This window comes from Vipera berus, assembly GCF_964194415.1.
Source record: "Vipera berus genome assembly, chromosome: 1".
NCBI classification, from domain to species: Eukaryota; Metazoa; Chordata; class Lepidosauria; order Squamata; family Viperidae; genus Vipera; species Vipera berus.
The window spans coordinates 284824832-285113189 of NC_138202.1; the positions used below are offsets into that span (position 1 = coordinate 284824832).

Below are 288358 nucleotides of genomic sequence, written 5' to 3' on the forward strand. Positions count from 1 at the left end.
AAGTCCACAAGTCATAAAAGGGCCAAGTTTGAAGATCCCTGGCTTAGTGCAAGATGTGAACCCAGTCTATATTTATAACCCTCAGGGCTAGTAATCATTGTCATGGATAGTCTTATACTCTATGGATTTGTTCAATTTCCTATTAAAAGATGTCCAAGGTGGCAGGGGTTACTAGGACGTAAACTTAACACTTTTATTGAAATCTGTCCTGCAAATGCTTAAAAAGTTCTTTCCTGCATCAGGTAATCCTGTTTTTGTACTTCAGAGAACTTGAAAATTTGTACTGATTTTTAAAATGCTTTTCGGAACTTATTTTGGAGATGATGGATGATGATTCTGCTGGTGTTGTTGGCTTTTTATTATTTATTTTTATTTGTTAAATTTATTTGCCACCTATCTCACCATATGGCTACTCTTCTAGGTGCCTTACAACAATAAAAAGGAAGAAACAAACAGAGCGAAAACAAAACAGAATACATTTTGTAATGCATATAATGCCCCACTCTGTGGCTGCCCACATTTTCCGGTTTTGAAAACCAAACACCAGGAGGAATTTCTTCAGGATGTCTCCCTTGGTGTTAACAGAGGGTGTCATGGTAGGCTGCAGGCTTTTGGAAAGACTGTATAATAAAAGACAAGGATTTGTATGCACCACGTATACACATACAGACTCCCACATCTTTATTAAATAAATGGAAGAGCACCACTCCCCACTCATCACAATTTCAATCAAATTCTTCTCTCCTTTGAAAAAAAAAATTCAAAACCAATTTCTCTTCTCATCCCATTGAGGAATGGCCTGCATGCCTCTATATGTATTAGCAAATGCTGGGAATTAAGTTGAAGAAGTATTATCTTCTTTGTGTCTAGAATATCCCATCATTTAACCACACTGGAGGGGCCTTGGATTCTGGAACTATATATGAGGGAGAACATCATGTCCTGCTGTGTCACACCCTTGACCAAATTAAAATGTTGCTCCTACATTTTCTCCTGGGATAAGCTATTCCATTGCTTATTTAATTGTTAATTGACTTCCTCTTTTTTTAATCCAACTTTCTTCACATGACAATACCTTTTTTGAAGTGCAGTGACTTGAAGAGTTCTATGTTTGTACCAAACATTTTTATCATACATCGATCCATCCATCCATCCATCCATCGCCACCAAAATATTCTTTTTGACTGTATGGACAAATGGCTATTATCTTGACTTGTCTTTATGTCAGGGGTGTCAAACTGCCAGCCCGTGGGCCGGTTGCATCATGCAGAGGCCACGCTCACCCGCAATGCGAAAAAAGTCACGATATGTCATGACAGCGAGTTTGAAACCCGTGCTTTATATGTAATATCTCTTTGCTAACCAAATGCAAATTTATGTATTTCATTTGCATCCTAAAAGCTCTAAGCTGCTAAAAATTTAATCATAAGATGAAAGCCTCCATAACAAAAAAAAGAAAATAATTTAAACATACATCAAAATACAAATTAAAAGGTAAAATTGGGAACTACAAAAGTTGTGCACTTACGAATCTCATTTCCAATCAAAGCATCCCCTTGTCTTAATACTGGTAGCTTTTCTAAAGCCCCCACTTTAGCAACATGCTTTGAATAAATAGGGCTATCTGACACATTTATGAAATTATTTGCTTATAGGGAGTTAAATAATTCCTCCATTCATGCTTACTTCAAGGAAAGACCTATTAATAGGCCTTAACTCCAGTTACTGTAAATAAGGTGATAGCTTCAAAAGTATAAATGCTATTTTAAAGCTGTCTGTGTCTCTTGAATGGAAGCTTCTAGGCATCACCTGTTAAGCAAGGTGGCGTCTGAGTTAATACTGGTTTCAGAGATCACTAGGGAATCACATGCAGCCTGTAGGCTAGAATAGAAAATTAAAAAAAAACATACTGGATGAAGTGAGAGGCAAAACACTTCTGTAGCATTGTTATGAAAAGATCAAGATGCATCCACATATAGTCTACCTGAGGGAATCTTTATTTATTCAGAAATAAGTACCAGTGCAGTCACTGGGGCTTATGGTCAGGATCAGTATATGCAAACCACATATAAAATGCACCCTTTTTGCCCATCATATTTAATCCACGTAAATGATCGTCTTGAATAAATCAGGATTGGGCAACTGGATTGCAATACCTGTCATTCTTTACCCCTGGCATTATCTGTATGTATGTGTATGTATAATGTGTGTGTGTGTATTGGAAGTCAGCATCCACACCCCTCCCCCAGAGAAGGAAATATTTTTGGGGGATATTAAAAGGCAGAATAATGGAGGAAAAAAAACCCTTAAAAGGCTTTTCTGCCCAAAACTGAGCAGGCCAGTGCTGTAGAAATGCAGATTTGATAATCCTATTCAGAAAAACTGGGGCCACCTATTCATAAGCAAAATGCCTTCAGCCCCAGCCCCAGCGAAACAGGACATGACCTTTAGGACACAATAGAATTAACCCAGCACCATTAGAATACCAAAAGGACACACTCAAGCTCACCTCAAAGTACATGCCACACGAACAGGAAGAACCTAAAATACAAAGCCCAAAGAAGGTATAAAAGCCCACCTATCCCAGCTCCATTTTGTCAGCCACCCCAGAAACATGCAGTGTCACTGAAGTTTCTGGCAACTAAATAAACTGAACCTTCTTTCCTAAGCAGTCTCCATTTTGTTTATTCCCAGCTTGGACTGGACCCTGATGAAGATTTCTCTCTCTCTCTCTCTCTCTCTCTCTCTCTCTCTCTCTCTGTGTGTGTGTGTGTGTGTGTGTGTGTACATATACATATGTAGGTCTTGGCGTATTTGGGTCTTTTCCCGTGTAAGATTGAGGGTGTCTTGGTGATGTTTCGACGAGGTCCCACTCATCATCTTCAGGCTTGTGCCTTCGACTTCGTGCTTGTGCGAGCAAAGCGTGATCGGAGCTGCCGTCTCTCTATAAATATTGGTGGGGGGGTGTGGGGTGCTGGCTTTGTTGCTGTAAGAGGGTTGGTTGGCTGTGTTGTTACATGTTGATTGGTTGATGAGGTTATTGTTTGTGGATTAGTCTGCTGTTTTGTAACATCCTGTGTGGCTGAGGTGTTGGCTGTGTGCCCATTAGTCTTTTGTGTTGTAACGATCTGGATAATGGATAACAACCTGGATAACAACAAAAAAGACTAATGGCTGGATACTGGAGTGGGTTGCCATTTCCTTCTCCAGTGGATCCCGTTTTGTCAGAACTCTGCGCTATGACCTGTCCGTCTTGGGTGGCCCTGCACGGCATAGCTCATAGCTTCAATGAATTACGCAAGCTCCTTCGCCACGACAAGGCAGTAATCCATGAAGGGGATGTTTGTGGTACTTTCATGATTATTCATGGACATCTGGAGAAGAGGAAAACATTTGAGTTGCCTAATGCACACATTCCCAGCTGAGGTCGAACAAGGCGATGCTCTGCCTGGTTTCAGCTCTTCTCCTATAAACAAGTGTCCTGTGTTTCCCCAAGGAGCAATAATTCACTAAATCACTGTACGTGGCATCTTTCTAAAACATCATTACCATGAATATCTTTAATCTATTGTATTTGTGTCCATCTTTCAGTTAGTTTAAATGCCTGGCAACTTTCCCAACAAGCCCTGCAGTTTGCCTGGCAAGATTTCAGAAGTGCTTTGCTCTTGCCTGCTTCCTAAGGCTGGGACTGAGTGACTAGCCCAAGGCCACCAAGCTGGCTTTGTAGTTGTTTAACCCCTAGCCCAATCTGGCTCTCTCTTACAATTATTGCAGTGGTTCCTCATTTCTCCAAGTTGGAAAAATGGAGAAGAATTTTGGAAAAGAATCCAGCTCCAGATCTTCTCCTCATAGACCTGATGGTTTTAAAAATAGATAACTAGGTTACAACCAAAAACCAGGTGATGGATAGATTGTCAGGAGAAAATCTAGCTACCCGGTCACTAAAGAGTCGACACCAAATGGAAGGCATGCACAGCTTACAACTTAGCTGACAGCTTAGTGACCATTCAAACTTACAACGGCACTGAGGGCGGGATATAAATGTAATAAAAATAAATAAATAAAATAAATAAATAAATTTTTCAGTTACAACCTTTGCAGCATCCCCATGAGCCCTGTGCTTAAAATTCAGATGCTTGACAACCCGCTTGTACTTACGACGGTTGCAGAGTCCCGGGATCACTTTTTGCAACCTTCTGACAAGTAAAGTCAATGGGGAAGCCAGATTCACTTAACGGCCAGGTTACTTGCTTATCGACTGCAGTGATTCGCTTTAACAACTCTGGCAAGAAACGTGGTAACATGGGGCAAAAGTCACTTAACAAATTCTCACTTCACAACATAAACGCTGGGCTCGGTTGTGGCCGTCAAGCCGAAGGACTGCTTACTACCTGTAATCTGTTTCAGTTCTTTGAACTCCAGGCTGCCTCGCCGACTTTGCTCCGAGGAAGTCACCGGAGGACAGCCGAGCGGTACCACTCGACGCTTTCTATTTCGGCCGCTCCTCTTCGGGAGCCCGCTTTTCCGATCGCTCGCTCGCTCGCTTTTCGTTTCCTTTCAGGGGCCGCTCCTGAAAGCGAAGGCCCGGAGAGGGCGGGGCGGGGCGGGGCGGGCTGAGGCGAGGCCGGCCAAAGGGGGCGGGCCCGAGCCGGACAGAAAGAGGCTTTTCTCAATGCAGGCTGGAGGTGCGGCGGCGGCGGCGCGACGTTGTTTTGTCGCCGCGGATTAACTGCCTTCGGCTGCCTCGGAGGCGACGTCCCTCCGAGCGCCATGAGCGCGTCGGGGCTGCCTTGGAGCATCGACAGCGGCGGGTCGGGGCTGCCTCCGCTGCCCAAGAGCCTGAGCGGCTTACTGAATTCTTCTTCCAGCGGAGGCGCCCCTGGCGGAGCCGGAGGGCGCTGGAGAGACCTGGAGCGGCTCTACGCGCAGAAGTCTCGCATTCAGGACGAACTGAGCCGGAGAGGTAGCCGCGGCGGCGGCGGCGGAGGGGGGCGAGGATCTCCTCGCCCGCCGAAGCCCCCTAACCTCGACGCCGCCTTGGCCCTGCTCCGTAAAGAGATGGTGAGTAGGCGGCGGCGGCGGCGGCTGCTGCTGCTGCCAAGACCGCCCGGGAGCTGCTGGGCGTACCGCCGCGAAGAAGCGGCGCATTCCTGGACCAGGAAAACTGTCCTTGGAACATTTTTTGGGGGGATCTTTATTTCCCCCCCCCCCCGTCGTGCACTTTCACGAAATGCCGTGCACCGAAACTCCCTCGGTCGAGCCAGGGCTGAATTGAGCCCCCGAGGGCAAGGCCAGCCTTGGCTTTAGCAAAGTGAGAAGCCAGGCGAGAAAATCGGAGCAAATTCAGCCTCTTTCTTCGGACGGCTCCCTCGAGGGCTGCCCTGGATATCCGCGGCTAGCACCTCGTGCCGATTTCTGCTCCCGGAGAAAGTGTCGCTGGCACGAAACGCGGGGCTGAATAAACCAGGCGGTTGCAACTTATCTCCCAACTTAAAAAAATAATAATAATCGCAACACCTCGTGTGTAACTTAACAGGATTAGAAGCTTTTTTTTCCCGCCCGCCTCCCCCCCAGCCTCGGGGGGGGGGGTCTCTGGTATTTTTGGCTTGCAGGATTTTTTTTTTAAAATTTCTAAGCCAGAGGGGTGGGTTGCTTGGAAAGTTTTGTGGCAGTTTTAAGGCGCAGATTCTTTGAATGCGTGATGCTTCGTGAACGTTTAAGTTAGGCTAGGAAAAGCAGAAAACCCTCTCTCTGCTGCAGTGCATATTGGGCAGAGTAGTGGTTGAAAGAGAAGAGCTTTCAGCTGGGACCTTGCAAGCTCCAGTCGTGTTTCTTCAAGTTTACATTGGCATAGAACTGGGGAATCTCTCTCTGTGTGTGTGTGTGTGTGTGTGTATGTATGTATGTATATATATATATATACATATGTATGTATAGGTAAAGGTTCCCCCGCACATGCGTGCTAGTCATTTCCGACTCTAGGGGCCGGTGCTCATCTCCATTTCAAAGCTGAAGAGCCAGCGCTTGTCTGAGGACCTCTCCGTGGTCATGTGGCCGGCATGACTGGACGCCAAAGGCGCACGGAACGCTGTTACTTTCCCACCGTAGTGGTCCCTATTTTTCTACTTGCATTTTTACGTGCTTTCGAACTGCTAGGTTGGCAGAAGCTGGGACGAGTAACAGGTGCTCACTCTGTTACGCGGCACTCGGGATTCGACCCACCAAACTGCCGACCCCTTCTGATCGACAAGCTCAGCGTCCTAACCCACTGAGCCACCGCGTCCCATATATATATATATATATTCCCGTGTAAGATTGAGGGTGTCTTGGCGACGTTTCGACGAGGTCCCACTCATCATCTTCAGCACGAAGCCGAAGACACAAGCCTGAAGATGACGAGTGGGACCTCGTCGAAACGTCGCCAAGACACCCTCAATCTTACATGGGAAAAGACCCGAATACGCCAAGACCTACACACACACAAATATTACAAGGCAGGCTGCTTCGGAATTTACTCAGAACGTAGATGAAGGGCTTTAATTCTTGTAACGCATTACAGGATATAAATACTAGAGGGGTTTGGACAATAGCCAGCCCCATTTTCTATTGAAATAATGTAATAAAATGAGATGGTGCCCTGGTTGTAGAAGTTCTTCCTCAGGAGGGTTAGATTATTTTCCACTTTGCTGCTTTCTAAAACTCTTATTTAAGATCTTTTTAAAAATCCTGCCATCATCATCATCATCATTATTATTATTATTATTATTATTATTATTATTATTATTATTATTATTATTATTATTATTATTATTATTATTATTATTATTAAACTCAAGGTGGCAAATACATCTACTATCCCTTTCTCCTCCTATTTTCCCCAAAACAACAACCCTGTGAGTAACTTTGGCTGAGAGAGAATGATGGTCCAAAGTCACCCAGCTGGTTTTTATGGCTAAGACTGGAGTAGAACTCACAGTTTCTTGGTTTCTAGCCTGGTGCCTTAATCACTAAACCAAACTGTCTCTTTTAAATCAAATTTGTTGAGCTTTTTTGCATTAATCTTGGATGCCATAGGCTTTGCTTTTACCTTCTTTTCCCCCCATCTCTAAGATGGAAATGATTATAAACAGCTTCAGAGCAGTCAATTAATTCCTGGCTGGGGAAATTCTGGGAGTTGAAGTCCATCTATTTTAAAGTTGCTATAGCTAACAAATGTTCCTTTAGAGGAAAGAAACAGAAAGGGTCTAAACTTTTGAAAAGTGTAAGCAAAAGTTGCTTAAACAAAATTAACAATTATGGCCACACTTGGAAAATTTCTTGGCTGTACAGGAGTTTAATTGGTCTGTGAAGTTTTAAAACACACACTAAATTAACGTAAGATTATTTTAACAAATCACCCTTCAGATATAGAAGAATCTTGGCAAGAGAATAGAAGCTGCTGTTGGAAAAACCCAAGCCAAAGTCTCCTTTAGTCTGTGGAACTGGTTGTACTATTCTTTGCCCTGTGGTGTAGTTACTTAGGTAGTTATTATCATCTCTTAACAACAAACCAGGGATAGTGACTGTAATGTTCTGCCTGGAGTTCAAAGAAAGTAAAAACCTAATGCAAAAATCTCAGCAGGATGGAAAATCTTAGGTTTCTGATGTCATCTAAAAGATGTTTTGACAAGACATCCTTTCATTTTGACTCTGTTTTTTCCCCTCCCATTCTCCAACACTCACTCTTTTTTTTCTAAATAGGAAACAGTAAACTAAATAGGAAATTTGAAAGCTCTTTCTTTTTCCTCTTAAAACAAAGGAATGTAATTTTATCAGTGAGAAATTCTGTTCCAGTTGGAATTCTTTTTTCATCCTGTCTTCTTCCTTAACGATGTTCTTATTGTGCATAAACTATCTTTCTTTACTCTCTTCAGATTTCGAATTAGAATTATTTTATTGTGGTTTGGAAAATGGAATGTGACTTCATGGACATCTTTGGTTCTATCTTTTGAAGTGTGGCGCATTGGCTTTTGCTTTAGGCAGGAATGGTCCCTGGGCTGAATGCCGATTCCTGACAGCTGTAAATTTACATTGGTTTTCAAACAAGCAGTCAGTTTACAGATTAAAATATAGGGAGTATGCCATATTTCAGAGCAAATAGGAGATGGAAGACAGGACTAATTGACCTAACTCTGAATCACAACCCTGGTTTTCCATTTGGCTGAAACTGTATCTCAATAACAATGAATTGTTTTATTGTCATGGCAAAAAAAACCTTCAACATTCTAGTCTAAAACATTTTCTGTGTTTAAAATGTGTGGCTTTGACCAAAGGGAGTTCCAAAGTAAACAAGTTTTCCACTTACAGTGAAGTGAAATAGGATTTAATTATTAGGTTAACTTAAAGCCTTTGTGTTGGATCTGACATGAAATTCCTGAAGGCAACAGTGATTTATTCCTGCCTGGCACACCTCTGATTAAGCAGTCTTTTTTTCTTAGTCATTACAACTCCCTCCCATAGACTGATACATGTCTCTACATAAATATGCACCATTCATTATCATTTTAAATCTAGCTAGCTCAAAATGTGAGCTAAGCATTTTCTCTTTGTAATATTTGTGGTGTGGTGCTGTCAGCCTAGAAATAAAAGCTTCTGGAAATATTATTTGAATGCATTATGATGTAGTGGAATGAAAGAAGTGGCAGAGCTAATACATATTTCTCTCTAGCAAAATCCACCCTCATAGCAAATCTGTCAAAACTTACCAGTCACGGTCAGTGTACTGATGACTTCTTCAATTTCAGCATAATAGGAGAAACATGCCTTAGATCTCATCTCAGTTTAACTGAGTTTAACTCAGTTTATTTAAATTAAATAAAATAAATAAATAAACTACTCCATGCATCAGATGAAATGAATTACAGTTCCCACATGTTTAGGCCTCTCAATACAAAAATCAGAATAATCAAACTGGACTCCTTCTGATTTCAAGAAATGCAGTTTTCTCTTGGTGTACGTTGGGATACCACTCAGCATTCCCCACCTACTAAGCAGATGGGAGCACTAGATAGAAGATCTAGGATTACCTCTAAACCTAGCAAGGGAAATTCCAGTACCAATTATGAACGTGCATCAAGGATTTAATATTTGCACTTACATCAATGGTAATAAGACAGTACTGTGCTTACGGTTTTGCCATCTAGATTTTAACCATACAGAGAATGACAACTGTCAGATGTACATGTTGGATTCAAAACAGGCAGCTGAGATCACATTGCTAATATCCAATGAATAATGGAAAAGGAAAGGGAGTTTCAAAAATATGTCTGTTTTTATCTAGGATTTTTTCTTTCTGTAGGTTCCATTCTAACTGTGCTTCCTGATCATCTTTAATAGGCAGCTGAGGTGGCCGAATTTACCATGTTGTTTGCCTATTAAAGATGATCAGGAAACACAGTTAAAACAGAATACAGGTAGTCCTCAGGGTATGATGCAACTGGGACTGGAATTTCTGTCACTAAGTGATGCAATCGTAAAGTGTGATGACACATGACCACACTGCTCATCAATAGCAATCTCAGAAATCCCTGTTGCCATTGTTAAGTGAGGATTGTAGATCATTAAGCAAGCATCTCAAGTGATACAAACATGGGAAGAGATACCGAAACTGCTCCAAGCAAGCAGGCTATTGGGCAAAGCTATGAGTTGGTAGGCAAGAGCCACAGGTGAGTGCCACAGAGTGCGGGGAAGTGGGTGCTGTGAGTGGACACTGCAGAGCACAAGATGCCCATGCCACCCAGGGTTCCTTGGAAGAAAAAGCAGTGGGGAGCCACTTGCAACCTCTTGCCAGCTTCCCCATTGACCCTGCCCGTGGGGAGCTGGCAGGGAAGGCCACAAAGGATCAAATGACTGTAGAACAGTGCGACTGTTGTAATTACGAGTCAGTTGTCAAGTGCCCTAATTGTGATTGTAGGAACACTGTGATGGCCACAACTACTAGGACCGATTGTAAGTCCCCCTCATTTAGCATTGTCATAAAGTCTATGATAAATCTGGAAGAATATTGAAGTGCAAAGACATCTTGACTTCAAAAGTATGTTTTGTCAGGGCTATAGCCGTAACATACAGTTATGAAAGTGGGATCACCAGAAAGCTTGAATAAAGGTAAGTTGAGGACTATGTATTGTGCTTCTGGGGAAGATGGCCGATGACACTGGACTGCAAGAAGAAGAAAAAAAATCACTGGATCCTAGATGAATTAAAGTTAGACTACATATCAAAAGCATTAATAATGAGGCTAAAGCTGACATACTTTGCACACTTAATGTAAATGCAAGAGTAATTGGAGACGATCCAGTTGCTTGGAAAAATCAGAGCCTTTGAAGAGGCTGACAGCAGATAAGGTGGCTAGATATTATCACTGATGACATAAGCAGCACCACACAAAAGTTTGAAGATCTGAACCTATACAATGACTGAATAACAAAAGGCAACTGGTTATCAGGCAAATGTTTTGGACTACAAATACCTTAGTCACTAGTCAGGTACTCTGGAAATTGTAGTCCAAAACAACCGGAATAAATAAACTGCCTATCTCTCATCTAAGAGATACTGTCTTTAACTGGCAGAAATTAAAACCAAAAACTCTTATTTGTGTTTTCCATTCCTTTCTTTCAATGCAGTCACTGAAGCTATTTGTTCATATGCAAATTACCCCCCAAACAAGCAGTCATTTTTAACAAGGATGGGAAAAGAATGGGACTGAGGTGTGGGGTGTAGAAAAGGCTAACTTTTCTTTTTCTCACAGCATTTTCCTTATTTTAGCGGAGAGTTGGGAAGGTTTATGATATTATTGCTACTAGTTTAAATAGTGGGCATATGCAGCATGCGAATTGACTTTCCTCAGAATCCTTTATTCCGATTTTAGTATCTTCACAGAATGAGGAAATGTATACAAATAGTGAGTGGGCAATATCAATTTATAAGTCATATAAATATAGTAAGGATAACAAAGATATATATATATATATATATATATATATATATATATATATATATATATATATATATATATATATATATATATATATATATATATATATATATATATATATATATATATATATATATATATATATATATATATATATATATATATATATATATATATATATATATATATATATATATATATATATATATATATATATATATATATATATATATATATATATATATATATATATATATATATGGGGACCTGGAGTTTGGCTGTGTGATTTATATATAATGATGAGATTGTATCTTAGGGATAAGAAACTAATTAGATGGAAGTACTATTGTATCTGTATATCTTCTGGATATTTTTCTTGCCATATATATCTTGTATTCATTTCAAAAACTTGTTTACCGGGATACATTTTCTCTCTGCTTTGTCTAATGTATATCTATCTGTCTGTATTATAGTAGGTTTTACTACATGGCCTGGATACTTCAAGACAGATCTTCAAGTTAATTTTAAGATTACCTTGTAATTATTTATTTTGATTAACAAATGAAGTCATATCTTGGTCCACCTAAAAGCAGGAAAACAGTAGTAATATTACCTGGAAGCTGTGTAGCACTGCTTTATTTGTTTGGGTTTTTTTCTGCAAGCAAACTAATCTTGGAATTTGCAGCATATAAATTTAAATGCAGCAGAGATCTATTCTGTTTTCTTTCTCTTTGCATTAGAAGTTTGCAGAGATGAGCAGTTGCCTAAAAGGCAGGAGAGAATGGGATACATTGAACATTCTCCTTTATCTTTCTTCTCATTACAGTTCATTTCATAAGCTGCTTTTTAGAATATCATTAGTTAAAAGTGTCTTGGTGGGATACAGGTTGAAACATACAGTTAAGAATAATATACTTCAGCTAAGCTGGGGCAGTTCTGGAATCCACTGTGATCTTATGTACTTAACAGAATAACAGAGTTGGAAGGGACCTTGCAGTTCTTCTAGTCCAACCCCCTGCTCAAAGAAAAGAAATATTAATACTATACTTCAAATAAGATCTACTTTTCCCTTTCACATGCATAGTCCTTTATTGAGGTAACTGCAGAAAGTAAGGAGTAATGTAACATGTTGTGTATAAAGACTATAAAATGCCATAGACTTCAGTTATATCCTGCACTTTTTAAATTATTAAATGACCATATGGAAGTGGTCAAAAGATCCAGGCCATGTCCTTCCTACATTTTTTTTTAAAAAAGGCAGCTAGTCCTAATCTGGCCTGGGAAATCACTGAAAGGTGGGAAATAGTGTAGTTAATTGAACATAAACCAGCATTGTAGAAAGCTACTTTATCAATCTGAGTGCTCTTTAAGGGTCAAGCTAAACTGGATTGGATTTGCTAGTTGTGCTGATTTTATGAAAAACGGATTGGATTTTACCTGTCATTGTCACTTCCATTTGTTTTTCCTCCACTAATTTGTTTTAATCCTGCCTTTATTATTTTTAAAAATAACTCAAGGCGGTAGACATATCTAATAGTCCTTCCTTCTGTTTTCTCCACAACAGCCACCCTGTGAGGTGAGCTGGGCTGAGAGAGAATGACTGGCCCAAAGTCACCAAGCTGGCTTTCATGGGTAAGACAGAACTAGAACTCACAGTCTCTAGCCTAGCCTTAAATCACTAGACCAAATTGGCTCCCTTTAGATTTTTCCAAAAACATCTCTTGCTCTCTGCACAGAGTTCAATGTGAATCTTCGTCTTTAAAAGTAAAAATCACCCCTTTCAACTTATCTCATCTAACTGGAATATTCTTCTATTTAAATTTGTCAGAAAAATAATCTTTTCACTTATATACTATTTTTTCTGGAATTTTCTTAAGTTCTATTTCATTTGTATTATCAATCTGCAATATAGTATTAAAATATTGCTGTAAAACATGACCTCTGGTCTTATTCCTGGATGTCCCTTGGAACAATTCATAATTTTGCAAAACTTGTATTAATCTTACAAACCTTATCAGTCTCTGTGTCAATGTTATCTCCCCCCCCCATCCAGGAAATTTGACAGATTTAACACTTTTTTCTGATATCTTCTCCCTGGCCTTCTGGAATTGCTCTAAATCTTAAATATCTTAAAATCTTAAATCTTAAGTTATTTTTCTCTGTTCTTTCCAATAATGCCAAATCCTTTTCCATCTCTATTTATAACTCATGCCTTATTTTCCAAAACTTCCATTTTATTAGTAATGTAATTCTCCAGCCATTTCCCCAAAGATTCTTCAATCTTCTTAAGTTCTTCTTTTTACATATTTTTTTTTATTCCTGCAAATCCTTCTTCTATTTTTAAAGCATCCAAACTATTGGCAACCAATCATCTTCTTTCCAATTTCTTCAAAACATTTTCTGCAATAAATCTGGTGAAATGTCCTTAGTTGTAAATTGTTCTAGTGAGCCATCCCCCTCTTTCTCCTAAATTAACAGCTTTTCTTGTGGCTGCCTTTTTGAGAAAGTAAGTCAATTTTGTAAAAAAATAAAGTGCAGGTTTCTCCTCCCCCACCCCCTTTTTTCTTTTTACTACTTTAATCTCAGTTAGCTCCCTATAGTTACAGTCACAATTTAGCTCATTATTCTTATCTTGTTTGGTAAAATCTACCAGTTACCTACTTACACAGAGCTTTTACACCAGAGACAAATTCCTTATGTGTCTAATCACACTTGGCCAAAAAAGTATTGTATTGTATTGTATTGTATTGTATTCCATTCCATTCCATTCCATTCCATTCTATTCTACTGTCCTTAATAATAAACAATCATCATTCTCACAAATGTCTAGTCTATTACGCTAATTAATTTTGCTGTTTTGAAGGCCCTTTTATCGGATTTTGTTTTTTAAAAAAAATACTGCCCTCTTTATCCATTTAAAACTTTCTTGGATCAAAATGTTAAGCTTTTTACGTTTAAATTAAAATCCTTCAAAGTAGCATTTTTTTCTCTCTGCTTAATCTCAGAAAGAAGGCGCCTGCTTTGATTTTCACTGTTGTTTGGAGTATCTGTCTTTAGTTGTAAATGAGTTAAATCCAAAGGTATTTAAGAAAGGCTTTTGCCAGTCAAATGTCTGGCAAATGTCCAAATATTGTAGTTCAGTCTTCCTGTATAATTGACAGGCATACTGGTTTTATTATTATTATTTTTTTGAGGAGGATAAAATCATTGTGATAGGAAAAATATGCATGGGCTAACAGCTTATAGATAAAATCAAGCATAATATTAACGTGTGTTTTCTTTCTTATTAGGTTGGCCTCCGGCAGCTGGATATGTCATTACTGTGTCAACTCTACTCTCTTTATGAGTCAATTCAGGAATATAAAGGTGCCTGCCAAGCAGTATCAAGCGCAGACTGTGCATATGCACTGGAAAATGGCTTTTTTGATGAGGAAGAGGAATTTTTTTAGAATGAATATTTCTTAGAAAAGCCTTTTTTTTTTGGAGTGCAATGGAGTTGGCAGTTAAGAGATGAGCTGTGTTTAATTGGAACTCAAAGTACATTCTTTCTGCTCAAGAATTGCTCCATTTATTTCCGGCGTGCTGTTTAACCCAAGTTACACATTATGTAAATCCTGCTCTAGGAAAGTAATGTACAATGAATGTTGAAGCCTCCCGAAGCATGCTTGACAGGTCATGTCAGTGTAATTTGTGCATGGAGTGTTTCTAGATGGCAGATGTTGACAGCTATCTTTGTATAAGCAAAAGCGTGGCATTGTACACCTCATCTCAAATATTCTGACATGTAAGATGTAGTTATATAGTTTATTTGTAATCACTGAATAGATGTCTCCATAAACACCTTTTTAAAGCCTCTGATCTGTGGGATTGGAGTACTACCTGTTTTATGCCATAAAGGATGAATTCTGTAACATCTCAATAGTTTAAACTTCTTCCAAAGTTTTTACTTGGGTTGATGATCCAGTTCCCTTTCTTTCTTGCTAATGTCAGAATGACCTATTTAAACCAATGTAATAAAATTCTGTAACACTTCCTATATTTTTACTCAAATACAATAAGAACAAAACAGAGCAGCTCATTGTACACCTTGCAGCTCCATTAGCTTCCATAACTGTAATTTAGTTGCTCATTGTCCAGTTAATAATTTAAGTTTAACATACATGGATTAACAACATCGTTTGTAATACTAAAATGCTTGGAAGACAAATGGTCAATTTGTCTCTTACGGTCCAAAAAGACCTTAATGTGTATGTTATTATATACAGTTTTGTGTTTTTTTTATACTATAACAAATGAACGTTTGAACTGGAACTGTAATTTGTTAAGCTTTTTCATGGACATGTAATTTAGCACTTGGAGGTAGCCAAGGAAAGTTGCATGGCTGCCTTGGTGGACTAAAGTAAATTCAGAAACCCACAGCCTACCTCACATGAAGAAGTTTATAGGAACCCAAGCAGAAGATGGAAACCTCTGAACTGATCTTGTTCATAATGGTCAGAACCTGATTGGTTTCAGCTTCCTGAAATACTTTGGTAATTGATATACGGAGAAGGAAAGTGTTTTGCCATGCAGGAATATGATATGCCATGTAAACAAGTGATTTGTTTTCATGTGGAAGTCCTCTTTTAAGATTTGGAAACGTATTTTCAGCTTCAAAGGAGAAAACTGAGAAGACAAATACTAAATCTTCAAGCTTGTTAACTTTGGATGTGTCCAAAGGGAACAACAAAATGCGTAAAAAGGACAATCACATTCATAAACTTATAAAAGCAGCTTCTATAATCTTTTGTGTTGCTGTCTTGTACACTACGCTCATCCCTGCTATGTGATCCTGCCAGGTCTGTCACCAAATATTTCTGTTCTGCACATTAAGAGATCTGCTTTCAAAACCCAACTGAGTACAAAAAAAAAATCGCCATATTGAGTAAATGGTTGGTATATAAATATAATATATAAATAAAAAGTAATAGCCTAGCAAGCAGCTCTACCCACTCAGCTCTTTTTGGAACAGGGTATTTTTACTAGCCTTATTTTTTGTCCTGATTGACTCCGTCAATAAAATTGGGGAAATTGAAGATGGCACCCCTGTTGCTGAAATCATTTATTTATTTATTTAGCATATGATGGCTGAAATCAATAGTACACTAGTTCTCTAGATTACTTATGGGTTGGCTTCCACTAAAATCAGTGGGATAAAACATATCCATTTAGGCTGAACCCAACCAATGTAATAAGGATTCAAAAAAACATCGGTTATCCTCCAAATATTGATGAACTGTGATCCTCATCCTGCTCGGTATTGAGAAGTTTGGACAAGTATGCTGGCAAGTATAGATCTGCACCTTGTGACAGGCTGTGTCTACCCTGGCAAATATGTTCTCTACTTGTGGCCTTGATTTATAACATGTAAAGCAGGGGTCTTCAAACTTGGCCCTTTTATGACTTGTGGACTTCAACTCCCAGAATTCTTCAGCTGGGCATGTTGGCTGAGGAATTCTGGGAGTTGAAGTCCACAAGTCATAAAAGGGCCAAGTTTGAAGAGTCCTGATGTAAAGGCTTCCAGACTTCAGAGACTCTTCATTTAGGTCCCTTTGTTACCAATGAAATATTTCTCGGCCCAGAAGACGGGAGTTAGAAAATAAAGACGTTTCCACACCAATGCTTTGAGAGATATATTGGTTTAAGAGAATAGTTCATTGACAGAATTCTTGTAACCCTGTCCCCTTTTATTGTTATTGTTGTTATTAACATTTATATACCGCCCTTCTCCCTGAGGACTCAGGGCGGTTCACAGGGCAGAATAAAATAGCAAATACAAACATTAAAAAAGATTAAACAATTGCCCTAGTTAAAAACAATATAAATACAACGCTAAAAACCCCCAGAAAAATTAAAAAGCGAAAGATAAAACAACCCCAACACACCCCCCTCAGGCTAGGCCGGCTTGTACAAACAAAAATGTCTTGAGATCGCGACGAAAGGAGCGAAGATCGGGCGCCGTCCGGAGCTCTACCGGTAGCTGATTCCACAGCTCCGGAGCGCCCACAGAGAAGGATCTCCCCCTGGGGGCCACCAATCGACATTCTCTGATCGGTGGCACCCTGAGGAGGCCCTCTCTGTGGGAACGCACAGGGCGCAGGGAGCTTGATGCCGGCAGCAGATGTTCCCTGAGGTACTCCGGCCCCATGCCATGGAGTGCTTTGAATACCGTTACCAGTACCTTGAATCTCACCCGGAAGACAACTGGCAACCAATGCAGCTCACGGAGCAGAGGTGTAACGTGGGAGTATCGGGAGACTCCCAACACCACTCTCGCGGCTGCATTCTGTACCAGTTGGAGCTTCCGAGTGGTCCTCAAGGGCAGCCCCATGTAGAGAGCGTTGCAGTAGTCCAGACGAGAGGACACGAGCGCATGAGTGACCGTGCATAGATCATCCCGGCTAAGATAGGGCCGCAACTGACGCACCAGGCGAACCTGTGCGAAGGCCCCCCTAGTCACGGCTCCTATATGATCTTCCAAGGCGAGCCGTGAATCTAGGAGGACCCCCAAGTTGCGAGCCCTATCTACGGGGGGTAATAATTCACCCCCCATAGCTAGAGGTGGAATGTCCGAATAAACCCGGGATGAAGATATGCAAAGCCACTCAGTCTTGTCGGGGTTGAGCTGGAGTCTGTTCCTCCCCATCCAGACCCGAACCGCCTCCAGGCAACGGGACATCACGTTGAGGGCATCACTGGGGTGGTTTGGGGTCGAAAAGAAAAGTTGGGTATCATCAGCGTACTGATGATACCCAACTCCAAAGCCACGAATGATCTCACCCAGCGGCTTCATGTAGATGTTGAACAGGAGAGGCGAGAGGACCGACCCCTGAGGAACTCCACAAATGAGAGACCTCGCGGTCGACCTCTGCCCCCCTGCCAACACCGACTGCGAACGTCCCAAGAGATAGGAGGAGAACCACTGTAAAACTGTGCCTCCCACTCCCAATCCCCTGAGACGCCGCAGCAAGATACCATGGTCGATGGTATCGAAAGCCGCCGAGAGGTCTAATAGGACTAGGACAGAGGAATGCCCCCTGTCCCGAGCCCTCCAGAGATCATTCACCAGCGCGACCAATGCCGTCTCCGTGCTGTGCCCGGGCCTGAAACCCGATTGGTACGGGTCTAGATAATCCGCTTCATCCAGGACCAGAGGGAGCTGATGCGCCACCACACTCTCAACAACCTTCGCAAGAAAGCGAAGGTTGGAGACAGGACGAAAGTTGTTCAATACAGCCGGGTCCAGAGCAGGCTTCTTGAGGAGAGGCCTCACCACCGCCTCCTTCAAGACGGTGGGGAAGATACCCTCACTCAAAGAAGCCGATATAACTGCCTGGAACCAGCTGCGTGTCCTCTCCCTGGCTGCATAAACCAGCCAGGAAGGGCACGGGTCCAGTAAACATGTGGTGGTGCTCAGCCTCCCCATGATCCTGTCCACTTCCTCCGGAGTCACAGAATCAAACTCCTCCCAGATGATATCGACAAGACCACCCGTGTCCTGATCGTCAGACTCTGCCCAGTCAGAGTCCAAACCGGTCCGAATCCGAGCGATTTTGTCCGACAGATGTTGGTTAAACTCCTCGGCACGTCCCTGCAAGGGATCCTCCCTCACCTCCTGATTTAGGAGGGAGCGAGTCACCCTAAACAGGGCAGCCGGGCGATTATCTGCGGACGCAATAAGGGTGGCGAAGTGGTTGGACCTCGCCTCCCTAATTGCAGCGAGATAAGACCTAATAAAGGCTCTTAGTCGCAATCGGTCGGGTTCGGATCGGCTGGACCTCCAACCGCTCTCTAGGCCCCGTCTCCGACGCTTCATCTCCCGGAGCTCCGCAGAAAACCATGGAGCCCGACGGGATCTGCACCGGGTCAGGGGCCGCAAGGGTACAACTCGGTCAAGGGCCTCAGTGGCCGTCCTTTCCCAGGCTTCCACTAAGGCCTCGGCCGAGCTGTGAGCGAGGGAGGCAGGTGGGGACCCCAGCGCCGCCTGGAACCTCTGGGGATCCATTAAGCGTCTGGGGCGGTACCATTTAAGTGGTTCCAAGCACCCACGGCGGGGGGTGGCAAAACGGAAGACCAGCCGCAGGAGATGATGATCGGTCCATGACAGGGGCATAATAATTGGAGAGCCCCCACCAAGATCATCTAACCACCGTCCAGACAAGAAAACAAGGTCAAGGGTGTGGCCTCCTTCATGAGTCGGTCCCGTAATTACTTGCGTCAGGTCCATGGCCGTCATGGAAGCCATGAACTCCCGAGCCAACTCAGATGATCCTCCCAGCGATGGTAGGTTGAAGTCCCCCAAAACTACAAGTATCGGGAACTCAACCACCAGCCCAGAGAGGACATCAAGCAGCTCAGGCAGGGCTGCTGCTGCGTGACTAGGCGAAAGGTACACCAGCAGCAAGCCCAACTGCGCACCAGGGCCGCATCTCAAAAAGAGAGACTCACACCCGACTGTCTGGGGAACGGTGGCCTCCCGCGGACACAAGGTCTCCCTCACAACAACAGCCACTCCCCCACCCCTACCCTGAGCCCGAGGCCGGTGCAGCACCCGGAAACCTGGTGGGCAAAGATCAACCAGAGGAACACCGCCCTCTGGGCCCAACCAGGTCTCCGTGATGCAAGCCAGGTCAGCCTGCTCACCCTCGACCAAGTCTCGAACGAGAGGAGCCTTATTAACGACCGACCTGGCATTCAAATACACCAGCCGGAGCTCAGGAGGCTGCACATCCTCACTCCCGGGACCTCGGGGCGGAACCAGAGGGTCGGAGTGCCTCACCGCTTGTAAGCAGCGGAGAGGCCTTCCCTGAGACCGATACGGCCCTCTGTTCCTACACCTGCTGCCATTCCCTATCGTCGTGGGAATGGACAATCCCACGACTGGCCCTGGAGCCCCAGAAGCAGCCGACCCCCGCTCCTCTCCTCCGCGATCAGCCTCAGCACTAGCCTGAACAAAGGTAGTTGGACTGCCCCCCTCGTCCAAACAACCAAAAAAAGAACCCTCCCTCCTCCCTAACCCCCAAAAAAATTTTGACAAAAAACAAATCAAGGACCTCCTGTTAGGTTTACGTCGGAGGCCCATAACCGTGCCCGGCCATCTCTCAGGATCCCAATAGATGGGACCTTCCTGGATAGCAAGTTATCCAGTAACTTGTTAAAAAAACTGAAACTTGCACATGGGGGAAAAACACTTGATTTTGGCAGATGCCAAGAGTCTGATATAAAGCTGTTTTTAAGGAGCAGTTATGCCAGTTACGCTGATTTAAAAAGGTTAATGATGTCTTCATTTGTTAGAATGGCTCTTCCCAGCCTAAGCGCACACTGGATCCATATTCTAGAAAGTTTAGTCAGCGTAGACAAAGGCCACTTTGCCTGGGAATTCTGGGAGCTTGTTTCAGAAAATAATTGGTGAAACCAAGGTGGGAAGATAAGTGTCAACAATACAAAATGCATCATGTTGATTTAGGGGTAACTCGACCATCGCATAAAAGATGTGGCTTAAGAATGGCAATGCAGCAGTTCTACAGTAACTGCTTGAACAACTAAACCAAAACGTTCCATCTATGCCAACTTGCAACTATTACAGAATGTCTACTGAGGGATGTAAACTGTAGAGCAGGGCTTTTCAACTTTTTCACAGATTGTACCACTTTCAGGACATGACAATATTTGAGTACCACCAGTGCTTAGCAAGATGTCAAAAACTTGATGACTAAAAAAAGGGGGGGGGGATTTTGGGCTTTACTGGTTAGATTCATTTGTTCTAGAAATGGCTAGTTTATAATATGGAAAAGTAAAAAGTTGAGGTTCAATGTTAATGCTTCCATCTACTGCAAAAGAGGAAGTCAGAAATCAATGCCCTTTCTTTTTTCCTTTCTCCCCCTCACTTTTCCCTTTTTCTCTAACCCATTGCTCACAAAAGCCCCTCCTCTCTTCTCATCCTTTGTTCGCAAAAGCCGCTCGCTCTCTCCCTCACACTCTGCTCACAAAAGCCTCTCTCTGTTCGCAAAAGCCCCTTGCTTGCTCTCACACTCTGCTCGCAAAAGCCTGTCTCACACACTTTGCTTACAAAAGCTTCTCACTTTGCTTGCAAATGCCCCTCACTCTCTTGCTCACTCACTTTGCCAGCAAAAGCCTCTCGCTCATTCTCACTCACACGTTGCTCGCAAAAGCTTCTCACTCACACTTTGTTCACAAAAGCCTTTCACTTTCTCGCTCTCTCTCTTACTTTACTCACAAAAGCCCCTCACTCACTCACTTTGCTTGCAAAAACCTCTTGCTCGGTCTCACTCACACTTTGCTCACAAATGCCCCTCGCTTGCTCTCTCACTCACTTTGCTAGCAAAAGCCTCTCGCTCTCTCACTCACTCACACTTTGCTTGCAAAAGCCTCTCTCTCTCTGTCAGTAACACTACTGGCAAAAGCCTCCTCTCTGCCCTCCTCCTCCTCTTCTCTTCCAGGTGTGCTGGAAGCTTCAATCAGCATGCAGCTGCATGCGCAGGTCCTGGGACTTCTGCTGAGCCCTGTAGCTCCAATTGATCTCCAGGCCTGTGTGGTGCCACTTTAGCTCATTCTCTCTCCCACTACAATTGGTTGGGGGTCACGTACCACCTGCCAGGTGCTAAAGTACCACGGATGGTATGCATACCACCGGTTGAAAAGCCCTGCTGTAGGGGGTATGTTAAAAATCACTGATATGGATTCTAATAGCGTACAGTCTCAAAAGGTGAACCTTGTTTATTGTCTGATTTCGTCAGGTCACAAAAAGTGATCACATGACCTCAGGACCATAAAAAATGCATGCCTGTTGCCGAGCATCTGAAATCTGATCATGTAACCATGCGGTCCTGCAACGGTTATGCGAAAAATGTCTTTAAGTCACTTTTTTCAGTGCCACTGTAACTTTGAATAGTCACAAAATGAGTGGCTGTAAGTGAAAGATTGCCTGTATTAGTTATACTCCAATAGGCTCTTTAAAATCTGAAGTGTCATTGCAAGAAATGGTAACTCCAGGACCTAACGTGCATAAGGATTTTAAGATTAAAGGTAAAGGTAAAGTAAAGGTTCCCCCGCACATGCGTGCTAGTCGTTTCCAACTCTAGGGGCTGGTGCTCATCTCCGTTTCAAAGCCGAAGAGCCAGTGCTTGTCCGAGGACGTCTCCGTGGTCATGTGGCTGGCATGACTAGACGCCAAAGGCGCACAGAACACTGTTACCTTCCCACCATAGTGGTCCCTATTTTTCTACTTGCATTTCTACGTGCTTTCGAACTGCTAGGTTGGCAGAAGCTGGGACGAGTAACAGGCGCTCACTCTGTTACGCGGCACTCGGGATTCGACCCGCCAAACTGCTGACCTTCTTATCGACAAGGTCAGCATCCTAACCCACTGAGCCACCGCATCCCTATTTTAAGATTACAGACCGCAATAGTCTTACAGGGGAAAAAATACAACTGCTGAACATATTTCTTTTGTTGTATGTTTCTTTAACAATATTATTGTAGGAAATTAAAATGACAGGAAATCCGTATCCTATTGTTTGAACTTTGTGGAAAGTTCACTGTACATCTGAAAGAAATCTTGAAAAGTTGTATTAGCCCTTCCTGTGTCCATTTCTCTGACACAAAAGCAGCTACAACTTCCTGGCTATATGAAATCCAAAAAGGAAATGAACTGTAGCTTAACCTTGGTATTCAGACAGCTGATTTAAAATAACCAACTACAGACCAATCCCTAGTCCAGGGGTAGGCAACCTCGGCTCTTTTATGACTCATGGACTTCAACTCCCAGAATTCCTGAGCCAGCCAAGCTGGCTCAGGAATTCTGGGAGTTGAAGTCCATGAGTCATAAAAGAGCCGAGGTTGCCTACCCCTGCCCTAGTCTAATGGGCTACGTGCACTATTTCAAATTTATATGTTATATGATTACTTATTTCCTGCTCTCCCAACTTTTCAAGAAATGACAGTGCATAGTGCACATATGTGAAACAATGGGTATGCTAATTCAACTTTCACAAAAAACAAAGATAAAATTTAGATAAAATTTAGATAAGAGCCTTGGTGGAGCAGTGGGCTAATGCCTCCTTAAGTAACACCAGCTGCCTGCAATTAGTGCAGGTTCGAGTCCCACCAGGCTCAAGGTTGACTCAGCCTTCCATCCTTCCCAGGTAGGTAAAATGAGGACCCAGATTGTTGGGGGCAATTAAGCTGACTTTGTAATAATGCCGCTTGGGGGGGGGGCGAAAGCCCTAATAAGCAGGTATATACATAGAATGAAGGCTACTGCTAAGCTTGTAAGCCGCCCTGAGTCTTCGGAGAAGGGCGGGATATAAATGGAATTAAAAAAACAACTCTCTATATTCCTACTTGAATGGAAGGGCTTGCTTAGGGAAGGGCTGTTTTGTAGGTTCTCCTTCCCAGTTATGTGTTATGACCAGTAGGATAATAAGGCCTGAATCCCTTCTGTCTGCTTTGGAACTGACAACAGGAAGAATATGGCTGCCTAAATCAAGTGTGGTACTGATGTTTGTGATGAGCTGATCTATTCTGGCCTGTCTTGCAGAAGGAGGAATTTGGGGGAAGTGCTGTTTTCAATCTGAGTACATTATTTCTCTCATTCGGCGGTGTCTGAGCATTGCTGCCACCACAATTTCTAATTGGTTGAGATCAATTAGCTGTTTGTGAATGTTGAAATACGTTTTTTTCTTTCTGAATAAAAAAATGCAATGGGTATTCTGTAAGCAATTTTCAATCCACTGGACTCAAAACTAGCAGGTATTGTAAAATAGGTTATTTACAGAGGATACACAGATTTCAATGGTTGAACATAGCAAATATTTAACAAGGTCCAGCCTCTATGGTGCTGTAGTTAAAATGGTAATCTAGGACCAAAAGGACACAAGTTCTTTTGATGGTGAATCTTTTGGCAAAAGCATCTAGAACAGGGGTGTCAAACTGCCGACCCACGGGCCGGAAGTGTTGTGCAGAAGCCACGCCCACCCCATTGCTGGCAATGGCAAAACAGTCCCGATACATTGCGCGACATCACGTGACTGCGAGTTTGACATGTCTGATCTAGAATCATCTGTTTAATTTTGCCTTTTACATTACTGCACTATACTCTCATCAGGCCAATAAAATACTGTCAAGTACTCTGTCATGTCCTAAAGTGCTGTTGGAAGCAAATTCTCATTGTTCCTTCCTGTTTGGCCAGTAACAGGAAAGCTAAATATCCTACCTACTGCATACAATGGGAGAAAATACATTTAAACCAATTGGGTACTACAGTAGAGCCAGCAAATCCACACAACACAATCCCAACACAACCAAATTCTCTTTGGCGGATTTCCAAAGTTGGGAGAGCCCTATTCCCAGCAAGTGATGGCCTTGAGTAGGGAGGAAGAGAGAGAATCCCCATTCTAATCCATCCTGTGTGTTAATCTTCCAAAACTGATTAATATAGTAAAGTGTTACCTATCCAATTTTCTATGCATGAATTCAGCAAATATACATATTAAAACGTTTAACCAAATAAGATTTTAGGCCACACTACATATTTATTTACTCGGCAGAATCTTGGACCAGCTAGTGACTTATTTGCTGCCAAACAGAGAAAGAGAGTAGTTTTTCCTCTAAATGACCTATCAGCTTATCTATAAAATGTAAATTCTGCTGCTAGGAACACATTCCTATGAAGCTACTCAAAAGTTCAAATTGCTCAACATGTTGTCTGGGATTATTTCTACAGACATGTAGCATTTTTTTCCAATTCAGAAAAAAAACGAGAAAAGAACAGAATCTCAGGAAAGCCAAAGAAATGGCTTCCTACTGCAAAATATCCCTCAGATACATATTATATATGTATCTTATGTTAGTATTTTAAAATTTAGTCCAGATTTGTTTGGGATGAGCCATATTTAATTTTCGTTTTCGTCCTCCCTACCATATTTGAATAGTATAAGGGAATACAAATATGATTTAAATCTACATGCGTGATTTTTTGCATTTTCTAATATAAAAAACAGTACAGAGAAAGATATCATTCTATTGTCATAACTTTTCTGATAAACTCAGTTTGTACCATCTCTTCCTCCCCCACCCTCAACAATTCCTTAATCTGAAATCTTCTACATTTTCCTTAGGGTAACTCCGTTAAAAAAGACAGTTTGGTGCAATGGTTAAGGCATCAGGCTAGATCAGGGGTCTTCAAACTTGGCCCTTTTATGACTTGTGGACTTCAGCTCCCAGAATTCCTTAGCCAGGCATGCTGGCTGAAGAATTCTGGGAGCTGAAGTCCACAAGTCATAAAAGGGCCAAGTTTGAAGACCCCTGGGCTAGATAGTGGAAGAACTGTGAATTCTACTTCCATCTCGGTTATGAAACCAGCCGAGTAACCTTGAGCCAATCACTCTCAGTTACAGGATGGAGGCAATAGCAAACCACTTCTGAAATCCTGACATTAAAACTGCAGGGACTTATTTAGGCAGTCACCAGCAGTAACAATTACTCAAAGGTACCAAACTACTACAACAAAAAAACACCCCAACAACGATTAAACACAATTGGGTTGGCTGTTTTTTTTGAATAATACAGGTTTGTATTGTTACATCAATAGCAATATAGGAAACTATAGGAAACAGCTGTAGGCCATCCCAAAGAGGAGGCATATTTGGGGCCCGTTGGCCTGTGGATAATAGCAGTAGCAATAGCACTTATATACCGCACCACAGTACTTTACAACACTCTCTGAGCAGTTTACAAATGTCAGCATATTGTACCCCAACATACTGGGTCTTCATTTTACCCAACTCGGAAGGATTAAATGCTGAGTCAACCTTGGGCCGGTCAGGATCAAACTTCTGGCTGTGGGCAGAGTTAGCCTGCAATATTGCATTTTAACCACTGTGCCACCACGGCACCACGGATAAAGCACCGAGATGGACATCTCACTTTTTTCATTATGTATCAGCAGGTAGAAAATGCAGAAGCTTTCCCTCTTTATCTCTGACTGTTCTAACTTTGGCTTAGAGTCGGGATTTTGCCTCTTTATTCCTCCATTCCTGCAGAGTGCTAAGAAAGTAACAGGAAGAAGTACAGACCCCTTATGTTAAACTCAGGGCAATGAGATCCTGAATAGACAGGGTGAAAAAGGCTGAGGCAGAAAATGTTATAGCATGTCATTCCTGCACAGGTTATATACTTTGATCCTTTAATCAATAGAATTCACTGACGTGGTAAGGCCAAATGCCAATTCTCAAAATAGCTCCTATCTTCTATTAGTTATTCAGGAAAAATGAAAGTTCAATATTGTATTTATCTAATATCTAGATTTGACCTGATTTTCTGAAACTTAAAAAAAATCTGTTTTAACAATTAACTTTCAAAATATAATTAGAGGTAGTCCTCAACTTACAATAGTTCATTTGATGACCATTCAAAGTAACGGCCCTGAAAAAAGTGACTTGGGACAGTTTTGCGCACTCACCACCATTTTAGTATCTCCACAGTCATGTGATCAAAATTCAGATACTTGGCAACTGACTCATACTTATGACAGCTGCTGTGTCCCAGGGTCATATGAGCACCTTTTGTGACTTTCTGACAAGCAAAGTCAATGGAGTTGCCAGATTCACTTAATAACCGTGTTACTAAGTTAACAACAGTACTTCACTTAAGAACTGTGGCAAGAAACGTCATAAAATGAGAGAAAACTGACTTCATTTAGCCACAGAAATTTTGGGCTCCATTGTGGTCATAAGTTGAAGACTACCTGTAATCTTAACACTCCTTCTTTGTCATTACTCAAACCAATTCCAGGGCAGGATGTATGAGGCTTCGTTTCTCGCTGTTCTTCCTTCCTTTCTCCTTCCCATCCCTTTTCATAGGCAAGTAAATGGCTGCTTCTGGATGGGGCATAGACCAAGGGATTGTGAGAGTGGCTGGGAACTGTCATAGACGTTTGAAAATGAAGATTACATGACTATAACAGGAGCCCAGCAGTGTAGCAGGAGCCAATAAGACTGAAACAGCCACAAGTTCTCTATATTTCATTCCCTTGGGAGTCATGGGTCCTGGATTTGGGACACATTTTGTAAGTTAGCCCACTTGAGGTATCTTGATTCAAAAACTGTTGCCCTGTGATGCACCATTTTCATCCAGAAAATGTCATGACAATGAGAGTTTTGGTAGCATATGGATAAACTTTGTTCCTATAACTATTTCCAATAAAGTCTTATCACTTTCTTCCCAACAAGAATAGTAATGCTTAAACTTTAACTGTTAAAGAGAGAGAATAATCTACCAGTTAGTTTTGTACATCCAAAACCTGCTTAGCTTTAAAATAATTTAAAGCAGACAATATTAGCTCTTATTATCTTGTACTAGCCTAAATTGTTTCCAGCTTGGAAATGGAATTAAATATTCATATAAATTAGAACTTTTTTTCCTCAGTGATAGTCACACAATTTATTTCCACTGGAATCATTTCAAGAAAGATAACTTAAAAATATTTTTCAAATCACTTTAAATGCAGATTCAGTTCATGTTCAGATAACTTCTGAAGCTCAGAATAAAATAATATAGATTGGGGAGTGATTGCAGTTCTGTACTACTTTTTCTGAGTAAACATCGTAGGATGACATCGCTAAGCTTACTTTTAATGAAGCCATAACAACATCAAGCAGTGTTTGTTCAATCCTTTGCATACGTCTATAACTTGACTGCCTTGAAGCTTACTCCTAAATACGTGGGTATAATATTGTTTATTAAAAAAAGAGTGGATTGCCTTTAGACATAAAAAAACCCTTTATTTATAAATATCTCTACAAAATATATTTGTTCCTTGGAAGATGTATAAATATCAACTTAAAAGTATGAGAACTCCACAAATAATATATTTCCAGTGTTTCCAGTAGCATAATTGCCACAAATGTCAAAGTGAAGCCACTTTACTATGATTTTATGCGTGGCTGTCAGAACACATCTTTGAGTCAAGCTGTTTGTTTTTTCCTTGTTTTGTGATTTTGCCTTTTTTTAGTATGATCATTTTCTTCTTTGTACTTTATAATAAAACCATCACCTTTTTTTTCTTTTAACTACAAAGTAATGCAGGAGGAAAAAACCAGAACATAGCTATATAATCTGAAATTATAAAAGAGCAATATTCTTACTTTAATACACCATCACATCAAAAATAGCAAAATTGTTATAAAAATTAAATATCAGTGCATCATTCTTAAATTACTATGGGTCAATTGATTGGTTTGGCATAGAAAGTTTCATTGACATTCAGCATTTCTTTACCACTTTGTTTAGAATTATCAAATACTGACCAGTGAGGAGGTGAATGATTTCAAAGGCAATATTTTCTACATCTTGAAATATTTTCACTGTTATCCTAAGGAAACAAGATGGTCTCAGACATCCCATCCTATTTTCTGGAACAAGTAAATGATGCCATTTTCGAAAAGTAATCCATTCAAAATGATCATCAGACACAGTTTGCGGCTAGTATTCAAAATAACTGCAAAACAAAAGAAAAACAGAATGTGGTAGGGTTCCCAATAGATTTCCATAATGATAAGAAACAAATTAGTATGGACAAATGCTATTTCTGGTTAATGAGATGACCTTGTTTTGGCTCAGAAGCTAAACAGGGATGGGCTTACTCAGTGTTTACTTTTCCTTGCTGAGCACAATTGCTCATTAGTATCCTTTGAACCTTAGGAAAATCAGTAATTCAGTAATATTCAATTCTGGTATTCTTTTCAGATATAGTAATTTAATATCAATAGTGATGCTTACGCCCAAATCAGTATTATATTGTTAAATAGTTATTACATTTTATTTTAAAAACTAGACATTTGGAAAGGGATCTTCTTATGCATCTGATAAAGACAAATTAGGGGGGGGGGGGGAGAATTCAAAATTACTGCACCAGAAGTGATGCTGTTTGGATTATTTAAAAACTCAAGACACTATAGAACACTTAAGAACATATCTGAAATTTACTGATATTTCATTGGCAGAGAACTAGAAAAATAAACAAATTCCAGGACAGAAAAAGATACTGTATATGAATAATGTCATTCTTATTTATTTTTCCAAGACAAAATTAACAACAAAATCTAGATACAGAGACTACTTAAACATTTGTTATGTATTTAAACCATTGTTTCAATTACGGTTTTTAACTGGAATCAAAGATTATGTTTGCAGTTTTTTGCTGACTTACACATACTGTTTCAATTTTTATGTATTTAGGGTTTTAATAAATGAAGTGCCTCTTTTAAGAATTTCAGTACTGCTGTATGTCTATCTGTTTCAAGTAGTGGAAACTCTGCTGGAAAATCTACCCCGAACAACATTATTGTAATAGTGAAGTTAAATTAGAAAAATACCTCTAATTGCTTGAAAGTTTGAGGTCAATACAAACACTTTAATGAGCTTGAGACACAGATGAGTGTAGTCATGCTCCCAAATAACTGCTGGAATCAGTAGAAGTTTTCCATAGCTGGATAACAGCAATGCTTTCAGAAGAAATAAGAAATTTGCTTTGGTTTTCAGAACAGATGATCTTACTAACCACAGAGCACTGAAGATGCCAGTCAAAAAGGCAGTTTGTTCTGAATGGGAGATGGGTATAAGTAGAAAAAAAATCATTTTAGAGAAAGACCTGATATCATAAAAAGTTCCTTAAGTAGCTATATAATATTTTACTACATTTTACACACATGCGTTTTTAAATTTTCTTTTGGACGGCATGCATTGGGTTTAGATTAGGCATAGGTAAAGGTAAAGGTTCTCCTGCACATGCGTGCTAGTCGTTTCCGACTCTAGAGGCTGTTTCAAAGCCGAAGAGCCAGCGCTTGTCCGAGGACGTCTCCGTGGTCATGTGGCCGGCATGACTAGACGCCAAAGGCGCATGGAACACTGTTACCTTCCCACCGTAGTGGTCCCTATTTTTCTACTTGCATTTTTACGTGCTTTCAAACTGCTAGGTTGGCAGAAGAGATTAGGCATAGGAGTTTGTAATTTAGACAGCGTAGTTTCAAGCTATTTAACATGTGAACTGTCTAACCCTAGGTAGTAAAGCTTCACTGGCCAATTTTGGATTGACAGAAGCTAGCTGAAAAGTCAAGGCTGCCTTATTCAGGCTGTAAAAATCTGACAGCCCCTAGATGACAATATGTAATAGCTTACATATATCTCTTGCTTGCCAGCTCATATTTTGTGTAAATTTTTTTGGCTTGCTAACAATATATATTTGTAGATTTTCACGGGTACAGGTATGTAGGTCTTGGCGTATTCGGGTCTTCCATGTAAGATTGAGAGTGTCTTGGCGACGTTTTGACGAGGTCCCACTCATCATCTTCAGGCTGGTGTCTTCGGCTTCGTGCTTGTGCGAGCAAAGCGTGACCGGAGCTGCCGTCTCTCTATAAATATTGGTGAGGTTGTGTGTGATGTTGGCTTTGTTGCTGTAAGCGGGTTGGTTGGCTGTGTTGTTACATCCTGATTGGATGATGGAGTTATTGTTTGCAGCTGAGTCGGTTGTTTTGTAACATCCTGTGTGGCTGAGGTGTTGGCTGTGTGCCTATTATTCTTTTGTGTTGTAAGGACTTGAGCGATGGGTTGAATGGTGACATCCTGAGCTCTAGTGTAATGCCTGTGCTTATTAGTCTTTTGTGTTGTAACGACTTGAGTGACGGGTTGAGTAGTGACATCCTTAAAGCAACAGGACATGAAATTGACTTTGAAGGAACGAAATTAATCTCCAAAACTACAATAAGAGAATAATTATGGAAGCCATCGAAATAGAGAAACACCCCCACAACATGAACAAACGTGACGATACCTCCTGCCTACCAGACATCTGGAAACTAGCCCTAGTCAACAAACGAGTCCCAGCCACAAAAACCGACACCGGACCCACAACAACACAAGACGCCACCACCAATCATCCTCACCAGACTCAAACCCAAACCCACCCCATAGACGAAATGCAACCACCATCCAGAAGCCAAACCATGGCGGCATCTCCAACTGCTGCACCCCCTCCCGACCCCCACACAAAGCAAACTGACACACGCCATGAACACAAAGCCAGACCGCAAACTCGGAGCCAAACCACAGCCCAGGATGTTACACCACAGCCCTCTGCCCAGGACATTACATCACAGAACTCAGGAGGTTACAACACGAAGACTCGGGATGTCACAACACAGCCAACGACCCAGGATATTGCAGCCCAGAACTCAAGATATCACCACACTAGGTGGCTGAGGTGTTGGCTGTGTGCCTATTAGTCTTTTGTGTTGTAACGACTTGAGTGTTGTAACGACTTGAGTGATGGGCTGTTTGGTGACATCCTGTAACAGGATGTTACAAAACAACCAACTCAGCTGCAAACAATAACTCCATCATCCAATCAGGATGTAACAACACAGCCAACCAACCTGCTTACAGCAACAAAGCCAGCACCACACACAACCCACCAATATTTATAGAGACGGCAGCTCCGATCACGCTTTGCTCGCACAAGCACAAAGCCGAAGACACCAGCCTGAAGATGACGAGTGGGACCTCGTCGGGACAATGTTCCTCCAGGCCTTCCTGTCCTCTACCATCTTCTGGAGTCCATTTAGGCTCACACCTACTGCTTCAGTGACTCCATCCAGCCACCTCATTCTCTGTCATCCCCTTCTTCTCTTGCCCTCAACCTTTCCCAGCATTAGGCTCTTTTCCAGTGAGTCATTCCTTCTCATTAGGTGGCCAAAGTACTTGAGTTTCAACTTCAGGATCTGACCTTCTAAAACGCAGTCAGGGTTGATCTCTTCTAAGACTGACCGGTTTGATCACTTTGCAGTACAAGGGACTCGCAGGAGTCTTCTCCAGCACCATAGTTCAAAGGCTTCAATTCTTTGGCGCTCATCCTTTCTTATGGTCCAACTTTCACAGCCATACATTGCAACTGGGAAGACCATAGCCTTGACTATACGCACTTTTGTTGGCAGGGTGATGTCTCTGTTTTTAGTGTGCTGTCTAGATTTGCCATGGCTTTCCTCCCGAGGAGCAAGCATCTTTTAATTTCTTGGCTGCAGTCCCCATCTGCAGTGATCTATACTATACTATACTATATACATCTACACTATATCTATATATATCTACCGTATATACTTGAGTATAAGCCGAATTTTTCAGCCCACTTTTTGGGCTGAAAAATTCCACTTCGGCTTATACTCCAGTCAACAAAAAAAACTTACCGAGGACTTGTGCGCGGCCGAGGCTTTGGTGCTTCCGGGATCGCGCGCACCTCTCCCAAGCCACCGCCATCCGGAGACCTGCCGAAGTTTGGGGAGGTTTGGGGAGGTGCGCGCGCACCTCCCCAAACCTCCCCAAACGTCGGCAGGTCTCCGGACCTCCGCGCCTTGCCTGCCTGCTTCTTTCCGCAGCGGAAAGAAGCAGGCAGGCAGGGCGCGGAGGAACGGAGACCTGCCGACGTTTGGGGAGGTTTGGGCGCCTCCCCAAACCTCCCCAAACCCCGGCAGGTCTCCGTTCCTCCGCGCAGACCTGCCGACGTTTGGGGAGGTTTGGGCGCCTCCCCAAACCTCCCCAAACCTCGGCAGGTCTCCGTTCCTCCTGCCGACGTTTGGGGAGGTTTGGGCGCCTCCCCAAACCTCGGCAGGTCTCCGTTCCTCCGCGCAGACCTGCCGACGTTTGGGGAGGTTTAGGCGCCTCCCCAAACCTCGGCAGGTCTCCGTTCCTCCTGCCGACCTTTGGGGAGGTTTGGGCGCCTCCCCAAACCTCCCCAAACCTCGGCAGGTCTCCGTTCCTCCTGCCGACCTTTGGGGAGGTTTGGGCGCCTCCCCAAACCTCCCCAAACCTCGGCAGGTCTCCGTTCCTCCGCGCAGACCTGCCGACGTTTGGGGAGGTTTGGGCGCCTCCCCAAACCTCGGCAGGTCTCCGTTCCTCCTGCCGACCTTTGGGGAGGTTTGGGCGCCTCCCCAAACCTCCCCAAACCTCGGCAGGTCTCCGTTCCTCCTGCCGACCTTTGGGGAGGTTTGGGCGCCTCCCCAAACCTCCCCAAACCTCGGCAGGTCTCCGTTCCTCCTGCCGACCTTTGGGGAGGTTTGGGCGCCTCCCCAAACCTCCCCAAACCTCGGCAGGTCTCCGTTCCTCCTGCCGACCTTTGGGGAGGTTTGGGCGCCTCCCCAAACCTCCCCAAACCTCGGCAGGTCTCCGTTCCTCCTGCCGACCTTTGGGGAGGTTTGGGCGCCTCCCCAAACCTCCCCAAACCTCGGCAGGTCTCCGTTCCTCCTGCCGACCTTTGGGGAGGTTTGGGCGCCTCCCCAAACCTCCCCAAACCTCGGCAGGTCTCCGTTCCTCCTGCCGACCTTTGGGGAGGTTTGGGCGCCTCCCCAAACCTCCCCAAACCTCGGCAGGTCTCCGTTCCTCCTGCCGACCTTTGGGGAGGTTTGGGCGCCTCCCCAAACCTCCCCAAACCTCGGCAGGTCTCCGTTCCTCCTGCCGACCTTTGGGGAGGTTTGGGCGCCTCCCCAAACCTCCCCAAACCTCGGCAGGTCTCCGTTCCTCCGCACAGACCTGCCGACGTTTGGGGAGGTTTGGGCGCCTCCCCAAACCTCGGCAGGTCTCCGTTCCTCCTGCCGACCTTTGGGGAGGTTTGGGCGCCTCCCCAAACCTCGGCAGGTCTCCGTTCCTCCGCGCAGACCTTTGGGGAGGTTTGGGGAGGCGCCCAAACCTCCCCAAAGGTCGGCAGGAGGAACGGAGACCTGCCGAGGTTTGGGGAGGTTTGGGGAGGCGCCCAAACCTCCCCAAAGGTCGGCAGGTCTGCGCGGAGGAACGGAGACCTGCCGAGGTTTGGGGAGGCGCCCAAACCTCCCCAAAGGTCGGCAGGAGGAACGGAGACCTGCCGAGGTTTGGGGAGGCGCCCAAACCTCCCCAAAGGTCGGCAGGTCTGCGCGGAGGAACGGAGACCTGCCGAGGTTTGGGGAGGCGCCCAAACCTCCCCAAAGGTCGGCAGGAGGAACGGAGACCTGCCGAGGTTTGGGGAGGCGCCCAAACCTCCCCAAAGGTCGGCAGGTCTGCGCGGAGGAACGGAGACCTGCCGAGGTTTGGGGAGGCGCCCAAACCTCCCCAAAGGTCGGCAGGAGGAACGGAGACCTGCCGAGGTTTGGGGAGGTTTGGGGAGGCGCCCAAACCTCCCCAAAGGTCGGCAGGTCTGCGCGGAGGAACGGAGACCTGCCGAGGTTTGGGGAGGCGCCCAAACCTCCCCAAAGGTCGGCAGGAGGAACGGAGACCTGCCGAGGTTTGGGGAGGTTTGGGGAGGCGCCCAAACCTCCCCAAAGGTCTGCGCGGAGGAACGGAGACCTGCCGAGGTTTGGGGAGGCGCCCAAACCTCCCCAAAGGTCGGCAGGAGGAACGGAGACCTGCCGAGGTTTGGGGAGGTTTGGGGAGGCGCCCAAACCTCCCCAAACGTCGGCAGGTCTGCGCGGAGGAACGGAGACCTGCCGAGGTTTGGGGAGGCGCCCAAACCTCCCCAAAGGTCGGCAGGAGGAACGGAGACCTGCCGAGGTTTGGGGAGGCACCCAAACCTCCCCAAAGGTCGGCAGGAGGAACGGAGACCTGCCGAGGTTTGGGGAGGTTTGGGGAGGCGCCCAAACCTCCCCAAAGGTCGGCAGGTCTGCGCGGAGGAACGGAGACCTGCCGAGGTTTGGGGAGGCGCCCAAACCTTCCCAAAGGTCGGCAGGAGGAACGGAGACCTGCCGAGGTTTGGGGAGGTTTGGGGAGGCGCCCAAACCTCCCCAAAGGTCGGCAGGTCTGCGCGGAGGAACGGAGACCTGCCGAGGTTTGGGGAGGCGCCCAAACCTCCCCAAAGGTCGGCAGGAGGAACGGAGACCTGCCGAGGTTTGGGGAGGCGCCCAAACCTCCCCAAAGGTCGGCAGGTCTGCGCGGAGGAACGGAGACCTGCCGAGGTTTGGGGAGGCGCCCAAACCTCCCCAAAGGTCGGCAGGAGGAACGGAGACCTGCCGAGGTTTGGGGAGGCGCCCAAACCTCCCCAAAGGTCGGCAGGTCTGCGCGGAGGAACGGAGACCTGCCGAGGTTTGGGGAGGCGCCCAAACCTCCCCAAAGGTCGGCAGGAGGAACGGAGACCTGCCGAGGTTTGGGGAGGTTTGGGGAGGCGCCCAAACCTCCCCAAAGGTCGGCAGGTCTGCGCGGAGGAACGGAGACCTGCCGAGGTTTGGGGAGGCGCCCAAACCTCCCCAAAGGTCGGCAGGAGGAACGGAGACCTGCCGAGGTTTGGGGAGGTTTGGGGAGGCGCCCAAACCTCCCCAAAGGTCTGCGCGGAGGAACGGAGACCTGCCGAGGTTTGGGGAGGCGCCCAAACCTCCCCAAAGGTCGGCAGGAGGAACGGAGACCTGCCGAGGTTTGGGGAGGTTTGGGGAGGCGCCCAAACCTCCCCAAACGTCGGCAGGTCTGCGCGGAGGAACAGAGACCTGCCGAGGTTTGGGGAGGCGCCCAAACCTCCCCAAAGGTCGGCAGGAGGAACGGAGACCTGCCGAGGTTTGGGGAGGCACCCAAACCTCCCCAAAGGTCGGCAGGAGGAACGGAGACCTGCCGAGGTTTGGGGAGGTTTGGGGAGGCGCCCAAACCTCCCCAAAGGTCGGCAGGAGGAACGGAGACCTGCCGAGGTTTGGGGAGGTTTGGGGAGGCGCCCAAACCTCCCCAAAGGTCGGCAGGTCTGCGCGGAGGAACGGAGACCTGCCGAGGTTTGGGGAGGCGCCCAAACCTCCCCAAACGTCGGCAGGAGGAACGGAGACCTGCCGACGTTTGGGGAGGTTTGGGGAGGTGCGCGCGATCCTGGAAGCACCGAAGCCTCGGCCGCGCGCAAGTCCTCGGTAAGCTCCGGGCGGTCACTTGCTTCGCGTCTCCTGAGGGAAGGGGGGGCGACTGGAGCGGGCGTGTTTCCTCGCCTGCTGGGCGCCGCGATTTGCCCGGGGAACGCGCGGGCCCCGAATGGCAGCGTGGAGCGAGGAAGCGGACAGCCAGGGCTTCCCCGAGAGCCGCGGCCACACAGGGTATTCCTGTGTATTCAGGCTTGCAAAATGGCGGATCGAGCCTCTGCTGGTGGCAGAGGCTTGCAGAACGGCGGATCGGCTTATACTCGAGTCAATAACTTTTTCCAGTTTTTGGGGGTGAAATTGGGGGTCTCGGCTTATAATCGAGTCGGCTTATACTCAAGTATATACGGTATATATATATCTATAGATATACTATATTTATATCTGTATCTATCTATCTATCATCTATCTATCTATCTATCTACTATATATTGTATATACTATACTATAGCACTAATCAATAGTTAATCATATATGTAAATAGAATTCTGAATACCATGAGAATTATATATCAGCATCTTTTTACGAATTGAAATAATTGTTTTTTACGCAAATACAATATCCAGTTTTGTAGAATCTGAGATAAGTGTTTTTTGAAAAGCCGTGGGATTTAGCACTGAACAGAGATTTGCACTTGGGTCTCCTAGGCCCTTTGTAGACACTATCTCCTGGAAACTATTTACATTCATAAACACTGTGCAACGTATTTTTACATATGCTAACTCATGGTATGCTGCAATCTTTTGACTATCAGGTATCTTCCAGCCAAATTTAATGAAAGCAAGAGACATTCTGGCTACATGAATATATATAACAACACATTTAAGAATTTTAGTGCACTTGAAGCAACTGTCAGTGTTTAAACGCTGCTGTTTAAAAGGATAGAAACAATAAAAGGATAGAAGCAATATCTCCTTCACTGGTAACTATATTTGCTCACAGCAAATATTTGATCTTACCCAAAGATGCTATTCCAAACATTCGATAGAAATCCCATTCTTTGGCATATCTAATTAAATCATCAGGATCAGTACTTTGACTTGAATCCTGTAACTGCAGCCACCTGAGATAAGCTTCGCAAAGTAAACAGAATATGCAAAGCTTTCCATGAATCTACAGTGGGAAAGAATATTAATGTCAAATGCAAATACCATCCAATCAAAATACTGTATTGACCACAAAACTATAAGCATGGTAGGCTTATCACATTTTACTACTACAATTAAGAAAGCCTGTATAGGTCATTTGATCTCCTCCACTGAAGAACAGCTAACCAAGCTATGCGACATGCTTTGAAGTCTTGAATGACTTCATACATTAAAAGTGAATCTGATACAGAATTCAGCTCAGACTGGGATCTAGTCCAAGACTACAACTTAATTCATGGATTTGTACCAGATCCAAAATTTGGTTTTCTACATATAAAACCTATATTTCAATTTTACACAATACCTAAATCAGTCAGATTCTTAGTGATATGGGTTGTATTTATTACAGCTTATGATTCTACAAGGTGTAGTGAATACTGTGTTGACAATGAATTCAGTTATTTATAGCTAGGTAGTCCTCGACTTACAACAGTTCGTTTAGTGACTGTTCAAAGTTACAATGGCGTTGAAAAAAGTGACTTATGACTGTTTTTCACGCTTACGACCTTTGCAGCATCACCCCCCATGGTCACATGATCACAATTCAGATGCTTGGCAAGTGGTTCATATTTATGATGGCTGCAGTCTCCTGGAGTCATTTGATCAGTTTTTGCGAGCAAATTCAACGGGGAATCCAGATTCACTTAACAACCATGTTACTAACTTAGCAAATGCAACGATTCACTTAACAACTATGGCAAGAAAGGTCGTAAAATGGGGCAAGGTCACTTAACAAATGTTTCACTTAGCAAGATAAATTTGGGGCTCAATTGCAGTCGTAACTCGAGGACTACCTGTAATGATACCCTGGAAAACTATAACAAAACCCAGCTTTACACCCTGCCCAGTATAGTGAGGCAAATTCAGTAGGCTCAGTACTCAAGCAAAGCCTACTTTGCCCTCTGAGCTCTGACATTTCTTACCACGCTTCTCTTTTGACATATTTCCACTACAAGCTCCTCAACTAGGCTTACTATGATAGACATGGCCAGATCAGTATCTAGAAGCCAAGAGACTACAATTTGAAGATGGACATAAATATGATATTGTTAAAATATCATATTGTGAAACATAAGTACATATTAGCTATCAAACCCAATATGGACACAAGCACTAAGCTGACTTCCAAATGACTATGGTATAATTATAGATCAGGCAGCCCAGGCAGATAGTAAAGAATGAAAAGAGTAGAAGCAACAATATGAGATGTCAGAAGAGTGGCTGATAGTTGTAGGTCAAAGGATCATTCAAGGCAGTTCCAATCAAAACAGTTTGCTTACTAAACAACAGCATTAAACTGCAATGTATAGATGGACTTCCAAAAAAGACAGATGCTATGAATTCTCTCTGTATATTATATAATTATGTTTTATAGTGGCTATAGTTGTACAGTACATCTCCAAAGTGTGCTTTATTTTGACCAGTTCCTCGATCAGGGCAGAACTTTAACTTTTACAAGTTAAATCCAATATTGCAATTTTTAGAATAGAAAGCCAATTAACGTTAATATTGCCAGGTCCAAAACAAATTACCGTATATACTTGAGTATAAGCCGAATTTTTCAGCCCACTTTTTGGGCTGAAAAATTCCACTTCGGCTTATACTCCAGTCAACAAAAAAACTTACTGAGGACTTGTGCGCGGCCGAGGCTTTGGAGCTTCCGGGATCGCGCTCACCTCTCCCAAGCCACCGCCGTCCGGAGACCTGCCGAAGTTTGGGGAGGTTTGGGGAGGTGCGCGCGCACCTCCCCAAACCTCCCCAAACGTCGCCGGGTCTCCGTTCCTCCGCCCCCTGCCTCCCTGCTTCTTTCTGCTGTGGAAAGAAGCAGGCAGGCAGGGCACAGAGGAACGGAGACCCGGCGACGTTTGGGGATATTTGGAGAGGTGCCCAAACCTCCCCAAACGTCGCCGGGTCTCCGTTCCTCCGCCCCCTGCCTCCCTGCTTCTTTCTGCTGTGGAAAGAAGCAGGCAGGCAGGGCACAGAGGAACGGAGACCCGGCGACGTTTGGGGATATTTGGAGAGGCGCCCAAACCTCCCCAAACGTCGCCGGGTCTCCGTTCCTCCGCCCCCTGCCTCCCTGCTTCTTTCTGCTGTGGAAAGAAGCAGGCAGGCAGGGCACAGAGGAACGGAGACCCGGCGACGTTTGGGGATATTTGGAGAGGCGCCCAAACCTCCCCAAACGTCGCCGGGTCTCCGTTCCTCCGCCCCCTGCCTCCCTGCTTCTTTCTGCTGTGGAAAGAAGCAGGCAGGCAGGGCACAGAGGAACGGAGACCCGGCGACGTTTGGGGATATTTGGAGAGGCGCCCAAACCTCCCCAAACGTCGCCGGGTCTCCGTTCCTCCGCCCCCTGCCTCCCTGCTTCTTTCTGCTGTGGAAAGAAGCAGGCAGGCAGGGCACAGAGGAACGGAGACCCGGCGACGTTTGGGGATATTTGGAGAGGCGCCCAAACCTCCCCAAACGTCGCCGGGTCTCCGTTCCTCCGCCCCCTGCCTCCCTGCTTCTTTCTGCTGTGGAAAGAAGCAGGCAGGCAGGGCACAGAGGAACGGAGACCCGGCGACGTTTGGGGATATTTGGAGAGGCGCCCAAACCTCCCCAAACGTCGCCGGGTCTCCGTTCCTCCGCCCCCTGCCTCCCTGCTTCTTTCTGCTGTGGAAAGAAGCAGGCAGGCAGGGCACAGAGGAACGGAGACCCGGCGACGTTTGGGGATATTTGGAGAGGCGCCCAAACCTCCCCAAACGTCGCCGGGTCTCCGTTCCTCCGCCCCCTGCCTGCCTGCTTCTTTCCGCTGTGGAAAGAAGCAGGCAGGCAGGGCACAGAGGAACGGAGACCCGGCGACGTTTGTGGATATTTGGAGAGGCGCCCAAACCTCCCCAAACGTCGCCGGGTCTCCGTTCCTCCGCCCCCTGCCTGCCTGCTTCTTTCCGCTGTGGAACGAAGCAGCCTGAACGAAGCAGGCTGCTTCTTTCCACTGCGGAACGAAGCAGCCTGCCTGCTTCTTTCCGCTGCGGAACGAAGCAGCCGGCGGCGGAGGCTTGCAGAACGGCGGATCGGCTTATACTCAAGTCACCAACTTTTTCCAGTTTTTGGGGGTGAAATTGGGGGTCTCGGCTTATACTCGAGTCGGCTTATACTCAAGTATATACGGTAGCTTTTTCATTAGCTTGGAGCAAGATTGACAGATCCTATGGCAAACTAAGACAAGAAGTAGACACAACAGAAACTTACATTTATTTTTGTATTGAATAAGATATGTCTGTAAGCTTGTGCTTTGCATAAGATAGCATTAATTAAGATGATGACAGGATCATATTCTATATATTTGTCCACTGGCTTCTGGCAGGATTTCTAAAGGTAACAAAGCAAAAGCAAAGTAATATTTCCAGTAATATTATAGAGAAGAAACACTTATTAAAAGCTCTTAAGACTTTTTAAATTTCTGTTATGAATCAAGGGTTATCAGGGATATTATCTTCAGTTTTATATTGTAGTTTTCACAAAGTAACATTTCTGTCACAACAGCAAAAGAAAGTAATATTTTCATTTTACCCAGTATTAAGTTTAGCAAGACTAAAGGGAAATAATTTGAAGAAATAATCAAAACAATTTAAACAGAAATAAGTAAGTCACACTTTAGCACAATATAAACATATTTAAATAACACGTTGTGATTAGGGAAAAAATATAAAAGAAAAAAAATGAAAAAGGCAAGGCTATTTCAATGCTTTTTCTTACAGGCACATATGTTCTCTTTTGCTGTTTTAAAAATTATTTTATTATTTTTAACCATTATGTTAAATCTCAGTTTTTGAATTCCAACTCCAACCCTAATGCAACAGTAGTAGTAATAATACTTTTAAAAGATAAATAACATAGATGTATGTATTCTATTCTCCCTCAACATATTTTTTTATTTTTCCTGTTGTTTTTTGTTTAATTAATGAAAATCAAAATTATATTTAAAAAATTAGCCCAGGTACAGATTTAAATACTTCAGGCACACAAAAAATGCAAAGTATACATTGAACTACAAGAAATAAAGGAATGGTCTGTAGAGGTTTCTGAAGCTAAGATTGAAAATATGCATTCATTTGTGAAGAACTTTTAACTGTTACTGGTTCCATTATACACTATCAAAATACATACGCATTTGAAACCTAGACAAAGAGAAGTTTATGCTTTGTTTTCAAGATAATATATGATGATAATAAAAACATGACCTGGTCTTTCAACACAGGAAGTACAAATGCACTCCAGACACACGCCAGTCATAGATCATGGTAGGGTTGCGTGTTGCAGCAGTGGAAGAGAACTTTAAAATGGGAGATTAGGAAATGCAGAGCAAACCTGATTTTGTCATAATATGTCTATTGCACAATTACATATTGTTGAACTGTTCCTGATATTTAACTTAAAAATAATACAGAGCTGAAAAAGATAAGGATTTAAAAAGGACAAATCACCTTTTGGTGGTTGAGGGCTGTATTTTAATATATGGGGGAACTTTAAGGCATGCATAGATCAGGGTGAGTACGCAAGATGGACATAGCTAGGCTGCAAAGGTAACATGTTTTATAGCTTTAGAATAGTTGTTCGTTACATTTGCTGGAACTATATCATGGTATAGTTACTTGATTTTTTCCCCCCGATACAGTATTTGGCAACCTCCAGAATAAAAATCCAGACAGCCACGTCTAATCCATAGAATATTTGATCAAGGAAAAGGTATCTCACATTCCGATTGGCACCATTATTACATAAATAAACATTTCAACTGTTATTTTTATGCAAGTGAACATTAACTGCTATGTTTGACTGCATTTTTGCTATAAAACCTCTTTAATAAAATAAAATATAGTGGAGGTTATGACCAATAAGCTCCATTGTAGTTTTTAATATCAGAAAAACCTGTTTTATTAGATTTGAATAATCTGCTACAGAAGGTTGACCCTGGAAAGATACAACTGCAGTTAAAACATCTTATACTGTATTCACTCGTCCTACTGCAGACCTACGGAATCCAGCTCTTCTATTAGTTATACTAGCTGTCAATTGCCATTACTGTAGAAATTACAACATTTTGGGGGGCTTTCTTTTTTCATGAGGGGAGTGCATCTAACTTAAATGATATTTTCCTTTCTCCCCAAAAATCTATTTCAAAAAATAAAGGAGGCTGAAGGATACTGGCTGTGCTGCATTGAACTGTAGCCAAAGAGCGAAGATAGCAGAAACGGAAAAGAACCCTGTGAGCCAGGGAAATTCCATTACTTACTGTTGCTCAATTACGGGCCTTTCATTCCCTTGAATTTCAATCCCATGTGACATAGTCCACGACAGACCTCTTCACTCTTTTGGAGCCTCTGGGCACATTTGGATTTCTGAGAACATGTCACACTCTCTCCTCATGAGACCTAATTTTCAGTCACCTAATTGTCCTCTTTTTTATCTATTCTATTTTCTCTTTAACAGTTTGGTGCCCAAAAATGAAAATAATACTTGAGCTAAATCAAACCAATCCTGAATACTGTATTGCAGGGCTGTCAAACTCAATTTCATTGAGGGCCGCATCAGCGTTGCGGTTGCCCTCAGGGGGCCGGGTGGGTATGGCCTGGGTGGGCGTGGCCTACTGGGTGGGCGTGGCTAGAGTGCGTATGGCCTACTGGGTGGGCGTGGCCAGCTCTACATCATTCGCATCAAGGGTGCCTATGGGGGCCTGGGCAGGAGTGGGACAGATCTGGGGGTCTCTGGCAGAAGGAGGGTCTCTGGGCCGGGGCCAAGGCAGTGGGGGCCGTTCCCTCACTGTTTCCAGGATGGCTTCGCGGGCCACATGAAACCACTTTGCGGGCCGGATCCGGCCCCCGGGCCTTGTGTTTGACATGTCTGCTGTATTGTTTCTGAGATTTGGAAACCACCCTTCTATCAATGCACCAAAAGTTATATTTGCGTTTAAGCATGTTGACTGCTGACTCACATTCTAGTTGTAATCAATTCCAGATAATTGTCATATATACTATTATGAGTTCACATATAAAGCAATGCTTAAGTTTGAAAATCATTTTGAATTTTCAATGTTTCTGCCTCAGTATGATCTCAAACCTGATCTGTTCTGCAGTTACAACTCCTAAAACTAGACAAACAGAACCCAACTGAACAACTGTCAAAAACATACTGGTTCATTTATTTATTGAGATAAATGTTCCAAAACTTCATATTTCTATGTGCCAAAAGTATATGAACTTTGGCTTGCAGAACTAGCGTGCCCCTTTGGGGCAGCAATAACTGCAACAAAATATTTCCAATAACTGATTAATCTTGCACATCAGCATAGGAGAGCTTTAGCCCATCTCTCTTTACAGAACAGCTGCAAGAGATATTGGTGGGCTTCCTCACATGAACTTCCCCTTCAGGTACTTCCACATTTCTTTAGGATTAAGGATTAAGGTTTAATGTATGACTCTGACTCGGCCATTTGAAAATATGAAGTTTCTTCTGCTTTAACCATTTTTTGGTTATACAGCTTGTATGTTTTGGGTCACTGTGTTGCTGCAAGACCCAACATATCCACAAGAGTATATTGAGTATCCCCTACACATTTCCAGAAATACAAACACTACTCTTACTTTAGGTAGAGGAATCGTCTGAGCAAATGTCTTGCAAGTTTAGAGTTGGATCTCTATAAGCCAGGGTTTTCCAAACTGTGAGATGTACCTCCTTTGGAGCAGTACAGAGCCCAGGAGAGGTACGGTATGAAGAACCTTTTAGTTACATTGTTAAAATAATTTCAGCTTTCCCACAGTTTCACTGTGTTATTGTCATTGTGCATTTGTGTTCATTTTGGTATTGAATTTTTAGGAGATGTGTATATATTAAGATTACAGCAAAGGGAGGTGTGACGCTAAAAAAAATTAGGAACCCTTGTTTAAAAGCTTTCAGATATCTTCAGGCTGTAAAGGACTTCATGTCGAAGAGCAATAAACCTATGAATAAAATGTAAATACACCAAATCTAAAGGTAAAACTTCAGATTCGGAGGGAATGTCGACACACTTCCCGTCAAAGGATTTGGCTAGGAATTTGAAGATCCTCTTGGATCGGGACTGATATTGAACAACTACATATCAGTGCAAGGTGGATCTATCAATTCGAAATTCCTGCTTCTTCACATAACTCACGCAGATAGAGATCCGCAGCACACCACGCTGATAATCCTTGTAGAGCTCAGTCGCTTTTGTACTGCATTCAACACAGCGGTAACAAGCAGACTCCTCCATCTTCCCCCGAGAAAAACTCTTGCGAAGGGTGTTTTGCTTCGTTCGCTTCCGGATTCCGCTCGCCAAGCCGAAAGCCTTGCGGAGCATCTCGGCATTCGTAGTTTTGCGCTCGATACACAGCCCAGCGGAATTCTGGGCACAGAACTACAATTCCCAGAAAGTAACTCGCTCGCCCACTAGTTGCCGGGACTCTGAGGGAGGGAAACGCAAAAAAAAAAAGGTAGAATAATCTGCGCAGGCGTGGTAGGAAGATGGCACCTGCTTGTGGTAGTCGCGGCTGCTGGCCGAGCGTGGCGGCGCTGAAGCTCTTTTGGACGCTGCTGGCGGTTTTCCAGCCGGTGCTGGTTCTGGCCGAGCAGTATCCCTCCTTACCTCTGCGCCACCAGCAAGGGAGTAGTTGCTGCCCGGGCTTTTGGGAGGCTGATTGGGATGGGGAGCAATACGCGGCAATTGCCGGAGACGGCGGTGAGTAACGAGGTAGAAAGAAGGAACCGGAGAGACCGGGCAGTTTCTGGTGGGAAGAGTCGTAGGGTGACCTGGGCCGGTTTCGACTGCAAGAATGGCGAGTGGAGTGCATCGTTTCGGCCGAAGGTTCAGCAGTCAGGGAATGAGTCCCATCGGTGTTTTTTTTTCCCAAACGTGGTGATTTAAAGGTTTGTGCATTTCAGCTCCCAGAAATTTTGGTGCTGGCTGGGGAATTCTGGGAGTTGAAGTCTACACCTCTTAAAAGTTGCCAAGATTGAAAAAATGTGGGCTGCCTGATATCTGAAGAAGGGCTGGAATCCCAACAGGAGCTCTTGGAGACATCTGAACAGGTTCTTCCAGGCTACATATTTTTTCCCTAGGGCAGGGGTAGGCAACCTTGGCTCTTTTATGACTCGTGGACTTTGGGTAACTCCCAGAATTCCTGAGCCAGCAAGTTGCCTACCTCTGTCCTAGGGGCTGAAATGCCATCTTGTCTGGTGAGGGAGTTCCACCCTTATAAGGATGAGGTGACCCTGTTGCAGGACATTTGAAGATGAGTGGGGCTGCACCCATGACAACAGCTTTAGGCAAGCCAGTTAATGGATTTTGCTATCTTGGTCCGTTGGGTGGGATGAGTTTTGGTTAGTAGGCTTGATGAAGACAAGATGGTTAGTTAAATTTGGCTTGACATTAGCCCTTCCTTGGATTTGAGAGAGTAAAGAGAGAAAAGATTGGCTGTTGAGTCTTAAGAAGTCTGAAATATCTTTTTGAAGGAAGTGGTGGTAGTAGCTTCTTCAAAAGAGATGATTAGGCTGCTATGATGAAATCTTGCCTAAATCAGGAAGATAAAAACAATTGTAGGCTGGCTGCTAACACCACCTTTTGTAGTGCGATGCTTGAACTGATCTTGATCATTTCAAGACTGATTTTATTTACCCTGGCTTTAAATGTCCTCTCCCAGTTTGGTTAGTTGTTTGGGATCCCTCAATATATTTACATATTGGTGATGACACCCCTCCAAGGGACTCGCAGGAGTCTTCTCCAGCACCATAGTTCAAAGGCCTCAATTCTTTGGTGCTCAGCCTTTCTTATGGTCCAACTTTCACAGCCATTTAACTAACGCACTTCATCGTTATTATTATTATTATTATTATTATTATTATTATTATTATTATTATTATTATTATTATTATTATTATTATTATTATTAGTTTATTTACCAGACTCCTAAGATTCTTCCCTAGGCCTTTCGCTAGCTACTCTAGACCAGTGAGGTATGAGAAATTGTGAAGCAGTTGAGAAAGAAATGGGAGGAACTCTATACATAACAGTCAACAAATGGGAGCATATCTTGTTAGTAGCATATTTCTTAAATGGCAGTTCAGTCCAGATTGCAACAGGCTCAGGAGAAGAGCTGCAAAATATTTAGAGACTGCACCTCAGTGAATTAATTAATAGGAATGGGCTGGAGTTTGAAGTTTATATGATTCTACTTGACTTTGCCCTTCAATATGGAGCTAGACTGGTGCTAGTGGCATGTTATTCCTCCATGAATGATAACAGAAGAACCAGAGATAAGTTTTTTTTAAATGTACACCATTCTGAGTGAATGTAATCAGAAGAAGAAGGTATTTTGTTAGGTGTGATGATGGATGAGGGAGAACAGAAAAAAATGATCAGGCCATTCAGTGATCATAGAATAAATTAAAATAATGAGTGAGAATCACTTAGAAAATCTGTTCTGGATATTGTATGAGATTTAAGCATATGTTTATTCATAAATATACATAGCAAAAGACTGGATGTAAAGTTAAAGCATATTTGATTATGATAGCGATAATTTATGAGGGACACAGTGGTGGGATCTGAATGTGGGACAGAACATTTTTTATAGCATCAAGAATGAATCTTTGGAAGAAAAGAAAAATAATGAAAAAAAAGTGGAACAATTGCAGGAAAAGAAAACGGGGCCTTTATGAAAAAGTATTACTAGATTACTCTTCCCAAAAGAATGGAATGGACTTAAAGAAAAAGAATGCGGAAGTTGGAGCAGCAAACAAAATTATGGGGAGCTGCAGAAGTGTTTGGAATTTTAATGCAATTGGATATATGAAAAAAATAATAATTGGAAGTATAAAGTCGAGAAGGCTATGAAGGGGAAACATGTAAGATTTTAAAAGGTAAAGGTTTCCCCTGCTCAGTCACGCCAGACTAGGGGATGGGGCTCATCTCTGTTTTCTAGCTGAAGGAGCCAGCGTTGTCTGAAGATGCTTCCGTGTGGTCATGTAGCTAGCATGACTGTATATACTGAGGCGCATGGAATGCTGTTACCTCTCACCTTCCCACCAAATTGGTATATATTTATATGCATTTGCATGCTTTTGAACTGCAAGGTTGGCAGAGCTGGGACAAGAATGGGAGCTCACCCTATTGCATGATGTTTGAGTATCAAACTTCCAACCTGGTGGACAGCCCAGCATCTTAACCACTAGGCCACCCTGCCCCCTCATATAAGATTGCTGCAAAAATGAGGATGAGAAAAATAGTTTGAATAATGTATATGAAAGAGTTGCAAAGAATGTAATTATGATTAAAAGAAACAGAAAATCCGTATCATGATGGAGATAAAGTAGTTTGAAGTATAGTAAGAAGACTATGGAATGAATAAAATTTTAAAAAATAAACATAAAAGTGACAAACGATTTAAATAAAAGTGAACTGAGTGATTATCGAAATGAATATTTTAAAGATCTGTGTGAGGATGGTAGTAAGTTAGTTCTTTCATGAAGCCAGTCTATTGTGATAAACTTGCAATTAAGACGTCATTCAGTATTGGAACAATTGGTATAGAAATGTTCTTTCCATATCTAAACAGCACTACTCTCTTTATTTAACTTGCCCTTAATATTGTAAGTTGAATGTACTAATTAACAGTTATAACATTTCCATTTTAGATTCATCAATTTTGCACTTTCATGATTCAGATTGGGAACTACAGGGGTCTTCAACTTGTGAACCTCTGCTTTCTTGCACTACAGAAAAACTTTTGGTAAGTTTGTTCATTGTGTTCAGGATAAAGAATCCTGAAAACAATTTCCAATATAACTTCATTGGAATTGTTCCATAACCTTTGGTTGGAGTTGTTAATTTAATGCATAAAACTTTTTTTCAGAGCCAAGCAAAAATACTTGCCAAAGGGAAAAAAATTCCATTTGCTACAGATGATGACTATACAAATGAAGAATTAGGTAAGAGGCAATATGAATTTCTAAATTAGTTTCCTTTGTAAGTGAACTGAGCAATAAGGAACAATGAACACACCCCATAGATAACCATGTCTAAAGGTGTGATTTAATATGAGCTCAAGCTAGTAGTGAAATCCTCCTATCCATTTCTGGATATGTTCATGGGACAAAAGTTCAGTATGAAATATTAACTTATTTTCTCTGGTTAAAACAACAGTTTTAAAGGCTAGAAGCACGATCTTGTGTCCTGCTGAATTTAATCACATTTATTAAACAATGTTGTATCGAAATGGATGCCAAGGGCCAGTAGTATGAGCACTCCATGAAATAAGGCTAATTTGCGCCTATATTGTTCCATACAAATCTCATAAGCCTTTTCTTCCCTCATCACAGTGATGTTCTCATAACTTATATGAGGCCATACTCCAAATAGTTTTCTAATCTCTTCTCTGTAAAATAAGTTCTCCAATTTTATTCTGCTTTGTGTTAAAGGGTGTGATTTTGACCTCTATATGTAATGACCTGAATTGTAGATTCAGATGGAAATAAAATAGCCCAATGGTTTAACTCAGAGGGAGGAAGGCAGTGCATAATTTTCAACACTCTGTAATTTTGGGGCCCATTCAGACACAGCTATCTCAGAAGGCAGCAGAATATCTGATATGTATCTTGATCTCAGAGCTAAGTTCCAACCTTTTGTAGCAAAGGCAATGCTGGCAAAGCAGTATTATTGGAATAGTATGCCACCTCTCTGAAGGTCAATCTGCCACATTCTACCGAAATTTTAAAGGAGCAGAAAAAATAATATAAGGTTCTGCCCAAAAAGGAAAAAAAACCTACCTTTTCTGGAATATTATAACAAATGGTTCCTGTAATGGCATTACAAAATTGCATTGTATCTTCTGTCATACCTAGATATATCACTTCCAAGCCTTTTATTGTGATCTGCACTTTAACACCTATGTGATGGATGTATTTTTATTCTCAGTACCGCAGTGACCCTTTGCCCCCCCCCCCCCAGGGACATGCAAGGAAGTAAAACAATCTCCTTAACCAGCTTAATGTGGTAAAGCCTCTGAGAGTGACTCTATTCCCCCCCCCCCCGTTAATGAATGAATCCAATTCATTTGGCGGGCCCTGCATTGTCCTTTCTTTTCATACATACACTAAGGAGGAGGAGGAGCTATAATTGTTCTCTTATATAAAAAGAGTGGTAAAAATGACCCAGCTAATTATAGCCCTATTAGTTTACTGAGCATCATTAGAAAACTATATGCCAGATATCTATTCACCAAACTTAAAACCTGGGTAATAGATGAGGGAATAATCAACCCTGAGCAAGCAGGGTTTCAACGGATGATCTGCTATAGACCATTGTCTAGTGCAGGGGTAGGCAACCTCGGCTCTTTTATGACTCATGGACTTCAACTCCCAGAATTCCTGAGTCAGCATAGCTGGGAGTTGAAGTCCATGAGTCATAAAAGAGCCGAGGTTGCCTACCCCTGATCTAGTGCTTCAACATCTGGCAGACACATATACAGTGTTGATTCTGACTTGAATCTATATGCAGCCATCATTGACTTCAGGACAGCATTTGATAATATCTCAAGGATTAGACTCTGGGACATTTTGAGCAGATCCTTTATAGAGCATAGTCTCTTACTCCTAATTTATAAGATCTGAGATAAAACTGGCCTTAGAGAAAGATATAACTGAGAAGGGGGCTTTTCTGATTTTATTCAGCTTGTCAGTAAGGATGTAAACCTTTTAGAAAGTTGATATCCCTGGGCTTAAATTAGCTGATAAACATTTCCCAATTCTACTCTATGCTGAAGATGCAGTTCTCTCATTGTCGTCTGTAGGCATGAAGCAGACATTAAGAACCTTGGCATCTTACTGTAATGAGGAACAATTAGTTAACTATGAAAAAATATATGGTTTTAGGTTTTTTCCCAACAAAGGAGAGAGGCATAAGTGGACAATCAATTCTCATGAATTCGAGCAAGTCGGGTGTTTTAAATATCAGGCTTTAGGAAATTAATAAGTAAATTATGCCAGTTCTACAGACCAAAATAGTGCAGCTGCAAAAACAAAATTTTATAGGCAATAGGAGGTAAATTGGATTTTAGTATCAATCAAACTATTTATGGCTAAAATAGTTGCCAAACTATTATATAGGATACAACTTGGCATATCTATAAATCTAAGGGCTTATGAAAGCAGTCAAATTTCCTTACAAGTTTTTCAGTACCCCAACATGTACCCCTAATGCAGTGATTGAGACTTGAAACCAAAATGCCAAGGATTAAGGCTCAGGCCTGGACCAGGATTCTAGTCGCAGGGTTCAGAACCATGTTTGACCATACAAGCCTGTTGCTTCTGGTGTTGTCAGATAGCTACCAATCTCATTGACACCATACCTGTGTGGAAGAAGTTTGCAGTTTTGGCCTCTCCTCTGAATATTTAGGCCAATTAACCCTTGAAGTTGCCAAATCAATAATAAAAGTAAGAATTAGGTACAGTGATTGCAAACTAATATCACCAGTGCACCTGAATTCTATTCCCCAAATGCTAGGTAGCCACATCACTCTTCTTCAGGTTATCTATATGATCTTACCCTAAGCCAGTGATGGCGAACCTTTTAGAGACCGAGTGCCCAAACTGCAACCCAAAACCCACTTACGTATCGTCAGGTACCGGCTGGGCGTGGCCCATTGGGGTGTGCATGGCTGCGGTGATAATGGCAGACTGGGTGGAACTAAAAAGTTCAATCAATTCCAACTTTGCGAGATCTTTTTTTTTCCTGCGAGAAGTTGAAATTTATTGATTGAGTGAACCTTTTTTTTTTTGCACACGGCGACGGAGGCCTAAAGCGAAAAGGTTTTATAAAACCCAGCTGAAGGCCTAGGACTGGGCCGATGGCGCGTGTGCCCACAGAGAGGGCTCTGCATGCCACCTGTGGCACGCGTGCCATAGTTCGCCATCACAGCCCTAAGCAGATATAGATGGGCCCTTTTCAAAGCCTACCTTGATCCCCTTCCTTCAGCACTGTTGCAGGAATATTTCGTGGAACTCCTTATATTGTATACAGAGACTTTGTTCTTATGGATCCAGGGACATAGAAGCTCTTGCCCCTATCCTCGTACAGTGTCCTTTTTATAATGGCCCAAAATATGCTTTGATCTCCCTAATTATTTATAAAATTGAGGGTCATACTGATAAAAGTTATAGGTTTTTTACTTTTTAAGGGATGCTAATACTACACTCACTCAAACTGTGAGAGGGATCTCGCAGTCTTAATAGACAATCACTTCAATATGAGCCAGCAGTGTGCTGCAGCTGCCAAAAAAGCCAACACAGTGCTAGGCTGCATTAACAGAGGATAGAATCAAGATCAAGTGAAGTACTAATACCACTTTACAATGCCTTGGTAAGGCCACACCTGGAATACTGCATCCAGTTTTGGTCACCACGATGTAAAAAAGATGTCGAGACTCTAGAAAGGGTACAGAGAAGAGCAACAAAGATGATTAGGGGGCTGGAGGCTAAAACATATAGGGAATGGTTGCTGGAGTTGGGTATGTGTAGTTTAATGAAGAGAAGGGTGAGGGGTGACATGATAGCAGTGTTCCAATATCTCAGGGGCTGCCACAAAGAAGAGGGAGTCAAGCTATTCTCCAAAGCACCTGAAAGCAGGACAAGAAGCAACGGATGGAAACTAGTCAAGGACAGAAGCAACCTAGAACTAAGGAGAAACTTCCTGACAGTTAGAACAATTAACCAGTGGAACAACCTGCCTCCAGAAGTGGTGAATGCTCCAACACTGGAAGTTTTTAAGAAGAGACTGGACAGCCATTTGCCTGAAATGGTGTAAGGTTTCCTGCCTGAGCAGGGGGTTGGACTAGATGACCTCCAAGGTCCCTTCCAACTTTATTATTATTATTTTTATTACATACCAGGTTTTCTTATTGTTTTCTTTTCTCCTTGATAATGAATTGCTGTTTCTCTTTTCCTACTGTAAAGGCAGAAAACCATAATAAAGTGATTTGATTTGATTTGATTTGGTTCATATAAACATTATCTGTCTGTATCCCCTTCATGTTGTTTGAGAGGGTGCCCACCCTTTTGAAACAGATTTATGGAGATTGCAAAGAGGAACAGAATAAAAGAAGAGTGAAAATTACTTTTTTCTCTTTCTCCATTTAATGACCAAGAACCTCTTTTATAGGAAGATGAGGCAGATCATTATCCCATGTGGTTCATTAATTGGTAGCAAACCTTACACAAGCAACACATTGATATTTTACTTACACGATAGCATTTAGATAACTATTGCTTTGATTAGTATATTTATTGACTCTTCTACAGCAGTGTTTGATCATGAAATTGGGTCACCTCAGGATCTGGTTTTGAGGATTTACAGTTCAGTTCCTTGTGGGATTTTCAACAATCCTTATATATGACAAGTGTATACTTTACAGAAGCTTGATTTAATAAACTAAACTATCATTTTGACAGCTATCGCTTACGTATTGATTGGCAATGGCTTTTATGAGGAAGCAATACAACATTTTTCAACGATGCTTCAGGTAACTTTTCTTTTTCATGTTTTTATTAATCTTTAGTAAAAGAAAAGAGTTTCCCCAAACACACCTTCCTTGGGGAAAAGTGACAGTGGGTAATATAAATTTAATATGCAAAACAGAGGCTTTTAGGATTGAATTAGCATTTAAAATTGTAATACATTCTCATATTTGGGCAAAAGACATTATGTGCTAGAATTGCTTGTATTCAGGAGAAGAAAGCGTGGCTCAAAGAAAATTATAGGAAATATTTTTTATGGGTGAAATCCAGTGACATTTATACCTAATCCTCTGTAGTGGAGTTTGAAGATTTATTTGGAGTTACAAGGCATTTCAAATTTAGGAGGGAATGAACAAAGTCTTTTTGTTTAGGTCTCATGGAAAATGTCATATATGAATGTACAGTTGCTTCTGACATTAGGAGTACACAACCATTTAGAGTATCAAGGGTGGCATGCAGTGGTAAATGATGGCTTGTTATATACACATCCATGCATATAATGTCACTGCTGGAGTGAAAATCACAATCCTCATCAGCTGTGACACAGCTTTGATCAGCTGATTGCACAATATTTGAGATTACAGGCAGTCTTTGCTTAATGCCCACAACTGAGACAACAACTCTGTTGCTAAGCAGTGTTATTAAATGAGACATCATGTGATCATGATGGACCTACAACCTCATTTCCACTTCACTGGTTAAGCAGATCACCCATGACTGTTAAGTGAGACACCATGTATGACTTGCAGTTTTACTGCTGGCTTCTCCATTGACTTTGCTGGAAGCTGGCTGTGAAGCTCGCAAATGGCAGTCAAGTGATCCTGGGGCATTGTGACAGTTATAAAGTGCCTAAATCTTGATCACATGATTGTGGGGATACTGTGACACTTGTAACTATGAAGACCTATTGTAAAGTTACTTTTTCAACACTGTTGTAACTGAATGGTCACTAAACAGGACAGTCATTAAGTGAGAATTACCTATAATCTTGTCCAGTAACCAGAGTTTTCTAGAAGAAATACAAGGTCATTTAAATCACTAAAAGCTATATCTGCAATAATTTATTACTGTCTTATATGTTGTTATGTTAATAGCACAGGAAAGTTATGAAAATAAGTTGTTGTGAAAGCAAAGCTAATTGTAACACTATGAGCAAAAGCTGCAAGTAGTTCTGGACCCATGTGCATCAACCTGTAAGTGGAGATTTCATGGGGCTTTTTTCCCTAGATTGTGTTAAACTTCTTAATTATAGAATTTAGTGCTAAAATATATGCCTAACAGTCGTCTAAAGTCTATTTTACTTTGCGGAGCATAGGAACAGCCAGAGCTCATCAGTGCAATTTATGGGCAAGGGATAGCATATGGAAAGAAAAGGCAAGATGTAAGTATTTAATATATTTAAGGCAGCTGACAACAATTGCAGTACATTTTCTTGGAAGTGTGTAAACTTTTGTGAATTCAAAATGTTTGAAAGCTCGAAATGGATCATTCTGTGCTTATTAGAAATATTCTGATATTTCCAACTGTTCTGGGAGTGTTCCAAACGCTAAGCTCTTGTTTTGCTCAGCAACACTGCAAGTCTGGCCACAATGGATATTTCAGACTTGGAACTCGGTGTTTCAGGCTCAACTTAGTTCAGAGTCAAGGGTTTTATGAAGCACTGCATGAAATGACTTAACGTACATGCAGCAGCAGATCCAGAAGAGGGACAGTTCTGCTGAAATCCTTGGGGAAAAGCCTCTTTTTTGTTTTGCTTGTAAATGGCCTGGGCCGATATCTAAATTTTGAAGATCAAGATTTAGAACAACCTCATTGCACTTTGCAAGATTGCATTCCCCTGAGGCAAGATCGGCCCTGACTTTGTTGGCTTTCCAGGAGAGCCTGGAGAAATGGCCTTGTCATCTGGCCTTGGGGAATCCAGTGATCTTGTTGGGGAATCTGGTAAGTGCTTGTACTGTTAGAAAAATGAATGGTGTTCTCCTGCAGATTATGTTTTTATGGTTTTAATATTTTGTTTTTAATTATTTTTTTGGTTAAGCTTGTATTTTTTTGTCTGGATTTTGATAACTTTGTAAGCTGCCCAGAATCACAGCAGTTGTAAATTTAATAAATAAATCCTGAATCAGTATAATTTCAAATTTATGTGGTAAGTACTCTCTGTTGATCAATATTGAATTAACATCAAGGCTTTAAATAAAGTAGGATGAATTAGAAAAAAAAGGGAGACTGTAAAATACTTCAAAAATATTTGCATTTGTGATTTTTTTAGGAGTCCAAAAGAAAATGCAGCATGCTTTCAGGTTACAGCTCTGTAACTCTGTGTGAAAAGATGGTCTTTTGACCTGGTGAAGAGGGGCATCCTCTGCTGCCTTGAATTTGAAACTGGCATGGCATTGCTGTAGAAACAGCCATATTTTTATGCACTCTTTTTCTTTTAGCAAAACCAAAATCATTATTCACCTCAGCTTCTGATTTCAAAGTATATAGGACATTCTGTTAGAAATGGCCCAGTGAGCCCAGGAGTTCCAATTTTGTAATCAAAGACTTAGTTGGAAGCAACACTACTTTCATCTCCAAAATGTTGTTGAGAATGAACATAAAGAACAATTTTAATAGATCATTGAGCTAATATTTGTTGTATAGAAAGCTCCTTTCATTAACTTACATATGAAAGCAGTTAGTTTGATGCTTTTGGGGTTGTTCATTCTAAACCTTCTGAACCTAACTTCACTTTAATTAAAATAAATATATCAAAGCTTATATTCATTATTTTCCAGGATATTAAAAATGCCGAGCTTGCTTTGTTTGAACTAAACAGAGTAATTAATCTGGCACCAGATCATCCTGAAGTGTTTGAACAACGTGCAGAGGTACTTTTCCCTTTTTAAAATAATCTGATATCTATATTTTTTCTCATTTTTAATTTATTGAAAGTTCTTTATTGTTGAAATTATCTTAAAGGCAATGTAACTTCTGTGTGCATTTTATACGATCTATATAATTCAAAGGATAATAGTAATAAGCTTTGTTATACAGTACTGTATACAACTATCAATCTATTAAGAATAGTTACAGTTATTTGGGTGAAAAATAGGCAGAGTCTGAGGACAGAGAAGGTAGAAACCAGCTAAAGTTAGTTTTCTCCCACTATTAACCTTAAATACATTAAACCAGACATATCAAACTCATGACATCACATGACATCGCACTACGTATTGGAACTTTTTTCCCATTGCCGGCAATGGGGTGGGTGCGGTTTCCTGGTGACACGTCTAGCCCACGGGCCAGCAGTTTGACACCCCTGCATTAAACAGTGTACTATAATTACCTTGCAGCTGAGTATACTGAGGTGTATAGTCTACCTTGGTATTTATTAGATATTTAAAACTATTGTAGTCTTGTATCTCTCAGCTTTTTACAGAAATAACATAGACAATATCACAGTATCAACTAAAATAGTGAAACCTTAAAAAAACATTTAGGAGAGTATGTTAATAGGTCAGTGCTGGGAGAAAACCATTCTTTACCTCCATTCCGATTCTTCAATTAACCCAGATTGAACTTGCCTCAAACTGATTATGACCAAAAAAAAAAGGTTCGATTGTTACTTTGGGACTTTGAGCTTAGATGTATTACAAATCTGATAATAAATACAAAATAAACAGGGACTTCTAAACTGCTGGAACACAAGAGTAACCTCTTGGTCTCTTTTCGTTAAAATATGAAACAGGAATCATGGTGCTATCCTGTAAAGAAGTAAACTCTTGCTTTTAGCTTTGTCATTAGGAATCACTGTTTGCTCAGTATTTTAAAATGACAACATAAAATTTTATTAACAAACAGATATGTCCTTGAAAACTTGGCTCTTTGAGCTGTTTGGCCCAGACTGAGGGGTTTTAATTTAATTTAATTTAATTGGGTTTTAGTTTTAATTTCAGGGACTGGAATTTAATTAATAGTTTTAACTGATTTTAATTTTTGTATGCTATGTTTTTTAATTTTCCCTGTAAACTGCCCTGAGTCCTACGGGAATAGGGCGGTATATAAATTTAAATAATAAATAAATAATAAGTAACACAGAGGAGCTATTCTGGGGCTGGAGGAACCAGGCAGAAAGTTCCTCCTGCTTGGCTTAGTCCAGGGGTCTCCAAACTTGGCCCTTTTATGACTTGTGGACTTCAACTCCCAGAATTCCTTAGCCAGGCATGCTGGCCGAGGAATTCTGGGAGTTGAAGTCCACAAGTCATAAAAGGGCCAAGTTTGAAAACCCCTGGCTTAGTCTATGAAGAATCCGGCATGAGAGTAGAAAGTGCATTCAATAAGCAGTACTGTTGCTGAGGGGGAAAAAAGACTGAAAGACTAATTGTTTAGGAGTAGAAGTTCTGCATTTATATAATAGTGACAATTTGATTGGGCAGAGGGGGTAGTGGTTAGGGGTGGTGGTGATGTATTTGGAATCTAGCAGGCAAGAGTGACCAGCCAATTATCTTTATTTATTTTTTAAAAGTTATTTTTATCCTGCCTTTATTATTTTAATTATGTATTTTTATAAATAAGGTGGTGAATATACACAGTACTCCTTCCTCCATCTATTTCCCCCCGAACAGTAACTCTGTTTGGAAGGTTGGGTTGAGAGAAAGTGACTGGCTCTAAGTTACCCAGCGTCTTCTACTTTCTAGCTTAGTGCCGCAACCACTAGACCAAACTGGCACTCTCAATAAAAGATCTCCTTTGATTAAATAGGAACACTTTCATCTGTCCTGTTCTTTGATGATACCAAAATTGTAAACTGGAAAACCAATTTAATTAGAAATATTGTGTAAACAAACCAGCCTTCAAAGAGCATGTAACTATAATTTCTTTTTATGTGTCTGTGTTTATGAAATTGTGTTTGACAAATGCAGCATGTTTTACAATTTTTGTATACCTGGGTTTGCAGTATTTTGAACAGAAAGAAATACATCATTTCAAAATAGCCCCAAATCACTGTCTAACACAGACATGTCAAACTTGCGTCATCACGTGACGTCGCGCGATGTATCGGAACTTTTTCCCATTGCCGACAATGGGATGGGCGCGGTTTCTCCATGACACTCCGGCCCGCGGGCCGGCAGTTTGACACCCCTGGTCTAACACTAAGTATCCTTCTTTTTAGATGGGGAAATAAATAAATAGCCTTGTTTTAGAAAGGGAAATAATAATTTCTGTCTCTCACTGCAGAGTTAAAGGATTATTTGAATATTACTTGTGTTCTTTGACTGGATGGAAAGATGGAACTAAAGGAAGAAGTTAGCACTGTTGAGAAGTTAGCATTTCAGAAAGGTTGTTCAGGTCCAAGTTTTATTCCCAGTGAACTAGTTCAGTGTTGGCTCTGACAAAGTGACTTGTGTCTATCAGGGCTCATACAACCTTCAGTAGACTTTCACATCTGCTATTCCATCGTTCTTCTGCTGCCATTTTACCAGCGAAGATTAGTAAGATTTTGCTAGTGTCCTCATCACTGTCTGGAGAGCTTTGGTATGATACACTTTTTCTGGCCTGTGCAACAATCTCAGCTATAAAGTTGTCTCTCATGGTGTTTGCTGGTGCTGGTTGGCTGCTGGTCTTAGATGATACTACTGCTGCCACTTGCTCACCCACCTAGGCCACTGGAGAGTTGCCACAATTGATGCTATCCAGTGCTTAATCTTTTGAGCTGGAGGGAGAAAAATCTTCCATTTGGCCATTAAGTGAGGTGAATGATAATCATGATGATCCTTTGCTTTGTTTTGGTGTCTCTGTCTCTTGTCGGTTTAGTTTTGTTCAGATATCTGGCCTATCTCCATCTCCAAGTGAGGGATTTTCCAATATCGCATGGCCTCTTGGCTAAGGCCTATTTTTGACAAACTGATCAATGAAATGGTGATTGTCAAAGCTGTTTCATTTGATCACCTGCTATTTTGTAATGCTGGCTTTTTCGATTTTTTCCCCTTGCCTTTTGGGGGTGTTTGCTCTCATCCTTAACATGGAACCTAGAGATTTTACTAGTTTTTCCTGGTAAGATGAAAGATTGACTGAGGAGCTTCCTCCATAGGTCAGAAGGAAGTCTACCTGCCTTCTAACTAGAAAAGGTGCCATTAGCTATTGCTGTAGGCTCCATTTTTCAATATCCAGAAAGATGCTTCATGATTAAACCCAAGTACCAATCCTTGCTAAAATATTCTTTTGGATTTATAGATACTGTCATCTTTGGGTCGAATTAGTGAAGCACTGACTGATATCACTAAAGCTATTCAGCTGAAACGCTCAGCGCAGCTTTATCGACACAGAGGTATTCTTTACTTCATATCTGAGGTAAGACTTCAGTCCCTCATAGTGACTTCAGTATGAGCATTAAGTATCCAGTCATGTGAAAAAACTTTACTTTAGGCTCAGTGTGTTTTTGGAATGTATCCTTAGGGATTTTCTTGAATGCGGAGGCCTCCCCCCTGGAGTCCGCAACTGCAGCAGCTATTTTTATTTACTTGACACTCCCTCCCCCAGATGCCTCTGTTTGAATTTTCATTCTTCTCCTGATATACCTCTGCTACAGCCAAACATTTAACAATATTATGATAATCATAACATTAGGAAATGTTGTTCAAAAAGTAAGACAGCTCTTCCGTTCTTCCTGCCTTCCATGACGCACCTCTTCCAGTAAGATTAGCTCCTGGAGGCTTAATGTGAGTCTGCTTGTAAAAATGGGTTATGAAGGTTGGGAGAATCAACCCAGTCCTTGAGGGAAACTGTATAGAACAAATGCTTAATGCTGTGACATCTTTTTTTAAAAAATATTATTTTAGTTACTTATTTAAGGCATTTATATACTGCCTCTATAAAAAAATATTCAAATCTGCTTACATTTTTGTACTCAAAGAGAACATAAATATATCAGTTTTGGTGTTCAAAAAAACTTGATGAATTAGGTCTCAGTATTTTAAACATTTAAGGAATAACTGGTACCTTTAGGTGTTGGAATGAAGTCATTCCCACAAAATGTCTTTGTTATTAGTGTAAATGCTATAAATGCAGATAGCTTTCCCCCCCCGATCTTATTTATTAGATTAAGTTGGACAATCTGTTTTCATGCACATTTTTTTCACAACAGTTCCTGCTACATTCCAGTGGTTTTTATTAGGAAAAAAGCCTTACAGAATTCAGCAGGTCTTTACATTAAGAAAATCTAATTTAATTTTGCCTAGTTGGTGTGTGATTGGTAGTTGTGCTTGTTTTATGAATTAATATTGTGTAAGTCATAATATAAGTATTACATGATATATTTTGGATTGGCTCTAGAATTTTTCTCTATCTGATGAAAGCCATTTTTTCTGCAATAGGACTATGCAACAGCCAATGAGGATTTTCAAAACTCTCTTGAGTTGAACAAAAACCAACCTGTTGTTATGCTTTACAAAGGTTTATCCTTCTTTCATAGGGGGCTTCTAAAGGTATGGAATTCCTATCCTATGTTTTCACAAATGCAAAAAGTTGCAATTATACTACTCAGGTGGGTTTGATTGGGGATGGTTGGGGTAGAAAAATAAACAGACAAACAGACCTGTTTTTATATGTAGTCATACCAATGCTTAATTTAGTCCATTGTTGTTGTTTTTTCCCAAAAATCAGTGGCTGAATAACATTACTAAGGCATAATCTGGTTTATTTGGCTTTGCCTTAGTAATACATAAGGACCAGATTACAATAACATTTTTCAACATCAGGATTAACACAAACTATGACAGTCTATATCAGCCCAATTCTTGTTTCTTCCAAGTATTTTCCTAATGTTTCTTGAGTTCATATATCCTGGAAATCCTAGGGCTGAACCTGGAACTTCATGTTTCCCAGTGCATATTCTCATCTTGAACTCTGTCTCTTGTACTGAATTATTATCTGTATTCATCTTTGCAAATTTATCTGAGGATAAAGAATGCTTGTTATCATTTATAGGAATATTTTAATGTCACTTATTTTTGTCATTTGTCACTTAACTTGGTCTAGACCAGGGGTAGGCAACCTCGGCTCTTTTATGACTCATGGACTTCAACTCCCAGAATTCCTGAGTCAGCTGACTCAAGAATTCTAGGAATTGAAGTCCGTGAGTCATAAAAGAGCCAAGGTTGCCTACCCCTGGTCTAGACCAGTGATGGTGAACCTTTTAGAGACTGAGTGCCCAAACTGCAACCCCAAACCCACTTATGTATCGTCGGGTGCCGGGTGGGTGTGGCCCATTGGGTGGGCATGGCCCATTGGGTGGGCATGGCTGCAGTGGTAACGGCAGACTGGGTGGCACTAAAAAGTTCCATCAATCAATCCCAACTTTGTGAGATCTTTTCCCCCCCCCCCCGCATTTTTTGCACATGGTGGCAGAGGCCTAAAGCGAAAAGGTTTTACAAAACCCAGCTGAAGGGCTAGGACTGGGGTGACGATGCATGTGCCCACAGAGGCGGCTTGCATGCCACCTGTGGCACGCGTGCCAGAGGTTCGCCACCACGGGTAGACTTTTATTTTGATTTCTGTTTTCTGTTAACCGATTATTGTAATGTCCTCAGTATCTTTCCTCTTTACAAACCACTGAAACCTCTGTCACTGAACAAGCTGATTAAAGGCAGGCTGCCTTATTTTTCTTCACTGTAATTAATGAGCCTGAAAATGCTTTCATTAGTCCTGGCTATCCTGCTTTATATTTAACTATATTACTTGCAGCATGGTTGCAAATTAAGATGGAAGACATTTCAAATTTCAATAATTATTTCAATTTGTGCCCGAGATTTATTATACCATTTTTTTTAAAAAGGCCCAAGTTGTCATCCCTATTTTTGTGCCTGAGATACGCCGTTAAAGTATTTCTGACAGATAAATTTAGAAGTCTGTATCTTTTTATCAATTAGCTGTTGTCTAATTTTAGTTCTTTGTTAAGTTTGCCATGTGGTTGCTAGACGCTAGTCTTGTAATGTGCCTTATAGTGCTTGCATGATATAGCTTCACACAGGTTCTAAAAGAACAAATATTTTGAAATGTTTTGCTTTATATTAAAACTAATTTGTATGTAGTCTATAACAGGAATCATAATCTTCCTAATAATTCCTGTCAGTAAGTCATTGTCCAGATCTTTCATCCAATATGTATATACTCATTCTAAAAGGTGAATAGAAGTAATGGAAGTAGTTCAGTTTTGTGCTTTTCACAGGAAGCTATTGACATATTTAAAGAAGTCCTGAAGCAGAAATCAGATTTCATAGATGCCTATAAAAGTCTGGGCCAGTAAGTCATTGTCCAGATCTTTCATCCCATATGTATATACTCATTCTAAAAGGTGAATAGAAGTAATGGAAGTAGTTCAGTTTTGTGCTTTTCACAGGAAGCTATTGACATATTTAAAGAAGTCCTGAAGCAGAAATCAGATTTCATAGATGCCTATAAAAGTCTGGGCCAGGCTTATCGGTAAGCAGCTTCAAAATTCTCTTAACTTTAATGTTTTTCTATCAAATATGCATAGTGCAAAACCCCCCACAAATAAACAAACAAGCCAATAAAACATTCACAAATTGGATTTATAGAAAGGGACATTTTTTGAGCAAGGGTGCAAAGCTTGCTAGATGTCTCAAATATTATAGTAGCTTTTCTGTCAAACATTTTGTCATAAACCTATAACTTACCTTTAATAATCATAATATGGATTACTTTAAGTCCTATTTTAATAAATCTCATTTTAAAGATTTACTGGATAAGAGTACTAATTTGCTGTTGCTTTTTTATCTAATTGCTCAATAAAATAATTAGAGAACTCGGTAACTTTGAAGCCGCAGCGGAGAATTTTCAGAAGGCATTGATGCTTAATCAAAATCATGTCCAGACAATACAACTGAAGGGCAATACGTTTTATCATCATGGAAATTTGGACGAAGCCTTGAAAAACTTTAAGGTAAACACTGGCAAAATTGGAGTATGTTAGGAAAGTTCTGTCATGTTTGTTTATAACATCTCTCTGGAGAAGCTGCAAAAAAACAACATTGAGGTTATCCTGTATTCGACTCATAATCAATCTGGCTGCAGCTACTGGTGCATCTCCAAAGGCATCTTCATAGAGAATGCATCACGGTAGTCTAGCCAAGTAGTGATCAAGTGTGAGTTACTGCTATCAAGGCATCTTAGTCTACTTGGAGCTAAAAGTGATGTACAAGGCGGAACTGGGCAAGGGCTTTTCTAGCCATGGCTTCATTCTGCCAGGTAAGAAAGAGCTGTGGTTCCAAAAGAACCCCAAGTCAGAAATAACCTCTTTCAAAGGGAGAGCAACCCTACCAGGACCAATGCCACCAGATTGCCCAGATGTTTATTGACAGATAACAAATCTTTCTGGGTAGGAACTCAGTTTGTTTTATTTCATCCAAGACCCTGATAGACTCCAGGCACCGATTTGGCATTTCTACACCCTATGTAGCTCGGCCTGGACTGGGGAAGCATAACCCAATTCCTAAATGCCACTCCAACTCCAACCTGCCCTGCCCCAGAGTGTGGAGACTTAACAGAGAAGGTGTGCCTCCATATCCATATTCTCTTTCCCTTTGTATGGGTAGTCTATGCATGAAGGGGAGAAATGATGGGACCTCCATCATTTCTCCCCTTCATCCATAGACCATGCATGTTCTGCCTGGAGGAGATACTCCTTAAGGTACCCTGGAGCCAAGCGACTTACAATTACGTATAAAAAACTTAATGAACAGAAATAGCTGTTGAAATAGTTTCTTGGAGGAAAAAAAAACTTTAAAAAAAATCTGAGAAATTGAACTTGATGGATTTGAACTGTTACTCGTGTCTTAGATTTATGTTCCCTTTTCATTGTTCTAGAGGTGTCTTCAAATAGAGCCATATAATGAAGCATGTCAGTACATGAAAGGACTCAGTCATGTTGCAATGGGCCAATTTTATGAAGGAATCAAAGCTCAGACTAAAGTTATGCTAAATGATCCCTTACCTGGTCAAACAGCCAGTACAGAATATCTAAAAGTGAAATACCTTAGGGGTAAGTTGCTGATAACAATATAATTAATGTTTTCACACAATTCTCTGTATACTTAAATACTGGATTTTGTGGACACTTTTTGAAAAGAAAAGATATTCCTTGTTTGCCTCAGCGATCTAGTTACAGTTTTATGTTTGTATTTTATTTTACTTGAAATATCAATGGTTTAATTACTTTGTCAACTGAACAGATTTCTGGTCAGTGACTGTAATAAAGGAGTAAACTAGCTGAGAAATGAAATCATCTTCTGGCCAGTTTTTAAATATTTTCTCCATTTATTGGATGTTTTACTTAGAAATTTGTATTACTGCAATTATTCAACTTTTTTATTTCAAAGACTGAGTGACTGACAAAACCTCCAAAGCAGATAAAACAATTTAAGACAATTGAAATTATTAACATAGATGAAAAGAAGCTAAAACATGTTTAAAAGCTTGACTATAGAAGTACATTTTGAGTGGAGAACCACCACTAGTAACTATGTGATCTTCACAAATCATGCAAGGGATTAGTTGCTTGCCAACTGTGTAAAACTGTCTGCCACTTTGAAAAATAACAGTTCTATTGTTTGGGGAAAATGTCCAGATATGGCATAAAATATTAATAAAACGAGTATGAACTATATTGCTTTACTTTAATTTTCTTTTGAGGGGTAGGGGGATACATCAACTGAATTTCATATGGAGGTATTTTGGAGAATTTATTAGGTAAAATGTATCTTATTTTCTCCACAGAATATTCTCGCTATCTCCATGCACATCTTGATATTCCAGTTACAGAATACAACATAGATGCAGATCTTCCTGGAAAGTTTAAAGATCATTGGGTCAAGAATCTTCCTTTTTTGATAGAAGACTATGAAGAACAGCCTGGCCTACAACCAAATATAAAGTGAGTGACTAAAGTGCTATTTTCTTACCAGGCTATGCTGAAAATGTTTAAATGTTTAATTTAGAGCAACTGGTGTATGTCTTTATGCATGCTTTAAAAAAAACTTGTAGAATTCCATGGTTTTCTGTTTCATGTAAAATCTAGGAAGAATTTGAAATGTTCTTTTTTTTTCAGTCTTGCTCAATTTAATACAATTTTACAAAAGCAATAGTAGCTGCGATTCCTTGTTTCCAAAATAAGTTGTGTCAATAACTTTAGAGATTCAGAACATAAAACTATGAAAAATTGATTTTGCAGTCATTTATTGAACAAACAACAGAAAATGGCATTTTCTTCTGTGGAAAAAATGAGTACACTCTTAGTCTTAATGCTGGAATTTCCCCCTTTGGCAAAAACAACTCCAATTGGCGTTTCTTATAACTATCTACAGCAGTGTTTCTGGGAGTTGAAGTCCAGACATCTTCAAGCTGCCAAGGTTGTGAAACAATGGTCTACAGCAGACATGTCAAACACAAGGCCCGGGGGCCGGATGCGGCCCGCAAAGTGGTTTCATGCGGCCCACGAAGCCATCCTGGAAACAGTGAGGGAATGGCCCCCACTGCCTTGGCCCTGGCCCAGAGACCCTCCTTCTGCCAGAGACCCTCAGACCTGTCCCACTCCTGCCCAGGCCCCCATAGGCACCTTGATGCGAACGGTGTAGAGCTGGCCACGCCCACCCAGTAGGCCATACGCACTCTAGCCACACCCACCCAGCAGGCCATATGCACTCTAGCCACGCCCACTCAGTAGGCCACGCCCACCCTGGCCACACCCACCCGGCCCCCTGAGGGCAACCGCAATGCTGATGCGGCCCTCAGTGAAATTGAGTTTGACACCCCTGGTCTACAGTCTCTGGAATTGACTGGGAGGAATTTTGTAAGCTACGTGATATTTGAGGGGTTTCTTTCCTAGACCGCCTCTTTCAAATCACCTCGCAGCATCTTTGATTTAGGTGGAGTTAGTTTTGGCCATTTCAGAACTCACAGTTTCTTTTTTTTCTCCCCTAGACATTCCTTGGCGAATTTGCTGGAATGTTTAGGACACCTGTCATGTTGCAAGGTCCACTTTGTGTTGAGCTTCAGTCTTCTGACAGATGGTCTCAGATTATCCTCAAGCACCTTTTGCTGCAATAAAGGATTCATAGTGGATTCTATGATGGGGAGGCCCTGAAAGAGCAAAGCAGCTCCAAACTGTAACGTTTCCACTACCATGCTGTACAGTTAGTAGTTTTTCCGGTGAAATGCTCTCTCTTGTTTTCACCAAACATGTTTTTTGTACTGTGGCTAAATAAATCTACCTTTGCCTTTCTGTCCAGAGTACATTATTCCAGAAGTCCTAGTCTTTGCATAACTGAGCAGGGCAGCTTCCAGTCTTGTCTTGGTGTTCTTTCTGGGCAGCAAAGATTTCTTCTTGGCAGACCTCCAATGTAGAACTAATTTGTACAGCTTCTTTCTAATGGTAGACTTAGGTATCTTGACATCAGTAGTGAGGAGGTTTATCCATAGGATTACATAATCAAATTCTACTTAGAGACTTATTTCAGCATCTTTCCTTCTGCTCACAGGCTGAACTTGCTGGGATGACCTGACAGATTGGTGGTTATTTGAAAACCATTTTTACTTGCAGATGAAAGTTTTTGGATAGTGGAATGATTGATGTCCAGTTGTTTGGCAGTCTTTCTGTTCCCTTCCCAGACTTCTAGGCATCTACAATCTTCTTTCTGAAGACCTCAGTCTATTTGATCAAAGTATGGTGATACCACACAGTGCAAATCAAGCTAATTGTCTGAAATTTAAATGAGACAGGCTCCCCACAGATTGTTTCTAATGATTTGCATCTGATCTAGTTCACTTGATTCTAAATTTAGGTATTTTGAGGTGATAAATGTAAGGGTGTACTTACTTTCTCCACATGCAGAATTTGCATTTATATTTATTTAAATTAGTCTACACAATGTAAATGGTGCATGATACTTGTTTTATCCATGTATTAGTATTGTTGAAATGATCAAATATCCCAATGTTGTAATATATTGAAAAATCCAAACATTTCAATGGGGTATACTTTCTTTTTCACATGATTATATGTGGGTGTATATCTGTATATATATGTCTGTATACATACACACCCACAGACACACACAGGTCTATAACCTGCTGATGAAACCGTCATAGAAAACAAGCTGACGTTCTATCGTTCAGAACTTGTGAAATTGTTTTTCAAGCAGCTTCTTATCTATTGGCAGCAACATGGCATTTGAAATTTGAGGGCTTTGCATGCTTGTTGGAAGCATGTGTGGCTGTTGAAACTCCTTTAGTGTGCAGGACGAAGCAAGATCCTGTTGGTAAAGAAACAACCCCAGATAACAGTACTGAACTGTCTAGCTAGACAATTACAGTATTAATACACAGGCAGTCCCCACTTAATGACAGTAATTGGAACTGGAATTTCCATTACTAAATGACGATATGGTCTTAAAGCACAATGTCAAATGACCGCATTGCTTAGCAGCAGCAGTTCTAGCACTTCCAGTTGCTGTTGTTAAGCAAATCTTCTGATGTCATTATGTGCAACATCATGTGGTTGCCATTTGCTACCTCCTGCTGGTTTTCCCATTGACTTTGCTTGTCAGAAGCCAGCAGTGAAGGTTGCAAATGGCAGCCAAGTGACTGTGGGACGCCGCAAGGTCATAATGGCGAGCCAATCACTGAACGCCCAGATCATGATTTCATGGCCGTGGGGTCTCTGCAACCATCATTAAGTATGAAGACCAGTTGCAAATACCGCTTGTACAGCACTGTCGTAAGTTCAAATGATTGCGGAAAGAATGGCTTGGTGACAGTGGCCTTGCACCTTGTTTCTAATGTGGTTAATTCCTAATATTTACTATCTGTTTATGACTTCATAGAAACCCTCTTGACATTTAATATAAACTCTGTTATAATTTTAGAGATGTGCAGCTTCACAAATTTGAAAACTATAAGTCCTCAGTGCAAGAAATGATATGTGTAGCTAATCATTTGGGTTCATTAATGCAATATGAGACAGTTGGATTTCTTCCAAACAAGAGAATGCATAGAGGTAAGCTAGGAAAATATAATCTGACTATCATTTCTCTCGCTATGATCACAGTTGTCTATTTTAAAAACTATAAACATACTTTCTTCCAACTTGTAGTGCAGTTCATTCAGAGATTATGCAAAAATAGTATTTACAAACTGTCATTTCTATGTATCAAATCCATTTAGACAGCTATGTCCAGTGATATCCAACACCAGCTATCATTTGTTTCATTGTTTCGCTTAAATTACATTCCGAGCTGAACGTTAAATTCACTGAACACAGCAGGCCTGAGTTTCATGAAATGGTGCAATTCAGTATATGAAGAGAATAAATGTGAGTGGGCTGAACTCATGCCTACTTTGTTTGTCCTTCAGCAATGGGGCTAGCGGTGCTAGAAGTAATGCAAGCTGTACAGCGAACTTGGGTAAACTCAAAGGTGCGGATGAATGGAAAAACCAAGCTGATGCAATGGAGAGATATGTTCGACATTGCTGTGAAATGGAGACGGTAATAAAGGAGAACATTGATTAGGGATGTGCAAACTATTTGGAAAGGCGCTGTGGTGAAATGGAGCGGCGGTTACAAGGGAAGCATCTTCAGTGTAATGCACAGACATTCCTGGAAGACCAGAAATGGGCCTCACCAAACTTTTGAGAGATGTAGCGATGTTTTGCAAAGTGCCCTTCCAAACAGTTTCTACAGTCTTAAAATATATTAAATTCATACTCATGGATTTTGCTGATTGTCACCATCAGGAATTCTAGCTAAGTAGTCCTGAATTTTGTAAAAAGTAAAGAGGCAGTAGACTGAGAAAATTACCTTATCTGATCTCTGCGTGGTTTCTATTTCATTAGTTCTGGTTGGTGCACCTCAAAAAGAAATGGAAAAGATTCGGAAAAGAGACAAATTAAAGGACGATGAGATTTTCAGTCTTCTTGGGGGAAGGTTGCAGAGTTTAGAGTTCTTTAGCTTAGAGAAGGGCCATTTTAGAGGGTTATCAAATTATTCTAGAACTAGAAGCAGCAGGGTTCCGAAAACCAGTCTCAAGGAAATGGAGCTAGAGAAGTAATACCCTCATAATTGTGGGCTTCCTAGAAGTCACTAGTTACCACTGTGGAACACTGAATTTGTACTAAAATAAACTCCCGTTGGCTCCAACAAGGTTATTCATATAGGATAATACTGTTTTAGCAGTATAACAAGTTTATGCTTATGAATGCACTCAATTGAACCAACTGATTTCTCCCTTACCTGGTGCTTTTCTATGCTGAGCATGTTGGCATTTTCAGGATTTATTTAGTTCCCAGTTCTAGTTGCACCCACAGCTTGATTTCACACACACCCCTTTTGTTAGTGATGGGAAGAAGTCAAGCTAAAACCTCATTAGAAAAAACCTAAAGAAACCATTGGAGGGCAATGGAGAGGAGCTAGATGAGACATTTGGGTTTCATTCATGATTTATAGTTAGGTTGTGTTATGTCCCCAGTCATGATCAGCTGTTGATTAGCTCTATAATATTAGGCTTGAACTATTTTCCTCTCTAATTTAATCTCATACTGCCCATTCTAGAAGCTAGCTCAATATTGTAGTTGGAAAGAAGCAATAAGTGTCAAATTGGATTTGAATTGATATAACTAATTAATCTTTAATGGGATTAATACTGTGTGTCTTTGCAGGATAGCTGATCCAGACCAGCCAGTGCTATGGTTAGACCAAATACCAGCTCAAAGCCTTAGTAGAGGTTTTAATAATCACATCAATCTTATCAGGTACGATGTTTCACTAAAATCTTGTTTGCTTCAGAAGTTGTGACAGAATCATGTATTCTATGTTATGAACTTAATTCACAATATAAACATTAGGATTTTTAAACTGGCCTGACATGTTTTTGTTTTACTATATTTTATTATTTAATATATTGTAAAACAAAATATACTCCCTCCCTTTCTCCAGAGGATCAAGAGGTACAATAACTACTGTACGTTACTCTGGAGTCAAATAAATAATCCTCATGTATTTCGAAAGTGCTTTCTACTCCCAAATGAGGTTGTAATTTTTCCTATATCGAAACCTGGAGTAGCTCCTAAAATAGTAATAGTATCTCTATAGAATAATGCACCAACAGGTCCTCGCCATGCTAAGAATAATTTCATCATTGTATGTCCCCACCTCTCCTCCAAAACGAAACAGGAGTCCATGCTGGAGAATCCCCGAAGAAGTGCAGGCAGGAAAGCACAGGCTACACTATAGTCAATTACAAGTGTTTGGACTGAGGTTTATATACATAGGCTGGCAAACCTTTCCTAGAATGGGAAGTATTTGCTTTCACTAGCTTTGCTTATTTGGGGGAATAGTTTGAAGGAGAACAGGAAATTTTTGCATCTTGTAAGTATAATCCATCTAGTACAAAAAAAACTATCTCACATCCCATGACTATGTAGAACTATTGCTTATGGGTGATCTAAACTAATTTCATTTATCGGGTATAATAAAATGCTTCTGTCTTGATAGTCTACAAGTTTAATCTGGTTTTATGATGTTTCAGAAAGATACCTTTTCAGTTGCCTGCACTGAGTGGCTATGAAGTTTAGCCATTCTGATGCTGAATACCTTTCATCTTTGATTCTGAGTGGAGCAGTGCTACCTTTCAGTGGAGGGGGGGGAAGGAGATTACTTGTGGTTTGGCCATGAGTTATAGAGTATATGGACAGAAGGATTTTGCTCCCTGAATGTTTGCTGTTTTTACTGCTGTGATTATATTGTACAGTATTTTAATTTATAAAACTTTCCAGAGTCACCTGGAATGGAGTAGCATCATTCTGAAAATAAATAAATCTCCTCCTCCTCTTCATTATTATTATTATTATTATTATTATTATTATTATTATTATTATTATTATTATTATTATCTTGTAATAAATAAACAGTATACCTGTGTTTTGAAAAATCCAGCTTCCAGTGAATTTTCTAGATTCTGGCATTTTTTGGGAATTCTTTATGTTCTTGTGTAATGCCATATAACCATACAGCATGGCAACCAATGGAGAAACATTTGAAGTGAAAGGCTCAGTGAACTGTAGATTCATTTTAGATTACCCTGTTCACTGAGTTTGAAGTGGTCTCATATATTAAGAGTTGAGTACATGAGTTTTTTTTTGGGGGGGGCAGGAGTAATCTTTCAATTATCTGTAGAGCATCTTGGTTGAACTTCAAATTGTGATCTGTCAATCAAGGGGGTTAGGGTTAGGGTTTATTAGGATTGGTTCTTTCAAGATAACTTGAAAACTGTTCAGAAATTAAATAGCTTAATGTTGTTCACACTGTTTAGAATTCAAATGCTACATTATTAAAATATATTACCTAGGAGTAAAGCTCATTGCAAAAGAGACTTCTCTTATAAATTAAATGCTGTTAATGATTATGTATAACTAGCGTTTATATTGCAAATGTAATATACATGAAGAATAAATTTACATTCTTTCATTTTATGAATTTGATAATTTATAATATAATTGTCATAATTTTCTCCTCTTACCATATTACTGTACACCCTTGATTCATATGTGGTGATGATTAAGAATACACTAAAAGTGAGTTTTGTAATATGCAATGTAGTTTATTGTTCATATACTCTAGATTTTATAGCAAGTACCATAGGTATTGGGGGGAAAAACCTCGAGAGCACAGTTTATAATGACAGTGTTATATCTAAAAATTGTGCATATCCTTTAATTATTCATGTATGAATATTATCTCTTTAATCTCTCTTTAATATCCATTTTTAAAAATATTTGTATCTACAGGGGCCAGGTTATTAACATGAGATACACAGACTATTTTGACAAGATACTTCATTTTATCAAAGACAGGATCCTTGTTTATCATAGGTACACATTATTTTTTTCTTGTAATTTTATAGTAATTCTTGTTATTTATAGAACATTTCAAGATGAGATGCCGTATATGTGTATATATGAATACATGTATTCTGTCTGTATGTTTACAATCTGAATAAAGTGAGATAAATATGAAAAAAAGCAAACTGTTAAGAGAGCAAAGACTTAGTTGTAAGAGCACATATGCAAATATAAGGACTCAGTGAATTTTAGACAATGGGGTAAAAAGAGAGAGATAAAAGAACAGGATAGAAAATGAAAAAAATTATTCTGAGATTGGCCAAAAAGAAAAGACCACCTAAATAACGTATATGGAAAAATATGGAGAAAAATTAAGGAATGCAAGAACTGTGTATTAAAAAAGTGTACAAAACTGTTTTAGTAATAAAAATCTGATAATCTGAGAACTATTTTATGACCTATCCTGTTTCCATGCTTAATAAATAGAATCTAACGATGAAATATTTAACCGAAATTGTGCTAAAATCTATTTTAGTGCTAATAACCATAAAGAACTATTGGAAGTTCGTGAAGCATTGGAGCAGGTACATAAGGTAGAAGATCTTCTTCCAATTATGAAGGTATTTTTTCTCTTTAACCTGTTTTTATTAATATTAGACATTAGGTCAAACATTATAGTGTAGAAATTAAAAATTAAAACTTACCCATAATGTTATAATTAAATTGTCATATTATCTCATATTGGCTGTGTTTTGAATTTGGTTTTGTATTATAACAGCCGAGGGAAAGAAGATGCATGAATCTCATCTTCCTACAAAGTACTGTAATATAAAAGGCCAAATTCTGAGGCAAGATTTTGTACATCATGTTATGGAGAGTTGGGTTGCCAAATATATCTAGGATTATATTGAAAATAAAATTAGAAGCAGATAGATATTATTGTCAAGCCATCCTTTTCCTCCAGAATTCATTTAAATTGGATGTCAATATTCTTAGCATCATGACTTAATATTTATAATCTGTTTTTAACTTGTATATCATTAACGTTACCTCTTTTGACTGGTATTTTTTGGCTTTATATCAGTGTTTCTCAACCTCAGCAAGTTCAGATGTAATATACAGTAGTTATCACATTTTTTATTTACTATAAAGTGCAACTTTCAGATGTGTGGACTTCCAGTTCCACACATCTGAAAGTTCTGCTTTATAGTAATAAGAAATGTGACAACTACTGTATATTACAAATAATTGTTTAACTGATCCATCGTGATTTTTTTATTAAAAAACCCAGACATTTTCTTGGAAGAAAGAAATCACTTCTAAAACTTACGTGGGAACGTTCAGATAGAACTGCAAATAAATTTGATGAATAAATAAATATATGCGTCTGTACCCGTTTGAACTGACAACATAATACATACATAGGATGGAAGGGCCAGAAAGTGGGGATGAAATCCAAACTGAATGGGATCGTTTATTTTCTTTTCTCTTTACTTCTTCTTAGGTAGCAATTTCTCTTGCTAGAAGTCACTTGCAGGGTGTCTTTAAATGAGGTTTACAGCCATTAATTATATCTTGTCTCGGATGATTCTAGTCCTAATGTAGGAAAGTCTTTGCTCTCTTAAATAGCTCTGGAATAGGAAGTGAAAATCTTCTAGCACTGAGAGGATGCATCAGCTAGAGAAATAAATCCTGTCCTTTTGGGATTGTTGTAATTTACATTGTGTAATATCAAAACATTTCAGCCTGTTTTGAACATTTCTTTTGGCATTTTTAAAGCAGCTTAATAGTAAAACAAGAGATGGTTTTACCATCCACACCAAAGTCCCAAGCCTCAAAAATCCAGGAAAGGAATATGATGGATTTACTATTACTTTAACAGGAGACAGGTAATTTATGTCTTTCTTTTATGTTATGACAGATCTTTATTATAATTAGCATGTCAACCAATTGAAGCCTGGGTTTCAGAGACTAGAGGGGTTACAAAGATCCTAAAATAACTTAATCATTTGCCTGTGAAGCTGGATTTTCTGAACATTAAATAGTTTACAATCAGATAAATTGCCTTTTAGCATTTTATCCAAGTCTGACATTGTCAGGAGGCCACTGTCCATTCAACTTCTCGTTTATGCATGAGAATTGTGTGAACTAGATATTATCTACAGTTCTTTTTAATGTTCCTATTCAACGAATGGATCTGAACCTATAAAAAACATTTTTTATTATCTACTATGTGTTCATTGGTATATAGCAGGGTAGATTGCTGATAGAAAATGGTTATAAGTTAGCATTTAAATAAGACACCAGCTGTAAGCTGAGGGCATATACCAGTCTAGTATGTGATGGCCTAGAGGGGTAGGCAACCTCGCCTCTTTTATGACTCATGGACTTCAACTCCCAGAATTCCTGAGTCAGCATAGCTGACTCAGGAATTCTGGGAGTTGATGTTGTGATTCAGGGTCAGCCTGTGGGTTCGGCAGTTGGGTCGGACGACTCAGAGGAGGAGGAGGGGGGTGTTGAAGAGCTTGCTGAGGGGATTGGACAGCTTGATGAGAGCCCCCAGCAAGGCCCCTCTCATCTGGTCACGATGCAGACCCAGCTGTGTGAGCCTGACAGCGTGGATGAAGATGACCCACAGCTGGCCCTGTTCAAGGACGCCCGACGCAGGAGGCAGTCAGGAGTAAACAGAGGAAGGCAATGGGGCAACTCGGAAGGAGGCACAGAGAGGCCACGCCCTGAACTGTATTTAAGGGGAATGTGTGGGAGGGCTGGTTTGCTGAAGGCAACCGCTTGGATTGTTCCTGCTTCTTAGCTCGTGTTTTATGGTTGGTGTCTTGTCTTGCTCTGTTTTATGTGAATAAATTTGGCAGGCGTAATTCCAGCCTCTTGCCGTTTGTAAAGGGGTTGTCCCTGCCTTTTCTGCAGGGCCGGTAGCAGGCTGGTACAGAACAGTTGAAGACCATGAGTCATAAAAGAGCCGAGGTTGCCTAATCTAGGTGAAGTGTTAATATGTATTGCTAATCCATGTATGATATGCCATATGCTCAATAAATAAATAAGACACTAAATCCTTCTTCAAAGATTTGTTCACAATCCTATACAAAGTATGTGATTAATGCATTTCCACTTTTTTCATTTCTTTTCTTTTCTGACACAACCAGAAAGAAGAATAAGTTAGAATTTAGTTTTGTTCTAATAAATTTCTGGTTTGTAACCTATTAACTCTTTGAGAGAGACGGGCAGTTTAGAAATATGATAAATAAATAAATAGTTCTATTTAAAATGAATGCTAGATTTATTTCTTTACTCTTCACTCGCTAATTTTCTTACTTTCCTTTTTTTTCTCTAAGTGTATTGCTTTTACTTTTTTAAAATAAAAAAAATTAAATAGATGATGCAGACTTTGCTTTTGCAAAGTAAATTACTTTATAGTCATTTATACAATAATATACCACAGTAAATTTATAGAGTAAATTACAGAAGCTGTTTTTTAACACGTTTCTAAAATCTGCAACTGTTCTTTGATTTTATTAAAGAAGAACATAAAACTTGAGCTTTGTATAAAAGCTCATGAACATGATAATAAATCATAGGGTAGCCTGACAGGCAAAAGCTCTGATATTCTGTTTTCCCTTCTGGAGTACACCCACCGCAAATCATGGCTATGTCAATCCATAAAACTTTACTACTATCCTTTTTTTTGGTCTCTATGTTGCAAGGTTTGGGGATAATTATTTAAAGGTATTTTTGGACAGTAAAAAGAATTCTACAAAAGTCATATATTGTTGTTTTAGTAATTTTGACATTGCTATGCGTATTTAAACATGTTTGAAGTCATTTCTTTTCTTAAAGCACTCTCTTTCTCACATACCTTGCAGGATTGGGAACCTTTTGTTTTCAGTTGAGACACAGACAACAGAAGCAAGAACACAACTTTATCATACAGAAATAGATGCTCTTTATAAAGATTTAACTATGAAAGGAAAAACACATCTTTTGTCTGCAGAACCTAGAGTAATGTCTTTTTAATTATTATTATTTTTTTTGAAAACTAGTATACAAGAAATGTTCAAGTAGATTTGATAGACAAATTTTGAGGGCTTGGGGCTTCAGTTCAGTTTCCCATTGTTTCAGACACTATAGGGAAACCATTTTATCATGTAAAAACAGTCACAGGAAGGAGAGAAAGCCAATTTTTCTGTTACCCCCTCCCCCAGAATTCCAGTATAAGAATGAAAGTAAAAGCCTTCTAGGAACCAAGCCAAGTTTCCTATTATCCCCATCTGAAAATTAGGCCAAAAGTGTCTTTTGAGGGAAAATTTTGTGGTTGATTTTAAGAGATTGGAATAGAGTACTAGGCAAGATGATCAGAAATTTCCAACCTCCAATCTCCCTTCCTTAAACATCTTTAAAAATGGACCCTAAATAGATCATAGATTGTCAGCCAGATTGTGATTTGTGGTTCTAAGCCTATTCTCATCCTCACCTTTAATTTTGGGGGGAAAATATTGTATTTCCAATATTAGCAAGATGGGCGGAATATAAATTTAATAAAATAATTAAATTTTATTTTGTTTTATTTAGGAGACAGATGTCATATGCAATCTAATCTTGTCTGTTTTATACTACTTCTGTAACTTAATGCCTCTTTCCAGAGGTTCCAGGTTAGTAACTATCTTCTTGTAAAACATTTAAAGCAAGTTTATCTTATTAATGACATAAGTAATTATGGTGTTATATTATTCTGTTTGCCCACTCAAGTTTTAAATATGTGCAAATGTTGGTATTTTACTTATTTCATTTCAATTCTCATTCTGTACCCTAGGTTATAAAAATAAATTATATAAAAGAAATAGATTTCTAATATTTGAAGATTATTGATGTAGGCTGCAGTCTTATAATTGGATATATGTTTACTTGTACATAACTTTAAGAGCCTGGTGAGTGGTAAACGGGATAATTCAAAGAAAACCGTAATGTAAAAGAACCCCCCCCAACTCCTTAAATAATTAATTTCCTTGTATTTGTGCACTGTTCATTAAGACTTGAATTAAAGATGGTTAGTCTGTCAAATTCTGACAATTTGCAATTAATGGAGTTTGTAAGTGAGAGTCTGTCAGCTAGAAAATTAATTGTAGAAGAAATGGCTGAGTATTACGGAGAGAAAGCAGCTTGTTTTTAGTCAATTGTTTCTTGTTACCTTTCTTATTTGTAAGAAGTTGTAGAATAAATATGTGATGCTGGAAAACCTGCTATTTTTTCTGCATTCCAGCTGGCTGGGTTTCCATGCTATAACTAAGAACATTGTTGTTGCTGTTGTTGTTTTAGTATAGTGGGTTATTCAATCATCATGGGAGCACTGATGGCAAGTGGACAGGAAGTGTCAGGAAAAATTCCTAAAGGAAAGGTATGCTCTGAATAAGTTATGTTAAATTTAGATAAGAATGACTCTTGGCCATATATCTATTGTTTCTGTATCTTACTCCTGTGCCCAAAATGCTCCTTAACATATCCTGAATCCTACCTGAGGATACCTTTAATATTGCAAAGGTTGCCTCTTTGGTACTGTATTAGGAATAGTCCTAAGGAAAATGGAAGGTGGTGTAACAAAATCATTAAATGAAACCATAGTTTAATACCTGTGGGGTAGTAAATGGAATTTACTTCCAAGGAAGCATGTTTCTCCTTGGGGCTCGATCCTGATCCATTTATATTTGCAACTTTTCACTATCACACCCTGCATATATGAAGTACTTCTATATCACTCAGCTTTCGGTAGAAGTAACAGAATGTGTAAACTTGTTCTACCTCCTTAATTTTTTCTTTAAAAGAGCATTGAAAATTATCAAAAGGTAATGCAGTTGTATATTTTTTTCTTATATGGGATATTGTCTACAGTGTGGTGTTTCTAATATATAGGACTGACTTATATGATAAATAATCTTTCCAATGGGCCTTTTAACAGAAGTTATATAAGTAGACCAACTTAAAATGTAAATGCATTTAAACACATTTCAATTCTATTTATAAAAGTGAATTTTAAATTTAAATTTAAAATATATTTTCTTCTGAATTGTGTTGTGCAGCTTTAGATTTTCAATGTTGCATTGCAATTGCTAAAATGGCAACCTCTGTGAGATAAACAGCTAAAAAATGTCCAGTGCTACTCCACCGGTCTTCCAAATCAAATGACTATGCCTTTTGGATAACTGAATGTGTGGGTAGGTTCTGGCATAACTGGAAATTATTTTAAAATATTTCTATCTTTAAACTCATTTTTAATGTTTTCCAGCTGGTGGACTTTGAAGCCATGATTGCATCTAGTTCAGAAGCCTTTAGTAAAGTAGCAAAAGGCTGGCTGAATTTGAAAAGGTAAAAATACTAATATTGATTTATAGTATATATGAGTGATTAGAATTATCAATCAACATTTTGTTTCACCTACATCAGACCATACAAGGGTCCTGCTTAACTTTCTTCATGTATATGCATGTCATGATAAACATAATAATTGTTAAAATAATCACATTTCATAACAGTACTTCTTAATATGATTAAGGTAGTTCAGTGCTGAATATAAATCAAACTATGGACTGACTTAAGTTGAATTGGGATATACAGCAGAATTATGATTTTTGAGATTAGAACCATTTTGGCTAGAATTCACTGTTACTTTATTAATTCTAATAACTAAAACTTAACTAGTCCCTTAAACAGAACAGGCATTGAAGTCTAGGCTGATATCTAAATATTAAACAAGTATTTTTAAAATGTAATACAATGTAAAATTAATTTTATTTCATGAACTGAGTTTCTATTAATCTTGGCAATTTTGTATTTTCAGCATTTCACCTTCCTACAAAAGTCTTCCACTAGTATCAGAATCATTTCCGACTTTACGAACTATGATGGAAGTATTAAGTGCAGATTCATCACATTGCCTTAAAAGGCTTTAGTTGCTATGTAACATCTCAATAAAAAACACTTTACTTCCTCTTTTGTATGGTTTTTATTTTTCTGATATGAGCATGAAATGATCTGATACTATTTTTATGGAAACCAAAGATTTATATCTTTATAAATGCGGTAGAAAATAGAAGTCTTTTCAGTAATTGGAACTATTGGAGAGAAGATGATGATTTTATTTATTCTATATATAACTCTGGATGTACTTAAAAAGAAATTCTGTGGAATTAGGTGTTCTTAAGCCCATTTAAATCAATATGAACCAAATTGTATAAGATCATGTTCTGTTCCATTAGGGCTTCTGAATATTGAGGGATGTAAGATACAAATAATTGAAAAAAGAATCTTTGAAATAATTGCAGATACTTGCTTTCAGAAAATGTTGATTGATTATGAGTATTGCTACTTGAGTCAATCCATTACAGGAAATGTACCCTTCTAAAAATATAATATCCGCTCTTTTGATTTTGCAACAAGATGATAAAAGATGGCTATGAAAATATGTGAACTATATACAGGTATCCCTTCTTTAGCAGTAGTTGAGACTGGCAATTCTGTGACTAAGCAAAGAGGTTGCTAAGTGGGAAATCACCTGACCATGGCTGCGCATTCCAGCTCCAAAATGACAAGTCTAATCAGTTTCACACCTTCAGCTTTTGTTTTTCTCCTAACCACTCCCTGGCTCTTTGGAATGCTTGCCTTGGCACTGGGCTAATTAACAAGAAATTAATGTTTCTATTTACATTCATTACAAGAGAAGCAGGCACACAGTGGGGAATGCACATCAAAAGCAATGTACTGACACTGGCAGCCACCAGTGCTATGTAAACAGGCAAGTGTATTTCCCATTGTGTGCATGCTTTTTCTCCTGTAATCCTTTTCTCTCCAATCTCTGTTCTGTGAGGGGGAGGGGTAAACAGGTGGTCCCAGAGAAATTACCTACTCCCCTCACAGAGCAGAGAGATTGGAAAAGAGACCCATAATTCAAAGCAATGAAAGGATATATTTTTTCCTGTAAGGTGATGACAGTTAATCAGAACTGGAGTCTATAATAGAGTTATTGCTATAAATCCCTGATAATGATTGCATCCCTGATTGCTTCTCAAGATTGTGCTGCTGATTTTTGATAACAAGACTTTTTCATTTTGCATTTGGAGAAAGGTGAGGGTTATACTCACAGAAAGATCAGGGGAAAATCTCATTGTAATTTACAGAACTGTTATTAATTTGATTTCCAGGGCCATTCATTTCATCTAAGCAGCTCCTGGGGGGGGGGAGATAAAAAAATCCACTTTTAAAAAGCTAAAAACCAATATAGAAACATATAAAAACTATCCTTAGGTTTTTATAAAAAATCAAAGGAAAATCACCCCAGCAGCAGAATTCATTCCTTATCAGCTCATTATAGCTATTGTAAGAGTTCACCACCATTGCTGGATACCCAGGCAAATTTGAAATCTGGGGCAATGATGTTCCACAGGACAGATGCCAAGGCAAGAAAAGCTCTCTTCCTCGGTCCTCCCAGACGACACTTTAATACAGGGGTCTTCAAACTTGGCCCTTTTATGACTTGTGGACTTCAACTCCCAGAATTCTTGAGCCAGCACGGCTAGCTGAGGAATTCTGGGAGTTGAAGTCCACAAGTCATAAAAGGGCCAAGCTCGAAGATCCCTGCTTTAATAGAAGGGACTTATCGGTGCTGAGCTCAGATGTCAAACCCAAGAGACTCCTTGCTCCACTACATCGCCAAGCAACATTTCCTCAACGTTTCCTATTCCTGAGCCTTGGTGGAGCAGTGGGCTAATGCCTCCTTAAGTAACACCAGCTGCCTGCAATTAGTGCAGGTTCGCATCCCACCAGGCTCAAGGTTGACTCAGCCTTCCATCCTTCCAAGGTAGGTAAAATGAGGACCCAGACTGTTGGGGGCAATAAGCTGACTTTGTAATAATGCCGCTTGGGGTGTGTGTGAAAGCCCTAATAAGCAGGCATATACATAGAATGAAGGCTACTGCTAAGCTTGTAAGCCGCCCTGAGTCTTTGGAGAAGGGCGGGATATACCGGTAAATGGAATTAAAATAAATAAAATAAAATAAATTCCGAGAGAATAGATTTTGCCCTCTTTATTCTTAAGGCAACAGCCCGTTGGTGAACCAGTCCATCTGGAAACAATTAAAGTACTGGCTGGGAGTTCACCGTGATTCAGGTTTGAGTAAGCGCGTTTAGAAGGCTTCTCATCCGGATTAAATGGTTTTTCAAATGAGCACGCCGCCGCCACGACGACAACTAGCTTTATGAAATGCACCTGGAAAGGTTTGCCCCGTCCTGCTGAAACCATCAATGCAAATCTGGCGACACCAAAGAAGGAAAAAAGCCCGGAGGCCCTTCCAGAGCGACCCCTCGAACTTCGCCGTCCGCTCCAAGCTGGAAGAAGCGCTGGGCCGGCGGGCCGAGAGGAGGAGCGAGGCGCCAGAGGGAAGCCGCGGAGGCGGGGCTCAACGCAGCAGGAGGAGGAGCCGAAAGGTTGGCGGAGGCGAAGAGCGGAGGCAAACGGCCGAGCCGAGGGCGCGGCGGGAGACGCGGTCGCCTCTGCGCCTTTCGCCGTGCCGAGTCCTCGAGCGCCGGGAGCGGGGGGGGGGCGCGTGGGAAGCCAGGCGCCGGTCGGCGATGGCGTCCATGGCGGCGGCGATAGCGGCCTCTCGTACGGCCGTCCTGAATGGGAACCGGCCGCTGGACGAGCGGGAGCGGAAGCGCTTCAGCTACTTCTCTTCGCTGAACCCCATGGCTCGCAAAATCATGGCGGAGAAGGAGCGCATCCGCGAGCGCTACGGGCCGGACTGGGAGCGGCTGCCGCCCCGCCAGCAAGACGAGATTATTGACAAAAGCCTAGTGCAGCCCCACGTCCAGGCCCGCTACGCGGCTCACCGAGGGGCGGCCCGCGACAGCCCGCCCCCGGTCTGCTACCCGAATCTGCGCCTCAATACCGGCCAGAAGGTAGTGCACTTCGGGGACGAGGTAAGCTCTCGTGCGCCGGTCGGTGGCTCTCTGCCCATGCATAGTGGGTGAGCAGGCTGTTTACTGGCATTTCCTTTCAGTGCCCGGTTGGGACGGTCCTATTTGGAAGCTGTCGTGAGGCACCTGTGCGTTGAGGTGGGAGAGGTGGCATCAAAGAAAAACAGATAAGGCGCAGAGAAAGGGACTTTCTAAAATACCCAAGATAGTATTTTAAAAAGGACTAAAAGTGTCTGGCAGTGTAGAGAGGGCCGTTTTCCTTTTTAGGCATTATCTGGCTTCTATGGTAAAGTTCATTGGGCCGAAGTCGGTATATCAGTTAATCGGAATAGAACTGGATGGGACCTTGGTGGTCTTCTAGTAGTAGACAATATGCATGGTTTCTGCTGGATTGGAGAGTTCCAGGCTTCCTCTGACCAGATCCAAACAAGTGCAGATGTCTATATATATATTTTTTAATCATGGTCACCGATCAGAATTGCAAACAAGAACACATTAAAAATAAGATAAAATTTTTACAATAGGTGGTAGGTTCATCTGTGTGAATAATCAAAGATTGCCTAATTTTACAGGCAGTGTAGCAAAATTCAGCTACATTCAAAGAGACTGAATGGTAATGGTCTGATAACAATTGTAAGTAAAATGGTCAGAATTTCCTGGGGGTTTTACCAGGTAAGGAGATATAAGATGGGTCCTTGAGTCCTTATAAAGAGTGCAGTGCAGCAGGATATGAGCTATAGTTTCAGCAGCCCCTTGTCCATAGGGTTACAGTCTCAGATCATAGGTGGGGAGGGTTTTCTTCCAAACTCAAATGCATACGTTGACATCAGTCACACTATGTTCGGTGGGATTTATTCAGATGGAAGAGCACACCACAAGTGTTACGCTATTGAAAAGTTCCAAAGTCTGTAGAATACAATTGTTTATTTTCTGCCTCTGCAAGAATTAAAGTTCCTTTAGATTTCCAAGAATTATTAAATACAGAAGAAACAGCCTCTTCAGTTTTTAACTGTTTACTCCCATTCCTATTCATTTTGGTTTTAGTCATGAATCTTACTATTTATCACAACCTTTCATTTTATTGTGCATCCCAGTGATAGTTGTCAACTGCTAGTGTAGAATACTTTATTTTACTGTGAAAACAGGAATGTGTGAAATCATAACAAAAACATTGGCAACAGGCAGGATGCTCAGCGTAATTTATATTGGCTGCACTGTCTTTCCAAACTAGGTTTCTGTCTAGAGCTGCCACTTCTGAAAAAAAAGGCTAGTTTGTATGTCTGGATAAAAGCTTAATTTAGGGATAATGAACTGGAGCAGATATTCAACATCCTTAGAGTTTGCTTGCTTCTTATTTTAATGGAGTAGAAGAAAAAGAAAATGTTGACTGCCAGTCTCCTGGCTCGCAAAAGGTGGGACTGTCTAATAAATTCCATTCACACTAATTCCAGTTCAGGCAGTTAAGTTGTATCTCTCTGCATCTGGCTAGATTACATTCCAGGCATAGATACAACAGAAATCCCTGCTTGGTGCTATTGCTATGGCTGTCAAAGTGGCTTTTTTAAATCTTTAATGTGGGCGCATACTTGCATGCCTTATTTGATATCATTACAATGTATGAATCAGATTTGCTGTGTTGTGATTTGCACATTGTTTAACACTGGAAAAAAATAAAATATTGGAAAGCCAGAAATGTAGTTTTTCTCAGCCTGATTAAGGAAAGGTGGCATATGATTCATGCCCTGCACTCCTATAGTGTGGAAATTAAAAGATTTGGTAAGCTTTCACTGGGTGAAAGCCACTCTCTCTTAGCCAAGTTTATCTTAAAGATTTGTTATTGCCAAAATAAAATTAAAGGAGAATCTCTTGGAAATTGCCTTGAACTCTACAAAAAAGATAGGATAGATATAATAGTCATATAGGGATATAATTATGTTTAGATAACAAATATAAACCAAGAGCAAGTATAAGTGGTGGCTGCTAAGTAAAAAAATACAATTGTGTTATTTTCTGCTAACAGGCTTCATGTTTTGATTATCTTTTGACACAGTTGCTTTTCTTTGTTTCTCTATGTGTGCATTTATAAATCTATAAGTTTGAAAAAAGAGGTAGACAATATAATGCCTCTGTGCACTAGTGTGTGCCTTTTGGCTCACATTTTTGACATTCAGCAGGCTCATTTCTCCATCTAACTTTTAAAGGAGACGTGACTCTCAAGTATTATTCTTAAGAATGCTTCTAGGTTCCAGATAGGCTGCATAAATAATGTTAGAAAATAAAAATGGTTGGTAGCTGCAATCAAGTGTTTGCCCAACTTCTAAAAAAGACAGATGTATTCAGAGGTATTCTGAACATAAAGAATAGCAGTAATGAAAAAGGGCAGTTTTACCAGGTCATTTTCTGGTAAATGGGTGTTTTGCGACTAGTTTTATATCTAGCCTTCCAACTACTTTCTAAACAGTAAATTCTACCCAGAAGACCAGCCAAGACATACTCTGAAAATTCTAAATCTGGCCACTGATCCAAATAGTTGCGGAATTTATACATTGCAGAGTTTGGTAAGCATCAAAATGCCCCAGGGATCCTCAATGTTTTTGCAATAATAGGCCAGTGGGTTTGACCAGAATAACTATATTTCGAGACATTAGGTACTTCAGATCTTAATTCAAGATAACCTGGGGGAGGGGGCTACTTTGCATTTCAAAACCTTCTCTTCCAATTTGGTAATACTGGCTAGGATTTCTGAGAATTCTGGACCATAAACATCTGGAAGACACTAGATTTGGAGAAGGTTCTTGCAATGAATTCTGTGCTTCCTCAAATGCCCATTTAAAGGAGTATAGTAATAGTTAAGAGCCCTATGGATATTTTTGTTACACTGGTCAAGATCTACTTATAATCTTTCAAGAATAGAAAACCAAGAAGGATTGTACAATTAAAAATAATTGGAAAGAACACTAAAGAATGAAAGGCAAGGCTTAACTTAGCCTGCAAATTCATTGACAGGAATAAACATCATAAAAAGGGCCTGCAAACAGCTAACTTGTTAACAGCAGGCGGTAGGAAGTTACAGCTAAAATTAGTACTGAGGAATTGTTTACGTTTGACTACAGGAAACTGACTAACTTTTTTGTGCTTCTCTCTACAAAAAATATGAATATTTCAGGTCTGAGTATTTTTAAATCACCTTCTAAAAATGTAAGTCAGGTTTTCCACTGTCCCTACTGAACTAGGAAAACCAAGGATGTAGAAAATAAATTGCAGTGTTCTGAAATGGAAGTTTTTAAAATTATTCCCTGTTTTTTTATATTTGATACTTGTGCCAAAGACTTTGGAAAAAGTAAGAACTGCCTCTTAATAAATGATCTCAATATGCTCACCTAAAATACATGGGCCTAGCTATTGAGATGTAATAAGAGCATTGTCATTGTTTATTTTGATCATTTAGGATAGCCCTGTGGTATCCAGAGGAGCATCTTAGGGCCCATAAGATATATCAGTACTAGACTATTGGATAATATCAGGATGGGAGTATATGTTTTCTGCATATTGCACAATACTGGTGTTCAGTATTCATAATTCTAAAAGGCAACCATAGTTTAATCTTGGTTTCTCCGTTCATGTAAAAAACTAATCTTCTGTGACCATAGTTAGGACTGCAACCTGGCCATTAAGTGAAGTGGTTACAACTATGCTTATGATCTTACTTCAGCTTTGCTTTGCTCCACAGACCTGCAAAGGTTGTAAATACAAGCATTGATCATAAGTTTATTTATTTATTTATTTAGTTATATTTATATACCGCCCTATTCCCTGAGGACTCAGGGCGGTTTACAGGGAATTAAAAATCCAAAATACAAAAATTAAGAACCAAATTAAAAAATATTAAATTAACCCTGTAGTCAGTTAAAAAAAACCCCAAATTAAAAATTCCTCCTCAGTCTGGGCCCGAGAGCTCGAAGAGCCAGGTCTTCAGGCCCCGGCGGAATGATCGAAGGTCGGGGGCAGTTCTCAGCTCCACCGGCAGCTGGTTCCAGAGGGCAGGCGCTCCCACCGAGAAGGCCCTATCCCTGGGTGTCACCCGCCGGCAGTCTCTTACCGGCGGGACCCTGAGCAGACCCTCCCTGTGGGAGCGCACTGGGCAAAGGGCATTTGATGCCGGCAGCAGGTGTTCCCTCAGATATCCCGGACCCAGGCCATGTAGGGCTTTATAGGTGATAACCAGCACCTTGAATTTCACCCGGAGGGCAACCGGAAGCCAATGCAGCTCACGGAGTAGAGGTGTTACATGGGAGTATCGGGAAACCCCCATTACAACTCGCGCGGCCGCATTCTGCACCAGTTGAAGCCTCTGAGTGGTCTTCAAGGGCAGCCCCATGTAGAGAGCGTTACAGTAGTCCAAACGGGAGGTCACAAGCGCATGAGTAACTGTGCGTAGGGCGTCTCGGTCCAGATAGGGACGCAACTGGCGCACCAGGCGAACCTGGGCAAAAGCCCCCCTGGTCACGGCTCCTATATGGTCTTCGAAATTGAGCCGTGAATCCAGGAGGACGCCCAAGTTGCGAGCCCTATCGACGGGGGGTAACACCTCACCCCCCATCATTAAGGATGGAATAACTTGGTTAACCCGAGATGCCGATATGCACAGCCACTCAGTCTTGGCGGGATTGAGACGAAGCCTGTTTCTCCCCATCCAGACCTGAACCGCCTCCAGGCACCGGGACATCACGGAGAGGGCATCACTGGGTTGGTTCGGGGTGGAAAGAAAAAGTTGGGTATCATCAGCGTACTGATGATACCCCACCCCAAAACCACGAATGATCTCGCCCAGCGGCTTCATATAGATGTTGAACAGGAGAGGCGAGAGAACCGACCCCTGAGGGACTCCACAAATGAGAGACCTCGGGGCGGATCTCTGCCCTCCTGTCAACACCGACTGCGAGTGGCCCTGGAGGTAGGAGGAGAACCACCGTAAAACGGTGCCTCCCACTCCCAGCCCCCTGAGACGCCGCAGTAAGATACCATGGTCGATGGTATCGAACGCCGCTGAGAGATCTAATAGGACCAGGACAGAGGAGCAACCCTTGTCCCTAGCCCTCCAGAGATTATTCACCAGCGCGACCAATGCCGTCTCCGTGCTGTGTCCGGGCCTGAAGCCCGATTGGTACGGGTCCAGATAATCAGTTTCCTCCAGGAACAGAGGGAGCTGATGCGCCACCACACTCTCAACAACCTTCGCCAGAAAGCGAATGTTGGAGACTGGACGGTAGTTGTTTAAAACAGCCGGGTCCAAAGCAGGCTTCTTGAGAAGGGGTCTCACCACCGCCTCCTTCAAGGCGGCAGGAAAGACACCCTCCTTCAAGGAAGCAGTTATTACTGCATGGAACCAGCCTCGTGTTCCTTCCCGAGCCGCATAAGCTAGCCAGGAGGGGCATGGATCCAACAAACAGGTGGTGGTGCTCAGTCTCCCCATGATCCTGTCCACATCATCAGGGGAAACAGTGTCGAACTCATTCCAGATAACGTGCTCAAGACCGCCTGATTCCTCCACATTAGACTCTGCCCAGTCAGAGACCAAGCCGGTCCGGATCCGAGCGATTTTGTCCGCCAGATGATGACTAAACTCCTCGGCTCGTCCCTGCAAGGGATCCTCTCTCACCTCCTGATTAAGGAGGGAGCGAGTCACCCTAAACAGGGCGGCCGGGCGATTATCTGCGGACGCGATAAGGGCGGCAAAGTAGTTAGACTTCGCCGTCCTTATCGCCGCAAGATAAGACCTTATAAAGGTTCTTAACTGCAATCGGTCGGATTCGGATCGGCTGGATCTCCAACCGCTCTCTAGACCTCGTCTCCGCCGCTTCATCTCCCGGAGCTCCACAGAGAACCATGGGGCCCAACGGGATCTGCGTCGGGTCAGAGGTCGCATGGGTACAACGCAGTCGAGTGCCCTGGTGGCTGCCGTTTCCCAGGCCTCCACCAGGGCATCGACTGGGCTGTGGGTAAGGGTGATAGGTATAGGCCCAAGCGCCCTCTGGAACCGATCTGGGTCCATTAGGCGCCTGGGGCGGAACCACCTGGTCGGCTCCGCCGCCCAGCGGCGGGGGATGGCATGACGGAAAACTAGCCTCAGGAGGTAATGGTCTGACCATGACAGAGGGGTGATGGACGGAGAACCCCCTCCCAGATCATCCAACCACTGTCCAGACAGAAACACCAGGTCAAGAGTGTGACCCCCCTCATGAGTCGGGCCCTCAATAACCTGGGTCAGGCCCATGGCTGTCATGGAAGCCATGAACTCCCGAGCTAACTCCGACGACCCTCCCAGTGATGGCAGGTTGAAGTCACCCAGGACTACGAGCCTGGGGAACTCCACCGCCAACCCTGAGAGGGTGTCGAGCAGCTCGGGCAGGGCTGTTGCCACACAGCTGGGCGCCAGGTATGTAAGCAACAAGCCCAACTGAACCCGAGGACCACACCTCAAGAGGAGGGTCTCACTCCCGGCCATCTGGACAATGGTGGCCTCCCGGGGACACAATGTCTCCCGAATAACCACTGCCACCCCACCACCCCTGCCCTGAGCCCGTGGCTGGTGCAGCACCCGGAAACCCGGCGGGCATAACTCGGTGAGAGGCACCCCTCCCTCCGAGCCCAGCCAAGTTTCCGTGATGCACGCTAGATCCGCACATTCCTCCTCAATCCGATCACGGATGAGGGGAGCTTTATTAACTACGGATCTAGCGTTAAAATAGACCAGCCTGAGCTCAGGGGCCTGATCACCCTCATCCCCGGGTAAGAGGGTGCTAACCGGAGGGTCGGAGCGCGCCACCGCTCGAAGATAGCGGGGGCGCGATCCCAGATGTTGATATGACCCTCCTCGCAAACACCTGCTGCCATACCCTATCGCCGTGGGGATTCGATACCCCACCCCCACATTCCCAGCGCCAGCAGCCACCTCCCCCAACCCCGTCCCACCAGGACCTCTAACAGGACCAGACTGAGTGCCGGTTACAAGTTCCCTCCCCCTCCCCCCCTCCCTCCCCCTCCCTAACCTCCTAAAATAACCGGCTAAAAATCTGATTACTTCTTTATTACCATCATAACTGCATATAGTCACTAAATGGGGTGGTCACTAAATGAGAACTACCTGTAAATAATATGAAATTAAAAAAGATGGCCAGAGGGGGCACAGGAAGAGCAGGGGGGAGGCGAGGGCCAGCTAATTAGTCCAGTAGCCACCTACAGTGATGGGTTCCCAGACCAGCTGGTAGGTAGAGTCAGGTCTTCAGGCCCTTCTGGAAGGATAGGGTGGGGGCAAAACTCATTCCTGGGTGGTAAGATATTCCAGGAAATTCCAGAGACCCGGCACTAAAGCAAAGAAGGCTCTTCTTCTCTTCTCCTGAGTAAATAAATTCTTTGATATTTTTAAATTTATTTATTTATTTATTTATTTAATACTATTTCTATACCGCCCTTCTCCCGAAGGACTCAGGGCGGTGAACAGGGCAAGAATAAAAATACAAATTACAAAAGTTAAAACAAGATTAAATAAATGCCCACATACTAAAATACATCATTAAAACCTAATAAAAAACAGTAGCAAACCCCCCCCCCCAATCCCCTCATCAGGCCAGGCCAGCTTGTTCAAAAAAGTATGTTTTTAGCTCGCGGCGAAAGGAGCGAAGGTCGGGCGCCGTCCGGAGCTCAACCGGTAGCTGGTTCCATAGCTCCGGGGCGCCCACAGAGAAGGATCTCCCCCTGGAGGCCACCAATCGACATTCTCTGACCGGTGGCACCCTGAGGAGGCCCTCTCTGTGGGAACGCACAGGGCGGAGGGAAGTCGATGCCGGCAGCAGGTGTTCCCTCAGGTACTCCGGACCCCTGCCATGTAGGGCTTTGAATACCATTACTAGTACCTTGAATCTCACCCGGAAGGCAACTGGTAACCAATGCAGCTCACGGAGCAGAGGTGTAACGTGGGAGTATCGGGAGACTCCCAACACAACTCTCGCGGCTGCATTCTGTACCAGTTGGAGCTTCCGGGTGGTCCTCATGGGCAGCCCCATGTAGAGAGCGTTGCAGTAGTCTAGCCGAGAGGTCACGAGCGCATGAGTGACCGTGCATAGATCATCCCGGCTTAGATAGGGCCGCAACTGGCGCACCAGGCGAACCTGGTGTTTAGTTGGACTAATTTGTGTTTAGTTGGACTAAGTAAAAGAAATTATGAAAAAGTAGAGTTGAAATGATTTTTTTTGGGAAACATTGAGCCTAGAGGAAACTTGATTATGTGATAGCTTTAACTTATGCAAGATCCTTTAGCTTCTGAAAGGTCCACTAACAGGGCTGAGATGTTTCCTATGGTTAAGATCTATAATAGTTTCAGAACTTCTCATTTAGGTTTGGAAGTAGGAGTTTTAATTGAAGTGGATCAATGAAAGTGCAGTCAGGGAATCATAACTACGGTACATTTGCCTGCCTAATGTCACTATTTAGTTATCTGTATGTGCAGTTCGGGAAACTATAGGAACTCAGCACAGGTGGTGATTTTCTAGAATGTTACGTAGACAATTATTTTGTCAAACAATTTGATTAATCTGAGAAAACAGAGAGGTGCTAGACTCCATTGGCATTTCTTTTGTTTCCTGGGGGGGGGGCAAGACATTTGCAGAGGACAACTGTTGTGCTCCTTTAGATTTTTCATGCCTTGGAAAATCCTATTCAGTTAGAGTTTGGATTTTGTAGAAAATAAAGAAAACGACCTTAACAAAAATACACAGGACCTGTTACTTATGCAAAAGGGACTAATAATAAGATAACATTTGGAAGCAGCTCAGACAGACACCTTCCTAATTTGCTGGAGTATAAGGAGGAGGAGAAGGCACAGCACAACCAGACATGTAAAATTCTGTTATTAACAGCCAAATTCAATAGAAGTTGTTTTGTGTTTCTAATGGAGTTGATCTCCCGGTCTGCTCTATCTAGTGGAGCTGACAGATTTGTGCAAGGAGGGTACGTCAGTCCAGCAAACTCAGTGCTTTAAAGATTGCCTTTCAAGGCATGAAGCGGAAGCTGCAGGAACATACAGTAGCTTAGAGGTGGGAAAAGGCTCTGTGAGTCTATTGAGCATGTATCTCTTTCTCTTCCTCGTCATTTTTCATATTTTACTAGTATTATTAAAATGCCACATAGAAAACTTTAAGTGCTGCTGCTGAAAGGCTTTCTTAGTGATCACACAAGACTCTTTTGTGCTTTGGCTGACAGAGAAATTATTATTATCCTGTGGTGGATGGTCTGCACTTGGTATATGTCATTTGCTATCAATAAAGATACTAGTGTCTCCTCTCCTGTCTTTCTGTTCGAATGCCTTTATTGTAACACGCTGCCTGGCTGACTTGTAACTAGATGCAGACTTTTTGTGCTTGATGCTTTACTACTGATGCTGCTGAAATCAGCATGTGACTGTCCTTTGGCTTAAGGGATGGCCTTTTTGTCATGGATGTGCAAGAGCTGGAAGAAATGTTCCTGTTCCTGCCCAAACGAAAAACTAATTCCTGCTTTAGGGGAACACTCCATATCTTTTTGTGTCATGTTGTTTCCCATTTACTATTTTCTGGTAAATAGAAGCAGCAAGACCACTTATGCATGACAGCCAGACACATCAGAATCAAGGGATCTTTCGTAAGGTTATCATGCGTGTTCCAAGCATAACAGATTGGGGACTTTGACATTCCTCAGTGGCTTGGCCAGTGCCGGAGCAATTCATTTTTTTATGTCCAAGCATAGTGTAAGATAAGGGCTTGAGTAGGGCTTTATGATTAAACTCGCCAAGCCAGTAAAGAATATATTTTGATAGATCTCTTCAACTTCTCTTTTTCAACTTTAGAAACTGTAATGAGGGAACTTTAATATGGGTATCACAAATAAATACAAATCAGCATACATAGTACACAGATAACAGGTAGAATATAGATCAGATCTGTACAGGGAGCAAAAAGTAAAGTTTTCTGGGGAAAGAACATTACTGAGTGCAAAGTTGTTGCTGTTGCTATCTGAGATTTGTAGAGATTTCTAGAATAATTAGAGAAAACTGGCATAGCCATTATCAGTCAAGATTGTCCCCTGAAATTGTTGCTCTTTCTCAAACTCAACATTTTTAGCTATTAGTTTACTTAATTAAATTAATTCCTCTCCAAAGCAATCAAATGCAAAACATTCAGGAGAAAGAAAGAAAGAAAGAAAGAAAGAAAGAAAGAAAGAAAGAAAGAAAGAAAGAAAGAAAGAAAGAAAGAAAGAAAGACCAAATCAAGGCATTGACAGTACTTCACCATTGGAGAAGAGGATGAAACCAAAATATAAACCACAGTTTTGAATCAGGCTGTTTTTGAGAAAAGGATTCCAACGCAATCAAACATTTGTTTAAAAAAGTCAGGAACTGAAACTAGAATAAGAGAACTTTTACTTTGATAAAAGAAGATATATCGTGTATGTCTGAAAAAATAATAACTTAAGGTAAATATTAGACATTTCTCAGCTAATCATGCTTGCAGCTTAGGTACTAAAAATACCTCTTGTATAAAATGATTGAGAAGGATCTCATGGATGTTAAACATTTTGGGCAGATGCTGAGGATCTTGGCAGATGAAGCAGTCTCTGCATCAGTGGTATTAGCAAAAAAAAGCTGGGGACAGTAACTTGATGGATTATCTAGTAATGAGACTTAATGATCTCTTCTTTAAATTACATTTGTCTGAAAAGGACAAAGTTCAAAATCCCAGGCTTGCAAAGTTGAATTAACTAAGTGCAAATGTAATTAAGGTTTTTTTTAATGAATATACTAGAGAAAAAATTATTCAGGAAGCTCACAAGTTGAAGCAAATAAATTAAGGAGGAGACAGTGGTTTATCAAGGGATTACTCAGATTATTTTACAAAAGCAGTGCATTTAAGCCTCTTTATCAAAAGAAGTGTTGATAAAGATGGGTATTTGATACAAATTAGGATTTTTGTTTAAACTTATTTAAACTAAATAAAATAGGGACAATTTATATTATCCAGGATATGAATAACACTTGAAGAAGGTCACCCTCATGCTAAAACATGGAACAACTTAGAGATTAAGCCAACCAGATGGCTACAAAATGAAAATCACAGATGAAAGAGGATTCCAACAGAAACAGGACCAAAAGAGGAAACAATAATAAAATGAATGTGTTAGACTGAATAATTAACGATCTAGTACAGTATTAATTGGAAAGTTAAGAATGGGGAAATTGAGAGCTAAAATCCAGGTAGATTCTGCTTTGAAAAGGTTAAACAATTGGTGAGCAAGCGAGAGGGGAGAATTTTGTCAGTTGAGGTTAGATTTTGAATGGATCATTTGAATCTGTAAATGGGGAATTTATTTATTTTATTTATTTATTAGTTTTTATAAACCGCCCTTCTCCCGAGGGACTCGGGGCGGTGTACAGAGGAAGGAAGGTATACAGACCGAACAATAAAATAATAAGAAACACTAATGAACACAAACTGGGACCCCAATTAACGTTATCATGCCAGGCCAGCCTGCTGGAACAGGAAAGTTTTTAAGTCGCGACGGAAGGTACGGAGGTCAGGGGCCATCCGGATTTCGGTTGGTAAGGTGTTCCAGAGGGCTGGCGCACCCACTGAGAATGCCCTCCCCCTGGGGGCCACCAGCCGACATTCCTTGAGCGGTGGCACCCTGAGGAGGCCCTCTCTGTGGGAGCGCACAGGACGGTGGGGTGCTGACATCGGCAGAAGGTGCTCCCGTAGGTAGTCCGGACCCATGCCATGTAGGGCTTTGAATGTCATTGTTAGCACCTTGAACTTCACACGGAAGGCAACCGGAAGCCAGTGCAGCGCACGGAGGAGAGGTGTGATATGGGAGTATCGGGAGGCTCCCAAGAGTGTCCGTGCCGCCGCACTTTGCACCAGTTGAAGCTTCCGAGTGGATCTCAAGGGCAGCCCCATGTAGAGAGCGTTACAATAGTCTAGGCGAGATGTCACAAGGGCATGGGTGACTGTACGTAAGGAATCCAGGTCCAGATAAGGCCGTAGTTGGCGAACTAGTTGAACCCGGGAGAAGGCCCCCTTGGTCACAGCTCCAATGTGGTCTTCCAGGGAGAGCTGCGAGTCTAGGAGGACACCCAGGTTGCGGGCCCTATCAACAGGGGGAAGTAACTTGTCCCCAATGTTAAGCAGTGGGACGTTCTGAATCTCCTGGCTTGCCGGTACGTACAGCCATTCAGTCTTGTCCGGGTTCAGTTGAAGCCTGTTTCTCCCCATCCATTCCCGGACCGCTTTCAGGCAGCGGGACATCACGTCTAGGGCATCACTGATATTGTTAGGAGTTGAGATAAAAAGCTGGGTGTCATCAGCATACTGATGGTACCCTACTCCAAAACTGCGAATGATCTCACCCAGCGGTTTCATGTAGATGTTGAACAGGAGAGGCGAGAGGACCGACCCCTGAGGGACTCCGCAAGCGAGAGGCCTCGGGGTCGACCTCTGTCCCCCTGTCAGCACCGACTGCGAGCGACCCTGGAGAAAGGAGGAGAACCAACGCAGAACCGTGCCTCCCACTCCCAGTCCCCTGAGGCGTCGCAGCAAGATACCATGGTCGATGGTATCGAAAGCTGCCGAGAGGTCTAATAAGACTAGGACAGAGGAATGGCCCCTGTCCCGGGCTCTCCAGAGATCATTCATCAGAGCGACCAATGCCGTCTCCGTGCTGTAGCCCGGCCTGAAACCCGATTGGTACGGGTCTAGATAAACCGCTTCATCCAGGATCTGAGGAAGTTGGTGCGCCACCACGTTCTCAACAACCTTCGCAAGGAAGCGAAGATTGGAGACTGGACGAAAGTTATTCAAAGAGGATGGGTCCAAGGTGGGCTTCTTGAGGAGAGGTCTCACCACCGCCTCCTTCAAGGCGGTGGGGAAGTGACCCTCACTCAGAGAAGCAGAGATGACCGCTAGGAACCAGCCTCGTGTCGCCTCTCGAGCTGCATAGGCCAGCCAGGAAGGGCACGGGTCCAGTAAGCATGTGGAGGAGCTCAACCTTCTCATAATCCTGTCCACTTCCTTAGGAGTTACAGGATCAAATTCTTCCCAGATGACGTCGACAAGACTGTCCATGTCTTGTTCTTCCATCTCAGCCCAGTTGGAGTCCAGACCAGTTCGAATCCGAGCGATTTTATCCAGCAGATATTGACCAAATTCCTCGGCTCGACCCTGCAAGGGTTCCTCCCTCACCTCTTGGTTTAATAGGGAGCGAGTCACCCTGAACAAGGCAGCCGGGCGATTATCTGCGGACGCGATGAGGGTGGAAAAGTAGTTGGATTTTGCCACCCTTATCGCAGCGAGATAAGACCTGGTGAGGATTCTTAGTCGCAATCGGTCGGATTCGGATCGACTGGACCACCAACGGCTCTCTAGGCCCCGTCTCCGACGCTTCATCTCCCGGAGCTCCTCGGTGAACCATGGGGCTCGCTGGGATCTGCGCCGGGTCAGAGGCCGCAAGGGTACAACTCGGTCCAGAGCCTCCGTGGCTGCCTTTTCCCAGGCTTCCACTAAGGCTTCCGCCGAGCTGTGAGCAGGGGGTGCATGCGAGTCCCTAAGCGCTGCCTGGAACTTATCAGGGTCCATTAGGCGCCTAGGGCGGTACCATCTGACTGGCACCGTGCACCCACGGTGGGGGGTGGCAAGGGGGAAGTCTAGCCGCAGGAGGTGGTGATCGGTCCATGACAGGGGCGTAATAGTTGTGGCACCCCCACCGACATCATCACGCCACCGTCCAGACAAGAACACCAAGTCTGGGTTGTGGCCTCTCTCATGAGTCGGCCCAGAAATTATTTGCAACAGGTCCATGGCCGTCATGGAAGCCATGAACTCCCGAGCCAGTTCGGACGATCCTCCCAGGGACGGTAGATTAAAGTCGCCCAAGACCATGAGTCTTGGGAATTCAACCACCAACCCTGAGAGGACATCGAGTAGCTCGGGTAGGGCCGCCGCTGCACGATTAGGTGGTAGGTACGCCAGCAGCAGACCCAACTGCGCCCCTGGGCCGAATCTCAGTAGGAGAGACTCACACCCGACCATCTGAGGGACGGTGGTCTCTCGCGGGCTAAGGGATTCCCTGATGATAACTGCCACTCCCCCGCCCCTCCCATGAGCCCGGGGCTGGTGCAGTACCTGGAAACCTGGCGGGCAGAGGTCAACCAGAGGAACACCCCCCTCTGGGCCCAGCCAGGTTTCCGTGATGCAGGCCAGGTCCGCATGCTCACTCTCCACTAGGTCACGAATGAGGTGAGCTTTGTTAGCTGCGGACCTTGCATTCAGGTAGACCAGCCTTAGCATGGGAGGGTGCGCACCTTTGCTCCCGGGTCCTCCGGGGGAGAACAGAGGGTCGGAGCGTCTCACCGCCTGTACAGAGCAGAGATGACACTCCCGGTGACGATACGGCCCTCTGTCTGTGCACCTTCTGCCATTCCCCACCATCCTAGGGATGGGACGTTTGTCAGTACGCCACTGGGTGTTATCGGCGACTGGTCCTCGTTGTACGCCGTCGCGAACGGCCGTGGGCCTGGCATGCGTTATGGTGGCTGGAAGGCGTGCCTTTCCCGCGCAACCATAGTCTCCCTCCCCCCTCCCTAACCCCACAAAAAACTTAACTAAGAACTTAATCAGGGGCCTCTTGTTGGGCTTATGCTGGAGGCCCCTGACCCTGCCCGGCCATCTCTCAGAGGCCCAGTGGTTGGGCCCGTCATCAAGATTGGATGTGATGCAGGCGGGTCGCACCCAGGAGAGTGGGGAACCCCTGAGGGCGTGCAGTGCTATGCTAGAGTATTGAACAAGCATAGTCACAGGTGGTTCCGGGAAGGCTGTCCCCTGGATGGTGAATTTGCAGGAGGGTCGAGTCGGGTAGGTGCGTATCTGGATCGTCGCCCTGCCACTGCCACTTGGCCGGGCGAACCCCCAGAAGCAGGCCAATCCTCATCCTCTCACGATGGGTTGTGTCTCTGCTTCCGGAGGTGGTCCAGAACGTACTCTGGGTGAGGCATACCCCATAGAGCTCTCACCTCTATGGGGTAGCAGGTGTAAGGCCCAGCCACTCTGCCACTGTGGCTAGCACCCAGGCCCGTTATGTCCTGTGGGGAGAGAATGGGCAAAGATGGGTGAGAGTGGGCAGAAGGCATGATGGAGGGATCCATTAATTGGCGTCAGCTCCGGTGGTTCAGCCGCCCCAAACAGTTCCCTCCCTGATCCTCTGGGCGTTGTTCCCGGCCGCAGTTCCATGGCCCCTATTGGTTGAGGACCGTCCAGAGCGTGGCCTCCCAGAGGTACGGGAGTCCCTGGTGTCATGCCCCTGGTGTTGCCGTCTCCGATCAAGGTGTCTCGAGGAGGTGGCTCGGGCCGTCGCCTCCATTGTCCAGCGTCTCCTTTGGTGTGAATCTTTCGGAGGCACCGCCGTCCAGGGGCAGCCCACGGTGGTCGAGACGCCGCACCGCTGTTACTAGCGTCTCTGTCAGGGCCTCTGTCAAGGCCCCTCGGAGGACGGTCGACCAGGGCCCAGAGCAGCTGCCTCACCGCCCATGTCTTCGTTGCTGCCGCTACCGTTGTAAAGCTGGTCTGCGGCGTCTCCTTGAGGATTGTTGCAACGGCCGTAGCGGTACAGGGGGCGGGTCGAAGATGCCACGCCGTCAGTGCTACCGCCGCTGTCAAGGCCCCTGGGTGGTGAACGACTAGGCCTGGAGAAGCAGTCCCGGCCGCGGTCGTCTTCGCTGCCGCCTCTTCCACCGCCCAGCTGATCCGCGGCGCCTCCTCTGATCCTCGGAGACGCCGCCGCTGCCCGTTGCTGCTGCTGTTGGTTTCGTTGCCGGCGCCTCCGCCGCACAGCTGATCTGCGGAGACGCCGCCCTTGCCCGGTGATCGGCATCGGAGGAGACCGCAGACCAGGGCTCGCTGGGCTCTCACCGCCGAAGATGCTGCCGCCACCCGGGAGCCGGTCAGGGGCAGAGCAGAGCCTTCGGCCCCTCCTGTATGGCTGCGAGGGCTGCCGTGGTCCAGGGCTGTCGTGGTCCAGGGGCGGGCCTCTCGACGCCGATGCCGCCGCCTCCGCCACCCAGCTGGTCCAGCTGGTCCGCGGCGTCTCCGTCGATAGTCCGGAGACGCCGCCGTCCCCGGGAGCCGGTCAGGGGGCCGGGGCAGAGCAGAGCCTCCGGCCCCTCCTGGATGGCTGCGACGGCTGTCGTGGTCCAGGGGCGGGTCTCTCACCTCCGGCGCCGCCGATGCCTCCGCCTCCGCCACCCAGCTGGTCCAGCTGGTCCGCGGCGTCTCCGCTGATAACCTGGAGACGCCGCCGTCACCCGGGAGCCGGTGGGGGGGCCGGGGCAGAGCAGAGCCTCCGGCCCCTCCTGGATGGCCAGGGGGGGGCCTGGAGACGCCCCGCCGCCACCGCCATCGCCGTTGCCAGGCTCCCTGGATCAACGACCAGCCTGGGGGCTTGAAAATCGTCGCCGCAGCCGCTGCCATCCTTTCCGCCGGGGCCTCCGCCGCACAGCTGATCGGCGGAGGCGCCGCCCTTGCTCGGCAGTTGACAGGCGGCAGAGGCAGGGCGGAGGGTGCTGGCTCCGTTTATAACGGTCGCCAGCGGCCCAGGCGGCGGGGCAGGGATGTCCTGGCACCCCTGCAGTTGTTTCGGGAGGCAGCGGGCGGCATAATTACCCAGCTCATTTGCCCGAAATTCTTGCCCCACCCCAGGGGTCCATTGACGTCCCTGGGGGGCTCCTGGGGGGACGCCTTACTGTTGGGGGCTACGGAGCTCTCCCCAGCGCGTCCGCCATCTTCGGAGCCGGCAAAAAAAAAAAAAAAAAAATGATAGACTTTAGATGTTGTCATGTAAGCAAAAAGTCCCACACTTCTGAGGTTCTGTGGATACTTTGTCATCAATCACATTTTTTTTGCTATGGATTTATTTTCTAAGACAAATATTCAGTCATATTGACAAAATGGAGTTTAGTCCTCTCACTGACTTACTTTTGGGGAGCATTTGTTTCTTCCTTCATCTCCTTGTATTTATGCCGACTTTACTTGGTGAAGAATTCCAGAGTGTGCATCATCTTATCATGGCATTTTGGCTGTTCTCAATAAATCTTCACTTGACTTCAGTTTTAAGGTATCCTGGATGATTCTGTTGTTTTGCCCTGAGGAAAGTACATACTTATTGGTGTGTTTTTGCTTTTATTTCAGGATATCACCTGGCAAGATGAGCACTCTGCTCCTTTTTCTTGGGAAACCAAGGTAACTTTGTGAAATTGTTACATTTGCAATAATTGTAAGGTTTGTTTATTTTCAGAATGCAGTAATAAATTTCTGCTTTGGGGCCCAGAGGTAATTATGTATGATCTTGTAGAATATAGGTTTCAGCAGCAGAAAAATTTGTGATTTCTCAAGATAAATTTCAAACAATAATAATGATAAAAATAATACATTTTACCCATTTATCATCTGAGGAACAAATAGAAGTACAAGTACCCCTTGTTTCATGCTCACAGTGTGAAGTATATTTGTAGAGACACAATGTAACTGGACCAAAACTACTAGTCTATTTTTTAGTTAAGCTGGTCTACTTGTTGCAGACATGGGAATCTAATGACTTTCCAGATGTTGCTGAATAATGCCCCACATCTTTCACCATTAGTCATGCTGGCTGAGACTGCTGGGAGTTGTGATTCAGCAGCACACTTATCCAGGCAGGTCAGTGATCTGATTTGGAATAATTTTCTGTGTTTTTGAGGGCCTGCACTCTGAATATTGGCTCTCAGTTTTGGGTTTGCAGGCATTTACTTGTTTATGGTCACCAAACATTTGCATCTAATAGGCTGGTATTAGAATTTCTGTTCTGTTTGTTCTGTTCTGACCTCTGCAAAAATTCTTAAAAAAATGTCAAACCATGCTTAAAGAAGTAATCCAAAGCTGCAGTGAAACATTTTACATTGCCTTCTTTATTTTTCTAGGTGAAATTGTATTTGCAAGACTGTTCCATGTAACACAGGGCCCTCTTAGAATTCACCGATGGAGCCCCAGATATTACTTTCATCTGTTTTAGTCTCCCCCTCTATCTTTGAAAAATAGTATTGTACAGTATATGCATGAGTTCTATGACTAGCGCTGTTCCATTTTCTTTCTTCTGCTTGACCTGCATTAATTTTGCTTGGGGAAAAGGGCACAACACATTTCAAATTCTAGAACTAAATTGTATATTGCAAGCAGTCACATGCTTTCTGCTGAAGATTAGTTTCCTAGAATATTCTAAGTAATAATTTACGTTAAAGAATAGAAAAGAGGTAAGGAAGAGGCCACGTGTCAGTCTTTGCCCTTCATGTCTATTGTAACATTTAGCCTTATTTGAGTACTTCAGAATCATATATAAAGTTCTGAAATGTGGGGGTTGGGAGATAGAGTCATAATTACTTTTTAGCTTCATTTGTCTTGTCTTGTATTTCTGTAATACTATATCGTATTACTAAATCAACGTCTTCAGAATAGGTCTGTCCAAAAATGCAGCAGTGTCTGTCTGTAACCCCCCTGCATCATTCTGTGTATGCCTCCCCCACTTAAAGAGTTTGCATTTTGAGAGGCAACACCTGAAAGTAGTTTTGATTCATCTTTAGCTGAACATGGATAGAAATATCTTTGCAATCACAGCATTCAAATGAATTAATTTCAGACTTTGTTACTCAGTGCTGTGTAAGATGTTGAATAGTTTACCCACTCCTACTTTTGGCTTTTTTGAGAAATTTGTGAAGAGGGTTTTCAGCCTCTGTGGAGAGCCATAAGTCTGGAGAGCCATAAGCTTTAGAGGCTCAAGTAAGTGGTGGGTGGCTCTTGTCCTAGCAAAGGAGGACAAGACCAGTGTGTTCTCCCTTCAGTGGGCAGCAAGAGTACAGTATGCCCAAATCTTTTTGCCTGGAGGACAAGACAAGCTTGTTCTTTGGAGCCCATCAATCAGATCATGATATTGGAAAGAATGAAGGCTATGGTAATTTTTCAGAGGTCTCCCTCTGAACTCTGGGTCATGACTTGCCGAGTCTTGTAGCAGCCATATGGATGACCTTCCAGTTTATGATTTGGCAATTTGCCAATAACTATCCCTTCTGTGGTTGGGAGCAATATGAAGACAAGTTACACTGTTTATTTCTTTCTAAAGAGGAGCCTGAAATAAGAGCATTGTTTATACTAGTTTCAGCATGATGGTTGTGTGATTCGATGTACTATTTACATTCGTATATGTATGGAAATCCTAGTTACGGATTTCAGCCTTGACTTCTTTTCAATTCATTGCCTTTGCCTTTGGAGAACTCTTGGACCAGTTTGGATCTAAATAAAAATAGTTTGAAGAGTTACACCATCACCAGGAACATAGTTTATTAAACTCCTCAAGAGTCTTATCTTTGGTACAGAAAGAAATTCTTAATTGCTGGAGGAAGTGGGCTAGGTTCATTTAAGTGTGCTGCAGCTGCCAAAAAAAGCCAACACAGTGCTAGGCTGCATTAACAGAGGGATATAATCAAGGTCACGTGAAGTGTTAATACCACTTTGCAATTCCTTGGTAAGGCCACACTTGGAATACTGCATCCAGTTTTGGTCACCACAATGTAAAAAAGAAGTTGAGACTGTAGAAAGAGTACAGAGAAGAGCAACAAAGATGATTAGGGGACTGGAGGCTAAAACATATAAGGAACGGCTGCTGGAATTGGGTATGTTTAGTTTAATGAAGAGAAGGGCGAGGGGTGACATGATAGCAGTGTTCCAATATCTCAGGGGCTGCCATAAAGAAGCGGGAGTCAAGCTATTCTCCAAACCACCCGAAGGCAGGACAAGAAGCAACGGATGGAAACTAGTCAAGGAGAGAAGCAACCTAGAACTAAGGAGAAATTTCCTGACAGTTAGAACAACTAACCAGTGGAACAACCTGCCACCAGAAGTGGTGAATGCTCCAACACTGGAAGTTTTTAAGAAGAGACTGGACAGCCATTTGTCTGAAATGGTATAGGTTTCCTGCCTGAGCAGGGGGTTGGACTAGATGACCTTCAAGGTCCCTTCCAACTTTACTACTGCTACTACTACTACTACTATTATTATTATTATTTCTGAACTTAGATCAGTTAAACACAAGTGCTATGTTCACATAATGTGCTAAGCTGAAAAAATATGGTTTAATAAGATGGTTTATTCAAGACAGCACACAAAACAATAGTTGCTTGCCACTGAATCACAGACTATTTAATCCCATTTTAGGCAAGTTTAAGGCACGGAGTAAATACAGCCATAGAACAGCTTTGTCTAGAGATGTGTGCTCCAAGAGTATCAATGCAGCCTGCTGTAGATTCTTATTTAATGTCTCTTAAATATAATTTTGCTTTGTGGAAGTCTAGGTTCTGCTTAAGGTTAGGCCTGTTGAACATTTTTATAAAGTCCTGTCTTTCAGGTTTTGTTTTACGTACTCCTCCACCCCCATTATTTTATCTTCTGTTTTGCAGTTGCCAAGCCAAACAGCTAGTTTTGGCTCTGTACGCTATCTACTTCATGAAATACTCTACATTCCCCACAAGCTCATAACATATAAAAATAGCTCTTTGGATTCTTGTGGTATTCTCTGGTTTTAGTTCAGAGTTGAATATGTGTCAGTTCAGATCCAGCTTGATTCAGCATGATGGGAGTCAGCCTTATAATGCAACCCATACATGCTGGGAGGGATGGCAGTGGTTGGTTATGGAGCCTGCAAGGGAACATCTGAAGGAGGGAGAGTGCAACTTCCTCCATCTTTCTTTTGATCCATGGAGCATCTTTCCCAACTTGGGCATCATCTCGATAGGTCAGTATTGGGAAATGTGAGAAATCTGAAGAATGCCTCGGTTGTTTACAGCTGACGAGAAATGTTCAGCCATAAGCAGCCTTGAAGTGAATTTAATTAAATTTCCTGGTAGAAGTGGGAAAAGAAAGACCTTCACATATATTCCTTCCCTGATGATCAAGCCAGGATCAAGCCAATGACAAGTGTCATTGATGGTTGTTAGAATATGTTGTTGAAAAAATGGTTTGTTTAACAGAGTATTATTAATACACAGTGGAAGTTGTACTGGGACTTTTAGGCAAACAGTAATGCACTAACACGAGTTTTATAACTTATTTTTACTCAGACAACAAAAAGAAACACAGTAAGAAATAGTCCAAGTATCAATCCAGTATCATGCACATAAAAGTCAGTCCATAAAAAACATAGTATCAAAATACAAAAGCTGCTTACCAATATCAAAAACAATATACACTGTAGCAAGCAGTTGATTCTTGAGAGAATAAATATCAAGTTAGCAAACAAGAGAACAAGAGGTATCCAAACACTAACATCAAACACATATACAAGAGCAACTACGTGTAACATCTAACTCTCTTTTATGTGGAATAATTACAGCCACACCCTTAGACCGTTTAACTCCTTAAAGGTGCTTTTACTCCATTATATAATATTGTCACCCAAATCAAGTTTAATCTCTAACAATCTCCCCTTTTGGGTGGCATATTATACATATATTTTTACAATCTCAAATTACACATATCACAAACAGATTTATGCTTTATAGCACCCTGAGCTTTAGTAAACTGGTCAGCAATATTATCTTCAGTTGCACAATATTCCAGTTTAATCAAATTATCTTTAACACATTGTCTGACATTTAGATACCGTAGATCCGTATGTTTTGATCTAGTTTTCACTGCAGCATTAGTTGCTAATTTTATAGCTGCTTGATTGTCTTCATACACTTTTATTGGTTCATTACAATTTAAACCCATATCAAACAATAATTGTTTCCATACCAATAGCTCAGTACATAATAAAGATAAACAAGAAAATTCGGATTCAGTTGTTGATAAGCTTATATGCTTCTGTCTGTTAGACCTCCATCCTACTAAAGCGTTTCCCAATAATACAACCAATCCTGAAGTGGATTTCCTGGTTACAGTATCAGATGCAAAACTAGCATCTGCAAATGCTTTTAGTTCCAATTCCTTTGTTGGCTCTAGATATAGAGAATAATGTATGGTGTGCTTCAAATATCTTAAAACTCTTTTCGCACCTTGCCAACATCTGGTTGTAGGATTCTCACAATATCTAGCTAAATGATTAACTGTAAATGCTATATCAGGTCTTGACCAGTTACATAAATACATCAAACTGCCTATTAATGATTGATATATCTTTTTATCAAAGACATTGCTGTTATCTGCTGAACTCTCAAAACCTTGAACCATAGGTGTTTTTACTGGTTTACAGTTTTCCATATTATAACGTTTCAGCAAACCATTAATTTTCTTAGCTTGAGACAATTTAAATCCTTTACTAGTCCTGACAATATCCAGCCCTAGATAATGACTAATAGCTCCTAGATCTTTTACTCTAAATTTTCTTTTTAACCCTGAAATTATTCTTTCAGTTTCTGTTTCATCTTTTGCTATAATAGCAATATCATCAGTGAATAATAATAACAATGATAATTCACTATTTTGCTGTTTTATAAATAAACAAGGATCTGCAATACTAGCTTTAAATCCCAAACTATTTAACTCTTTTACTAAACATCTATTCCACTCATAACCTGACTGTTTTAAACCATACAAACTCTTATTCAGTTTCCAACAGTACCCTACCTTACTTTCTATTCCTAATGGAACTTTCATATATATATCATGGTTTAATGTTGCATGCAAATAAGCAGTTTCAATATCTACATGTTTTATACTATAATTCTTATTTGCTGCCCAAACTAAAGCAGCCCTAAGAGTGGAAGCTCTTAACGTTGGGGAAAATACTTCATCATAATCACTATTATTCTGTGCAAATCCTTGAGCAACTAATCTTGCTTTATGTATTACCTCTCCTGTAACACTTTCTTTCAGTTTAAAAACCCATTTACATCCAATTAACTTTTCTGTTTTAGGTATTTTAACCTCTTGATAAACATTAAGATCTTGCAAAGACTTTATTTCTTTATCCATAGCTACTTTCCAATTCTTTCTTTCATTCTCAGGATACATTTTTATTTCTTCAACATTAGAAGGTTCAATGTCTATTTGACAAATTAAACCTGCCTCGAAACGATCAGGCTGTCGTCTTTCCCTGTTAGACCTTCTGAGAATTATTGGACTTATAGGTACATTTACATTATTATCTTCTTCCTCTCCTGTCTCCACTATCAGTGGTTCTTGTTTGATCTCTCTAGCAGGTTCCTCCTCTTCTTTATCATTTTCATTTGAGGAGTTAGTTAAATCTTGTTGAGGAATATATACAATATCTTCTACCCTTTCCCAGCCTGACTGTTCTTGAAAAACAGCGCTAGAACTACAATAAATGTTTTTAGTACCTTTCTCCCAGAACCGATAAGACTTATGGTTTAACTCATAGCCAACAAAAAATAATTGTTTAGCTCTATGTTCTCCTTTATTTCTTATTGAACTTGGAATATGTACCCAAGCAGGTGTCCCAAATGTGTGAATATAACTAAGATTTGGTTTTCTCTTATACCATAAGGTATAAGGAATTTTACCTGTAGCTGAACTAACCACATTGTTTAAAATATGATTAGCACATTTTGCTGCTTCTCCCCATAAGCTATCAGGTAAACCAGAATCTTCAATCATAGATCTAATCATAGCTTGCAATGTTTGGCCCCTCCGTTCAACAAATGCATTATGCTGAGGTCTATAAGGAGCTGTACGTCTATGCTCTATTCCCTCTGAAACTAACAGCTCATTGAACTGTTTATTAACAAACTCAGTTCCATTGTCTGTTATTATGGTTTTTACATTTAACTGAGTTTTCCTTTGTACAAACTTGAGCCAATTAGATATTGTTTGTATAGTTTCAGTTTTTGACGTAAGGAGATAACAGAACCCATATCTGCTATAATGGTCTAGAATATTTAATATGTAGCAAGCACCCCCTAAACTGGGTTTCATAGGACCTATCAAATCCATAAATACCAGTTCTAATGGAGTTGTGGTTTTAAATCCATCTAACCTATTAGCTGGTGCTGCCCTGCTCTTTTCTCTACCACATACGTTACACTGCAGATATTTCTTACAAGCCTTTAACTTAAACCCATCAGACAAAGCTACAGTTCTTTTTAGTGTATTAAAATTCACATGACCCAATCTTCTATGTAATAAATGAATACATTCATCATGTGGTTTTTGATTTGTACAAGTAGTAGCCATTATAATAGGATCATTGCTAATTACAAACAAACCGTCTTTCATATTAGCTATTAAGTTCACTTCATTCTTTTGAATAAGACATTCCTCCCCTTGGAAAGTAACTCTAAAACCTGCTTCCAATAATGCCTTAACTGATAATAGATTATAATCACATCTGGGAACATATAGCATTTCCAAATTTTGTTTTAAAAATGAACAGTAAACCTTACCCTCTCCAGAGACCTTGACTCTCCAGCCATTAGCCATAGAAATATATTTTTTACTAGACCTTATATTCTCAAAATCCCTTTTTATTTTTGAAATACAGTGTGTAGCTCCACTATCTACCACCCACCAATTGTGGTTATTAGTAGTTCTATTAGCTACAGCTACATTAATCATCTTTTTATTCTTTCTATGGCTTTCCTTTCTCTGACAATTACTATTCTGACAAAACTTAGCAATATGTCCCTTTAACCCACAATTAAAGCATTTCCTTAAAATATAAGCAGATTCAGTCTTCTTTATTTCTTGTTGCAATGGCTCTCTCAACTGTTTTCTCTCCATACGACATCTTGATTCTTCCAACAACCTTCCAGTTATTGAAGAAACAGTTAGGTCTTCTTTGGACAAAACCTCCAAGGACGATACAAAGGCATCGTAGCTCTCATCCAATGATGATAAAATGATGTAAACCTGGTGAAGCTCTGAGAAAATAAGTTCTTTTTCTTGCAGTTCCAACAAAGTTGCTTTTATAAAGTTAAGGTGAGCTAACATATCGCCATTCTTTTCCAGTCTAGCTCTAAATAGCTTTCTGGTAAGATTTATATGAGCACCAACACTGTCCCGAACAAAAATCTTTTTCAACTTAGCCCAACATTTAGCAGCAGATTCTTCTCCACGCACATGGACTAGCTGTTGGTCTCCTAATGTTAGCCCAATGATAGATAAAGCCTTATCATTGTCTTTATTGAAGTCTACAATCTTCTTGTTATCTTCTTCATTAGTTGGATCCCAGGCAGTTACATCAGGAGGATTATGGACTATTTTCCAAAGACCTTGATTTTGTAATAGCAAACTACATTGTGTAGACCAGGATACGTAGTTTGACCCATTAAGCCGGGTAATGCAGAATGGATTGAATAGTCCTTGTGCCATTGTCTGAATTTGAAAACTCAGTTAGGAAATATAAATACAATACTGTGCCTGTCCTCAGCACCACACTGGATCTGGGCCCATAACCATTGTTAGAATATGTTGTTGAAAAAATGGTTTGTTTAACAGAGTATTATTAATACACAGTGGAAGTTGTACTGGGACTTTTAGGCAAACAGTAATGCACTAACACGAGTTTTATAACTTATTTTTACTCAGACAACAAAAAGAAACACAGTAAGAAATAGTCCAAGTATCAATCCAGTATCATGCACATAAAAGTCAGTCCATAAAAAACATAGTATCAAAATACAAAAGCTGCTTACCAATATCAAAAACAATATACACTGTAGCAAGCAGTTGATTCTTGAGAGAATAAATATCAAGTTAGCAAACAAGAGAACAAGAGGTATCCAAACACTAACATCAAACACATATACAAGAGCAACTACGTGTAACATCTAACTCTCTTTTATGTGGAATAATTACAGCCACACCCTTAGACCGTTTAACTCCTTAAAGGTGCTTTTACTCCATTATATAATATTGTCACCCAAATCAAGTTTAATCTCTAACAATGGTGTAATTAAAAGATTCAAGGGTAGGAAAAGAGTTTTTGGCTTAGAACACCCTCCCCTACGAATGCCTGTGAGTTATATGGACTTAGGCCTCCAGGATGCTCCAACTATTGTGATAATTGCTGAGAATGGTAGGAAATGATGTCCCCCCCCATCAGAAGAGTCCGAGGGATGATGAAAGCAGGTCTAGGATTTCTAGAAAATGTATTAATGGACAAAGCTGCACTTAGCATTTGTGAATAGAGTGAAAGCTGCAATAGATAGGATACATTATGAATTATTGGAACCGCGTTACATACATGGGCAGGAATGAGATTTCCAAAAATTGGATTGGAGTTTGGGGGGGAAGTTGGACGTAGTCTTTGTTTTTTAGTTGCATAGCCATACACTACAGTTTTGTGCTTCCTTGCCTGTGCTACAACTGGCATTTGGCATTATGGTTGGATGGGATTGCCATAGAAGAAAATTTGTGAAGGAGTTAGTTACTATAGGAGATGATCAGGTTGAGTCCCAAGGATGGATCAAATGCATCATCAATCAAGAGTCCCTTTGTGCCCAACAGAGATCTAAGTCCAGCCCACCTTGAATTCCTTCTATTCTTATCTCCCACTAATTTCCCTTGACCATTAGTAATTCAGATACTTGTAGGGAGCTTAAGGTTGCAATAAATCTTTATACCCATTTGAACTGTCTGGATCTCCTAATTTTCCTGGTGTTTAACAGTTACCTCTTCTAGATGATCATCCTCTGACTAATGGAGCATTGGCAAAGGGGTGTATTGTTAGAATCTTTTCCCATTAGGTTTGTATTTCTTTTTTATATCTGTAAAGTACTCGGATTTAATCTTAACTATTGAATGGATATTTAATTGGGCAGAGTTGGGAAGGAAATATGCTTTGTATTGTCTTCGGACTGGGGAAATAGATGAGGTATTCAAGATGGTTTTTTACATGACTGAATATGCTTACATTTTAAAAAGTTGTCTTTTAAAATATGAAAGGAAGGAATTTTTAGTGAAACAAAAGTTTGAGTTGGGTTGGGAATTTTAAATTTAAATATTGTATATCCAGGCTAAGTAGCTGGTCTTGTTTTAATTCTACGAACATTTCTCCCATCTCCTTATCTGGTGTAAACGTAGGCTGTTATTCCAGGGTAGAGCTCTCAACAACTAGTTTGTTGTTGTTGTTTTTTTAAAAAAGGATCCTGGTCTGGCCAGAAGATTCATATGGCTGTATTGCCTTGAATCCACAGCAGTGGTTTGTGTGAGAGGAAATGACTTGCAGATATCTTGGACCAAGACTATTCTTCTGAAGAGCATGATGGAGGAGAAAGAACTCCTTCAGTAGCTTTTGACCAAGCCACGTTGCCTTTTAAAATTTTACTGTTGCAGTTTTTTCCCTTGTCCAGAGCCTCTAAATGATTGTTTCCATTTGAACATTTTCTGCATTTTTTTGCATCATGTTGTCCTGTAATAACTCTTAAGGAATGTGTATCTTGTACTTAAAAAAAAAGAATTCCATGTGGGCAACTCCATTTCTCAGTAGCCTTACTCAAGATAACCAATGGCAAAAGATTATGCAATCCAGCAACATCTGGAAGGCAGTACATTGCTGACCTCTGAATTAGGTCACCCTTCAAAGTAAGCAAATGATTTAAATGTTCAACCTCTTCTCTGACAAAACTTTGCCTATGTGGCTTCTTGCCAGCAGAGAAGAGGAAGAATGTTTATTTCCTCCAAGCTAGACTAGAATAAAGAACTGTTCTGCCTCATCTGCACTGCTACAGAATTGTCATTTTTACATTGCCAAAGGTAAGCTGCCTTACCTTACGAACATCAGTACTCTGTATAAGGTGCCAATAATCTTTATAGCTGAAATGAGATATCCCCTTGTCTTATTTTAACTACTATTTGCCCATGGAAAAGAACTAAGGTTCATTGTTTACTTTTAATTCCCTAACAGAGTCAAATGGAATTCAGTATTGCTTCTCTGTTGATCCAAGAACCGGGGGCTGCAGTGCCTCAGCACGAACCGAAACAGCCTAGCAAAACTGCACCTGGCCCCCCAGCCCCCAAACCTTCCCAGGGTGTTAAACCACAAAACTCAGATGGGCTTATACCGGCCAAAAAAGAGGAGGAGTCCTCATTTTGGAAGATAAATGCTGAGCGCTCCAAGTACGAAGGGGAACAGTCGGAGTTCCACTCGCTAACCCCAAGCCAAATCAAATCCATGGAAAAAGGAGAGAAAACCCTCCAGCCGCATTATAGGCAAGAATCTGGTCCAAAAGAAGTAACTAAAGCAGAGAAGCCTAGTCCTCCTAAGCCTGAAAAAGTGATCACCCCAGTTGTTTCCCTAACATCTGTAGAATGGGAAAAGCCTCCGTCCAACCAACCTGCAGTTAGTGCCTTTGATGCTCATCGTGACCCTGCAGAGAAATTGTCATCTGCTGCAACTCAAAATGAAGATGCCCAAAGCAGTTTTGTTCCAGATTTACAAGGATTTGACCAGGTAAGGGCTGATTCTTAATCTGTCCTGTTACGGTATGGTAGGTAGAAAGAACCCAAGCAAAAGTAAACAGAAATAAAACTTCTCCACCTGCCCCCCCCCCCGAGTCCAAGAAATGACTTCTGTAGAGTACTAAAACCTTACAACTGAAATCCTTTGTTTTCTTCCCAATCTAATCTAATCATCACAATTTCATATCTTAAAAATGTACAGAATATGCTAGTGATAGATTGCCTGAAGTCCTACATGCTGTTCCATAAACATAAAGTTGATTACCTTCTGCTGTAGATTTTGCCTGTACTGTACATGTGACATTTGTAGCAGCAGTTCCAGTGTGCAGAGATCTCCAACCTTGGCCATTTTATGTCTTGTGGACTTCAACTCCCAGAATTCCTCAGCCAACCGTGTTGAAGTCCACAAGTCATAAAGTGGCCAAGGTTGGGGACCCCTGGTCTAACACATGTAGTGGAAAAGGGAAGGTAGTTTCTTTCCATTCATGAGGGTAGAACTGAAAACTGATTATGAAGAGCTCCCCTTAAAATTGAGTGAGTGTGCAACCAAAAGAGCATGTATTCAGTTTAATTACAGGAAAAATAATGCACTTTAGGGTGCATGCATAAGGCCTGAGCTTTCTGTAACTAAACAGGAAAAGGATATTGGGATTGAGGGTGTGGGTCAGAATCAGTAGCTCAATGAAGACGTCAACCTGATGCATGATAGCTATGAAAAAGACAGATTTCATGCTCAGGATTATTGTGAAAGGGGTTAAAAGTAAAACTGCTGGCAATGTAATGCCTTCTTTGCCAATCTAACATGCATTCACATCTGGAATATAAAGCAGCGTTCTAATTGCTGCATTTTAAAAAGGAAATAATGGAATTGGGAAATGTGCAAAAGAGGACAGCCAATGTGGAAAGGGGACCTGAACCTATGAGAAAATGATGGGACTCTTCATCTTGAAGAAAAAGTGAAGGGCATGGGACATGATTGAGGTGTATAAAATCATTAAAAATTATAAAAATAAGTAAAATATAAAAGCAAGGAGAAAGTAGAGTTTTTCTCTTCTTTTAAGAAAGTAGAGTTTTTCTCTACTTTCAAACACTTGAAAAGTGATCATTTTATATGGTTCCATCTGTAAGTCTCTATCCTCAGAATTTTGTTCAGTCATCTCTACTGTATTTTCCTGGGAAATTTCTTGGAGTGGAATTAAATTGGAAATAAGTTGGTTCTTGCTCTCAAAGTTATTCTGAATTTCTATGTAATTTAAAATCATTGTCCTTTGAAATTGTTGTTGCTTATCATATGTTTGCTTTTTTGAAGTATTCATTGCTTCAGCTTTGTTACTCACTTTGTTTACACAGCTGCATTTTCTAAAAACTTTGAGGGTCAGAAAAAAAAATCCTCATCCACCAGCAGGTGTCAGCATTTACACATTTTTCAGGTCTTTCTAGTCTTTTTTCTTTCTCTAAAGGGTAAGTTTCGCCGCTAGCCAAAAGGGAGGGAGCAGAGTCCCTCTTTCCTTCTTCGGAGATCTCTTATTTTGGGGACTTTCTTCTTCAGGAAAATAGGTAGGATAGAGAAAATCAGTATTCTTAACCAGATTCAAGCATGATGTTTAAAATCCGCTTAATTTAAAAGCTTATGACCTGTTTGAGTTCAGCTTTGGCTGGACATGGAGTTAGCCAGCCTTTTCTTCTGTTGGTTTCTGGGAGGCTTCTCCTGGACTGTTTGGAGAGACCGCCATCTCTCCTAAGTCCCTGGGATTTCCTTCCTTCATTCCACCCCTTCAGGGTGGGTTCTGGCCCCTTAGGGTCCCCAACAAAAAGAAATTTCAGCCGAAGGATTCGGCATTCCGAATCTTCCAGCTGCTTTGCTGAAAAACAGGAACCGGAAGTCTTAAACACTTGAATCATGGCTCATCCAATGAAGTTTGTTAGAAGAATATTAGAACAATAAAAAGGAAGCACTTTTTCACACCATCAATAGTAACTTTCATGACTTGAAGATATGGTCATAGCTAGTGGCTTTGAAAGGGTTGGATGAAATCATGGACAAGTTAGTCTTATTGCTGGGTTAGGAGCAGGAGTCATCCAAATACTCTTCACAGGGAACAGCAGTTTGGGAGAGGCATGTATTTTAAAGGTTCCCAGAGTTGCACTGTTTGAGTTGGGCAGCCATATAAATTCTTTGAATAACTAAAAATAAATCTAGAATTGTATGTCTGTATCTTTCTTTGTTGACCTCCATGAGAAACAAAAATGCTGGTCTAAGGGAGGCCTTGGCATGATCTCACAGAGCTATTATTATGAAATGTGTTTGAATATTAGTAGCTTAGATTGGTAGTTGGACTGTAGGTTTGGCTGCATATGTTTAGACCCCATTTGGAGGGATGTCTTCAGTGTACTTTCAATTGAAAGCACACTGAAGATGTCTCCCTGAATGGAGACGAAATATTTGTAGGCAAATTGCCAAGTTCGGAGATCAAACCTACAGCCCAGCTATTATTATGTTTATATGTGCACGACCAGGTAACAACTAATTGAGCTTGTACGATGGATTAGTATGTAGAATTATTCCATATTGAATTTAATTATCCAATATGAGGACAATTGGACAAAAAAGACTTCTGTATCTTGGAACTTTGTTATTTCTAGCCTAGATTATACCTCACATATAAAATCTGTTTATTGGTTGAAGGACAAAGAGATGAGCAATCCCGTCCCCATTCATTTTATGTAAATAGTTCTTTAAGGGACTAGTTGCTTGAAGTGTAAGGGGGAATAATGTGCAATGTTCATTTTTGTGTATGTAATGTTGGTATTCTGGATAACCCAGCCTTTCTGATCATGCAAATATTCTACACATCTCCCATTAATGTTAAATATTGTTTGGGTAGTATTTCTGGAAGCTGAGCCTTATGAGAGAAAGTCCAGTGAAGAGCCAGTCATAATCTGAATATTTTAAACAGCAAGGTATTAGAGCACAGCCATATATGATATTCCCTTCTAGCAGGTAGTAGAAGGGAGGCAATTCTTTCATAGCCTTCCTTCCCCAAATCTTCCTAGCCTTCTAGAGGAAATTTTTGGGAAGCCATAAGATATCCAGAAGGGAGGGACAATCAATGAAAACCCATCTCTGGTGGAAATTCTTTGTTGAATCAAAAGCTTTCCTAATACAGTGTATGCAGAAGGCCAGGTCTAGACCGAAACCATTATATGATATCTTTGTAACTCTTACCTTGGTTATTCTTGATTTTACACCTATTTTTAATTTTAACTACTTGCTTTCTTTTCTAAAGCAAGTTTTCTTTCTTTCTGCAGGGTAATGCGAGTAATGTTATCCTGAAGACGGGATTTGATTTTCTGGACAATTGGTAGACAAAAACAATCCTTCAGTTGGGTTTTGAAGAAAGAAAAAGAGCATCTCTCTCCATTTTGTCTTTGATTTCTGTTACTGGTTTTTCTGTGTGTTTTTAAAACTTTTTTCCCAGTTCTTTTTTAACGGTGCCCTTTGTACTAATACTTTTTTTTGTAGAAACCTGATACGTATTTGTATTTTGAAGTGATCCATTGTTAGAAGGGTGGGTGGGCTTTTTGATCTTTTATTAATTGCCATTCTACGCATCATATTTGGTGATGAACAGGGATACACTGTATATTGCCTAATATGCTAAAGACAAAGCGTGCAATCTAATTAGAGAGAAAATGAAGCCATCTGACAGAATACCCATATTTATTTTACACATGAATGCCAACAGCTAATAGGCTACCATCTGTATTATTAAATACATTTGTACAAGAAGATGATTGTTTATATCAAGCACAGATAGTTTTTAATATCATCTGTCAGAGCCTTGCCCAGTAGGTTCAAGGTTCTAGAATTAGTGGTCCAAAACATTTTGTGAATACCATGTGGTCTTTTCCTAATAGAGGAAAGATGGAAGCACAGAGTCCAAAAGCCCAAAATTCAGCACATCTCTTTCAAATATATTATGCAGGATATAAATCTGCAGACATTTATTTATATGTTTGTTTTTACATTGGTCTATGACACTTGAGTTGGATGCAGGGGGGGGAAGCTTTAGCTAATAATGAGGTGTGTGCTGGGAGGGTGTGTATGGTTACTTTTGTTTTCTTTCTGGGAAATGAGGCCTAATTGGTACACAAAATAGGATCATTTGTTAAAAATAAAACATTTAATAAAATGTATTTAATATGTTTTATTGTAAAACTTAAAAGGAGAAGAAAGGAGAGACTAGCTTAGAGAAATAATCAAATACATGGATTGAGCTGCCTTTTACTGATTAAAAACCATCTGGTAAAAGGATCTTCAGAAGAATAACTAGTTTGTTTCATTACTTTTGGAGTAGCAGCAATGAAGCACATTTTGAAATGTAGCTCATTTCCCTTAGTCCCTGATGTTACATTTCTTCAACATGTTTTATTGCAAGGCATTGTGACACTTTCTTTAAAAACAAAGCACTATATTAAAAAAAAGTTTCATGAGATTTCTGATACCTGGTACTGCTTCCCATAGTGGGAATAGAACCTGAATGTATCACAAACATCCTGTTGTATTAGATTTTCCATTGTTTTAATATTACAAAGAAACTATTTTACGTGGAGGAACACTTTAAAGATGACATCCCTCACCTGCACCTTGAAGTGGGCCAGCATACCACCTTCTTTGGCTGCACACACATAGGCCAGTCTTGTCCAGCATCTGCAACATCCAGAAATAGCTATGCAACTGACATCGTATTTCTGTAACTTTAAAAAGTATTGCGACTTCTCTCCCCATCACCTTCAAGCCTTAATTCCCCTTTCTGCACAAATTGTGATTTCTCCAACCAAATACCAAAGGTTATTGAATTTCTGCTTTTGACCTTGAGAATTGGATTTCCTGAGAGATGAGCCAATAATAGATATACACTATACACATGTACCTCTGATGCCATGTGGAATTCTCACGAAGTCTGTTTGGGCATTGTATCTGTTGTCAGGTTGGCTAATTGTAGCCTTCTTTCTTACTAACCACCAGATAAGTGGTTCCACCTTCAGAGTTGTTCATTGTCCGTACCTGTGAGTGGTGTGAACTGAAAAGTCATTTCTCTACAAATCATGTGTTCTTCCGTTTTATTTAAGATTCCTTATTCCTTTCGCTGCTTATATATACTCGTTAACAATGTTTATGACAAAAGTCAAGAGGCTAAGTTCTGAATCTTGCTGTAAAAGATATAATGGAAAATAAAACTAGGTAGTCTTCAAATTCAGTTCCAAAATTCATCCTTTGCAGTGTGTGGAGGCCAGAATATATAGCACTGATAGGCAGCTGTCCCTCACAGACTGGAACGCCATTTTGGAATCTGATATGAAGCATTGCACAACTCTAGAAAATAATAAAATGAATTAATTGTAGAGAACACTATGAAAAATGCTCTTTTTCAGGGGTGTTTTATGTGCCATCACACACACACACACACACTACACAGACACTGGGATATTTGTGCTAAAGATGGGAGTAGGAAACTGTAGAAGACGCTTGGCTTTGTCTTAAGGTATTTGGATTAATTGGTTGTTCTTTGTAACTAGCACCACATTTCCTACTGTGGAGATGTTGCTTTGGGTTTCCTGGTGCGCACCTACATGGCAACATAACTATTAGTGTCATATAAGAGTCCATTGAATTGGGATAGCAGATGTGAATAATTGGCATTTCTAGAATTGCTTAACTTTTGCTGCTGAGCCAAAGACGGAAGATTTTCATTAATGAAAATAAGCGCCTGACACTTGATTGGATCTAGTTTGCTTGCCCTGTTTCAGTGTATTTAAAGACACCATACTTATAAAAAAAAACCTCAGTGGTTTTTATTTAAGAAAAGAGTACTTGTTTGATTCTTTAAAAAGAAAATTGGCATAAAGTCCTTCAAGCTGAATAGGGACGCGGTGGCTCAGTGGGTTAGGACGCTGAGCTTGTCGATCAGAAGGTCGGCAGTTTGGCGGGTCGAATCCTGAGTGCCGCGTAACAGAGTAAGCGCCTGTTACTCGTCCCAGCTTCTGCCAACCTAGCAGTTCGAAAGCACGTAAAAATGCAAGTAGAAAAATAGGAACCACCGCGGTGGGAAGGTAACAGCGTTCCGTGCGCCTTTGGCGTCTAGTCATGCCGGCCACATGACCACGGAGACGTCCTCGGACAAGCGCTGGCTCTTCGGCTTTGAAACGGAGATGAGCACCGGCCCCTAGAGTCGGAAACGACTAGCACGCATGTGCGGGGGAACCTTTACCTTTTACTTTTACCTTCAAGCTGAAGACATTTCTTCAGTGTATTTTTAGATGATAAAAGGGAGCCTTTCCAATGTCAGAGTATAAAGTGCTTTTCCAGCTCAGGATCTGTTGTTCAGGTTAACCAATTCAAGAATTAAGTAAGTGCAGTTTGGTTTGACTAGAGCTTTCCATTTATATATCAGTGGATGTGGGGGTTAATGTCCTGAGGTCATTGAAGCAACATTTTTAGATAGCTGCTCTTAAGCAATGAAATAGGGTAAACTGCCCCTTATTCTCCTATTGTGTCTATCTCCAATCCTGTTTTATCTTAATTATTGCAAGGAACCTCTTCATGGATTTTACACATTGGAACAGTTAACACTGTATATTGCCTTTCTCTTCAGTATAGTTTCATGGATAAACCTGATGTTTCTCCCTTTCTTAGATGTTTTTATTGAGGTTTTATTCACAATTGTATTTGGCTACAATTCATATCTGATTCTTAATTAAAATCACCTGACATGAACCACTCTTGTTTTTTCCCTTCTTTTTTTAATGTCTCCCTCTCCTTGTTTATAGTCATGTTCTACTTGTGATTAGCACCATGTGAGGCTGTCAAAGTCCCTTGTAAATCTTTGGGTGCATTCACACATTTGAGTTGAGAATTAGCTTGTCAGTGAAATATTACCAATTCTGTGGATAGCAGTTTCTACGGAAGCTTCTCATATTCATCAAACCAATGAAAGTAGTGTCATGTCACAAGTCCCACCCCTTGGGAATGTGCTAGCAATGTTGTGATACACGTGTTTTTTTTAAAAATGGGGCTTGTATGATAGCACCAGTGCTGCTTTCATCATTCTTATCCCCTTTTCCCAGTGGACACCGCTAACTATAGAAACATTTTTGTATTGTCTTGTTCATGGTGGGTAAGATTGAGTTAAAGTTAATTAGAAACACTGTCTTACTATATTTTTTATAGAAAATGATCTGATTATTGAATATGAAATATAATATGTAGAAGACAGTAATTTTTAGTGGTAAAACCTCAGCATATGTTCCCTTTTTTGTAGACCCTTGTGCTGCTTCTACATAAAGGTCACAGCTAGAACTGTTTTCATGCCACACTGTGCTGTATGTTATCACATACATATGGACATACCCATGTAAACACATCAAAATACCCAAGTAATGATATAACCAAATATAGCTTCACATTTAAAAATATTTAGCATATCTCTGGGATCTCAATAATTGAAATATATAATTTACTTTCAGTGCAGTCTTTACCTAGAGATCCTACCTTGTATGGAAGAGCATGAGTATGCTTGAAGAGAAACTTGGCTTCGATTGAGCTTATGGCATACATCCCAAAATGTGCCTGACTATGTGTTTTCAGTACCATGAGGATGTTATTGCAGGTAGCACAATTACAGGTAAGCTTGTCTACAACACTCTTGCTCAAAAGAATTATATGAAAGCCTCTACAAATTAAAGCCATGACAACTTCATGGTCCAAGTCAAACAATACTGAAAGGGACTATTAAATGCTGGACAAGAGAGTGAAGGAATAGGGCTACATTACAAGTACATCACATTACAAGTTAGGGATGCGGTGGCTCAGTGGGTTAGGACGCTGTGCTTATCGATCAGAAAGGTCGGCAGTTTGGCGGGTCGAATCCCAAGTGCCGCGTAACAGAGTGAGCGCCTGTTACTTGTCCCAGCTTCTGCCAACCTAGCAGTTCGAAAGCACGTGAAAATGCAAGTAGAAAAATAGGGACCACTACAGTGGGAAGGTAACAGCGTTCCATGCGCCTTTGGCGTCTAGTCATGCCGGCCACATGACCATGGAGACGTCCTTGGACAAGTGCTGGCTCTTTGGCTTTGAAACAGAGATGAGCACCGGCCCCTAGAGTTGGAAACGACTAGCACGCATGTGCGGGGGAACCTTTACCTTTTTACAAGTATTGTAATGGTTCCTTTTCTGAAGGATGTCCTGAGAAAGCGAAGAATTGGCTACCCATACGGGATCCATGGATATGGCTTGGATTCCTGGATATGTGTCTTGAGGTATTCCCAGCAAAAAACCAGGCTGCACCCTACAAGCCCTGGGAAGAATAGAAAGCCAGTTTGGTACAGTGCCGGACTAGAAATGAGAAGACTTTGGGCCAGGGCTTGCTCAGCCCAAATCACCTCATAGGACTATTGTGGGGAAAATAGAATGTGTTGGCATTAGATATGTATGTTGCCTTGATAAAATATAAAGACATGATGTTTGGAAGGTGCCTGGTAAACTCAATGCTAAGGGGTTAAATAAAACGCTGGAGGGAGGAGGTGGAAGAACCCAGAAAATAGAACAAGGTCAAGTATTGAAAATGGGATTGGGAGGAGTAAACAACATGGAGAGGCACCCAATGATTAACATGCAAATCCAGGAACATAGATCAAGCTGCACTATTCAAGGGTATACAATGTAGAGAATATGGGAAAGAAAACAGGAAGGAAAGAATGATATAATAGCAGATACTAGTGAAACCTGGGGAAATAAAACTCACAAATGGAATGAAAAGTTTGAAGGAGAAAAAACATTTAAAAAGCAGGGAGGCCTAACATTATACATAAAAGAAGAAGCACATTTATTGGGATCTAATAATTTGAGCATGAATATCCAATAGCATTTGTTTAAAAAGGGAAATAGGCAGAAACTGGGCAGTTTCAAGGGACACATGGGTATGAGTAATCACAGGCACGTCATGATACCATTACCCAAATAATGCAAACTTACTTCATTTGTGCAATGATGTCATAACACATGGCATCACTGTGACTTCGAACAACAGCTATGCATGTTTTGGTACATATTATGCATGTTTCAGTCCATACATAGACTGTAAATCAGTGGTTCCAAGCAGAGAACTGCATGTGCATGAAACATTTTGCACATCCTTAATAACCATTTGTGGTGCAGGTAGAATGGAGAGAAGAAAAGAAAAACAGGCAGAGGTGTTTTATTTGAATCTTTCCAATATTAATATACATGCTGCTGAAGTGAGCATGCAAAGGTGATTTATTTAACTATATGTCATTCGTGTATTTTCCAAGAAAAAGCTACATAGCCTCATGGGCCCATAGATACTGGCCATGCACACAATCAATAGTTTGTAGATCTATGCTTTGCCCATCTCTTTTTCCACAGACCTAGATAATATATGTAATCTGCTATCCATCCATGGATCATATCCGCTCGTGATCATATCTGGGTGAGCCCTCATGACCTATCTCAGGGGTCTTCAAGCGTGGCCCTTTTATGACTTGTGGACTTCAACTCCCAGAATTCCTCAGCCAGCATGCCTGGCTGAGGAATTCTGGGAGTTGAAGTCCACCAGTCATAAAAGGGCCATGTTTGAAGACCCCTGACCTATCTCTTCAGGGTTGGACTGATTCATGGAAGTTACAGAGAGCAATGACTATTAGCCACAACAACTGTGATATTGTTTCTGAAGGCCATATGTTGGGAGACTGGTGGGCTTCTTTGTGCAGTTAGTTGGCCACTATGAGAACAGTCAGTTGAACTGGATGGGGCAAGAGTAGAAGGGCCTGATCTGGTAGGACACTGTTTGTTATGTCCTCCTTTCTACCTAGCAACAGCTAATTTTAAAAGGAAAATACATTACCAACCTTCAGATAGCAAGCATTTACATTCCTCTACAATCCATATTGACTTCTGATTATTTTAATTTATGTAAGTCCAGAGGGAGATTAAAGGTAAACCAGAATTGTGAGGAAAACAAGGTAGGGGAAGAGGTAGTCTCTGCAAAGATTAATGACTTAACTGTGAAGAAGCTTACAAGTAAAAACAAAATTGTTGCCAAGAAGACAAATTGGGAGTTAGAACAAATATTGAAGTTAGCACACAACTAAACTTTCTTAAAAGATGGATTCTGGAATTAAGGTTCTGACTAATGGCAACCATCTGTTCTTTTCAACAGATGGGGCCATCCTTTGAATTAATAAGAATACAGATCCACATATGTAGTCAGCAAACCTCACATCAAAATATGCAGAGTTCTCCTCTAGTGCCTATAAATAGACTGGGCTCCCTTTGTTCTGAGTTTCAATAGAAGCATCCATCTATGAATTTAGCACATTACCAATCATGAAAATAACATTGCTGGTAATGGTCAAACTAATTAAACTCAAGTGGAGAAAATCCAGACAGACTTTTGCTGACATTATGAGAAGACAAGGTTGATTTTATCTTGTCAAGTTAAATTTCTTGGCAACTTTTTAGCTCTCAACAGTGAAAACAGAATTTCCAGCTTAAAGAATAACCTTATTACATTTCTTTTGTGTCCACAATTAGAATGGGAATTTCCATGGCTCCCTGGGAAAGCAGAGACTGCCTAATATTGCAGAAAGTCCTGTATTTGATCACTGGTATGTCTGGGCAGCCAATCAGACTGGTGATAGGTAAGACCTCCTCCACTGAGATTTTGAAGATCTAATGCCTATCATATTAAGCAACACTAACCTGAATTCACAATCTAAGCCGTTATAAAGCATTTGCCTTTTATTCCTTATTAAGTATTCTTGGCTTGTATTGATTCAAATCTGTCAATATTTTGCTAATACCTGATTATCTTGAGGACTTTTCTCAACTTCAAACTGAATTTTGCCTCTCTAATGCACAACAGTCTCAATATAGTCATGTCAGGCACATTTTGATGGCTCAATATGGACCAGATGCTTTGGCTATTTCAAAGAAATCTGAGATGCTTCCATCTCTAATAGAGCTGATATCCCACACTGTATATCAAAAACAAAAGAATGTTTGTCAAATTGTTATTAATAATACTTACAATTGATGGACTAAAGAACTGAAACATCCAGCAATGACAATTGCAGGTCTTAAAAGTTCTCAAATTAATTTCCTCAAATTTTAAGATTTAAATTTATTCATCAAAAGATTCAATTTTGAGTTCACTGGACATCTCAAAAATGCATTCAAAAGAATGGTGGTCAGATTTTCTTTGACGGTGATGTAAAAAAATATGGAGTCATTGAGTCATAGGATTTGGTAAGCCAAATATTCTAGATGGAGATTTACAGCCAAACTTAGATGAGACCACACAGACTCTGAAAGAGCAAGTGCTCTTTGTTAAGGACTCTGTGTTAAATGGAGAAATTCAGGATAAATTTTCCAGCCGGCTAAGGCAGCAAAGCAGCCATACCTCTATTTAGAGACAAGACAGCTAAATGTATTTTACTTTTTCATATATCGGTATGTCTAGGTTCTACTATATCCAGACTTTGTACTCATGTATGTGAGACAAAGAAAAAGAGAGATCTGCCATTACTAGTTTTCCCCATAGCAATAATAATCCTGTTGCCCAGAAAAATCAATGGAGTTTGTAATTCTAAATGTCTTATGTAACTTGGATCTCAGTCATCCAGGTCCTGGTTGTCCCACAGGTGCTTTTTCGAAATGGAATTTCTTGGTTTTTTTCTTTGAAAACATTTCATTTTTCAGTTCTGACTGAATGCTGGGAGAGTCATTGAGGCCACAGATAACCCCCCAAGTGATTCTCAGAGAGAGTGCAAACAACCAGATGACCGCAAGGAATATACTGTAAAAGCTTCCATTCCCCACCATTTCATCAGAACTAAAGAAACTTCTTGGAAACTTCTTCCTCTTCAAAGAAAAAAACAAAGAAAGTCCAGTTGCTTTTCGAAAAAGCACCTGTGGGATAATTCTGGACCTCATAAACTGGACTCCTTTGTATTTGTTCCAGTTTTATACAAAGTAGGAGAGAAGTAAAAGCCAATTTCTTTAGTGGGCAATGTGGTGGAGTGCCAAAAATATAAACACACTAATCTTTTAGGAAGTGAATCAGATTAGTTTGCAAATCTAATACTTTTAGGTACCAGACAATGGATTGTCAAGTTTAAATGGAATTTGAAAGGACAATCAGATATCTGTGTTTCAGGGTTAATCAAGAGTAAAGCAATCAAGGTCAATCAAGAGTAAAGAAGAAATGAGGAACTTCATTCTCATCTCCTGGAGCATTATTAGAGCAACGTAGATAATATTAGTAAGTCATAGGCACCAACTTCTCTGCATTGTAAGCTCTCAATAATTTTGTAAATGGATATTTTTTTGCCACTCTGCAAGCAAGTCATACACAAAATCTTCTTCCACATTGTATTTGCTATTTTTGTCCCTGGAAAAGGAGTGGATTGGGCTATATGTAGTAGATTATGGTAGTCCTCGACTTACGACCACAATCGACTCCAAAATTTCTTTTGCTAACTGAGACGGTTGTTAAATGAGTCTTGCCCATTTTACGACCTTTCTTCCCACAGTTCACTGCCGTTGTTACGTTAGTAACAAGGTTGTTAAGTGAATCTGGTTCCCCCATTCCCTTTGCTTGTCAGAAGGTCGCAGAAGCTGATCACGTGACCTCAAGGCATTGCAACCGTCACAAATACGAGTCAGCTGCCAAGTGTCTGAATTTTGATCATATGATCATGGGGATGCTACAACGGTTGTAAGTGTGAAAAACACTCATAAGCCACTTTTTTCAGTGCGACTGTAATTTCAAATGGTCATTAAATGAACTGTTATAAGTCGAGGACTACCTGTATTACACGTAGTAATAATCCCCTTTTATTGCTAAGCTGTGATGATTGCAGCAGAACTCTAGAAAGGAGAAAGGCCTGAAACCTGAGCATTGAGATAAGACGTTCCTCTCTCCACAACTTTAAGGTACAATTGAACTTGCATTCTTCATTTGGATGGAATCTCTTGCTACATAGATGTGGAGTCAAACAAGGTTCGTGTATGGTCTCCATAAAGAAACACAAAACATCTAGCAGTGCCAGATGGAGATTCTTTATCTGTTTAGAAAAAGGAATAGCCAAGCCACTAGGGCTGAAATGATGAGTAAAAGCAGATGAGCTAAAGAGCTCCAGATGTACAAAATGTCATATTTAATACTTCTGGAATTAAGGACCTCTCTCAGAACTCAGCAGTCATCTACAGAAGTTAAATGAAGCAAGATGAAAAGCCAGTGAAAAGATGTGCTTCTTTGTAATATACATAAACTGTGGAATTCTCTGGCAATGCCATCATATGAGAAATTGGCCCAGTTTAGATGATTTTAAAGACTAGCTAGAGACAAATAAATAGAAACAAAATGTTTATTGGGAGCCAACTTAATTATGTTAAATCAAAAGACAATAATTGCTGAGGGCTATTCCCTTATGTCATCTAAACAGTAATTCATTACAGCATGTATTCACATGTGTTGTGCAATATATTCATATACAAATAGAAGTAAATGCAACTGCCTCAGCTTACTGCCCTCCAGATGTTTAGGACTTCAGATCCCATTATCCTTCCATTATCAAGTACTGGCTGGAATAATAGAACTTTAAATCTAGAAAATACTTATTTGTATTTGAGTTCTAAAAGCACATATTTGTGATAGGTGAGTATAAGAAAAAGTTGACAATACAAACATTCCCTGCAATTTTCAGCAATTTGGGGGAAAGTGTGAACTCGGCTCAGCTCTGAAGCATGTTGGAAGATTGGCTGAAATTCATGTTCAAGGCCTTCAGATGTTCATAGACAAACAGATAAACTAATGAGAAGAGAGAAAGAGAGAAACCAAATGTTACAATTGATACCTTCCAGTTTATCAGGAATTGGAAAACTTCTGCCAATTCATATTTTGAATGAATGACATCTGTGAATGTCTATTCATGAGAAACACTGTTGTTATGCAAAGCATTCTCTAGTTGAGGGGTAGGCAACCTTGGCTCTTTTATGACTCATGGACTTCAACTCCCAGAATTCCTGAGCCACAGCTGGCTCAGGAATTCTGGGAGTTGAAGTCCACGAGTCATAAAAGAGCCAAGGTTGCCTACCCCTGCTCTAGTTGAATAGGAAAATAAGTTAGTGCTCTGTCTCAAAATTATATTTATAGGGCACTTTTTTTTCCAGAGAAGCACAAAACTGCATGTATTCCTCCCTAATTTTGTCTTCACATCAAGTTTGTAAGGTAAACTAACAGGTAGTATCAGACCTAAAGTTAGCCCGAAAAACATCATGATCAAGTAAATATTTGAAAATGAGACTTCCAATCCTAGTACAATCCCAAGGCTATTAATACAGCTATTAATAGATTAAATCATTTATTACAAAAATTATAAAAATAATTATGGGAAAATGTTTTTCATTTTGTCATTTATATGTTACTTATATGTAAGGGTGTAGGTCTATACCTATGTTGTATATAGTATGTTTAAATGTGTGTTATGTAGGTGTACACTTTGAAAGCAAACAACTAAATTTCATTTTTAATGTGCCATTCTGCCCACAGTAAAAAAGACAATAAACGTTATCTATCTATCTATCTATCTATCTATCTATCTATCTATCTATCTATCTATCTATCTATCTTTATAGTCTGAGAAATGTGAACTCTTTATACATTTTATCACAAACAATCAAGTTTAAAAACTAGATGCAGTGAAATATATCTAATAGACTTTAGTGTCACATTCCTACTGAAGGAGAAATGACAAGGTGGTGTTCCAGTACCCTACTTGCTTCTATCCCTTCCCATCTAGCTGTGTATATGTGAAGTGTTATAAGATAACTCACACAGCATTGCAGAGGTTCCCAAAGCAAAGTATTAGAATCTAGTTTAAATGCACGCACAAAAAGCAAATATGAGGGGTGACATGATAGCAGTGTTCCAATATCTCAGGGGCTGCCACAAAGAAGAGGGAGCCAGGCTGTTCTCCAGAGCACCTGAGAGCAGGACAAGAAGCAACGGATGGAAACTAGTCAAGGAGAGAAGCAACCTAGAACTAAGAAGAAACTTCTTGACAGTTAGAACAATTAACCAGTGGAACAACCTGCCTCCAGAAGCTGTGAATGCTCCAACACTGGAAGTTTTTAAGAAGAGACTGGACAGCCATTTGTCTGAAATGGTATAGGGTTTCCTGCCTTAGCAGGGGGTTGGACTAGATGACCTCCAAGGTCCCTTCCAACATTATTATTATTATTATTATTATTATTATTATTATTATTATTATTATTATTATTATTATTATTATTATTATTATTATTATTTATGAAAGAGAGGCAAGTGAAGTGGATCAGCCACGGAGGAAACACTGCCAACAGGAGAAACACATGGGGAGTGACCTCCTGAAAGATTGCTAAACATGAGTAGCACCTTCTGCAATGCTGTTTTGGATTCCAGAAGACTGTTGGATGTTGATTTCGTGTGTGTCAAGCATGCACCCAGAAGGGTGCTGGACACAGGTTAAAATGCACATCCAGTTTTCAGAAGACTGCATAAAACAAGTGGGAATAAAAGCCTTTGGGGCATGTCAGTGGAAGTTGGGGGAGTGAAGCAGGCAATTTAACTCGTGATTTAATCCCATATATTAAAGAAACAAGCAACTAGGCAATAGAGAACTTGTCCCTTCCTCCTCAATGTCTCCCATGTACTGAGAGTGACTGGTGGGCCTGCAATTGAGGCAGAGTGAGAAGGGAAAAATAAGTTGGAAATTCCACTTATCACTGTGCTCAAACTGTCCACAATATAGTTATGTAGACAATACCACTTCATGACTGCATTGTAGAGGCAGATTATAGCTCAGCTTCAGAGGCCATCTTGCATTTCATGTGACCCCGCTTTTAAGAGACCTCAGGAACCGAACGAATGCACGATAACATATCAAGACATGAAGAACAATCTTAAGGAACCATCTGAAAGAGATTCAGGAAGTCATCTTTTCAGTTGGCTCCATTATGTCCCCGGTATAATATTCCAGTAAAAAGGGAATTGAGGAAAGTAGAAGAGACAAAAGAAAAACTGAAAAATCCTATTCTCAAACTATCTCTACAGACAATGTTTTCCTTTCATTACCTCATTTATTTGGAGGGTAATGAAATCTCTGTTTTCCACACATAACGCCTGGAATACTCCTGCAAGAAGAATTTTAGTGTTATTTTCATCTGCTGAAATATTCAAAACCTCTTTTTTAACAAAATGTCAAACTTAAAGCAAATGTTAATATTTATAGGTAAAATTCCAGAAGTCCCAGTGGGAAACTTTGATGTTGTCTGAAAAACTAAAGATTATTTCAGACATTTCTTTATGCCAGGATAAATATTCTTTGTTGCTCAGTGACAAAAATGAAGGTGACATTTGGACATTTTTGAAACAACCTAACATGACTTTCAGTTACCTTGATTAGTGTCAGAATTTTCAAACATTTATCACTGGAACTCTTCTGAACTTATGAATGACAGGTCATCTCACCATTCATCAGGTTTCTATTACTAATTGCAAACATTCTATAAATGGTTCTATAGAACTTGCCTTTCATGAAATGATCTCATATGGATATAAAAGTCACATGACATGCACAATGAGTACATGGTTTCTAACTTGTATTTAATATATGTAGACCATCAACGCTATAATCTTGTAGATATTTACTTCAATATATTCATTCTAAATTTACAGAATTGAGGTCCTTATTTTTTTTATGTATGTAACTTACATTTTTAATTAAGTCCCAAAGAATGCAGGAGGGCTTATTTCTGAGAAGACATGCACAAGATTATATCATTGTTAGGTTTAACTGATTCAACCTCTGATTGATTTTTTTTTATGAGAAACAGAAAAAAAACACGAAGTCATGATAAATGGTTTTAAAAGATAAGAATAAAAATAAGAGATTATAAGCGAAAACGTAAACGATGCTGTAACCAAAGTAAGAGGTCAACTTATATTTATACTTATAACTGCTGTAAAAGAAAATTGGGAGAAATTTCTTTATAATCCTGTTTTTTCTGCTCTTTGATTTCTCTACTTTTGTCTTTCCCTTTTCCCTTTTTCTTTCAGTGTAAAGTTCTTGTTAGTTTTTATTTCACTAAAATTTTATTTAAATAAAAATGTTTTTTTTTTAAAAAAAGGATTTGATTCATTCCAAAACCAAATTATGAGTGAAGTTACAATAATTAGAATGATTGTTCATGGTGCATCTACTACTCCTACTAAAAATGCCGTCAGAAAAGAAACAAATGGTACTAGCCAGAGATACTCACTGCTTGCATTTTCTAAGCGAATTAGGCAGTTTAAGAAGTCATCAAATTCAATCTGTTGCTGATCATCTGAATATCTTAGTACAATCAGCTGCAGCAGATGGTTATTGAGCTGAAATCCTTAAAGAAAGGTAAACACGAGGTTTTGTTTTTTAAAAAAAAAACTGTTTCAAGTTGGCTAGTCTTCAACCCACTAATCTGAAAACATTCTTTTTAAATGTTATTGTCATAATCCATACAAGGTTTGGCAATCTGAGAAAAATAATTATATTTAAAACATACTTTTGGTCTTATAAGTGAGTGATACAGACCAGCAAGTCAGCCATCTTTTTATCTCACTTAATGCCTGGAGCCATGTTTCTCACCCTTGGCAGTTTTCAGTTGTGTGGACTCCAACTTCCTGTTTTCCCTGGCCACCAAGGTTGAGAAATACTGGCACAGAGTATGGTCCTGGGGAGAATTATAGGTAAAGGTAAAGGTTCCCCTGCACATGTGTGCTAGTCGTTTCCGACTCTAGGGGCCGGTGCTCATCTCCGTTTCAAAGCCGAAGAGCCAGAGCTTGTCTGAGGACATCTCCGTGGTCATGTGGCTGGCATGACTAGACGCCAAAGGCGCACGGAACGCTGTTACCTTCCCACCGTAGTGGTCCCTATTTTTCTACTTGCATTTTTACGTGCTTTCGAACTGCTAGGTTGGCAGAAGCTGGGACGAGTAACAGGCGCTCACTCTGTTACGCGGCACTCGGGATTCAACCCACCAAACTGCCGACCCCTTCTGATCGACAAGCTCAGCGTCCTAACCCACTGAGCCACCGCGTCCCCGGGGAGAATTATACATACACACAAATATATTCTTTTGAGAAGAGAGAGACAAAGGGAGGGGATCCTCTATACTTTCACCATTCTTCCCTATTGTGCATCCTGGTTGATGACCTTTTCATTGCTGGATCAGAAATATGTTAAAAATAATTGACCTTATTCTGGACTTCTTAAGGCCCAAGTCTGAAAGGGATAGCTGAACTGAAGGTACTCCCTTCTCTTCTAATCTCCACCACCGAGATAGGATGCAAGGGTGACTTCTGAAATTGGGGCTGTGGCTGTGTTCAGTATGTGGTCTTTTTATTTTTCTTTGCCTCATTCACAGGGATAGTTGTATTTGTGAAATACATAGTAAAGGGATGTGGAAAAGTCCCCATATTGTCCCTCCAATCTTAATTAGGCCACAGATTGATTTTTCTTTCTCAAGATGTCAAAAATGAAACCAAAACAAATGGTGGGTTTTATAGCCATAATAGCCTTCAAGATGGCTGCACCCCACTGGAGTTGATATAGCTTCCATTGGCTGGCTGTAATAAGCCCCAAGAGATGTTCCCCAAGCTATAGGAATGATTATTAAAATGGCAAATGTGGAATGCTTTCCTGCATCAGCATATGTATGTGTGTAATAAATATAATAGTGTAATTAACTTCGTCTTCCACCTTCGTATCTCTTCTACAGAACAATGCACAGGATGACTGCAGCCTGGTGGGGAAATTACCCTACTCATTCCATTGAAATCCATTTGTCAGTTGGACAACTTCATTGGATAACTCCATCTGTGACTTCATTGGGCTGTGCCAATGAAGCTGAAGGAGAGGAGATTCAGGACAGAAAAGAAGAAGTAAAGAGTAAAAATGTTTGCTCTTATGTCATAACTGTTATGGGAATTATAGTCCAGTTAAATTGCCTTTAGGGGCCTCAGCAAGTGGCTAAAATTAATATCTTTCTTCTAAAACCACTCTCCCAGCTTAATATCAGTGAACATAAGTTTCTATGTTTGAAAACGCAGAAACTTTATTAAATGATTTCAGACTTAATTAATGTAAGGCGGCCAACTGCACTAGCCTTTTAGTCTGATACTTAGATATTTGGTTCACTTACACATCATAGAATTTATTCATTGGCATACTCCTGTTGTAGTTTCTCCTTCATTCCGAATTAACTTGAAGGAGAAGGAAGGCGTACTACTGTATGTGGCGTATATTTGCCACCTTGTGGAACTTATAAAGTAATAAAGGTGGGATAAAAATCAAATAAATAATAAATATTCTCCCAGTTTGAGCATCAGAGTGGGTCTTATGCTGTATACGGCGCACACAAACTGTATTTTAGAACCAACTTTACTACACAGTTGCCACAAACCCTTCATTTTCATAAAGCAATCTGAAAAGGTGCAGTGACCTTACATTTCTGCTATAATGCTATATCTGGAGATTTGATTTTAATATACAGTAAGTGTACTGTATATGATAAATAAAATATAGGTGACTTTGTAAAGCTCTGCCTACTTCTCCTGCAGTTATAGCAACATGCATTGGTATAAAATAGCAGATTTGGACTATTTTTTACTATATGTCTCAAACAGTGATTATCCTTGAAAAACAAATATTGGCATAGCTGTGTCTTAGTAAAGAAGGGAGGCTTGATGCAAAATCTGCCTTAGGGAGAGCAATCTTGGGACACTGGGCCTCACAACCCTCTTTTTCTTATACAGGATATTGTCCTAAATTGTCCAAAATGGTGACCTATTGCAAAAGCCAGTGAGAAAAATTGGTACCTGCTGCTTTTAAAGCAAGACGAAGTTCGTGGGAAGACATTGTGCCACACTGATCAGAATCAAAGTGAAGGTAGAGGCTCTGAATCAAAGACAGAACAATTGAAAGCAAATAATAAAGGGCTGGGATAAATTAAATTAATCATTGAGCTAAACAGATTTTCTTTTGAAGCTGTGAACAAAAACAAAACTTCAGCTTTTTAATAAAACTTGTTAATCTGAAAAACGTACAACTAGATTCTTTCTGATTTTTGAATAAATAGCTCTCTGCCTACAATTTCTTTTGAAGTAATGTTTTTGCCACTTCTTGCAAGTTGGTCTGAACCGCTCTTTATAAGAATCTATGAATATGCAAACTGTTAGATAAAAATATCTAGTATTGGATTTCTATTCAGCATTACACTTTTTAGTAGACTATAACCTTGTTCTCATCCTGCTTATGCATTCAGGTAAGAATACTAATTTAGATTGGAATAATATGGTACAATAAACCAACTGCATACAATATTTAACCCTTAACAATATTTAACCCTCAACCCCATTGCTTTGATAGAATCTGGAGTAGAAGATGGCAATTAGCGGACAGCACATATTCAGTCAACAGGGATGTAACAGGAACCCAATTATTGCAATTTCCTTAAAAACATGCCTGGAGTTAAAAGAGAAAACAATGATTTATCATGGTAACCTATTGTTCCTTCAGATTTTAGGGTTAATGTTCCTGTGGATCTAATGAGCCATTTCAAATTACATGTGTTGATAACTGGAGGAGATAGGCATCAAAATCACCAGTATAAATTGAGACATTAAGAAAGCCCCCCCCCCTTCTGCTCATGAATCAGCAGGGTTTCTTTTTACAATGTGTCAACAACAAGAGATATTTCACTTGGCCTCATTCAGAGGAACATTTCTGGCATTTATTACTTCAAAAATAGAGTTTTTTATTTAGTCAAAAGTACTGTTAATGTTTCTGCAAGTGGTATGAATAACAGAAAAGAAACACTATTCTGTAGAATGATTGTTTTTTTTTCCTTTAGAACATTCTCACTAAATTATAGATGTAATGGTAGTTAATCATTTCTCCTCTAAAATACCTTCCCAAACACCTAGTGAAACAGTAGGTTTTGCATCAGTTGTCTGTGCATCAACTTACAATCCACTTTTTCAGACTGTCCCAGAAAATTTTGAATTCATTGAATTCCAGTTTTCCATTCCCACTGGACTGATGCAGTTCCCATTAAGGAAAACAGTAATGGCAGATTAAATCTCATATATAATCTCAGTGTCCTATTTCATGAATAGTTTTTATTTTATACAATTTAACCTGTTCAATTAATAGGCTGTTTCCATAGATGAGCCTTAAGCTGTTCTTTTGTATTAAAGACTCTACCTGTAGAATCATCTTTCCAGTCCAGGGGTCTTCAAACTTGGCCCTTTTATGACTCATGGACTTCAACTCCCAGAATTCCTAAACCAGCATAGCTGACTCAGGAATTCGGGGAGTTGAAGTCCATGAGTCATAAAAGAGCCAAGGTTGCCTACTCCTGTTCTAGTCTTTTTTTTTCTCCAAAGCCAGTGTTCTACCACAGAGAAACATTGGATTAAAATTGAGCTGTGGCTCCCAACTCTGGATTCGAGAAATGCCCTACACAATGGAGTGCAATAGGCTATGACTAGACTAGATCAACTTGGGCAGAAGGAAATGCTGAGACTCTTGTGCCATAACTCGGGGCCTCAAGGAATATAAGAGTTTGCAAGCTTGTTGAACTTTGAACCAAAACATCTGCCTAGCATCTTCTCTTGTTCTAAGGTAAAGGTAAAGGTTCCCCCGCACATGCGTGCTAGTCGTTTCCGACTCTAGGGGCCGGTGCTCATCTCCGTTTCAAAGCCGAAGAGCCAGCGCTTGTCCGAGGACATCTCCATGGTCATGTGGCCGGCATGACTAGACGCCAAAGGCGCATGGAACGCTGTTACCTTCCCACCGGAGTGGTCCCTATTTTTCTATTTGCATTTTTTTAGGTGCTTTCGAACTGCTAGGTTGGCAGAAGCTGGGACGAGTAACAGGCGCTCACTCTGTTACGCGGCACTCGGGATTCGACCCGCCAAACTGCCGACCTTCTGATCGACAGGCTCAGCGTCCTAACCCACTGAGCCACCGCGTCCCCTTAAATCTGTTATTTGTCTCAAGGACCTTGGAATCTGTTGAAACACACTCTGCTTCCCCTTATGTTGTGCCTCTATTTTCTCTGGCTCACTACTTCTTTCCCCTTTTTTTATACTATATACTGAATATGGTTGACCATGATAGAAAACGGTGATGAATATGTATCTGTGTATGCTTTGTACTTTACTGTAAAATAGTGCAAACTGACTTTAATAATGTGTACTTAGCGAGGAGGAGGCTAGGTCTCTGTTCAGAAAAGGTGCTTATATCTAGCCATGTCCCTTCACCAAATAGCACTGGTGGAATTGATTCCTTCCCCTCTGCATAATCTTCCAAATCTGTTCCAGAAAATCTGGAAACTTTGAAAGAAGATTTAGAAGGGAAATGGAAGATTGCCTTTGGGACAAATGAAAGAATAAAGGGCGATCATGCAATTGAGTAAAATACCTTACAAGACTTTGGATCAAAACTGTTGGTTCTACCTTCCTTGACCATAATTTCACAAGTGATCTGTGGTTCCTGACTGGCTGTGATTCATGCCCATATTTCTAACAGTGAAAACTGAAAGTCCTAAGAAGCCATTTTGTCTTCCTTCAATATTTGACATATCTTTTACGTTTGAAATGGCAAAATCTCATTGTAGCATTTTCATTACACTCACTCAAAGAAGTCTTCATTCTCTATTTCAAAGGATACATCCATTAAGGAAATGATATTTCTACATGACAAGAGGCTTATTTTCTTGAATTTGATCTTGTCTGTTGGGGGGAAAAATCAGCAGCATAGCATATAAAAACAAATTCTTTGTCTCCAGCAATTTCATCTCAAAGTTCAACAGCACATCTGTGAATATTTTATTTTTCCTCCCCAGGGAAATGCCACAACGTAAAACTGAAAAATGATTGCTTCTGTCCTTCCAATGCAGTGGGATCACAACACAGAAAATGACCAAGTAGTCATTACAATATTAGCTTTATTTAAATATTTTTGGACATTAATCTCTGTACTACTCCCTGTTAGAATTACGTTCTACTAATTATTTGAACAAGGATGCATATTTCCAATTTCATTGGAACATTTGTTCTTGTTGTCCCAAACCTGCCATTATATTGCTTCGTTGATAATACTGATCACTAATATCATTTACACATCTTTTTTGTATTAATGCTTAATGTGGTGTTGCTGGGGCGAAAATGAATAAATTATCATTAGACCATGTTGGATACTCTGGTTCTGTTGTCAGAGCATTTGGTCCAGAAACATAGCCCTCTTTTCATTATGGTCAAGTTGGTCATAAAAATTATGGATAAATGCTGATTTCCCTCTATATGTGTCATCATGAACTCACAGGGACTCTGCCAGATTCCTTAAGCTATTCTCTTTTTAAAAGAGTTGTTTTCAAAAAGGACAAAGAAAGATAAAATTCAAGCACACAAATTGGTAAGCCTTACTGTATATGGAGAGACATTGACAGTCCGTCAGTAACCAAGAGGTTTGGGCCCAGACTGATGAACTGTTCCATCTGCTAGACCAGAGGTTCCCAACCTTTTTTATACCTTGCACCCCTAGAATGCTTCTGATATATTCTCACACCCCTTACAAAAGTTCAAAATAACAGAACCAATTATGCATATACACTATAATTTTGAAACTTCTAAAGCCAAGTTTTCTTACACCCTAGAATATCGTCTCGCACCCTTGGTTGGGAACCCCTGGGCTAGACTATATGTCTATGGCAAGTATTTAGCAAGAAGGACTGCACGTGACTTTTTCCTTGAATATCACATCAGTCTTTCTCCTGGCATGAAAGACTGAACTGACAGATTTCAGCCAGACTTATTTCTAAGAAAGAATGCAGGGGGTTGGATTGTAAATCCAAGTATTTATTGAACCTGCCACATGCAGATTTGCCCAATTCATCACCATACGGGACATGAGACCATTTGCCAGTTAGGATAGAGGTGCTTTGGTTGTGTTGACACTTACTTTTTTCCAACACAGCATTCAGGATATATTCGAGTTCCTCTGCGCTGATCGCCAAGTCCTGCATTTGAATAAAGGAAATCAGCCTTCTTGGGTTTAAAATGCAATTTAAAAATTATTCTTCTGCTCACCATTTGAAAGATAAAATACCCCCTAAAGCAACAAAAACACCACCACCACGAGAGGACTAAATCACTACAGCAAATGAATTTCATTATCTTTGGTTAACTCTATGATGGAACAATTGTACTTAATTATTTTTGTCATATTTATGTAGTGTGTATCAGAGGTGGTAACCCTTTGAGAGCTGAATGCAATGAAATCTCATTTTAATGTACACCAATTAGTGTACATTCAAAGTGACAATAACATTCTATTCTATTCTATTCTATTCTATTCTATTCTATTCTATTCTATTCTATTCTATTCTATTCTATTCTATTCTATTCTATTCTATTCTATTCTATTCTATTATTTATTCTATTCTATTCTGCAAGAAAATGCAATCTAAAGTTTCAATAATATACTGGAAACAAGCATCTCTTATGTTAATTGGATATCAGCATTCAGGTGTTTTGTTTTGTTTTTGTCTGAACCTACAATATAGAAACATGCTCTTCCAGATGTTGAGGTATTCAGAATCTCACTGGGCTGTATCCATCCTGCACATGTCTGTATCTAATAAGCAAATGTTGTCACCATTACTTTATTTTCCTATTGGGGTGGAATTGTCTGGGTCAGAAATAGCATTCTTCATTGGTACTTTGGCTCAAGTAGACCCGATTGAATCTGCTCAGGAATAGGACATTTAATGTGTCCAGCCTCCCTAGCAGCTATAAAACAAACCACTATGGAAGAACAGACCACAACAGATGGAGAGGAGACAATGCTATGGTCATCTGGACACTAGAGGATAGCTGATCTCTGAGGTTTCCTCTTCCGTGTGTCCAAGAGTGTCTACAAAAAAAGGTGGACTGCTGCAATGACAGAGGAAACACTGCTTTTATGCTAGAAATCTTAAATCAGCTTTAATTTGCCTCCACAGCAGGTTACTGTTGAGATGGAGGACAAGTTTTGAAGAGAGTCTTGTTGCTGGGGGTATATGTATGTTCTGGTGAACAGGGCATGTGGATAAGCTAAGAGAGGTGTTTTGTTTTGTTTTGTTTTTCATTAACCCAGGATTAAACCTAGATGTTTTACATGAAAAGCATACATTCTGCCAGTAAACCATCCAAAATTCTAATAAGATCTATCATTTTTATTAGTTGACTTGCCGGTCCTGAAATCTGCTTAAACAAATCTCGGAATTGCTTTTCTTCTTCTGTTTCTTCTTGGGGTTGTGTTGGCTCAGGAACCTGAAATTGCCCATAGATTATTAATGGAGAAACAAACAAACAAAAGTCCTCATTATTTGTATTACCACACTTCAGATTAGATCCATTTTTAGAAAAAGCACGTATTAATATGCTGTACGATAGATTCTGTCATTCTTTAATTTAACTGGAATTGTACAACTGAAAAGAATAATAATTTAATGATACGATTGAGTTGGTCGTTAATTAGATTTTGGTGACATACCTCTGGCAAATCAATGTTGACATTTCCATCCATCTCCCTATAAAACATGAATCCAGTTTTTAAAAATCTGTCTTTCCACTGGAATTTTATAAGAGAAATCAGATCACCAGGATTAATTCCAATAGAAAAATACCGGTAGTTGTAACCTTCTACTCTGACATTCAACATTAGGAAGCTATTATGGCCTACATTAAAAGAAATGCTAGCAGCAGATGCCAGGATAATTTCCTGGTAATGACAAGATTGTTCTCCAATGATTTCATAAATCTATATTTTTTTACATCAGAGAATGCAACTGTGTGCTCATCCTTCTGCATTCTGGAGCAGTGGAACAAGATCTTAAAAGCAGGTAAAACTTAGTGGACACTGGTATAAGTCACCTTCACTTAGGAGTTGGAGTGGACAAATTATTTTCGGAGCCTTCTCAGTGGTGATCAGTCACTAAATGTACTCTGGTTGAGTGACAGCCTTGATATACTTACTTTGTAACTACTCTCTTTTCAGAAAAAACTCTTAGACAGAAATCAGCCTCCTGTTGTGGCTCATATGTAGTTGGAACAATGATGTAGTCCCCAGGTGGTAGTGCAAATCTGTCAGAAACTTCCCTTAAGTTGATATAGGTTTTGCTCCTGGCTTTGGAAGCATGGTAGCGAAAAAAATCCTTTGTCAAGTGTTCATCTTTATTGGGACTCTGAAATTAAATGTTCAGATTATTTAGCAATAGCACTTAGATTTATACATCACTCCATAGTGCCTGAACAGTTTACAACGTCAGTATATTGCTCCCAACAATCTGGGACCTCATTTTACTGATCTGGCAAGGATGGAAGATTGAGTCAACTTCAAGCCTCATCAGGATCGAATTCCAGGCTGTAGGCAGAGTTAGCATGTAATACTGCATTCTAACCACTGCGCCACCAGGGCTCAATATGTATTATAACCACTGCATAATCAGGGTTCCTATTTCTTCGTTTGACTAATATGTCTTTTCTTTTCTTCTTTTCTTTTTTCTTTTGTTGGTTGAAGAATATTTTCATGCATTTTGGAGTTCAGCTTCTAAATTCTTATACTATTTATCATCCCACCATTTAGTCATCACTTTATAGATCATTCTATACTTTGACTACATGTGCTGCATTATAGCACTAAATATAGGAGCTGCCGTACATGAAAATCCAATATTGGTTGCCTAATTATTTTGGGGAATTTTTTGTTTCTGTATATTTATTACTTTTATATTTTTAAGTAATAAAACAATCAAAAGGAGCTTTAGACAGCATCTCATTGAAGCTTAAGCCAAAGATGCTTATATTTTACTCTCAGCTCATGAATTAATTTGACCTTAAAAGGCCATTGCAACTTCAGATGGTACAACCAAGCACTTTTATTTTACAACTATTTTTTATGATCACAACTAGGTGAAATAAAGTGTTAGCCAGAGGGGACCCCCATCTTATTTATGAACTCACTTCAATAAGTGTCTATGGAGATTCTCAATCATCCACTTCATGGTTGTCCCAAAGATGCTTTTCCAAAAGTCAACTGGATTTTCTTGTTTTTTTCCTTGAAATTTTGCTTCTCATCCAAGAAGCTTCTTTAGATCAGAAAGTCCATTTGTCTTTTGGAAAAATACCTTTGGGATCACTTCAATAAGGTTGAGACAAAGTCAGTATTAGTAAGTATGAAATGCAACCCTCCCCCCAAAAAAACCCTAAGCCACAAATAAAGTGGCTTGGAACCAAGAGCCACTTAATTGTGGCTTAGTTCTTCGCATTTCATACTTGCAAATATGACTTTGTCTCAACCTTATTGAAGTGGTCCCAAAGGTAATAGGGAAGGAAATACTTTGGGGGCATTATCACCTGCCCTGGAGGGCTCAAATAGTGCCTAAACATTGTAGATCAGCTTTATCCAGCCAGCATAGTTCAGAAAAGTTCTAGGACTTGGAATTTCTGCACATCTGGAAGGGCCCAACTTGGAGAAGGGAGTTCTCCACAGAAATACCTCATAGATAACATATCCTATTGTTAGCAGTGCAGCTCCGACTTTCTTGAGTTTACGGCGATTTTTCTGCATCAGGGCAGCTACAAATGTGCACTCATCTTGATCCTCATCTTTTTCTGTCAATTGGAGCATGAACTGGGGATTGGTCCAAAACGTTTCTGAAATCAGCCAGGAAAAGGGAGATTGTGGGTGGTTTATTTTGCAACAGCAAGATACTGGCCCATCACCAGTGCAGTCTACTCATCACACAAGGACAGATAATGTCCTCTTTCTCCCACTCCCAGCCCCCCCTTTTTATTTTTATTTTCCTGTCCAATTTTGTTATTTCTGCCATCTTTCTTCTGTTTTGTGTTGCTCCATTGGCGCTGATATTGTCCAGCTTCAATTGAAAGCTGCCTCTTTACATCAAGGAGTGGTCTTTCCAAGTGGATGTTCTTCAACATTTCATTCCATTCTAATCATCTCTGATTAGTTGCAGTGCCAAACAGCCCCCCCTCCAGCTGTTCTCGGCTGCCAGAGGTTTGTGTTCTCCGCTTGTTGGCTGTTGCATTTTTTAAAAATAATCCTGCAATTGATTCAGTAAATGGCCCATTAAGTGAATGAACTATGGTCAACCCTAGAAGCTCATGCTTCATTCAACCCTTACATCTTCCAATAGGCACATTTTTAGTTTCTGTCCAGACTCTCCTTGATTATGAGAATAAATTTCGGGAATGCATTATGGGGGGAGGGGGTAAAAGCAGACAGAATCCATTGTATCTCAGTGTCCATTCTGCTATAGGTCACAGAGCATACATTTTAAAAGTGCTACGACCAAGGAAATGTTTGCTGGCATAGCTATGCATTTTCTTTAAATTTGCACCAAGGGAAATCTAGAAATGATTACATAAGCAGTTTCAGTTAGAACTAAGTTGCAGGATACCCGTATAACTGGACATGAATTTGAGTTTGGCTCTTGTAAGTTGATTATTATATCTATCTGTTGTTTTATAAAATTTTGAAATGTTCATGTACAGTATCAAAGAATTCTACAAGAATAATTTTTGCTCACAACAAAAACCTGTTAAAAGTGCCACAGCCTTTCTCTGAAAATATGCAAGTGGGATAAAACAAATGTGCAGACCTATGAAATTTCGGCACCCCCCAGCAGTGGCACCTCTGACCCAACTGCCTTGGTGAATGGACACCTCCCATTTATGAGCAGCATTTTCTTCAAGGGCATCCGGTGTGAGGTTACAGATCTCCACTTTGTCAAAATGGGACAGAAAATCTTCAAACTTCATCCTACGCATGATGAAAAGAGAAAGAATTCTGTGGATTACTTGAAGTCCAGTCAAAAGTCACATTCAAGCTACTGTTTTATTAAATGAATTAGCTGCAACTCTTTACAGCGATTTTAAGTATTTTAGGGCAAAATTTTGAGAACTGATTTGGCCCCTTTAATTACGGGCGCATATCTGGATCTCTACCACTAGGTGGCAGTAATGGCTTATGGATACGTCGGCGCTGTCTGGGTCTGTTCGTTTGCTGGGTTTGCTCGGTTGTAGCAAACAGCCAAGCTCGAAGAGCATCAACACTTTCTGAGCTGCAGATATCCGCTTCTGTTGGTACTTATGGAGACCTCTGTCTCTGATCTGAGTTGAACTCTAGCTGTGCAGTCCAGTTAAGGCAACTAAGGCATGAGCTGGATGGAGAAGTATCTGTGAGGTTTTGAGCCTGAAAAACTCAAGGAACTGAACAGAGGTTGTGAGTAGGGTCACGTGTTCATTACATCTATTGCCCCCGCCCCATCTCCCCCTAATAATAATAATAATAATAATAATAATAATAATAATAATAATAATAATAATAATAATAATAATAATAATAATAATAATAATAATAATAATAATAATTTTATTTGTATACCGCCCTTCTCCCGAAGGACTCAGGGCGGTGAACAGGGCAATAAATACTAATACAAGAATAGAAAAATTAAGACAAGATTAAACAAGTGCCCAATCCCTTAAAACAATAAGTTAAAATACATTAAAAGCAATAATAAAACCCAAAACCCATCAGGCCAGGCCGGCTTGTTCAAACAAGTAGGTCTTAAGATCCCGTCGGAAGGAGCGAAGGTCGGGCGCCGTCCGGGAGGTGGCATGCGGTAGTGCAGGGGTAGGCAACCTCGGCTCTTTTATGACTCATGGACTTCAACTCCCAGAATTCCTGAGTCAACATACCATAGCTGACTCAGGAATTCTGGGAGTTGAAGTCCATGAGTCATAAAAGAGCTGAGGTTGCCTACCCCTGCGGTAGTGGATTCATTCTTGAGCCGGAGGGCGGCTTCTCCAGCTCTTAAAAAGGTGGGAACATGATGTGGTGGGTCTCCTGTTTCTGCTGGAGCTAGTTCAGGTCTGTCAGCCTTGCAAGATAGTGTGAGAAGTAGGCCCTTCTCGCACTACTTCATTGTAAGATTATATTAACAGACTCTTTCAAGTCTGAAAGTAAGCTCTCTCCTGTCACCTTTACAGTCCAAGCGGGACTTATCTGAGTTCTTTGCCATGCCCTCATTCCTTCTTCAGGCTAAGCTGCCTCTTAGCTGAGTGTTGCTGTATCCAAGGTCATTCCCACATACCATTACAAAATCACTGTTCGGGGAGGAGAGACATACAACTCTTAAGCCTAGACTTTCAGGGATCCAGAAGTTGTTCTGCTGTGAGGCTGACAAACTCAGAAACAAGAACCATATGCATTTCTGGAAATATTACTAATAGGACAATGCACCTTTTCTCTGCCAGAAACCCCCCCCCCACTTATATCCAACATAATTGAAATGGAATTACTCTGAATCTCTTTCTCACGCTTCCACCTTCACCGGGGCTCAAGAATCTGTTCTATTATGACTTTGTTTTCTCCCTTGACTGACTTGCTGCCTCCTTTGTGTTCCAAAGGTCTGTTAGCGCTCCCACCACACAGTGTCTGGGGGCTGTGGGAGTCTGGGGACAAACAAGCCTAGACTCAACCATAGCAACCCCAAAAAGGCCACGCATTCTGGGTCTACCCATCTCTGTGATCTTTGATCATTATTTCTGGATGGAGCTGCACTAGACCAGAAGGAACTGGTATACAGTATGGGTGTTTTCCTAGCTGGGGGTAACTATGGCTTAGGACGGCCTTTGCACAAATCCATTTTGTACACCAATTAGGTCCATTCCTGGATTGGATGGCCCTACTCATGGTCATCCATGCCTTGGTAACCTTCCATCTGGTACATTGCAGTGTGTTCTACATGGAGATTCCCATGAAGATCAGTCAGGCTGCAATTGGTCCAAAATGTGACAATGCAATTAGCTATGTGTTTATGTCCATGCCACACCACTACTCTAATCATTGGTTACCAGTGAGCTTCTGGGTGCAATTTATGGTCACACATAAAGCTTTTCGTGGTTATTTCTTTGATTGCATCTGCCCCTCCTATACAATTCAACAAGGCTGATATGCTTCTTTTCCCAATGACCAAAGCCATTTTATGGGACTCAGATTTTGTGACTCCTCTGTGGGTAGCACCTGCCCTACGGAACATCTTACATTCCCCCCTGAAGTTTGGTTGACCGCCATCCCTCCTTGAGGATTGATTTTTCCACCAATTGCTAGATCAGAATTTAGATTAGTCTGCTGTAAGTATAAGCTGTCTATCCAATCTTTGGCATAATGGCTTTTGCTGTATTATTATTATTTTGTCATGTTTCTTGTACTGGATGTTTTTAACCTTTGATAGCCACCCTTGGTAGCAATATTTTGCAATTTTCTCTCTCTCTCTCTCCCTCTCCCTCTCCCTCTCTCTCCCTTTCTCTCTCTCTCTCCCCCTCCCTCCCTCCCTTATTTGCATTCATTAAAACCAAATTAGATCTACTAATCCACATTTGTAAAGGATTTCCTCAGCACCGATTAAATGATATCCCATATCTTACTTAATTTACTTAATATTGGACTCAATATTCATGGAATATCTCTGCAATATAGTTTCATAATGACAAAAACACATCACACTGTTTTAAGGACTTGTTTCAATTAAAACAAGAATTAGTCACTGCAAGGACATTTGTGCTTGCTTTAATATACTTAGGAGTACAATTAGAAGCTTTATTTACCAGAATTCTCCATCATCTAATGCTGTATGATGTAGCTGCTGTTTCTCTGATGGACTGAGAGAATCCCACTCAGAGGAGCTTCAAGAGAAAGGAGTAATCATCATCATCATCATCATCCTTAATTGCAAACAGTCAGAAATCTATACATATAATCTACAAATATGGATAAAATGTGGGTTACAATTTTTTGTTTTTTTTCTTTTTTGCCTGAAAGGACTTCTGTTGCTCAAAGACCTTCAGTAGTTTGGAGTGGAGCCTATATGAATGATATCTTTTATACTCTAATGGTCTGCTGGAAGGCAAGCATTGATTTTTCCATTATGTCCCCTGCTTGTTCTATGTAATTGCCCAGGCCATGACTTTCTGCTTGCTTGAGGACGTGGATATGGGGGTCATATGGAGCTATCTTTACTTGCAATTGAAAATGCGCTCATAAATGCAGCCCTTCCCACCATTGATTGATTGATTTAATAATTTGACAGAATTCAATATAGTAGGATTTTGAGTGGTCATGCTCTTCTTTCTTATTAAAAATTATTAAAATAATAGACAAGATAACAAAACAGCAGGACTATAATAGCGAAAACAAGAACAAAAGATTACGAGGAACAAAAACATCCATGTACAATCCAGAATGGGGGCTTCCAAACTAGCTCCCTCTAGAAATGCTGGCAGTGGGAATGCACTGGTAATCTGTGTCTTAGGACCACAATTGAAATTAGAATTTATCTTACTAAGCAAGGTAGTTGTTAAGTAAGTTGTTGTCAAGGTTGAAACTTTGGCAGCTACATGCCTCTGCATTTCAACTTACCTTTAGATAAAGAGGGGGGTGTTACTTTCATGTGGGTAGATGGAGAAGTGAAACTTCTTCGATTCAGCTGCCAACTGTGGGAGCATGAAGCCTTGTCAAGGACACTAGAACAGGTGTGGATTTGAAGCAGACGGTTCCCATAACAAAGTGAATTATTGATATGGATTACATAAGAAGTTGGGGGTTTGGCTGGGAAAACTATTGTTTAAGTCTATGAATTGGTGTGGGAACCTCGGAGTTAGTTTTACTTCAACATAACCACCTTACTGTATTGAATAAACAGAGTTTCGGAAATGGAATTATTTTGGAGTTTTATTTCGATTCTTGAGCTGGATGTTGACAGTCATGCCCAATTTTATGTTTCCCGTAGTTCTTAAGCAAATTAGTGCAGTTGTTAAGTGAATCATGTAGTTATTAAGTGAATCCACCTTCCCACATTGACTTTCCTTGTCAGATGCTGGCTCAGAAGATCACAAGTGGCAATCACATGATCCTGAGATGCTGCAATCATCCTAAATCCATGCTGGTTGCTAAGCACCCAAACGTTGATCACATGATTGTGGGGATGCTGTGATGGTCAGAAGTGCAAGGACTAGTTGTAAGTCGCTCTTTTCAGTGCCGTTGTAACTTCAAACTTCAAACAGTTGTTAAGCAAATGATCGTAAACCAAGGACTACTTTGTTTCCTTATTTTTCTGATATAAATAAATCCCATTCTTTTGTCAGTTTTTTAAAAAATTATTTTCCTGAATTTCAGATATTTAATATTTAAACGCTTTCTCATAAACGTTGAACTTAAGGATATTTTTTATACTAATGGCAATACTGAACATTTTTTTAAAGTATGATGATTAGGTTGTTAATAATTTGGTATTCTGGATATTTTTTTTAACATGATTATAAATTCCTAGAACAGGAAATACTAACTTGTCACTCCAGGCACCATTCCATTCCACTTGACCCCATGGATTCCGAACTCGAATGAGCCTCACTGTCTGCCCTTGGTAGTTGACCTATTAAGAACCGAAGCAAGCCAAGTTGGGGAAAAAAAGTTAGAACAACTCTCCATTTCAAAAAGATTGCACTTAATCTAAATAAAATCTACTAAAAACAGTACCATAATCTTATTGTCTCAATTCTTTTGCCTGTACTGAGAGTCAAATGTACTCTACAGCCTCTGAAAGGCATAGACCAGGGGTCTCCAATCCCTGGGCCATGGCCCACTACCAGTCCCTGATCTATTTGGAACTGGGCCATGTGACAGGCGGGCTGGCATGCATGCGCATCCGCACACAGCTTAACTCGCATGAGCGGTGGGCCGGCACGCACATGCGTGCACACGCAGCTCAAGTTGCACAAGTGGTGGGCCGGTGCGCACACATGCCCACACAGCTCAACTTGCTGTTGAGCTGCTTGCACACATATGCATGAGCCAGCCTGCCACTCACATGGCCCAGTTCCCCTTCCCCTCCCCCAGCCAGGCTGCCAAGCCACAAAGGTTGAGGACCACTCGCATAGACTGTAAACAGCTATGCACATTTCTATTATACAATTTGATGGACAATAACAATGAAATTAATTTCTGATTAGCATTGTCGCTTTTAATTCATCATTGAACTGTTTGACCTTTCATTGTTAAATGAGCAGTAGAGAACCACAGGACATTTATGCATCTTCTCTCATATTAGTTGATTCTCACTTTAAAATATATTAAGAAATAGCCTTGGTGGAGCAGTGGGCTAATGCCTCCTTAAGTAACACCAGCTGCCTGCAATTAGTGCAGGTTAGCGTCCCACCAGGCTCAAGGTTGACTCAGCCTTCCATCCTTCCGAGGTAGGTAAAATGAGGACCCAGATTGTTGGGGGCAATAAGCTGACTTTATAATAATGCCGCTTGGGGGGGCCCAAAAGCCCTAATAAGCAGGCATATACATGGAATGAAGGCTACTGCTAAGCTTGTAAGCCGCCCTGAGTCTTCGGAGAAGGGCGGGATATAAATGGGATTAAAATAAAAAAAATAAATAAAGAAATGTGTGGGTGGAAAAAACAACAACAACGCAACTCACTCCATACTGCATATACATGGATGTATAAATATACACATCTCACACTCACACTCACACACACACACACAAATCACAAAACAGAATTGCTAACAGGATAAGGCAGAAAGACAGGAGGTTGAGTTGACTTGAGGACTTGCTGTTGGGAGAACATACAAGAATATAGTATAAGGGACTGCTTCTGACTACTAAGAAGATTCAGGAATGACTAATGCATCAAATCAGTGTTTCTCAACTTCTGCAACTTCAAGAAGTGTGGATTTCAAGTCCCAGAATTCCCCAACTAGCATGGGAAATTCTGGATATTGAAGTCCACACATTTTAAAGTTGTGAGTAAATGAATAAACCTTTATTATCAAAAGTACAACATGTATACAATGAGATGTGGCAGTTAGAATAATAAGAGTTGGAAGAAGCCTCTGAGGTCTTCTAATTCAACCCCCTGCTCAAGCAGGAGACCCTGGCCTATATCATTTCAGACAAATGTTTGTCCAGTCTCTTTTTGAAAGCTTTCAGTGATGGAGCACCCACAACTTCTGAAGGCAAGGTATTCCATTGGTCAATTGCTCTCACCATTAGGAAATTTCTCCATAGTTCTAGGTTGCTTCTCTCTTTGGTTAGTTTCCAAGTTGCTTCTTGTCTTGCCTTTTGGTGCTTTGGAAAATAGCTTAACTGCCTTGTCTTTGTAAGAGCCCCTCAAATATTGGAACATTGCTATCATGTCACCACTAGTCCTTCTTTTCGCTAGACTGGACGTACCGGGTTCCTGTAACTGTTCTTCAAAACATTGTGTTAAATGACTGTATAGGCCACTTGTTTTTACAAACTGCACTATGGCTTAGGCTGGAGTAGAAGCGTGTCCCCATGTGTTTTCTAATATGTATGCTGCCACATCTTACCAGCACAACAAAATATCTTCTAACACTTCTGATGCTGAGAATGGAATTAGCAAGTGTGTTCTGTTTCCAAACCTTGATTTTCTTTCCACCGAATTTGAGGTTGCCACAGCTGGGCTGCAAAAGGCAGCACCAGCAACCAACAAGGTTTTCTGCATTACTTTGCTGCCATTTAGTAGTGGTGTGGGTTTCTGCCGTTCGGATATGGTAGCTGGGATCTAACTGGGATTAGATTATTTTCTAGCTGTCCACTTTCTGGTGAGAAATAAAATAAGAAGGTGGTTACCTCATCAATATCAGTGACTGAGTATGCATGACCTTTTATGAGACCAGTTGGAGTTCGAGCTTCTGACTCTGCTGCGTTGCTGATCTAAATAATGGATTTTTTAAAAAATCAACTTTTTTGCTATAATAATAATAAACCTTTATTGTCAAAGTACAACATGTATACATTGAGATTAGCTGAGCCTCCCCCCGTGCTCTCTCCCCCCAACACACAGTGATAACAAACCCTCCATCCCACCACACCATGTGAACCAACTACACCACACACCGGCCTCCCAAGTCAATTCTGCATAAGATTATGTCCCATTTAAAAGCCTAACAGCCCACGGATAAAAGCTATTTTTCAGCTTGTTGGTATGGCTGGCTATATTCCTAAATCTCCTACCGGATGGTAGGAGAGTAAAGAGATACCGTCCAGGGTGTGAGTCATCCCTGAGAATCTTCCTCACTCTTCCAAGGCAACGAGCCCTGGCGATGTCATCCAGTGGTGTCAGGGAACAGCCCACAATGTCTTCTGCTGTGCTCACTACCCTCTGTAATACTTTCCTGTCCGCGGCTGTCAGACCAGCATACCAAACCACAATACCATACGAGAGGACGCTCTCTATAGTAGACCAGTAAAGGAGGGTCATTAGCTGTTGTTCTACCCTGTTCTTCCGCAAGACCCTAAGAAAGTGAAGCCTCTGTTGGGCCTTTCTAGCCACCTGGGTTGTGTTAACTTTCCAGGTCAGATCTTCACAGAGGTAGACTCCCAGAAATTTAAAGGAGGAAATTCTCTCTACACAGTCCTCCCCGATGTAAAGTGGGGCAGGTTCCTCCTTTTTTCTCCGGAAGTCTAACACCATCTCTTTCGTCTTGCCAATGTTTAGGTGCAAGTTGTTGTTACTACACCATATGGATAGTTTTTGTACCTCTGCCCTATATGCTATCTCATCCCCACCTGTAATAAGACCCACCACAGTTGTATCATCTGCGAACTTGATTATCGCAGTGGATGGGTCAGATGATACACAATCATAAGTGTATAAAGAGTACAGGTAGGGGCTAAGCACACAGCCCTGTGACATGCCGGTGCAAAGCTTCAGAGGGGTGGACAAAGCAGACCTGACCCTCACTGTTTGTAACTGATCCCTAAGAAAGTCTTGAATCCAATCCCAGATGGCGGGGGAGAATTTCAAGTCAGTCAGCTTCTCGATGAGAATGCTCGGCAAAATGGTGTTGAAAGCCGAGCTGTAGTCAACAAAAAGCATCCTGACATAACTTTCAGGTCTCTCGAGATGACTTGCTACAGAGTGTAAAGCAGTAGCTATGGCATCGTCTGTCGACCTATTTCCCCTGTAGGCATGTTTATCAAAGTCCAGTGGGAGGCATGTCCTAAGATGTTGGAGAACCAATCTATATTGAAATCATGCTAAGTATATGCAGGAATGTGTGGCCCTTCTTAGAAATAAGATAACCTCTGTTGTTAAAAGGACACTTAAAAATAATTATAGTGCCAGGCTATGCCCAAGTTAATACCCAGCATTGTATATACAGACTTCCACTTATCCCATTTTTCCTGTAGCATTCCCATTTCCAAATTTGTTTCGCAAGATTCCCAATCCTCAGAGCTGGTTGCGAGGCTACAGAGGAAGTTGCAGAAGAGACTCCTAATGGAAAGGCCTTACTGCAAACCATTTCTAATGCTTGGCTGTGAGAAATGAAAACTTCTGTTCCACTCTTAATCCATTGCTTCCTCCGAACCTCTCTTACTTCATAAAATCTGTGCAAGTTCCAGAGTTTTAGGGTATGATTCTGAGTTCCTTGTAGGATGAGCAAGCTCTAACTTGCGGGTGTTGTGAATCAATTTAGATGTGGATTGGATCAAGAATGGGAAATAGAAATGATTACAGTTCATTAAGAAGGAGTCAATCGGTGGAGTCAAGAAATTGTCTCACAAAGCCATGGGTGCAATTCCCCCAGATTACCAAATGTGGTTATAATGAATCATGTGATAGAAAGAGAGAAGTGATTAAATTCTTCATCCCTGAGCACTCACATTATTGTACTTATCTGAAAGAAAGACAATGAATCTAAATGTAAGATTACCTATCCTCCCAGGACGATTAGACAGAAAAAAACCCTCAGTTGCCTCCATTAATATTTTTTAGTGAATCTAAGATGACATGTCTGCCTTAAAAATTGATTATTTTTCACCCACAACAAGAGGCTCTTTAGTTCTTCTATTTGGGAAATAGCTTATTGTTGTCTGAGGAAAATTCTATGGTTATCTTTAATTCACTGTAAGGGCAAAAAGAATGAAAATGATTGACCTTCCTTACTACTTTGAGGGAACATGTTCCCTTGGTGTGCAACTCAAAGACCACAGGTGACTTTACTAGAGCGTGTGGAATACTGCTGTTACAATTGCTCATACAATAAGTCACACTAAAATAACTAGGATTTCCTACATACTAACATGGTAGGGCACAGTGTGTGTTGTTTAAATTATTGACACTTTCACATTTAGATTCAGTTAATATTAGAAAAAAATAAAATAATGGAATGAACAAAACAGCCAGAGATCTGGCTAACCTTTTGTCCTGAGTCTACATTGTCATAAAAACATTTTCTTCTTAGAATTATGTGGAAATTTGAGAAAGTGAGTTTTCAGCTTTCTTCCCAAGCAAAGCCTGTGAGAAATCAAGAGTTTCTGCCATTGGTTTCTTAAAATATCTGGAGCACAAGCAATACGGCCTCCAGGCTAAATTAAGTCATGGCTTATCCAGTTCAGCTCAGAATCTGAACACTATTGGCAGAAGGGATTAACTGAATACAAGCCTCAGTTCCATGATTTAATAAGAGAAATCCTAGGAAAGATTCTCCAGAGGGATAGGGAAAAGGAGCTGAAACTTACATCATCATTATCCACTTGTTCTTTGTTTAACATTAGGGCTAACTTGCTACTCTAATGTTTTCCAGAGGATGCCCGTTTAGGAAAGGATGATAGATGGCTGAGAATTTGGAAGAATCATGTGGAGGCTGCTGTTTTTTATGAACTGGCCCTCAATTAATCAAAGACATCACATGCTCAAGTGAAAGTGACATAACAGTATTCCAAAACACATTCCTACATATTAGGAACATTCCCTGATAATATACTCCAGAAGCAGCCATCTGAAGCTCTCCACATGCTTTGAACTAAAATTTGTATTAAGTATGACAGCTGGAATTGACTGGATCCAAAGCCACTTGAGGACACCATATTCCTGTTCTGTGCCATATTCCATGTCATATGTTCGGTTGCTTTGGGACCTAATAACCTGAGGAAATATCCTGTCAGAAAACCCAAACTCAGATTGATATTTCTACTTACATCGATAGAACAGCCCACCATTGAGCCTCTTTTAAGTGCCCTCTGTAAGAGTTCATAGAAATTTTTTGGAGCCTTTTTAACTTCAAATGTTTCTCCAACTCCTCCAGTGAAGTCTTCCATGGCTTCAATTGAACTTCCTCCTTTTAGAGCTTCATAACTTCCATTCAATCTGAGATTGTCAAAGAAATATACATGCATAAAGACAATGAGGTCATGTCCATCTTACTTCAGATATATTCAAGTGCCATGGTAAATTCCTGTTGTGGCTCACGACATGCAGAAACATCTATAGGACTTAAGTGGCATTAAAAAAAATCAAAATATCATCTACTTAAACCACTAGAAGAAAAGTGTTGTAAATAAAATTCAAGATAAGCAAAACTCTGTCATTTTGAGCAGCTTTTCCTATGACTTGTTTGGCTTCCCTTGAAATCTCTCAAATATTTTGGCTCTAACTTATTTCAGTAGATGAGCACTTTCAAACTTATTTGAAATTTCACTTTAGCCCAGGACAAAAAAAGCAAGTTAAATTTAAAATTAAAAAATTAAAAGTTAAATTTGGGCAGCATAGATAAACAAATAAACATACAAACCTTGATCAACTCAGCCTACAATCAAAACACAATATTTATAAAACTGGGATTGTAAATCCATAGATTATAAATCATGACAAATGAGGAAACAAAGGAGAAGATGAAAATCAAATAATCGGCGTACTTGGCGTAGGCTTTTTCCATCAATGCACTCCAGAATTCATTGAGGTCAGCTGAGTGCAGAAAAACCAAGCGGTCTCTGAAAGTGGGCAAGCGGTCATCGATAACAACATCCAGCCATTCATTGTACTGCCAAAACTATTTCAGTAAAGACAGATAAGACAATCATTTAATAGTGGTAATAACCAGGGGAAAAAATGAAGCAGGACCAGGAAGTTCCAACATAGCTTTAGGCCTTGGAAGTGAAGGCTACAAGAAGCTTTTAATTTTATGGATGCGATGGAACAGCACAGAGGAAGGACAGCAACACAAGCATCTCTCAGCTGCTGGTCTGAACATGGGGATGATGGGAACGGAGTCATTCCCTGCTAAAAGGGAAACAAAATCCATGCACTTGATAGATACAAAAGCTTATGATCTAAAAACACGTTGCAAGATTTATGCTCTTGTAAATGCATGAAGCAAAATTTTAAACAGCGAAGGTGGTGACTGTGGATCACCATTCCAGGAGAATGGTTCTAGTCCCCATCAGCCACGAAATCTCCATGGGCCATTTATTTTCTCTCAGCTTGACTGATCTCCCAGAATTGGTGCTGTAGGGAAAAATGGGAGGAGGGAACATTATGCACACTACCCTGAGCTCTTGAAGGATAGGCAGGATATGAATCTAATAAATAATTAGGTACGTTTCACTCTAGGCTTGATTTCTGATCTAGGTAGGCAACAAATATTGTCAGATAGTGAAGCTATTGCAATATAAATCTCAAAGAGTATTAAAGTTCAGACCTGTCAGAGATAATAAAATGGCAGGAAGTTCATGTTTCCCAGATGTGCCTGAATCACAGTTTCCAGCCACGTCAAGTAGAATTAAATATAATGGATGCCGACAGTTATAATTCAATAACATCTGGACTTCCCAGTTCCCGGGATATTCAACATTCATTTATTCATTCATTCATGCAAGGATGTGTGGAGGAGTTACCTGGAAGTGAAATATTCCGGCATAACCTGGCCCAAAATCTTGATTTAGTGGCACAACTCTGGCTAGTACTTTTTCATTAAGGGTAAGAGATGCTATAGCTGCTAACAGCCAACAATCACCTGAAAAATTGCACAGAACAATATACAGGTTATACTTTCGATCGAACATAACTAAGATAAATATTTCCCACCGAACAATTCCTGCTTGTTCTGCTTGGAACTCCTAGCTGTAATTCCTAAAGGAAATCAACCCTGACTGCTGTTTGGAAGGACAGATACTGAAGCTGAAGTTCCAATATTTTGGTCATCAAATGAGAAATGAGGACTCATTGGAGAAGACCCTGATGTTGGGAAAGATTGAAGGAAAAAGGAGAAGGCGATGGCAGAGGAGGAGATGGTTAGAGAGTGTCATTGACCCAGTGGGCCTGAATTTGGGCAAACACTGGGAGACAATGGAAGACAGGGGACCTGGCATGTCATGGTCCATGGGGTTGCAAAGAGTCAGACATGACTTAGTGACTGAACAACAACAACTTAGTTCTAATCTGGTAGCTGCACATTTCAAAGGGCATCTTAGCTCTTTTGGTGGATCTGCAATATGGAGACCTTGTATGGTATAGTTAGTAAGATGTTGGACAAGGATAGAAAGACTGATATTCCAGTCTATCATCAGCCATGGAAATTCACTGGATTAATTTGGGCCAAACCCTCCCTCTCCCTCTCTCTCTCTCTCTCAGACCAATCCACCTCAAATACTGTAAATTGTTGGGAAAATAGCCAGAGAATGTGCTACCCATGCTGTTTTGAACTCCTGAGTAAAAGATGGGATACATCAATCAATAAATGTTGCATAATATAGCAAAAAGTCAATTTGCATCTTATTTTGATTTCTATTTTCATCTTTACTACCCAGGAATGAATTCAATAAACCTTGTTCCTAGTACATTGGACTGAACTGCTAATTTCCATTATTTTGTTGTTCTTTGGGGTGGGGGGGTGTCTCCATTTTTTAAACTTCTGATTCTTCCAGTCGTCGTTGTTGCACAGGAGAGGAACTATGTTCTAAAGCAATTGCTGCACATGTAAACGCAACATGTATCTCACAAGGTGAAAAGAGCAAATTATGAAATCTGTTCAGTGTCTGCATAAGGCTTATTGCTGGATGAGGCTGTTGAAGTGCAAACATTGCCTTGGGCCTTTTAAATGGAATCCTGTATTTAGCAGATAATGAGATTAGAGGACCTCCAAGAGCCCTTTCAGTTTTAAATTTCTGGGATTCTATTAGATTGGTGTGCATGTGGTGTTGCATATGGTTTTGGCCCATAGTGGACTAACAATGTTTTTCTCACAATCAGTTGCCTCCTTTAGCCAGTCAGTTGAAGGTCTGATTTGACAAGAAGAGAGATGCATATTGGCCCTCCTTTTTCTTCCCATGCCTCCATTGCTTCAGCTAGATATCTGAAGGAGACTTTCAATACAAACGTCATTAGGTTTTTGGGAACACAAGTCAACCTGTGTTCATCTAGCCTTCAGTGCTCCAGTTGAGCACAGGGAGATTAGGGAGGTACCTGGATCCATCCACTGGGAAGCCTGCAGACATTTTACACAATGTCTTAACAGGACTACCTAACACCTTGTATCAAACAGGGCAAAAATCATTCCAGTGGAAAAATACTCACCAAGGTCTCCTTGACAAATGTCAGTTCTTGTGGCTCCTCCAAGAATAAACTGTGGGTCTTTAATGATTTCCTTGAAGAAGACAGGAAAACAAAACCAGTGACCTGATTAGAAGATAGTCTGCTGTGACCTTCTCATAATTTTACATCTCTCCGGAGGCAGTTTGACAATTAACAAATGTGAACTTTCTGTCAAAGCTGTAGTGTACAGTTTATTCAAATCTGACCTTATAGTATTATGAAATTACTGAACTAGAGCTACGTGTTCCTTCTTTGCCCAGAAAATTGAAAAAAAACAACACCTTCTCTGATGAAGATGATAAAGTAGACCACAACCTCTTCTGTTGTGATTCAGGGTCAGCCTGTGGGTTCGGCAGTTGAATCGGATGACTCAGATGAGGGGGAGGAGGGGGGTGTTGAAGAAGAACTTGCTGATGATGGCTTGGAGGCTCCGCAGAGCCCTCAGCCAGTCCCCTCTTACTTGGTGGAGACCCAGCTGTGTGAGCCTGACAGTGTGGATGAAGATGACCCACAGCTGGCCCTGTTCAAGGACACCCGACGCAGGAGGCAGTCAAGTAGGAGCAAGCAGAGAAAGGCTGTGGGACTTCTCGGAAGGAGGCAAAGAGAGGCCACGCCCTGAACTCTTATAAAGGGAGTGTTTGGGGGAGGGCTGGTTTGCTGAAAGCAACCGCTCCGATAGAGGATCAAAGCTCCGGTATCTTGTTTCATGTTTTGTTGTTTGTTTGTGTAATAAATTTGGCAGACGTATTCCAGCCTCTGCCGTTTGTACAGGGGTTGCCTTTCTGCAAGGCCGGTAGCAGGCTGGTACAGAACATATTCCTTGGTAAGCTAGAAAAAAGGTGGAATAGACAACATCACCACCAGATGGATCTGTAGCTGGCTGACAAACCGTACTCAATGAGTAGTCCTCAACGGCACTACATCCACATGGAGAGAAGTAAGCAGTGGGGTACCACAAGGTTCCGTCTTAGGCCCAGTACTCTTTAATATCTTCATTAATGACTTGGATGAGGGAATAGAAGGGGAACTCATCAGATGACATCAAACTGGCAGGAATAGCCAACACCCCAGATGACAAACTCAGGATCCAAAAAGATCTTGACAAACTTGAACAATGGGTCCTATCCAACAAAATTAGTTTCAGTGTGGAGAAAAGCAAAGTTTTACATTTAGGCAGGAAAAATCAAAGGTACAAGTACAGATTAGGCGAGACCTGGCTTAAACACAGCAACTGTGAGAGGGACCTTGGAGTCCTAGTGGATGATCACTTGACTATGAGCCAGCAGTGTGCATCAGCAGCCAAAAAAGCTAATACAATCCTGGGTTGTATAAACAGAGGCATAGAATCAAGATCACGTGAAGTATTAGTACCTCTTTATAAAACCCTAGTAAGACCACACCTGGAATACTGCAACCAATTTTGATCACCATACTATAAAAAAGATGCTTAGACTTTGAAAAAAATTCAGAGAAGAGGAATTAAAATGATCAAAGGCCTGGAGAAGAAGAAGAAGAGCTGCAGGACTTGGGTTTGGCTAGTCTAAAGGAAAGAAGAAATAGGGAAGACATGATAGCAGTATTCTAGTATTTGAGGGGCTGCCACAAAGAAGAGGGGGTCACGTTATTCACCAAAGCACCAGAGGGCAGGACAAGAAACAATGGTTGGAAACTGACCAAAGAGAAAAGCAATCTGGAATTAAGGAGAAACTTCCTGACAGTGAGGACAGTCAACCAGTGGAACAGTTTGCCTCCAGAAATCATGAGCACTCCATCATTGGAGATTTTTAAGAAGAGACTAGACAATCACCTGTCTGAGATGGTATAGCACAAATAGCAGTAATGTTACTTGGGTGACTCATGGGCCACACAAAACTGCACCTGCTACATCATTCCAAACCAATTGCAGCTTTCAGATAGTATTCAAGGGCAGCCCCATGTAGAGTGCATTGCAGTTATCCAATATGAGATAACTAAGGCATGAGTGACTACAGGGTCCAGCAATTGGGTACAATTTGCATATAAGATGGATTTGTGCAAGGGCTTCTCTGGCCATGGCTGCTACCTGGTCTTCCAGCAGGAGTCAGGAGTCCAAGAGGAATGCCAAATTCACACCAGAATTTGGTGTGATCTGGGGGGAGTGTTACCCCATCCAGAGTCAGAAATTGCAAAAAATACAAAAACCAGCAACCACTCCATCTTGCTCTGATTTAGTCACAGCCAGTTTCTCCCCCTCCAAATTTTTAACAACCTCCAGGCCCTGAAAAGCATAACTTTCCCAGAATGGGGCAGAGATCTCTCAATGTATGCGTGGGATACACTATCTCAACACAAGAATATTAAGAAAAGCATTAAAAAGTATTTAAGTGTGGTTTAAATTGTCACATTTCATTCTGCGTATTCATTACAGATAACTGAATAGAGAGAAACTGTTTCTTTTGCTCTTTCTTCCATATAAAAACAAGCAATACTTCTAAATAATATACACTCTAAGTATGATAATATTTCCCTTTGTTAAATTTAAGCACAAATTTTACTTGGTTCTATCATGGCAAGGTAAGGTTAATGCTAATCCTAGAACAGAGAAAAGTTGATAGGTTGAAATACAAAAGTTTACGAAATATATATGTTGAGTTTCCGATTACTTCCAGATCCAGCTATCAACTTACAGTATCTAAGAATGGGTGTAGTGTTCTTTTATTTCTATTTATTTTACATCGGGTGTAAGCCAGCCACTTCATATGACTCAGAGCAGTTCACAAAAGTAAAATTCCTTTGCTAATTCTTATCTAGTTTTTTTTTAAAAAAAACCTTACCTTCTCAAGGAGTAGAGTTGACAAAAGAACAGGTAGAGAAAGATATTCTTATCTCATTACCTGTTGAACATGGGAATTCAACATTTACTTACTTACCAAGATTTAGGGGCCAAGTTACCAGGAGTAACTCTAGGTATTTGATAGAAGTAGTAAACAAGTTGAAAACCTATAGAAAAACATTTTAAAAAATAAAATAAAAATCCTGTGTGTCCAGAACAACATGCTGGCCAGATCTGTTTCCAAAATGTTGAGGAGAAAAACATGGCTTAAGTCCAAAACAAACAGAAAGTGTATGTGTAAGCAACTGAGAGAAACCTTCCTGATTCACATAGGTATAAAAGAAAGGAAACACAGAACAATAAGACTTGAAAGATTCTTTTATTATAGCCACCCTCAGTAAAAATAATCTTAGCCTTGCGGTGTTGATTCTCAGTCTGGGGTTGACAATAGGAAACAACCAATGATGGGAATCAAATATGTGAACAACAGGTTCTCTGTGTGGATGCCGCTTCCGGAAGTCCATTCTGGGCTTGGACAACAAAAAATTAGCTAGCGGTTCTGCCAAAATGGTGCAAACTGGCTGAATCCCACCACTGGAAACAACCCATGCTGCACCAGAAGCCTACTCCCAAGCCTGAGAGGATGGCCACGTTTTTTAAGACTTTCAGAATTAGGACAAGAGTCAAACAAATAAATTACTTTATTGTTTCTGGCTGTACTACAACAAAACAGAGACCAATTTATAGGTCCCCAGAGCACATCCTCATCTGTGAAGTCCATATGTCCCCACCCCTCTAGTGAGTTTAAAAACATGCTTCTTTCAGCAGGCCCCAGACCAGGGTAACTTGTGAACTCCTAGGAGAAATTCTCTTTGTATTTACATGACTTTCTCTTCATGCTTGTCTATTTTTAATGGCTTTTTACAATCCAAGATGATTTCCAATTGATATCAAACTCTATGCCTAATATAGTTTTTAAATACAAGGTTATCCTAGATATCAAGGCATACCCCCCCACACAATTTAGTTAGGTATTCTTCCAAAGAGAGAAAAGTTATTTTTCAAACATGTATAAGCTTCTTGTAGCCCTTAACATGTCTTGAATTACATGTGACTTAGCAACTTGCAATCATTGTCAATGTTATCTTCAGTCATTGCCTCATCATCATGTGAAGTGTTAATGCCACTTTATAATGCCTTGGTAATGCCACACTTGGAGTACTGCATCCAGTTTTGGTCACCACAATGTAAAAAAGATGTTGAGATTCTAGAAAGAGTACAGAGAAGAGCAACAAAGGTGATTAAGGGACTGGAGGCTAAAACATATAAGGAATGGTTGCGGGAATCGGGTATGTCTAGTCTGGGGGTAGGCAACCTTGGCTCTTTTATGACTTGTGGACTTGAATACCCAGAATTCCTGAACCAGCCTTGCTGACTCAGGAATTCTGTGAGCTGAAATCCACAAGCGGTAAAAGAGCCAAGGTTGCCTACACCTGGTCTAGTCTAATGAAGAGAAGGACAAGGGGTGACATGATAGCAGTGTTCCAATGTTTCAGGGGTTGCCACAAAGAAGAGAGAGTCAAGCTATTCTCCAAAGCACCTGAAGGCAGGACAAGAACGAACGGATGGGAATTAATCAAAGAGAGAAGCAACCTTGAACTAAGGAGAAATTTGAAATTAGAACAATTAATCAGTGGAACAACCTGCCTCCAGAACCAGTGAATGCTCCAATACTGGAAGCTTTTAAGAAGAGATTGGACAACCATTTGTCTGAAATACCATAGGGTTTCCTGCGTGAGCAGGGGGTTGGACTAGAAGACTTCAAAGGTCCCTTTGAACTCTATTATTGTTATTATAGTTGTTATTATTGTTATCATAGCAGATGTCTAAGTCAAAATTTGACAAGTTTCGTGGCCTATTTCTTTCTGGGCCTCTGTTCCAATATGAACTGCTCTGCTTTGTTATATCTCTACCTATTGTCACATAGGAATAAATGAGAAGTAGGGATGTTGGCTCCAGTTCACATTCCACAAACAGATTCCCTCCAAATGTGTTTGATTAACATTTCAGCCAATATAGGTAGTGCACCAGACTGGCTAAGGCTCATGGGAAGGGTTGTCAAAACATCTAGTATAATTAAAGTGAGAAAAAGTGAACCTAGATTGTCAGACTTCATTCCAGAAATATTGGGTTTCTTTGCTGTCTAATTTGGGGTGATTGCTTTGAATACTTTTACTTCAGCTGCTTTTATAAGGATTTGAACTCTTGAATGTCAAGATTTCTTCTGTCTCCTATTCTTAAACAATGCAAATATTTTTTCCAAAAAGCTCATGTTGTTTTGTTTTTATTCTTACTTTACATTAATGTGCTGGTATATTTATTATTAATGTTGTCTCCTACTTTTCATGTATTATGTAAACCACTCTGCTAGTTTTTTTAAAAAAAGATAAACACCATTAGATAAGTTAGAAACTAAGAGTTGCCCCTCAATTATTGTTCTTGTCCAATAAATATACCTACATTTTACTTCTTTGGCTTCAGTCAGAGTTTTTTGTGCATGCAAGTATTCTGCAGTGTACTGTGTTGATATAAAACCGGTTCCAGAACTCAGAATTCAAAGAATTTGAGGATCTGAAGTCAAGTGTCACTTTCTAGCTTAGTAAAATGCAGGAAGGGGATACAGTTTTGGGGGAGTGGACCTTTTACCTCTCTCGCTGATTAACAGAAAGCTACTAGCAAATTATAGGCATGTAAATTCACCTTCTGCTTTGGATGCATGGGCGGATACATGTTGAATAGATGGCACACTTTTGTTAAAGCAGAGTTATTCTATTCCTCACTTGGTTCTTTCAGCACAGTGGATTTGTTTAAAGGTAAAGGTAAAGGTAAAGGTTCCCCCGCACATGCGTGCTAGTCGTTTCCGACTCTAGGGGCCGGTGCTCATCTCCGTTTCAAAGCTGAAGAGCCAGCGCTTGTCCGAGGACATCTCCGTGGTCATGTGGCCAGCATGACTAGACGCCAGAGGCGCCCGGAACGCTGTTACCTTCCCACCGTAGTGGTCCCTATTTTTCTACTTGCATTTTTACGTGCTTTCAAACTGCTAGGTTGGCAGAAGCTGGGAGGAGTAACAGGCGCTCACTCTGTTACATGGCACTCGGGATTCGACCCGCCAAACTGCCGACCATCTGATCGACAAGCTCAGCGTCCTAACCCACTGAGCCACCGTGTCCCTTTGGATTTGTTTACATGCCCCCTATTAAAGGAAACTACATAGTAGTTGTTGTGATTCAGGGTCAGCCTGTGGGTTCGGCAGTTGGGTCGGACGACTCAGAGGAGGAGGAGGGGGGTGTTGAAGAGCTTGCTGATGATGGCCTTGAGGCTCCGCAGAGCCCTCAGCCAGGCCCCTCCCACCTGGTCACAACAGAGACCCAGCTGTGTGAGCCTGACAGCGTGGATGAAGATGACCCACAGCTGGCCCTGTTCAAGGACGCCCGATGCAGGAGGCAGTCAATCAGGAGTAAACAGAGGAAGGCAATGGGGCACCTCGGAAGGAGGCAGAGAGAAGCCATGCCCTGAACTGTATAAAAGGGGAATGTGTGGGAGGGCTGGTTTGCTGAAGGCAACCGCTTGAATAGTTCCTGTTTCATAGCTCCTGTTTCATGGTTGGTGTCTGTTTTATGTTAATAAATTTGGCAGGCTTTATTCCAGCCTCTTGCCATTTGTAAAGGGGTTGTCCCTGCTTTTTCTGCAGGGCCGGTAGCAGGCTGGTACAGAACAGTAGTCTGTCGCTTCCCCACAAGTGTCTTATGTTACGCTATAAAAATACAAAATTACCATTGCCAAAGAATTCCTTCTTTATCCTGAGCTTTGTGGTTTTGATGTTGTAATTTGAGCAGCAGTTGAACGCAGGGGCCTAAACCATTCCACTGGGCTGGCCACGTTTCCAGTGTTACAATATTCTGTGGGTGAATCAATGCATCCATCTATCACAGAAAGTGCAAAACCTGAGAGCTGAATAAGATGGTGGGGATGGTGACAACGTGTCTTTTGTTCTCACTACTCATGACACAGTGGAAAGACAGAGATGTTGGTAACCAGATCATCCACTCTGAGATATTTCCTCTGAAACATGTGAAATGTTTGTGATGTGGAAGAGGGGAGAAAGGAAAGGAACAGGCAGGTTATTACCCAACACTGAATTTTTAAACTGCCCATAGTTATTGCAAGCCTTGCAATCTCAATAACCACCTTTTGACGCCAGTCATCATTTCCAAATGTCATCATAAGTGACTTCCTGAACATTTCTCTGGAAGGAGGTTTTGCTATAGAAGCATGTTCCTCTGTTAGCTTCTGTCTGCAGAAACATATCTGGCATTTTCAATCTTGCTTTTTCTGTCCTCTGTCGTTGCTTGTCATGTCAACGGCGGCTTCTGAATAGATAATTTCAACAGGGTTTTAAAAAAAAAATCAGCAGCATGCTTGGCCTGTTAAAAAGCAGCCTTTTTCCACAAGTTGTCTCTTCATGTCCCATAATTGGATTTCATTCCCCACAGTTCTAAGTTAACCTAGTAGAGATTGTGGGAATTGTACAATATACAGTATATGAAAAGTATGAAATTGGGAAAACCTGGAGGTAATTATTTAAGGAAAGGATTATATGGTGCAAGTGGAATTGCTGCTTTATTGTATTAAAATAAGTTTAATTGATCAGGAAATTATTGTTTTCAAACTGAACATGTTATCTTTTTCTTTTACTAGTCAGTATAACACAAGCAGCCTAACATACTGTCAGCTGGTAAAAAATGGGTGCTGTTATTTCAAGACTTTCAGGTAGGACTGAATCCACGGGTCCATTTCCCCACTTTTATATATATAAAAAAAGCAGCTTCATTTGACTTGATATGACTTTCAAAAGGCATTTGGACTCAGTTTGAGAAGACTGTTCATATCCAAATGCACAGTGGATAGAAGCAAATTCACTCAACCTCACAAACTGTCCCTTGTCCGCCTTTCTTACCCCATCATCAATAGGACAAAAGGCATCATTTTTTATGGAGAGTTGGCATCTCCTCTATGCTGACAATCTTAGCTTGGCTGCTGAGAGACCAGCACAAGTTCAACAGGTAGCATCAACCAGTTTTTTGGTGCTGAAAACTGGGCATTTTATTTTATCCTTCCTGTACATTTAATTATCCATGGAAATCCTATGGTCCACACACACACCCTCCACAAGTTTTCAGATCTCCCTGAAAGCACATAAAAACCATGGCACACACTAGCCTCTCCATAAAAGATACCCTCCAGATCTTTCTGCTTCCCAGAACAGGCATTATTCTCTGTGGGTCAGTCATCCAGAAAACAGTTTTAAATATAGTTGAAATGCTTGTTGAAAAGGGATGGATAGATGAAAGATGGATAGATAGATAGATAAAGTGCTTTTTTTGTAAAAAAAAAAAAAAGGTGCCGGAACTCACACACGTCATACAACCCACCTTGCCTACCCTACAAGGTTCCATCCAAAAAAAGGTGCTGGAACTCCGTTCTGGGCATTCTATGACAAAAAAAGCCCTGGATAGATAGATAGATGAGAGAATACATTGAGATAGAATATGACTTCCTACTCTGTAGGTAACTCTCTAGTTTGAGTAGTTTTACACACGGTTTACGTGCCCTGGCCCTACTGAGCCCACAAAGTGTCCAAAATCTTTGCAGTAAGTGTGATCAGAGGAGCCCTGCAACCTGCAATGGAATCCTGACTAGTAAGGATGATAATTGGAGGTTATAATTAGTGGAAGAAGATTGGGCTGTCTCCACTGGCTACATGCAACAAGAAACAGGTTGATCCTGCTCTCTCATTTTGGACACCCTTTTACTTTGGCCAGGTGAGCTCTGCTCATGATGTGGCTTTTTGTTGGGGGGGGGCAAATCATGCTAAAATTAGTTGTATGCAGTGCTTTTTTGTAAGAAAAATGGTGCCGGAACTCACATCTTGTTAATCTTTTATTTTAAAAAAATTATATATTCAGTTCTTAGCAGGACCGGTGGTTGAGAAGTAATTAGTATTTTTTTTTCATTTTAAAATTCGGGGTCACACTTTTTACACTAAAAGTGTAAAAAAGATGTTCAATTCACCAACAATTTTTTAAAATAAAGAAATTACCTTTCGTACGTAGTCAGTAATTGTACACACACCCACACGTCAGTTGTGTAATGAAACATAACAGTAGCCGTCCGCCATAAGCACTCAGCGCGTGCTCACGCAACCAATCCCAAGCCAAGCAGCGCCATCACAACCAGCGCAGAGAAAGTACGCATGCATCGGACTCAACACACAAGCAGCCCGCGTGAACCATTTTAATGATTTTGCCTGCCGACCTGCTATGCTCGACAGGGCGATTCAAGTCCACGTGGACCAAACATCAAATTTTCAAATTACTTTTAAAACTTGGAAAATTCATCGAAAAAAGGTGCCAGAACTCTTTTCCGGTGCGTTCTATGGCAAAAAAAGCACTGGTTACACATGATGGTTTTAAACTTTGCATACAACCCAGAGTCACTGCATTGAGATGAGTGGGTTTATAAATCATTTAAATAAATACATAAATAAGCAAATCCTGTACTGATTGCTAAAATTGCTTTCTTTCCTTTACCCTGACTTCCCTTCCTATACTCATCTATGAGTTGCTGTTTTGGTATACCAAACTGTTCTCTGCGTAGGTCTGCATTCCTGGAACATCTACTAGCGTACGGTAAATACCTACTTGTCAGGTGTACTTTAAAACTTTATATAAATGCATTAGTGACATGAACATTAATTTATTAATTAAGAAAGCAACCATTTGAAAGCACTGCATTCAAAAACTTGCTCTTCAACCTCTTATTTTAGAAGCTGTCTTGTCTGGGATACGAGACAGAATCCTTTTACCATATTCCCTAAGAGATCTAAGGTTATTTAGCTTCCATTAAGGACAGATGTAGCACCTTATGAACTGAATTAAACTGTTTGCTTTAGTATGAAATGCAGCCTTGAGCCTGCATTAATCGCAGCACTTTGATAGCGGCAGCACCAAACCAGGATGTGTTCTGCCAAGGCTGCATTAGGTGGGCAGATGGCCTCATTTTACAGATCTTACCTACAGGTAGTCCTCATCTTACAATCACAATTTCTGTTGATAAGTGAGACATTTGTTAAGTGAATTTTGCCCCATTTTACCACCTTTTTTGCCACAGTTGTGAATTGCTGCAGTTGTCACATTAGTGACACGGTTGTTAAATAAATCTGGCTTCCCCATTGACTTTGCTTGCCAGAAAGTCTCAAAAAGTGGTCACATAAACCCGCCCCCCCCCCCAGAACACTGTAACTGTCATAAAAATGAGTGAGTTACCAACCATCTGAATTTTGATCATGTGAGCACAGGGATGCTGCAACGGTCATAAGGGTGAAAAACAGTCATAAGTCACTTTTATCAGTGCTGTTTTAACTTCGAGTGGTCACTAAATAAACTGTTGTAAGTCAAGGACCACCTGTATTTTTGTATCACAGTCATGCTGCATCCCCTTTACCAAAGAACAGTTGGTGATATGCCCAGTAGAAAAATCTGATAATTTGAGGATAGAATAGAATAGAATAGAATGGAATGGAATGGAATGGAATGGAATGGAATGGAATGGAATGGAATGGAATGGAATAGAATAGGACCTTGGAGGTCTTCTAATCAACCTATACCAGTGGTGGTGAACCTATGGCACACGTGCCAGAGGCGGCATGTAGAGCCCTCTCTCTGGGCACACGCGCTGTCGCCCCAGCACAGATTTTGCCAGAGTAGCTCCTTCAGTGGTAGCGAGGCCTGTGGGGTGATGGCGGTTGTACAGGGCCTCCGTATTTCGGTGAAGGCGACCAAGCTGGAGCCCATGGAAGTGGAAGAGGGTGAGCTGTTTCTTCAGACTGAGCCCCCACTACCCTCTTGCCTGTGTTAGGGCATCAGCAGAGGAACTAGCCGTACTGGTGGGGGACTCACTGAGGGAGCTGCTGCTGGTAATGGAGCCAGGGAAACGGGCCGGGGGGGGAAAGCTGCCTGTGCTGCTGCCATGAGGCAAAGACAGTGGGGGAAGGGAGATCGGACCCATGTGCCCCGCTTCCTGGTATCCTGCTGCACCCATGATGCATTGCCGAAATCATCCGCAGCACCAGTGGGGTGGCGTGAGAGGCTGCAACAGGATACCAGGAAGTGGGCACGTGGGTCTGATCCCTCTTTCCCCACCAGCTTCACCTCATGGCAGAAGCACTGGCAGCTGCCCCCCAACCTTTTCACTCTGCTTCTGAGCCCTCTTCGCAGTTCTGCCCACACAGCCACCGAAGAGGCAGGTGGAGTGCCTCTGCCAATGTAGAACTGGAGAAATTGCCCCACCCACCACTGTCCAGATGCCCCCGCTTCCCAAACCATTTCTTTTCTGACCTTCTTTCTTCATCACATGCCTCCCCCCTCCCCTACTCCACCTGTTGCTGGAGGGCTGGCCTGGTATTCACAGTGGGCTGTGGGGCCCCAGAGTGCACTGGTTGAGAGGCCGGCAGGCTGTGGCTGATGATGGACACCGTCAGCCCGTGTGCGCTCGCTGACCTCTGGTGTTAAGGTGGCCCCTGCCTCGCCTTGCCTTGCCCCATGGCAGTGGCACCCCACCCTGCCCCCTGCCTCTCCTCACCCTGCAGGATGAGCCTCCTGTCCACTTCCCCACCCTCCAGAGACCCCCTGGATCTCCCCCAACCCTGCCCGGCCCCCACAGGCGTCCCTCCCCACGAGCAACATCAAAGTGGCCACGCCCACCCAGTCTGCCGTGGCCACCGCAGCCACGCCCACCCAGCAATAAATAAGTGGCTTTTGGGTTACAGTTTGGGCACTCGGTCTCTGAAAGGTTCGCCATCACTGTGCTACACTGACTCCCAGTTGCTTTCCAGGTGCACAATTCAAAATGATAGTTATCACTTTTAAAGTCCTACATAGCACTGGGTCAGGTTACTTGTAGACCGTCTCTCTTTGAGGCCCATTGGCTCATCCTACTACTGGTAGGATAGGGTGGGTGCATCCAAGGTCCCCTCCCTTAAATGTTGCCACCTTATGGGACCTTGGAAACATCCCTTCTCAGCCCTTTGGAACCTGAGATCTGAGAGATTCCTAAACTTTTAGCCTTCCAGAAGGTCTCAAATACCTGGCATTTTCCCCAAGCATTGGGCTAGGATGAACTGGGAGGCTGTTTGATTGGTGCCTGGCAGTGGAGGAAGGGAACCTTTGTTTTTAGGGATGCTTTTATAGATCATTAGTCACTAAAGTCATTATATGAGTTGGGTGGTTATATCAGTCCAGTAAGTAAATAAGCAAACTAAAATGTATGACAGTAATTCAAGTCAAATTTTTTGTTTGCCCAACTCCTATAAAGTGATTCACAAGGAAGTAAAAATATTCCATAAATAGAGTTTTAAACAATACAGTACATTCAAATAAAATACATCATCACTGACAATATTCTTGGAGGTTTTTTTATTATGGTTGTTAAAAGTGTGATTCAAAGGTTTTTAATTTTTGTACCTAGAAGAATTACAAGCCATGAATCAAAAGTAATTTATTTACTGAACATAGCACAGATTTACTCATGTAAGCGTATAGAGTAAGAAATCACTTTGGTGTATTAATTAGGTTTATAAGAGTGTATTTTTCAAAAGTTGCCATTTAGGTAAGATGTCCTTTTATTATAAATCATAGGGAGAATAAGACTGTGTTCTGAATCCAAATTGTACCTGATGGGAAGGAGAAAATCAAATACCTTTTCACTACAAGTTGCGATGACCCCTTGGAGAAATAGTTATTTTATTCATCTGTATTAGGAATTCAGACTGAATGACCCTATTGCCATTATATTCTCACAGTATTCCTGTTTACAATTCAAGGTGCTGGTTGTCACCTTTAAAGCCCTATATGGCTTAGGACCAAGTTGCCTGAGGGACCATCTTTTTCCAAGAGTCTCTACCCATCTAATTCAATCCAGCAAACTGGGCATGTTGCATATCCTGTCAGCCAAAGAGTGTCAACTGAAAGGAACTAGAAGGCAGCCTTTTTCTGCTGTAGCCCCTTACAGAATATTTTCTCCTCAGAGATTAGAATGGCCTCAATCCTGTTGCCTTTTCACAAGGCTTTTAAAACTTGGCTGTGAACCCAGTCCTGTGTAAAGGCCCGGTTACTTGGCTTTACTTTTAGTTGATTAATCATTTTGGCTGCTCACTGTATTTATTTTCTGAATATTTTTTTTACTATTTATTTTTTTAATTGTTTTATAATTGTAAGCCACCCAGAGTCACTTGGTTGAGCTGGGCGCTCTAGAAATTGAATGACTTTAATGACTTAATGAATGAATACAAAGAGATTTGGGGATTGATTCAAGATAAGGGTTGTAAGCATTAGGACTCGGAGGAATTTCCATTTTGAAGTTCTTCACAGACCTTAGAAGGAACACCTTACACAGAAAGCATGATACATGAAACAGTAGGTTGGTGGGCTAACTGCAACCAAATATGCACCCAATAAAACTACATTCTAGTGTAAAAGTAGTTATGCTCATTAAGCGAGCTAGCAGACATTTGAAATGCCAGTTGGGCATTACTACTGGAGAAGAGAGTTGCTCCTTGGTAGCATGACAACATTGTTCCTCCATCATCCTTCAACTGGATAGTTAGGACTGCAGAAAAAACAATTGCAACCAGCCTGCCTTCCATAGAAGACCAGTATATTGTGCAGGTCAGAAGAAGGGCTGAGAAAATATCTACAGACCCCTCACATCCTGGACATAAACTCTTTCAACTCCTCCCCTTGGGACACCACTATAGGGCATTGCATGCCAAAACAACTAGATACAGGGACAGTAGTTTTTCCCAATGCCATCTCTCTGCTGATCACCTAATCCTCACAGCACTTTCTTATGCCTAAGCTTATTTAGCCATGTTGTATGGCTGAAGTATTAATATTCTTTCCATCTTCTTTACTACCCCCTCTTATTGGTATCATTATCATGATTAACACTGAGAGCTTTTACACCAGAGACAAATTCCTTGTGTGTCTAGTCACCTTTGGCCAAATAAATTATTCTATTCTATTCTATTCTATTCTATTCTATTCTATTCTATTCTATTCTATTCTATTCTATTCTATTCTATTCTATTCTATTCTATTCTATTCTATTCTATTCTATTCTATTCTATTCTATTCTATTCTATTCTTATTCTTATTCTTATTCTTATCCATTCCATTCTTTCTTTTTGGGTCTTTTTGCACCCCAGGTAAATGAAAATCAGGTAATAGCCAAAGAGGATAATGAAAGACAGTGAATTATGGAGCAGAAATAAATGAAATGTGACAATTGCATTAGACTGGCTTTTATTCATGCATGCCCGGGTTTCTCCCCCCCTCTACCTCTTGATACTTTCTTGAGCATTTGCAGATACAGTCAATGCCATTTTCATCCAAAATTCATAACCACTGCCAGGAAAACTCAAATTCTGCACTTTATCTTATGTGGGTCAATCTGATCCAAAAACAAAATAACAGGGCATCTTCAATAAGAACACAGAGCGTACATTTAGCCAGAAGAGAGGGTTGGAGGGGAAAAGGGCAAGGGGAAACCCAGGAGTCCTGTAGTAAAGCAAATTGTGAGCCACTCAAGAAACATTAGCCTCCTGATGGAGCTAGTGAAACTGACGTCTCTGATATTGGCCAAATGTAATACCAGTTGGAAGTCCTTTTGGACTTTTTGCGGGAAGTTAAAAGAAATTAAATCATGACATATGAATTTAATGAGTAGTGATATTTATAGATTATTTTAAAAATGGATGTTACATTGTAATTATAAAGCAAGAGCTGAACTCAAGTTTTATCTGTATCTGCTCTTCAAGAAGTCAGAAGTCATTCTTTTCTTTTCTTTTTGCATATCTTTGTTTCTGCCTTAATGTTTTTTATTTTATTGCACTTTCTTTAGTCTGTCTTCTCTCTCCTGACCATTAGGCTTTTGTTAGTTTTCTCCTTTAAACTTTTTAATAAAATTTAATAATAAAAAAAGAAACATCAGCCACTTCTTCTGAAATGTATGATATATTACATGTTTCCCAATCAGCCTGAGGGAGAGACGTTTTTTCTGATTTTGTACAAATTTCAGCGCAAAGAAAATGCATTCTTGATTTAAACTTAAAGGTAAAGGTAAAGGTTCCCCCGCACATGCGTGCTAGTCGTTTCCAACTCTAGGGGCCAGTGCTCATCTCCGTTTCAAAGCCGAAGAGCCAGCGCTTGTCTGAGGACGTCTCTGTGGTCATGTGGCTGGCATGACTAGATGCCAAAGGCGCACGGAACGCTGTTACCTTCCCACCGTAGTGGTCCCTATTTTTCTACTTGCATTTTTATGTGCTTTCGAACTGCCAGGTTGGCAGAAGCTGGGACAAGTAACAGGCGCTCACTCTGTTACGTGGCACTCGAGATTCGACCCACCAAACTGCTGACCTTCTGATCGACAAGCTCAGTGTCCTAACCCACTGAGCCACCGCATCCCTTGTGATTTAAACTTACCCCTGGTCTTTTCCACACAAAAGGGACCGGCGGTTTCTCACTGTAGAACAGGGAAGAGTCATTGGCTGGGAAATCACAGTCTTCAAAGAGGGTCCCCTTCTGCTGACATTCAAGCTTCAGTTCCTGGTAGGTTTGGCCACTGGAGTGTGTGGCACAAGCATTTTGGGGCAGAGGAGGAGCCCGTGTGCTGGTGTCCCGGTGGGTATAAGGCATGGCTCTGCTTCTATCTGAGAAGAAGAGGAAGTGAATAGCTAAAGGGGAAATTCTACAAATTCTACAAATGGCTACCATGAAAATGACAGCAAAAAAGAGAGAGAGCAAATCGCATTGCCTTTACAAGAATACCTTTACCTGCAGGAAAGAGTTTAGAGGGGAGAAAACTACCTTTCTTCTTTCCTAAATGGCAGCTTCACAACCTTGCACACTGATGTTTAAAAAAGCAACACCCAGAGAATAAACAATAAACTTGTTTGGCTTCTTCATGTTACCGATTACCTGCCCTCTGGTATAAGTCATACAGAGGGTGGTTGAGAAAGTAGTTGGGGACTGACCAGGTAGTAGGGAATCTGCTGCCACCAGGAAGGGAAGGGCTGAAAGCTAAAGGGAAGCATGGGGCCTTCCTTTGCTGCAGGGCTGAATCTGAAAAATGTTGCGGGGCAGGAAGACCTCATGGCATACATATCCATGCCTTTCTTGCAGCTTTTTGTTTTCTGTCAGATGCACCATCTAGAGGAATCTATGGCAGAAACAGCTCACCAGCATCAGAAAATATGGTTCTGGACTAAGTATGATGCACATTTGAACTGGGTCGCTTCAAAAGGAAAAAAAATAAAAAATAAAACTTCCATATAAAACGATGCAACCAAATTCCTTTCACATGAACGTCTCAATGCACTCTAGCCATTGTTCTTATACAATAAAAGTAGCTTGTGTTTTTATACGTATGAAATGTAAATGTGCGTGCGCGCACACACACACACACACACACACATTTTATATATAGGCAGACACACATACCTATATACACACATTCTCTTAATTTTTGTATTAAATTAAAATAAGAATATCCCATTTTTTCAACTTTCTGCACTAGTGTGTACCAGATAGCAAAGTTAGTAAAATGAAGTATTATTCTAAACTGCAATTAAAGGCAATAACAGCAGAGAAAACTGATGCAGTCTGACACATCTCTGCCTCTGATGCATTAAGCAATCCTGAGGACAGCTTATTCCAGTGTCTGGAGAGTATGAGGGTCTGGATGCTCAACTGAACCCTGGCAAGACTGAGTGAACCTGGGTTTTGGGATCTTCTGGTTCTGGGACTATGTATCTTTGATGCTGGATAGGGTTACATTGCTCCAAATGGACCCTGTGCACAACAAGGGGTCTTCCTGGACTCAGCATTCTTACACAAGGAACAGTGGCAGTTGTGAGTAGGGGGACCTTATCACAATTTCATATTGTGCACCATTTGCACCCAGTCCTAGATCGAAGGGCCCTGCTCGTGGTCACTCATGCCCTAGTCACCTCCCAATTGGACTATTGCATTGTGCTTTACATGGGAATGCCCTTGAAGAGTATCTGGAAACTTCAGCTGATACAAAATGCATTGGCAGAGTCCATTGTGTGTACTCCTCATAGAACACACTTTGCACCTCCAATCTGCAAGCTGCATTGGTTACCAGTTTGTTTACAGGCCCAAAGTGATGGTTTTGACCTTTTAAGCCCTACATGGCCTGTGACTGGGTTATTTGAGGGACCATTTCTTTCCATTCCACCAGGTCTAGTAGAGAGGGCATGCTGCAGGATTTGTTATTTATGCAGGGGTCCATGGAGTGGCCAATATTCTTAGGAAAATAATTGGCTTAGTACTATAACTCCTTCAAGATGAGAAAGACAGTCATTGTTGGGTATATCTCAAAATAACTGGGGGAACCTTCTTATATCTGGTCAGACAGGGAAAGTATATTACTGACCCCATCAGTTAAAGAACATTTGACTGGTGGGGTCCAAGAAGAGAGCCTTCTCTGTCATTACTCCTACCCTCTAGAATATTCTTCCCCCTCCCCCTGGCCTTTTGGAAAGAGGTGAAGACCTGGCTCTGCCAACTCATGTGGGGCTCATAGTCTGGCAAACAACCCCTGTGTATGGCTACCTCCCCTTTTAAATTTATACCATCTTTGTTTTTACTTGGTTCCTGTAGATTAAACCAGGGTGACTCTGAGAGTGAATTGGATAGTAAATCAATCAATCAATCAATCAATTTACTAACTTTATTAGCTATTAGTTACCTCACCATCAGGTAACTCTGGGCTAAAACCTGCGTAGAACTAAAGGTGTAGGAGCAACGTTTCGACGGAATCCCATCCGTCATCATCAGGCTGGTGGCTTCAGCTTCCTTCTTCTGGGAGAAGCATGTGGCTGTTTGTTCCTCTTTTTTAAACTGCCAGAGGGGGTGTGTTCTGTGGGTGGAGGTGTGCTCTGATTGGGTGGGGGATTAAGTGTGTTCTGATTGGGTGGGAGTGTGTTTTGAATGGTGGGTGTGTTCTGATTGGGTGGGGGGGTGTTTTGAGTGGATGGGCTGGTCTCAGCTGCCAGCCTTAGACCTGAGCTGGTGAGTTGTGCTGCTTTTGTTCGGCTTCGTGTTTGTGGTGGTGCCATGTTTTTATAGTGGGGTCAGTTTGCTTATTGTGTGGTTTGGAGGGGTTTAAAGTGGCTGATGTTGCAGCTGTAGTTAGGTTTCTGTTTTGTGGTTGTGCCTCGTTATCATTGTGGGTTCGGATTTGCTTTTTGAATGGTTGTGTGGTGGTGATGTCATGTGGTGTTATCATGAGTTTGGGTCTGGTATCATTCTTGGTGGTTGGGACTCGTCTGTCAATCAAGGCGGGTTTCCAAATGGCTGGTAGGCGAGAGGTATCATCTCGTTTGTTCATGCTGTGGGGGCGTTTTTCTATCTCAATGGCTTCTCTGATTATTCTGTTGTTAAAATGTTCAATTTTGGCGATAGTTTTGGTTTTTTTAAAATCAATTTCATGTCCCGTGGCTTCAAAGTGTTGGACCAGGGATGAAGTTTGTTCTCCCTTTCTGAGTGAGTTTTTGTGCTCTTCAATGCGTGCACTTATTCTTCTGTTGGTCTGTCCGATGTATGTGGTGGGGCAGGTGGTGCATGGGATTTCGTATACTCCTTGGTTTTCTAGGCCAATTATGTCCTTGGGGTTTCTTAGGATGGTGGATATTTTTCTGTCTGTGTAGAATGCTGTTTTGATGTTGTGTTTTTGGAGGACCTTGCTGATTCTGTCTGTGGTCCCTTTTAAGTATGGGAGGAGGGCTTTGCCATTTTCTTGTTCTCTGTCTTGGGCTTTTGTGGGTGTCTCTCTTCGGATTAAGTTGGTAATCGTGTTTCTTTGGAATCCATTGGCTGTTAGTACATTAGTGAGAGTGTGTAGTTCGGTTTTTTGGTGTTGTTTGTCAGCTAGGTGTTTTGTTCTGGAGATGAGTGTCTTGGCTACGGAGTTGATCTGTGCTGGGTGGTGGTGTGAGAGTGCGTTCAGATAGCGGTTTGTGTGTGTGTTTTTTATGGTAGATAGTGTGTCCTAGGGAGCCGTTGGATTTCTTGTAGACTAAGACATCAAGGAAGGGAAGTTGATTGTTAGCTTCTGTTTCCATGGTGAATTGTATTTTGGGGTGTAGGCTATTGAGGTGTGTGAGGAAGTCATCCAGTTTTTCTTTGCCATGTGGCCAGATTACGAAGGTGTCATCTACGTATCTGAGCCAGAGTTTGGGTTTGTGGTTGGATTTTTCTAGAGCGAGGGTTTCAAAGTGTTCCATGTAGAGGTTTGCGATGACAGGTGAAAGGGGTGATCCCATGGGTGCTCCTTCCATTTGTTTGTATCTTTGTCCATTGTAGATGAAGTATGTGTTAGATAGGCAGTGGTTGGTCAGATCTAGGATGTGTTTTGGGGGGTTGTATTTATTTAGGATAGCTGTCAAGGCTTCTTTGATTGGCACTTGGGTGAAGAGGGATACGACATCGAAGCTCACAAGTAGGTCACAGGGCTGTAAGTTTAGTTTACTTATGATCTCTATGAATTGGAATGAATTTTGTACGTGTGAGGTGATGGAATTTGCGTAAGGCTGTAGTTGTTTGGCAAGAAATTTGGCTAGATTTTGTAGAGGTGAGCCTATGGAGCTGACTATGGGTCTGAGTGGGGTTCCTTCTTTGTGTATCTTGGGCAGACCATAGAGCTTAGGACATCTGGATGATTTTTCTCTGGGAATGATTGTTTTCTGGATCTCTTCACTGATGGGGGTGGCTTTTATTTTGGATTTTGTGGTTTTTTCCAGGTAGGTGGTGGGATCTGTCTTGAGGAGTTTGTATGTGGAGTCTCGGAGTAGGTTGGATAATTTGGTATGGTAGTCAGATGAGTTCATTACCACCGTGGCGTTGCCTTTGTCTGCTGGCAGAATGATTATGCTGGTGTCATTTTTTAGGTTAAGTAGTGCTGTCTGTTCCTCTTTGGGTAAGTTGCTTTTGGGTGGTTTGCTGGTGCAGAGGATGTTGGTAACTTCGAGTCTGATTTTGTTGGCGTCATCAGGGTTAATTTTGGTCAGGCTGGATTCGACTCCGCATATAATGGTTTCCGTGGGAATGTGTTTGGGAGCGACTGCAAAACTAAATCGTTTAGACAGGACGTGTTATATATATATATATATATATATATATATATATATATATATATATATATATATATATATATATATATATATATATATATATATATATATATATATATATATATATATATATATATATATATATATATATATATATATATATATATATATATATATATATATATATATATATATATATATATATATATATATATATATATATATATATATATGTGTATATATATATATGTGTATATATATATATATATATGTGTATATATATATATATATATATATATATATATATATATATATATATATATATATATATATATATGTGTATATATATATATATATATATATATATATATATATATATATATATATATATATATACACACACACATACATATACATACACACACACACACACACACACACACACACACACATATATATATATATATATATATATATATATATATATATATATATATATATATATATATATATATATATATATATATATATATATTTGTGTAAATTGCTAACAAAGAATTAAGGGAGACTGATATGCATTTCAAACTTATTAGTTTTCATCAGTCAGCCATACCCTTCTGAGATTCGAACCTGGGCTGATTGCACATTAGGCAGTTGTTTTTACCTCTAGGCCACAGGTTCTCTCTCGCTTTGTTAGCTTGAGAAGCAAGGGGAAATATGTGTCAAATGCTTGTTAACTATTTAGATTACCTTGCTAGGCCCCAAACATGGGACAAATCTTTATTTCCTGTTTCAGCCTATCATGAAGGCCATCGAACAGGCAGTAGTCACACTGGTGACAGCTCATATATTTGTGTAAATTGCTAACAAAGAATTAAGGGAGACTGATATGCATTTCAAACTTATTAGTTTTCATCAGTCAGCCATACCCTTCTGAGATTCGAACCTGGGCTGATTGCACATTAGGCAGTTGTTTTTACCTCTAGGCCACAGGTTCTCTCTCGCTTTGTTAGCTTGAGAAGCAAGGGGAAATATGTGTCAAATGCTTGTTAACTATTTAGATTACCTTGCTAGGCCCCAAACATGGGACAATTCTTTGTTAGCAATTTACACAGGCCAGCTGGAAGAGCCAGGTATTTAGGCCTTTACGAAAGGATAGAAGGGTTTGGGCCAACCTCACAACGGGAGAAAAGGTGTTCCAGAGGGTAGGAGCAACAGCAGAGAAATTTGATAAATAAATAAATCAAAATTAATATATAACAATACCAGTTTTGATAACATCATAATAGATACTATTTGAGAGTAATCCTTCAAAAATATGTAAAGGACAAGGCAAAGCTGCAGTCATGTCACTGCATCCTACAAAATGTTTGTCTTTCTTTTAACTGTTTGACCAACTAGTCCTGTATATCTACATTCTGAGGTGAAAGGTGAATGTATCATACCTGACTCATATCTTTTTATGACTTCATGGGGAACCCAGTTTTAAACTCAGAGGTTAATATTTTTTGAACTACATACCTGCAGTGGTGGGATTCAACTGGTTTGCACCACTTCGGCAGAACTGGTAGCTAATTTTTTGTTGCCCAGGCCCAGAATGGACTTCCGGAAGCAGCATCCACACAGAGAACCGGTTGTTCACATATTTGAATCCCACCACTGCATATCTGGCATTTGGAATTTGAGAACTGGACAATGTAAATAGATTTTCTGTATCCTATTATGGTCAAAATACTGATATTGCAGCATTAGAAAGATGGCCTCATTCACTCAGTGGACTGAGGACCGATTGTACCTGCCACCTATGAGTGAAGTGCCTATAGATGTAAGCTTTGTATGGACAAATATAATGCAATTTGGGAGTCATTTATACAAAATACCTTAGGTTAAAAGAATGATTATTATGTAAATATCTTAGAAATATATATGTCCTTGAATAATAATTGCATTAGATAACAACATATAGAATTGTAATTATTTACTGCTAAAATGATATATTTTTCCTTTGTTGTACTTTTTTCACTTCCCTTGTGCTTTTTTCTTTGTCAGTATATGTATCTTTTTCCATTTTTTTTTGGTTTGATTTTTTTGTCACTATGTTAAAATCAATAAAAGAATCAATAAAAGAATAAATGAATAAATAAAAGAAGAGTGGCATTTATATGATGAAGTTCCGGTACGGTTAATTCTGCTGTATGTGTTTATTACCGAAGGTAACGGTGGATGTGACCTAAGTGTTTTTAGGTTAGCTAAACATCTTCATCAGTTACATTTAGCTCATACACTTAAATGTTATTTTTACACCTTTTGTTTAACCTTACATTCATGAATACAACTGTATTTCAAAGTTCTCTTAATATTTTTCTTTGGGTTTACAGTGCTTTTGGTCTGTAATCTGTTCATTTTTCAAAATTATTATATAATTGCCTTCTTGCTTTTAATCCATAGGCATCTTTCCGTAAGAACTTTATATAACTGAATGAATCCATGGGCCTAAACCTATTTAATTTGCTAATACCTGCAAATTATCACTATACCAGAAATGAAATGATTTCTAATCAGATTATGGTTTGGGAAATTTCTCATTTTGAGTATTTAGAAAGATAGGAAATTAGTTTTTGTGGCAGGTACGGGATTAATATACATTAGGGCAGTAAATATATCAGTACTAGAGTATGCTGCAAATCATAAGCATAATAGTGAGTAGGATTCCCCTCCCAGAAAATTGCTAGGGATTTGATTTCTTCCTAATACTTAACATGATAAAGCAAGACAATCCTATTAGTAAAACACTGAAAGTCATTCAGTACTTTGAAACACTGCTTAAAGAAATAGTATCGGTAAAGGAGAATTTTTGTAGCTCAGGGGTGGAATGAGGGGTCCTTGATGCTCTCTGAGCTTGCTTGTTTTCTTACAGACATTTCATTACCCAAACTAGGTAACATGCTAGGTGACTTGCCCTGTCAGGCCACCAAACCACCAGAATATAAACTGACAAGAAACCACACTCCTTACTAGCACTGATGATGTTATCTAGTTTGGGTAATGAAATGTCTGCAAGAAAACAAGCAAGCTCAGAGAGCACCAAGAAATAATATGATTATTACAATACATTTAATATCATGAGAAATGTAAAAAAAATAATAATTTGAAGACTTTTGTGGATTTTAGAGATGTCCATAACGGACCTTGAATGGCGGTGAAAGCTAGCCACATGTGCCAATTTTGGAATACTGGTACAATATATAATGATAGATTATACCTATGTCTACCATTCATGATCACAAGGGGGCACTAACACCTAAGAGGAAGGATTAAAACCTTCCCACTCCCATTGGAACAAAAGAAATAATTACTTTTCCTCTATGAATTCAACTTCGAGTTTGTACAAAGTGGGGAGGGGTGGTGGATCAATGAACCTGTTCAGATGCTGGGCTTAACCTCTGTCAAATATTTTTGTTCAGTAAAGTGCCATATTTTGTGAATTTTTGCCATATTTTTGGTTTTATTTAAATAGAGAAATAAAACTGATTTGAGATGTAATTTATTTTTCTAACCAAACCCTTTTTTCTCTTTTGTTAGTGGATGACTAACCCAAATTGGCAAACAAGGTGGGATGTAGGATTAAAAAAACTGCAAGGTCCGGTTACAATTGGCTTGCTTGTAATGCAGTCCTGAGGTACAACAGGCTGATCCAGTACCAACCATTTGATAGTAAACTAGTAGAATATAGGAACCTTGCAGACAACATTTTAATAGGTGAAGTTTTTCTCTGTCAAATATTCCTTTACCCACTTTTTCCATTCCATGTCATGCTTATTTGATTACATGAAATAGCCTTGATGAATCAGTTCAAAAATCCATTTATTCCACTATTCCACTATGGCTAGTCTAAAAAAAAAAGAAGAAATAGGGGAGACATGAAAGCAGTATTTCAGTATCTTAGGGGCTGCCTCAAGAAAGAGGGGGTCACATTGTTCACTAGAGCACCAGAGGGAAGGATGGGAAACAATGGTTAGAAACTGATCAAAGAGAGAAGCAACCTGGAATTAAGGAGAAACTTCCTGACATTGAGGACAATCAACCAGTGGAACAGCTTACCTCCAGAAATCGTGGATGCTCCATCACTGGAGATTTTTAAGAAGAGACTAGACAATCACCTGTCTGAGATGGTATAGGTTCTGCTTGAGCAGGGGGCTGGACTAGAAAACCTCCAAGGTCCCTTCCTATTCTACTCTACTCTACTCTACTCTACTCTACTCTACTCTACTCTACTCTACTCTACTCTACTCTACTCTACTCTACTCTACTCCATTCTGTTTCTATTCTATTCTATTCTATTCTATTCTATTCTATTCTATTCTATTCTATTCTATTCTATTCTATTCTATTCTATTCTATTCTATTCTATTCTATTCTATTCTATTCTATTCTATTCTATTCTATTCTATTCTATTCTATTCTATTCTATTAACTAGCCTTCAAAATTTTACATGACTGTAGCTCCTTCGCATTGGGCTAATACAGTTATGTCTGTGCAATGTTCATATTGTTCTATGTTAGTGGAATTCCCTTTTCTTTGACCAAAAACTTGGTGTAACTGAGGGCACAATGCCTAATTCAAAGGAGGAGTGGGGTGGAACTACATTATAAAAAGAGGAGAAAAGAAGAAAAAGATTTACTTTGAAGACTTCTCAGAGAGCAATTTGCTCTTGAAAACAATTGCTGAGGAAAGGTGTGTACAGGTAAGGTATAATGTATAGCCTGCCCATTACGGCCATAGGTTGTGATAATTATAAAACAGATCATTATGTGATTGGACCTGATTTTACATCCTTTTTTGAGGTGGTTGTTAAATGAACCACACATTCATTAAGCAAATCCATTGTTCACTATGGGATGCATTTGCCCCAAACCAGAAGTAAACCCTGGTTTTCGGCAAAAACATCGTAATCGTGGTCATATGACTGAGGGACATTGCAAATGGCTGTAAATGGTACCTGTACACGGATATTTGTCATCCAAAGTTAGCACCTGGTCAAAAGAACCGAGCAGTCCTTGCTCTCAGTTTTCTCCTCCATAACACCTCGAAGGATTTGTTTTTGCTTAATTTCGTTTAATGTAAATATATTGCTGTCAATATCTAAACCTATCATTCATACTTCTTTTTGTTTCTTTTCTTGTTTTTAATCTGCAAAAATTGTCCTGCAGGGATTATTGTTTATGGAATTTCCTGCGATCTCCAATTTGTTTGTGTTGGAGAATGACCTCTCAGGCCAACTTTACTACAGTGGAGGTAGAATAATGGAAGGACTAGGACTGGAGAGCAGACAGGAGTCTGATGAAATGATCACCTGGGTCAATGTTTGCTCTTCTCCTTGGGAAACAAATGGAAAAAAAGCTGTAATCGCCAATACGTGGAAAAACACATTTCCCAGAACATTGTCCATCACAGAGAGCAGAGGGGACAGCTAATGTATAACTGAGGTTAGGCAATCTGGAGAATAAAATAGGAGTCCAAGTGCTCACTTGTGATTCGATCCTGAGCACAGAAAAACAGTGTGAGGTTCTTGCCCAAGGGACAGAGATGTGAGTAAGGATTTTCTGTTGTTATTGAACTGAGAATAAAAAAAGAGAATAAAATACTCTTTCACAACAGGATTTTAAAAAAGTATTCTTTTCTGTCAACTGTTATTGAACTTATATGCATGTAGTTAATTTGTTTCTTATTAAAACTTAAGCTGACAGAAAAGAATACTTTTTTAAAATCCTGTTGTGAAAGAGTATTTTATTCTCTTTTTTTTCCTCCAAATCATTGAAGTTGTGGTACGGTTGGCTTGCTTTTCCTCTTTTTTCCCCCAAAGATAAAACACAACAGCAGTTGGATTCTTATGTTGCATGAGATGGCTTGCCTATTTCTTTCTTGACATGGTATATTATGGTATATTATGGTTATAGATACTCTGGTTTGGTAAATAATAGAGCTACCTGATCTATTAAACCTAGATGCCTGCAATATGGCAACAAAGAGGTACAGAAAACCCTAAATCCTGGCTGACTGCCATTGGTAGTCCAATTTTTGGTCACACAGTTGAAGCAGCTCTACTAAATCATGGTATAACAAGCTAGTCTGATCTAGTGGCTAAGGCACCAGGTTAGAAAGCTGGAGACCATGAGTTCTAGTTTCTCCATAGCCTGAAATCCAGCTGGGTGACCTTAGGACAGTCATTCTCTCTCTCATCTGCCAGGGTTGTTGTTGTTGTGTGTGTGTGGGGGGGGAATAGGAGGAAGAAGGTGTGTTGAATATGTTCATTGCCTTGAGTTATTTGTATAAACAGCAACGGTGGGATGCAAATAAATAAAAATAAATAAATGATATATATACATATATAACCTTGGGTACTATAGCATATTCAGAAAGCCTGTTGAAATTAACTATAGTTTAGTGTGATACATGAAACTCAGTTCATATGCAGCTTTTATCACCTAAGCTTAAGTTTTAATAAGAAACAAATTAACTACATGCATATAAGTAAAAAATGAGATTTCACACAAACAATTTATAGAGTCACTAACCATCAGATGGCAGTATAAAATCTGTTGTCATTAGCTGGACCGCCAAAGTACTGGTGGAACAATACTGTAAGCCCTCATTTTACAAAATGTACAGTGTACATTAACCACTGGAATAATTTCAGATTGCCCAGATTGCAAATACGTATAAAGGGAGAGTAAGTAAAGATGCAAAAGGAGAAAATAAATAATGAAGATAAGCAGATTTGGACTATAAAACACTAAATAATCTGATAGCCCTACATTTAATGGATGAATGGGAGACAGAGTACCTGTTTAAGCAGAATATCCATTAAATCCAAATAGGATTTAATGCACATACAAAATGGTCCATGGGGCGTGCCAAAGCAAACAACATAGAGCAGATTTGGCCTATTGTGTTCAAAGTCCACTAAACAGAAGCCATAAAACTGAACATTTCATGTAATTGTATAACTTTATGAGAACCAGATAAAATGTCAACAGAGAGCAAATGCTGGTCCTTTAAATATTTGCAGTAGAAGTGGTTTCAGGGGAGATAATTCCAAGAGCTACTAACTGAAAAAAGGAAGCCTGAGTTTTCTATGAATAAATTATGATAATTGAGATACTCAGTCCTCTTGCTAGAATAATAGGCAATAATACAGGTAGAAGTCTTTCCCTCACTATTGCTTTTTATCTATGTGCAAATAAAAAGAGTAAGAAAATTAGTGGAGAAAATATATGAATATGGATGAAAGCCCATTCTGTCTGGGAAATTCTGTGAACAAGGAAGTGTGATTTCAGAATAAAATCTATAGAGAAGCATCTCATGCAGAATAGTCAAGAAATAGTGTAGAAAGAAAGAAAAAGATATTTGTGGGCAGGATGAAAACTCCCAGTCATAGGTAACTGGTAAAGTGGGAAGTCAGCCCCTCCCCTAAGAAGGACACATTAAAAAGGGAGAATATTGTGTTTCCTCAAAGAATCTTATAAGAGGCAGAAAAGCATGCCCAGTTTTCTTAATAGCTCAAGTCTCCTTCTCCAAGCAGAAACCAGCTCTGTAGAAATGCAGATGTAAATAATCCAAGAAGGTTGGAGGCCCCCAGCTAGGAGTTTAGGAAGACAAAGAGACCTAAAATTTACATACCCCACCCAAAATCTAAAACAGGACATAATAGGATTAACCCACAGATGCCAAAGGGGCACACTCATCAGGTCAAAATACATGACACAGGAAATACAAAGCCTCAAACAGGAAACACCCTCAAGAGCCCCAGAGGGTATAAAAACCCGCTCCCTACATGTGCTCTCTTTTCTTCCAGAGCCATATTTCTGTCTGGCTCTCCTCTTCAATAAACTGCAACCTTCTTCCTAAAGCAGTCGCCATGTTGTTTATTCCTGGCTTGGACTGAACCATGATGAAGACTTTTCCCTCAACAATTTGGCGACCCAGATGGGACTCCAAGCTAACCTCTCCAATGGACTGGTAAGTCCCATCTTGCCGGCAGCAGACCCCTTGTGTCTGTGGATGGGTTTCCCAGGCCCTGCCCATGTGGAACCAGGGTAGTAAAGGGAGTTTTGAGTTTAAGCTCAAGGGCTGCTTTGGAAAGAAGGTGAAGGTGAGTGCCTCTAAATTTTAACTTTAAAGCTGAGGGGAGTGAGAGAAATGTGTGTATGTCTCTGTGTGTATGAGTGAGAAGACCCTTTTCCCAATCACAGTTGGATTTTGCTCCCTCTGGCCTTTCCTAACTGCAGAAAGGATCTGTTCAAGTGGCAGACCCTGTAAAGCATGGGGGTTTGGCCAGAGTACAGGACATTTTGTTAGGAAAAAGGGAGAGGATGTGTGCAAATGGAATGAGTGAATGAGAGAATTGGATTTGGGCAACCAGCTAGTAATGCCCTATAAGCAAAGTCCATCTGTAGGAGGGGCTCATACTAGTGCACAAAGCACAGGTCCTCCCAGACATCTCCTGAGTCTGAAAACTGAAGGCTGTGAGGTAGAAGGAGGCCGCGTACCTGTCTGAGCCAAGGGTGACAGGTCCGACCCAGAACCTTTTTTGGTTTACAAAGTGATGGCAGGGAGTTCCCTAAGTAGGAGGGGGCCATACTTCATTAGGGAACCAAAGTACTTCTGGGCAATTATTTTGTGTGCCCAAAAACTGACAGGCAGGGCGGCAGGGATAGTGTTGCTAAGAGTGGCTGGGAAGTGCTGCTTGGACCCAACTAACCCAATTGAACCCCACATTGTAAGGGGAACATGGGTAGCTGTAGTTCTAGGGTCAGAATTAGGACACCTATTGGAGATTTGCTCGAGGTGTGCGATGAGAGGTGAGTGCCCATCCTGGATGGCATGAAAAAGAAATGGGCTTACTGGCTAACCTCAGTTGGATATCACAAACCTAGATGCACTGAACTAAGAGCTAAAGCAGGAAACAACCCTTGAAAATGGGCAGTTGGTGGTTATGTACTGAGGCAAACTATGGCTGTGAAGAATTTTGTGTGGAATGTGCAAACCTGACTGGAAGCTCAAGGTGACATCCAACATTTGAAAATGATTGGCACAGAATATTGGACACTATAAATTTCTTTTCCATCTAACAGAACTTTTGCTCTGACTTTTAGACCTTTAGGGGTTGGAAGCTCCCCTTTTGGGAGCCACTACAGGGATCTTTTTCTGTTGCCTCCATTAGTGTCTTCCCCCCTTTGTTGGCTTAACAATTTAAAGCTTGTTTACCAAGTCTCCCTGACCAGATCAATTTTAATCTTGTGCCAATAAGTGTATCATTCACACACTTATGGCACAAAGGGGGGATTTGTGAGCAGTCAGCCCCCCCAGAAGGAAACATTAAAAAGGGAGAATATTATTGTTATGTTTCGGGTTCGGACGAGCAGGAAAGACGCCAGGCAGATGAGTACAGAAGAATAGTTGCTTTATTCATAATTGTAACTGTACTGAGGGTTAGGGGTCTTTATATAGTCTTTATATAGTCTCCCATAGTCTGAACAACCAATCAGATTGAACCCATCATTCCCGCCAAGTTGACTGCAGCCTGAACTGGAAAGTCCTATCTGTGTTACTGGAGAACTGTTAGCTTTCCAACGTACACGTGATAAGGTCTTCCCAAAAGCTCAGTACATAACACCCCTTCCCCTTTTAAGGAACAGACATTATAACCCTTGATATTTAAGGATTATGATTCACTCCCAACTTCCAGTGTTTAATTGAATGTTTGACCCCATTCAAGGTAGGATAACCATAATGCGACCTTCTCGGATGTGCTGTGTATAGGTTGCATGCAATGAGGCTAAAGACAGCTTTGCTGTTCTGCCAGTAGCATTACACCACCTAAAGTACAAGTGGACTACAACTAAGTTAAAGAATGATTTCTTGAGAGATTTTCTCTCTGTTAATCCCTTTTCAGTATGCAATGCAACCTATTATATGTTGATTAACAAAATCCAAAAAACAATGGGCATGCTCACAAGCTGGTAAACCATTTACAATACTTTGTCTTATTTGACAACATAGTCAGCAAGGTATGCAGGTGGCCTGTGAGTCCGTGAGGAACGTCTTTGAGTTCCGCCCACTTGGTGGTCTACCAACTTATCTGGCACGCCAGGTGCATTCATGCTCTCCTGTGCTGAAAAATTCGAGGATGGAGGATTGCTCTGGCTGGCCTCCCCCGGTAGGCCCACCCCAGAGTCAAAACTTGAAGCAGAGTGAGCGCAGTGGTCACTGGCGTTTGGCTGATCTGACTGATCAGGGGTTCCCTGTTGCACCTCCATGCTGTCTTGATCTTCTTCAGACTCTAAACCTGCTGTGTGCTGAAAATGCTGATAGGGAGGATAAGAGCTAGCCTGTGTGCCAGCTTAATAACTACGAGAGGGACTAGTACCCCCATACTCACTTAGCGACCGTTCTGGAAATCTCTTCCTTAGTTGGTCCACATGTTGTCTTACCAGACGCCCTCCCTCCACCCCTACTGTATAAGATAGGGGCCCTGATTTGTCAACCACCTTCCCCGGAACCCACAAATGTCCCGGCCCATAATTTCTGGCCCAGACCAAGTCACCAGGTTGTAGCCCCCTCGGGGGTTTGGGTTGAGCAGCATCTGACGCCACTCTGTCTGGATGGAGTCTGTCCAGCTTAGTGATGAGACGTCTGCACCAGTGAAGCTCTGCAGGATGTTTTCCTGTGGCTGTACAAGGTGTGGAGTGTTGACAAAGTAGAAAGTCTGCTAGTCTGTGGTCCCAGTCACCTGTGATGATTCATTTGAGTGCGTCTTTGGTCGTTCTCACCATTTGTTCTGCTTGTCCATTCGACGATGGGTGGAATGGCGCAGATGTGGCATGTCTGATCATGTTTGCTCTGAGGAAAGTTTGAAACTCAGCAGCAGTAAACTGAGCCCCATTATCTGAAACCACGACATCAGGTAGCCCATGTGTAGCAAAAAGTTTCCTCAGCACCTGGATGGTCCTAGCTGTGGTCTTATTGGGGACCAGAACTACTTCCAGCCATTTTGAGTGGCTATCCACTACAACTAAGAATAGCTGTCCTTGAAAAGGCCCAGTGTAATCAATATGAATCCTGGACCAGGGCGTGTGAGTTGCCTCCCATATATGAACAGGTGCCTGAGGCATTTCAGGTCTTGACCTTTGGCAGATATAGCAACTGTGTACCTGCTCCTCAACAGCCTTATCTAAGCCAGGCCACCACAGGTAGCTTCTAGCTAATGCTTTCATGCGCACTATACCAGGGTGTCCCTCATGCAAGGACTGTAGTACCGTAGTTTCCGGCGTATAAGACTACTTTTTAACCCATGAAAATCTTCTCAAAAGTCAGGGGTCATCTTATACGCCGTGTGCTGAAAATTTAGGGACAGGGCTGGCTGGAAAACCTGGAGTGGATCTCCCATTTAGTCTGCACAGGGAAAGCGGGACCAATTGGAGAAGAAGCTGCAGTCTGTGTTTTTTTACAGGCTGGGGTCTGGGCATCTTTCCTTCTAAAGTTGAAGAGCAGCTGTAGTATATCCCAACTTCAAAGGCAGGTGGGGAAGGCAGCAGCCAGAGCAGCGGCTTAGCTCTAAGGACACATTTGACTCAGGAACTGGGCGGGCTGGCTGGAAAACCTGGAGCGGATCTCCCATTTGGTCTTTTTTTTTTTAAAAAAAATCCCATTTATATTCTGCCCTTCTCCGAAGACTCAGGGTGGCTTACAATTTAAAGCACAAATCAATGTGCTTAGCAATAGCCTTCATTCTGTGTATATGCCTGTTTATTAGGGCTTTCACCCCCCCCCCCCAAGCAGCATTATTACAAAGTCAGCTTATTGCCCCCAACAATCTGGGTCCTCATTTTACCTACCTTGGAAGGATGGAAAGCTGAGTCAACCTTGAGCCTGGTGGGATGCGAAGCTGCACTAATTGCAGGCAGCTGGTTTTACTTAAGGCTCTGCGCAGGGAAAGCTTTAGAGTGAATTAGGAAAAGTGAAAAAGTGAATTAGGAAAATAGGGAACGGTTGCTGGAATTGGGTATGTGTAGTTTAACGAAGAGAAGGGTGAGGGGTGACATGATAGCAGGGATCCAATATCTCAGGGACTGCCACAAAGAAGAGGGAGCCAAGCTATTCTCCAAAGCACCTGAAAGCAGGACAAGAAGCAACGGATGGAAACTAGTCAAGGAGAGAAGCAACCTAGAACTAAGGAGAAACTTCCTGACAGTTAGAACAATTAACCAGTGGAACAACCTGCCTCCAGAAGTGGTGAATGCTCCAACACTGGAAGTTTTTAAGAAGAGACTGGACAGCCATTTGTCTGAAATGGTATAGGTTTTCCTGCCTTAGCAGGGGGTTGGACTAGATGACCTCCAAGGTCCCCTCCAAATTATTATTATTATTATTATTATTATTATTATTATTATTATTATTATTATTATTATTATTATTATTATTATTATAGTTTAATCCACTTGCACTGTTTTATGTTTACATGTTTGATGACAAACAGCCTTATGTTTATAAGTGACAGTTTTCCTACTAAGCACCTGCATGTCATAAGCATTTGAATTAAAATTACCATATTAAAATCAAATCTGATGTTTTTTAATTTTTATTTGGTGTGCGTTGGAAGAGGGGTAGTCTTATATGGCGAGTATAGCCCAAACCCTATAATTTAACAGGAAATGTAGGGGGTCGTCTTATACGCCCAGTCGTCTTATATGCCGGAAAATACGGTACTCTATCCCTTAAAACTGAGGGAATAATGACTCTACTACCCCATAACAAACATCCCTTGTGTGCAGATAACTCATGCCTTCTGATAAAATAACTCTGGAATTCAGGGCCTGGACTTCTGTCTTGCCATCCCGTGAATACCCATGACAATACTCTGCTTAGAATTCTATCTGTAGCAGTTTCAGCAGCAATGTCCCCAGCATGGAGGGGGAATTCATATAACTCCTGTATGAACAGTATTTGTGCAGCAGGGGCTGGATCAGGATCCATAAGATGTAAGGGTAGCCTACTGAGGCCATCTGCATGGCCCATTTCTTTTCCAGGTTTGTGAACCATCTTGAAATTATAAGCAGACAAAAATATGGACCACCTGAGCATTCTAGGTGATAATATGTGGGGGGTTTGCTTATCTGTTGTGAATAAGCCCAAAAGAGGTTTGTGATCAGTAAATACAGTGAAATTCCTTCCATATAAATAATCATGGAATTTTTTTACCCCAGCCACTATGGCTAAGGCTTCCAGATAAGGTTCTAGAATGGTATGCTATGGGGACTTGCATCCCATTTTTTTCTAAGTGGCTTAGAACAGCTCCCACTCCATAGGGAGATGCATCACAAGCAATGCAAACAGGTTTAGATTCTATATAATGTGTGACAGTAGATTTGTCTGACAACAGGCCCTTAAGGTCCTGAAAACTCTCATGTACATTGGTCCAATTCCAGACAGCCTTCTTATCAAGCAGCCTGTGGAGGGGCTCTGCTATGGCTGCCTTGTGAGGCAGAAAGGTATGATAAAAATTCAATAAAACAAAAAATGCTTGTAATTCTGCTTTATTCTTGGGACTAGGAGCCAATTTGATGGCCCTTACCTTTGATTCTGCAGGGTGGATTCCACTGGCATCTATACGGAATCCCAAAAACTCTGTTGAAGTGACCCCTATACTGCATTTGTTTCTTTTCAATTTAAGGCCTGCATTGCGTAGCCTGTGTAATACAGCCCTGAGCCTACTAGCTAAAACCTCTTCAGATTCTCCTGCAATGAGAACATCGTCAAAGTATGGGCAAACACCCTGAATGCCCTTCAATGTGTGTTCCATAATTTCTTGAAATATGCCAAGTGCTACGCTTACGCCAAACTGCAACCGTTTGACCTTGAAAGCTCCTTTGTGTGTGACTATAGTTTGAGCCACTGCTGTGGCCTCGTCTACTGGCAGCTGCTGGTACGCCTGCGCCAAATCGAGCTTAGCGAAAATGGCGCCCCTGTAAAGAGGCTTGAATAGGGCTGACTATTGGAACTGGGTAAGCATGCTGGTTTAAAGCTTTGTTTAGGGTGCACTTATAGTCCACGCAAATACGAACCTCTCCATTTGGCTTAAGTTGGGTAATGATAGGGGTCTCCCATTCCCCCCCTTCAACAGGTTGCAACATTCCTTGTTCCACTAATTTATCTATTTCTGCTTCGATTTTGTGTTTTAATGCAAACAGAACTCTTCTTGGTTTTATTCCGATTGGCATTACATTAGGGTCTAATTTAAATGAAATAGGCGGCCCTGTGCAAGTTCCCAATTTAGAATCTAATATGTCTGCAAATTCCTCACACACAGTTCTGAGGTCAATACTTTGTGTTCTATTACTTGGAGAAGTCGCTGCCTTGTCTGTCCACATATGGGTGGGGGAACCATCATGTTGAGATGGCGGCGACCACAGGCAGCATTCTGTGAGCTTTGCGACGAGCTTGCACAATGGAAAGTCAGGAAGCTCACATGTAGCCCAGCCAAGGTTTGCATTTGGATGGGGGGGCTTGGAAACATCAGGCGAGCACTGCTTTTGCGGCGTGGAGCCTTTCCCCCCCCCCCGGAGGGCAGCAGCAGTAACCGAGTGGCTTGCAATTTGCCGCCGATCGTCCGGGGCCCGAGATCAGCTGTCGGGCGCCGTTTCTGATCATTTCTGACTATGAGGAACTCCGCAAGGCACCAGCGGCTTGGGCGGCCTCAAAATCGGCTGTGGACCATTTGGCGCCCGATATCAGCTGGTGGGTACCGTTTTTCAGCCACGCAGAGGCCTCTGTCTCTTGAATGTTATTCTCGGCCTTCTGGCCTGCAAAATGGCCACGGATCAGCTGGCGCCTGAGTCAGCTGGCGGGCGCCGTTTCTAGTGTGTTTGGCTGTGGGGAGGTTTCTTTTTCCTCCTGGAAGATGACAGAGACTTGGCGGCCCGAAAATCGGCCACGGAATATTTGATGCCTAGGACTAATGGGTGAGTGCCCTGGCGGCCTGAAGATTGTTTGCAGCATACTTTTAGCATTTTGTTTCAACTGCGGCTACTGCTTATGGTGCTGGTGGCCTGAAGATCAGCCGCGATTGCATTTTGATTGCACTTGATGCCGGTTGGAGGCTGGAGCAGGGTTTGGACGGCTTGATATTTCCCTGCTCCCGTGACTTCCTTTCGACACTCTGGAACGAACCCGGGACAGGACCGTGGTGAGAGGGAGGCCCTGAACTGGTCATCAACCTCCCCGCTGGTGTGAGAGACTAGTTGGGGAGGTTTTACCCGGCAATGGTGTTTTTACCCACCCCAGACTGGATCTCATAGCTGTGGTGAGAGGACAGTTGTGAGCTCATCATCTGGACCGGCTCAGATGAGAGCAGAGCCGGATTGGTGGATGAAGATGTGTTCCGGACCTAACACCTTATATCATCTGACTTTCCATTTTTGGACAATGGCTTACATGGATATTTGCACTTTATGGCTCGACTGCGATATTCCAGATCGGACCTGTACGCCCTCAGGGGGGTTTCTCCCTCCTGGACACGACCAGCCTCCCTGTCTATCATTTCCCTTGATGACGGGTCCAATTGCTGGGACCCCGAGAGATGGTTGGGCTTAACTAGGGGCCTCTGGTGGAGACGCATTAAGAGGCCCCTGATATGTTTTTAGCCGGTTATTTTAAAGGGTTAGGGAGGGGGAGGAATAGTAGGGAGGGGAGGGAATTATCAACTGGCATTCAGTCTGGGCCCGTTATGGGTTCCGATGGGATGGGGTTGGGGTGGAGGTTGCTGGCTCTGCGTGTGCTGGGGTGGGGTGGGGTTTCAAATCCCCACAACGATAGGGAATGGCAGCAGGTGGTTGCACGGAGGGCCGCATCAACATCTGGGATCGCGCCTTCGCTATCTTCGAGCAGTGGTGAGCTCTGACCCTCCGGTTAGCACCCTTTTCCCTGGGGATGAGGGTGATCAGGTCCCTGAGCTTAGGCTGGTGTATTGTAATGCCAGATCCGTTGTTAACAAGGCTCCCCTCATTCGTGATTTGATCAAGGAGGAATGCGCGGATCTGGCATGCATTACGGAAACCTGGTTGGGCTCGGAGGGAGGGGTCCCTCTGACCGAGTTATGCCCTCCAGGTTTCTGTGTGTTACACCAGCCATGGGCTCAGGGTAGGGGTGGAGGGGTGGCGGTGGTCATTCGGGAGACTCTATGTCCGTGGGAGACCACCATTGTCCAGATAGGCGGGAGTGAGTCCCTCCTCCTGAGATGTGGCCCTCGGGTTCAGATGGGCTTGTTGCTTACATACCTGGCACCCAGCTGTGTGGCAGCAGCCCTGCCCAGGCTGCTTGACACCCTCTCAGGGTTGGCGGTGGAGTTCCCCAGGCTTATAGTTCTGGGTGACTTCAACCTGCCTTCCCTGGGAGGGTCGTCGGAGTTAGCTCGGGAGTTCATGGCTTCCATGATGGCCATGCACCTGACCCAAGTAATTCAGGGCCTGACTCATGTGGGGGGGGGTCACACTCCCGACCTGGTGTTTTTATCTGGACAGTGGTTGGATGATCTGGGAGGGGGTTCGTCAGCTATTGTCCCCGTCATGGTCTGAACATTATCTCCTGCGGCTGGTCTTCCGTTATGCCACCCCTAGCCGCTGGGCTGCAGAACCGACCAGGTGGTTCTGCCCCAGGTGCCTAATGGACCCAGAACGGTTCCAGATGGCGCTTGGGTCTATACCCATCGCCCTCACTCACAGCCCGGCCGATGCCTTGGTGGATGCCTGGGAAAGGGTGGCCACCAAGGCACTTGACTGTGTTGTACCCTTGCGACCCCTGACCCGGCGCAGATCCCTTTGGGCTCCATGGTTTTCTGTGGAGCTCTGGGAGATGAAGTGTTGGAAACGGGGTCTAGAGAGCGGTTGGAGGTCCAGCCGATCCGAATCTGACTGATTGCAGTTAAGATCCTTCATAAGGTCTTATCTCGCGGCAATGAGGACGGTGAAGGCTAATTACTTCGCTGCCCTCATCGCGTCCGCAGATAATAAACCCGGCCACCCTGTTTAGGGTGACTCACTCCCTTCTTAACCAGGAGGTGAGGGAGGATCCCTTACAGGCTCGGGCCGAGGAGTTTAGTCACCATCTGATGGACAAAATTGCTCAGATCCGGGCCGGTTTGGACTCTGACTGGGCAGAGTCTGACGTGGAGGAATCGGATGGTCTTGAGCATGATATCTGGACTGAGTTCGATCCTGTTTCCCCTGATGATGTGGACAGGATTATGGGGAGGCTGAGCTCCACCACCTGTTTATTGGACCCGTGTCCCTCCTGGCTGATTTATGCGGCTCGGGAGGAGACACAAAGCTGGCTCCAGGCAGTAATAACTGCCTCTTTGAGGGAGGGTGTTTTCCCCGCCACCTTGAAGGAGGCGGTGGTGAGGCCCCTTCTCAAGAAGCCTGCCCTGGACCCAGCAATTTTGAACAACTATCGTCCAGTCTCCAACCTTCGCTTTTTGGAGAAGGTTGTTGAGAGTGTGGTGGTGCATCAGCTTCCTCTGTTCCTGGAGGAAACTGATTATCTTGACCCGTACCAATCGGGTTTCAGGCCCAGGTACAGCACGGAGACGGCATTGGTCACGCTGGTGAATGATCTCTGGTGGGCTCGGGACAGGGGTTGTTCCTCTGTCCTAGTCCTATTCGATCTCTCAGTGGCTTTTGATACCATCAACCATGGTATCCTACTGCGGCGTCTCAGGGGGTTGGGAGTGGGAGGCACTGTTTTACAGTGGTTCTCCTCCTATCTCCTGGGCTGCTCGCAGTCGGTGTTGACGGGAGGGCAGAGATCCGCCCCGAGGCCTCTCGTTTGTGGAGTTCCTCAGGGGTTGGTTCTCTCTCCCCTCCTGTTCAACATCTATATGAAGCCGCTGGGCGAGATCATTCATGGTTTTGGGGTGGGGTATCATCAGTATGCTGATGATACCCAACTTTTTTCTCCACCCCAAACCAACCCAGTGATGCCCTCGCCATGATGTCCTGTTGCCTGGAGGCGGTCCGGGTCTGGATGGGGAGAAACAGGCTTCATCTCAATCCTGCCAAGACTGAGTGGCTGTGCATACCGGCATCTCGGGTTAACCAATCTATTCCATCGTTAACGATGGGGGGTGGGGTGTTACCCCCCATTGATAGGGCTCGCAACTTGGGCGTCCTCCTGGATTCATGGCTCAGTTTTGAAGATTTTTTTTTATTATTTTAATCCCATTTATATCCCGCCCTTCTCTGAAGACTCAGGGCGGCTTACAAGCTTAGCAGTAGCCTTCATTCTATGTATATGCCTGCTTATTAGGGCTTTCACACCCCCCCCCAAGCGGCATTGTTACAAAGTCAGCTTAATTGCCCCCAACAATCTAGGTCCTCACATAGATCACATAGGAGCCGTGACCAGAGGGGCTTTTGCCCAGGTTCGCCTGGTGCGCCAGCTGCGACCCTACTTGGACCGAGATGCCCTATGCACAGTCACTCATGCGCTTGTGACCTCCCAGTTATATTACTGCAACGGTCTCTACATGGAGCTTCCCTTGAGGACCACTCAGAGGCTTCAGCTGGTGCAGAATGCAGCCGCGCGAGTTTTGATGGGGGTTTCCCGATACTCCCATGTAACACCTCTACTCTGCGAGCTGCATTGGCTTCCGGTTGCCCTCTGGGTGAGATTCAAGGTGCTGGTGATGACCTATAAAGCCCTAAATGGCTTGGGTCCAGGATATTTGAGGGAACACCTGCTGCCGGCATCAAGTTCCCTTCGTCCTATGCGCTCCCACAGGGAGGGCCTTCTCAAGGTGTCGCCGGTAAAAGACTGCCGGCGGATAACACCCAGGGGGAGGGCCTTCTCTGTGGGTGTGGCTGCCTTTTGGAACCAGCTGCCCATGGAGCTTAGGACTGCCCCCGACCTTCGCTCATTTTGCTGGGACCTGAAGACCTGGCTCTTTGAGCTTTCCGGCCCAGGCTGAGAGTTTTAATTGGGGTTTTTATATTTCTACTTCAGGGACTGAATTTAATCATTTTTAATTGTTTTTTAATTTTTGTATTGATGTTTTAAACACCTTGTAAACAACCCTGAGTCCTTTGCGAAAAGGGCGGTATATAAATCTAATAAAATCTAAATCTATTTATGCCTGTTATCTGGATTCCCAATGCCTCAAACCAGTCAGGTCCTATCAGACTTGATCGTTGGCCCTCTACCACTACGACATCCAGGTTTTTTATATTTCTACTTCAGGGACTGAATTTAATCATTTTTAATTGTTTTTTAATTTTTGTATTGATGTTTTAAACACCTTGTAAACCACCCTGAGTCCTTTGCGAAAAGGGCGGTATATAAATCTAATAAAATCTAAATCTATTTATGCCTGTTATCTGGATTCCCAATGCCTCAAACCAGTCAGGTCCTATCAGACTTGATCGTTGGCCCTCTACCACTACGACATCCAGGTGCCCTAGAAACTTTTTAAATTTTACTGACAGGGTGGCCTCCTCCTTGATTTTAACATGGGTGTTCTGAAAGTCGGTCAGAATAATGCTTGAGGGCCTCAATTTCACCCAGTGATTGCTGCAGCTACAAACATAGATAAATGTCTCATGTGAAATGATCGAGACTGATGAGCCAGAGTCTAATTCCATTTTACATGGAATGCCTTGTAATTCGATTGAAAGTTTAAGCTTGGATTTAAGGGGACGACGAGCCCCTGGGCGGCAGATACTTCTCCGGCTTTTAAAAAACCCCACACTGGTTGGATCCTTGTCACCGGTACCTCTCCTTATCGGTTCCCCCAACTGCTGCTTGAGTTGACCGTCTCTTTGACAAGCTCGGCATACAACCGCGATGTGTCTAGTCCTTCCACCGGCCTGACACGTGGCCATCTGAAACCTGCAATTCATGCGGGCATGGTTGCCGCCACAACCCATGCATCTAGGGAAGAGAACTGCCTTATAATTGTTCTCTTTTCGTTGAAGTCCGTGATCTCGTGTTCCTGCTTGCTTCTGTAGCTTGTCTATCTCTGACTCTTCCTCTACTGTGGTTTCGCTGCCATATTTTGCAACCTTGTGGTGGATTGATTCTTCTGTTTTGAGAGGTTTGATGGTTTGCACTACTTGTACTGCGCCTCCGGCTGCTTCGTCAGCCATTATTTTGTCTTGTGCCTCCAACACTGTTAAATTTGGTTTTGCGAATAGTCTCTGTTGGAGGGCTTTATCGCGAAGGCCGCATACTAACCGATCCCTCAGGCGTTCTTCCAGGTTGGAGAATTTGCAAAGACACGCGGCCTGGCACAGGCCTGCGATGAACTCTGACGCCGTTTCTCCTGGGCATTGCACTCTCTGACCAAATTTGAATCTCCACGCCATTTCGGACATTCTCGGTTTAAAATGTCCATTCAACTTTTGCTTGAGGTCGGCAAACGATACTGACTCTATTGGCGTGGGGGCAAATAGGCTCTCTGCTAGATCAAATGTTGCAGGTCCGTATATGCCGAGCAGTGTTGCTGCCTTGAGACCTTCTTGAGCGATTTAATTTGCCCGTAGGTAATTTTCAATTTGCCCAAGGTACGATGGCCACTCTTCGGGGTGGCAAATGTCGAACTCTCGGAGCTTGCCGACCTTTGGCATCTTCTCAATTCCTGCGTTCTGGATCCTGCTTCACGAGCTCAGACGGGTAATTCTGAGTGTGTGGCTGCTAGCGTATTAATACTAGCCAGCCGAAAGAGAGGGGGGGGGAAGATGCCTCTTCCCACCAGCATGTAAAGCCGACCCCTTGTGACTTCAGCTCTATATGAAGCAGGATCCCACCTTCGTCGCCACTGTTATGTTTCGGGTTCAGATGAGCAGGAAAGACGCCAGGCAGATGAGTACAGAAGAATAGTTGCTTTATTCATAACTGTAACTGTACTGAGGGTTAGGGGTATCCATGCAGCCTTTATACAGTCTCCCATAGTCTGAACAACCAATCAGATTGAACCCATCATTCCCGCCAAGTTGACTGCAGCCTGGACTGGAAAGTCCTATCTGTGTTACTGGAGAACTGTTAGCTTTCCAACGTACACGTGATAAGGTTTTCCCAAAAGCTCAGTACATAACAATTATGTTCCCTCAAAGAATCTTAAAAGAGGCAGAAAATCACACCCAGTTTTCTTAATAGCACAAGTCTCCCTCCCCAACCGGAAACCAGCTCTGTAGAAATGCAGATGTAAATAATCCAGGAAGATTGGAGGCCCCCAGCTAGAAGCTTAAGAAGACAAAGAGACCTAAAATATACATACCCCACCCAAAGTCTACGACAGGATATAATAGTATTAACCCACAGATGCCAAACGGGCACACTCATCAGGTCAAAATACATTACACAGGAAATACAAAGCCTCAAACAGGAACAGGAAACAACCTCAAGAGCCCCAGAGGGTATAAAAACCCACTCCCTACATCTGCTCTCTTTTTCTTCCAGAGCCACCTTTCTGTCTGGCTCTACTCTTCAATAAACTGCAACCTTCTTCCTAAAGCAGTCGCCATGTTGTTTATTCCCGGCTTGGACCAAGCCATGATGAAGACTTTTCCCTCAACAGTAACAAGCCACAATGTCATTGTGTAGTAGTAGTAGTAGTGATTTATTAATTGATGAGTGTTATGATCATATCAAAAGACATTTTGCGTTTTTGTGCCATTATATTATTGATACCATCTATGCTATGACGAAGGGACGCGGTGGCTCAGTGGGTTAGGACGCTGAGCTTGTCGATCGGAAGGTCGGCAGTTTGGCGGGTCGAATCCCGAGTGCCGTGTAGCAGAGTGAGCGCCTGTTACTCGTCCCAGCTTCTGCCAACCTAGCAGTTCAAAAGCACATAAAAATGCAAGTAGAAAAATAGGGACCACTGCGGTGGGAAGGTAACAGTGTTCCATGCGCCTTTGGCGTCTAGTCATGCTGGCCACATGACCACGGAGACGTCCTCGGACAAGCGCTGGCTCTTCGGCTTTGAAACGGAGATGAGCACCGGCCCCTAGAGTCGGAAACGACTAGCATGCATGTGCGGGGGAACCTTTACCTTTACCTATGCTATGACATCATGCCATGTATCACTGTTCTGAACCAGCCCTCTTCTCGCAACCCCTAATTAAGAGAAGAGTCTGGAAAGCGTCCAAGGCTAAAAGGCTTCTGCCAAGATTTAATTACGCAGTTAACAAAAACACAAGAGCTTGTCTTCTCAAGCGGAAAAGTTGCTTTCAGCAACCAGCCCCTCCCCAAACACTTCTTTTATAGAGAGCTCAGGGCGTGGTCTCCCTGTGCCTCCTCCCGAGGAGTCCCATAGTCTTTCTTTGTTTGTCCCTGCTCGTCTGCCTCCTACGTCGGGCGTCCTTGAACAGGGCCAGCTGTGGGTCATCATCCTCCGCACTCTCGGGCTCACACAGCTGAGAAGAGGTCCCCGGCTGAGGACTCTGCAAAGCCTCCAAATCATCATCAGCCGGTTCGTTTCCCTCCTCCCCCACATCTGAGTCCTCCGATACATCGGACCCGGCTGTCGGACCCACAGGCTGGCCCTGAGTCACAACACTATCCCGCACCGCAGGGCCCTTCCCTCGGGTCTGCCGATCCGGATGCGGTCGGGATGGGAACTGTTCGTGAAAAGCAGTCACCAACGCAGGGGCATGAACGGCGGTCGCGTCTTCCCATGTGAAGTCCTCCGGCCCGTACCCTTTCCACTCGATCAGGTACTGGAAGCGACCTTTCAGCCAGCGGGAATCCCTGATGCTGGCGACCTCGTACTCGGGGGTGCTGCCTCCATCACGAGTTCCTGATGGGGGAGGTTCCGCTTGGCGAAGTGGACAGGCCGGTTGTTCGGGGACCAACAAGGACCGATGGAAGACGGGGTGCACGCGCAGGGAACGTGGCAGAGTTAAACGATAGGCGACCGGGTTGATGACGGCCTCGACTGGGAACGGTCCAAGGTAACGGTGGTCCAGCTTCCTCGCCGGCCGAGTGGATGGTAGGTTCCTGGTGGACAGCCAGACCCGATCCCCCACCGATAGTGGAGGCGTATCCCTTCTCGACCGATCGGCGAACCTCTTGTAGTCGGCCTTGGCCTTCTCCAGCTGCCGTCGCACCAACCGATGGATCGCCTGTAACTCCGCCATGAATTCGTTCGCTGCCGGCTCCGGTGAGTCCACGGGAGAAAGAGGGAAGAACCTGGGGTGATAACCCACGTTGGCCAAGAACGGTGTCATCTGCGTGGAGGTGTGTTGCGAGTTATTAAAGGCAAACTCGGCTATGGCCAAATAGTCCACCCAGTTGTCCTGCTGCAGGTTAACATAGCAGCGCAGATACTGCTCTAAGATGCCGATGACCTTCTCGGTACCCCCGTCGGTCTGAGGATGATGCGCGGACGAGAGGCAAACCTTAATGTCCAACGCCCGCATCAACTCCTGCCAGAAGCGGGCTGTAAACTGGGCCCCCCTATCGGAGACGACCCTATCGGGAAGGCCGTGCAGCCGGAACACCTGTTGGATGAACATGCGACTAGTGGCGCGAGCTGACGGTAAGCCGCGACAGGGGATGAAGTGCGCCATCTTGGTCAACATGTCCACCACCACAAACACTGTTGTGAAGCCGGAGGATGGGGGTAGATCCGTCAGAAAGTCCATGGACACAGCCCCCCAGGGTCTCTTGGGCGTTGGCAAAGGCTGCAGTAAACCAGGCGGGGCCCCTGTCGCTGACTTGGCCTGCCTGCATGGGACGCAGGAGGTGACATAAGACTGGACATCGTGTCGGACTCGGGGCCACCAGAAAGTACGGGAGACCAGGTTCAGAGTCTTGAACAGGCCAAAATGCCCCGCAGCCGGGTTATCATGACATTGACTGAGGACGAGTCCCCTGAGTGGCCCTCCTGGAACATAGAGCCGGTCACGATAATACAGGAGTCCATCCGTGACCGACCAAGGCGAATCTGGCCCCACCTCTTCCTTCCGCTGAGCCACCCACGCCTCCTGCTGCTGCGCCTCCCGGATCCGAGCCCGTATATCCACCGGCTCCCGTACCGCAGCAAAAGACTCGACGGGGATCACTGTCCTGGGCGGAAGCTTGTCTTCCACTCGGGTGTACTCGGGCTTCCTGGACAGAGCATCCGCTCTCTGGTTGTGCCCGCTTGGTATGTACCGCACCCGGAAGTCAAACCTCGCAAAGAAGAGGGACCACCGGATCTGGCGTTGGTTCAAATTCCGAGCGGTCTGCAGGCTTTCCAGATTCTTGTGGTCCGTCCGGACCTCGATTTGATGCCGCGCCCCCTCCAGATGATGCCTCCAAGCCTCGAACGCCGCCTTGATGGCCAGCAGCTCCTTCTCCCAGATGGTATAGTTGCGCTCCGAGGGATTCAATTTCCGAGAGTGATACGCGCAAGGGAAAAGGGTACCGTTGGGCGTCGCTGCCTGGAGTAACACGGCCCCAATGGCAATGTCGGAGGCGTCCGCCTCCACGACAAACGGCCGTTGCGGGTCAGGATGCTTCAAGATGGGCTCCTTCATGAAGGCGTCCTTCAAAGCTTGGAACGCCTGTTGTTCGGGGGCGTTCCACTGGAACCGAGTCTTCTTCTGCAGGAGCCGGGTGAGGGGGGCTGTCAAGGCAGCAAAGCCAGGGATGAATGTCCGATAGTAGTTGGCAAATCCAAGAAGTCGCTGAACATCCTTCACGCGACGCGAGGGTTGCCAACTCTGCAACGACTCAACTTTACTTGGATCCATGGCGATGCCCTCAGGAGAAATGCGGTGGCCCAAGAAATCAATGGTCACCTGGTAGAACTGGCACTTCTCCAACTTGGCAAACAGCCGATGTTTCCGGAGGCGCTGCAGGACCTGACGGAGATGCTGATGATGCGCTTCACGCGACGGGGAGTAAATCAGGATGTCGTCCAGGTAAATCACAACAAACTGGTCCAACAGATCCCGAAAGATGTCGTTCATAAAATGCTGAAACACAGCGGGGGCGTTGGTCAGACCAAACGGCATCACCGTGTACTCGAAATGTCCATAGCGAGTACCAAACGCTGTCTTCCACTCATCACCCGGCCGAACCCTGACGAGGTTGTAAGCTCCACGCAGGTCCAGTTTCGTGAAGATCTTAGCCTCCCGGAGTCGGTCCAAGAGCTCGGGGATGAGGGGCAGCGGGTAGCGGTTACGCACCGTGATAGCGTTGAGTTTCCGGTAGTCACAGCAAAGCCGTAACTCGCCCGACTTCTTTTTGACGAAGAGCACGGGCGCAGACACTGGCGAGGACGAGGGCCGGATGAATCCACGAGCCAAGTTCTTTGTCAGGAAGTCCCGCAATGCGGCCAACTCGGGCTCCGACATGGAGTACAAACGCCCCACTGGGAGAGGCGCATCAGGGACTAGGTCAATGGAGCAGTCGTAGGGCCTGTGCGGGGGTAATTGGTCCGCCTCTGACTCGCTGAACACGTCAGCAAAGTCGGACAGTACGGGAGGCAAGGAAACCCCTGAGGAACCCTCCACCTGGCCGGCACAGATATGGCGGGTGTGGTCCACGCACTGCAAACTTGGGAAGGTGACCAAGTTCTGAGACCAATAGATCTGTGGATCATGCGCCCGGAGCCACGCCAGTCCCAAGACCACGGGGAAGTGCAGATCCGAAGTGACGTAAAACTGAATGGCCTCCACATGGGTACTGATGGCCATACACACGGGTTGCGTGGCGGCCGTGATAGGCCCGGACAGGAGCACTCGACCATCGATGGTCTCCACAAGCATGGGCGGATCCACCGGACACTGGGGAACAGCCCATTTGACCACAAAGGCCGAATCCATAAAGTTAGTGGTAGCCCCAGAGTCAATTAAGGCATGGACCGGAATCCCCTCTGGCTTGCCAGGAAGGATCAGTCGTGCCTCCAAAATCAAATGCCGTGGAGGTTCACAGGCACCGTCGGAACGGCGTCGCTCGGCGTGATCGTTGTGGGTCGCCCGATCTTTCACACCGTCTCGATCGGGCTCGGACCGTTTCCCGATAGCAAAGCAGGGGACTTTCTCGGAGCTGGCTTGGTCACTGACGCCCGCTGACGCTTCTTTGGGCAAGAAGCAGCCAAATGTCCAGGGTCCCCACAGTAAAAACACAACCCCTCCGATCGTCGTCTGTCCATTTCCGTCACCGATAGACGGGACCTAGCGGCACCCAGCTCCATTGGCTCCTCCCTCTGGACTGGGGGCTCACGCACAACAGGGGCGGCAGGGGTCTGTGGGGTGGCACGGCGACTCTTACGCTGCTGCAGCCGGGCATCGATCCGCAGACAAAGATGGATCAGCCCATTCAGATCTGAGGGAATGTCCACGCGGGCCAGCTCATCCAACATCTCCTCTGACAAGCCATCCTGAAAGGCATCCACGAGCGCAGCCTCATTCCAGGCGGAATCCTGGCTAAGCAGCCGGAAATCGCTGATATAGGCCTGTAGGGGGCGCTGACCCTGCCTCAAAGCTTTCAGACGTCGGGTGGCGGTCTGCGCCTTAATCGGGTCCTCGTACATGAGGCGCATATGGTCACAAAACCCCCCAAAGTTATCCAACAAAGGGCTAGGCTGTGCCAACAGAGGCGTGCCCCAACGAGCTGCATCTCCCGACAGAAGGCTCAACACGAATCCCACCTTATCACGGTCAGTGGGGAAATCAGCTGCTCTCACGCTGATATAAAGCTGGCATTGTCCCAGGAAGGCAGGAAACAGTTCTGGTTTACCAGCAAATTTATCCGGCATAGCTAACTGACATTTCCTCCTGGGTGGGGGGGCAGCATGTACCTGAGCCTGCAGTTGTGCCACCTGAGTGGCCAGCAAGGTGAGTTGCTGGGTGAGCTGGGCATTCTCGGCAAGAAGCTGCTCCATCGTAGTATTAAGGGGTGGGTGGCTGAAAGCAAACTGTTCTGAACCAGCCCTCTTCTCGCAACCCCTAATTAAGAGAAGAGTCTGGAAAGCGTCCAAGGCTAAAAGGCTTCTGCCAAGATTTAATTACGCAGTTAACAAAAACACAAGAGCTTGTCTTCTCAAGCGGAAAAGTTGCTTTCAGCAACCAGCCCCTCCCCAAACACTTCTTTTATAGAGAGCTCAGGGCGTGGTCTCCCTGTGCCTCCTCCCGAGGAGTCCCATAGTCTTTCTTTGTTTGTCCCTGCTCGTCTGCCTCCTACGTCGGGCGTCCTTGAACAGGGCCAGCTGTGGGTCATCATCCTCCGCACTCTCGGGCTCACACAGCTGAGAAGAGGTCCCCGGCTGAGGACTCTGCAAAGCCTCCAAATCATCATCAGCCGGTTCGTTTCCCTCCTCCCCCACATCTGAGTCCTCCGATACATCGGACCCGGCTGTCGGACCCACAGGCTGGCCCTGAGTCACAACAATCACCTTCCCTTCTTGTGTCCCTTGCCCTCTTGCGTGGATGCTACTGGGCTTCACCTGTAATTGAATTAATTTTTAAAAATATAGAGAAAGTGATTGAGCAATGTTTCTCAATCTTGGCAGCTTTAATATGTGTGGACTTCATGGGGGAAATTGGGTTGAGGACTTCTTAACATTTTTTTCCCCCAAACAAATACTTTGACCTTCACATCACCTCTTTATGTGAGCCAGGAGAAAGGAAGCAGCTGCTCCCAAAAAATAAAAATAAAAATCGCATTTATTTTAATTAGTACTGGGCTACTGTTTTCTTTTCTATGCTGGAAGCAATGTACCATGTTAGACCATAGAAAGCAATGTAAATATTAGTCATCAAAGTATGATGTTTGAAGAATGTAATTCAGAAAGAATGAGTTCTTTTTGTAGCTATATGAATGAAGGGCTATATATTGATATTCATATTTTTGTAGATGTGCAAACTGAGAAACATCACTATAGCATCTTGCCATAGTAAATAGAATGGTTGCCATGTGCTCCATCAGACCTCTCCGGGAGCTAACTTTGGATGGGCACCATTTTTACGACCAGCACACCAGTCCGATAAGGAGAGGATTGTCCTATATAAAGAATGATATATGGTCGATCTGTTTTAGAGTTTTATTTTTTATTCTTTTAGCTTCCTCAGAGAAGAGATCATCACTTCAGGGTTAAATTCTTCAATGATTAAGCCAATAAATGTTATATAAAATAAGAATTTATAAATAATTCTTTTGGTATTGAAGTTCTTCTGTACCTAGGCTGCAAAGCTCTTTGCTGCTATTTAGTGCCCTCCAGAATTTTTTGCAGTCCATCTATTATAACCTCAATTTTATGAACTGGCTTCTTAAAGTAGCTATATATTTTCTGAGGCTACTGTGGGGGAAAAGGTAGCTGGTTTAAAGAGGCACCAGGTAGTGCAAAGTCTAGATCACTTCTTCCCATCATTTCTAAAGCACTGCTCTACAATGATGGAGTTTGGTGGCACATAATTCCAGGTAATAGTTGTAATCTTAATTAGGTTATTCTATACTAGGACTACGTTGAGACATGTCCACACTGAACATCTGGCTGTTGAGAGGATAGGCAAATGTTCAGCTCCATGGGTCTTCAATGTTTAGTGCTCCTCTATGCCATTCACCTGAGAAAGAGCTAATGTACAACTCAATCTTATGCAAATTGGGTGCACTTGGCTGAAGGTTATGTGCTGGAAGAGCTTGAGTAAGCCATACTTTAGTTCTAGCTGGTCATCACCAAGCTCTTATGTTTATTTTTTATCATTAGTTGATGCAAGAGCGCAACATTAGAAGGGATATGTTAGAAAGGATTGTTTTATGTATTGTTTGAGGCATGTTTAATACTAAGTCACAAGCCATAATATACATTCAAGAAAAAAAGGCATAACTGGCAGGGTTTATGCAATATGCTAAGCAAGATCTAAATGCAGCCAATTGTTGTTTAGTAAGATCTACATGGTTGCTTTTGGACTTAAGGACTGTATATGGCAGCTTCATCTTTTCAAACAACAGTTAGTGAGAAAAAGTGTTTTTTTTTAAATGTGTCCCTATCAAAGAGTCTATTTTTTAAATTATCCAAGACTGATTTAAAATGAAATAATATTCCAAAGGAAAAGAGGAATAAGGTCTTGCAATTATCCATCTCTGGAAATGTCTTCTGGATAAACCAATATAGCCCTGAATCCAGTGGTGGGATTCAGCCAGTTCACACCGTTTCGGCAGAACTGGTAGCTAATTTTTGTTGCCCAGGCCTAGAATGGACTTCCGGAAGTGGCATCCACACTGAGAACTGGTTGTTCACATATTTGAATCCCACCACTGACTGAATCATGGAATATATTTGCTGACCCTGCTTATACATAATTAAATCCACTTTTATAACCCAGTGTAAAACACTACAGTAAAATGTGATCAGATACTTTGTGTTTCAGTGAATTACAGAAACACAACTGGATCATGGCAAATTTCCCATGTAGGCTAACTGATGTTTCCTAAGTAAAGGCATTAAATTTTTTGTGGCTTGGTTAGTTATGTTATTTAATAAGGAAAGCTAGCAGAAAGCGCATAAAAGCATCCATTGATGACAATTGCAATTATTTCTTTCTGAATTAGACATAGATGAAGATCCACGTCAACATGAAACTTGGAGTCCTTTTGCTATGTGTCCTTCTGTACCTTACCACTGGAGGCTGTGATCGGGTATACATTCATCCGTTTTATCTGGCTAACTCTAACAATACTGATGCCAGCAGCTGTAAGGAGCTGGAAGAAAGAGAACAGCTGGTGAAGATGTTTGTTCCCCTCTCCATTGAATCCCATTTCACTTCAACATATGAAGAGAGTCTGAGGAACAAGACTGAGGAAAAAGAGAAATACTTGGGTGTGGAATTCTTAAATTACCACATTTATGTGCTTGGGGCCCGTTTTTACAAAGAGCTGAAGAAAATACATGGAGGCAGCAACATTGTCCTCTCTCCTATATTCATATTTGAGTCTCTATTGTCCATTTATTTAGGGGCTTCTGGACAAACGGCAAGTGATCTGCAGAAATTATTAGGGTTCAACCTGCCACCCAGTGACTCAGGTTGTGCCCTCAAAATAGATGGACGTAAAATTCTATTTGCTCTGAAGATTATCCTGAATGCCCCTTTACGCTCCAGGGACACAGAGGGACTGGTTTTCTCCAAGCTTTCGTGCCTTTTCTCTGCTCCTGGTACCCATTTATCTGAGTCTTTTTTCCATGTGTTGGCCTTTCCAGATGTTAATTTCTATGTTCGAGCTGTGGATTTCACCAATACCACAGAGGCCATGAAACAAGTAAATGCTTTTGTCGAAAGAAAGAGCAGACACAGAACCAAGGGTCTGCTGGCTGACATTGATCAGGAAACCACTCTGCTGCTGACAACTAACACTTATTTCAAAGGTATCTGACAGGAAACTGGGGGGGGGTTGTCACAGATTAGGACCAATGACAATCCCTACAGTGGAGCAGATCAAGGAGAAAATTAATGATATGAAACTTGTAAAATAATGCAATATTTACTTTGTCCACATGTTAAAATGGGGATTGTAATAAATATGTGGAGTTGGATCTCCAGACCTTCATCAGGCCTGTAACACAGAACATTACTTGAATAACCTGTATTATTAATTTCCTCTGATCAGAATTAATTTCTGGCAAATTGGATGGGTATTCAGGTACAGTGGGTTACACACCTATCTTTTAACCATTAGAATATATTCCCCATTCCTCACTGAGAAACCCTGGGGTGGGGAAGAGAATTGCTTGGAAGGTCTACCGTATTTTCCGGCATATAAGACGACTTTTTAACCCATGAAAATCATCTCAAAAGTTGGGGGGGTCGTCTTATACGCCCAGTTGTCTTATACGCCGGAAAATAGTACATAAATCAATCGAGCGCCCCCGTTCTTGCAAAGCAACTTCAAGCCTCCTTAGTCCAGTCCCCCCTCCAATGTGACTCTCCCTTCCCACCCCCAAGAGCCTCTCAGCCCCTTCCCCTCCCCCTTGCAAACGCCAGACCCCGGGAGCTCTTGCGTCTATTCCAAAGGGTGGGTGGAAGGAAAAGCCCCTTTCGGCTCCGGCTTGGCTGCAAGTCAGCGAGCCCGGGAAGGCACACCCTCCCCTCTCACTGTGGAGGAAGCAGGGCAGGCTGGTGTCTGGCGGGAGCCGGCAGGGCAGTCCTGCGCACGCGCGTGCTCCCCGGCTGTTAAGGAGCACTCCTTAGCAGCCGGGGAGTGCGCGTGTGTGCAGGACTGCCCTGCTGGCTCCCGCCCAATGCTGGACGGCTCCGCCGATGCTGCTTCAAGAGGGAAGAGTGTGAGGTGCCTGCCATGGCTCCCCGAGGACTCCTTAGGAGCCGGGGAGCGCGCGCGTGCGCAGGACTGCCCTGCCGGCTCCCGCCAGACGCCAGCCTGCCCTGCTTCCTCCACAGTGAGAGGGGAGGGCGTGCCTTCCCGGGCTCGCTGATTTTCCGGCGTATAAGACAAAAAATCTTGAAAATCATCTCAAAAGTTGGGGGGTCGTCTTATACGCCCAGTCATCTTATACGCTGGAAAATACGGTATATTATTTTGTATACAGTATTATTCTGAAAAATTGGAGATGATTCCCTTTTTCACAGTTGCAATTTAAGAACAGTAAGAAAGATAGGCATCAACTATGGTTGGTCAGGACCAAAGCACAGAGATTAAAGACCTTTTAAAATTACAGAATAGGAATAAACTGCTTCCCTGCTTCACCCCACCACTTTGTTTCATTTCTTTTATTTATTAAATTTATATGCCACCCATCTCCCAGTCTGAGAATAAGGTTCTCTTGATTCTTTGAGTACTGAACAGAATGTCTGTGCTTGCATGTTTGACAAACTATAACTTAGTAGGTAAGAATTTAGCTATGCATAATATGTGAACCTATCTGATCGGGTTATCTCTCATACCAGAGTCAGCCAGGTCTGCATTTGTTTTTGTGCCTTTGAGTAAGTATTGACTGCTGATGACTAGTTTTTGCAGTTTTCTTGGCAAGGTTTTTCAGAAGTGGTTTCCCCTTGCCTGCTTCTTAGAAAGAGTGACAGGCCCAAGGTCACCTAGCTGTTTTGGGCCCAAGGTGAAACTAGAACTCACAGTCTCCCAGTTTGATAGCCTGATGCCTTCACCACTACACCAAACTGGTTCTCTGTGTCTGCTCATAGGATACAATTGTAGAAAAGGTTACCACTGCAGTGTGAGAAACCCATTACAGGAGAACAGTATAATGGCTCTATTCCTGTAGTATAAGTACCTTTCTGGAGATTCTTGAAGCATCTAATGTGGTTTCAAAAGATACTTGTTGAAGATCACTTTTCTAAGCAGACATTCAACTGCTAAAAAAATGCATTGTGTTTTTGAGCCTTTTAAGGTTCCTCAGATAATTAATTTAAGTGTTACTTCACTTAAAATTTTGAATTTACTGTAGTTTCCCATTTCTTATATTCTTCCAGTCTTTGATTTATTGTTTTATTGTTTTATGGTTTTGTGTTATATGTTCCTTTGAATGTACATATGAAGTAGGAACCTTGAATTCTGTCCAAGAAGAGAAATGGATAAGGAGATAAATATATTGCATGTAAATATTCAGCTAGAAGCTTTTTATGCCAAAGAGAGGGAAACAGTTTCCTCTAACCACATTTCCATTTGCTTTTCAGCTGTAATAAATGGAGCGTCCCCACTCAAAGAACCTCAAGAATTCTGGCTTGATTCCAACACTAAGATCTTTGTTCCTATGATGACAGTAACTGGAATCTTCAAGCATAAAAATCTTCCAGAACTTTCCATTGTCAAAATTCCTCTCAGCAAGAGTGTATTTATGCTGCTTTTACAGTCTAGCAGTGAGCTATCTAGAGATAAAGATTTGTATTCTTTTAAACCTTCTTTGGAATGGCTTCAAGACTTGCAATCAAAGTACGTTCACACATTCATCACAACACTAGGAACTCGTAAAAACTTCATAACAGTATGAACAGTTTGATGGTAGAACCAATTACCCAAAGAGGTGGTGGATTATTGGTTCTTTTTTATGCTAGACCAGGGGTAGGTAACCTTGGCTCTTTTATGACTCGTGGACTTCAACTCCCAGAATGCTGGCTCAGGAATTCTGGAAGTTGAAAGTCCACAAGTCATAAAAGAGCCAAGGTTGCCTACCCCTGCGCTAGACAGTCATGTGTCTCTGGAATGCTTTAATGTATATTCCTGCACAGTGCAGAAAGTGAGATATGATGGCTGAAATGGTAGCTTGCAATTCTATTATTCTAAGAAAATTTTTGTAGAATCAGGGAAAGTCCGGATGTGGTAGTTATGAGATTCTCCAATTGATGAAGCATCTCTAAGTTAAACTTTAGTATTCATCTCACCATTCATACTCAAATTTTCATAGCAATGATCCAATATCTAAGAGGCTGCCACAAAGAAGAGGGAGTGGACCTATTCTCCAAAGCACCTGAAGGCAGGACAGGAAGCAATGAATGGAAACTAATTAAGGAGAGATCCAACATAGAACTAAGGAGAAATTTCCTGACAGTTAGAACAGTTAATCAGTGGAACAACCTGCCTCCAGAAGTTGTGAATGCTACAACACTGGAAGTTTTAAAGAAGAGATTGGATAATCATTTGTCTGAAATAAGGATTACCTATTTTCATTTTTATTCTTCCAGAAAATAATTCCAAACCATAACCTTCTTTAGGATTCAAGCCTATGTATTAATAGAGTATCCACTCAAACCTGCCATTGTAATCTGTCCTTAACTGATTTGGGTATCTATGGTATGTACAAGGCACCACAAAGAATTCATCAGGTGGTGATAGCTTAAGCTGGTATGGCTACAAAAGAGAAGGGACCTTCAATACGCAACAGAACAAACTATTTGTGTACAATACGGAAAGGGAGCTGTGTAGCATTTCTGTGGAGAATTTCAAATAGATATAAAATCAAAGTAGATATTTGCCAAATTATTTTAGGGAAAGTGTTGTTTTTGTTCTGGACATCTGGATGAAAAGAGCGACTTTTGGTGGATATTACGAAAAGATCTGATCAAGTGCCTGAGTGGAAAAGACCAAGCACAGGATCATGTCTGAATTTGGGTGGCTTTTTAAACACACACACACACACACACACACACACACACACACACACTAGAGCATGGGTGTCAAACTTGATTGTGTCGTGTGATGTGACGTATCATGACTTGTTTGCCCTTGTGGAGCCGGGACGGGCGTGGCCTGTGCATGATGCATCAGGCCCGCAGGTCACCAGTTTGACACCTGCTAAGCTTGTAAGCCGCCCTGAGTCTTCGGAGAAGGGCGGGATATAAATGGAATTAAAAAAAAAATAGAGGATAGATTGCTTAGACCAGGGGTAGGCAACCTCAGCTCTTTTATGACTCATGGACTCCAGCTGGCTCAGGAATTCTAGGAGTTGAAGTCCATGAGTCATAAAAGAGCCGAGGTTGCCTACCCCTGGCTTAGACAAATGGTACAGTTATCATCATAGTGCATATTTAGGAAAAGGCCACTCTCTCTCCCATACCTGAGTTTTGAGAGATAATCACCACCTTCCTTTGTCAAGACAGAGAAGCAACCAATGTGACTACTGTCCCACTGCCTTCCAGTTTATGAGTGCTCACTGGCAAATCCAGCCCCAATTTTCCCGAAGCCTGTAACAATCACTTCTTGGAATTTATTTAGAGACAACTCTTTCATTATTTTGTGCTTTGCCCTTTCTTCTCCCCTTTCTTTCTTCCTTCTGCAGACAAATCCACCTGACTTTTCCAAGGGTGTCTTTTACAAGTATATACAACCTTCAAGAACTCCTTCGGAAACAGGGGGTGCCTAATCTTTTCGGAAAAGAAGCCAATCTCAGATTGCTAAGCAGTAGTAATGTGACCATTGAAAAGGTATGCAGTCATTGACTTTGGCTCTTTGTAAGCATATAAATCTATTGGTTGGACCATGTATTCGATATCTAAGGATGGATGATCAGGGATGGGGAACCATGGCCCTTTTATGACTGGTGGACTTCAACTCCCAGAATTCCTGAGCTAGCATGGCTCATGAATTCTGGGAGTTGAAGTCCACCAGTCATAAAAGAGCCATGGTTCCCCACCCTTGATATATAAATAGATGATATGGATGGCTGGGGATAGATAGATTGATTGATTTTGGGCAGTATTGGCACAACTTTATAAGCCTTCTATAAGTATTATATGACTTTTTAAAATCCAAGTTTCTAAATCTCTTTATTAGCACTTTTAAAATATATTTTTATTTATTGGGCTTTTTTCATTTATAATCTTAGCACTGCGGCCTACTGACTCAGATTTACTATCTTTGTTTTTGCTTGCAGATCATAAATCAGCAATTTTTTGAGCTCAGCCCCAGTGAAGGAGATCAAGTAGAAGCTGACACAGAAGAACATGCTAGCGAGACACTTAAGATAACATTGAACAAGCCATTTCATTTCGCAGTGTATGAAAATGAATTGGGTACATTGATTTATTTTGGCCAAATAACAAATCCCCTAAAAGAAACATAAATTCTGGTTGGGGGAAAAATAAGTTTTCTTTAATCCTTTGTTGTTTTTCCTGCAGTACTTAAGTTTTTATGGTGGGTTTTTTTTTGTCTTGCTTTGAGAACTAATGCATCTTTCTAAAATAAACTTGACAAATTTATCAATAGAACTTTCTAAAAAAATACTGCTGATTAATAAAGTGCTCACATCTCATAAGGCTATTATAAGATAAAGTAGCTCATTTTCCATTTACTGAGAGATTCCAATGTGTGCTGGGTTTAAGCCATATATGTAAATTTTAATCCATGGTTTATGGTTTAGCAAACCTGTTTTGGCTTATTAAACAATGTATGTCAATCTAATACTCCCTGTGAAAGAATTCAGCCACTCAAAAATGTGGGAATATATCCAGAACAGAGAACTTAGTAACCTGTTTCCATGTTCAATTTAAAGATATTTAGCCATGTCTATGTTTAATTATCACACAAGTAACTTTAGCTAAATTAGTATAATGTGACAATTAAACTCTATTCATGTTACAGAAGTTACTTCATGAAAACTGCACACGCAGGTCATGTTTGCATGATACGATTGAGAAATTTCCCAGAGAACTCACTCAACTTTTTGGGCTAATAGTATATGGCCTATCTTGGTCAGTAATCCCTCTGCTTGCATTTTCTAGGCCTTTCCATGCTTGGGTTGTGGGACTGGATTTAACAATTTGCATGAAACATTACCCACCCATGACCAAATTTAGTGTGAAGAAGGCCATAGAGTGAGATATTTGTTATATGCCAGGAGGAACAAGGTTGAATAGCTTTCCAAATCCAGAACAACTTGTGATAGTGCAATTGAAAATAAAAAAATAAAATAAAAAGCTTAATCTGCAAGGTGATTTAATACACCTACTTTATGCCTAAAAATCATTAATTCCCATCCCACAAGCATGGAGAAAAATTCCCATCATTAAAAATAATGCAGACCTCGATCTGAATTGGTTGATCAATACATTGCAGTGAAATTCCTGAATATCTGGTCATATTCTCTGAAAAAAAAGTTGTGGTCAGGTGCACTTGCTGGTCATAATAAGATTCCAGCTCCTGCTTTGGGAAAAATTTCAGAATTGCTGGATCCACTATCTAGAGCAGAGGTTCCCAACCTTTTGGCCACTAGGGACCAGTTCTGTGGAGAAAGGTTTTTCCATGGACCAGAGGGTGCGTGGTCTTGTGTTCTGCCTGCATCCTGCAGATGGGGTATGGTTGTTTGTGTGGACCAGTTGCTGGCATGCCGCAGCCCGGTACCGGTCCACAGAGCACAGTGCCAAACATAAGCATTGACAACTAAAGTTTTTATAAACTTGTCTATACATTTATTCCGAGGGCCAGAACTTCCACACCAAAATTCATGTTTGCTTCATGGTTCTTCCCTCCTTTTCACCTTGGCATTATAATTCATACTCTGAATGCTTACCTTTGAAACAGGATCCAAACTGGATATTAAACATGTCCTGCTCTGTGCTCCATCCTAGTAATAGAGATGAAGAATCTCCCCTCCCACACACACACCTTTTGGGGGGAATCAGGAAAACATAGTTTGTTTGATTTGCATGCCAGTAGTAGGCAAAAAGGTAATTTAATGCAAGGCCACCTCTCTCTCCCTTGTTGTCCAGCACCGATTCAAAGGTTTTTAGTATCAGCTAATAGTTTAAGAGGAGGGATGCGGTGGCTCAGTGGGTTAGGACACTGAGCTTGTCAATCAGAAGGTCGGCAGTTTGGCGGGTCGAATCCCGAGTGCCACGTAAGAGTGAGTGCCTGTTACTTGTCCCAGCTTCTGCCAACCTAGCAGTTCGAAAGCACGTAAAAATGCAAGTAGAAAAATAGGGACCACTACGGTGGGAAGGTAACAGCATTCCGTGCGCCTTTGGCGTCTAGTCATGCTGGCCACATGACCACAGAGATGTCCTCGGACAAGCGCTGGCTCTTCGGCTTTGAAACGGAGATGAGCACCGGCCCCTAGAGTTGGAAACGACTAGTACGCATGTGCGGGGGAACCTTTACCTTTAAATAGTGTAAGAACTGTATTCTAGGATACTTTATCTCTTGAAGTCATAACTATGTGCATTTCTTCAAATTCAGAACAAATGACAATAAAGGTTATCTTATCTTCTTCCTGTCAAGACTCACCTATGTTTTCAAATTAGGTACTGGGCACATCATGGCAGCCAGGAGCCACAATTCACCCCCCCCCCAACTTCCAGGGATCGTGTGTTATAATGAGGAGGGTTAAAAAAAACTATTTCAGAGTTTCAGTGATGGAAATAAGGATTTTGATGGAAATAGGAATTCCAGGTCCCTGAGAAGGGTTGCAATAACCCCTCAAAAATGCCTACCAAGCCTGTAAAAGCACTCCTCAACTAGCCTTGAATTCTGAGGTGACTGACTAAACCTCTGTCAGATAAATACTACAGCTCTATCTCTATCATTCACTTATTGTATGCCAACAAACGAAAAATAGCAGGTAATCTGAAAACAGCACCTTCAAGGAAAAACATTTGATTTTCTTCACAGGATTAGGGAAACATTTTGAATTGGAATAAAAGATGCCAAAATAAGCTTCAAAATAAGTTTTTTTTTAAAAAAATCCAATAATAGTTCTTTTTAAACTCAAAGTAATATAATACAAACTATCCTTAGATGTCACAACATTACTACTCTTACACTTTTTGTTACAATTTTTAATCACAAAATAATAAAAATATACAAGACATATGAACATAATTAACGCCACTTTTTATTCTAACAAAATTTACAAAAAGACAAAATCCTTTTGTTCATTTTAATCATGTTAAATTCACTTTTCTGCATGATAATAATTTACAATAAAAATAAAAATATTATCCATAATCCTATGGCAGAATACGTAGACTATATATAAACTGCCTTCCATATAACGGAAAACCAAAATAAACGTTCTCCCTTGTATGTTTATTTTAACGAAATGAGTTTTTCTATTTTGAGACACATTTAAATTTGCTGCTGGAGCTGCATTAGGAAGCACTTTTTTTTGCTACACGGTATTTGGCAAAGGAAAGTAAAAATAAAAAATAAACTCTTTTTCTTTTTTGGAAGCTAGGTCTCTTCATGAAAAAGCTGGAGATTGTGTTATGTCTGTTCGGTGGCTATCTGATCTCTAGCAGCTTGAACAAGCGCCGAAAGAGTGGAAAAACATTTAATGTTGCTCAGCTGCATCCCCATCTTCTCCAGCTAAAACAAAATATCAGATTTACTAATTATTGCATTGTAAGCAACACCAGAAATATTTCAAAAATAATATAATCAGAAGATCTACAATATGAACATTGAATTTCAAGAAATTACACACACCTCTCCAACCCACCCACACACACACACACACATCCGCCCCAACCATGCTGTGAAATATATTGGAGCAATAGATAATGACTGGCCTAAAGCATATCAAAAGCAAGAGAGAATGGCTGGCTAAAAGATTGGAACTGAGGTTTGTGTGGTCAAACTTTTAACACATTAACAGCTACAGCTGTGCAACAACAACAACAACAACCACCCTTAACTATTGTTGGCATCTAAGTTACCTGCATTCCAAAATGTTCCACATCTAAAGCTAACTGTAGGCGAATTTTGTTATCATCACTCATGCCTCCAGATGGGGAGGGATGATTTGCAGTTACAGTCTTCCTGGCTTGTTTTAGCCTTTTCAAACTCTCTTCCATTTTCTTTACAGAATTTAGAATATCTGATACTGTATCCAAGTACCTACATAAAAAGGAATAGATTAGATTATGAACACTTGTGGACAGAACTTCATTTACAGGGGGGGAAAAAGGAGTTTTACTGTGTGTATACTGTGCCTAAAGGATGGAGAAATGAAAATACACACTCTCTCTCCCATTTACTTCAACAGCAACTGAAAACTGCTGATTTTAGCCTGGAACATGCCCTATTTTAATTTTAGTTTAGCTTTTATCTATACAATAGGTTGGCTCTTAAAGCCTAGAACAGTGATGGCAAACCTTTTATTTTATTTTATTTTATTTTATTTTATTTTATTTTAATTCCATTTATATCCCGCCCTTCTCCGAAGACTCAGGGCGGCTTACAAGCTTAGCAGTAGCCTTCATTCTATGTATATGCCTGCTTATTAGGGCTTTCACACACACACCCCCAAGCGGCATTATTACAAAGTCAGCTTAATTGCCCCCAACAATCTGGGTCCTCATTTTACCTACCTCGGAAGGATGGAAGGCTGAGTCAACCTTGAGCCTGGTGGGATGCGAACCTGCACTAATTGGAGGCATTAGCCCACTGCTCCACCAAGGCTCTTTTAGAGACTGAGTGCCCAAACTGCAACCCAAAATCCACTGATGTGTCATCGGGTGCCGGGTGGGCGTGGCCCATTGGGTGGGTATGGCCCATTGGGTGGTAATGTCAGACTGGGTGGGACTAAAAAGTTCAATCAATTCCAACTTTGCCAGATCTTTTTTTTCCCTGCAAGAAGTTGAAATTGAATCGTTTGAAACTTTTTTTTTTTTGCACACAGCAGTGGAAAAAGTTTTATAAAACCCAGTTGAAGGCCTAGGACTGGGGCAACGGTGCGCGTGCCCAGAGAGAGGGTTCTGCGTGCCACCTGTGGCACGCGTGCCATAGGTTCGCCACCACTGGCCTAGAATATCACCACAAAATTCTGGTCCCTAGTATAAAGGAGACAATAGCAACAAAATACTCCTACTGTACTTCAGTGTTAAAGAATTTCAAAAGACACACAGGCTTAAGTCTCAGAAACAAACTGGAATATAACACATGAAATAACTACAACAACTTTTTTGTCACTTTGAATGTACACCAATAGGCATACATCAAAATGGAATTTCGTTGCATACAGCTCTCAAAGGGTCACCACCTCTGATATATAGTCCTTGTTCGTGGCCAGCTCAAGTTTCAGAATGTCCATTTTAGTCTCCAGAGAGTGAATGATGGCAAACAGGACAGATAGAAATGGAGCTCCATGTGGATTAGCCCTCAAATTAGCTTGTATTCCTGCACAACAACCTCGCCTCCTTTCCTTTTTCTGATCCTGTTTCTTCCACCTTTTCCTTAAAGGGGCCTCGCTCCTTTTCGCCCCTGGAGCACGCTGCCGCCTCCTCCAACTTCTCCAAAAGCCTCTCTCCCTTCCTCTGGGCCTGCCGACAGCCTCATCCAGTTCCTTTGCTCCATAAGCCCCGGGACCTCTCCTCCTCTGCCTCCTTTGGAAACAGCCCTAATTTGCAATAGATGTTCTGTACCAGCCTGCTACCGGCCCTGCAGAAAAGGCAGGGACAACCCCTTTTACAAGAAGGCAAGAGGCTGGAACTAAGCCTGCCAAATTTATTAACATAAAACAGAGCAAAGAGAGCAAACACGAACCATGAAACAGGAGCTATTCAAATGGTTGCCTTCAGCAAACCAGCCCTCCCACGCATTCCCCTTTTAAACAGTTCAGGGCGTGGCTTCTCTCTGCCTCCTTCCGAGGTGCCCCATTGCCTTCCTCTGTTTACTCCTGATTGACTGCCTCCTGCGTCGGGCGTCCTTGAACAGGGCCAGCTGTGGGTCATCTTCATCCACGCTGTCAGGCTCACACAGCTGGGTCTGCGTCGTAACCAGGTGGGAGGGGCCTGGCTGAGGGCTCTCATCAGCAAGCTCTCCAACACCCTCAGCAACCTCTCCAACACCCCCCTCCTCCTCCTCTGAATCGTCCGACCCAACTGCCGAACCCACAGGCTGACCCTGAATCACAACAATAGAATCCGTCGCTGGGCCAGCAGTCAGATCTTGCTGCTGGCAGAACAATTTCAAACAGCGCCAACGACTTCTTACGGTCTCACCAACAGTTCCGAAAGAGCTCAAAACTCGCCATACCAGCAAAGATTGTCGGTCGTATGTTACCTTAGTCCCACCAAGTTGCTCAAACACATTAAAACCTTCCCAATCATGTGGTATATATTCTTTATATCCCTCCAAAAACGTTTCATCTTCGAGAGCCAATGCAGCCGCAGCCAATCCAGGCGCCATCTTGGAACTCAATAAAGGACACAGGAAGCGCCTTACACAACAGTCCATTGGTCCACCAAAGTAATTATTGTCTATGCTTCCTTATTCCAGAATAAGTCTTCCACAGGCCCACCACCAGATTCCAAGATATAAACCTAGGCTTTTTTTAAAAAAAAAACATATTGCGCTGTACTTAATTTTAATTTAATTTAAATACAGCAGAAAATGTTTTGTATAACTGAGATTTCAAAATCCCAAATCAAAATTCCCCATTTCTCAAGCTGAAGGGTCTGTGCACACCTTCAGATGCTGCTTACTTAGAACTTCCAACAGCCAACAGAAGAGAATACACGTATCTCAGGTTCAGCTGTGCTGTCCTTGGTGCTCTCTCAGCTTGGTTGTTTGCTGGCAGACATTTCATTAACTGACTAGGTAATATCATCAGTACTAGTGAGTTGGGGGGGGGGTTGCCCTCCATTTATATACAATTGTTTGCCTTGCTAGTGTTGGTGGGGGTGTGGTTTCTCTTTGGTAGCTCCTTATCTTTTGAATGGTATGTAAAGAGCCTTGGTGGAGCAGTGGGCTAATGCCTCCTTAAGTAACACCAGCTGCCTGCAATTAGTGCAGGTTCGCGTCCCACCAGGCTCAAGGCTGACTCAGCCTTCCATCCTTCCGAAGTAGGTAAAATGAGGACCCAGATTGTTGGGGGCAATAAGCTGACTTTGTAAAAATGCTGCTTGGGGGGGGGGGCGAAAGCCCTAATAAGCAGGCATATACACAGAATGAAGGCTATTGCTAAGCACATTGATTTGTGCTTCTTAGATTGTAAGCCGCCCTGAGTCTTCGGAGAAGGGCGGGATATAAATGGGATTAAATAAATAAAATTAAATAAATAAATGTAAACGTGGTTCAAAAGAATTGTTAAGATCCCCACATCCCGCACTGGCAGGGTAAGCTACTGCACATAAACAGAAAACCTCACACTCATCAGGACTGATGATGTTTATCTAGTTGGGTAATGAAACGTTTGCAAACAACAAAGCTCCCCTCAAGGACTCTTGTTCCAACAGCTCCAGCCACTATGACCAATGATGGGTACAGTTAGGAGTTATCATTCGGCAATGGGGTTTTTCCTTTTTTCCATCACTACAGGGGATTAAGAGACTGTCATCACATTTTTCTCACAAATAAGGAGTATTCACCACATGTACACTGACGTTCCCACCAAAGTGAATCAAATGATGCCAACCTCCTTAGGCTGTCCATGATTACAACAATTATCTCTGCTGGTAGAAATCTTTCTCAGTGTAACTGTAAATATTTTGGTTTCTGCACACACACACAGAGTGCTATCAAAGGCCTACTTGTGGAAATAGCAGCACATGTATAACCATGTACATTTTACTTATTTGTGTGCAAAGTTTTGGATTTTAGAGATGCCTATATTATATGAATGGAGATTCCAAGGAGGTCTAGGTCATTTTAATGGAGCTTATTAGGAAAGTTTTTTTGATGCACAGTAATGAGCTGTGAATGCAAATAATCTGTGAATTTTCAACAGCTTCCTATAAGACTGGCAATGTTCTACTTAAAATGTCACTTACTTCTGTGTGCTTGCATTGAGGGCTCCTTCCAGCCATTGCTCAATCACAGCTGGCTTTAATGTATCTTTGTAATCATTCTTCAGTTGATGGAAAGGTTTAAGGGCACTATCAACATAGGGTAATGCCTTGGTTGGCACTTCCTGATTATTGATGTATGAGATGTGAAGGGGAAAAAACCAAGAGAAAACCTTATTGTCTACAGCAAACCTTAACGTGACAATTTAGATGAATGGTTAATTGTTCATGCATAGCAGTCTTAGAATTATTCAGTAGCAACAGATAAACATTCCAATGAATAATCTGTGATAATATTTAAGGCCATTCTGGTTTCTAAAGAACAAATGACAGAGCATGCCTCACCTATATGGCCTTTAGAGCAAACATGAATCAATCATAATTATCACAATTTGTATTAGAATTAACACATGTGTAGCCAAACAGAAATAGCTGACAAAAAATGAAATGCTTAATCAAAGTTTTTAACCCTGAACAATGGGATTTAACCCTGAACAATGAGATGTACCGTCAACAATCTTAACAGCAGCAAATTGGAATTAAGCAAGTATGGCAGAGTTTGAGCCATCCTATTATATTAATAGCAATGTTAGCTTTCTTCTCCTAAAGGTGGGAGTAATGGGAAATAGGAGATCTCTGATGTTGATCTCTCTGTTTACTTCTGAAACAGTCCTTGTCAGCTGCACAGACTAATAACCATTTATCTGAAAAAGAGATGCGTGCTGATGGAAGCAATGACATTGATGCACTGCCAAAGTCTGCTTTAGAAAACCTGAGTGTGATAGAGTCAAGAGGACCCAGAACGATATTTTAGTTTTTACATCACCATCTCTTTCCTAGGTGCCAATGAAGTCAATATGGAGTTAGAAAAATATGGACATGGATAATGGGGACATATGAACAGGATACAACTATACACATACACACACAGCCCAATGTAAAGGACCCCATAATAGTTACTGTAATGGCCATTTATATTGTCCATACGTGCACACACATATATTTTCAAATGTTAAAAAAATACCTTGTTAGTTCTTCTGTACAGCCTTGGGATTTCCAGGGCACTTTTCAAGCAGCTAAAGCAAGAATCATTTAAGTCCTGAATTATCTTACTGTTTAAGGTTGGCCAGGAACTTAGTAAAGAATTCTTTGAATCTTCCAGTGCTCCTATTGAAGAAGTATATACATTTGTACACAGTAAAATCTAAACATCCCAAGCCAGCCTTAGGTATATGGATATTTTTCAATTCCTCTGAAGTACAGTTAAAAACAAATACAAACAGAGCTGGACTGTACCACTTAGCATTATATATTATGATACAACTGCTTCAATGTTATGTTTCACAGAGATATAAAAGAGCAGGTTTTAAAACACTGCCTGTTCTCTTAACTGTTCTTGGCAAGTGTCCAAGTGAGTCAGAATTCTGCAACCCTCCTCCACTCATCCCCGTTCATTCCCTCTTTCATTTCATTTTAGAAACAAGTAGTTTACATGTGTAATTGAAAGATCTGCAAAAAGTAGCAGAGAAATATGCTTAAGAACCAGTAATCCATTTCCTCCAACACTGAGAGATTTCTTTAATTTCAATTTTCCTCATTCAGTTTAATATTTTCTGTCTTTGTAAACCCATTGCCTGGTAAAATATATTTATCAAAAGTTGAATACAAGAGAGAGAGAGAGAGAGAGAGAGAGAGAGAGAGAGAGAGAGAGAGAGAGAGAGAGGGAGGGAGGGAGGGAGGGAGAGAGAGAGAGAGAGAGAGGGAGGGAGGGAGGGAGGGAGAGAGAGAGAGAGAGGGAGGGAGGGAGGGAGGGAGGGAGAGAGAGAGAGAGAGGGAGGGAGGGAGGGAGGGAGGGAGGGAGAGAGAGAGAGAGAGAGAGAGAGAGAGAGAGAGAGAGAGAGAGAGAGAAATGTTTACCTGAGATGCAAGCTATATTCTTGAAGCCAATCATGTCAAGTTTTGGTTTGATCATTTCCAAAAGTTCAGGAAGCTGAATGAAAAATATGCAAGGCATTATGAGTACATAACCTTCAGTACATAACCTGATGCAGAAAAGTTCTTGCGTACAAGACTGTAATGTTTCTGCAAATCTCTTTGCTGAAACACACACACCAAATAAAGAAGGCATCAGCAACATCTTACAATAAAGGATTCTGTATTCAGTACCTGTGCATGACCCATGCCAGCCTTCCATACAGTTTCTAGAATTAAACAGGTGTACCTGACATCATAACAATGAGCTATTTAACCAACTATGGAAAAAAGAATAAAAATTACACTTTAAACAATTTGATTCGAACACCTAGAAAGTTGCATGTTAACAGTTTTAATTTTTTTTAATTGATAAGGCTAAAGGCTAAACGCCATCACACATCCTACTTTTACCTCAATGATAAGAAACCGAGATAAAAGTCGATAACCAAAACAGCAGTCACAAATGTTAAAGAATAATTTTCTTCAGGACACATCATGGTATTTATAGGTTTTCTGTGTGTGAGAGAGTCAGTGTGTCAGCAATATCTACAAACCCATTCCTGAAGTCGATCCAAATCTGCAGCAACAAACACAAGCTGGGTGGTAGATATAGAAGCTAAAGGCTGAGCATTGGGACCAGACTCATTTCCTTGATCTTCAGCAGAGTTCAGTGAAGATTCCTTGCTTGTCAACGTTTTTTTATGGTCTTTCACAGTTTCATTAGAGACAGGCCTGAGCAGAAGCTATTCCATTTTTTTTTAAAAAAAGAGAGAGACAAAGAGTAATATTATAGAGAAATCCACAAACATATATCTTACGTTTGTCAAAACTTTGTGTTATCTGTTAAAGACAGATGCTAATTTTGTATCAGTTTAATTCCTTAACATTCCTAGCCTAAAATTCTCAGCGTGAAAAGTTGGCTGTGTGACTGGATCAGTCACTCTCTCTCTCTCTCAATTCAATCCATCTCATGGGTTTGTTGTTGCAAGCAAAATAGGAAGGAGTATTATGTATGCTTGCTGTCTTGAGTTTACTTATGAATTAATAAGGTGTGATAAAATAAATAAAGTAAGTAAGTAAGCCTGGTGGAAAACAGCCACTGTTTTTTCTCACCTCATTAATGAAGACCGAGTAGCGGGCTAGAATCTGCAGTGAAAGCTTCCACAATCGATCAGTTAGCAATGGTAGAAAAATCTGAGCTGACCAGCACTTCTGTAAGCTAGCCCATGTCATGTGTGTTGCCAAAAGGCAATAAGAACTTCCAGCTGCCAAGAAACAACAGAAGTAGTTCAGTTATGATCAATGTTACATTTAAGACATTATCTTATTGACTTTGCTTTTATTTTCTAATCTGCAGGCTTCACTTCCTCTTCTAGAGGAAATTCTGCAAGTGTAGTTTTATAGCATTTCCTCAAAAGTTGCTCATGGGATGTCCCCTTGGTGGAAAATCTGTGCATCTTTCTACAAGCCAGAAGTTCTTCTCTCCAGCCAGTTGCAAGGAGAGATGGTTTTGCACTCTTCCCTCACGGTAGTTGAAGGCTCATTTATTTAATTTTTTTGGTCAAGTCTCAATTATAGCAACTAACCATCTTTTGACCAACTTTGTACTTGCAAATAAAAGGTAAGCACAATTTGCAGAGGTTACATAGCAGAGGAGACGGAAAAGTGGGGAAACAGTTGCTTCCTTAATAACTAGCTTATTCTGTAGAAAGAATACTATCCAACATTACAGAATGATGGACTGCAGACAGTAAACTATAAAGTAGAAACCGGGGGCACATTTTACCTTTTGTTTCATCAGTGCTACCCATAAATAGTTCTTTATTTAGTGGGAAACATTATAAGTCAATTCTACCTTCGGTCAAATGCTAGCAATAAAAAGCAACTCTTCTTCAACGTTTGGACATATATATATTTCTCTTCTTTGCTTCAATTCATTTGCTTTTGTTCTAAGCAAATATTACATGGATCATGATAATGTGAGCTTATCACTATCACAAAATTTCTGGTCAGCAGAGCAGCACTTCTTATATGAAGTTTTTTTTAAAAAAAAGAACAACCCAGCAATGGAAAATAAGTATTTTTCTTATTATGTTAGGTAAAGGTAAAGGTTCCCCCACACATGCGTGCTAGTCGTTTCCAACTCTAGGGGCCGGTGCTCATCTCCATTTCAAAGCCGAAGAGCCAGCACTTGTCCGAGGACGTCTCCGTGGTCATGTGGCCGGCATGACTAGACGCCAAAGGCGCATGTAACGCTGTTACCTTCCCACCGTAGTGGTCCCTATTTTTCTACTTGCATTTTTACGTGCTTTCGAACTGCTAGGTTGGCAGAAGCTGGGACGAGTAACAGGCGCTCACTCTGTTACGCGGCACTCAGGATTCGACCTGCCAAACTGCCAACCTTCTGATCGACAAGCTCTGCGTCCTAACCCACTGAGCCACCGCGTCCCTTTCTTATGTTATCTAAATATAAAAGCATGAGGTACACATGTTAAATAAAGAGAAAAACTTTACCTGGAGCCTCTTCTAAGCCATCAAAAAGAGCTGCTTCTAAAGCTCCTGCAATTTCTCTAAATCTAAAAGAAGCACAAAATATCTTTTGTGAAACCCCCGGTGAAACCAAGGTTAGCAATTAACATCTGGCAGTTTAGTGATGCAAGCTATCATTCTAATCCTACCAATCGTACCTCAAGTCTGAATATCACACAGAAGTTCTAAGAGGGTATTTTGTAGTGAATTCATGCCAGTTGTGGAATCCCCACCCATAACTTCAACTTGGTTTCTCTGTGATTTCCCAGCATTACCTAAAGACTGGTTCCCTTTTACAGATGTTTTAATCTTAAGAAGCCTTAGTACCTTCATCCTAGAAATGGATCAACTCATTGTGGTTTCACTTAATAAGTATGCTATGATGCATCTCTCTCTCTCTCTCTCTTTCAAAATAAACTATGAAACAATTAAAAGCTAATAAAAAATTCACGATTAACCTAAATAAATGCACTGGACTAGAGATTCTTTTGATAAGATTCCTCACAAAATCCATCACCCAAAAGCATTCATGCCTATTGCTAAATCAATCCTGTGATCAGAAAAGAGTAGGAGAGGCATGACGCATCACTATCTAAAATGGTGAGAGGAAGTGATCTGGATAAGTGCACGCAACGTAGCTCTTGATTATACATCTGGATTGCTAGTCAATTTTAGAAGGAAAGTCTGACAGATGGAAAGGCCGGGCCCAGATAACAGGAGAAAGGGATTTGTAGAAAAGGGGGAGTGGGGATTTCTAGACCTCTGAGACCTCTTCATAAGTTTCAGCACAGGTTTTTCTACGCTCTCTTGTTTTCATTGTAACTTTCAATCCAACAACTGAGATTTTGTAATCTGGATCAAAATTCAGTATTATTTGAGAGGAGCTAAATTATAATTAAAGAAAGGAGGACAACTGCTTCTTAGTTATGCCTATAATCCCTTATTCTCCTAAAGATACTCTACACCACAGCAGGAAGAAAAGCAGCATAGAAATTCTTTCTGATGACCTACAGTTAGGTCTTTGGACCAAAGCACCTCCCATTTTCCACTGATTTGCAATGGACACAGGCACAAGGTTTTGCAAATAATTCTAGGGGATAGAAATCAATAGTTCTTTCCGATACCTTGAAAACTTTTGTTTAAAAAGAATGATAAACTTTTAAGAGGGCTTTTTCAATCAGGCTTGTTTCAGAAAATAGCTTAGGTGCTGACAGTGTATAAAATCTTATTTCTGTTTAACTGAACTCACGGTAATTTCTATCCATTTTTCGGAGAAATGCTATAGATTGTAAAACTAAAATCACACGGAAGTGAAAAGCTTCAATAAAAGTAATCAAGAGGTTTTATTACACTTACATTGTTGCAGTATAATAAAGGTTGCATAAATATGGATAGAAATAAGGGTTCTAAAATAAGATTTATATATTCAGATCACAGATTAGCCTTGGTGGAGCAGTGGGCTAATGCCTCCTTAAGTAACACCAGCTGCCTGCAATTAGTGCAGGTTCGCATCCCACCAGGCTCAAGGTTGACTCAGCCTTCCATCCTTCCGAGGTAGGTAAAATGAGGACCCAGATTGTTGGGGGCAATTAAGCTGACTTTGTAATAATGCCGCTTGGGGCCCCCCGAAAGCCCTAATAAGCAGGCATATACATAGAATGAAGGCTACTGCTAAGCTTGTAAGCTGCCCTGAGTCTTCGGAGAAGGGCGGGATATAAATGGAATTAAAATTAAAAAAAATAAGATGTTCCAGAAGGCATACTTTTAAAAGAGGTATTCCCTTACATTTGGGGGGGGGGAAGGGAGAAGCTCATTTTTAATACATCTTTTCGCTTGCATATTTTAAAATGTTTTTTGTATTGTTGAAGAATAAAACCAAGTCACTGACCTTATTTGGAAATAAACTGGCAAATTCCACTTATCATTAAAGCTCTGGTAGGAAGGATGTAACCTCAATCTTTTTACGCTGGCTTGTGAACCACACTGCCGTTCAAACTTCCTTACAAAATCCATACTTATGTTGTATTTCTGAAGGCAAAAAACATGCATTAAGCTGTGTGTCAAATTTCTTACAGAAGTAGCATCATTTTCTTCTCTATCCAATCACTTTATCTCATTTTGAAAACTATGAAACTAGCAACAATATCCTATTAGCAATGGAGATATTTATGTGAAGAGAGAATAATATATTTTTTGATTACATTTACATAAAACTGCACTGAATCAGAATGTTAAGTCTCCTATATTACAGAGTACAAACTTTCTCTTACAATAGTATTCATCTCTGTAAATGAAGAACATATGTTATTTGCAACTGAACAAATTATGATAAATATGTAATATTTAAATCTAACAGTCTGTATCCCTTGGTTTATCACTGCAAACTGTGGTGAATATATAAATTTAAAATTACCTCATGAAATAAATCTGGGTTTCCAGGATTATATAGAGATGGCAATTTAATTTCTAAACCACGAACGATTTCTGGCCATACGGAATTTACCAAGAAATCATATCCAGGAACTGTATTCCCTCTTTCACTGCAAAATTAAATCAATATTCCTGCTATAAATAGCTCTAATAAAAAAATCAGAATTTACAAAGAATGTTGCATATGTTGCAAGACATTTTTTAGAAACAGATTTTTTGAACACTGCAGATTCCCAGCAATTGTTAAGATGCACTGGATTCTAACACTGGAATATTTGTGAATTTTTTTTAATTTTTTACAAATCATACCTATGCAAAGAAGTGGCATTTGAGCATAGGGACCACCTGAGTATAATAGGCAGGCATTTTAGCACAGTGACAACTTGGTTATATTGTAGTCCACACTGTTCTTACTGCAAATGTAAAGGAACATTACTAAGTTATTTTTCTGAAATTCATTCCAGATGCATAAAGAAAGCACGCCAATACATTTCTGGAACCTGAATACAAACTATTATGAGCAATTATCACTGCAAATTGAAGCCAAAGAATGCTTCCAGATAGGCAGCTCTTAAAGCTATCCTTTTATTCTTTTCCAATGAAAGTCAAATGTGGGACTGCAGTTGAGCTACTGCAGTGCCAGTGGTATTGTGCTTCATGAGTGTCCTCAATATCCTGTCCATATCCAGAGACTTTCTGCATGCTCTCCCCCGTAACATTTTTTATCTGAGTCCAACTTAGTTTGTAGAATTGAGTTGTGAAGATTGGGGTGAATACAGGTGGTGCATCAGGGATCCAATTTCCTTTCAAACAAGTACCCCTTTAAAGTTAAATGTTCATATTATAAAGGCCTCCAGCACTTTATGTGTAAGGGCAGGACACGTCTCAACAGATGCATGGCTTTTCCAATTACATTTACGGTGGCCTTAAGAATGTAGAGAATGATATAAGACACTTTTTTTCGTTCCAAAATTCCAATTTCTAAAGATGTGTAGCAACACATAATATATTTAAATACATTGTATAGTTGCCAATAACTTAAGTAATCTAAAGAAAATAAATCCACTATAGTTCTAGCTTATTACACAATAAATATTAACCATTTTAAAATGAACATAAAAGACTAAACTTCTGGATGTATTAAGAAACTTAATTATTAGCAAAATAATAATCATATGAAGAACATATAAAATCATAAAATAAAATAATATGAAGAACATAATGCCAAATAATTTGAAATGTATTTCTGCGGTCCGTTTAGGTAAATTTTAAACTTCAATAATTATGACTGCTGCACTGACTATCACAATTAATAATTATAAGTAATAATTACAGTTAAGAGTATAGTGTTTAAGACACCAGGCTAGAAAGTGGGAGACTGTGAGTTCAAGTTCCGCCTTAGCCATGGAAGCCAGGTGGGTGACTTTGAGTCAGTCACTCTCCCTCAGCCCAACTCACCTCACACGGTTACGGTTGTGGGAAAAATAGGAGGAGGAAGGTGTGTCGGATATATTTACCACCTTAGTTATTTGGAAAAAACGGGCAAATAAATAAATAAATAAATAAAAATTACACATTGTTAACCAATGAATTTATGAGGCTTCATTTTATTCCACTATGAATTAAAATGTATTCTATTACACTGCAATAAACTTATAGCTGAATTAGAAATTTATTACATATTAGAGCTGTTACTGTTATCGTACAAGCCAATTCGAAAATCATTTTAAAACTGTTAGAACCTGCCTTGAAATCTCAAAGATCATTTTACAAATTGTAGAAAGAAACAGATGATCTTCCACCCTATATATTCTCTAATGTAGCAATCCCCATTTTTCAAAATATGTGATGAATTAAATACACCATCTTGGATATATCTCTTGATGTGATTTTGGCCCTCATAAACGAACTACTTGAACTTGAAACAAACAGTTCATAGATTTTCATGGCCCTGTCTAGGAATGCCATAATTTTCTGTCACATCCACGTATGTAAACACTGCACTGAAATTAAAATAAATCAAACAGTAACTATCCAAACCACAATGAAAATATGTTAAATTACATCCCTAAATCTCACAGAAATACTGTATTATTTTGGGGGATACATTAAAAAAAATATTGGTGAGAAAAACTGATTGTAGAATATTTCTTAAAAGTTAGAAAGGAATCCTATGTGAAAAACCTGGATCCAGGACTAAAAAAAAATCATTATGCCAAGTAAAGTAAGAATAAGATTAGATTTTCAAGATGACATATAACTAATGTGACTTTCTGCATGATAAATCACAAATATAAAGTATTAGTCATGGTAAAGTGGGTGAGAAAAGAATATTGACACGATTTTTTCTTAATCATAAAAATGAGCTACATTGCAATGAAATAGTCAGTCAGCAGATATCTATTTATTACCGAAGATAATGAATACTAAAAATCACTCCCTGGCCATCAGAGCTTCTGTTCATATAATTTAAAGACTGTTTAACAGAAGCTAACAGAAATCTGTTAACAAAATTTAACAACAAGAAAAAAAAAGATTTAAATTACCTTGAAATGCCTCCTCCTGTTACCTCACGTAAGAGACGGCAATGGAGAGGAACAAACTCCAGCAATTTTGAATACATAGTCTGGAGACCATTTGGATGAGACTGAACATACTGTTCTACAATCACCTATGAAAAAGCCTGAGTGTCAAACCTCACACTAAAATTCACATATTTTTTTTTAAAAAGACACTTGGAGCCTACAGTCCCAATCCTTGTATTTATACATCAATATGTTAATTTTACGGGAGGAGGATAGTGGTTAATTTAGCCTAAAATATTCATATGCAATTTTTAATACACATTACATAATTAACAGCCTTCTTTTATCATGGTAACTCCAATGCTATCAAGTGATAATCATGCTGCTTTCTGCTCTAGCTTTTGGAAAATCAGAGCTGGGAGGGCCACTGAGTCCAACTCCCTGCTCAGTGCAGAAATCCAAATTAAAGCATACCTAACGTATATCAGTCTCCAACTTATGTTAATCTCTGCTTGAAACTCTTTACCTTCTTTTGAAAAATGAAGAGTCACAGATATGGACAGTCTCTGTTCTTCCATCACTTACCTCATCTATATATGGTTTCACAAGGACTTCGCCAACTAATGCCTCGGCATCCCGTGTTTTGTCTATCGTTGCATAGGTACGTAGGCAATGTCGTATTATGTCGATGTTAGAGGTCTGAAGTCCTTCTAACAGCAGCCCTTCTAGAGATTGCTGCAGTGTTGCTGTTATGCCAACTATACGCTATGATTTTTCAAAACAGAATGAGGACAATTGTTAGCTGCATTGGAAAAATGAATGAGATTCATTACTATCATTAATTTATTTAAGAAGTACATATTATTCTCAAGAATAATACAATATCAGATTAAACAAACTGATATTATGAATCATGGGTTGCTGGCTAACAGTCCACTGAAGCTTAAACGACAAAGTATTTGTTGGTCTTTAAGGCAAGCAAGAGAATAATATAGCAACTGAAAGGGATAGTAAGATTCCATTTAATTAATATTCACATCTAAAGGTTACCATAAGTACAAGCAATTATTTTTAAGAAGCATTTGGTATTTGAAGCATATACCGTACTTATTGAAATATATTGCATTTAGTAACTAAGTAATGGATTGCTTTTACTTGATTTAAAGTTAAATGTAAACTGAATTAAATAAATACATTCCCTTGACATTCTCTAGGCGACAGGAGTTTAACCGATATATTTTATATTTTTCTGTTTTGTTTTGATCTCAAATATGCACCAAAGACTGCCAATCCTTTGGATGGCATCATTTAACTCAAACCTATTTAAAGCTGATTAGTAAAAAGACTCACAATAAAATAGAAAGCAATGTTGCTAAGGTGTGTGTGTGTGTGTGTTAAACATAGCATACTTACTGGTTTCAGCTTATCTAAAAGGGGCATTCCTTTGCTCTGTACCGCATGAAATTGCAACTGGTTGAATTCGGTAGCGATTCTCTCTAAAATCTGTCCGGTCAGAAGTGGACTTGAATTGGCACACAGAAAGACATAAATTCAGTACAGAAAACAGCACATGGTTTATTTCTCCATTTCTCTCTTTCCCTGTGTTTGAGTATATAAATATATAGAAGGGGAGTTTCTGTAATCTGTTCTGAACTATCAGCATTAAATTTAGCAGGACCAATGGACCCAATAAGAAGGCTCCACAGTTTAGGAAGGAATAGCTTTGAATTGTATTGGCTGAAATTACTGCAAGAGGGAACAGACCTAGATCACACGATTACAGTGGCCCAAGCCCCACCTTTATTTCCCCTTATGTAAATAAATGAGTGACAGCTTTTCAATTACCTAGAGAAATAATTCCTTAAGCCAGGGATCCCTAACCCCTGGTCCGTGGACCAGTACCGGGCCGTGGCATGCCAGCAACTGGTCTGCACAAACAAAGAAAACCCCATCCACAGGATACAGGCAGCACACAAAACCACGACCCCTCTGATCCACGGAAAAAACTTTCTCCATGGAACCGGTCCCTGGTGCCCAAAAGGTTGGGGACTTCTGCTTTAAGCCATGAAACCTGGGCCATTTTTCAGCAACAGGGGTCATGTGAATTACACAGTGTACCTGTGGCTGATCATATGCATCTAAATTAGTTTTAGAACAACTTCTTTTTAAACACTAGTTTTCCCTCAGAGAAAAGAAGAAAGCTGTGTCTTATAAAGCATACACAGCATCATCAGCCATAGAGGACTCATATAAATTTCAGAAAGATTGGGCTACTTGTAACTCATGTATTGTTGTTGTTAGCTGCGAAGTCGTGTCCGACCCATCGCGACCCCATGGACAACATTCCTCCAGGCCTTCCTGTCCTCTACCATCTTCTGGAGTCCATTTAAGCTCACGCCTACTGCTTCAGTGACTCCATCCAGCCACCTCATTCTCTGTCGTCCCCTTCTTCTATTGCCCTCGATCTTTCCCAGCATTAGGCTCTTCTCCAGTGAGTCCTTCCTTCTCATTAGGTGGCCAAAGTACTTGAGTTTTAGCTTCAGGATTAAATCATTAAATTTGTTGATATGCATATAGCAGTAATAGTAATTCAGGGAAAATATTATGACTACGGCTGCATTTTTTGAAAAGAGTTTTTAGAAACCCATAGTCTCAATATTCAATTAGTTTATTCGAGAAAGCCCTGAGAAAATAAATATATTATGCCATACTGGTCTTTTGGGAAGCAAATATATGCTCTTCTAAATGTTTAGCGGGACTTATTATTTTATCAGACCAAATATACTTTATTGGTAAACATATCCAAAGAAAAACAAATTGGTGAATGAAAATAAAATTTAATTGTCATACCTGCTTACTTCTAATGATGTTTCTTTTGAATTTTGGGAGTGTAGAATTTTCTCTATCTTCTCAACTGATTTAATAACTTGAATAAGTCTCAAGACACAGACCTAGTTTTTTAAAAAGCAAATATAACTGTTTTTAAGGTTGATTTTGATCTGCCGCTAAACCTAAAATAGTCTTGCTCTGCTATGTCAAGTTTCTCTGATTACTGTCTGCTAGACACCAATATTTCTGAACACAGCAAAATGTATGTTGAAGTGAACTGAGAGAATGAACAAGGATTAAATTGCAAAGCAATATATAAGAGCAGAGTGAATGAGTCAAGAGGAGGGAGAAAACAGAGAAAGTTGTAATTGGAGGGAACTGTTGAGATTTTTAAAGAGAGGAACAAAAGGGAATGCAGGAAGCAGTGTATGGCTGTGCTGGAAGCAAGGACAGAAAGACATAGAGAGGTATAGAGAATGGGATTGGGGCAAAACAGATTTAATTCTTATATCTTTACTTTCTTTGGCTAATCTTCCTGACAGTGAGGACAATTGATCAGTGGAATAGCTTGCCCCCAGAAATCGTGAGTGCTCCATCACTAAAGATTTTTAAAAAGAGGCTAGACAGTTACTTGTCTGAGATGGTATAGGTCAGTGATGGTGAACCTTTTAGAGACCGAGTGCCCAAACTGCAATCCAAAAACCACTTACGTATTGTCGGGTGCCGGGTGGGCATGGCCCATTGGGTGGGTGGATGTGGCTGCGGTGGTAATGGCAGAATGGGTGGGACTAAAAAGTTAAATCAATCAATCCCAACTTTGCGAGATTTTTTTTCCCCGCGAGAAGTTGAAATAAATTGACTGATTGAACTTTTTTTTTTGCACATGGCAGCGGAGGCCTAAAGCGAAAAGGTTTTATAAAACCCAGCTGAAGGCCTAGGACTGGGGTGACGGCGCGTGTGCCCACAGAGAGGGCTCTGCGTGCCACCTGTGGCATGTATGCCATAGGTTTGCCACCATGGGTATAGGTTCTCCTGCTTGAGGAGGGGGCTGGACTAGAAGACCTCCAAGGATTCTATTCTATTCTATTCTATTCTATTCTATTCTATTCTATTCTATTCTATTCTATTCTATTCTATTCTATTCTATTCTATTCTATTCTATTCTATTCTATTCTATTCTATTCTATTCTATTCTATTCTATTCTATTATTCTATTCTATTTCTAATTCTAATTCTAATTCTAATTCTATTCTTACTTTGCCTACCCCAAAAGGAAACAGCATAATATATGCATATACAAATGCTTATATAAGTCCCCTAAAGAACATATTTGAATGCATTCTATACTTTACAAATGGGAAATATAAACTATATAAGAAATAATAATCTTATAAGGTAAACCTGGAACTAGAATTAGCCAACTTTTCAGTTTGCTGTCTTAAAGGATAGCACAAATAATTAGCATGTATATGGTACTCCAAGCAGCAAAGGCACTTCAGCAGTCACCTATCAGCCTATAATAAGATCAAAAGTAGTAAATAAATAAATCTACAAAAAAACCTTTGTGCTAGAAAAATAATCAAATACAAAACACGTGCATCATAGGACAGATCTCTATTTAAGGCAATTTTCCATTCACATTCTGAAACAGCCAAGTTTCACTAGGTTTCCAAAAAACCAACGTTTTAATGATTAGATTTCAAAACAGATATATATTTATTTTCATCTACTTATGTTGCTCTTTTGATGTACAAATACAATCAAATACCTTTTTTCCCCTGATATCTTCTTGTTTAGACAAATGGTCATCAATTGCACGTATTTCTTCACTAACACATGACTTAAGACTCTATGGAACATCAACAAAAGTATAAGCTTCACAATGTTTGTTTAACCAAACAACAAAACATGCACCTATTAACACAATACATTTTGCAAATGGACAACACCTTAAGAAAAAGCCAAGAAATTTCAGCCAAAAAAGTGTCGAAGCAGTACTTCAACTATACAATCTCATTACATTTTGTAGAATAAGAATTGTTCCAGTATCAACAAATTACATCAGTTATCTTTGTGCATGAGTGGTTCATATTCATTCCAACAATTTCATTTCATTTCAATCATTTCAATTTTTTAGGTCATCCAATTATTCCTGCATGACCTCCTGGGTCTTTATAATAGCTCCTACTTTTAGTTGCATACAAACTAAAGCAAAAAATTATTAAGCAAGGAACTCTTACTTTCTTAGATTTATTTTTAATTGACTTTGTTGGCATTCTTATCCGCATTGTTGAATTCTCAAAACAGGAGAGTCTTAACTTATATATCTAAGAATAAAATAAACCCAAAGAAAACAGTATTTCACCTTCTAAAACCTGGTGTTTTTAATGGTAAGATCATAAATAGTATATCTGCAATGGAACACTCAGCACAATGATCCACACTGGCTTCCTTAATAGACTCACCTACTCAGATTCACTTTAAAGAGAACTAAAGTGAAACATCATTTGATAGCATTTTGAATCCCCTCTACTTTTGTGTTGAGTTGGGTGGCCTTATAAATGTAATAAATACTTAAATTACACCATAGTTTTCTTCTTTAAAAGTGGAAGAAATGGCCTAGATGGAATATTTCCAAATGGATTCACAGTTGGCTGAACAACAATAGCCAACACATGATCCTTAATGGGTTTATGTCCACATGGAAGGAAATATGAAGTGAGGTACCTCAGGTTTTGTCTGGGACTCAATACCATTTGACATCTTCATGCATGACTTAAATGAGGGAATCAGATATCAAGAATCAGCGTGATTTTAGGCGGTATCAGCAATCTCCCCCAAGCTTGAACTCTCAAGCTTCCTCCTTCCGTTATATATTCAAGATGGACAGTATTTAATATTTATTTGTTATGTATATGTAGGGGTGTGGGTCTATACATATGTTGTATATAGTATGTTTAGGTGTGTGTCATGTATGTTTCACTTTGAGAGGGGGCAACTAAATTTCATTTTTGATGTGTGCCATTGTGGCCACAGTAAAAAAAATGACAATAAAGGTTATCTTATCTTTATGTCATCTGAATATTTTATGAGCATACAGATTATGATATCTGATTATGATCATATGTCAAGAATCTTGATACATTTGAACATTGGACCCTATACAACAAAATGTTGTTCAGTGTCAGGATACAAAAAATTCTGCACCTAGGCAGGAAAAACCAAATGCATAAATGCAAGATAGGAGGTGCCTGGCTTAGCTATATTTCTTGTAAGAAAAATTTGGAGGTCTTGATAGACCACAGATTAAATCTTTTTAGAAATGATTCAGAGAAAATTCAGCTGATCTTTCAGCCTTTCTCCTAGAGTAAACAGGTGTTCAACAAAAATATAATGTGTGGGACTATAGTTAAAATTGCTTAATTGAAAACATACAGAGTAAGTCCCAAGTATTTTAAATCATTTGCTGAGCTTTCAACTGTTATTTTAACTTTAAAAAATCTTGTCATATAAACCTATCATAACATCCCATAGTACTGATTTATTATTTGCTCTTCTTATTCAATGCAAGACAAAGTTTGACTTAGGCACTTTTAAATTTCAGCTCAACAGAAAAAGATAATTTCAACCTACGTGCTAAGAAAATGTAATACCATGCAGTCATAAACACATCTGTATGTTTAATACGTCTTGAATTACCGTATATACTTGAGTATAAGCCGAATTTTTCAGCCCACTTTTTGGGCTGAAAAAATGCACTTCGGCTTATACTCCAGTCAACAAAAAAAAAAGAACTTACCGAGGACTTGCGCGCGGCCGAGCTACTTTGCCTGACGCTGCTGGGGTCGCCCGGGTGCCTCTGCTCGCCCTCAGCAGCACCTGGCCCAGAATCACATGCGAAACAAGCCCGGCAGAGGAGCCGGAGCGGCGAGCAGAGGCGCCCGGCCCAGATCCTGCAAGGCCCGGCCGAGACGCGCCCCCAGCAGCGGAGCTGCTCCGGCTCCTCTGCCGGGCTTGTTTTGCATGTGAGCTACTTTGCCTGATGCTGAGAAGACCCGCTTGGGCACTCGGGTTGGTGTCAGTCTCCGCAGGCCCTTCTCGTTTCCAGGAACGTCAAGCGCGCTTGGCTCCCCACCCCCACGGCAGGGCAGGGCAGGGCAGAGACTTGCTCGCCCTTCTGACGGCCCTGAAGAGAAACGAAGGGCTTGCAAACTCCCCGCGAGAAGCTGGGCGAAGCGCGCGGCTGGGCGAGTGTGTGCCTGCGCGCGTATTTACGAAAGAAACGCTCCGAGAGTTCTTCTTTCTCCGCCCCCTTGGGGGGAACTCTAGCGACTACTGTAGCCGCGCTTCTCTTCTCGGCTCCGAAAATAGGGATTTCTACTCTCTCTCTCTCTCTCTCTCCCCTCCCCACCCCGCATTCTCCTGCCTCTTCGATTGCGACAATAAAAGGGCGAAGGGTGCGCTGGTTTCTTCCTCCTTCCTCCCCCCCTCCCCTCCCCTCCCCGATTGTCAGGTGAGGCAGCTGGAGGTCTGGCCGGGAGATTGTAGCCGTTTTGAAACGCCGCGTCTTGAAACGCCCGATCAGCTGATTTTCGGGTGGAAGAGCCGCGGCTTGAATCTGTTTGCATCTGCCTGAATTAGACCGAAACGGCCTGAATTTGACCAGAGTTGCTTTGTAATGGCTGGAGGAACTGCAGAGGAGGTCTTGCCGGGAGATTGTGGCCGTTTTGAAACGCCGCGGCTTGAAACGCCCGATCAGCTGATTTTCGGGGCGGAAAGAGCCACGGCTTGAATCTGCTTGTATTTGTTTGAACTTAACCAGAAACGGCTCGTAATGGCTGGAGGAACTGCGGAGGGAGTGAATGCTCCAGCCTGGAATATTTGGAAAGGCTGGGGGAACCGGATGAACTGCAGCTTAAGCGACTGTTCCCGGAGGAGCCATGGCTTGAAACGCCCCAGTTTTGGGGCAGCGTTTGCTTGTTCCCTCCCTCCCTCCCTCCCTCCCCTTTCCCTCCTCTCTAAATCCTTCCTTCCTTCCTTCCTTCCTTCCTTCCTCCCTCCCTCCCTCCCCTTTCCCTCCTCTCTAAATCCTTCCTTCCTTCCTTCCTTCCTCCCTCCCTCCCTCCCCTTTCCCTCCTCTCTAAATCCTTCCTTCCTTCCTTCCTTCCTTCCTTCCTTCCTTCCTTCCTTCCTTCCTTCCTTCCTTCCCCAGCCCTAATCCGGAAAGTGGAAGGAAAGAAGAGTAAAGGCTGGGCGGAGGAGGAGGGGAAGTGCAACCCTGCACTATTCAGCTCAGTGAAGTCACGCTTGGTTAAAAAACAGATTTAATAATAATAATAAGAAGAAGAAGTTGGGCTGATCAAATGTTTCAATAATGACTGAAGGAGGGCTGCTTGTACCTTGGTCTTTGTGCTGGTGTCTTGACATGCCAATACACTAGTACGGAAAGCTGCCGTTCACTTTCGGGGGGAGGAAAAAAAACACAACAACACCGCACGCTTTCCGCCCCGAAAATCAGCTGATCGGGCGTTTCAAGCCGTTTCAAGCGTGACTTCACTGAGCTGAATAGTGCAGGGTTGCACTTCCCCTCCTCCTCCGCCCAGCCTTTACTCTTCTTTCCTTCCACTTTCCGGATTAGGGCTGGGGAAGGAAGGAAGGAAGGAAGGAAGGAAGGAAGGAAGGAAGGAAGGAAGGAAGGAAGGAAGGAAGGAAGGAAGGATTTAGAGAGGAGGGAAAGGGGAGGGAGGGAGGGAGGAAGGAAGGAAGGAAGGAAGGAAGGAAGGAAGGATTTAGAGAGGAGGGAAAGGGGAGGGAGGGAGGGAGGGAGGGAACAAGCAAACGCTGCCCCAAAACTGGGGCGTTTCAAGCCATGGCTCCTCCGGGAACAGTCGCTTAAGCTGCAGTTCATCCGGTTCCCCCAGCCTTTCCAAATATTCCAGGCTGGAGCATTCACTCCCTCCGCAGTTCCTCCAGCCATTACGAGCCGTTTCTGGTTAAGTTCAAACAAATACAAGCAGATTCAAGCCGTGGCTCTTTCCGCCCCGAAAATCAGCTGATCGGGCGTTTCAAGCCGTTTCAAGCGTGACTTCACTGAGCTGAATAGTGCAGGGTTGCACTTCCCCTCCTCCTCCGCCCAGCCTTTACTCTTCTTTCCTTCCACTTTCCGGATTAGGGCTGGGGAAGGAAGGAAGGAAGGAAGGAAGGAAGGAAGGAAGGAAGGAAGGAAGGATTTAGAGAGGAGGGAAAGGGGAGGGAGGGAGGAAGGAAGGAAGGAAGGAAGGAAGGATTTAGAGAGGAGGGAAAGGGGAGGGAGGGAGGGAGGAAGGAAGGAAGGAAGGAAGGAAGGAAGGAAGGAAGGAAGGAAGGAAGGAAGGAAGGAAGGAAGGAAGGAAGGATTTAGAGAGGAGGGAAAGGGGAGGGAGGGAGGGAGGGAGGGAGGGAACAAGCAAACGCTGCCCCAAAACTGGGGCGTTTCAAGCCATGGCTCCTCCGGGAACAGTCGCTTAAGCTGCAGTTCATCCGGTTCCCCCAGCCTTTCCAAATATTCCAGGCTGGAGCATTCACTCCCTCCGCAGTTCCTCCAGCCATTACGAGCCGTTTCTGGTTAAGTTCAAACAAATACAAGCAGATTCAAGCCGTGGCTCTTTCCGCCCCGAAAATCAGCTGATCGGGCGTTTCAAGCCGTTTCAAGCGTGACTTCACTGAGCTGAATAGTGCAGGGTTGCACTTCCCCTCCTCCTCCGCCCAGCCTTTACTCTTCTTTCCTTCCACTTTCCGGATTAGGGCTGGGGAAGGAAGGAAGGAAGGAAGGAAGGAAGGAAGGAAGGAAGGAAGGAAGGAAGGAAGGAAGGATTTAGAGAGGAGGGAAAGGGGAGGGAGGGAGGGAGGGAGGAAGGAAGGAAGGAAGGAAGGAAGGAAGGAAGGAAGGAAGGATTTAGAGAGGAGGGAAAGGGGAGGGAGGGAGGGAACAAGCAAACGCTGCCCCAAAACTGGGGCGTTTCAAGCCATGGCTCCTCCGGCAACAGTCGCTTAAGCTGCAGTTCATCCGGTTCCCCCAGCCTTTCCAAATATTCCAGGCTGGAGCATTCACTCCCTCCGCAGTTCCTCCAGCCATTACGAGCCGTTTCTGGTTAAGTTCAAACAAATACAAGCAGATTCAAGCCGTGGCTCTTTCCGCCCCGAAAATCAGCTGATCGGGCGTTTCAAGCCGCGGCGTTTCAAAACGGCCACAATCTCCCGGCAAGACCTCCTCTGCAGTTCCTCCAGCCATTACAAAGCAACTCTGGTCAAATTCAGGCCGTTTCGGTCTAATTCAGGCAGATGCAAACAGATTCAAGCCGCGGCTCTTCCACCCGAAAATCAGCTGATCGGGCGTTTCAAGACGCGGCGTTTCAAAACGGCTACAATCTCCCGGCCAGACCTCCTCTGCAGTTCCTCCAGCCATTACAAAGCAACTCTGGTCAAATTCAGGCCGTTTCGGTCTAATTCAGGCAGATGCAAACAGATTCAAGCCGCGGCTCTTCCACCCGAAAATCAGCTGATCGGGCGTTTCAAGACGCGGCGTTTCAAAACGGCTACAATCTCCCGGCCAGACCTCCAGCTGCCTCACCTGACAATCGGGGAGGGGAGGGGAGGGGGGGAGGAAGGAGGAAGAAACCAGCGCACCCTTCGCCCTTTTATTGTCGCAATCGAAGAGGCAGGAGAATGCGGGGTGGGGAGGGGAGAGAGAGAGAGAGAGAGAGTAGAAATCCCTATTTTCGGAGCCGAGAAGAGAAGCGCGGCTACAGTAGTCGCTAGAGTTCCCCCCAAGGGGGCGGAGAAAGAAGAACTCTCGGAGCGTTTCTTTCGTAAATACGCGCGCAGGCACACACTCGCCCAGCCGCGCGCTTCGCCCAGCTTCTCGCGGGGAGTTTGCAAGCCCTTCGTTTCTCTTCAGGGCCGTCAGAAGGGCGAGCAAGTCTCTGCCCTGCCCTGCCCTGCCGTGGGGGTGGGGAGCCAAGCGCGCTTGACGTTCCTGGAAACGAGAAGGGCCTGCGGAGACTGACACCAACCCGAGTGCCCAAGCGGGTCTTCTCAGCATCAGGCAAAGTAGCTCACATGCAAAACAAGCCCGGCAGAGGAGCCGGAGCAGCTCCGCTGCTGGGGGCGCGTCTCGGCCGGGCCTTGCAGGATCTGGGCCGGGCGCCTCTGCTCGCCGCTCCGGCTCCTCTGCCGGGCTTGTTTCGCGTGCGAGCTACTTTGCCGGCCGCTGCTGAGGGAAGATCTCTGGAGAGGAGCATAAGGTGAGCTGCTGCATTTCCCAGCCTCGGCTTATACTCGAGTCACCAACTTTTACCATTTTTGGGGGGTAAAATTAGGGGTCTCGGCTTATATTCGAGTCGGCTTATATTCAAGTATATACGGTAAGTACTGATTTACAAATCCAATTGTTTATTATTCTAAAAAAAAGTATTTATCCATATATACAACCCTGGAAAACTTAGCTGTTAATGAATTACTGAATAGCTGGTTTGGTCCAGTGGCCCAAGCTAGATACTACTATACGATGAGTTCTAGTCCTGGATTACACATAAATACTGGTTAAGTGACTTTGGGCCTAATTTGGAATATTAGATAAGTTGACTATTGTGGTTTTAATTGCAACAACCAGGGCTTTTTTTGTCATAGAATGCTCAAAATGGAGTTCCAGCACCCTTTTTGGATGGAACCTTGTAGGGTAGGCAAGGCGGGTTGTATGACATGTGTGAGTTCCGGCACCTTTTTCTTTTACAGAAAAAAAACCACCGGCAATAATTATTATGATTTTAATTGTAAGCTGCCCAGAGTACCTTTGCAAAGTAAGAGTGGCATATAAATTTAATAAATAAAATGTTCACCACCTGATTTTTTTTACAAAAATAATAAAGGTGGGAATGTACTGTAAATAGATAAATGCATAATAACTATAAACTCTGTTCCATTGTTGATATTTACAGGGTTTTTTTTCTTACCATGCAGAGATGTTCTTAAATTATTGAACATTTTGCTTTGGAATTCTTAAATTCTAACCTTAAAAAAAACAACTGTCTGTAAAGCATTTACAGGATTACAAAATACCTATGAGGTAGCTATGGCCTTTACATGAGAAAATATTTCAGAACATACCATAACTTCTTCTCGCAACTGTCCCAAAGGCACTGAAAGCTGATTAAGGGCTTTGTCCATGCCAACCTAAAGAAATTCCCAAAACATATTACTATTAATGAGCAGTTAAAAATAAAATCAAAGCAATGTTTTTCCTCTCGCTTCTTTACTGATATATTCTAGTTGCTGATGTTTTAGCTTTCTAAATTTGTTTGTTAACACTAAACATCAAATATTAGGCATGTAAAACAGATTCTGCAATGTATTCCATTTCTACTGAGAGCAAATGTTTAAAAATGTATCGAGTCGATTTTTCTTGTATATGCTATATTTCTAGGGATTGCCCATTTTAGTCCTAACACCAGCACTAGCTTTATTAAATAGCTAGTTTTCACAGAAAGATGACTGGGGGTGGGGGGTGGTAGGCAGGGATAAGACACATGTGTTGCCGGGTCATGTAAACTCCTTACATGCAATATAAAAGGGTAGAGTTTGTATCACAACACTTTTTTTGGTCATTTTGATATCATTGTGGCTGTGAATGCTTCCACCTTTGGGGCGCTTGTATCTCTCAATCTCTTATTTTTTTTTTAGTACTTTGAGACATTTTGGCTTTATTGTACATCTTTGATTTTCTAATAGTAGATGTTTCCTTGGTAACATGGCATTTGCTTACTTACCGTATTTTTTGGACCATAAGACGCACTTTTTTCCCCCTAAAGTGGGGGGGGGAAATGAGGGTGCGTCTTATGGTCCGAAGGTGATCCGTATGGCCAGCCACAACCTCCGCAAGTGGAAAGCAAGGGAGATTGCCAGGAGCACGAATCGGCACGTGCTGAGAAACGCCGATCTCACGCTCCTGCATTCTCCCTCGCTCGGTTTCAGCTTCCCTTGCTACAAGAGAAAGCAGGCTGAAACAGAGTGAGGGAGATTGCCAGGAATGCGAATCGGCTGATCTCGCACTGCTGCAATCTGCCTCGTTTCAGCCTGCTTTCTCTTGTAGCAAGGGAAGCTGAAACCGAGCGAGGGAGTTTGCAGGAGCGCGAGATCGGCCGATTCGCATTTCTGGCAATCTCCCTCACTCCGTTTCAGCTTGCTTTCTGCAAGAGAAAGCTGGGCTGCAGGGCCGCCTCCGCGGGTACTGCTCTAATGCAGAGAGGGAAGGAAGGAAGGAAGGAAGGGACAATGGGAGAGGGAGGGAGAGAAAGAGAGAGAGAGAGAGAAAGAGAGGGAGAGAGAGAGAAGGAGAAAGAGTTTTTTTTCTTGTTTTCCTGCTCTAAAAACTGGGTGCGTCTTATGGTCCGGTGCGTGTTATGGTCCGAAAAATACGGTAATTATTGTATGCTACAAATCTTTCAGTGCTTTTGAAATGAAACACTTACTGACAGAAAAAAACCCAAAAACAGACAATATACCCTGCGGTAAGATGGGCAGCCAATAAATTTTATAAATAAATAAATATATAACTCAGTAGCAAATCACTTTGTTCTTTATTTAGGTCACAAATTGCCTGCTCTGGAGAGCCTACGTGCTAAAATGTGCATCTACTATGTGCCACATGCTCTCTTCTCAACAGGGTGCATTATCAGATTGCAGGCAGCCTGTTAAATAGCTTGGAACTAGACCAGAAACTCTTAAAAGTCACATTGAAACTCATAGGACTACTAGTCATACAACTAACTTAACCATTGTTGATTTAAATTGGACCTCACCATAAATAATTTTCTTTGCAGTGACATTTCTTTCTATGGCATATTTAATCTTAGATGCTCGGGGAATATATAATATAAATGGTATAATATGCACTAAACACACGTAAGGCAATCTGACAATTTACCAGGTTGGTAGAGAGATTAACAAAGTCTGCATAATCCTTGTTTATTAATTCAATCATGGCAGTTTTAAGAAGCTTGTAGTATAATTCAAGATCATCACGAAGTTCTTCCAACTGAACACGTTTTCTGCACTCTGACACAAAGTGATCAACATTGAAGTCTGGCTGCAAAAGAGAAAAGTATAAAAAAGCATAACTGTTGAGAAATGATCTATCATACAAACTCTAATTCTTTATTTTTTTAAAAAAAAACAACTGGATTTACTTATTTATGAAATATATAAGCCACTGCAATGCTAGGACAATGGGTAGCTTGCACTATAGAGCTATCTCTATATATCATCAAATGAGAAAGACTGGAAAAATAATCAATTATTCAGAAACAAAAGCATAGCACAGGGGTCCTACCCATTCTTGACTCAAATCGTGGGGAAAGAAGCTTTTTTTTTTTTAAGATGAGGGCAATACATGGGGGAACTGTCCTCCAGAGGACAGGCATTATGAAAGATGTCACCAGGTGACCTTGTTTAACTGATATTTAACTGATGTGCTTATGAAACTTCCTGAAGAGATAATGAACTGATTACCATGGTGCCCTTTCAAAGTTGTACTGCTGAGGGACAGGGTGGAGTCATAAATAATCTTTTGTTTTGAGTTTATTCTAGGTCAGACATGTCAAACTCGCAACGTCATGTGACGTCGCGCGACGTATCGGAGCTTTTTTTCCCATTGCCGGCAATGGGGTGGGCGCGGTTTTGTTGTGATGCATCCGGCCCGTGGGCCGGCAACTTGACACCCCTGTTCTAGGTGGTTTGGGGTTCTTTTTAACAGGAGGAAAATTTACATATGACAACTTGGGATGAGTTCTAAGGAAGCAATTGAGGAGTTTTGAATTTATTTATTTATTTATTTATATTACATTTATATCCCGCCCTTCTCCGAAGACTCAGGGCGGCTTACAAGCTTAGCAGTAGGCTTCATTCAGAGAACTGCGTATGTTCTTGACCTTTCTGCAGGCACAGCAAGGCAACACCAAGTATATGAATGCTGTGTAATCATTAAGTTGCTGGTCTAGGCTGGGGATATAAAATTTGGCTTGATTGGAAAAAATAAAACTAGAATCAACAAATGGAGCTAAATGATAAGGGGATTTTAGATGTTAGCATTGTACTTCTTGCTTCCCAAACTAGAAAATTCAATACCACAATATAGAATGATGACCTGGGAAGTCTTCAAAGAAAATGATCCAAGTTCATGAAATACAAGCAATCAATGGGCATGAACACACTATCAACTATACCTTTGCTATCAAAGTCAGCGTGATTCTGAATCTCAAAAATATCATCCATTTGGCTTTCACACAGGCATCTATTTAGTCACTGGTGGAATACATTCCAGTTGCTTTCTGGGTGCAACTCAAGGTGCTGGTCATTAGCTTTAAAGGCCTATTATTGTCAAGCGCGGGAAATCAGGAAATCCAGGCAATTCAAATGAATATAAAGGTTTATTGCAAGCTTAAGCTCTCTCCCAGAATCTGAATTACTAATGGTCAAAACAAATTGCTGGTAGGTAAGAGTCAGTGGAAATCCAGGTGGGCTGGACTTAGATCCTTCGTGGGCGTGAAGGGACTCAAGATGCTGTGTTTGACCCCTCCCTCGGCTCAGCATGGTCATCTCCTACACACCTATACGGCACAAGGCCAGCTCATTTGCAGGACTGCCTTTCACTAAGGACTTCTATCCATTCCTACCAGGTCAGCTAGGGTGGGCACACTCCTAGTGTCTTCTAAATATTGCCAACTGACAGGAGCTAGGAAGTGCACTTTTTCTGTGACAGCCCCTGCTCTATGGAATACCCTGCCCCCTGAACTTTGGCAGGTCTCCACCATGCTAGCCTTTCATAAAACTTTGAAGACCTGGCTCTTCCCCCAAGCACTGGGCTAAGATGACTGCACATCAAAAGTTTGAGCATTTGGATTTTTTTTAGTTTTTCATGTGTTGAGTCATATATTTAATACGCTTTTGTATGTTGCTTTAAATTCTGATCGGGAGCGTCCCAGACTTGGTTATAAGATGGCTATATAAATGTTTTAAATAAACTTAGGTAGCTATTGGATTTAGGTCTAATTACAACTTTGCTCTACTTATTATACCTATACTGTTCTTTTCAAGCCAAATTCATTTCTAACAACTCCTACACCATGCTACCTGGGCTGCATATATTCTAATATCTCAGGACCAGATGTAGTTAATGGGGAAAGGAGTCCCTACAGATTTTATTTCACTAGTCGTTACTGACTATAGGGGACATGCTCATCTCCGTTTCGAGGTCATGAGCCATCACATTTCCGCGGTCATGTCAGCATGACATCACGGAGTGCTTTCTCCCCACCAAAGTGGTACTACTTGCATTTGTATGCCTTTGAACTGGTAGATGGGCAGGAGCTAGGCAAAGAGAGTCGCTCACTCGGTTGCACAATGCACAGGTCTCAAACCAAGGGTGCCGACTTTTCAGCTGACAAGCCCAGCATCTTAACCACTGAGCTCTCGTGCTGCCCGATAGTTAAATTAGATTAATATAAAACAAACAAAAATTCCAATGAGCAAGAAAAGTATACAGAGTTGTATGTAACAATTAGTGAGCCAAATGTTTAGATGAATATGATGATATAATTTCAAGTTCAATTTGTCTTCCATTTTCTCAGTATGTACACACTATGTTTATTTATTATATTTATTGGTCACCCATCTCAACACACGGTAACGCTGGGTGGCTATTTGAATAAGCTTATTGTGGTCCTCAATGGAACTACATCTATATGGAGGGAAGTGTGCAGTGGGATGCCCCAAGGGTCTGTTTTTAGCCCAGTGCTCTTCAACATCTTTATCAATTATTTGGATGAGGGGATACATGGGGAATTCATCAAATTTGCAGACGACACCAAGCTGGCAGGAATAGCCAACACTCCAGAAGATAGCCTTAAGATAGAGAAGGATCTTGACAGAATTGAACATTGGGTGCTAAATGAAATTTAATGGTGAAAAAGTAAGGTTCTACACTTAGGCAAGAAAAAACAAATGCATAGGTAGTGTGTGGGTGGTACCTTGCTCAGAAATAGTAACTGTCAGAGGGATCTTGGAATCCTAATGGACAATTACTTAAATATGAGCCAACAGTATGCTGTAGCTGCCAAAATGCCAACATAGTTCTAGGCTGCATTAATAGAGTGATAAAATCAAGATCACGTGAAGTGTTAATACCATTTTATAATGCCTTGGTAAGGCCAAACCTGGAATACTGCATCCAGTTTTGGTCACCATGATATAAAAAAGATGTTGACCCGCTCCCTCCTTAATCAGGAGGTGAGGGAGGAGCCCTTGCAGGGTCGTGCCGAGGAGTTTAGCCAACATCTGTCGGACAAAATCGCTCGGATCCAGACCGGTTTGGACTCCGGCTGGGCAGAGTCTGACGGTGAGGACATGGGCGGTCTTGGTGATGTCATCTGGGAGGAGTTCGATCCTGTGACTCTGGAAGAGGTGGACAGGATTATGGGGAAGCTGAGCTCCACCACGTGTTTATTGGACCCGTGCCCCTCCTGGCTGGTTTATGCGGCTCGGGAGGGGACACGAGGCTGGCTTCAGGCAGTGATAACTGCTTCTTTGAGTGAGGGCAGTTTTCCCGCCGCCTTGAAGGAGGCGGTGGTGAGACCCCTCCTCAAGAAGTCTGCCCTGGACCCAGCTGTTTTAAACAACTATCGTCCGGTCTCCAACCTTTGCTTTCTTGCGAAGGTTGTTGAGAGCGTGGTGGCACATCAGCTTCTGTTGTTCCTGGAGGAAGATTATCTGGACCCGTACCAATCGGGCTTCAGGCCCGGGCACAGCACGGAGACGGCATTGGTCGCGCTGGTGAATGATCTCTGGCGGGCTCGGGACAGGGGTTGTTCCTTTGTCCTAGTCCTATTAGACCTCTCAGCGGCTTTTGATACCATCGACCATGGTATCTTACTGCGGCGTCTCAGAGGGTTGGGAGTGGGAGGCACCATTTTACGGTGGTTCTCCTCCTACCTCCTGGGACGTTCGCAGTCGGTGTTGGCAGGAGGGCAGAGATCGGCCTCGAGGCCTCTCATATGTGGAGTTCCTCAGGGGTCGGTCCTCTCGCCTCTCCTGTTCAACATCTATATGAAGCCGCTGGGCGAGATCATTCGTGGTTTTGGGGTTGGGTATCATCAATATGCTGATGATAGCCAGCTTTTCATCTCTACCCCAAACCACCCCAAGTGATGCCCTCGATGTGATGTCCCGTTGCCTGGAGGCGGTTCGGGTCTGGATGGGGAGGAACAGGCTTCGGCTCAACTCTGACAAGACTGAGTGGCTGTGCGTGCCAGCATCTCGGGAAATTCAGATTATTCCATCTCTAATCATGGGGGGGGTGAGATATTACCCCCCGTTGATAGGGCTCGCAACTTGGGTGTCCTCCTAGACTCACAACTCTCCTTGGAAGATCATATAGGAGCTGTGACTAGGGGGGCCTTCGCCCAGGTTCGCCTGGTGCGCCAGTTGCGGCCCTATCTGGACCGGGATGCCTTGCGTACAGTCACTCATGCGCTTGTGACCTCCCGTTTGGACTACTGCAATGCTCTCTACATGGGGCTACCCTTGAGGACTACTCGGAGGCTTCAGCTGGTGCAGAATGCAGCCGTGCGAGTGGTGGTGGGGGTTTCCTGATACTCCCATGTAACACCTCTACTCCGCGAGCTGCATTGGCTTCCAGTTGCCCTCCGGGTAAGATTCAAGGTGCTGGTAATGACCTATAAAGCCCTAAATGGCATGGGTCCGGATTACTTACGGGAGCACCTGCTGCCGGCATCAACTTCCCTTCGTCCAGTGCGCTCCCACAGAGAGGGCCTCCTTAGGGTGCCGTGGGTCAAAGAGTGTTGACTGGCGACTCCCAGGGGGAGGGCGTTCTCTGTGGGCGCACCAGACCTTTGGAACCATTTACCGGTTGAGCTCCGGATGGCTCCCGACCTTTGCTCCTTCCACCGTGACCTAAAAACATACTTATTTGAACAAGCCGGCCTGGTCTGATGGGTTTGGGGTATTTTAATATTATTGTATTAATTTTATTGTAATTGGGCTGCATTATTTCTTTTATAACTTTTGTACACTGTATATTTATTGTATTTGCCCTGTACACCGCCCTGAGTCCTTCGGGAGAAGGGCGGTATAGAAATTAAATTATTATTATTATTATTATTATTATTATTATTATTATTATTATTATTATTATTATTATTATTATTATTATTATTATTATTCGGGAGAAGGGCGGTATAGAAATTAAATTATTATTATTATTATTATTATTATTATTATTATTATTATTAATAATAATAATAATTATTATTATTATTATTATTATTATTATGTTGGGACTCTAGAAAGAATGCAGAGAAGAGCAACAAGGATGATTAGGGGACTGGAGGCTAAATCATATAAAGAATGGTTGCTGGAATTGGCTATGTCTAGTTTAATGAGAAGGACTAGGGGTGACATGATAGCAGTGTTCCACAAGGCTCCATCTTAGGCCCAGTACTCTTCAATATCTTCATAAATGACTTAGATGAGGGAATAGAAGGGTAACTCAGCAAATTTGCAGATGACACTAAACTGGAAGGAATAGCCAACACCCCAGAAGACAAGCGCAGGATCCAAAAAGATCTTGACAAACTTGAACAATGGGCTCTATCCAACAAAATGAATTTTAATGTGGAGAAAAGCAACTTTTACATTTAGGCAGGAAAAATCAAAGGTATAGGCACAATTAGGTGAGACCTGGCTTAAAAACAGCAACTGTGAGAGGGATATTTGAGTCCTAGTCAGTGCTTTTTTTCTATAAAAAAAAGGTGCCGGAACTCAAGAGGTGCTGTCACTGGGAGCGATGCCAGTGTCTTGCTACGGCGTTGCTGCCCGTCCTATGCACCCCTGCCCCTGCGGCTCAGAGCCACATGCCGCGGGGATTCCCCTCCCTGCAGTTGCCATGCCGCGGCCCGTGCTGAGCCCCCACCCGGAGCTGCTCAGAACCCCGACCCAGAGCTGTGTTCCTCGTGGCAGTGGTCTCCAGCACCAAACAGTTGATGGCCTCCAGCACCAGCACTCGTTCACTTACTGCCCTGTTGCTTCCAAATGCAGTGAGTGAGTGAGCAAGCAAGTGGCGTTTGGAAACGTTTGGAAGCGATGGGGCAGTAAGTGAGTGTGTGAACGAGTGTGCACGTTCAGCAAGTGTGATGTATTTGTGCTGGCATTTCTAGGCCTCTTTCCAACCACATCCAGAAAAATTTGTAACAAACATTGGAATTCTCAATGCCATGTTTGGTATTTCCCAGCAATCTGTTACTGGAAGGAAAAAGCAATCCCTGCTGCGTTACTGATCCCAGAGAAGCATTTGCATGTATCCTTAGGGTGCCATAGTTATGGATGCAAAGTTGGCATTTCTGGATGTAATACAGATATTTTGGACTTATTTTTGTTTCTTCGCATGTTTGATATTTTTAAAAAGGCATATGCTACTGACTATGCTTATGCACATATGTAACATCTTTTGCTAGGATACATCACTGCTTGTCCAGAATGTGAAAAGTGAAAGATTGTGACTAAACAAAATTTTAATGTACAGAGAATACCACCAGAAATTATTTTAGCCTTTTTAATAAATGTTATTGATGTTAAGCTCACCATGGAAAACGTCATATATTGTTATGTATATACTAGGTCAATTATTTAAAGACTGAAGTGCAACATAACTAGATTCTAAATAATCTATTTTTCAAAACACACAACAGTCCAAACAGTAAAAGTAAAGTCCAAATTAAGCATATTTCATTCTTAAGAATTAATTTGAAGTGGTTTACTTGTAATAGATGGTTATAGATTCAAAACAGTTTTCAAGAGTGTACAAAACATACCGTATATACTTGAGTATAAGCCGAATTTTTCAGCCCACTTTTTGGGCTGAAAAATTCCACTTCGGCTTATACTCCAGTCAACAAAAAAACTTACCGAGGACTTGTGCGCGGCTGAGGCTTTGGTGCTTCCGGGATCGCGCGCACCTCTCCCAAGCCACCGCCGTCCGGAGACCTGCCGAAGTTTGGGAGGTTTGGGGAGGTGCGCGCGCAAACCTCCCCAAACGTCGGCAGGTCTCCGGACCTCCGCGCCCTGCCTGCCTGCTTCTTTCCGCAGCGGAAAGAAGCAGGCAGGCAGGGCGCGGAGGTCCGGAGACCTGCCGATGTTTGGGGAGGTTTGGGGAGGTGCCCAAACCTCCCCAAACGTCAGCAGGTCTCCGGACCTCCGCGCCCTGCCTGTCTGCTTCTTTCCGCAGCGGAAAGAAGCAGGCAGGCAGGGCGCGGAGGTCCGGAGACCTGCCGACGTTTGGGGAGGTTTGGGGAGGTGCGCGCGCACCTCCCCAAACCTCCCCAAACTTCGGCAGGTCTCCGGACGGCGACGGCTTGGGAGAGGTGCGCGCGATCCTGGAAGCACCGAAGCCTCGGCCGTGCGCAAGTCCTCGGTAAGCTCCGGGCGGTCACTTGCTTCGCGTCTCCTGAGGGAAGGGGGGGCGACTGGAGCGGGCGTGTTTCCTCGCCTGCTGGGCGCCGCGATTTGCCCGGGGAATGCGCGGGCCCCGAATGGCAGCGTGGAGCGAGGAAGCGGACAGCCAGGGCTTCCCCGAGAGCCGCGGCCACACAGGGTATTCCTGTGTATTCAGGCTTGCAAAATGGCGGATCGAGCCTCTGCTGGCGGCAGAGGCTTGCAGAGCGCGGATCCAGCCTCCACCAGCGGCGGAGGCTTTCAGAACGGCGGATCGGCTTATACTCGAGTCAATAACTTTTTCCAGTTTTGGGGGGTGAAATTGGGGGTCTCGGCTTATACTCGAGTCGGCTTATACTCAAGTATATACTATTTTTTTCAGCACAGCTAAATTAGACATATTACATTGAGAAAAATGTTTCTCATTTCTTTCCTGTTTCCTTTATTGATTTCATTGCAGAGATGTTAACATAGGAAATAGATTATTTTGTTATCTAATTTTACCTTCCAAAAGACAGAAGCAGATGAAAAATGTGAGGTTCTTTCCTGTTGGCTTTTTTGAATTAGCTCTTTTAGATTCTAAAAGTTTAGTTCCTAAAGAAGTAACCTTGTAAATAATTTTAATGCCCTCCTCTAGTGCAGGGTAGGCAACCTTGGCTCTTTTATGACTCAAGGAGTTCAACTCCCAGAATTCCTGAGGCAGCATGGCTCAGCTTGGAAACCTCTCTCTTCCCCCTCAGCGTGGCTGACTCAGGATTTCTGAGAGTTGAAGTCCACGAGTCATAAAAAAGAGCCAAGATTTACCCCTCCAGTAGGCTATCGAAAGCCAATAGAGGGAACTTTTTTTTCTTCTTTGCAAAAAAAAAAAGGTGCCGGAACGCCATTCTGAGCGTTCTATGAGAAAAAAAGCCCTGGTCCTAGTGGACGATCACTTGATTATGAGCCAGCAGTGTGCAGCAGCCACCAAAAAAGCTAATACAATCCTGGGTTGTATAAACAGAGGCATAGAATCAAAATCATGTGAAGTATTAGTACTGCTTTATAAAACCCTAGTAAGACCACACCTGGAATACTGCAACCAATTTTGATCACCATACTACAAAAAAGATGTTTAGACTTTGAAAAAAATTCAGAGAAGAGCAATTAAAATGATCAAAGGCCTGAAGACTAAAACATATGAAGAATGGCTGCAGGACTTGGGTTTGGCTAATCTAAGGAAGGTGGGACGCGGTGGCTCAGTGGGTTAGGACGCTGAGCTTGTCGATCAGAAGATCGGCAGTTTGGCGGGTCAAATCCCAAGTGCCGCGTAACAGAGTGAGCGCCCGTTACTCGTCCCAGCTTCTGCCAACCTAGCAGTTCGAAAGCACGTAAAAATGCAAGTAGAAAAATAGGGACCACTCCGGTGGGAAGGTAACAGCGTTCCGTGCGCCTTTGGCGTCTAGTCATGCCGGCCACATGACCACGGAGATGTCCTTGGACAAGCGCTGGCTCTTTGGCTTTGAAACGGAGATGAGCACCGGCCCCTAGAGTTGGAAACGACTAGCACGCATGTGCGGGGGAACCTTTACCTTTACCTAATCTAAGGAAAAAAAGAAACAGGTTTGACATAATAGCAGTATTCCAGTATTTGAGGGGCTGCCACCAAGAAGAGGGCATCAAACTATTCTCCAAAGCATAGTGAGGACAATGAACCAGTGGAATCGCTTGTCTTCAGAAGTTGTGGGTGCTCCATCAGGTTTTTAAGAAGAATCTGGACAGTCACTTGTCTGAAATGGTATAGGTTCTCCTGCTTGAGCAGGGAGCCGGACTAGAAGACCTCCAAGGTCCCTTCCAGCTCTGTTCTATTCTAATTTATGAAATATACTTGTGTTGAGTTAGACCAAAAATCTACTCACTCTTACAGCTACTGTGGTTTAATGGTTAGAATGATAAATTAAATGAACTGGATAACTTTGGACTATCTCTTAACATGATTTTACCTCATACGGAAAAAAGGGGTATGTGGTAGGAGACACAGGAATTTATATATTTGCCATCTTGATCTTCTGGAATGCAGGCAGAATATTTTAATCTACTATTCTATATCACAATAGTTAATTTTTAAACATTTAAATAATTTATATTCCTGCCCAACTCAATACAATTTTGTGAAGCTTACAAGAAATAACCAAGATAAAAACAATCACCAACAATATGATTGATTAATCAGATGTCTGTAGGAATTTTACAGATAAAAACTTTGATGATGGTCTGGCAATAGTGGGAGAGCTTTTACAATGCCTGTATTGAGCTGACATAAGGATGGATTCTGCTGATGATCATGATTACAGTTAGTCCTCAACATACGACCACAACTGAGCCCAACATTTCTGTTGCTGAGACATTTGTTCAGTGAATTTTGCCATTTTATGACCTGTCACAGTTGCTAAGTGAATCACTGCTGTTGTTAAGTTAATAACATGGTTGTTAAGTGAATCTGGCTTCCCCGCTGATTTTCTGAGGTCACAAAAGGGGATCACATGACCCTAGGATACAGCAACTGTCATAAATATGAATCAGTTGCCAAGCATCTGAATATCGATCATGTGACCATGGGGATGCTGCAATGGTCGTGTGAAAAACAGTTGTCATTTTTTTTAGTGCCGCTATAACTTTGAACAGTCACTAAATGAACTTTTGTAAGTCAAGGACTACCTGCTTTTTATTTCAAATTGACCAATGGTTTTATGCTTGTATATACATTTTTAAATTAGTTTTTACAGGTACTCCTCATTTACTGACTGCAACTGGGACCAGTAACTATCCCTAAGTAACATATTCATAAAGTGAAAAATCATGTGACCATGTCTGGCTTACAATGGCAATTTATCAGTTTTAGCTGCAGCTTTGCAACCTCTGGCCAATTTCTCATTGACTTTGCTTGTGGGAAGCCAGCAGGAACTTTGCAAATGGTGATCATGTGACCACAGGAGCTGCATCCATTGTAAATGTGCACCAGTTGCCAAGTGCTTGAACTGCGATTATGTGACTATAGGGAAACTGCGATGGCCGCAACTTTGAGAACCAATTGTAAGTCTACTTCAGAGCTGCTGAATCTTCACTAAATGGTTAGTAAGCAAGGACTGTCACTGGATTGTTTTTAACCAGTTGTGAACTACTCAGCTCTCCTAGATGAAATACAGGTAGTCCTCGACTTAAAACAGTTCATTTAGTGACCGCTCAAAGTTACCACAGCACTGAAAAAAGTGACTTATGACCATTTTTCACACTTATAACCTTTGTAACATTCCCATGATCATGTGATCAAAATTCAGCTGCTTGGCAACTGGGTCATACTTATGCCCACTGCAACATCCCGGGTCATGTGATCAGTTTGGGCAACCTTTTGACAAGCTAAATCAATGAGGAAACAGATTCACTTAATAACTGTGGCAAGAAAGATCGTAAAATGGAACAAAACTCACTTAACAAATGTCTCACCTAACAACAGAAATGTTGGGCTCAATTACGGTCATAAGTCAAGGACTACCTGAAAAGACATACAAACCAAACAAACAATAACATGCCATCCTTGCCTGTGTCAAGCATACAGACACCCACACATCAAATCACACATAAGACTACAACCCATTGACAAGCCGATTTATATGGTTTCATAAAAAAAATAAAGTCTCTTTATCTGTAGGCTCCTGAGCAATTTCATGGATACTTTCCGACAGTGTAAAAGTGGGTTTTACTCCTGCCTCCTGGACTGTTTTGATTCCCTAACCTAGTCAGGGTATTTCTTGGGTGTCTCCCACAAAAACATTAACCAACTTTGACTCTCCTTAAACCAGGGGTCTTCAAACTTGGCCCTTTTATGACTTGTGGACTTCAACTCCCAGAATTCCTCAGCCAGTCATGCTGGCTGAGGAATTCTGGGAGTTGAAGTCCACAAGTCATAAAAGGGCCAAGTTTGAAGATCCCTGCCTTAAACTTTCGAGATCAAAGCCAGGCACCTGGACCTATGGAGGCTTCCCACACCAGCAGACCGATCCCTGGGGGGAAACCGTCACTGCCTTTGGAGGCACCCAACCCCTCGGAAAGCGAGTGCCGACCTCCCCGACACTCCCACAAATCCCAAATTAAGAGCGCGGCTTCCCTGCCCCGAAGGAGAAAGAGGAGCTTCTCCACCTCCGCCTTTGATGGGGTCCGGGTGAGGACAGGTGCCCGCCTGCCTGCCTGCCTGTCTGCCCGGGCGTCCTGCAAGGGCAGGGGTCGGCAACCTCGGCTCTTTTATGACTCGTGGACTTCAACTCCCAGAATTCCTGAGCCAGCTATGCCAGCTATGGAATTCTGGGAGTTGAAGTCCACGAGTCATAAAAGAGCCGAGGTTGCCGATCCCTGTGCAAGGGAGTCGGCCTCCGTTGCCCTCCAGCTGCCACCCCAGCCCAGCGCCGGGGCTTCAGCCCAGCCCTCCGCCCTCTCCCGAGCCCTCCCGCCCGCCTCACCTTCATAAACTCATCCTTATCGAAGCACAAGTTGTCGGGTCCCCGCGGCAGATTCATCGCGCCCGACCGGCAGCCACCCGCCGCAGCAGCCACGTCCCGCAACCCGCCTCCTCGGGGCAGGGGGGGGGGGAAGGTGGAGGGGTGGCACTTCCGCCATACGACGATGTCTGGATCCGGCCTGGCCTTCTCGGGTGCTCAAGAGCGGCCTCTGGAGGCTTCCGGGCCCACTGCAGCCACGGAAGAAACGAAGCCGCCGCCTTGAAGTACCTAGAAGCCTAGGGATGCGACGCCAAGGCGGCTCTCTTCACTGCGCTGAGAGGGAAGTCGGTCCGCCGTGCAACTCAAGAGAGTGGCCGGCTTGGAAAGCTTTGCTTCTGGGCGTGCAAGCGCTTGGGAAGAGAGAGAGAGAGGAAGCCCGCTTTCCGCTTGGATGATCGCGTGGAGTTCCTGCGTGTGTGTACCTCGGAGCCTTTCTCTGCCGCATTAAAGCGCCCTCGACTCATTCTTGAATCTCTGTTTTCTGATTTTAACATGCTGCTATCAACCACGGTCTAATTCTGCATGAGCTGCAGAACTTTATTTCTGGGGCTTTTGTACTTTACAGAATTGATTTGACACCTGCGACCCAGTGATGTCAGCAGGGGAGCAAGAAATCAGGTGCACGTGTGACCCACAAAAAGTCTGCTCGTTTTCTACCTGTGGCTGTATGACACGCACAGGAGAAAGGACGGGGCATCAATCGCAGCACCGCATCCTCTGTCCTGCAGATTTTGACATACACACACATTATGTTTGAAGCACAAAATACCAGCTTTTCTTCTGTTATGGTCTGATACCTTTGAACTTAAAGTTGAATTCAAACAGTTCCTGAAGATAATTATTTGCCATTAATAGCAGGATCACATCTGGCCCTAAAAGTTCCTTAACGCAGAGATCATCCTGTCATGTGGGGAGTCTTCATGCTAAAGAGTGGATTTGTCATGTTTCATATTTCATATTTCAAAGCTTCTTTTATTTCCTTTGGCTTCTGGATGAAGGCTTTTAGTAATGACGGTATCTTGTTGCTTGTTTGATGCTGGTATTGAAATTTGCAGTGTGCTTTTTAAACAGAAAAGCACAGGGACCGAACTATTTAACTTATTCCTTTTGAAATGTGAGCTGTTCTGGGATAATGGCTCAGTTATGGGAAGCCTGCAGGAAATAATGACTCGGTAGACTATTAGAGTGATTTTATCAGATCAAGATAAGGATAGTAAAGCTGTGCCTTTACGAGCCTCAGTTGTATTCCGGCATAATAATAAAAGGACTGAGGATAAATTAAAGGAATTCACTGGTAACATGGGCTCTTCTGGAAATCTAATGGTTGATTCAGACATTTGTTGGAATGAAAATTATGCTCAGCTGGTACATGTGTGATTGTAAGTAAACATATCATAGAAATGCCTTTGCCTGCAGTGCTTTTCTAATGAAACTGGATCTTGTACAATCAAGATATTTTAACACTCCAATTGATTGTGGTTAAACTGATAACTTATTCCCAATTTCCCTTCTGAGGAGGCCTCTTTATTCTCTAATTCTTAAACCTTCATAATGATGACCTGCCCCATTGCTTTCCTGAATGGGTGGGCAGTTGGGGGATTCTGGGAGTTGTAGTCCATATACCTTAAGTTTCAAAGGTTGAGAAACACTGTGCTATGCCCTTAAGTTCCAGTCTCACTGGCTTGACATCCATCCACCCCCCATTTATTAACAAAGTCTGTATTTTTGGTCAATTGATTTAGCAATCAGTAGTCTCTTCAGAAAGTTAGTATATTATATAATAGCAATTCTGCTTTTTTCAAAGAACATTATGGTCAGAGGAGCATTGAAGAACATGCATTTGTCAGACAAAGGGACAGAAAAGGTACATCTTGTTCCAGAACGGGAAAATGCCTTCATGTGTGAACAAAAGTTGTTCTTTTAACATGTAACAAAATAAAACCTAAAGAAATTATATTCTGGCAATCTTATCTATAAGGAATTTGTTTTCAGCTGCTGATAAGAAAGGTGATTTTTCTCTTTCTTCCGTTGATTTAATGTTCGTGATGCTTGTTCATAACGTGTTAAAGGGTTGTGCGGGCATCAGTTAGAAACTGGACTACCAGATATTATTATCTTGAGAATTATTTTACTGATCCTTAGCAGTAATAGACAAAAGCCATATTGCTGCCTCATTTTGAATAATTTGTGTGGAATTAGGAATCTTCCAAAGCGACTGAAAATACAGTAGAAACCACAGTGTGGCTTGTGGCATCTTTAAATTTGCTGTGGAATGAAGTTGCAGTCTGCTTTATCCTGCACACTATAACAGTATCTTACAATTGAACAAGCTGGGATTTTTTGAGAATTTAAGAATTTTTGAGATTTAAGCCTCAAAGCAGAGGCGTGTAAATCTCCTCCTTTCCCTGCCATTGCTCTAGCCTGGTAGCTGAACCCTAGGATATAAGGGGGAGTGGGGGGGGGGGAACAATGCTAAAGCATTGCCAATCAGAGCAGTGCTGTGATTGGCATATGGTTGTTGTTGTTCAGTCATTAAGTCATGTCTGACTCTTCACAACCCTATGAACCCTGCCAGCCACCCTCCTATTCATCACTGCCTCCCAGAGTTTACCCATAATCATGTTCATTGAATTGATGACACTGTCTAACCATCTCTGGTGCCCTTTCTCCTTTTACTTTAATCAGGGTCCTTTCCTATATCTTCTGGTCCAAGTATTTGAGCTTCAGCTTCAGTTTGGGAAGATGGGGAGAAAAAAACCCTTCTGAATATGAAATACCAACACCATCCCCTGGGTGCAAGCCAGAACACAGGCAATTGGGATTGCCTATATAAGAAAAGCAAAAACTTTGGTCAGTTTTCTGTGGATTTACAGTCAGGAGGATAGCACTAATTGAGCAGTGTGTAAGAATCATAAAAGATACTACAATCTTTCCTAAACGGATAAGCCAGAAGAATTCCTGACCATTTCCAAAAACAAGTTTAGGATTAGCTTAGATTCTGCCACAGAGTTAACTCAGAAAGTTGGGCTAACTGTCCAGAGTAGGAACTGGTGGTGGAATCACATGGGGAAAAACAAATCTAAGCCCTTACATTATCTTTTTTTGCTTACATGAAAAATACTTAAGCAATTTTGTTTCTTTGGATAGCTGAATCACCCCATTCAAATAGAATTTGTTTAGCTCATAAAAATGTTTTCTCATGCTTTTGATAGAAACCCATGTGCAATATTTTTATTTGTTTGGCATGATCATTATAAAGTAATCTGTCTTCCCCTCTGAGCCTAACCTCAGGATATGTACTGATTTAGATAGTCATTCCATTCCAGAGAGTTTTGTAATTCTGTTCACACTGGGAGAATATGCATTTCATCACTTGCTTCATTTTCCACAATATTCTCCAAGCGACAGGCAGAAAAAGGGAACATAGAAATACAAAGAAGCCATTTGCTTGTTTCTCTAGAGTAGTGTTTATCAAGCTTGGCAGTTTTAAGATATGTGGACTATAACTCCCAGAAGTCCCCAATCAGCAAGGCTGGGGAATTCTGGCATTTGAAGTTTACACATGTTAAATCCTACCTAGGACCCGAACTCTCAATATAATATATTTGTTCCAAAGAACTGCTGGTTGACAAAATGTTCGCCATTATTCTTCATGATAGGCATTCACATTAATTTCTTAAAACAACAACAACAACAACAAAAACAGCATGAAAAAGTCAGCATACCTTACTAAAATCAGGGAGTTTGTACCTATCTTTTTTGTACGAGATCTCATGACAGTTTGGTGGATGAAACCCATATGCATTACTGATGAAAACAATTCATTAATTTTTAATAAGGTGGTTGAGAAAAGTTCTGGCAATTAAGTTGTATTTATTTTTTAAAACCTCTCCAGGGATTCAATTATTATCTTCCCCAGCAGCGTCTTGTCAATATCATCATATCAAAGACAAACTACTGCATAAAAACAGACTTTCTCTGTCCCTACCTTGAGATGCTCTCCCAATGCTGAATTATTGCTATTACAATTCCTATGAGGTTTGGAGGGTTTTTTTTAATTTTAATTTTTTGTGTTTCTCTCAGAGTATCCACTGATTTTTCTTTAGCATTGTAAAACAGTTCCTCCTTTTCCATTTTTCTATTCTACCATAAGGAAATGATAGTAAAACAAAAGTGCAAAAAGGGAAATGTTAAATGTAAACATCTACCGTACGTTCTTCCCTTTGCTTGTTCAAAATGGAATAAATCAGTTTAGATGGGGAAAAAATACTTTGAACAATGAGAGACTCAGAGGCTTGCAAAATATGGAACTATAGTAGATATAAATCTGATTCTCAAGAAAAGCTGAAACTTGGGGAGGGTAAAGTTCACATGTGAAGACACTGAAAGAAAAAGCTCCTTGGATCAAATTAATATCACAGACTCCAGGAGAAAAGAGTAAGCAAACTGCCTAATATGAACTGAAGGAGTAGACACCTTAACAACAAAATGTTAATGCTTATCTAATGAAAAAAGTTACAGTATGTCTTCGGAAAAGCCTTTCCAATGTTGCACTCAGAACAATTGATGAGATGCAAATCTGCTTGAATACAGTGACACAGATTATGGCATATTGTGCTGAACAAGGATAGAAATGATGACTGGACAAGAGAAAGACGTCAGAAGGATTCAGCCTTGTCATAATGTGCTATTTTTAAAGATGGGAAACCAGCAAAGAAAAAAGATGAGTCATTAACATCAAGCAGTATATTTAGGGGGACAAAAGGTTAGGGACTGGAGCCAAGCCTCTAATGCGGTGTTTCTCAACCCTGGCAGTTTGAAGACGTGTGAACTTCAATTCCCAGAATTCCTTGCCCAGTAAGGTGGTTGGGGTATTCTGGGGATTGGACTCCACACATCTTCAAGCTGCCAAGGCTGAGAGACGCTGTTCTAATTATTTAAAAAACACAGACTGATTTCTATGGAAATGGAAAGCATCATAATTTTCTACTCTGAGTGTAGTTTTTTTTTAACTTATTTAAAATATTTATAGGACTAACTCTCTTAAAACCAAAACCCTAGGCAGCTCACAAGTATAAGATGAAATAATATAATACAAAAAATAAAAATAAATAGCAAGAAAACTCAAGGCAGGAAAACCTGACAGACAGAACTCCCAAATGCGAACTCGTGATATTCTCCTCCAGCTCTGACCTAATCCTAGTCCAATATTTGGGAATAGTTCATCTTTATATCAGAAAGCATTTGGTTTTTCATGTTTCTCTAGATCAGATCAGGTACCTGTCTTTGCACACATAATATCTAGCATTGGTTACAACCATGTGATACTGTGTGTTTAAAATGCTCGTTTTATTTATAGTTCCTCTAAAATGAGCATCAGCTCATCATTTCAGCATGGAATAGAGTATTTGATTACCGAAGCTAATTTCAAATTTTCCACTTAGTTTCAATCTTCCTTGGAATTACATTGAACTATCAGACACAGTCACAAGCATATTGTTGTTGTTGTTGTTAGCTGCGAAGTCGTGTCCGACCCATCGCGACCCTATGGACAACATTCCTCCAGGCCTTCCTGTCTTCTACCATCTTCTGGAGTCCATTTAAGCTCACGCCTACTGCTTCAGTGACTCCATCCAGCCACCTCATTCTCTGTCGTCCCCTTCTTCTATTGCCCTCGATCTTTCCCAGCATTAGGCTCTTCTCCAGTGAGTCCTTCCTTCTCATTAGGTGGCCAAAGTATTTGAGTTTTAGCTTCAGGATCTGGCCTTCTAAAGAGCAGTCAGGATTGATCTCCTCTAGGACTGACCGGTTTGATCGCCTTGCAGTCCAAGGGACTCGCAGGAGTCTTCTCCAGCACCAGAGTTCAAAGGCCTCAATTCTTTGGCGCTCAGCCTTTCTTATGGTCCAACTTTCACTGCCATACATTGCAACTGGGAAGACCATAGCCTTGACTATACGCACTTTTGTTGACAGGGTGATGTCTCTGCTTTTTAGTGTGCTGTCTAGATTTGCCATGGCTTTCCTCCCCAGGAGCAAGCGTCTTTTAATTTCTTGGCTACAGTCCCCATCTGCAGTGATCTTGGAGCCCAGGAAAACAAAATCTGTCACTACCTCCATTTCTTCCCCATCTATTTGCCAGGAATTGAGAGGGCCAGTTGCCATGATCTTGGTTTTCTTAATGTTAAGTTTCAACCCAAGTTTTGCACTCTCCTTCTTCACCCGCAACAAGAGGCTCTTTAGTTCTTCTTCACTTTCTGCCATTAGAGTGGTATCATCTGCGTATCTTAGGTTGTTGATATTTCTTCCAGCAATCTTAATTCCAAATTTTGATTCATCTAGCCCTGCCTTTCTCATGATGTGCTCTGCATATAAGTTAAATAGGCAGGGCGACAGTATACAGCCTTGCCGGACTCCTTTCCCAATTTTGAACCAATCAGTGGTTCCGTGTCCAGTTCTCACTGTTGCTTCTTGACCCGCATATAGGTTTCTCAAGAGACAAATAAGATGGTCTGGTACTCCCATCTCTTTAAGAACTTGCCACAGTTTGTTATGATCCACACAATCAAAGGCTTTAGCATAGTCAATGAAGCAGAAGTAGATGTTTTTCTGGAACTCTCTAGCTTTCTCCATGATCCAGCGTATGTTGGCAATTTGATCTCTAGTTCCTCTGCCTCTTCGAAATCCTGCCTGTACTTCTGGTAGTTCTCGATCCACATACTGCTGAAGTCTAGCTTGTAGGATTTTAAGCATGACTTTACTAGCATGAGAAATGAGTGCAATGGTGCGATAGTTTGAACATTCTTTGGCACTGCCTTTCTTTGGAATTGGAATGTAAACTGATCTTTTCCAATCCTGTGGCCACTGTTGAGTTTTCCAAATTTGCTGGCAAATTGAGTGTAGCACTTTTACTGCACTGTCTTTTAAGATTTTGAATAGCTCAGCTGGAATACTGTCACCTCCACTAGCTTTGTTGTTGCTCAGCTTTTCTAAGGCCCACTTCACCTCACATTCTAGGATGTCTGGCTCGAGGTCAGTGACCACATCATTGTGATTATCTGGGACGTTAAGCTCATTCTTGTATAGTTCTTCTGTGTAATTTTGCCACCTCTTCTTAATCTCTTCTGCCTCTGTTAGGTCCCTGCCATTTTGGTCCTTTATCATGCCCATTTTTGCATTAAACGTTCCCTTCATCTCTCCAATTTTCTTGAAAAGATCTCTGGTCCTCCCTATTCTATTGTTTTCTTCTATTTCTTTGCACTGTTCATTTAAGAAGGCATTCTTATCTCTTCTAGCTATTCTCTGGAATTCTGCATTCAATTGGGCATATCTATGTTTTTCTCCCTTGCCTTTCGCTTCCCTCCTTTCCTCAGCTATTTGCAAAGCTTCCTCAGACAGCCATTTTGCTTTCTTGCATTTCTTTTTCTTTGGGATAGTTTTGGTTGCTACCTGTTGTACAATGTCGCGAACCTCTGTCCATAGTTCTTCAGGCACTCTGTCTATCAGATCTAATTCCTTAAATCTATTTGTCACCTCTACTGTATATTCAACAGGGATATGATTTAATTCATACCTGACTGGCCTAGTGCTTTTCCCTACTTTCTTCAGTTTAAGCCTAAACTTTGCAAGGAGAAGCTCATGGTCTGAGCCACAGTCAGCTCCTGGTCTTGTTTTTACCGACTGTATAGAGCTTCTCCATCTTTGGCTGCAGAGCATATAGTCAATCTGATTTCTGTGTTGACCGTCTGGTGATGTCCATGTGTAGAGCCGTCTCTTGGGTTGTTGGAAAAGAGTGTTTGCTATGACCATCGTATTCTCTTGACAAAATTCTATCAGCCTGTGCCCTGCTTCATTTTGTACTCCAAGGCCAAACTTGCCTGTTATTCCAGTTATCTTTTGGCTTCCTACTTTAGCATTCCAATCCCCCATGATGATAAGGACATCATTTTTTGGTGTTACTTCTATAAGGTGCTGTAGGGCTTCATAGAACCGGTCAATTTCATCCTCTTCAGCACTGGTGGTTGGGGCATAGACTTGGACTACTGTGATATTGAATGGTTTGCCTTGGATTCGAACTGAGATCATTCTGTCATTTTGAGGATTGTATCCCAGTATTGATTTTCCTACTCTTTTATTGACTATGAAGGCTACTCCATTTCTTCTGAGGGATTCTTGCCCGCAGTAGTATACCTGATGGTCATCTGAATTAAATTCACCCATTCCTGTCCATTTTAGTTCGCTGATACCTAAGATGTCGATGTTCAGTCTTGTCATCTCTTGTTTGACCACGTCCAGCTTTCCTTGATTCATGGATCTTACATTCCAGGTTCCTATGGAGAAAAAATCTTTACAGCATCGGACTTTCCTTTCACCACCAGACATATCCACAGCTGAGCGTCCTTTCGGCTTTGGCCCAGTCGCTTCATTCTTTCTGGCGCTACTAGTACTAGCCCTCTGCTCTTCCCCAGTAGCATATTGGACGCCTTCCGACCTGAGGGGCTCATCTTCCAGCGTCATATCGTTTTGCCTTTTGGTACTGTCCATAGGGTTTTCATGGCAAAGATACTGGAGTGGGTTGCCATTTCCTTCTCCAGTGGATCACGTTTTGTCAGAACTCTCAGCTATGACCTGTCCGTCTTGGGTGGCCCTGCACGGCATAGCTCATAGCTTCATTGAATTACGCAAGCCCCTTCGCCACGACAAGGCAGTAATCCATGAAGGGGCACAAGCATATACTGATTCCAAATGAAGAGTTTTTAAATTCTCCTTGCCATAATTTAATAGATACTTTTATATTTCCCCTTGGCATTTTTTTTAAAAAACAAAACCCTAAGATATACAATTAATGAAGTAGCATATGTAGCTAAGTATTATTGTGTGACCTGGTTTAATGCAGGGTTTCTCAATCCTGGCGGTTTTAAGATCTGTGAGTTTCACTTCCCAGAATTCCCTAACCAGCATGCTAGCATTTGAAATCCACATGTTTTAATGTTGTCAAGGTTGAAGAACACTGTGTCAAAACCCATATTCTAAGGGGGTTGTTTTCTAACTTTAATTCTGACTCTAATCTTTCTGTACTTCTGGGTTCTGCCATACTCCTGGAGGGGAGGAGGTAAAAGCACTGTGGGCTATTTGTTTTCCTCTATCGCTACACTGTAACACTTTGTTGTTTCTGCATACACACTCTTTGAATTCTCCTTCCCCTTGATGTCAGCTAGAAAGCAGGGGAGAAGAAAGGAATGTGCCTCTGGCAACTGGTTTATCTCCGCTTTCGGAAGGGAAGGTGTGAAGAGCCGACAAAACATCGCTGCAACCCAAAACATCGCTGCCTGGCATTATCAGCTCTTTCCCACAATGGACTTAAATCTGGGGATTGGCCCATTCAAACTGACCAGATGAACTATTGGGGTGGGGTTTGCTTGGGACACTTTTAACCTATTGATCTGAGTGGGAAACCCTCAAATCCTGTCTATTTTCCCTGCTATCGGCTTCTCCTAATAAAAGTTCCTTTTGGAAGAAACTGCTTCCACGAGTTCTGCTTTCTTAGGATGAGGTATTGAAGTGGGCCCTGACATTCTGGTTTAATGTAAACCTGTCAAGGATGAAACTTTGGCAGCTACATGCCTCTGTGTTTCAACTTTCCTTTAGATTAAGCAGGGGGGGGGAGGAGAGATGTTACTTTCAAGTGGATAGATGGAGAAACGAAAGTTTTTTGATTCAGCTGAAGACCATGAGAGCCTGAAACCTTTTCAAGGACACCAGAACAGGTGTCGATTTGAAGCAGACAGTTCCCATAACAAAGTGAACTTGTTGAAATGAATTATGTAAGACGTTGGGGGTTTGGCTGAGAAAATTATTGTTTAAGTCTATGAATTAGTGTTGGAACCTCAGAGTTAGTTTTGCTTCAACATAACCAAGCAGTGTATTCAATAAACAGTAAATTTTTTGGAAACAGAATGAACCTGGAATTTTATTTGGATTCTTGAGCTGGATGTTGACAAACCCATTGTTATAATTTGTTGGGTGGATATGCTGCCTGCATGACTGCAAAACTAATGGATTAAAGGCACAAGGGTCTTGCAGTGGGGAGAAATGGAATAAGGATTCATCTTGAATTAATTATACTATTTTATAATAATTTCTTTATAAACACAGACTGGTTTATTATGTACTATCAGGTTGATGTTGACTTTTAGCCACTGCATAATATTTCTTTTTGATGGTTTGTTCCCTTTACTGCTATAATTGTAACTATCAATCTTATTGCTGGTTGCCTTCTTCTTCTCTTTACTTCCAATATATATCTATATATCTATATATCTATATCTATATATATCTATATATCTATATATCTATATATCTATATCTATCTATCTATCTATCTATCTATCTAGATAGATAGATATATAGATATAGATATATAGATATATAGATATATACGGTAGATATATATAGATAGATATAGATAGATATAGATATAGATATAGATATAGATATAGATATAGATATAGATATAGATATAGATATAGATATAGATATAGATATAGTGCTGCATATATTGTGTGCTTTTAGTTGTATTTTTCTGTTAGCTCTTTTAAGTATGGAAACTTGCCTGTTGATGATTAAACATTTAGACAATTTACACCTCAAGTAAAGGCAATAGATTCAATGGTCCACACCTCTGTGCTTCCTTATCTTTTCCTCCTCCCAGGATTAGCAGAGTCATGAGACCTCTCTTCTATTTATTTTTATTTTATTTTAATTCCATTTATATCCCGCCCTTCTCCGAAGACTCAGGGCGGCTTACAAGCTTAGCTGTTGTGTTGAAGCTGTTGTGTTGTATTCAAAGAATGCATCTGTAATATCTTTACACCATGAATAATATCCATTTCTTCTTTTGTTTTTAAGAACCATCTTGTATTCTTACCACTTGTAAAGCAGTTCCTTTTCTGTTGAGCTCTCCTATTAACCATTATTCATTGTAACCTGTTAGTTTTGGAAAATAAAATGATTGATTGGATCCTCTCCAAACGTTGGCATGGATGGAGTGAGATTTCTTTTTTTAATCAAATGGTCTTAAGACAAGAATCACAAAGAAGTTGCTTCCTTGCAGGGAACCTTACAAAAAACAGAGCCATCTCTTTGCGTAAGGGCCCAGTTTAAGGCAATCTCTCAGATGTCCACTTGCAGCTTGTTTCAACCTTACCATAACTAAGGTAAAGGTTCCCCCGCACATGCGTGCTAGTCGTTTCCAACTCTAGGGGCCGGTGCTCATCTCCATTTCAAAGCCGAAGAGCCAGTGCTTGTCCGAGGACGTCTCCATGGTCATGTGGCCGGCATGACTAGACGCCAAAGGTGCACGGAACACTGTTACCTTCCCACCGTAGTGGTCCCTATTTTTCTACTTGCATTTTTACGTGCTTTCGAACTGCTAGGTTGGCAGAAGCTGGGACAAGTAACGGGCGCTCACTCTGTTATGCAGCACTTGGGATTTGACCCGCCAAACTGCTGATCAACAAGCTCAGCGTTCCAACCCACTGAGCCACCGCGTCCCTCTTACCATAACTACTACTGTCCAATAACTGCCATGAAAGTCCCCAGTTTTTCAGGATTCCTTCTCTTTCCATCTCTGTCTTCAACAATACCTCTAAAAGTTACAAATCATAAAAGCTATTGCCATTGTTACTCTCTCTAATCATGGGCTGTGATGATTTGATGTTCTCAGAGATGCTGCAGCTGTCAGGCAATGTTTCAGAACAGCATTGAGGATGTTACCTAGTTTAAGTAATGGAACGCCTGCAAGAAAACAACCAAGCTAAGAGAGCACCAAGGACCTCCTCTTAGATTATTTTTCTTCTTATTCTCTCCGTTCATGAAACATGCTCATGCTGTAGCGTTCAGCTTAGAAAACTTGCAAAATTATCCCTGTAAATAGTAACATGTGAAATAAAACTTCTATAAGAAACTGCCTTTCCAAAGGGGTCAAAAAACATATCTGCTCTAAAAAAAATCAATCTGGAATGTGATAAATTAAAAATAAAAGTCTAAACTAAAAGAATTTTTTTAAAAAATAAAAGGAGCTTGCAAGACATACAGTCAACTGACTACATTTATTACCTTGAAATATTGTTATCAGGATACCTGTATATCCAAGGAAACCTGGAACGTGAGCTTCTCAAATAGGCATTTCTCATAACAAGGACATTTTTACAATTTTATCACTGAACTGGAGAGAGAGAGAGAGAGAGAGAGAGAGAGAGAGAGAGAGAGAGAGAGAGAGAGAGAGAGAGAGAGAGAGAGAGAGAGAGAGAGAGAGAAGAAAATGTAGTTGCTACATAATGAGAAGAGCACACACCTTGACTTCCAAAGAGACAAGAAAGAAAGAAAGAAAGAAAGAAAGAAAGAAAGAAAGAAAGAAAGAAAGAAAGAAAGAAAGAAAGAAAGAAAGAAAGGAAGGAAGGAAGGAAGGAAGGAAGGAAGGAAGAAGAAAGAAAAAAGAGAAAGAAAGAAAGAAAGAAAGAAAGAAAGAAAGAAAGAAAGAAAGAAAGAAAGAAAAAGAAAGAAAGAAAAAGAAAGAAAGAAAGAAAGAAAGAAAATTCCTTTGGAAATAACAAGGAAGTAAGGAGCATCTAAAAAGAGAATGATCGCAGGGAAGGCTTTCAATACTGGGAATCTCACCCATATGGGGAATTAATCCTGATGGCCCCTAGCATCTGGCCCTTCTTGCTTCTAATTTAGTCAAAAGGCATTCTGAAGCAGTTTTGCTTCTCAATGGAAATTTTCTAAAGTTCTTTTTCCCCATTTATTTATAACCTGCTTTTATTATTTTTATAAATACCTCAAGGCAGTGAACATGCCTACTATTCCTTCCTCCTATTTTCCCCATGTGAGGTGGGCTGCGTTAAGACAAGATGACTGGTCCCAGAAAAGAAGTGGTGGGGAAAGAAACGAGAACTTAGCATGGAGCATATAAGTGTCTGGAGCCCTCATACAATTTAATGCATAAGGCTGGATGACTGGATAATAAAATTCATCCTGGAAGCATTCTGACTTACTAAAGGCATTATCTTAATTTTATATCGGAATTAGGAGTTCAGGACCCAAATTTTTCCTGTTGCTATTAAGAGAGACATAAACGTTCTTGTCAAGATTCTTTAAAGAGAAGAACACACTATGATAAATGAGAGCTAATTACTTAACATCTTTAACCCACCAACAATTTTAAGCTAAGAATCTGTGCCTATGACCCTGTTCTTAGGGCCATAAGCCATTAAATACAATTGCTATTTCAAGAAATGAACTTCCAGGAAAGTAGCTTCTGTACTTTGGCTGCAATGTTTGAAAAGGATCATCTTCTTTTCTTGATGAAGGGAATTTTAAGAGTAGGCTGTATGCTAAATGCCATTTGAAAGATTATGATGTTCAGCAAGAAATATGATTGGGAAAAAGGATGTTACTTCCTTGCATTTAGTTTTATTCAACTTCTTACGCATTGCAAGCAAACCAGCCATTTTTCTTCTTCAGTGATCAGGGCACAAATGCAATTTATTCAGCTCATGAAAGCTAAAGTGGATTCTTGTGTTGTAGATGGAAGCTAAATCATTGTTGTTATTTTCTTGGCATAAAAGCCTTACACATGTTCGAGCTTTTGCCTAGATGCCTGTCCCCAGGGGCTACTGATGATGGCTTAGAATCGTCAACCCATACAGTGGGCCTCTCACTGCCACTTTCAAACAGTGAGCAAATATACCGAGTATCATGCTTTATCCGCTGTTTCTCCATCAGGTAAAAAGTCTTTGCTTGGCTTGAGAGACAGGAGGTATAAGGCCCTCCAAATACCTTCATATTTAAATCTCATAATGAGCTTTAGATTTAAGCGGGAATCATTTCACAGATATTGACTTTTATTTAGCTAAAGGCAAGTAGTTAAAAGATTGTTTGGAAAAATAACACAGTTCAACCTATGCCAAGTAGCAAGTGACTTCAAAAAAACCTGGCTGATGCATTAAACCCAAAGAAAGTATTTGAACAATTAAAGATAAATGGTACTGTATAATAACCCTCAATCCTCCAGGTCTGAAAAGTGTACATGTGTGTTCTGTTACCATTTGTACTGCACTGACATAAAATTCTCTGAGCAAATGGGTTTTAATAAACACAAAGTTAGATGGCAGGGGAGATTGCAGAATGTTCTGACGTGGACAGTCTTATGCCTTTTAGATAGCTTGTTGACACTCAGTACCTGAGGACAAAGTGGATCTGTTGAATTAAAGCCATTCTCATCATTTCAGACCCAGTGGAAAAAACTATATTTAAAAAGAGGTGTGTTCTTAAAATATGTGACACATATAAATAATAATAGAACAAATATTCAATTGCCAAATACTTTCACTCATTGAAAAGGAAGTAACAAGAGTGTACACATTATACAGGAGAACACTGTGTTTTGCCAAACCAGCTCAGCTGAATCTATATTGTTTTGCTTTAAACATCTTTTAAAAGTTAGACATTTTTCCAAGTTCTTATATTAATGTCATGAGTGTAAATAAGGTATTTAGAAGGGAGGGGAGAAGAATGCAGATGCGTCTCAAGATGTCAGGGGTGTCAAACTCACAACGTCACATGACATGTCACCACGTATCGTGACTTTTTTTCCATTGCCGGCAATGGGGTGGGCACAATTTTGGCATGATGTGGGCCTGCAGTTTGACACACCTGCTCTATGTGATACAAGAGGCAATATGGCACTCCAGTATATTCCAGGCAAAGAAACAAATGGGTGGTTGAATTTTATTTTGACCCTGATGATGGAGTAATGTCATGCATGCTACTTATGCCTTGTAAATGAATTTGAGGTTACAGGACAAGCTCGGGGCTCATCTTGCACTGTCTTTCAACCAAGGTCAGGAGATTCAAGATTCAAGATGATGGGAAAGAGAGATGCCACTCTCTGCGCAGGATAAGTTGCCTGACATAGCTGGTAGGGCCAAGCCCATTTGATTTGCTCTAAAAATGGCACACATCTTTTAATTTGCAGCTAACAAAATTGTGAAACAAAAGGGAAAACAAGGAAGCTTATTTGTTTCAATGAATTCTAAAGGCAATAATCTCATCATCTGAGAAAGGAAACGATTCCCCCCCCCCCGGCTTCCCACCACAGCACCTATCTATTACTACATAAAATAAAAACAGCAAAAACTCCAAAATATCTTTCTTCAATAGCTATGAGACATAAACGCTATTTCAACCAGCCAACCCCTACCCCCCAGTTAAAACTTTAAATCCCAGGACAAAGCGAAAGGCTTTAGTCTGCCACCAAAACAAATGAAGTGTGAAGCCAATCATACTGCTCATGGAGAAGGACACCAATTCTGAACTCACACTGAGGTTGTTAAACTTCTCAGTTTAACTTAACCCCTTCAGAATCACCAGAGGCCCCAGTTCTGTCCCACCCGTTTACGCCCACAGAATGTGTTACACAATTTTCCAACAGCCTCTGTGATTTTCCATTCGCTGAAAGGTATATTTCACACCCGTGGAGCAAATTTTACGTTACTGCAGATGTGAACTTTGAAATCTCATAGAGGAGTGAAATGCTCAAAGGAACACAGGGCACACAGAGAGTCTCTTAAACCATGAAATTGCAATTGCTTAAGCATGGTGCATGCACTTACATGCTGTGCTGCACTTTGGCCAAGGGACTGGGGAAAGACAGGGATGGTTTTTTTTATATGACAGTATATGTACAAATTGGGTTGTTTTTTCTGGCCAGTCCACTAGGGAGCCTTCCTTTTTATCCTTTTCCAGCTGCATTTTGTCAGTGTCCATCAGGTGTCAGCTCAGCTGTCTTTTCATTGACCTCTTAACCAGCAGTTAACATTCCTATTTCAAGTTGCTATTTCAAAATTGCCTTCCTTATTTTTTTAGGTAGCTTACTCTAGTACAGGTATGCATTCTTTTCTAGAGTCAATTTTTGCCCATTCTGCTCTATCTACATCTCCCAATATTGTAGTTAGTTCCACAGCACATTCTTCATAGATCTGAAGGCAACATTCAGCTAAATTCCCAGATACAGGCTATGGAAGAAATTGACTGCTCCACCCACTGACCAATGTCTATTTATGTTAATATATGGAGCAGCATGAGGACAACACCACACAAGGTCAGTTTAGCACCTCAGGGTACTCTGTATTCCCTGCCACAATATCAGTCCCAAAAGGGGTACAAGAAGGATGCATCATGGCCACAATTTTACTCAAATTTCTATATTTATTCCCTGGTAATGAAGTCCACATGATGCTTAACAGACCATTCAAATCTTTTAAATGAAGACAGTGTTGTCATCTTTCCTCAAAAGACGATCCTCCGAAAACACACATTGTACTGAAGTTAAGGTGATCTTATCACCAATTATGGGGAAAAAAGTTGTTTTTAAGAGATTCTATCATGCCTGGAAAATTGATGACATCTTCAAAATATACCAGGCCATTTAAATATAATCAGAATTTCATGCTAAGCCTTGATGTCCTGCTCCGAACAATTGAGACCTATGTCCCTGCAAACACAACTTTTGAGGATTGACACCTTCTGCTTGACTATCCACAGTGACAATAGACACATCCTGACTGCATTCAAAGTCTTCAGAGCTAATGTATTAAGTTATCTGATTTATGGTGTACAGATGTGTGGTTATTGCAATGTGTTCCCCATAGAAATTGTTCAATCAAAATTCCTAAGAGCTTTGCTCTTCCCTCCCAGATGTATCTCCAATTCCTAGAAGCAGGCCTGATTTCATCAAAAGTCTAATTGCATAAAATATTGATTTTAAATAAACTAGTTTCTCTAAAGCTTTTTGGGCTGCTCAACTCTGCAGGATAACTTAAAGGCTAATTGAAATAAATTCAGAGCTAAGATTCTGCAGATGTTCCGCACATTATTTGATCTCAGTTCTGTCAGAGGAAAACAGCAGATCTGAGCTTTATTTCGTTTAGACATGTTAGGAAAATCTGTCTCAGTAGCCCTGCAAATACCCTACACCCAAACCAGAAAGCTTTCTGTTAGCCAGACTTGATATCTTGCTCTTCTGAATGAGAGATTTAACAACACATTGAAGCAAGAATGCCTATGTCCATGCCCACTGGGAAAATAGATCAATGTCATACATTCTCCTTTGTTGCCCATTTTAATTCAATTGGCCCAAAGATTTAATTACATCTCTTTTTAAATACTAGGTGCAGCAAAAGTGACGCTAATCTTGTTCTTTCTCCTTTTAGTGGATACATCAGACATGATCTCTAGGGAAGCTTGATTGCAATTAGTCTCGGATATGTAATGTATTTCCTGATAATGATTGCGTTAAACTGTAAGTGTTATGTACTGGGCTTGTGGTGATACACCACGTGTGTTGCTGGAGCAGCCAATGGCTCTCCAGCAACCCAGACTGGCTGTCTCCGGTCCTGCAATTGGCTAGCCCCAGGCGGCAAGAGTGGGTTCAAACCCATTGGCTGCCTCCTAGGGGCTAGACTATATATTGTGGCTGGTTGCAGCCCAAGTTTCAGTACAGTTCCAGCAAGAATAAAGTATGAATTATCCTGTACTCAGCTTCGTGTCGTCATTCCTGCACCCAAGAGCCCACGACTTAACAGTGGCAATGAAGGTGGGATCCTGCTTCGCTGATTAAGAGCTGAAGTCAATGAGGGGTCGGCAGCACACGCCAGAGAGAAGAGGCATTCCCCCCCCCAGGCCAACTAGCAAGCCACACTAGCAGCCTCACGCTCAGCAGAGGCATTCCCTGAGCCTAGAAGCAGGATCCGAAGATCGCAGGAATTTGAAGGAAGAATGCTGAAGGTCAGCAAACTAAGAGAATTTGACGTGAAGCATCCAGAAGAATGGCCATCTTACCTTTCGCAAGTAGAGAACTATCCGAGAGCAAATCAGATCACGGAGGAAGGTCTGAAGGCTGCAACGTTGCTTTGCCTGTGCGGCCCAGCAACCTTCTATTTGGCAGAGAATCTTTTCGCACCAACACCCATCAAAGCAGTCTCATACGCAGACCTTAAGAAGAATCTAACTGGGCACTTCCAGCCCAAGATGTCAGAGATGGCGTGGAGATTCAAATTTGATGAAAGAGTGCAGCTACCCGGGGAGACAGCTTTGGAGTTCATTGCGGGCTTTAGACAGGCCGCACGCCTTTGCAAGTTCTCAAACTTAGAAGAATGACTAAGATACTGGCTCATCTGTGCCCTTCGGGACAGAACCCTTCAGCAGAGACTGTTTGCTAGACCCAATTTAACATTTTCTGAGGCACAGGATGAGGTGATGGCCAACAAAGGTGCCGGGGGCGCAGTGCAGACAGTTCAGCCCACCAAACCTTCAAAAGTTGAAGAATCGGTCCATCTTGAGGTCGCCAAATGCGCCGGAGAATTGTCAGAAGAAGAACCCGAAATCAACAAACTTCAAAGGCAACCCAATGCGCAACACCGCAACAGCCACTAGTGAGAGGACGGTTACAAGGCAGTTCTCTTACCGAGGGGTGCGGAGGCAACCATATTTGTGCCAACTGCAGATTTCGTTCGGCCACGTGTAAAGCCTGTGGAAGAACTGGCCACATCGCGGTGGTTTGCAGAGCCTGCCAGAGAGACCAGCCACCCAAACACCAGTCGGAGGAACTGACTAGGAGAGGTACTGGGGCCCAGGGTCCAGTTAGTGTGGGGTTCTTCAGAAGCCGGAGAAGCATTTGACGCACCAGGGCTCAATGCCCCCTCAAGCCTAAACTTAAGCTCTTAGTAGAGCTACAAGGGGTTCCATGTAAGATAAAGTTGGACTCCGGCTCTGCTGTCTCAATCATTTTGCAAGACACATACAACTTTGTGTGTAGGCGCAGTAATAATTGGGCCAAACTAAGACCCTCAGATATCATTTTAACGGATTTTCAAAATGCTCACGTTAAAGTTAAGGGTGAAGCCACTGTATTGGTAAAATGTAAAGGGTTTTGGGGGCACCTGGATGTAATAGTAGTAGAGGACCAGAGAACAAGTCTCATTGGACTTGATTGGTTTGATGCCTTAGGTATTCAGATTACTGGCATAAACCAGACACAAACTGCAGACCTCATGTCAGTGTGCGAAGAATATGCAGATGTTTTGATTCAACCCTAGGGACATACACTGGCCAGCCAATTTCTTTCAAGTTAGATCCCAACATTGTCCCAATCAGGGTTAAACCTCACAGGGTCCCCTTTGTTTTAAAACATAAAATTGATTCCGAAATCGATAAGCTTGTAGAACAGGGCGTGTTACAGCCTGTTGATGGGGGGGGAGTGGGAAACTCCTATTGTCACTCCACTTAAAGCCAATGGGGAAATTCACATTTGTGCTGACTATAAATGCACATTAAATAAGGCCCTCAAGCAACATGCTTACCCGGTCCCAGTGGTCAACCATATTTTAGCCTCCTTGCAAGGAGGGACTATTTTTGCTAAACTTGATTTAGCACAGGCCTATCAGCAATTGTCGGTTGATGAGGCCACAGCCGTGGCTCAAACAATTGTGACTCACAGAGGGGCATTCAAAGTCAAACGCTTACAGTTTGGAGTCAGTGTTGCACCAGGTATTTTCCAAGGGATTATGGAACGTACACTTAAGGGTATCCAGGGCATCTTATTTTGATGATTGCTGGGGAATCCCCTTATTGCTGGGGAATCCCCAGAAGTGTTGGCCAGAAGGCTTAGGGCTGTTTTGCAGAGGCTTCGTGAAGCAGGCCTCAAATTAAAGAAGAACAAATTAAAGAAGAACAATTGGGGTCTCATCAACAGAATTCCTGATAGTAGTGGATAGCCACTCAAAATGGCTGGAAGTAATTCCAGTTCCTAACATGACTACTGCTAGGACCATCCATGTGCTGAGAAAACTCTTTGCAACACATGGGTTGCCTGATGTCTTAGTTTCTGATAATAGGGCCCAATTCACTGTTGCTGAATTTCTTACTGACATCCAAATATATTGTGTCCACAGCATTTCACTGGTCCACTCATTTAGTTACTTTGTCAAAGAATGAAATAAAATTTGTTTGGCATGATCTGTTTCTGACAAGCCCGTGTTAGCTTCTGGATATAACCCTGCTTGCTTTTAGGTGTTCGCAGATCTGTTGCTTCATTATTTTTTTCCAAGTTCTTCCCAGGTATTGATGTCAGATGTCTACAGTTTCCTGGATCTGTTTTGTTTCCCCTTTTTTAAAAGATGGTAACCACATCAGATCTTTTCCAGTCCTCTGATAGTTCCCAGGTGCTCCAGGATATATGAATTATATGGCTGTGTTCATGGAGAACCAGTAATAAAGCTGAACTCAAGAAAACCTTTTACCTTAGCAATGTCTTGAAATTAGAGTTTGTAGTGAATGAATGGTTTTGAGCCAGTGGAGCTTATTTAATAATGATATGGTTCCAATAGAATTTTGCTGTGGCACATACAATGTCTTTCAACGTGTACAGAAGGAGACCTCATGCTGGTGAGAAAAAATGCTATTGACATGGATAAATGTCATTTAGTTTTAATTCTATTTATTCTACATACATTTTGTATGTGCTATATTTCTATGGCCTATTCTGTACCTATTTTATTCATTCTGTGTTAAATGTCTATAATTTGTAGCTGCTTCTGACACGAATAAAGAAGAACCAGAATTTTAGCACTAGAATTCTGTAATAATTGGAACTTCTCAACCATTTTTAAGGCTGGCACCATGTTTATGACAAGACGGAAATCTGACCTGGAAAGTGTCAGAAATTGGATCACTTTGGGAGGTTAAATCAATTCAGGAAAATCTTCAACTAGTATCCTTGAGTCTGTCAAAGCAACTTGGATTCAAGAGTACTCCCAAGCTGTTCTTTTGCTCCTTTAGGAGGAGTGCAACCCCATCTAAACCAGGAGCATGATGCCACCATATTAAAGAAGTCAGTGACGATTTATAGGCATCTTGATAAAGAATGAAACCCCAAGACATTTTGCTGATTGTGGGAAAACAAATTTAGAATTCCCTTCAGATACAGGAATTTACAAAATTGAATAGCGTCAGCTATTATGTTTGAGATCAGCCTGCTCTCCGCTATATAGTATCTGGATGGTATAGGTTCTCCTGCTTGAGCAGGGGGCTGGACTAGAAGACCTCCAAGGCCCCTTCCAGCTCTATTCTTCTGGGCGTTTTGTCACTACTGCTGCATCCTTGCAGACAGCCAGACAAACTCTGTACTCTCTGTGAGTGACTGTTCCAGTTGTTTCTTGAAGACAGAATTGTGTTAGGTTGTAGTCAATGCTTTCCAGAGCTAATTTCCACTTATTGGTTTTAATTGTTTCTCTTAGCTCATGAGTTGCATCATGCTCAAGCAAGAGAAATTTTTTTTTCTATTCCTCTTTGCAGGGCAGCCAAGTGCAAAACCCACTAATAACAGTGTAGTAAGGTTCCCTAAGGAGCAGACCAACAGTTACTAAAGGTAGAATACATTTTTCCCTTGAGCTCTCAGATTATATTGGAGCTCTCTTTTTAGCGCTCCCAATATACTTTTCTTTCCATAAAAGCAGCTGTGTTTGGGGTTTAATAAAATGAATTCTGCAAAGCTGGTAATCATGCAGTGTCAGTTTGCTTAACTTATGCATGCTATATAGAACATACAGTAGCTGTTTGTGGAACAGAATTTTTATTACCCTGGGATTATTATTTTTTTCAGTTGGTAACTTAAAATATGCAGAAAGCACCAAGCATCGCTGACAATTTACCATATTTTTTAACAGCAAGTAACCATATTTATAATTGAGAAACGAGATCAATATAGATACAGTTGTAGATATAGAGAAATGACTCTTATAGTAGGAGTGGAGAAACCTTGAATGAATGTCTAGTACAGAAGTAGGAAACAACCAAATGGTCAGTTTTGAGTGGGTAAACTTCTCCAACCTGAACTTCTCAAATTTCTGCAAACCAGTTTTTGGTTCTTTTTCACAGGTTTGTGAAATTTCTGAGAACCAGTTTTGGGTTCTTTTTCACAGGTTTGGGGAGCTCAGAAGTAAGGATGGGAGAACTTTGTTCCAAAGGTGGTCCATTCCCACCTTTAATTTCAAAAAACCAAAATACAGCTGAACTTTAATAATGAGATCCCAGTGCTGGGATTCATAGAAACAAAAGCCTGGATATAATTCTAACAAGAAATAAAAAAATGGAATGTGGAAAGATAAGAAATTCTTGGTCTGATTCTTTCTAGGAGATAAAAGCACTAACATCTATATTCATATACTTAATTTCCACCAGATTGGGAAAATATTGGATGTTTATTCCTAGAAAATGTTAGCCATATTTCTTCAATGCTATAGCTCATTTCTCCGTTAGTGACTTAGAATATCTTCCTAGCTGTGCGTGAAATGGTGTAAAGTTTGTCCCCATTCCTGACAACAATACTTGGATGACTGTAGAAAAAAACAACAAACTGCTAGTGGGGAAATAAGCACAGATAATTTCACACTGTGACCTGAATTTCTTTTTCCTTGGAATGGATGGTTGTTTTGATGATGATTTGTATCACTTCAAAATGTGTCAAGCTTTTTTGTGCTGAATGTACAAAATGGGCAGGATTCCACCCCAACATGAGGTGCCAAACTGTTTTTTTAATTACTTATTTGTGTTTTCCTCAAGTTGAAACAGGAGCTGATAGCAATGCACAAGTCCTTCTCTCCTCCTTTCATTTATTTAATACAATTCGCTTCTGTCTTTTGCCATGTAGTCATACATGTTTATTTATTTATTTATTTATTTATTCAATTTGTATACCGCCCTTCTCCCGAAGGACTCAGGGCGGTTAACAGGGCATATATAAATAACAATACAAAAATTAAAAAGAAATTAAACAAATGCCCAATTAAAATACAGTAACAATAAAAACAGTAAAAAACCCATTAAAAAAACCTAATGTTCCCCATCAGGCCAGACCAGCTAGTTCAAATAAGTGGGTCTTCAGCCCGCGCCGGAAGGAGCGAAGGTCCGATGCCATCCGGAGCTCAACTGGCAGTTGGTTCCATAACGCCGGAGTGCCCACAGAGAAGGCCCTCCCCCTGGGGGCCACCAGTCGACATTCCCTGACCGGAGGCACCCTGAGGAGGCCCTCTCTGTGGGCACGCACAGGGCGGAGGGGAGTTGACGCCGGCAGCAGGTGGTCCTCGAGGTATCCCGGACCCATGCCATGTAAGGACTTAAAGATCATAACCAAAACCTTGAACCTCACCCGGAAGACAACTGGTAACCAATGTAGCTCGCGGAGCAAAGGTGTAACATGGGAGTACCGGGAAACTCCCAAGACAACTCTCGCGGCCGCATTCTGTACCAGTTGGAACCTCCGAGTGGTCTTCAAGGGAAGCCCCATGTAAAGAGCATTGCAGTAGTCCAGGCGAGAGGTCACGAGTGCATGAGTGACTGTACACAGGGCATCCCGGTCCAGATAGGGCCGCAACTGGCGCACCAGGCGAACCTGGGCGAAAGCCCCCCTAGTCACGGCCACTATATGGTCTTTCAGAGTAAGTCGTGAATCTAGGAGGACTCCCAAGTTGCGAGCCCTATCCACGGGGGGTAAGGACTCATGTTGTAGCTCCAGCTGCTTCATTCCAGTTTAATAATGCAGCCAGGCAGCATTGTGGCTTACTTTCAATTTAATCACTGTAATTCCTTCAGCTTCCAATACTGGTCATGTCATATCTGAGTGAAAGTATTAATCCGATACGATACTAATCCATTTTCTTTTAGCATAATGCACCTCTGCTATTCTGTTTGTTTTACATACTGGTGCTTTTTGTATTGAATTCTGGTAAAAATCAAATTCTTATGTTACAGAGCTGCTTTATGAAAAGGCTCCCTATTGACTTTGCCAGCATAATTGGAGCCAAATAGATGCCTTTTCATATTTGAGTCATTGTCAGCTGAACAGTGGCCCATCCTAGCTCTTCCACAGGTGGCTCTGTGGAAGCCCTGAAAATTTCAGAGGAAATGCAAAAGGACTGGTGTACTTTTCCTGTCATTCAGTCAAACCTCCAAAATTATAATATATAGAGGATGCATTGCTATAAATTAAATGTACAAATTTTTATTGCAAACCTCCCAGCAACTGCATGCTGACAGCAAAAATTACTCAAATGTTTTTGCCACCAACTACTACAGTGGTGGGATTCAAATATGTGAACAACCAGTTCTCTGCCTGGATGCCACTTCCGGAAGTCCATTCTGGGCTTAGACAACAAAAAAATTAGCTTCCGATTCTGCCGTAGTGCGAACCGGCTGAATCCCACCACTGAACTACTAGCTATCCAGGTCTTAGCATTTAATATGCATTCATAATCTGAAGCCAGAAATCTGATTAGGCCTGATTCACAGATATGCACGCATGACTCTGACTTCTATATTCGGTTATTGTCCATATGAGTCCTTTTACTTTTTTTTCACAAATAAAAAGAAAGTAGGAGAATAATACCTGCTGCCCCTGTTTTTAATCTTCTGCATGTTTGTGTGAAGGTTGAAATATAGATATAGAGATATACAGTATTTATATGCAATCTGGAGCTCTGGTTTTTCAGGGTTTCAGATTTTATGAAGAGAACACTACACAATGCGCAAATAGTACTGGCAATTCCATGGCTGAATTCAATGAGGTTAAGATCCAAAGATCTTAAGGTTAAGATCTTCTCCTTTCTTCTCCCCACCCTGCCCCCTGAAAAATGAAATCATTTTAGAAGTATGAAAGGGGAATAGCAATATTGCATTTATGTTAAGCAGCCTTTCATATCACCTGATCTTGAAAGAACTAAGAAAGGAAGACTGTTTACCTTGCTAGCTACATTTTAATCTAAAAAAAGGAAATGATGTATGGATGAGTGCCTCCTGTTATTCTTTAAAGACCACTGAATTCTTTGCAAGATATATATGGTCAGCAGCTCCAGTTATTATAACTATATATGCTGAACATTTTATTATGAAAGGCTAGTCAATAGGAATATTTTAGCAAATGTGGCTAAATACAGTATGGTTGCTACTCACAACTGGAAAGTTTATCATCAGTTTCTAGCAGATTTGGGTCTTGAAATAACTCTGACCTATGGTCACGTTTAGCCCTAATGGAGGAAAACAGAATTTATGGTTGATGGAAGTTTATGTCGATGCTAAGATAGATGTCAATATTCAGCATAGAATGTTTGTATCCCAAAGGGCCTAATCAATCTAAAAAAAATGAGAGATGGCAATTTTGCCCCAGCCATGTTGGCAATTGAAAAACTGAAGAATAATCAGGCACAAGGAATCTGGATGTGTGTGTTGTCAATATTGTTCCTTTGCCAGCCAATAGATCTCAAAATACATGCTCATTGTCTAGTGCAAATTGCAGCAATTTCTATTTTTTTTCAGTTGGAAAAAATCATCATCATTTTTAGCCATTGTCTGTCCACTCCAGGATGAAAGCCTCTTCTGCATGTTTCCATCCAATACGGTGCTGACTTTTCTTTTGCCAATTGGACTTGCAATATTTTCAAATGTCGTTAATCCATCCTGTTTTAGGTTTCTTTTGTGGATGCTTTTTATCAAGTGGGATCCATTTTATGACTACCTTGGTCCATCTGCCCCCAGTCCTTCTTGCTATGTGACCAGCCCATTTCCATTTCAATTCTTTTGCTCTCTTGATAATATTGTATAGTTTCATTTGTTCTCTAATCCATGCGCTGGTCTTTCTATCTTGTTTTGTAATGCGGAGCATGTATCTTTCCACTGCTCTTTGCGCCATTCTTAGCTTTTGTATCAATTGTGAGGTTAGTGCCCATGTTTCACTGGCATATGTTAGAGCAGGTAGCAGACACCGATTGAAAACTTTTCTCCTAAGGCATAGGGGGAGGTTGTTCTGGAAAATTATGCCTAGCTTGATGAATGCCTTCCTACCATATTTAATATTCAATTTCTTTTATTGTATCACCTTCTATTGAGATCCATTAGCTAAGGTACAGTATATGTAGTGGTCTGCTGTGTCTAGTTCTTCTCTCTCTCTCTCTCTCTCTCTCTCCATATAGATAGATGGATAGATAGATAGATAGATAGATAGATAGATAGATAGATAGATAGATAGATAGATAGATAGATAGATAGATAGACAGACAGACAGACAGACAGACAGACAGACAGACAGACAGACAGATAATTTCTTTGGTCAAAAAGTTGGAAAATATGTTTTGTTATACATACTGAGTCAGATATCTCAATTCCTCCCTCTGCTGAAGGAAGAAAAAAAAAAGTCATTTTAATCAAGAATGCCCACTGGAGAAACAAGATTGAGAGAGGCACAGAACTAACAATGTTCCCCAGTAGCCTCAGATTAAAGTCTGGAATTTACAGGAAAAAGACAGGTTGGTGGTAAAAGAAAGCAGGAAGACTTTGTTTGAAGATTATTCTACTTGAACAGAAAGACATATGCGCTTGTTAGTTTTATTTCTCTTACATGTTCAGGAATCCTGCATACTTTCAGCCTTTTAATCATATCTCAAGCATGTCCAAGAAGATCTTATTTTTACTGTAGTATTCTGTTTGTTTTAATTTGGAATCTGTTCACCAGACATCTTCCAGATGTCCAGCTGGGATTGCTCCATTTATGATGTGCCTGGAGCATTTTCTTTTGTAATTTTCTCTTGCTACATGATCATCATGATCTGAACCCTATTGCTATTTCTGCTTCAGTATTGCTGTGTCCCAAACCTTGCCCATCTAAAGCAACCAAATCACTTTGAAGATGTAACATACTTTTAATTATCATGAATGTACTAAGGGTCCTGTTTCTGGCTTGATTTTTAAATGGCCAGGTACATTGGCTGCTGTGTATATTTACTTTGGATGGTTTTTTATTGTTTTAAAATGTTTTTATTGTTTTAACTGTCATATCCTTTTTTTTAATTACGAGCTGCCCAGAGTCATTGATTGCAATGGGCGGCTATGGAAATCTAATGAATAAATAAATAAAAATTAAGTGCACACAATACTATTTATGAACAGTATTTATTCACTGTGAACATTTAAAATAAATATTTAAACATTTGTGGGTTTATGTTTTTCTTCTTTAAAAAAAAGCCACAATTTTAATTTTGTTTACCTCTTATGAGATTAGTTTATTTATAGCTGAGGGTTTTTTTTTAGCAATAAGGCTATAAACTGTATGGCCATGATGTGGTGCTATTGAAACTATTTAATTTTTTTTGCACATTTTAATAATCTAAAAGGCAATTTACTATGCTATGCTAGTCTTCCAATCATCCCTAATGTTTGTGTGAGTAAAATAAATAAATAAATGACCACAACAGGACCACTGAGTAATGAGTAATGGCTGTGCTTCCTATCTTTCCCTTGCTATTAGATAACAGTTGAACAGATTAAAAAAGGCAAAGTTTCTCAGCTACTTTGTTAAAAAATAAAGATAAAATATGGGGGAATGAACTAGGGAGCAATAAAATGAACAAAGTCTCTCTTTTTCTCTTTTCTCTTTTGTGTTTCTTAACACTAACAAAATAAGTAATTTTACCTTAGATTATTTGCATTTAGTGGTTTGCATTACACAACATTTTCTCAACTGTATCTCTCAGGACGTTTTTTTAAACAATGGATCAGTTAACACTCCACCTGATGGACCATGTTGCTTTTTGCCCCCTGGATATGAAGTGTGACTCTAAACCTGCCAGAGCTGTCTGGATGCCATGGGAAATTAATGTAACAATTGTCTGAGTGGATGCTTCTCTTTCAGTTGACCCTGATGAACACTCTCTCACTGTACAACAAAGCAACATGCTGATGTAATTTCCTATATGGATGAGTTGCTGGGTTTCATTTGTTCTCTGATATGTTTGCTGGATAATACCTTTCATTGGCATTTGTCTGCTTTCACTTGAAAGCTCAACCATGTAAGATACAAAAAGCCTTTCCTCTCGTCTCCACTCCCAAATACCAAAGTTATGTATTTTTTAAAACAGTACTTCCAGGCATATGAGGCACTTCTAAATGCTACCAGGAAGATATTGTTGAAGCAAGCAGTTTAAATAAATTGGTGAGAACTGGGATTCTAACAGCCAGAAAACCAGAAACTAATATCTTGGATGAATTTTCTTCAAAACATTGATTCCTGGAGCAGAATCACTGAAAGGGGAAGCCATTGTAAGGCTTAGCTGTTCAGTCGCTAAGCCATGTCTGACACTTCAGGACCCATTGACCATAGCATGCCAGGTCCCCCTATCCTCCACTGTCCATGTTCGTTGCATTAACGACATTATCTAACCATCTCATCCTCTGCCATCCCCTTCTCTTTTTGCCATCAATCTTTCCCAACATCAGAGCCTTTTCCAATGAGTCCTCTCTTCTCATTTGGTGGCCAAAGTATTTGAGTTCAGCTTTAATGTAAGGCTAGGTTCCCTTAATACCATATCATCAGTCAGGAGAGATCAGAAATACCTGAATATAAATACTTTACTTGAGCCAGTAGAAGCACACAAAAATTAAGAGTTCTTCAGATAAAGATTTGAAATTGGTATGAAACAAGACCCAGGATTTTACCAGGACAACCATCTTTAACCTGGATAGAATCGGTGCTGGAAGCTCTTTTCATTTTTTCCACATAGATTTTCACATTATTAACACAATATCTTTTGCCCCAGATTTACTGGGTCAAATTCTCTTCTATCTCTCTCCCTCTCTCTGTGTATGTGTGTGTGCATGTTTGTGCATGCACATTTTTAACTCAGTCTTTATTCCTGATGACTGCCTGGACAAATCTCTGCAGTTTTCTTGGCAAGATTTTGTAAGTGGTTTTCCATTCCCTGCTTCCTAGGGTTGAGAAAGTGTGACTGGTGCAAGGCCAGTCAGCTGGCTTTTTGCTTGTCTCACAATCTCCTGGTTTCTAGCCTGATGTCTTAACCACTGCACCAAATTGACTATGTACTCTAATGACCATTTATAATAGTGTAATTGTAGAAGATGGAATAAGAGTTTGATCTGTCAATAATGGGAAGATGTGACCATCTGCCATGACCAAACAATTTAATAAAGTATGGAAATTGTACCCAGTTAGTACTTAAATTATTCTTCAAGGAGATATAAAAAAACCCAATACACCAAAGGAGAGGTGCAGTTAAGAACCTAGGTTGTGGAGTAGGTATGTCGTGTGCATCATGAAAAAATCAGATCCAGCAGTGTCAAGGATTAATATGCATTGGCTGCCATATATAGTCTAGATCAGTGGTTCTCAGCCTGTGGTCATCACAGGGGGTCTGCAAAGGCTTGAGGAAATGTTATGTTATGATTTAAATCTTGAGTTAGGTCTTGGTGGTCTGTGGCCATGGTTTGTGACCACAAATGCATTTAAAGAGGGACCATGGTAAAGGAAAGGTTGAGAATCCCACTGGTCTAGATTAACCAAAATTGGCATAGAATGTTAGGTTTTGACTGGGGAGACATTTGCAGTAAATCCACACATGAGCATGAGAGAAACCATGATAGCACTTTACTTTCTTTTAATGTATTTATCAACAGTTCTCTAAGGAACTTTTTCCCCTCTCAGATAAATAGGACAACAAGGTATTTCAATTTATTTGCTGCCTTTAGCTGTCCTTCTCCAGGGTGGAATCAATGACAGTTTATTTAGAGCTAAGGTTTGTTATGCCACACTGAACAATTCAAGAAGCTTTGCAAGCTTTTAAATCTTGAGAGAAATACATTTGAGAAGACATTTTGAAGACAGTCATTTTATAAGAGGATTTTTTGTTTTGTTTTCCACATTTGTGTGTATTTCAAGAAAAAGAAGTTTTATTGGATCTGAATTCTGTGAACTGTCAAAAAAGAGAGGATTATTATTCTAGGCAATATAAAGAAACCTGAATGTAATTCATTCTCACATCATAATAATTCAGGGAATAATTCTGAGGCTTAACTCAGCAATACATTTTAATAAAAATGTATTGCATCTGATAACTAAAAAGTGATTGGAAATATAATAAAATATAATAAGAGGTTCAGAAGGAGGTAAAACAGAATAGTGATATCAAATTAATAAGTAGGGGGAAAATTAGTTTGCTGTTAATATGCATAGAGACTGTTTGCAAGGGTAGGTTAACCATACCAAGTGAAAGGTAATTCAGACATTATTCTTTACATAGAGGTAAGCACTATTTGAAGACAAGTGTGAAGGGATCTGGGTATATTTTGTAAAAAATATCACTGTAATGTTTTAAAAACAGGCAATAGATTTAGTGATATTGTAAAGGTAAGGTGACCAATTGTCTTCCTTTAGGGAGGACAGTCCTTCTAAAGGCCCAGATACAGGAACAGCACAAAAGGAGGAAACATGATTTTGGCAAAGTTATTTAGCATACAGTGCAGCAAACAGTCATTTGCATAATACAGGGGCCATGCTGTCTGAGGAATTCTGAGAATTGAAGTCCACAAGTCTTAAAATTGCCACGTTTGGTGACCCCTGAAAAGGGAATAGGCTGATGGCTCTCTCTCTCTCTCTCTCTCTCTCTCTCTCTCTCTCTCTCTCTCTCTCTCTCTCTCTCTCTCTCTCTCTCTCTCTGTGTGTGTGTGTGTGTGTGTGTGTGTGTGTGTGTGTGTGTGTGAGAGAGAGAGAGAGAGAGAGAGAGAGAACATACTGTATATATATCCAATAGAAGAAAGCAGGCAAGAGAGTATATAATTCAATTCTACACCACAAGATTAGTGTGGGCCATCAAGCTGGATGGCTGTGATAGGAGATTAGTCAAATTCATGGAGAATATGGCTATTAATAGCTATTATTATGCTTGATGGTTGCACGTTATCTTGAGCAAGATAGGCAATATCCAGACAACCATTCTTTAAACTGCCCTGAGATTCAGCTGGTTTTCCCCCAAGAACTGAGTACAGACAACTATCAGTCAATTCTGTGCCAAAACAAACATCTCTTTGCTCCTCTTCACAAAAAGGAAAGAAAAGAATCAAAATAAAAAAGTGTTTCACCCATTCTGCATTGCATATCTTCTGTACACACATTGCAAACATTTGTCTATTATTTTGCAAATAAAATAAAATGTCAGAAGGAAAGCTTGTAGATCAATAAAGTTGAAATTACTCTTAATGGAAGTTGTTGACCTCAGGGAAGTAAGAAGGGACTCACTGTGTTCCTATCTTTATAGGCAGGTGGCTATAAAGCTATAAAGACAGAAAACCAGTTAGTCCTTGTGTCAGAATCCATTTATATCACATTTCATAATTGTATAGGTAGAACAACGTGCTATTTCTGGGGATTCTGCCATCTCTCCGAGGGGGGGGGGGAGAGGATGGTTACTAAAGCGATTTTCAAACAACAGGGGATGTTTTAACTGGGGGAAGGAGGGGGACAGACAGGTCTGGATTGTATCTTCATTTACAACTGAAAAGGAAAGCAATAACCATAAAACCAAGGAGAGTTCCCTTTCCCATGGAAGGACCTGACACCTAGCAACTGATGACAGCCTGACCAAATGGATGAGGGGAGGGGCTGAAATGGGAATGCTTTATATAGGATTGAAATGTAACTTTTGTCAGATTCCGTCTTGTATTCCCACAATCGATTCCATCCTAGTAAACATTTTCCTTTTGGACTAAACTTGCATCCAAGAGTTCTTATTTCCTAAGATGTGGATTGAGGTGGGTCCTGACAGTAGACGGAATCTGCTTTAAGAGTCAACCTGGAAGGGAAAACCTTACCGGGGGACTTTGCAACAAATACAATGTCTGGCGACGAAGCAAGAGAGGAGGGAAGCCCCATGGAGGGGGAGTCTTCCCCCCAAATGGAATCCCAGAGACAATGGGAAGCTGAAGCAGCATATTCCCCCGGGGAAGAAGCGGTGGAGCAGTATGACCGAAAACCCCGGTGGTCGATGGGCGTTGGAAGGAAAAGTGAGTGGGAAAAGACTTCGGGAGAAACGACCATGAGGCGTAGTAACCACCAACCGGAATGGAGGCAAGAGATGGAGAGTTCCCTGCACGCCAGCGAGGAGGAGCGGATCCTGGAAAAGGCCATTGATCTGATGAAAGCAACCCTGAGCTCACTGAGGGAGGAGAGAGCTTAGAATTGCAACCAAGGCAGCGCCTGGGGACGTAACTGGAAAGGTAACGGAGGGGATCCAACACCTGAAACCCCAGGGCCGTCCAATGGAACAGGAATTGCTGCCTCAGCAGTACCCACCCCCCCCCAGAACCACAGATGGGGACCAGGATGAGGAGCGATACCGGCCACGGCGCAGACAACGCTCCAGCCAAAGACTCCCGCCCCTGGAAGTCAAATTCAAGGGGGAGCCATCACGACTGGGATTTTTCCTAACCCAAGTCCTCAGCTACATGGAAGAGTACGGACGGGACATCCCCAGTGACAAAACACGCATCCGAATTTATTTATTTATTTATTTATTAATTTAATTTATATACCGCCCTTCTCTCAAGAGACTCACCTATATAAGGGGGTCCTGGTTTACCTCGATGACATCCTTATCTTCACAGAAACCAAAGAGGAACATATCAAACTAGTCAGAGCAGTCCTGAAGAAGTTGCGAGCTGCCCACTTATATGCTAAATTATCAAAGTGTGAATTCCATCAGGAAAAAATCGACTACCTGGGATATCGCATATCTCCAGAGGGCATCGAAATGGACCCTGAGAAGGTCAGGGCAGTACTAGAGTGGGCACCCCCCCCCCCCGCACACGGAAGCAATTGCAAAGTTTCCTGGGGTTTGCAAACTTCTACCGCCAATTCATCCCCGCATTTGGCCAAATAGCCATGCCCCTCACAAATTTGTTGAAAACGAAGGGGGGGGGGTCACCCGTGAAACCCAGCCAGCCTCTGAAATGGTCAATGGAATGTCAAGCAGCATTTGAGAGGCTAAAGAGACTTTTTTCTGCTGAACCTGTCCTAAAACACCCAGATCCCGACAAACCTTTTGTAATACAGGCAGATGCGAGTGATGTAGCGGTAGGAGCCGTACTATTACAAGAAAATGATGGGGGGACATTGCAACCATGCGCATACACATCCAGAAAACTCACAGAAACAGAACAACGCTGGCCAATATGGGAAAAAGAGGCATTCTCGTTGAGGTGGGCATTACTAACATGGCGCCAATTTTTAGAAGGAAATAAAATACCTTTCCAGGTCTGGACAGACCACAAAAATTTGGAAGCACTAAAAACGCCCAGGAAGCTCACTCCTAAGCAAGCCCGCTGGTCCCAACATTTTCACCGATTCAATTTCACTCTCAAACACTTACCGGGGGGAAAGAACTTCCTGGCAGATGCATTATCCCGCATGCCCCAATATAACAGCACAAGAGTTACTGACTTTAAACCACTTGTACCGGAACAACAACTGGCAGCACCAGTCACCACCAGGGCACAAGAAAAAATGAAGCCGAAGGTAGATAGCCAAACTGGAATAGAATTCAGGAAATCTTTGGAAAGTGATGAATGGTTCCAGAAAAATAAACATGTGTGCACAATTAAAGATGGACTGCCGTGGGTGGGGGAGAAGCTATATATACCTGCCACACAGAGAATCAATTTCATGCAACTGTGCCATGATACAAAATCAGCAGGACACTTTGGCTTTGTAAAAACCTTACACTTAACTAAAAGGCAATTTTGGTGGCCATCTATGAAAAAGGACATAGAAAGCTATGTGGGTAGCTGTCAAATTTGCGCGATGGCCAAAAGACTGCAAGGGAAACTGCCAGGTCTGTTACAACCGGTGGCAAACCCCTCAGCCCCATGGAAAGAAATAGCCATGGATTTTATCGTAGAACTGCCAGAAAGTAATGGAAACACCGTAGTCTGGACTGTCACAGATCTGTTCTCTAAGCAAGTACATTTCATACCTTGCCAAAAAATCCCGACTGCAAAAGCATTAGCAAAACTTTTTGTACAGCATATTTACAGATTGCACGGGGTACCACAACGCATCATATCTGACAGAGGGGTGCAATTTACGTCGGCATTTTGGAAAGAATTTTTATCCCTCTTAGGAACCACCCAAGGACTGTCATCTAGTCACCATCCTCAGACAGACGGAGCTTCTGAAAGACTTAATAATATACTTGAACAATATCTGAGATGCTATATTAATTTTCAGCAGTCCGACTGGATGGACCTACTGCCTTTTGCAGAAGTAGCATATAATAATGCAGTCCACTCAAGCACAGGTTACACTCCTTTTCAAGTAGCTACGGGCCAGAGTTTCAACCCAATACCAGAACTAACCCCAAAAGAACCGGTTATCCCTGATCTGAAGGAATGGATTGCTCAATTACAAAATACATGGCCAATCATTAGGAAAGCGTTGGAAGATGCCAGAAAAGCATACAAGACACAGGCAGACAAAAAAAGAACCGATCCCACACCATTTAGGGTAGGAGAGATGGTATATTTATCCACAAAATACCTGAAATCACTCCAACCCTGTAAAAAACTAGGACCAAAATATATTGGACCCTTTCCAATTAAAAGAATCATAAACCCAGTAACAGTTGAATTAGAACTACCCAAAAATCTTAGACGAATACACCCAACCTTCCACTGCAGTCTATTAAAGAGAGAACAACAATCACCACTATGAGAAAAAATCCCACCACCACCACCACCCATCATGGTGGAAGGAGAACAACATTTTGAAGTGAAAGAAATCTTAGATTCCAGAAAACACCATGGAATGATACAATATTTAGTGGCATGGAAACACCTCCCCTCCTCAGAAAATGAGTGGGTTAACAAACTCCATGTTAAAGCACCTAAGTTGCTTAAGAGGTTTCATACAGAATATCCAAACAAACCAGGCTAACATTTATATGTTTTCTTTCCCCACAGATGGACTCATCTTTTTTCTAAAAGGAGAGCCGAATGTCAGAATCCATTTATATCACATTTCATAATTGTATAGGTAGAACAACGTGCTATTTCTGGGGATTCTGCCATCTCTCCGAGGGGGGGGGAGAGGATGGTTACTAAAGCAATTTTCAAACAACAGGGGATGTTTTAACTGGGGGAAGGAGGGGGACAGACAGGTCTGGATTGTATCTTCATTTACAACTGAAAAGGAAAGCAATAACCATAAAACCAAGGAGAGTTCCCTTTCCCATGGAAGGACCTGACACCTAGCAACTGATGACAGCCTGACCAAATGGATGAGGGGAGGGGCTGAAATGGGAATGCTTTATATAGGATTGAAATGTAACTTTTGTCAGATTCCGTCTTGTATTCCCACAATCGATTCCATCCTAGTAAACATTTTCCTTTTGGACTAAACTTGCATCCAAGAGTTCTTATTTCCTAAGATGTGGATTGAGGTGGGTCCTGACACCTTGCTCACTTGCTTCCATAGCATAGCAGATCACTTTACCTCTGAAAATGCCAGTCATATTTGCTCACAAAATATCAGGAAATCTATGTCACTAATTTTGAAGTCCAACAGACACTAGCCATGCAAGTCTATACCAGTAATTGCTTGGGCAATAGCTACCTACCATATTTATTTTGGTTTGTTTTTTAAAAAAATCCTTTGTATCATTTGGTAAATAAAATCGATTATGATAGGTTGCATAGTCAGCCAGATATTTAGATTAGATTTGGCATTTTTATCCATCCATCAAGTCTTGTTACCTGCTTTGCCTGCTAGCTTTTTGTGTACTGACCATGTAATTGCCTTTCCACATCTTTTTCCTAGTCTTCATTTGGTCTTTCTTGTAAGCTACTTTGGTATCTTTGGTATTCAGTAAGCCTTCATGGTGTACAAGCTTGCTTCTTCTTCATTGTCCTTCAGATATTCTTCCAATGCTCTCTCCTTTTTTTCAACTTCTAGTGTACTTGCAACATTTCATACCCACTTATGCTTCTTGGTAAGTAGTCTGTCCACATAACTGTGTGAATGAAGACCATGATTCATTGTCATTATTTTTCTTGCTTTCCTATCCAGGGCTTTTTCCAGCTGTGTATCTAATGACTGGAATTGCCCAGGTGTTAATTAATTATACTTACTCCAGTAATTTGGACTTTAAAATCTTTAAACTCTCATGATGTATTCATTTCTAACCATTTTCTTGGCTTCAGTATGCTTGATCTTGTCAGTTTGAAAGATTGTCCAGGTATTTGTACTGATTTTCTTTATCCAGACTTTGTCATTATTTCCATAGGCCATCTTGATTCCTTCCATTTTTGCTACTTGTCCCATGTTGATGGTAAGGTTGGCTTTTTTCCAGTCCAATCTCCATTGTAATATCTTGGTTATATATATGGCCAGTGTTGAACAGGGATTCTATTTCAGATGGTGTTATTTCTCAGATATTAAGATTGTCCATGTAAAGGAGATGGGATAGCCCAGCAGGTATGCTTTTGATGTTGGGTTAACCATGGCCTGACTTGGACAGTAATGTTGACTGAGTAATCAGTGCAATGACATACAGTAGTGGTAATAGTGATTTCATTGAAAGAGTTCCCTCTGGATAGTAACCTTTCCCAGTCTATCACCATTGACCAGCAACTGTTTCTTCCATCGAGCCATTGATCTTTACACAAGACTTCTGATGTTTCTACTGACTGCTGTTATTTCTAGACACTTGATTATCCAATTATCTAGCAGGGAATCAAATGCTTTTTTGTAATCAGTCCAAACTCTTTTCAAGCTCATCTTCCTTCTCTTGCAGTTTTAAAAAAAACTGATATTTTGTCCTTTTGCTGTTTGGGTGGTTTCCTTTCTGCTTAGATGGAAAGAGTTTGTTTTGAACTAGATGGTGTTGAACTGTATTGGCTACCAGTTAGAAATTTGAAAGATGTTGGTAAGCAGGGAATGGGTTTGTAGTTGCCTGGTGTTGCCCCTTTTGATGGCTCTTTCATTATCAGGCAAACTTTAATTTAATTAATTTAATAATTTAATTTAATAATTTGATTTCTATACCGCCCTTCTCCCGAAGGACTCAGGGCGGTGAACAGGGCAATACACAATAAAAATTAGATAC

General features: G+C 41.6%; 7 protein-coding genes and 2 long non-coding RNA genes across 21 annotated transcripts; 5 read left to right on the forward strand and 4 right to left on the reverse strand.

Moving 5' to 3' along the window:
* Positions 1-1074: 1074 nt before the first annotated feature.
* ARV1 (ARV1 homolog, fatty acid homeostasis modulator) lies at positions 1075-44391 on the reverse strand. Of its 7 annotated transcripts, none has more exons than XR_014024492.1 (6): positions 44242-44391; positions 40299-40418; positions 36885-37038; positions 29407-29631; positions 28339-28529; positions 1075-1184 (listed from the first exon to the last, which is right to left on the reverse strand). XR_014024492.1 is itself a non-coding variant. In XM_081312713.1 (5 exons), the coding sequence occupies exons 1-5, from the start codon at positions 44338-44340 to the stop codon at positions 28423-28425; spliced, it is 705 nt and encodes a 234-aa protein (XP_081168839.1). In that variant the 5' UTR covers positions 44341-44391; the 3' UTR covers positions 27809-28422. The 7 variants fall into 7 exon arrangements, 1 of the variants encoding a protein (XP_081168839.1); XR_014024493.1 differs by lacking the exon at positions 1075-1184 and adding an exon at positions 2560-3374; XR_014024494.1 differs by lacking the exon at positions 1075-1184 and adding an exon at positions 8761-10197.
* On the forward strand, positions 4684-16165 carry FAM89A (family with sequence similarity 89 member A). Its single transcript, XM_081312715.1, has 2 exons — positions 4684-5061; positions 14263-16165. Exons 1-2 carry the CDS (start codon positions 4771-4773, stop codon positions 14419-14421), a joined length of 450 nt encoding a protein of 149 aa, XP_081168841.1. The 5' UTR covers positions 4684-4770; the 3' UTR covers positions 14422-16165.
* A 199-nt stretch (positions 44392-44590) lies between the features above and the next one.
* On the forward strand, positions 44591-78519 carry TTC13 (tetratricopeptide repeat domain 13). Of its 5 annotated transcripts, XM_081313388.1 has the most exons (24): positions 44734-44817; positions 46700-46985; positions 47760-47854; positions 47978-48053; positions 52569-52639; positions 53950-54015; positions 55412-55504; positions 58851-58967; positions 59990-60100; positions 62014-62096; positions 62436-62577; positions 63501-63675; positions 64410-64566; positions 67556-67686; positions 68043-68175; positions 69345-69437; positions 71472-71555; positions 72061-72145; positions 73305-73414; positions 75404-75539; positions 76110-76189; positions 76854-76932; positions 77818-77897; positions 78370-78519. In XM_081313388.1, exons 5-24 carry the CDS (start codon positions 52631-52633, stop codon positions 78479-78481), a joined length of 2076 nt encoding a protein of 691 aa, XP_081169514.1. In that variant the 5' UTR covers positions 44734-44817; positions 46700-46985; positions 47760-47854; positions 47978-48053; positions 52569-52630; the 3' UTR covers positions 78482-78519. The 5 variants fall into 5 exon arrangements, 4 of the variants coding, with proteins under 4 accessions (XP_081169511.1, XP_081169512.1, XP_081169514.1 ...); XR_014024570.1 differs by lacking the exon at positions 46700-46985 and having other exon boundaries at positions 44591-44805; positions 76859-76932; XM_081313385.1 differs by lacking the exon at positions 46700-46985 and having other exon boundaries at positions 44591-44805.
* LOC308659607 lies at positions 60176-80926 on the reverse strand. Its single transcript, XR_014024571.1, has 3 exons — positions 80794-80926; positions 68488-68537; positions 60176-60569 (listed from the first exon to the last, which is right to left on the reverse strand). It is a non-coding gene; the product is annotated as an uncharacterized lncRNA (long non-coding RNA).
* A 121-nt stretch (positions 80927-81047) lies between these two features.
* LOC308659991 (uncharacterized protein C1orf198) lies at positions 81048-113544 on the forward strand. The gene is made up of 4 exons (XM_081314180.1): positions 81048-81503; positions 98762-98812; positions 109461-110006; positions 113324-113544. Exons 1-4 carry the CDS (start codon positions 81156-81158, stop codon positions 113378-113380), a joined length of 1002 nt encoding a protein of 333 aa, XP_081170306.1. The 5' UTR covers positions 81048-81155; the 3' UTR covers positions 113381-113544.
* A 7160-nt stretch (positions 113545-120704) lies between these two features.
* Positions 120705-130125, forward strand: LOC308667891. Of its 2 annotated transcripts, none has more exons than XR_014026412.1 (3): positions 120705-120733; positions 128892-129061; positions 129928-130125. It is a non-coding gene; the product is annotated as an uncharacterized lncRNA (long non-coding RNA). The 2 variants fall into 2 exon arrangements; XR_014026413.1 differs by having other exon boundaries at positions 128892-129054.
* CAPN9 (calpain 9) lies at positions 123811-168272 on the reverse strand (the record flags this gene model as incomplete). Its single annotated transcript, XM_081327459.1, has 20 exons — positions 123811-123906; positions 126211-126269; positions 127398-127514; positions 129991-130069; positions 131141-131209; positions 132848-132909; positions 134138-134195; positions 135409-135489; positions 135713-135749; positions 136195-136403; positions 137717-137874; positions 138840-139000; positions 141850-141927; positions 143587-143672; positions 145904-145987; positions 149258-149426; positions 149975-150108; positions 150953-151071; positions 152631-152700; positions 168060-168272. The coding sequence occupies 20 exons, from the start codon at positions 168270-168272 to the stop codon at positions 123880-123882; spliced, it is 2070 nt and encodes a 689-aa protein (XP_081183585.1). The 3' UTR covers positions 123811-123879.
* Positions 168273-202349: 34077 nt separating this feature from the next.
* AGT (angiotensinogen) lies at positions 202350-208296 on the forward strand (the record flags this gene model as incomplete). The annotated part of the gene is made up of 4 exons (XM_081315343.1): positions 202350-203136; positions 205415-205670; positions 207514-207658; positions 208108-208296. 4 exons carry the CDS (start codon positions 202350-202352, stop codon positions 208294-208296), a joined length of 1377 nt encoding a protein of 458 aa, XP_081171469.1.
* A 2748-nt stretch (positions 208297-211044) lies between these two features.
* COG2 (component of oligomeric golgi complex 2) lies at positions 211045-251390 on the reverse strand. Of its 2 annotated transcripts, none has more exons than XM_081333295.1 (18): positions 251271-251390; positions 239204-239365; positions 237388-237453; positions 230012-230092; positions 228265-228365; positions 226828-226936; positions 226000-226179; positions 225436-225560; positions 222873-222999; positions 222348-222487; positions 220445-220506; positions 219044-219195; positions 218485-218673; positions 217874-217946; positions 216981-217123; positions 215942-216081; positions 211886-212066; positions 211045-211535 (listed from the first exon to the last, which is right to left on the reverse strand). In XM_081333295.1, exons 1-18 carry the CDS (start codon positions 251325-251327, stop codon positions 211434-211436), a joined length of 2190 nt encoding a protein of 729 aa, XP_081189421.1. In that variant the 5' UTR covers positions 251328-251390; the 3' UTR covers positions 211045-211433. The 2 variants fall into 2 exon arrangements, with proteins under 2 accessions (XP_081189421.1, XP_081189422.1); XM_081333296.1 differs by having other exon boundaries at positions 239204-239361; positions 251271-251374.
* Positions 251391-288358: the final 36968 nt, after the last annotated feature.

What these genes read in the sequence shown, in the direction of transcription:
- FAM89A (XM_081312715.1), top strand. Translation starts at nt 4,771, where the DNA reads ATGAGCGCGTCGGGGCTGCCTTGGAGCATCGACAGCGGCGGGTCGGGG. An exon ending in CCCTGCTCCGTAAAGAGATG is followed by an intron (nt 5,062 to 14,262) that starts GTGAGTAGGCGG and finishes CTTTCTTATTAG; the next exon opens with GTTGGCCTCCGGCAGCTGGA.
- ARV1 (XM_081312713.1), bottom strand. Translation starts at nt 44,340, where the DNA reads ATGGAGGAGTCTGCTTGTTACCGCTGTGTTGAATGCAGTACAAAAGCG. An exon ending in TATTCAATACAAAAATAAAT is followed by an intron (nt 37,039 to 40,298) that starts GTAAGTTTCTGT and finishes TTCCCACTGTAG; the next exon opens with ATTCATGGAAAGCTTTGCAT. An exon ending in GTTTGGAATAGCATCTTTGG is followed by an intron (nt 29,632 to 36,884) that starts GTAAGATCAAAT and finishes TCTCCCATTCAG; the next exon opens with AACAAACTGCCTTTTTGACT.
- TTC13 (XM_081313385.1), top strand. Translation starts at nt 44,592, where the DNA reads ATGGCACCTGCTTGTGGTAGTCGCGGCTGCTGGCCGAGCGTGGCGGCG. An exon ending in AAGCCTTGAAAAACTTTAAG is followed by an intron (nt 62,578 to 63,500) that starts GTAAACACTGGC and finishes TCATTGTTCTAG; the next exon opens with AGGTGTCTTCAAATAGAGCC. An exon ending in GAAAAATTCCTAAAGGAAAG is followed by an intron (nt 76,933 to 77,817) that starts GTATGCTCTGAA and finishes AATGTTTTCCAG; the next exon opens with CTGGTGGACTTTGAAGCCAT.
- LOC308659991 (XM_081314180.1), top strand. Translation starts at nt 81,156, where the DNA reads ATGGCGTCCATGGCGGCGGCGATAGCGGCCTCTCGTACGGCCGTCCTG. An exon ending in CTTTTTCTTGGGAAACCAAG is followed by an intron (nt 98,813 to 109,460) that starts GTAACTTTGTGA and finishes ATTCCCTAACAG; the next exon opens with AGTCAAATGGAATTCAGTAT. An exon ending in ATTTACAAGGATTTGACCAG is followed by an intron (nt 110,007 to 113,323) that starts GTAAGGGCTGAT and finishes TTCTTTCTGCAG; the next exon opens with GGTAATGCGAGTAATGTTAT.
- COG2 (XM_081333295.1), bottom strand. Translation starts at nt 251,327, where the DNA reads ATGAATCTGCCGCGGGGACCCGACAACTTGTGCTTCGATAAGGATGAG. An exon ending in TGAAACCATATATAGATGAG is followed by an intron (nt 225,561 to 225,999) that starts GTAAGTGATGGA and finishes GCTTTTTCATAG; the next exon opens with GTGATTGTAGAACAGTATGT. An exon ending in TGTACAGAAGAACTAACAAG is followed by an intron (nt 216,082 to 216,980) that starts GTATTTTTTTAA and finishes ATCAATAATCAG; the next exon opens with GAAGTGCCAACCAAGGCATT.